Here is a 261,514-nt window from a genome sequence, read left to right on the forward strand (position 1 = left end):
TTAGGGCATAGGATGGACCAGGATCTGCACCAGGAACAGTGTTAGGGCATAGGATGGACCAGGATCTGCACCAGAAACAGTGTTGGGGCATAGGATGGACCAGGATCTGCACCAGAAACAGTGTTGGGGCATAGGATGGACCAGGATCTGCTCCAGGAACAGTGTTAGGACATAGGCTGGAGCAGGATCTGCACCAGGAACAGTCTTAGGGCATAGGCTGGACCAGGATCTGCACCAGGAACAGTCTTAGGGCATAGGCTGGACCAGGATCTGCACCAGGAACAGTGTTAGGGCATAGGCTGGACCAGGATCTGCACCAGGAACAGTCTTAGGGCATAGGCTGGACCAGGATCTGCACCAGGAACAGTCTTAGGGCATAGGATGGACCAGGATCTGCTCCAGGAACAGTGTTAGGGCATAGGCTGGACCAGGATCTGCACCAGGAACAGTCTTAGGGCATAGGCTGGACCAGGATCTGCACCAGGAACAGTGTTGGGGCATAGGCTGGACCAGGATCTGCACCAGGAACAGTGTTAGGTCAGAGGCTGGACTTGATGATCTCAGAGGTCTTTTCCAGCCTCCATGGTTCTGTGATGATTCTGTGTCAAGCCACCACCCTGTGTGCCTTCACCCCCTGCAGAGCTGCTGCAGGTGCAGCTCATGCAGCTGGTGAGGCTCTGGGCTTGCCGTGGGGCGCTGGGGCATGCACACACCAGGGTGGCACAGCGAGGGACAGAGGCCACCGGCTGTCCTCCGGAGACCCTGGCCGAGCGCCCCGGGTGGAAATCGCGGTGGTGCCCTGCCGTCTGGGCTCCCTGCCAGGCTCGTCATGGGACTCCCAGCAAATCCCTCGGGGCAATCCGATCCGCGGGACGCCAGGCACCTCTCCCTGCCTCCAGCACTGCTGGGTTTTCCATGGTTTAAGGTGCCAAAGTTCATTGACAGGCTCGGGCACACCCAGGCAGCCGGTGTGCCACCCTTCGCGGGACAGCGCAGGGCACACACACCCCCGCCTCGCCCGGAGGAGGCGGAAGAGCAGGAGGAGGAGGACACGGAGGAGCAAAACCAAGCCGCAGGAGGGACAAAAACACTTTGCAGCCACCTGTGAAACCTTGTGGGGGGAGAAGAATGAGCACATCCCCCTCCCGACGAGTCCTCCCGGAGGCTCTGTCGCTGCTGGTAGCTGCTGGGTGGCTCCGTTCTGTGCAGCCGGCAGACTCGATGGTGAAACTCTTGTCTGAAGCTTCGTGGAGACAAATGACACACGCTTCCCAGTAGTCCTTGAATGGCTATCAAATGTGTCATAGTTAGGAGCCAGCCTGGAGGGACTTTTCCTCCAGTAGCTCCTGTTCCAGGAAATGAGCCTGCCCTGCGCCCTCCCTGAGCTTGTCAGTGATCTCCAGGAGGCATCTCTGTTTAAAATTAGAAGGTCCCTTTTGGGCAGGTTCCTACTAAATCTTGAGTAATTTAGGAGGTGAAACGACCAGGCAGTTAAAAGTCTCCTGCCTCTTCTGGGAAGAGATGAGTGCCCTGCTGGGAAAACACAGCTCGCCCTGGAGTGATGCAGTGCCTTTTGTCCCCCCTGACAGAGGTCTGGTGGAAAGACCTCTACCAGAAGTGTGACAGAAAGACCTCCACCAGAGGTCTGCTCTTTCAAGACCACGTCCTTGTGCAGCTTCTTCCTTGTCCTGCTGCTTGCATCAATGATTCCCAGGGCCCAGAGGGGCTGTCACCCCCAAAGTGAGGTGTACGTGCCACCTCCCATGGCCCAGAGGGGACCATCACTGCCTGGGTGAGGTGCACAGCCCTCTGTGTGCTCTCTGCACCACCCACACACCTTCTACCATGGATGCCAGCAGCTTGCACAACCCACAGGGCCAGGGTCAGGGACATGGAGCGCGGCTCTGGCTCCCAGGTCCCTTGGCATGCACCCAGGCAAGCAAATGTATCTCCAGTATGGGGTGGCCACCTGAAAACTGAGGATTAGGAGCAGTGCCAGGTCCGTATCAGCCCCTTAGCAATGCTGGAAGGTTGCCTGGAGGCCCAGCTAGTTGGCATGGGACAAAACTGTGACAAAAAGAAGCCCTTGAAGCATCCCCAGAGCAGAGTACTGTGGTCCTTTCACTGAGTGACACCCACCAAAACCACTCCAGTTTTTCCCTTTGCCTTCCCCACCCTGGGCTGGGCCAGGCCCAGGGCTGAGCTGAAAGGTGACACAGGCAAGGCTCAGCCAGCCCTGCACTACCTCGGCCCTGAATACCTGCCATGAAATAAACGACCATGGCAGTGACTGAGCCACCACACCACCAGCTCAGACTGGAAAGAAGGTGAGAGAAACCTTTCCAAGCAGATGAAGTGGTCAAATTCCAGCAAAGGGCAAGCTAATAAACCATAACATGCAGTGCTCCCCACCCCTTGCCTCCCTCCCCCTGAACTCTTTTGAACTTGCCCAAACCAAACCAAAACAGAACCGAGATCAGCCTCAGTTCAGCTGCAGATAAAGTTCAACCTGCTTCTGTTTTTATCCCAATGGTTCCCACCAGAAAACAGTCTCTGGCACAGTGCCATGTGGATTAAGCAAGCCCTGACCCCCACTCCTCCACCAGCACCTCTGGGTGTCCCCCAAGCCCCCTTTGCTTCAACACCTACCACCTCCAGCAAAGATGAGGCCACAGCTCCAGCCACCCCTTGGGAGCATCACCCCTAGGTGACAAGAGTCCATCACCATCCCATGGGGCTGGCTATCTACTGCTGTGCCAAGCCACCCTGGGCTGTGTCTGACAGCTGCTGTTGGACTTCTCTTTGCTCAGGGACCCTCTGTTGTTTTGCTGAAGGGATTTTTCCCCATCATGTCTCTCAGGAGAAGTGCTTTGATCCAGCACCATGGGTGCAGCTAGGGTGGAGAAGAAGGTAATTAGGGGAGGCAATGGGTTGTGCATGGAGGGGCAAGCAGGAGCAGGGGATGTGTGAGCTCGATGCAGCATGCTCACAGCATTTCCATGAGGGACATCTACACATGTGGGTGGTGGCAATTGCTGGTGGGATTTGGAGATTCAAACCCAGCACACCCCAGGGAAACTCTTGTGCGAGGTGCTGGGTGTCTAAGTGGGAACTGCAGGGAGCAGAGATGGTCTCCTGTCCCCAGAAAGGTGAGAGCAGATAGGAACTAGGAAAAGCTCAACTCAAGGAGGAGATATCCTCAGGTGTGGGGAGGGAGGTGGCCAAACATGGCAGCATGGAGCTGGAGCTGTCAGCAAGCAGAAGCAGCAAAGGGAAATGCAAGTTACAGGACAGAGCCTTGGAGCAGGCAGCCCAGAGAGCCTGACCTGGCTATTGTGGTGCTGCTGTGGGTGCTCTGCTTTAGCAGAGGCATTGGATGGGATGATCCTCATAGGGCCCCTCCAACCCCAACATGCTGGGCAGGGACTGGCTGGAGAGCAGCCCTGAAGGAAAGGACTTGAGGGTGCTGGGGGAGGAGAAGCTCAACAGGAGCCAGCAGGGAGCACTTGCAGCCCAGAGAGCCAAGCAGAGCCTGGGCTGCAGCAAGAGAAGTGTGGCCAGCAGGGCCAGGGAGGGGATTCTGCCCCTCTGCTCCACTCTGCTGAGACCACAGCTGGAGCTCTGGGGCCAGTGCTGGAGCCTCTGTGCCAGGAAGGATCTGGAGGTGCTGGAAGGTGTCCAGAGCAGGGCCAGGAGGAGGAGCAGAGGGCTGGAGCTGCTCTGCTGTGAGCACAGACTGAGGGAGTTGGGGTTGTGCAGTCTGGAGAAGAGAAGGCTCCCAGGAGACCTCATTGTGGCCTTCCAGCATCTGAATGGGGCTACAAGGAAGCTGTGTGTCAGGGAGTGATAGGACTGGGGGGGATGGAGCAAAACTAGAAATGGGTAGATTCAGATTGGATGTTAGGAAGAAGTTGTTCCCCATGAGGGTGGTGAGAGCCTGGCACAGGTTGCCCAGGGAGGTGGTGGAAGCCTCATCCCTGGAGGTGTTTGCAGCCAGGCTGGAGGTGGCTGCGAGCAACCTGCTGCAGTGTGAGGTGTCCCTGCCCATGGCTGATGGGTTGGAACTGGCTGAGCCTTGAGGTCCCTTCCAACCCTGACAATTCTGTGATTCTGTGATGGAAAACAGAGAGATGGGGAAAGCAATGATCAAACTGTGCTGACAACCAGAGCCCATGCAGCAGTGCTGCACAGCCCCACCCTGGGGGGAGCAGTGAGCCCCTGCAGCAGCACCTCTGAGTGCTCACAGGAGCCACAGGCATGCAGCAGACACAACCTGTCCAGAGAAGGGCAGTGAAGGGTCAGCAGAACAAGTCCTGTGAGGAGGGAGTGACTGAGGGACTTGGGGTTGTCTGGAGTGAACAAACAGGCTGAGGAGAGACCTCATTGCTGTCTACAACTCCCTGAAAGGAGGCTGGAGCCTGGTGGGGGTTGGTCTCTTCTCCTAGGGAACAAGTGGTAAGACAAGAGAAACAGCCTCCAGTTGTGCCAGGAGAGGTTTAGGTTGGACTTGAGGAACAATTTCTTTCCCCAAAGGCTTGTTAAGGCCTGGAAGGGGCAGCCCAGGGCAGTCCCCATCCCTGACGGGGTGTCAAGGCTGTGTAGCTGTGGTGCTGAGGGATGTGGCTTGGTGGTGACCCAGCAGGGCTGGGTTCCCAGCTGGCTCTGATGCTCTTAGAGGATCTCTTCCGTGCACCACGGTTCTGTGATTCTGCAGGAGGACGTGTCCATGCAATGACTGTGAAAACCACCTGCAGCCTCCACATGCAACACCACCCCTCTCACAAATGCTTCCTCACGCTCCCCCTCCCCCCCAAAAAAACAACAAACTAAGCCTGCCCCCTTTATCTTGGGGAAATCAGCACAAACCCTCATCTTCTAACAGACACAGCACAGGGTTTTTTTCGGGGTGTGTGTGCGCTTTAGAAGACAAAAGAGCAGAGAGAGCAGCCCTGAGAACTGGGGCTTGGCTTCTCACAGGAGTTGTAAAACACAGCCCTAGGGGAAAGAAGTCACCTTAAGCTGTAAAACAATCCTCCAGCTGGATTTCACAACCTCTGTCGTCTCCCTCTCTCTCTCTCTCTCTCTCTCTCTCCCCTGAGCAATATTTTACAGTGTTTGCCCTCAGACTAGTTTTTCATCAGACAAGATGTGCAACTGCCACCAGACAGGGTTTGTGGTGGAGTGGTTTTTTTTTGGTAACCCCCATCTCCTGGTGCAGGTTTGTCCTCCCCACCTCCTGGTGCTGATTTGCCACATCTGGAGGTGTCCTTCATGCCCTGCAAGGGGTGTGTGGTGGTTGGACAAGGTGAGCTTGGTGGGTCCCTTCCAACCCAATGCATTCTGTGGCTGAGGTTGGTTCTGTGACTCTGATTCTGCGAGTGACTCTGTGATCATCTCCTCCAGGCTCTCTTTGAAGGATAATTTTGAGGTCTTTTGGAGTTCAAAAAGTAAAAACAAAACCAAACCAACAGATATCTCTAAGAGGTACTTTACAAGTTGATCCCCGGGCCTGAAGGCTGCCCTTCTTGCCCCAGCATACTGGAGGCACTAACTCCTGAGAGATGTCCAGAGAAGGACAACGAGGCTGGGCAGAAGCCTAAAGCACAGCCCTGTGAGGAGAGGCTGAGGGAGCTGGGGTTGCTTAGCCTGAAGAGGAGGCTCAGGGGAGACCTTCTTGCTCCCTACAACTACCTGAAGGGAGGTTGTAGCCAGGTGGGGGTTGGTCTCTTCTCCCAGGCAAGCAGCACCAGAACAAGAGGACACAGTCTCAAGCTGTGCCAGGGGAAGTTTAGGCTGGAGGTGAGGAGAAAGTTCTTCACAGAGTTGTTATCCATTGGAATGTGCTGCCCAGGGAGGTGGTGGAGTCTTGGTCCCTGGAGGTGTTCAAGAGGGGACTGGACGTGGCACTTGGTGCCATGGTTTAGTCAGGAGGTCTGTGGTGACAGGTTGGACTTGGTGATCTTTGAGGTCTCTTCCAACCTTGGTGATTCTGTCATTCTGTGAGACCTTGACCCATGTTGTCCAGAGGGGTGGGAGATGCTCCATCCCTGGAACCATTCCAGCTGAGGCTGCTTGGGGTTGTGAGCAACCTGCTCTAGCTGCAGATGTCCCTGCTGGCTGCAGGGGGATCGGACTGCATGGCCAACCCAAACCAGTCTGTGGTTCTGGTTCTGTTCTGTGGAAGAAGACTCCAGGTACTAACTCAGTCACCTTAAGGCCATGGATCATTTCCCACCACCTGTCCTTGACTGCTTACCAGCGTGGGTGGTGCTTATGATGGCTGAGATCTCAGCTGCAGGCTAAGAGCAGGAAAAACGTGAGCTCCTTGGCAAATTGAGTCGAACTCCTATGGAATGCTTCACGTGAACTTTTCAGTTAGGGATCTGACTTCCAGGAGATGCCAGCTTCCTGAAAGCCAGCAGTGGGAGTCAGGAAGCATTCAGCATTCTTAAACCCAAGGCTCCTTCCCTACTCAGATAAGGGCTTGGAGCACTGAGTGGCTTGCACAGGTTGCAGGTGGTCTGCACCTCACTTTCACTGAGTAGAATCAGAGAATCGTTTTGGTTGGAAAAGACCTTTCAGATCATTGAGTCCAACCATTCTCTAACTCTCCCAAGGCTGGGGCTAAACCATGTCCCTCAGCACCACATCTCTGCCACACTGAAACACTTCCAGGGACAGGGATTCAACCACCAACCTGGGCAGCCTGTTCCAGTGTTTGAGAACCCTTCCAGTGAAGAAGTTTCTTCTAATGTCCAACCTAAACCTCCCCTGGTACAACTCGAGGCCATTCCCTCTTGTCCCATCACTTGGTCCTTGTGAGAAGAGACCAACCCCCCCTGACTTTAACCTCTTTTCAGGGAGCCAGAAGGTCTTTCCTCATCTTAATCTTCTCCATGCTAAATAGCCCCAGGTCCCTCATCTGCTCCTCCCCTGCCCTGTTCTCCAGACCCTTCCCCAGCTTTGTTGCCCTTCTCTGTCCCCTGCTTATTCCAGCACCTCAAGGTCCTTCTTGAAGTGAGAGGCCCAGACCTGGACCCAGCATTCAAGGTGCTCAGTTTTGGGCCCCTCAAACACATTTTAAGACCTTTCAGCATCTCAGCTGTGCATTCATGGCCTCACAGCAAGGAGCTGAGCCCCCCTCCAGCAGCTGGGCTCCCTGCGCCGCAGCTCCACCTTCTTCCACCTCCTCTTTCCGTGCGGTTTATGTTGCAGCTCACAGTTGTGCTGCAGCAGGGAGCTGCAGGCACATGGCCACGCAGGGCATTTCACAAGAACACTTCTCCCAAGAGCAGGAACCATTTCACCTCCAGCTTTCTGGCCAGGGCCTGATGACACAAGGGCACAATAAAACCCGCTCACCTCCGCTGACCTGGGTGGCTTCCTGGGCCAACGCACACATCTCATCCAGCCAAAACAATTAATTGGCTTGGGCTTCAGAAGGGTTTCCCAGGGAAGCCTCCTTAGGAAAAAAAAAAATGGCTTTTTGATTCTTTTTATTATTATTTTACTTTTTTTTTTTAAGAGCAGGTTGAAGGCAGAAGTGGTTTGTAAGCCCTGGCAGCTGCTGCGTGGGTGAAATGCTCTGGGTGAAATGCTTGTGATGAGTGGGAGGTCCTCTGACAGACTCCCCAGGTCCCACTGAGGTAGGACACAAAGAGATAGGCAATTCCTTTGGGACAGAGGCTGGTGAGCAAGGGAATTGGGTGGCTGTGGATGGAGAGCTGGGGGAGGAGCTCAACAGTGTGGTCAAGAAGGCCACCAGCACCCTGGCTTGGATCACGAATGGTGTGGCCAGCCAGAGCAGGGCAGGGATTGTCCTCCTGTACTCAGCACTGGACAGGCCACACCTGGAATCCTGGATCCCTCACTCCAAAAAGGATATTGAAGGGCTGAAGTAGGTCAAAAGAAGGGCAATGAAGTGGTGAAGGGTCTAGTGCACAGGGCTTGTGAGGAGCAGCTGAGGGAACTGGGGTGGCTGAGGGGAGACCTCCTTGCTCTCCACAGCTCTCTGAAAGGAGGTCAGAGCCAGGTGGGGTTCAGACTCTTCTCCCAAGGCACAAGTGACAGAACAAGAGGGAATGGCTTTGAGTTGTGCCACAGAAAGTTTGGGCTGAACATGAAGAACAACTTCTTCATGGATGGAAGGGGTTGTCAAGGCCTGGAAGAGGCTGTCCAGGGCAGGGGGGAGGGATTTCAAAGCTGTGTAAACGTGGTGCTGAGGGGCATGGCTTAGTGCTCACCTGGCAGTGCTGGGTTAAGAGCTGGACTCAGTGATCTTGAAGGTCTCTTCCAACCAAAACAATTCTACAATTCCACCACCCACAAACCTCCAGGTCCTTCACACTGCTCCCATGGGCTTCATCCTCACCCTTGTTAGAAGTGATGGGGAGAGAGCCTCACCCCAGCTGGAGCCACACCACTGCTCAGCATCCACCCTAGCTGGAGCCACACCACTGCTCAGCATCCAACCTTGGTGCCGGGAGCACTGCCACAGAGGGAAGGACACAGTCTCAAGCTGCACCAGGGGAGGTTTAGACTCAAGGTGAGGAGAAAGTTCTTCCCAGAGAGAGTCATTCATCATTGGAATGTGCTGCCCAGGGAGGTGGTGGAGTCACCATCCCTGGAGGTGTTCAAGAGGAGATTGGATGTGGCACTTGGTGCCATGGTCTAGTCATGAGGTCTGTTGAGACAGGTTGGACTTGATGATCCTTGGGGTCTTTTCCAGCCTTAGTGATACTGTGATACTGTGAAGGACCATTCCCTCTGCCACATTTCCACCGAGTATTTACCCCCCACCCCCTGTTCCACATCTCCCTTTCCTTCCAGCCTAGAAGAAGAGGAAGCCCCGGGCGCAGCGCTGGCTCGGTCCCCAGCGTGGAGCCACAAAGAGATGGGGGCAACGCCAAGCTTTAAACATTTATTACTCAGATGATGCATTTGAGAGCATACAGTGGGTCTGGATGTTCTATAAACAAAGACTGGATTGCCACAACGAGTTGTTAGCTCCCTTGTTTTAACAGTCTCTGGAAATGCTGAAAACCATGAGTTTGGTGTTGTCTCTAGTAGGAATACCTAAGCTTTATTCTCCCCAAAACCTCTTTTTCTTTCCTATTTTATTTTCATTTTAGTTTTTAGTTTTCTTTTTTGCCTTTTTTTTCCCTTTTTTTTTTCCTTTATAATTTTTTTTACCTTTTTTTTTTCTTTTCTTTTTTTATTTTTTTTGGTACTTTTTTAATTAATTAATTTTTTTTGTTGTTGTTAAAGCGCTTAGTTTAACAAATAATGATTAAATTAAAAATGTTGCTTTTCCAAATGCAAAATAAATACATTTAAAAATCAGAAACAAAACAAGAAAACCAATCCCAAACAAACAAAACAAAACAAAAACGATAAATGAATTGCTAGCATCAATTTTTGTCTTCTGCAGGATGCTGCAGCTCTCCCTTGGCTACCCACAGTGGACTCTGCAACCCTTTGTAAGTGTTGTTTCTCCTGAAAAGTGAAAGAAAAGAAAAGAAAAGAAAAGAAAAGAAAAGAAAAGAAAAGAAAAGAAAAGAAAAGAAAAGAAAAGAAAAGAAAAGAAAAGGAAAGAAAAGAAAAGGAAATAAAAGAAAAGAAAAGGAAAAGAAAAGAAAAGGAAAGAAAAGGAAAGAGACAAGAAAAGAAATTAAAAAGTATAATAAAATATAAAGTAAAATTTAAAAGTAAAATAAAAAGTAAAATAAAAAATAAAGTAAAAAAGTAAAGTAAAATAAAATAAAGTAAAATTTTAAAGTAAAATAAAAGTAAAGTAAAAAGTAAAATAAAATAAAGTAAAATAAAATTTAAAAGTAAAGAAAAATAAAATAAAATTTTAAAGTAAAATAAAAAATAAAGTAAAATTTAAAAGTAAAATAAAAAGTAAAATAAAACAAAATTTAAAAGTAAAATAAAATATAAAGTTTAAAAGTAAAATAAAAACTAAAGTAAAACAAAATTTAAACATAAAATAAAATATAAACATAAAAATAAAATATAAAATAAACCTAAAATAAAAAAAAATAAAAATAAGTAAAAAAAAGTAAAATAAAAAAATTAAAGAAAAAATAAAGTAAAATGAAAATAAAAAGAAAAATTAAATATTAAAAATAAAAAAAGAAAATAAAATATAAATCAAATAAAATTAAAAGTAAAATAAAAATAAAATAAAATAGAAAATAAAATAGAAAATAATATAAAAAATAAAATAAAATATAATAAAATATAATAAAATATAATAAAATATAACATATAAAATAAAATAAAATAAAATAAAATAAAATAAAATAAAATAAAATAGTGGGGAAAAAAGTATCACCAGGACTGGCTAAGAGATACCACCAAATAAATAAAATAGAGCAAAATTAGTGTAAAGCCATGAAATACCCAGTGGGGAGATAACAACAACAGCAACAATAACATCAGTGTTTTTCAGAGACTTCCAAGTGAGGGATGTTACAAAAATTAAGCCTGAAAATGACTCACAGGTTATTCTGACAAGGTTTTCTTCAAAGCCATCCGTCACGCCAGGAACCAGGTACTAATGAATCTCCTTCAAGGGAAGAGGGGGAATAACCAAACCACTGCACTTTGCCCTTCCATCCCTCTCCCCCCTTATGTCTGTGCTGTTTTACCTCCCTATTACAGGAGACTTCTCCACTCACTTGTGAAATCCCTTGTGGGGGAAAGAGAAGGAAGAAAAAGGGGAGAGGAAAGGGGAAGGGGAGAAGGAGAAGGAGAAAGAGAAGGAGAAGGAGAAGGAGAAAAGGAGATGGGGAGGTTTGGGTTGGGAAGGTTAGGGAAGGGAAGGTTTGGGGAGGTTTGGTTAGGGAAGGTTTGGTTAGGGAAGGGAAGGGAAGGTTTGGGAAGGGGAAAGGAAAGGGGAAAGGAAAAAGGAGAAAAACAGAAAAGAGAAGAAAAAAAAGAAAAAAAAAAAGAATGAGAGAAGACTTGAGGAGAGAGGAGAGGAGAGGAGAGGGAGAGGGAGAGGGAGAGGGAGAGGGAGAGGGAGAGGGAGAGGGAGAGGGAGAGGGAGAGGGAGAGGGAGAGGAGAGGAGAGGAGAGGAGAGGAGAGGAGAGGAGAGGAGAGGAGAGGAGAGGAGAGGAGAGGAGAGGAGAGGAGAGGAGAGGAGAGGAGAGGAGAGGAGAGGAGAGGGAGAGGGAGAGGGAGAGGGAGAGGGAGAGGGAGAGGAGAGGGAGAGGGAGAGGGAGAGGGAGAGGGAGAGGGAGAGGGAGAGGGAGAGGGAGAGGGAGAGGGAGAGGGAGAGGGAGAGGGAGAGGGAGAGGGAGAGGGAGAGGGAGAGGGAGAGGGAGAGGGAGAGGGAGAGGGAGAGGGAGAGGGAGAGGGAGAGGAGAGACTTGAGACAACTTCAGTTTGGAAATAATTTCCCTGGGAAAGAGGTGAGTGAGCTTCTGGGGTGGCTGGCAGGCAGCTGACAAACCTGCCCTGCACCTGAGGGCACTGGTGTGGCGGTGGCAAAGCACCAGCTCCTTCAGGGAGAGTTCAGCCTTTACCCCAGCCCAAGGTTTGGCCCCACACACACATTTTGGCCCAAGGAGGTTAATTTTTCCCCTCTGCTGGATGGAGCTGTATTTGGGGGGGGGGGGGGGGGAGGAGGGGGGGAAGAAAGATATTTAAACCCCATGTAGATAATGTGATTGAGAAAGCTGGGTGGTTCAGGGGGCTGCAGCTGGTGGCTTCAGACCTTCCAAGATACAAGTTGTAGAGTTAAGACTCTGGTGACCGATTCTGAAGAGCGCCAAAAAACAGGAGAAGAAAATGCTCAGTGACATCCCTAGGGTCTCTCTCTAGGAAGCCTCAAAGCTCCCCAGTGATGTTCCCCATCCTGCCCCATCAAATGACCTTGTGGTCCCTCTTTTCCCAGCTGGCTACCATGGTTAATGATGCCAGGTGCCTGCTGGCTTCCTCCTGGTGGACTTCAGAAGGAGAAGAATGGCAGCCTGTAATTTTGGGGGATAAAACTCGGTTTTGTTCAATGTTTTGATTCTGATGTATCCAACTAGAAATGGGTAGATTCAGATTGGATGTTAGGAAGAAGCTCTTCCCCATGAGGGTGGTGAGAGCCTGGCACAGGTTGCCCAGGGAGGTGGTGGAAGCCTCCTGCCTGGAGGTTTTTGCAGCCAGGCTGGAGGTGGCTGTGAGCAATCTGCTGTCCCTGCCCATGGCAGAGGGGTTGGAACTGGCTGATCCTTGAGGTCTCTTCCAGCCCTGACAATTCTGTGATGTACCAGAAGTGGTTAATGGCTGGATTAATGCAAGTGAATAGCAGAGGAAAATGGCAGGACATTGGAAAAATGATGGATTTCATATAAAAGTCCTTCAGTGGGAGAAATCCTGGTGCTGCAGGAGGAAAGCCAAGGGCCAGGCCTGAGGGGGGTTGTGGGACTGCATCCCAACAGGAAAATGGGATAAGCCTTCAGGGCTGGTAGGGGTAGGGAAATGCTTAGGCAGAAATTCTGCCACGTGGCTTTGCCTCTGAAGGCCTCCTGGTGCACTGATGGGTGAAGACTCCAAGTTTTCAGGTACAAAGTCTCCAGCTCTCTGGGTTTCTCTTATGCTTTCACTACGTATCGAGAGCAAACTCTGGGGGAAGGGGAAGAGAGAAGCTGCAAGGGCCAGAGTGGTGGTCTGGATCACTGCCAGCAGGACCCTTGGCACCCCAACCCAGGCTGTGCCCCCTCCCTCCCCCCCCCCCCCAGGACTTTGATGTTGTTTAAAGAAAAATGAAACAAACTGAACTAAATAAAACCCAAACTGTTTTCCAGGGCTTCTCCCAGAAGAGCTGACGCCGGGCGCGCTGCGATGGGTCTTAAATCCCCTTCTCCCCTGCTCCCCGAGGAATGAAGGAGCAGAAAAGGCCCAGAGCAACGAGCACAGCCCTGAGCCTTGTAATACTGATGGTCTCTTGCTGCCTTAATGAAGTTCAGATGCTCGTTAACACCACCAAACCCTGCTGCTGCTAATGAAGTTAAACCCGGCGCGAGGCGCCGCCGCCGCTGCCACGTGAAGCTCCTGGGCTTGAATCCACCAAGCACAAATTCATTTTTCCAGGCAAGTCCAGCAGCAATTCGGAGTGGACAGCAATACTGTGTCCAGCTCGCTCCATGTGTGGACTAGAAACCATTTTATTCGATGAAAACCCAAATCCTATGGAACGGTGGCCTCAGGATTCTCCTGCTGCCACAAAATCCCTGCCCCTTAAACCGCGCAGCCGAAGCTTCTTCCCCCATCGTGGACACAACCACACATTCATAAGGCACCCAAAGGACATCCTGCACATCCCAAGAGGCTGGGATGAAAGCTCTCTTCTCTACAAAGCCATCAGAAGTTCAACATTTTGCTTGGAAAAATGGGTTTGAGCTGCTGAGTTCACACCCAGCCTGCCCCGTCCAGGGTCCAGGTGTGCTGGTGCCGCAGCGTCAACTCTCCTCTTGCCACCAAGGAAGGGAAAGCAAATGGAATACAGGGAAGAAAATGGGATGGGCTGCAGGAGATGTGCCTCCTTGGCTGCTCTTCCACTGCACAGCTGGGATGGGGCAGCTCACATCCCTATTAGGCCTCACCAAAATGAGCAGCACCAGAAGTGATTTAGTAGGTAAAAGCATCGCTAGACACACAGCTAAGGAGACCACCAAGGCCTTGTTTATGATTTGGGGAGTGATGGAACAGTGTGGTGTGTCCCTGCATAGCATCATCCTCACCCTCTGGGCAAGACCTTGCTCAGGTAGCACCTCAATATCATCCCCCACCCCCTGCAGCCGCCCCAGGCTGGAGCAACCCCAAGACCCCAGTGCAGCCCCGGGGGTCCCCAGGCAAAGTCTCTCCATCTGAACTCCTCCCTGGAGGTCACGATGCCACTCACAGCAACCAGGGGACAGAGCTGCTCCTGCACACCACACTCACCTAGAAACACTGGATAGCAACTTCAGCTAGTTAGAAGCCAGGCTGAAAACCTCTATTTTTGGCTTTTCCTAATTCCCTCCCCGCCCCCCACCCCTCTTTCTCGTCTTTTATCTTCCCCATCGCTTGTCTCCTCTTCCCCCACCCCCTCCCCCACCCCCTGCCCCAGCCTCTCCAACGCAGAAGATCAAACCCTTCCATTTCTCCCTCGCCCTGTACATCCTCGGGCCCGACCACTGCGACAGGCCTGGATATTTAAATGCATAATTACACCCATGACAGTAATTACAAATAAAGCACTCCTTCAATGGAAACGAAGAAGGAGGAGAGGAAAAAAAAAACACCAAAACCAAACAAAAAAAACAAAACCAACAACCAAAAAAAAAAAACCCCCAAAACCAAAAAACCCCCAAAAACAACCACAAGAAAACAAACAAAACCAAAAGAAGTAAATGAGTTCTATAGTGGCTGAGCGATAGCGGCGACTTGGAACAGCAAGCGCCGCAGAATCCCCTATTTTTCAGAGCCCCCCCCAAGCTGAGAGGGCACTTTTGTTCTCCACCTATTGAGGAGATGATCGGCAAGACAACGGTGGCTTCCGCAGCAGCTTTTGTGTTTTTGTTTGTTTGTTTTGACTCCTTTTAAAATGCTCCTTTGTTTGTTTGTTTGTTTTTTCCGTCGGCATCTTCACCCAACCCAGGCGGTGGGAAGGAGTCGCGTTTTATTTATCCCCATCTCCGAGCTGCTCGCCAAAGTGTCCTTGCGACGACGACGACGACGACGACGACCGCGACGACCGCGACGAAGGATAGAAGGAAATAACAAAACACCGGAGCAAAGAGAAACCCTCCCCGCGCCCCCACCCCCCCCTCCCCGCCCCCAGTGCAGATAGGAAAAGTTGTGTCCCCTCCGACCACTCACCAGTCTGCTTTCAAAGGGGTGGTGAGGAGGAAGAGGAGGAGGAGGAGGAGGAGGGACACACGCGCGCACACACACACACAAAGTCAAAGACAAGAGGGAAGGAGGCGGGGGGTGGGGGGGAGAAAAAAAGAAACCCAACCCCTAACAGCAAGCCCCAAGCCCCCGCTCTCGACAAAAAGCCATCAATTACCAGCCTCTGGTGTAGTGTGTGTCTGGCTTTGTCCTCCCGAGACATCTGCTGCCTGCTGTCTCCTGCCAGTCGGCCAGGGCAAGGCAGGAGGGACAGCCTGGAAACAATACTTAGCCCCTGCGTGGATTCAGTTGGGAGTTTTTGTCGCGGTTTTAGTTTGGGGTGGGTTGGGGTTTTTGTTTGTTTGCTTGTTGGTTTTGTTCTCCATCCTCCAAACTCTCCATCCTCTTTCGAAAGCCAAACAATAACCCGGCGGGAAGCGTTGCTGCTGCTGCTGCTGCTGCTGCTGCTGGAGCCATTGAGTTCAGAAGAAGAAACCCCCTCCCCAGCTAAAACAAAACCACGGTGGGGGAAGAAGGGTGGCACTTGGGGACACGGCTGAAAAAAACCCACAACAAACATGCTTCTCCCTCCCCCACCCCACGAACGTGTTGGGGTTTTGTTTTCGAGCATGCTGGGGCTGGGTCTGCTTGGGGCGGCGGGGGGGGGAGGATCCAAATGGGGGGAAAGCTCTTGCCGGATTGCCGTCGAGGTGCTTTGCTGTGTGTGTCTCGTCTGCTCGTCCCCTCCCCACCCCCAGCTCGCCCCGGCCGCTCAAGCTGTCAGTTTCTGGATGGTCTTGTTGTAGTACTGCGTGATGGTGGGCGTCAGGGGGTTCCAGTTGTTGGCGTGCAGCTCGATGACCTCCAGCAGCAGGGAGCGTGTCAGCATGGACTCGGAGGGGCACAGCATCTTGTCGCGGGCGATGGCCAGCAGCTCCGTCATCATCTCGGGCAGCTGCTCCTCCAGCAGCCGGCCGGTGCTCTGCAGCTGTCGGGGGGAGAAAGGGGCAGTCACGGCACATTGATCCCGATGGGTTCCTTTCAACTCGCCAACAGTCAGGGAATCGCTGGATGGTTTGGGGCGGAAGGGACCTTCGAAGGTCATTCGAGGTCCAAGCCTCCTGCCGCTCAGCAGGGACATCTGCGAGCAGAGCTCCAACCAACCTCACCTGGAATGCTGCCAGGGATGGGGGCACCTCACCACCACTCTGGGCAACCTGGGGCAGGCTCCCACCACCCTCAGTGCAAACAAGTTCACCCTCTCTAGTCTGAATCTCCCTCTTTAAACCACCAGCTCTTGTCCTGTCACAGCAAGCCCCTGCCTCTCTAGAAGGGCCACCAGAAGGTCTCCCTGGAGCCTTCTCTTCTGCAGGCTGCCCAAGCCCAACTCTCTCAGCCTGGAGCCTCCCAGCAGAGCCCTTCCAGCCCTGCCAGCATTGCTGTGGCCTCCTCTGGCCCTGCTCCAACAGCTCCCTGTCTGTGCTGAGCACTCCAGAGCTGCCCCAGCACTGCAGGGGGGGTGTGAGCAGAGCCCAGCAGAGGGGCAGAATCCCCTCCCTGCCCCTGCTGCCCACACTGCTGGGGATCAGCCCAGCACAGGGCTGGCTCTGGGCTGGCAGTGCTCGGTGCTGGCTCATGGCCAGCTCTGCACCCCCCAGCACCCCAAGTTCTTCTCCACAGGGCTGCTCTCCAGCCCTGCATCCCCCAGCCTGGATTGATACTGGGGGTTACCCTGACACAGGACCTTGACACAATCATGAACATGTCATGTCTTGAGTCATGTTCTGCAGCTCTCTATTCTGTGGCCCAACACCAGTGGCATGAATTCTCTGGCTCTACATTCTGTGATTCTGTGACACCAAACCAACTCCCCTGGCTCTTACAGCCACCCTGCTGGATGTGGTGGGGCAAACAGGTTAAAGACATTGTGGCTTTGGAAAACCAAAACCAGCCAGCAGCAGGCTCCTGAGCTGCACATGAAGGGTGAGGTTTTCAGAAGCACCCAGGCCGGGCTGCTGGAGGAGCGAGGGGTTCAGCTCCCACTGACTTCAAAGGCAGCAAAGGCTGGCTTGCTTTAAAAAAAAACCCATAATAATCCCACCTAAAAAAACCAGGCTATTGTCAAAACAAGGTGCAGGCTGTGATGTGGTATTCCTGCCTTGGAGCTGGCCCATCATTTACGTGCTGATTCACCACAGTCAGTGACTCCCAGTCATTAATGGGGATGAGCAGAGCCCTCCTGTATGCATAACAAATCCTGCCCTGCCGACAGTCAGACCTGTCCTGCCTCTTCTCTGAGAAGACACAAGGCTTTTTTCCCCCCTTTTGTTTTTTTAAAGCAATTACTCCTTGGTAGAGCTTCCAAGGAGCACCAAAAGGCCCAGGTGGTCCCACAGTGGAGAAGGCTCAAGCTTGGGAGTGGACAGCAGGGAGTCCACCCCCACAGAACTCCCAGTGCACAGCTCCTCACAGTCCCAACCTTGAAAATCCAAACTCTCCTCCTCAGCTGCCTGGCACTGTGCTGAGCTTTAGCCATCCAGGCTGCACTTCCAACCCTCTCTCTGCCAGGAAAGCATCCATCCCCACGGGCCAATCACTTCCCAGACCCAATGAAGCTCTGCTCTATTTGTAGCAGTACTCCTCTGCAGAAGCTGCTGCTGAGCACAGCAAACCTCCCTGTGCGAGCCACGGGGCAGCTTTTGCTCCAGTGCAGGTGGTTTTGTGCTTAGAAAATAAGTACAGGGTGAGATTTGAAGGAACCAAGATGACACAGTGTTGTCACAGGACCCCAGACACCAAACCTTCTGCATCCTTCTACATGCACCAAAAGTCCAGGCACAGAGTGCCAAGGGCCATCTCCTACCTCACAGTCTTCTATTTACTCCACTTTGCTGAGCCCCCTGCAGTGCTGGGGCAGCTCTGGAGTGCTCAGCACAGCACAGCCAGGGAGCTGTTGGAGCAGGGCCAGAGGAGGCCACAGCAATGCTGGCAGGGCTGGAAGGGCTCTGCTGGGAGGCTCCAGGCTGAGAGAGTTGGGCTTGGGCAGCCTGGAGAAAAGAAGGCTCCAGGGAGACCTTCTGGTGGCTTTGCAGGGCTTCAATGGGGCTAGAAGAAAGCTGGGGACAGAGTTTTACTCAGGGCCTGTTGTGACAGGACAAAGGGTGATGGTTTGAAACTAAAGAGGGAGATTGAGAGTGGAGAGAAGGAAGAAATGTTTGACCCTGAGAGTAGTGGGAGCCTGTCCCAGGTTGCCCAGAGAGGTGGACAATGGCCATCCCTGACATCATTCCAGAGGAGGTTGAGCCTGCTCTAGTTGCAGATCACAGAATTATGGAATCATAGAGTGGTTTGAGTTGTAAGGGACCTTAAAGGTCATCTAGTGACAATGTCCCTGCTGACTGCAGGAGGATTGGACTAGATGACCTTTAAAGGCTCCTTCCAACCCAAACCATCCTGTGATTCCTATGATTCCATGAAGCAAAGAGTCTGTCTGGGTCTGGAGACATCTACAAGCTGCTTGACACCTGCACAGCCAAGCAGAGAGGGTAAAGCAATGAGGACTGGGGTGGGTGGTGCAGGTGGTTCCCTACCTCCATGGAGCAGCAAAGCACAGCATCTTCCTTCACATCCTGAGATTGCAACAACTGCAAAAGAGAGAAGAGAGCAGTGATGAGAAATGCAGGGTCTCTCCCTCCCCTGTGAGCTTCACTCCACCAATTTGTCCAGTTGGGCTTTTGCCATTTACAGGAGGAAAAGAGAGAAAATTGGAAAGAGGAGAGGAAAGAGATGACCAGTGCGAAAAAACCCAAACCCCTAAGATGAACAATGACAAAATGCAGAGTGAAAGGTATCAGCAGCTCATGCACCCCTGAGAGCAAGCACATGGGGCAGAATACAGAGAACTGAGATTAACAACTGCCAACATCAGTCTCATTTATGTTACAGAATCACAGAATCACCAAGGTTGGAAGAGACCTCAAAGATCATCGAGTCCAACCTGTCACCACAGACCTCCTGACTAAACCATGGCACCAAGTGCCACATCCAATCCCCTCTTGAACGCCTCCAGGGATGGGGACTCCACCACCTCCCTGGGTAGCACATTCCAATGGCAAACAACTCTCTCTGGGAAGAACTTTCTCTTCACCTCCAGCCTAAACCTCCCCTGGCACAGCTTGAGACTGTGTCCTCTTGTTCTGGTGCTGGTTGCCTGGGAGAAGAGACAAACCCCCACCTGGCTACAACCTCCCTTCAGGGAGTTGGAGAGAGCAAGAAGGTCTCCCCTGAGCCTCCTCTTCTCCAGGCTAAGCAACCCCAGCTCCCTCAGCCTCTCCTCACAGGGCTGTGCTCCAGACCCCTCCCCAGCTTTGTTGCCCTTCTCTGGACACCTTCCAGCATCTCAACATTTTTCCTAACCTGAGGAGCCCAGAACTGGACACAGGACTCAAGGTGGATTTGCATTGGTGGGTTTCTTTAAACTCCATGGCAGAAGAGGTGTTGCACACACAGAGTGACCAAATACAACCATCAGATGACAACACCTCAGCAGCACAGCCCCTGGGAGCAGCTGTTTGGAAGGGGAGAGCTTTGGCCAAGAGGCAGCCATCCACCAGTGAACCTCTCCACCCCTGTGGGGATTCTTGGAACAGCCCAAAAATTAGCTGGTGGGAAAGCATCACATCCAACATACTCATGTTCATGTGGCTCCTTCCAGACTGACTATAGAGTGGTGCAAGTGCAATGGGTTCCAGCAGAACTAGGGTGTCTTAGGTGCACAAGGAACTTTGCATTCCAAACATGAGCTTCAGATCTCAAGAGAGATCCAAAATGTAGGATTAATGATAGAATTGTTTCAGTTGGAAGAGATCCCCAAGATCATTGGGTCCAACCATCAATGTAAGACCATGGTGGTCATTAAACCTCCTCCACATGTCTCTGGAACACCTCCAGGGATGGTGACTCCATCACCTCTCTGGGCAGCCTGTTCCAGTGCTTGACCACTCTTGCAAGAAAGCAATTTTTCCTCATCTCCAACCTAAACCTTCCCTGGCATCATTTCAGGTCATTTCCTCTTGCTCCATCACCTTGATACCAGGGAGAAGAGACCAACTCCCGCCTCACTCCAGTCTGCTTTAGGGGAGTTGTAGAGAGCCACAGGGTCTCCCCTCAGCCTCCTTTTCTCCAGACTAAACAACCCCACTTCACTCAGCTGCTCCTCACAAGACCTGTGCTCTAGACCTTTCACCAGCTACATTGCTGTGCATGGCATGGGATGGTGAAGGAAGTTGTTGGTCCCTCTTGGTTCAGGGTCAGGGCTTGTGGTGAGCTCTTCCACCTCACTGCAACCTCCTTTCAGGGAGTGGTAGAGAGCAATGAGGTCTCCCCTCAGCCTCCTCTTCTCCAAACTAACCAGCCCCAGTCCACTCAGCTGCTCCTCACAAAACAGTTGCTCTCTAGACCCTTCACCAGCTTCATTGCTTTGCATGTCATGGGATGGTTGAAGGAAGTTGCTGGTCCCTCTTGGTTCAGGGTCAGGGTGTGTGGTGAGCTCTGCCTTGTGATGGCAAAGCACAGGAGCTCAGCACGTCTGACCCCACAAACCATCAGCAAAGACCCTGAAAAGTGTATCAAAATTAGACCTTTTTATCTGCTTTTGTCTTTTTTTTTTGACTTCATGGCACACCCAAAGGTGCTGTTTCAGGTGTGCTGGTAAAACCACCAGAGAAAGCCTGGCTCTTCCAGTTGGTTTCCATCAGAATCTCTATCAGCCTACAATGAGAGTTGGAGCATTAGGAACAAACACTGCACCCTGAGGTGCTGCTGAGGGACATGGATTAGTGGTGGACTTGGCAGTGTTCTAACAGTTGGACTTGATGCTCAAGATCTTATCCAGTCTAAATGGTCCATCCATGGACCTCCAAGCATGATGCACTGCTCCCATGGACAAAGGTGATTAGATTTAGATTGGGTACTAGGGAAAAAAATTCTTTACCACAGGGGTTGTCAAGCCCTGGAGCAGGCTGTCCAGAGAAATGGTGGAGTCCCCATCCCTGCAGGAATTTAAAAGCTGTGGAGATGCAGTGCTGAGGGACATGGTATAGTGGTGGACTTGGCAGTGCTGGATTAATGGTTGGTCCCAAGGGACTTAAAGGTCTTTCCCAACCCAAAAGTTCCTATGATTCTATGAGGTGACTGATGAAATGACAAGATATGGCAACACCTGAAGCTGTGGCCACTTTCACTCAATCACCTTGGGTTGGACAAGCCCTCCTGGCCCTGACCTAACCACTGCATGCAGTAGGGAGCTGAGTGCCAGCACTGCACACTAAGAAAAAAGAGCAAAATGGGAGAAACTGGCTGCCATAGTATCCAAAAGTCACCAGGCAGAGGCAAACCTTGGGAAAAAAAGTGACTGGATGAGTGAAAAGTGTCCATAGTCTGTAGGTGAAAAGCTGGACATAAGCCAGCAGTGTGGGCAGCAGGGGCAGGGAGGGGATTCTGCCCCTCTGCTGGGCTCTGCTCAGACCCCCCCTGCAGCGCTGGGGCAGCTCTGCAGTGCTCAGCACAGCCAGGGAGCTGTTGGAGCAGGGCCAGAGGAGGCCACAGCAATGCTGGCAGGGCTGGAAGGGCTCTGCTGGGAGGCTCCAGGCTGAGAGAGTTGGCCTTGGGCAGCCTGGAGAAGAGAAGGCTCCAGGGAGACCTTCTGGTGGCCTTGCAGTGCTTCTAGAGACAGGGGCAGACTTTTACTCAAGGTGTGCTGCGACAGGCCAAGGGGTGATGGTTTGAAACTAAAAGAGGGAGACTGAGAGTGGAGAGAAGGAAGAAATATTTGACCCTGAGGGTGGTGAGAGCCTGTCCCAGGCTGCCCAGAGAGGTGGGAGATAACATCCCAGGTGAGGTTGTTTGGGGCTGTGAGCAACCTGCTCATGGTTGAGGATGTCCCTGCTGACTGCAGGGGGGGTGGACTGGATGATCTTTACAGGTCCCTTCAAGCTGAAACCATTCAATGATTGTATGAATCTAAAACTGCTCCAAAGTCACATCTTTTAGTTAAAAACAAACCAAACACAACAAACCCCAAAACCCAAACACAACAAATCACAGTTCTGATTCTTAGCCTTATCATCCCTCCTGGCTACTCTCATTTCTCCATGTTTCCTTTCCTTTACAAATAAATGCCTGGGTTTTGTTGTATGTTTTTTAAGTTTGTTTTGCTTTATTTATTTTATTTTATTTTATTTTATTTTATTTATTTTTTTAACCCAGTTTGTTTTATCTACTTTAGTTTATTTTATTTATTTTAATGTTTTATTTTATTCATTTTATTTTATTTATTTTAATTTTTAAAATTTAATTTAATTTAATTTAATTTTTAACCCAGTTGGTTTTATTTTTATTTTATTTTATTTTATTTTATTTTATTTATTTTAATGTTTTATTTTATTTTAATTTTTTAAATTTAATTTAATTTAATTTTTTAACCCAGTTTGTTTTGTTTTATTTATTTTATTTTATTTTATTTATTTTAATATTTTATTTTATTTTATTGTATCTTATTTTATTGTATTTTATTTATTTTAATATTTTATTTTATTTTATTTTATTTTATTTTATTGTATTTTATTGTATTTTATTGTATTTTATTTCATTGTTTTTAACCCACTCCACAACTGCTAGGAAGGAAAGAGAACAAAAAGAGGCAACTCAAGGAATTATCTCTGCTCTCAAAGGGTTTTCTTTTCACCCTCTTCTGTTTGCAGCAGATAGCAGCTTGTTTGCTTTGAAGACCATCTTTACAGGACCTCCATCACTTTTTATCTCACATCATCCAGTTCATCCAGGATCTGGAAGGCATGCAACCATGTTTCCCCCAGCCTTACCCCCCAGCCCAAACCACAGCTCCTCTTTCTGCTGAGTTGTTTGGAACATGAGAGTTAAGCCCAAGCCTGGTGCTCTGAGATAAGGTCTCACAAAGAGTTCAGGGATTCAAACAAACATCAGAGTACTTTAATCCCACCAACAAAAAGAATAAAATGGGGGAGGGGAAGGGGAAGGGGGAGGGGAAGGGGGAGGGGAAGGGGAAGGGGGAGGGGAAGGGAAAGGGGAAGGGGAAGGGGAAGGGGAAGGGGAAGGAAGAAAAAGGAAAAGGAAAAGGAAGAAAAGGAAAAGGAAGAAAAGGAAAAGGGGAAGGAGAAGAAGGAGAAGGAGAAGGAGAAGGAGAAGGAGAAGGAGAAGGAGAAGGAGAAGGAGAAGGAGAAGGAGAAGGAGAAGGAGAAGGAGAAGGAGAAGGAGAAGGAGAAGGAGAAGGAGAAGGAGAAGGAGAAGGAGAAGGAGAAGGAGAAGGAGAAGGAGAAGGAGAAGGAGAAGGAGAAGGAGAAGGAGAAGAAGGAGAAGGAGAAGGAGAAGAAGGGAAGGTTTGGGAAGGGAAGGGAAAGAAAAGAAAAGAAAAGAAAAGAAAAGAAAAGAAAAGAAAAGAAAAGAAAAGAAAAGAAAAGAAAAGAAAAGAAAAGAAAAGAAAAGAAAAGAAAAGAAAAAGAAAAGAAAAAAGAAAAGAAAAGAAAAGAAAAGAAAAGAAAAGAAAAGAAAAGAAAAGAAAAGAAAAGAAAAGAAAAGAAAAGAAAAGAAAAGAAAAGAAAAGAAAAGAAAAGAAAAGAAAAGAAAAGAAAAGAAAAAAGAAAAGAAAAAAGAAAAGAAAAGAAAAGAAAAGAAAAGAAAAGAAAGAAAAGAAAAAGTCAGTTATGGACAAAATATAAACAGGCAGTGGCCCAGAAACTCACTCCTGGGATATTTAGCTCATAAGCACAGCATGAAGCAGGGCTGCAAATTAAATTACATTCACCTTCACTGTTTTTCCACCTGACATTTAGTAAAGAATGTGATGTGAAAAATTAAAGCAAGAAAGGCAGAGTTAGGATTGATTAGGAAGGGCCTATGGTGGGCCCAGCTCCAGCCCTTCCTCTGATGTGGTCTCCTTGATGATCCTTCTCTCTGCCAGGGATATGTGGGGAGGGAAAGGCTACAACTTCACATAGGCTTTTCTTGCCCAAGCTTCTCACCTGCACTCCTCTACCTCAGAAGGTGGTTTTGAGGATGCAGATGTCACTGTCAAGTGCTCAGATACTTGGCTAATGAGGGAATAGTCTCACCTACCTATGATGAAACAGAGACTATATCCTACCCCCCAGACTTGGGCAGGTACCCTGTCTTCATGCTGCCCTCCCAGACCTCATCTGAGTGACCTGGCTGAGCAAGGAGAATGCATGTGCTCCATCCACACCCCCTGTGTGCTCCACTTCATTCAACACATGTCCCACCTCATCCATCTAGGCACCACGTTCTCCACCTGGACCACTGAGGCATCATGTGCTCCCCTTTGCCCCTCCAGGCACTCCATGCTCCAGTGGCCCATCAAGGCACCAAGAGGTAACATCCCAAAGGGCCACAGCTTAACCTCTGCTTGTGATAGGTAGGCTGGGGAGGCTCACAGCCTGCCCCTCAAACCCAGGCATGGCCCTGCAGTGCAGAGCCGGGCCCAGCAGGCAGATCTGCTGGTGCTCCAGGAACCAGAGTCCAAGTCCATAGCCACAGATGGGGGTCAACCACCTGCATCAGTGCAACAATCTGAACTCAGGAGGATCAGAAAGTTGTCACTCACTGTTTCTCATGCTGGAGAGAATCCAAGGGAGAGCCACAAGGATGCTTAGGGGACTTGAGCATCTCTCCTATGAAGAGATAGTCTGGAGAAGAGAAGGCTGAGAGGGGATCTGATCAATGTCTATCAATATCTGAGGGGTGGGGGACAAGTGGAAGCGGCCAAGCTCTTTTCAGTAGTGCACAGCAATAAGACAAGGCACAGTGGACACAAACTTGGAACACAGAAGGTTCCACCTCAACATGAGGAGAAACTTCTTCACAGTGAGGGTGACAGAGCCCTGGAGCATGCCCAGAGAGGTTGTGGAGTTTCCATCTATGGAGGTTTTCCAAACCCATCTGGATGCATTCCTGTGCAGACTACCCCGGGTGATCCTGCTTTGGCAGGGGGCTTGGACTGGATGATCTCTGGAGGTCCCTTCCAGCCTCTAGTGTACTGTGACACTGTGATATTCCCAATCATAACTACATTTCTAGCATGCTGCAGGGGGGCTCTGGAGCTTCTCTGGGGTGTGGGCACTAGGTGGTCTCTTCATACTGGGATAGGAGCCCAGTTTGCTGTCTCTAGCCTGGCACAGGCTCTGAACTGCTGCTGAAGGCAGACAGCAAGGGTTGCACTGCAAAGACCCTGCTGCCTAGCGTCCTGCCACCGATGTCCTCACCCACCGAAGACATCTTGCATGTGTTTCTCAAAGGGTCTTCACCTCCACCTGTGGCAAAACCATGCCTGCACCAGGCATCCCAAAGCAGTGCTGGGGTTGCTTCAGCAGGAACACAGCATTTCACAAAGCTCTTAACCTTTGTGTCAGCCCTGAGAGCACTGCAAGGCAGAAAACCCTTGGAGAGCTCCAGGGCGATCCCCAAACCGCAGAGCACCACCACTTGCCTTGACCATAAACCTGAACCCAGCCAACTGCCTGGGTTGTTTGCAGCCTAATTCGTGTTTACTGGCAATATTTTAGCATCAACAGGGTCTGCCCATTAAATCAGCACTCCCACTCTGGAATTATTCCTTATTTAACTATTTATAGCTGCTCCTCCCTGCTGCATTCCATCTGCCCCGATCCCACCACAGGCACCGATCCCTCCGCTTCCACCACCAGGTTCTCACAGGGCTTGACCTGGCTGCTGAATGTGCAGGAGGGAGTGGAAAACACAAAGGAGGAGGCTGAGGTTCACAGGTCTCTAGGGTTTAACCTGTAATCAACCCCCACCCCCCCCAGGCTGGGGCTGTCTGAGAGACAAAACTTCTCTTTGCTCTCCAGCTGGTTTGCAGCGTACTGGGTGAAGCTGGGCCACGAAAGCAGCAGCTCCTGCTGGAGAGCAGACAAAGAGTCTGCTGGATTTCCTAAGAGAGGAGGCAGCCTGCCAGCATCTGCCCAGCCAGTCACACAATACCCAACCTTGCTGGTGAAAGGCTTCTCACTTTTTGTTTCTGGCCCTGTGAACCGGGAGCTTTGCAGACCCGCTGGAGGCTCCTCTTGCACATTTCAGTGTCCTCCTGAGAGACAGAGCACTGGGAAAAGGTCCTCTGACAGGCCAGTGTGGGCTCCAGGGGTCAAGTATCAACTGTAGGGTCTTACCCCTGTGTGTGGTGAGGGAGCTGCAGTGCCTTACATGGTGGGCTCTTGAGTGAAACTGGTGTCTATGGACCAGCCTCCCCCAGGCTTTGTGGCTCCAAGACCTGTTCCTTACCTCTTTGCAGGCGTAAGCAGCATAAGCATGCAACAGCAGCTGAGGGGCCAAAGAAGCCCCAAAACTTCACCTGTGATTCATCATGCAGGAAACCAGGTCGGTCCTCCAGAAGAGTGACAGATGGACAAGCATGTGGGGCAGACCACCAGTGGTCCTCCAGAACAGCAACAGATGGACACAAGCATGTGGGGCAGACCACCAGTGGTCCTCCAGAACAGCAATGGATGGACACAAGCATGTGGGGCAGACCACCAGTGGTCCTCCAGAACAGCAATGGATGGACACAAGCATGTGGGGCAGACCACCAGTGGTCCTCCAGAACAGCAGTGGATGGACACAAGCATGTGGGGCAGACCACCAGTGGTCCTCCAGAACAGCAATGGATGGACACAAGCATGTGGGGCAGACCACCAGTGGTCCTCCAGAACAGCAATGGATGGACACAAGCATGTGGGGCAGACCACCAGTGGTCCTCCAGAACAGCAATGGATGGACACAAGCATGTGGGGCAGACCACCAGTGGTCCTCCAGAACAGCAACAGATGGACACAAGCATGTGGGGCAGACCACCAGTGGTCCTCCAGAACAGCAATGGATGGACACAAGCATGTGGGGCAGACCACCAGTGGTCCTCCAGAACAGCAATGGATGGACACAAGCATGTGGGGCAGACCACCAGTGGTCCTCCAGAACAGCAACGGATGGACACAAGCATGTGGGGCAGACCACCAGTGGTCCTCCAGAACAGCAACAGATGGACACAAGCATGTGGGGCAGACCACCAGTGGTCCTCCAGAACAGCAGTGGATGGACACAAGCATGTGGGGCAGACCACCAGTGGTCCTCCAGAACAGCAATGGATGGACACAAGCATGTGGGGCAGACCACCAGTGGTCCTCCAGAACAGCAGTGGATGGACACAAGCATGTGGGGCAGACCACCAGTGGTCCTCCAGAACAGCAATGGATGGACACAAGCATATGGGGCAGACCACCAGTGGGCCTCCAGAACAACAATAGATGGACACAAGCATGTGGGGCAGACCACCAGTGGTCCTCCAGAACAGCAGTGGATGGACACAAGCATGTGGGGCAGACCACCAGTGGTCCTCCAGAACAGCAGTGGATGGACACAAGCATGTGGGGCAGACCACCAGTGGTCCTCCAGAACAGCAACAGATGGACACAAGCATGTGGGGCAGACCACCAGTGGTCCTCCAGAACAGCAATGGATGGACACAAGCATGTGGGGCAGACCACCAGTGGTCCTCCAGAACAGCAACAGATGGACACAAGCATGTGGGGCAGACCACCAGTGGTCCTCCAGAACAGCAACAGATGGGACAAGCATGTGGGGCAGACCACCAGTGGTCCTCCAGAACAGCACTAGATGGACACAAGCATGTGGGGCAGACCACCAGTGGTCCTCCAGAACAGCAGTGGATGGACACAAGCATGTGGGGCAGACCACCAGTGGTCCTCCAGAACAGCACTAGATGGACACAAGCATGTGGGGCAGACCACCAGTGGTCCTCCAGAACAGCAACAGATGGACACAAGCATGTGGGGCAGACCACCAGTGGTCCTCCAGAACAGCAGTGGATGGACACAAGCATGTGGGGCAGACCACCAGTGGTCCTCCAGAACAGCAATGGATGGACACAAGCATGTGGGGCAGACCACCAGTGGTCCTCCAGAACAGCAATGGATGGACACAAGCATGTGGGGCAGACCACAAGGAGCAAACCAGAGAGGCTGGGATTCATACCTCCCTGCATGTTTGGGTTCATTATCTGCTTTCTGAGATCATCTGGGCTGATGAGGAGCTAAAGTGCTTACTTGCTGTTTTCAGGGGTGTCCAAGCCACGAGAAGGACCTGAGAACCTGCTCCACCATCTCTTTATCACCAAACCATGCAGGTTTAATTGTGTTCTTCAGCAGTGTTCCCTGGGAGAGCAGCCCAAGGCATGCACTACCCTTCCCAGGAGCAATGATCCCCCTGCTGCCAGGGACGCAATTACTGCGTATCACATCGCTTCCGAAACGACATACAAGCAACGCTTCCCACCAACTACCTCTTAGTTTTCTGATGCATTGTTGACAACTCCAGTGTGAAAGAGCCTGAAAAAATCCACCCAGAGCTGTGGAGAGAGGTTGGGATGCCTTGAGGTCCAGTGAAAGCTGGACAGACTGCAGCCCGTGCTTGCCACAGCTCCCCAACGGGCATCTGGGGTTCACCCAGCCAGGTGGTGGCAACGTGCATGGACACCCAGACTGCCTCAGGCGTGAAGCTCCAGCCTCCCAGCTGCTCTGTGCTCCCTGCCCACAGGTATGCTTTTCATCTAGCACGTAGGTCAAGAGGAGGTGGCTGCTGGTACTGCCTCTGCAGAGCGTGGACCACGGCCGCAGAGGAACCGAGGTGTGGCAAACGCATTACCCAGGTGGAGCAAGCAGCCCTCCGGGGTGAAATGAGGCAATGGGAGCACCAAGAACTGGGTGCATTAAGGAGAGTGTGGACAGCAGGTGAGGAAGGTTGTCCTCTCTCTCTGTTCTGCCCTAGTGAGGCCACAGCTGCAGTGCTGTGTCCAGTTCTGGGCTCCCCAGTTCAAGAGACACAGGGAACTAGTGGAAAGAGTCCACTGGAGGCTACAAAGATGCTGAGGGGCCCCGGAGTATCTCTGTGAGGAGCAAAGGCTGAGAGCCCCTGGGGCTGTTGAGCCCGGAGAAGAGCAGCCCCAGAGGGGATCTGAGCAATGCTCAGCAAGAGATAAAGGACAGGGTTCAAGAGGATGGGGCCAGACTCTTCTCAGTGGTGACTAGCAAGGGGCAGTGGGCACAAACTGGAACCCAGGAGGTTCCACCTGAACAGGAGGAGAAAATTCTTTGTTGTGAGGGTGCTGGAGGCCTGGAGCAGGCTGCCCAGAGAGGCTGTGGAATCTCCTTCACTGAGCACTGCACTTGGCCATTGTGATCTTGGGCAACCTGCTGTGGGTGCTCCTGCTTTAGCAGCAGGGCTGGACTAGATGATCCCCAGAGGTCCTGTCCAACCCCTGCCACCACTCTGTGGTTCTGTGGGTGAAAATGGAAACACAAACAGATTTGGAAGAAGTTAAAATAAAAACCAGCTGCTTGTGCCATTCAGAGCTGAAGTAGAATGAGCATACTCTGCTCAAAAGGGTGCAGGAGAGAGAGGGGACTTCCCAGTCCTGTTTTTAACTAAAGGAGCCCTTGGGAAGGGTCATGGTGGACTTCGTCCATTCAGGATCATCACAGGCACCTCCTTTTAAGGGGACCTAGAAGAAAGCTGGGGACAGACTTCTGAGCAGGGCCTGTTGTAACAGGACAAGGGGTGATGGCTTAAACTCTAAGAGGGAGATGTAGAGTGGAGAGAAGAAAGAAATGTTTGACCCCGAGGGTGGTGAGAGCCCGTGCCAGGCTGCCCAGAGAGCTGGGGGTTGTCCCATCCCTGGAACCATTCCAGGTGGGGTAGCTGTAGGGTTAGGTTGTTTGTGGCTGTGGGCAACCTGCTTTAGTTGCAGATGTATCACAGTCTCACAGTATAACTAAGGTTGGAAGAGACCCCAAGGATCACCGAGTCCAACCTGTCTCCACAGACCTCACGACTAGACCATGGCACCAAGTGCCACGTCCAATCTCCAGTGTCCCTGCTGACTGCAGGGAGGTTGGACTGGATGAGCTTTACAGGTCCCTTCTGTGGAGGGGAGAATTGAACCTTCCCACCCAAACCATTCAGTGACCCTTTGATCATCCCTCACAGCCAGGCATGGCCTGTGCTGTCCTGCTGACACGGCTTGGCAGGCACTCTTGGTGGTCTAATGGACCACAGTTGGGGAACTCCTGCCCCCAAAACCTCCTGGAAGCCCTGTGGTCTGCTAGATGTGCTCCTGGGAGCACAAGGCAGTTCTGCTGCACTTCACAGGCTCTCTGCAGAAAGACATCAATAGCCATTTTCTGCTCTTCCAGTGGCCCCTGATCGACCTACATTCTCAAGTCTTTATGGGAGATGTCTGAGATAAGATCCATGGGACTGCTCTGCTGCTCTGAGCTGCAAGCACTTGCTACAACTCCACTTTTATTCTTACTATCACAAGGCACAGGGTGGTGAAAACAGCCAGGAGTGGGGGAAAATGCAAAGGAGGGCCTGGGGGATGAGTAATGACAAAACTCTCCACCAGCTGCAGGGTTTCTACAATCTGCTTCCATTAGAAGTATCAGCTCCTCAACCCAGGACAGCTGGGCTGATCTTGCACCTGCCAACAAGCTGTGTCAGTGTCATCCTCTCTAAAGGGTTGCAAAGTGCCCCTCTGGGCATGCCCTGGGGAGCTAGGGAAGTCAGCAGAGACCCTACAGAAGAAAGAAGTGAGCCACTGGAATCAAAAGCCCTCTACAAGTCCAAAGGCATAAGTGGCATCTTCTCTGCTCACTTCTCAAGCTCTGCTGAGGTTGGCCAAACACAAAGTTTTGGGGGAAACCTTTCCTTTCCAGAGGTGCCCATGATGATGTCTTCACGAGGCACAGGCCCTAAAATGTTTTGGGTTTGTTTTTTTCAGGTTCCAGACCCCCATGTGAGCTGGGAAAGGCAGGCTGCATTGGGCTGCACCTATTATCAGTGGTGCTTCTCTCCGCAGAGCGTTCTCTGAAGGTCCAGTTAAGTCTTCAAGCCCACAAGGTGCCACCAGTCTCATGCATCCCATGGAGGGGTTCCTCTTCCCAGCTGCCTGACCAGGGTGGCTTGGTCTCAGCCTGGGTGAGAATATGCTGACAGCAGCTTGCACTGCTCCACCAAGAAAAGGGCATCAGCATGGAGCACTGCTGGCCTCACAAGCAGCTGCCTAGGATGAGGTGGCTTAGGGGAAGCAGAACCAGAGTCACAGAACGTTAGAGGTTGGAAGGAACCTCCAGAGATGATCCAGTCCAACCCACCTGCCAAAAGCAGGATCACCCAGGGTAGTCTGCACAGGAATGCAGCCAGGTGGGTTTGGAAACTGTGGTGGGTTGAAGTTTCCCCCCAGCATTAACTTCAGCCACAGAAAGTCTCCACAGAAGGAGACTCCACAACCTCTCTGGGCAGCCTGCTCCAGGGCTCTGTCTCCCTCACTGTAAAGAAGTTTCTCCTGATGCTGAGGTGAAACCTTCTGTGTTCAAGTTTGTGTCCACTGTTCCTTCTCTTATTACTGTGCACCACCAAAAAGAGCTTGGCTCCCTCCAGTTGACCCCCACCCCTCAGATATGGATAGACATTGATCAGATCTCCTCTCAGCCTTCTCTTCTTCAGAGCTCTGGGCTGGAGCTGCTTGTGCCAGCCTGTCTGCATTGAGAGCTGAGCCCATAAGAAGACCTTCCCCTAAGATATTTTGGGCAACTTGCATGAGTGTGGTAGGTGGCACCTACTGCTTTTGTAGTCAAGTGCTGCTCCCAGCTAAGGACAAGACCTCTATTCTCACCCAACCAGGACTGCCTGGGAGGGTGGTAAGAAGAGATTAGTTTGTTTGTTGCATGAAGTAACCCAAAATGTTAATTATCCTCCTTGGCAGGCTCCTGAGGAACTCGGAGGTACTTAACAGCAAATTGAGCTAAGACCAGAGGAACAAAACCCTGTACCCAGTCATGGGAAACTCCTCCTACTCCTTTCCACTGCAGACAAGGGAAACCATGAAACACGACTCCCTCTCTCTCTCCCCGGACCTGGAGCAGCAGAAGGGATTCCTGTGAAGATGGAAACCATTAAGAGGCAATTACTGGAGACGATGCTGAAGCAAATCTGGCCATTCACCAGCCCAGACACTGCAATCCAACAGTAGCCTCGCGGTTACGCATCTGCTGGCCGGAGGTGGACCTCCAGCACCCGAAGGTGGGTGAGACAGACGGACAGAGCCATCCAGTCTGTGCACACAAGGAGATCGAGCCACCCAGACGGCCGGCTTCATCCTGCCAGGCTGAAGACATAATAACCCTGGGAGAGGAGGATGTGATCTCATCCCAAGGGTCCCGGGGAAACACAAAACATGGAAAGAAACAGCGGCGAGACCATCGCGCTTGATTGTGCCGGGCTCCACCCTGGCTCGCCGGACGCTCTCGGCTTTTCCTGGCTCTGCGGAGGGAGCCGAGGCATGGAGGCAGACACAAATAGTTGTGTTTACATCCCATTGAAAGGGCTTTTGGGAAGTAACAATGCCTGGTACGGAGGGCGAAGGAGAAAAACAAAGCCACGCGAGGAGGAGGGACCATCCTGTGAGATGCTATCTAGCTGCAGTTCTTTATCTGCCCTAATTGCTTCCTCTGCCTTCTCCACGAGTCCCAGAGAAACAAGGGTGGCATTTCCCCTCCCCTGTCAAAAGAAGAAAAGATGCCATCATGGTTTTAGTCCTGGGACAAAGTGAGTCTTGTAGCTTTCCAAGAACATAGGTTCCTGCACACAGAGTACTCAGCAGAGCAGCAGGGCTCAGAGGCATCCTGCAGCCCTCTGGTCTGTCCTCACCTGCTCCCAAATCCAAGGGACATCCATGCCTGTCAGGAGCACAGTCCTAGTGACAGACCTGTGCCCATCCCTCCTCCCTGCAGACACTTTGTCCCACACACAACCTCCTGCCGTGGCTCAGAAGCTCCACATCACCCACACAGGAGTGTACCCTGCTGGCTCTAAATCCTGTACTTTTCTCCCAGCTTCTCCAGGTCTCCAGTCCTGCTCTTCTGGACTCCCACATTTCCCCACTTCTGCTTGCCATGTCATCCATGACCTCCAGTCTCCTTTCTCCCTCCTTCTCCAGCATCCCTTCCCTCTCCCATACCTGCATTTCTCATCCCCCCTCCATCCTTTCCCTCTACAAACCACTGCCCAGTTTGTCCTAGTGCTGCTGGTCTGGAGACCAAACCACTGGTTTCTGGAAAACTAGATGGGGAGGCCCGAAGGGGATGTAAGAGATCCCATTTGTAGTGCTGGGGCAGCTCTGGAGTGCTCAGCACAGACAGGGAGCTGTTGGAGCAGGGCCAGAGGAGGCCACAGCAATGCTGGCAGGGCTGGAAGGGCTCTGCTGGGAGGCTCCAGGCTGAGCAAGTTGGGCTTGGGCAGCCTGGAGAAGAGAAGGCTCCAGGGAGACCTTCTGGTGCCTTGCAGTGCTTCAGGGGGCCTAGAAGAAAGCTGGGGACAGATTTTCCTCAGGGCCTGCTGTGACTGGGTAAGGGCTGATGGTTTGAAACTAAAAGAGAGAGATTGAGAGTAGACCCAGAGAGTGGTGAGAGCCTGTCCCAGGTTGCCCAGAGAGGTGGGAGATGCCCCATGCCTGGCACCACCCCAAGTGAGGTTGTTTGGGGCTCTGAGCAACCTGCTCTTGTTGCAAATGTCCCTGCTAAGTGCAGGGGGGTTGGACTGGATGAGCTCTAAAGGTCACAGAATCACAGAGCCAACTAGGTTGGAAGAGACCTCCAAGATGAAGTCCAACTGATCATCCAACCCAAACTAATCAACCAGACCATGGCACCAAGTGCCTCACCCATGCTTTCCTTAAACACCTCCAGGGATGCTGACCCCACCACCTCCCTGGGCAGCACATCCCAATGGCCAATCTCTCTGTCTGTGAAGAACTTCTCCCTAAGAACAAGCCTAAACTTCTCCTGGTGCAGCTTGAGACTGTGTCCTCTTGTTCTGTTGCTGGTGGCCTGGGAGAAGAGACCAACCCCCACCTGGCTGCAACCTCCCTTCAGGTAGTTGTAGAGAGCAATGAGGTCTCCCCTGAGCCTCCTCTTCTCCAGCTCCTTCCTAACCTGAACCATTCTGTGATTCCATGATTCTATGAAGCAAGAACAGATCTTCTCTGATCAGATCTAGCCTCTTGGAGATACCTGGGTGGAAAGGGTGGTGTGTGGTCAGGATCCGTCCCCCACTCAAAAAAAGGAAGAATTCTCTCTCATTCTCCTGACTAGGAGAATAATGTTGAACCCCCCAGCATCTCATTACACACTCACTACACAAAGACCCTTTTTTTTTGGCCCCAAAATAGGCTGATGCCTTGGGCAGCCTGATCAAGTTGGAGGTGTCCCTGCTGACTGCAGGGGTGTTGGACAAGCTGACTTTTGAGGGTCCCTTCTGACATGATGCAATCTGTGATGCTTTTTAAAAAGTGAGAGTGATGAAAAGAAAAGAGAAGAAAGGAGAAGAGAAGGAAAGAGAAGAGACGGAAAGGAAAGGAAAGGAAAGGAAAGGAAAGGAAAGGAAAGGAAAGGAAAGGAAAGGAAAGGAAAGGAAAGGAAAGGAAAGGAAAGGAAAGGAAAAAAGAGAAGAGAAGAAAAGAGAAGAGAAGAGAAGAGAAGAAAAGAGAAGAGAAGAGAAGAGAAGAAAAGAGAAAAAGAAGAAAAGAGAATGAGAAGAAAAGAGAAAGAAGAAAAGAAAAAGAGAAGAAAAGAAAAGAGAAGAAAAGAAAAGAAAAGAGAAGAAAAGAAAAGAAAAGAGAAGAAAAGAAAAAAGAAAAGAGAAGAAAAGAGAAGAAAGGAAAAGAGAAGAAAAGAGAAGAAAGGAAAAGAGAAGAAAAGAGAAGAAAAGAAAAAAAGAAAAGAAAGAAGAAAAAAAAGAGAAGAAAAGAAAAGAGAAGAAAAGAAAAGAAAAGAAAAGAAAAGAAAAAAGAAAAGAAAAGAAAAGAAAAGAAAAGAAAAGAAAAGAAAAGAAAAGAAAAGAAAAGAAAAGAAAAGAGAAAAGTCAATACAATAACCCAAACCCCGGGTTAAAAGACACAATTTTCTTTTCCAACCAGCACCACCCTCCTTTGCTCATCTGCCTGGAGCCGGGAAGGTTTTCCTCTCTCTTCCTCTGAAGGAGACAGTGAAAAGGCAGTGCCCTCTTGAAGTTTAGACGTTAATTACCCTGCTAGAATACTTTGCTAAATTACCCAGCATGGCCCCAGGAGATAACAGGCACTAGGAGGAGGGAGGGGAGTGGAAACCTGTCTACAGGCTGCACCGCAGACCCAGACGTGGGGGAAAGGCAATTAGACAGGGACTATTTACCCTCCCTCCACCCACCCCCCCACAGGCTTTCAGTTAGCAGCCTGCACCAAGGCAGGGAAGGCAAGGGAGCGTTGCCAGCACTCTTTGAACGATGCTGAAACAAGACCAGCTCTGCCAACAAGACTGGAGGTAGGAGGCAGCTCCTGCAGAGGAGCAACTGTCCTGCCCCACTGCCAGGCCGATGGGTCTGCTCCCCACTGCCTCTGTGGGGGTGAGTCACAGCCCCTGGGTGTCCACACACCACCATAAAATCATCTCGCTTGGGTCAAGTCGTAGAATCATGGAATGCTTTGGGTTGGAACAGACCTGAAAGATCATCCAGTTGCAACCCACACGCCCCACTAAGCCCAGGTTGCTCAAAGTCTCATCCAGCCTGGCCTTCAACACCTCCAGGGAGGGGCATCCACAGTCTCCCAGGGCAACCTGTTCCAGTGTCTCACCACCTTCACTGGAAAGAATTTCTTCCTCACCTCCAGTTTCAGTCTCCCCTCTTCCAGCTCAAAGCCATTGCCCCTTGCCCTGTCACTCCCAGACCTTGTCAAAAGGCCCTCCCCAGCTCTGCTGTAGCCCCCTTCAGGTACTGGAAGGCTGCTCTAAGGTCTCCCTGAAGCTGTCTTTCCTCCAGGCTGAACAGCCCCAACTCTCACACCCTGTGCCCATAGGGTTCCAGCCCTCTGATCATCTTTGCAGCCCTCTTCTGGACCCATTCCAGCAGCTCCATTTCCTTCTTACGCTGGGGATACCACAACTGGACATCGTACTCCAGGTGGTGTCTCATCAGAGCAGGGCAGAGGGGCAGAAGCCCCTTCCTCCTCCTGCTGGTCATACTTCTCTTGATGCAGCCTTCTGGGCTGCCAGTGACCATTGCTGGCTCATGGGGAATTTGTCATCAACTGACACTCTCAAGTTCATCTCCTCAAGACTGCTCTCAAGTCAGTGTCCACCCCTATGTGTGGCAATGCTCAAGAGGATACCCCCAGTTCCAGCACCTGTAACCCCCTTCAAGCTGGAGGTACCTCTAAGAATTGCTCCTGAACCCACAGCTTCCTGCATGAAAAAGTTCTGCAGTTTAACTAGTGTCTCTGTGATGAGCTGCTTTCCCTTGGTCTGCTCTGAAACTACCCCTAAAAGCTCCATCCAACATCCAAACCTGCCCCAGCAAGTTGCAGGCACTGAGAGTGGGATGGTGCTGGAGCAAGGCTGCTCCCTGCCAGCCCGGGATCCCAATCTACCTGTGTAAAGTTGGGATGTCATGGGTGGCCAACATCTGTGGAACACTGGAACAGGTTGCCCAGGGAGCTGGTTAGGGCCCCATCCCTGGAGATATTCAAGGTGAGGCTCAACAGGGCTCTGGGCAACCTGATCTAGTTGAGGACGTCCCTGCTGAGTGCAGAGCAGGTTGGACTGGATGAGCTTTGGAGGTCCCTTCCAACCCAGACCATTCTATGATAGGTAAAACAAAACAATTGGGTGGCTGGGCTTAGAGGGTTGTGGCTATTGGGCTGCAACCCAACTCCACCTGGAGGCCAGTGATGAGGAGCACTGAGGCATCTCTCCTGGGACCTGCCCTCTCTAGCACCCTTACACATGAACTGAAGGAGGTGAGGAACTCTTGTGAAGCTTGTGGATGACACCAAGTTGAGGGGACCACTCATTGGGCTTGAGGAGCTGCTCTCCACAGAATCACAGAATGAAAGGGGTGGGAAGGGATCCCTGAAGATCTTCTTGTCCACCCCCACTGCTAAAGCAGGGCACCCACTGCAGCTTGCCCAGGATCACAATGGCCAGAAGGGTTTGGGATCTCTCCAGAGGAGACTCCACAACCCCTCTGGGAAGTCTGCTCCAGCACCCTCACAACAAAGAATTTTCTCCTCCTGTGCAGACGGAACTTCCTGGGTTCCAGTTTGTGCCCACTGCCCCTTGACCTGTTGCTGATTGCCACTGACAAGAGTCTGGCCCCATCCTCTTGAACCTTGTCCATTAGCTCTTGCTGAAGATTGCTCAGATCCTCTCTGGGGCTGCTCTTCTCCAGGCTCAAAGCCCCAGGGGCTCTCAGCCTTTCCTCCTCAAAGAGGTGCTCCAAGCCCCTCATCATCTTTGTGCCTTGATTGTACTCTCTCCAGTAGTCCTCTATTTCTTTTGGACTGGGTGGCCCATGTAATGGGTTGGGGCAGATCCCCTCCCCACCACAGGCAGAAATAACGACTCAGGCAAACGGATTGCAAAAGTGATGAAAGTTTAAATAGAAAGCAGTGAATGTTACAGAAAACCCAAAGCGCAGTGACAAAGAAAGATCCCATCCCCACCTGAGGGTGCATGCAAAACCCCCAGGGCTCCTTCTTCCCCCTCCCTCTGCTGGGCTAGTCTCAGCTGGCCAGGCCTGAGACTGCCCATCCCCCTGTGGCCTTGGGCCCAATCAGGCCCATGGCCGGGAGATCTCTCCCCCAGTTACCAAGTCTCGGAGAGGGAAGGAAAGAGGAAGTGCCAGACCCCGCACTGGATCTTATAGTGGTGCAAAGAATTATGGTAGGAAATACACAATTTCCTGTGTCCATCCCTCTGGGCTGGACTTCTGGACACAGGAAGTGAACACACCAGGGGGGCACCCAGCTCAAACTACAACTGGACACAGGCAGTATTGCAGGGCAGAGCAGTGGGGAGGAGAACCTCCTTCAACTTGCTGGCCACACTGCAGAGGGACCTTAGCAAGCTGGAGGAAGGAGTTGAGAAGAACCTTAAAGGTTCAACAAGTCCTGTGCAGGAGAAGAGTGCAGCAGTATGGGTCAGGGGTGGGACAGGGCCATTATGGGGTCGAGAAGGGACAGAGCGCACCTTGTGCTGCTTGCCCTCATGGGACCCCAACCAGTAAGGTGCCCTGGGATGACTACAGTGTCACGGCCATCTGGCATCCTCTGGAGCTTTGTGCCCAGTGCTTCCAGCTCCCTGCTGTGCTGCCTGCTCAGGTTACCTGGCTGCAGCACCAGGTCCGGCTGCGGAACGGCGTCACAAAAACAAACAGCTGCACCCAAAGCAGCACTCGACACCCAACACCTTGGCTGGAAGAGCCTCCTCCTGGCAGCAGGCTGGCAGGAAGGTGGCAGATCCCAGCCCCAGAGGCACCTCCTGGGCTGGCATCCCAACAACGTCCTCTGAGAAGGAGACTGAGACACAAAGAGGAGCCAAGGCTGCTCGTCTATCCCGGGCTGCCACGGAGCATGGCTGTGGCTCCAAGCTGGCTATGATCCTTCCCTCCTGGCAGACCTTAGCCACTGCCAAGAGCTGGTTCAGGTCCCTGTCCTAATGCTTATCCTCCCCAGCAGCAGCAACAGGGAATGAAGTGGGGAGGGCAGCAAGGCAGGCTGGCCTCTGCCAACCCCACTGACGCAGACGCAGCACGGAGCTGGATGAAGAGCAGCCCAGCTCCAGCCACACTTAGGGAAGAGCAAGGAAAGTGGTGGTATTTATTACCCTTAGGTCTTCAGCAGCCATGGGGCATGTGCTGCACCAGGCAGACGACTCTGGAGTGCTCCTGCACCTTTGGTGGTTCAGCTGACATTTGCTGGTCCCTGCTCTTAACCCCTTTTTCAACACTTGGCTGCAGGCCACAGAAGAGAAGAAATGGCCAGGCTGCAAGAACCAAATTCCCTTGGCTGCTCTCCTGCTTCTACCTGGTTCTGGGGAATGTGCAGCATGAAGTATTACTGGAGAACCTGGTCCTCTGTGTTTGGCCATGGGACAGGGGCTTTGGGGGTGGTGAGGATGCCAGCATGTTCTCAGGCTATTTGCTCCCCACCACCCTGGAGGGGCAGAGTGAGGTGAACAGGGACAAACCTGGTGTGGTTCTGCCCAATTAAATGAGGTCTGAGTTGAGAGCAGACGGACTGCAAGGCTGGGAGAAGGCAGTGGGACATCCTTCTTGCTTAGACCATCAAGCATGTGAGCCAGGGTAACTTCCCAAAGCTGTTAGTGTGTTCATTGAGCTGGATGAATGACTTACAGAGGAAGATGCCAGCCATGTGAGAACAGCCAGGGTGGGAGGCAGGCAACCTCCTGGCTGCCCTGGCTCCATCACAACCATCCCTGGGGAAAGGCTTTCCTGGGAGCAATGCCTTCTTCCAGGCTCACCTCAGTTCCCTGAAGCTCCAAGCAGGAGGAAAGCTCTTTCTTTTACTTCTATTTAACTTCTCTGCTTTCTTATTCTTTTCCCAAACTCCTCAGATCTGATGGCTGCAGTAGCCCTCTGGTTCTCTTCTGCAAAGGGGCTTTCCTCTGCTCACCATCAAAGTTCTTCCTTGCTCCAGACCACCTTCAGTGCTGGTCTTTGTGCTGGGCTTGGGTACAGGGGGGACAATCCCTGCCCTGGTCCTGCTGGCCACACTGTTGCTAACTCCAGCCATCTGACAGAGATCTAAAGCACCACCCAAACTCACCATGCTCCACCAAACCACTGCAACAAGAGCTGGACACATCTTTCACTTCTCCTGGTGAACCATTTGTTTGCCTAAAATCTCAACACTGACCACACCAGACTTCATTGTGAGGACACCATGAGGGTGATGAGACCCTGAACAGGTTGCCCAGGGAGGTGGTGGAAGCCTAATCCCTGGAGGTGTTTGCAGTCAGGCTGGAGGTGGCTGTGAGCAACCTGCTGTAGTGTGAGGTGACCCTGGCCATGGCAGGAGGGTTGGCACTGGCTGATCCTTGAGGTCCCTTCCAACCCTGACAGCTCTGTGACACTCTGCACCTGTCCAAATCTCAGCCCAAACCCACAGAATGGTTCTGAAAATTAAACTTTTTGATTTTTGGGGTGGGGGGAGGATTCAGCTCCTGTGAGGTGAAGTCACCTCGTTGGATATTGTGAGATCCCCCTTCCTTCTCACCCCACCCCGTTTTCCACCACAGAGATGGGCACAGAGGAGGATGCAGCAGAGCCTCCGGGGATGAGGCTTTGGTGTGGACCACATTTGTGCCAAGGGGCACAGCCACTCCCTTGGCTCCAAGGCCCTGCCTGGGGCGAGGTGGCATCCCTGACCCAAATTTCCTCTGCCATGATTAAACACCCGTCCCGTGGCCACCATCGGCACGCAGCGGTCTCCCCACTCCCCAAGGACAGTGATGAAGGTTGCTTTGATTACCCTCCAAACCCCAGCATTTATCACTCCAGCCTTGCCTGAAATGAACATCTCTTTTGATCTATTTGTTGTTTTGGCTGTTGTTTTGCTTTGTTTTGTTTTTCCCAGCCCACAAAACCAACCCATCCACACCGCTCAATAAATCACCTTGGTGTTGCCACCTTCCACTCCCCAGCCACATCCCAGCTCCTCCTCACCGGTCCACCCCACAACTGATGTCCTCTCTGCCATCCTCAACTTCCTCCCACCCAGCCCAGTTCCACAATTAATGATGGTGTTAATAAGCTTTTACTAGGGAGGAAAGGAGCTGGAGAGAGGAAGCTGTGCTGGGGGAAGGGAAGAAACATTCCTGCCTCAGTTGTCAGGCAACTTTCCCCTTCCTTTAGCTCACTCCCTCATCGACCTTTGGCTGAGTCTGACTAAACTTTTAAAGGAAAAGGGAAAAAGGAAAAAAACATAAAAAATAAGAGGCAGAGAAACTAAAAAGCAAGAGGAGCTGAAAGGACAGGCAGGGGGAAAGATGTTATCTCCTCTCTGGCAATGATTTATGGTCAAAGGATGGGTGGATGGATGCAGAGGGAGCTAAGCGTGATTGTGGGCAGCACAGAGGAGTTTGTTTGGGGGTGTCCTAAGAAGAAGGTGTTAGGGGCAAGGGGCTGAGCTTGTACATGGGAACACATGTGCTGATCAGCAGCAAGGGGAAACAAAAAACCATGATGAGTGCTACTACGTGTTAGGAACGTGTCACTGAGGCAAGGGGAGATCCTAAACCTTAAACAGGGCATGGTGACACCTTCCTGCCCTGGGACACATGGCTATGTGCTTCATGAAGCTCACCAAGGGATGAGCATCCTGTGGTAAGGGAGTTTCCAGCATCTTGGGGAGCATGGAGCCAGCCTATGCAATTAGAACCACAGAATTGTTTTGGTTGGAAGAGACCTTTAGTATCATGAAGGCCAACCATTAACCCAGCACTGCCAGGTCACCACCAAACCATGTCCCTCAGCAACACATCCACATGGCTTGGAAAGCCCTCCAGGGATGGGGACTCCACCACTGCCCTGGAGAGCCAGGTCCTGGGCTTGACAATCAGTTAGGGATGAAATTTTTCCTCATGTCCAACATAAACTCTCCCCTGGTGCAACCCGAGGCTGTTTCCTCTTGTCCTATCACTTACCTCTTGGGAGGAGAGACTGCCCCCCACCTGGCTCCAACCTCCCTTCAGGGAGCTATAGAGAGCCAGGTCTCCCCTCCTGCTTCTTTTCTCCAGGCTAAACAATCTCAGTTCCCTCAGCTGCTCCTCATAAGACTTGTGCTCTAGTCCCTTCCCCAGCTCCACTGGTCTTCTCTGGACATGCTCCAGCATGTCCCTTGTTCTCTCCTGGGTGCATTTGGAAGGGCTCACCACCACCTCTTATGCTGTGTCTACAGCCTGGCTTCAGCTCTGGCAACCATCTAAGAGCCTGGCAGCCTACTGCCACTGATGGACTGGTGGTCCTGTTGTGGCCTGGCCCTCTGTGTCAGGATTACTAGACAGCAGCAAGACCAAAACCCATCCCAGAGCTATGGAAAAGGGACATAGGATCCCAGGATGTTAGGGCTTCAAAGATCACCAGAACCAACCCCCCTGCATCATGAAACTGCTCCAGAATGAGCAGTCACAGATCAATCATTTTGGGCAGAAGAGCTGGAAGGCTCAGCCTCACCCATGTCAGCTAAGAGTCTTCATCTCTGACAAAATGACACCACAGGGACAGAGCTGTCCCACTAAGGAGCAGGGAGATGTCATTTAAAGGAGCAAATTTAAGGGTGATCTCTTGATACAGTTACTAGAAGTTTTTTATGGAGATGCCCTGTAGCAAAAAATATCCCAGACACATCAAATCCATGACCTCCTGTGCACCTCCAGATCACCACCACGTCCCCAAGCACCAGCAAAGTGATGTCAGAGACTGTGGTGACATAGAATCATAGAATTGTCAGGGTTGGAAGGGACCTCAAGGCTCAGCCAGTTCCAACCCCCCCTGCCATGGGCAGGGACACCTCACACTACAGCAGGTTGCTCACAGCCACCTCCAGCCTGGCTGCAAACACCTCCAGGCAGGAGGCTTCCACCACCTCCCTGGGCAACCTGTGCCAGGCTCTCACCACCCTCATGGGGAACAACTTCTTCCTCACAGCCAATCTCAATCTCCCCACTTCTAGTTTTGCTCCATTCCCCCCAGTCCTATCACTGACAGCCTAAAAAGTCCCTCCCCAGCTTTCCTGGAGCCCCCCTCAGACACTGGAAGGCCACAGGAAGGTCTCCTTGGAGCCTTCTCTTCCCCAGCCTGCACAACCCCAACTCCCTCAGTCTGTGCTCACAGCAGAGCAGCTCCAGCCCTCTGCTCCTCCTCCTGGCCCTGCTCTGGACACCTTCCAGCACCTCCAGATCCTTCCTGGCACAGGGGCTCCAGAGCTGGACCCAGAGCTCCAGCTGTGGGCTCAGCAGAGTGGAGCAGAGAGGGAGAATCACCTCCCTCACCCTGCTGCAAACCAGGATGTGTCTGGCTTTCTGGGCTGTAAGTGTGCACTTGCAGCCTAGAAAGCCAATCACATCCTGGGCTGCACAAGGAGGGCAGCCAGGCGTGGGCAGGGAAAGGTCCTGTCAGAACCAGGGCTGGGCTGTGTCACGACTGTGGAGGGAAGCAGAGGGGAACAGGGACTTTGCTAGACACCACCATCTCCCCATGCAGCACTATGTGTAGGCTGACACATGGAGCTGTGGGCAGAGATTCTGGGCAAGTTGTGCTATTCCTAGCATCCCTCTCCCACCCTCCTCCTCTGGGTGTGTGTCTCTCATCACGATGCCGGGAGTCTTCCTCACTGCTCCAGTCACTGTCTGTGAACCCTACCCACAGGACTACTGTGAAGGTAAAATGTTTGTGATGAGTTTGCACTCAGAGAGAGCTTCCCACGTGTGCAGAGCAGTCAGAATTATCTTTATCCTTCCTTTGCAACCTAGGTTTGGTGGAGAACTCCTTTTACAGTACTATGGACAGTCTGAGATCCACAGCTCCTACCCTGGACAACGAGGTGGATTTTTTCCCCCCGAGGAAAGCCTTCTACAGAGAGCAGCAGGAGGCAAAACCATCGTGAAAACAAGGTGGGGGAAAACCCTCTCCTGCTCTCTTGAAAGCTAACACTTGAGTTGCTGTTTCTGTTTGTCCTCACTGAGGTTTTTGCACCATGAACCAAGGGGAGCTCAGGCTCTAAAATGAGCTCAGGTTGTGAAATGTCCCCAGCCCCAGTAGCAGGGCTGGGTTTCTGCTTAACTAGGTGGGGAGTGAGGACATAGGGGACCTCATCTCTCTCCCTCTTTCCTCCCCTCCGTCTGTCTCATCTACCCAGGTGGTTGTACCTGCTTTCTAGAACCTTTTTAAGTCCCATGGGTAGGGTCCTTTGCAGGTCTGCAGACACAAACGTTGGGTTTGCAGTCACAGCTGTTGGACTTTGCAAAGCCCTGGACAATGAGGCCTTTCTGGAGCATGTGCTTTTTAGTCAGCAGCAACACAATATGCAGGGAAGGCCAAACATCCCTGCAGACACAGGTGCTTTTGGGGTGAGAGCTGTTGATGCTGGCCAAGCCAACCTCTAGGAACCATCTACTGATGGGGGACACCTCAGCACTGCAATGCAATGGTGGAGAAGGACAAGCTCTGAAGGCATTTACCTCCCTGAGGCAGGTGTAGATGGGGCAGACAAGGACTCTAAAGGGCTCTCCAGTGCTGCTCCTCATGGTGCCAAACACTTCGCAGAGGAAGGTGATGAAGCCCAGCCAGCGCTCCACGTCCCGCTGCTGCAACTCCTCCCGCATGGTGAAATCCTTCTGCAAGAGGGACAGAGACAAGAGGGCTTCAGCAGACAAACCACAACGCCATGGGAGAAGCACAGGACTGTCTAAAGAGAGAAGTAGGAGGAAACAGAAACTCAGGGTGGGGGGGAGGAAGAGAGACAGACAGTCAGACAGACTGACTCTTTAGTAACAGCGGGGAGATTACTCAACGCACGCCGCAGCGGTTGGAATTTCAACACAGCCAAGCCACCAGCAAGCAGGTACTGTAGAAACACCACCACCAACCCCTGCAACAACTGTCACAGCTTGCACTGGAGCTGGCATCCCCTGGGCCCTGCCCTCCCCCTCTGACAGGCATGGGGACTCTGCTCCATGTGCACAGCCGAGGTGGAATAAAGGCAGCAATGAAGAGGTTAAGTGAAATGCAGGGGAAAGGACACGAATGGTTCTGGCCGTGATGGGCTTGGTGGTCCAGGTGGAACTGGAAAGCCCATCAACTCAAGTACCTTCAGTACACCCAGTGTCTGGCCAGGAGCATCTTAATGGCCTGGCTGCTCCCTGCAGTTTCAGGTTGGATGGGTGTCTGGGCAGCCTGACCTAGCTGAAGATGCCCCAGATCCACGCAGGGGCTGGAGCAGATGACCTTTAAAGTTGCATCCCAACCCCGAACCTTTCTCTGATTCTCTGATTCCCTTCTGTGATCTCATGACAGAGCAGCAGAGACTGGCTCCCTGCCTGACTAGGAGATCAGGGCAGCCTGGGCTTGGCATTAAAAGGTCATCCTGCTCCTGAGCTGATGGTTGCCATGACCAAGGATTATCTGAATGACGTGATTTATGGAACAACATCAGGAGGAAGCGTGCAGGGAAACACTCAGACCTGCAGCTGGGGAGACAAGGGAAAAAGGGTTTGCCCAAAGGCTGTATGTGAAAAGGGTTATGTGTGTGTGTGTGTGTGTTGGGAGTGGGTGGCAAAGAGCAAGGGGCAACACAGAAAAGCAAACCAAGCTCCTTCTAGAGGATGCCACCAGGAAGTGCATCACACTCAGAGCTAAGAGGGGTTCCTGGCATTCTCAGAGATGCTGCAGAGCTCCTAGCAAGATGTCCCATGAGACTTTCCCTGTCTGTCTCCATAGGGACCTTTCCTTGGTACTAAAAATGAGTTAGACACAAAACAGGGGGAAATTAAAACACAGGACAGGCTGATGCTCAAACACCATGTGCTTCCAGATCAGCTTCACAACATCTGACATCCAGCAGCTAAATAAATTCCCTTTGTATCTTTTCCATCTCTGTTTATTCTGAGGTGAAGCTCCAACCTGCAGCTGCACTCTGCAAAGCCAGGGAGACAGAAAAGCCACCACACACCCAAGTTCACTCTCATGCCCCAGATAACACATGGGAGATCTTGCCTCTGAATACTGGAATACTGCATCCAGTTCTGGGCTCCACAGTTCAAGAGAGACAGGGAACTACTGGAGAGAATCCAGCAGAGGCTACAGAGATGCTGAGGGGCCCTGGGGCATCTCTGTGAGGTGGAAAAGCTGAGAGCCCCTGGGGCTGTTGAGCCTGAAGAAGTGCAGCCCCAGAAGGGATCTGAGCAATGCTCAGCAAGAGATAAAGGACCTGTGCGGGGCAAGAGGCTGGGGCCAGACTCTGCTCAGTGGTACCTGGTGACAGGACAAGGCACAATGGACACAAACTGGAACCCAGGAGGTTCCACCTGAACACAAGCAAAAACATTTTTATTTTGAGGGTGTCAGAGCCCTGAAGCAGGCTGCCCAGAGAGGTTGTGGAGTCTCCTTCCCTGGAGGCATTCAACACCTGCCTGGATGTGTTCCTGTGTGATTTACTCCAGGTGATCCTGCTGCGGCAGGGGGGGTGGGACTAGACGATCTCCAGAGGTGCCTTCCAACCCCCACCCTGCTGTGACTCCATGATTTCACCACTCAAATGCAAGCAAAGAAGCTGCTGAAGAAAGGCAGGCAAAGCATGATGGTTGTGTGCAGAGAAGATCCAAGACAGGAGCTATTTATGTGCTCCATCACAAAAGGCAAGAAAAGAAATAAAACATTTGCATATACAGGGAAAAGTCTCCTCAAGGAACTGAGGCACTTATTAACCAAACAGCCATGACTAATTCCTCTCTACACCCATTTCTATGAGCCAGTTGCCCAACTGTGTCTGTGACTCCAAAGTCAAGCTACAGCCAAATCCTCTTGGGTCTTTTCAGCCTCTCTGGGGGAGTTTGCAGAGTTCATCCTTTCATTACCCAGCCCAAGTGCAGGGCGGTGGTGGAGGAGAGGGTTATGTACCAGCTCAGGTTGATCACCCCAGGGTTACCAGATTACTCCCTCTGGAGTTTTTCCACTGGAGCTTTAATGAAAAGAAGTCAAAGAAAAGTGACCTCCTGATCACTGAGAAATTCAAAACCCAAGTGAGAACATCCCATGACCCTTGGGGACTTCCAGCCTCCCCCACCCATGAAGTCAACCACTGGCCACTTCCACCCTGGTACAAAAAGCACCCTTTGAACCCTGGAGCTCCTTCTGTTTGCCCCAAGGCCTCTTCATCTGCTGGCACTGAGCTGTCTCCTGCATCTTCACAGAATCACAGAATTGTCAGGGTTGGAAGGGACCTCAAGGCTCAGCCAGTTCCAACCCCCCTGCCATGGGCAGGGACACCTCACACTACAGCAGGTTGCTCACAGCCACCTCCAGACTGGCCTTCAAAACCTCCAGGGATGAGGCTTCCACCACCTCCCTGGGCAGCCTGTGCCAGTCTCTCACCACCCTCATGGGGAACAACTTCTTCCTCACATCCAATCTGAATCTACCCATTTCTAGTTTTGCTCCATCCCCCCAGTCCTATCACTCCCTGATATCCTCAAAGTCCCTCCCCAGCTTTCTTGTAGCCCCCTTCAGATACTGGATCTTGGTTGGGCTTGATGATGTCAAAGGTCTGTTCCAACCAAAATGAGTCTTTGAGTCTATGATTGTTTCTCACACACCATCCCCATCTGACTTCAGCCACTCTGCCCCTCCCAGGCTGGATGGCTCCCAGCAGCTCCCTGTCCTGCCTGAGAAGGTCCACACTGATGTGCCTGAGGAGCTGGGCTGCGTTTTGGGATCCCTGGGGCACAGTGGGAAATTCCTAGCAGCCTGGGATAACCACATGGGCTCTGTGGTCTCAGATTACTTGGGAAAGAATAGAAACCACCACAAGAAACACTCCTCCTTCCTGTTCCTGCTCCAAACACATCAGTCTTGCAAGAGAGAAAATTCACCCTTCAGTGTTTTCTCTTTTAAAAAACCATTTTCTGTTAAAACCACATCCCATCAAACCAAGCAACCACCCAGCAAAATCCCACACCACCACCACCAACCCAACCTCACTGGGCTTGGGATGGGAGCTGGGTAGGAAGAGATCACAGAATCACCAAGGTTGGAAGAGACCTCAAAGATCAAGTCCAACCTGTCTCCACAGACGTCATGACTAAACCATGGCACCAAGTGCCACATCCAATCCCCTCTTGAACACCTCCAGGGGTGGTGACTCCACCACCTCCCTGGGCAGCACATTCCAATGGCTAACAACTCTCTCTGGGAAGAATTTTCTCCTCACCTCCAGCCTAAACCTCCCCTGGTGCAGCTTGAGATTGTGTCCTCTTGTTCTGGTGCTGGGTGCCTGGGGGAAGAGACCAACCCCCACCTGGCTACAACCTCCCTTCAGGGAGTTGCAGAGAGCAAGAAGGTCTCCCCTGAGCCTCCTCTTCTGCAGGCTAAGCAACCCCAGCTCCCTCAGCCTCTCCTCACAGGGCTGTGCTCAAGGCCTCTCCCCAGCCTTGTTGCCCTTCTCTGGACACCTTCAAGAGTCTCAATGTCCTTCTTAAATGGAGGAACCCAGAACTGGACACAGGACTCAAGGTGTGGCCTAACCAATGCAGAGCACAGGGCACAATGACCTCCCTGCTCCTGCTGGCCACACTGTTCCTGATACAGGCCAGGATGCCATTGGCCTTTTTGGCCACCTGGGCACACTGCTGGCTCATGTTCAGTTCTTGTCAACCAGCACCCCCAGGTCTTTCCATCCTGTGGCATCTAGTGGGTGATGCCACCCAGCAGAGATATCAATGAAGAGTCAGCTCCCAGCTTTGCAGCTGAAGAAGACCCTTGCATAAGAGAAGAGAGTGGGGTCCTCTCTGCCAAAGTTGACACAGACTTTGCAGTACCTCCATGCAGGATGGGAGCAGGGGATGGAGCAGAGGATGGATGCAGAGGACACTGTGAACATTTTCACTCAATATGTGATACCACAGCAATAATTTTGCTCCATTTGCAGCCTCAGATTGGGGCAAATTTCACCAAAGAAGGCAACTTGCATGTACTCTGCCAAAAAAAGAAGGGGGTGATACCAATTTCTTCACCTTGCCTGAAGTAGGAATCATGTTTGCTGGACCATGTGTCAGGTAATGACAGGAGTGGGGGGAATGGAACAAAACTAGAAGTGGGGAGATTGAGATTGGATGTGAGGAAGAAGTTGTTCCCCATGAGGGTGGTGAGAGCCTGGCACAGGTTGCCCAGGGAGCTGGTGGAAGCCTCATCCCTGGTGGTTTTGAAGGTCAGTCTGGAGGTGGCTGTGAGCAACCTGCTGTAGTGTGAGGTGTCCCTGCCCATGGCAGGGGAGTTGGGACTGGCTGAGCCTTGAGGTCCCTTCCAACCCTGACAATTCTATGGTTCTATGGTTCTGTGCTTGCCTACAGGCAAGAGCTGAGCTTACCAAAACCTGAACTGCCATGGCAGTCAGACCTGGGATATCCACCTGCTTTGGCTCTGCATGGTGGTGCTACACCAGAGTCAAAGCACGCATGAGGAAGGTGGCCTGGGGAGCTTTGTCCTTCAGTTTGTCCTCCAGAAAGCAGGTTTGACCAGTACCATAGCAAGCACAGATGGACAAGCCAACAAGAATGCTGCTTGCACAGTGTGTCCCACCTCCCTTGGGCTGTCCATGCTCAAGGAGACCACTGTAGTCATCTAGGTAATTTGGTCAGCAGAGTTATGAATGTGATTCACCTGGCTACATGCTGGCTGTGCTCCAGGCAGGACCTGTGAGTGTCACAGTGGGCATGGGGAATGTGGAGAGCGACTCAGTCACTCTTCCAAAGGCCATGCAAACAAAGGGTTGAGCCAGCCTGACAGTGTGGGAGAAGGAAACAGCTGGCTGGTAGCTCAGAACAACTCAGCAGAGCACAAAACCCATGTCCTGCTTGCCTGATGGAGCCATGCCTTGACCCACAGACCTCCACACCACTGATGAGAAGCCTTGAGGAGGCTGAAGAGCGCTGCAACCAGACGGCCCAGGTCACTGCCCTGCCCAGTGAACTTTATTTGCTCTGGAAATGCCTCCTGGAGTGGTATAAAAATAACCCGTGGATTGGCTTGCCCCATGCTTGGGTGGTGATGTCAGGGCAGTGAGCAAATTATCTCCCATCAGTTTGGCTGTATTTTTAAACATGAATTGTCTTGCTAATTTGGGGGTGCTCTGCCCTGTGGATAATCTGGGCGCACTTACCGGATGACCTTCCTCCAGCGCCTATCGCTTCAAATCAGATGTATTTATACCAGGTAGCGGGGCTGACCTTCCCTTCTCTGGCTTGTTTGGGAGAAGAGTTCATAGGGAAACCATGCAGCAAGTGTGGGGATGCCAAAGGGACCTGTAAAGAGGTCACAGAGGACGTGTTTGGGGAATAAACCTGAAGGCTATGCGTGCTCGTCACACTGGGCCTCATCATGCCCGCTGGGTAGGTCAGGGGTGGCCCTTGGTCGTGCATGCAGAGATGGGCCATGGCTCAGCCCACCCTCTGACATCCCTTGTGGGACCCTTTCTAAGCTTGGCTGAAACTCCTGGTAGCAATGGAAATAGAAAATGCCTTGTTTTGGGGGGTCTCCACTCTTGTACCCTAGTGAATCAAAGAACTGTTTTGGTTGGAAGAGACTTTAAGATCACCACATTTAACCCTTAACCCAGCAGTGCCAGGTCACCGCTAATCCATGGCCCTCAGCACCACAGTTACACAGCTTTGAAATCCCTTCAGGGGTGGCAACTCCACCACTGCCCTAGTCAGCCTGGTCCAGGCCTTGACAACCCTTCCAGGAAGAAATTGTTCCTCCTGTGTAACCTAAACCTCCCCTGGAGCAACTTGAGGCTGTTTCCTCTTGTCCTACCAAAATGTATCTATCTCAAGGCAAATGCAGCTCATACAATGCATATCCTTTCCTGGCCCAGAGAGGAGACTTCTCCAAGACTAGGACCAAGCTAGAAGAGCCAAGAGGACACCTTAAGAGAGGAGGGAAATTCTTCCTCTGCCACCCTAGGTGGGCAAAGTCAAGTGGGATAAGAAGCAGCATTTTACCACTGCATCTAAGCACTTGCCAGGACAGCTGCAGCTCAAAGCTCATCCCTTGGGAGTTTGCCACCCTTTTTTAAGGACAAGTCCCAAATAACTTTTCCCCAGCTCTGGGCCCACCAGCTCGTGGCTGACTTTGGTCATCAGTGGCACGTTAAGAGGGTAGGATAAAGATGAGGGTTAATTTAAGCATTGCCACCTTCTGATGGAAAGGAAAAAAGACACAATCTGGGCTTTGTTGCTCTGTAAGCACGGGGCTCTTCCTCTGGCAGCTCTGCTGTTTACTCAGGCATTGTCAGGGAGGCAGGAAATACTGAGTCAGAAAGGAACATCCAATGCGTGGACATCAGGGCTGTGAGCGATGCAGAAAGCTGAGAGAGGCTGTGCTAAGCCCTGGGTCTTGCTGGCAGTGAGCTACAGGAGGCAGGAGCCTTAAATGGCTCTTTGGAAAGGGCTTGAGACAAATAAAATGGGTTGGAGGAGGGATCAGGGACAGCATCCCTGTGGGTGCTGGTGGAGTCTCCATCTCTGGAGACATTCAGAAGCTGCCTGGATGTGCTCCTGTGGGACCTTCTGCAGGTGAACCTGCCCTGGGCAGGGAGGTTAGAGTCAATGGTCTCCAGAGGTCATAGAATCACAGAATGTTAGAGGTTGGAAGGGACCTCTGGAAATCATCCAGTCCAACCCCACTGCCGAGCAGGAGCACCCAGGGTGGGATACACAGGAACACATCCAGGTGGGTTTTGAGTGTCTCCAGAGAAGGAGACTCCACAACCTCTCTGGGCAGCCTGCTCCTGTGTTTTGCCACCCTCACAGTGAAAGTTTTCCCTTCTGCTCCCATGGACCCTCCTCTGCTCCAGCTTGCACCCATTGCCCTTGTCCTGTCCTTGGACATCCCTGAGCAGAGCCTGGCTCTGCCCTCCCCACACTGCCCTGCACATCTTTATCAAGAGGAATGAGGGCAGCCCTCAGGCTCCTCTGCTCCAAGCTACAGAGCCCTCAGCTCCCTCAGCATGTCCTCAGCAGGGAGACATTCCACTGCCTGCAGCAGCTCTGTGGACTCTTTCAAGCAGTTCTCTGAGGTCCTTCTTGAACTGAGGGGCCCAGAGCTGGACACAACATTCCAGAGAGGGCCTCCTTCCTGAGGTCCCTTCCAACCCCTTCCATTCTGTCATCCTTCCTTAGTCATTCTCCTGCAGAAGCTACTCTCCACCTGCTGCCTCCTCAAACCCTCCTAGGAAGGGCTCCAACAATGGTATTTTGCACCTTTATCATTGCCATGTTATCCCCTGTTTATAATTCAAATAGTCCTTGTGTTTAGATCTTGGCTTGGAGGAGGCTCTGGAGTGCAGCTATGCCTCCTGGGGAGTAAAATCCAGTGAGCTGAGTAGTTTGTAGCACTGGGGTGCAGAAGAATGGCCATCAGGTTGAGGGAGAAGATCCTGCTCCTCATCCTGGTGAGGCTTCCCCTGCAGTGCTGGGGCAGCTCTGCAGTGCTCAGCACAGACAGGGAGCTGTTGGAGCAGGGCCAGAGGAGGCCACAGCAATGCTGGCAGGGCTGGAAGGGCTCTGCTGGGAGGCTCCAGGCTGAGAGAGTTGGCCTTGGGCAGCCTGGAGAAGAGAAGGCTCCAGGGAGATGTTCTCTGGAGACTTTCAAGACCCATCTGGATGGTCCTGCTTTGGCTGAGGGGTTGGACTTGACATTTCCAGAGGTCCCTTCCAGCCCCTAACATCCTGTGACCCTGTGACCTTCTGGTGGCCTTTCAGGACTTAAAGGGGGCCTAGAAGAAAGCTGGGGACAGAGTTTTTCTCAGGGCTTGTTGTGACAGGACAAGGGGTGATGATTTGAAACCAAAGTAAGGAGATTCAGGCTGGAAAGAAGGAAGAACTGTTTCAGGATTAGGGTGCTGAGAACCTGTCCCAGGATGCCCAGAGAGGTAGGAGATGTCCCATCCCTGGCAACATTCCAGGTCAGGCTGTTTGGGGCTCTAAGCAACCTGTTCTAGTTGCAGATGTCCCAGCTGAGTGGCAGAGGGTGCTGGACTAGATGACCCTTAAAGGTCCCTTCCAATTCAACCCAGTCTGTGATTCCATGATTTCCAGTCCAGTGTGGGCTCCCCTCACCTCTGTACCCTGATTTCCCAGCTGGCAAAGGGGAGCCTTTTACTCATCTCCTCCTGCAAAGTGCTCTGGGGTGTGTGACTGAGACATGCAAATCTTGGCAATTATTATTACCCCAACAAAGGAGCCATTGACATTCAAAGCAGATAAAGCTTTTAAACTACAGCTGACACCCTGAACCCAGCCTCAGAAAGGTCCTGGCTTCACCCAGCCATGAGGCATTTCCCTCCCACGGACTTTCAACACGTGGTTTCCTCCAAGCTGGATCTGCACCAGGTGGAGAAGACTGAGAGGGGATTTAATGAATGCTTATAAATAGCTGAGGGCTGGGGGTCAGGAGGGAGGGGACAAGGCCAGGCTCTGCTCAGCTGCACCCTGGGATAGGACAAGGGGCAATGGATGGAAAGTGCAGCACAGGAGGTTCCAGCTCAGCATGAGGAGGAACTTCTGCACTGTGGGGGTCCCAGAGGCCTGGAGCAGGCTGCCCAGAGAGGTTGTGGAGTCTCCTTCTCTGGAGACTTTCAAGCCCCATCTGGATGTGCTCCTGTGTGACCTGGGCTGGATTCTATGGGGGGGGTTGGACTGGATGAGCTTTGGAGGTCCCTTCCAGCCCCTAACCTCCTATGATCCTATGAATCTGCACCAGCTCCTTCTGGTGGTGTTTTGGGCACTTTGGGAACAGCAGCAATTTGTACTGGTGGCCTTCAGCATGGACTTGGTTTCATGATGGCCACAGCTCTGTGAATGTTTCCCATCACAGTGGTCTCCAAAATGCATTGCATGGTGGAGGTTGAGGTTACCCCCTCCCTGTGGGCACCTACCACCCATCAGCTGCTCACCAGATGATATTGAACTTGATCTAACTGCCACTGGCCAGTTCTAGAAGGACAAACCACCACAGATCTTGCAGCCATTGGACAAACACTCTTGAAAGGATTTGGGCAAGAAGGGAGAAGCATGGCCAGAAAACTCCTGGTTCCTCTAAAGGAGAAGCTGAGCACACTCCCAGGATTAGCAACATCCATGAACAATAAATTCCTCAAGTCTGGCTAACCAAGGCAGCAGATAACCAGAGCCAACAGGAGCTGTGGGGACTTCCTGTGTCTCCAAACACCTCAGGGTGAACAAGTGGGTGGTCACTTGAACCTCCTGCCCCCGGCTCTCACCCTGACCTCTCTGTCTGGCTCCAGATCTGGGATCAACAGCAATTACAAACCCAACGTGGGTGTCTCACAGCTTCACCCAGCAATGTCTCTAAGGTCCTCAGGGGCTGCAGAGGTGCAAGCAGTTAATTATTGATTGAGTTGAGGTTTAGAGCACCCAGGTGGGAACATAATGATGGATGTGCAAACAGAAGAGTGTTGCTGTTAACCTAGCAGTTGGCAGGGCTCACAGAATCACAGGCACTGGAAGGATCACCTGGATCCTGGAGCACTGTCTCAGTGGAAGCTTGGAGATGGTAGGGTTGGGGGGTTGTAAATAGTTTATCCTTAAGGTCTCCTCCAATCTGAACAATTCCATGTCCAGGAGAGAAAAGCATGAGAACTGAGGCATGGCCATGTCCTGGGAAGACACCAGGCCCTACAGCTCAGCAGAGCTCGCTGCTGAGCAGGAGCAAACCTCATTTCCACCAGAACACACTCCCATCTCTGCTGAGCTACCAAGGCTTGAATCAGGCTACCCCCAAATATTTCTCAAGTGGGAATGCACAGGGAAGAAAAACTCTGGAAAAGAGTGGGCTGCTCTGGGAGCTTTGGTTGCTTCACCACAGGATGTCTGTCAGCACCTCCTCCAGCAGCACGAGGGTGACAGAGTTGTCTTCCTCATTCCTTAACTCTCCTTGTGGCCCTTCCCACCTAGCACCTTTCTGGATTCCCAGACACATGCCAGGGTGTCAGCTCAGCGAGATAACAGCAGTTTATCACAGACTCACAGCGTGGTAGGAGGTTGCAAGGGACCTCTGGGGATCATCTGGCTTAACCCCCACTGCTAAAGCAGGGTCACCTAAAGCAGGCTGCACAGGACTATACCCAGGTGGGTCTGCAGTATCTCCAAAGGTAACTCCAGAGAAGGAGACTCCACACTTCCACTTGGACCCTACTCTTCAAAGGGTCTTTCAGCACTTTTAAAGCCCTGTTATTGCATGAACCCAGACTCAACCACAAAATGGCAGCAAAACATCCTCTGCCCCAGCTGGACCTTGCAGTGAGCCGAGGGATATGGACAGAGAGCAGGACACACAGACACAGGGAACTAATGACATCTTGGAGAGTCACAGGAGAGTATAAAACCATGGTAGGACCATCAAACAATGCTGGTTTGAAGAAATCCCCCAGGCCAGTGTATGGGTGCTGGTTTATAAGGTTAAGGATGGTTGATGAGTAGTTTTCAAGCCCTTTCCCACATCAGAGCAAGCTCTCAGCCCCAACACCATCCCTAGCATCTGCTCTGAGGCCACTTCTGTGACTAAAAAAATGACCACCCCATGCCCAGGGTCAGCTTGGGGTGATAACTGGGACTCCAGTGGAGGATGGTGGATGGATTCTGCTTGCTAATGCTGGAGGCAGAGTCATAGAGTGGTTGGGGTTGGAAGGGATCTTCCAAGACCATTTAATTCCAACCCCCCTGCCATGGGCTGGGACAGCTAGAGCAGGTTGCTCAAAGATCCCATCCAACCTGGCCTTGAACACTTCTAGGGGTAAGGCATCCACAAATTCTCTGGGAAACCTGGGACAGGCTCTCACCATCCTCAGTGTCAAACATTTCTTCCTTCTCTCCACCCTGAATCTCCCTCTTTACTTTCAAACCATCACCCCTTGTCCTGTTACTACAGGCCCTGACAAAAACTCTGTCCCCAGCTTTCTTCTAGGCCCCTTGAAGCACTGCAAGGCCACCAGAAGATCTCCCTGGAGCCTTCTCTTCTCCAGGCTGACCAAGCCCAACTCTCCCAGCCTGGAGCCTCCCAGCAGAGCCCTTCCAGCCCTGCCAGCATTGCTGTGGCCTGCCCTGGCCCTGCTCCAACAGAATCATAGCATGGTCTGGGTTGGAAGGGACCTCCAAAACTCATCCAGTCCAACCTCCCCTGCAGTCAGCAGGGACATCCTCAACTAGATCAGGTTGTCCAGAGCCCTGTTGAGCCTTGACTGCCTCCCTGGACAACCTGTTCCAGTGTTCCACTACCCTCATGGTATGTCCATGTCCTCCCTGAACTGAAGCCTGCAGAACTCCACTATGACCAGAGATCTTGGCTTTCTGCTTTAACAGAATGCAAGAAGCAGAAAATAAAGGAGGAGGAGGAGGAGGAGGAGGAGGAAAAGAGATGCTTGAAACACAGTGGGTGGGAGACCATGGTGGGTCCTGCAGGCAGCCATCCAGATTCATCCTGAGATGGTCTTTCCCTTCAGCTGCCCAGAGACCAAGCTGCATGGGTGAGGAGGGAACTGAAGGGGTTAACAGAGCCCCAGTCAGAGATATTCGTGGCACCCAGAGTTTGTGTAAAGTTTCATACCAGGACCCTTTACTAAATTCTTTAGGTCATGGGAGAAAACACTGCAACTGTTTAGTCTGCAGGGAGGTGGTGGCTCAGTCCCAGCACTCCACATCGCTGAGCAAACAGGCTGGAAGGCAAAGGGGCTGACAACCCTCTTATCTCCTCTGTCTGCTTTTCACCCCCCTGCCTCCCACCACCGCAGCCAAGCTCCTGATGGGTATCAAGCACGGGTGCCAGAGCTCCCTGCTGGGAACTGTGGGCTTCCTGGGGTGGGGGACAAAGCCACCCCTCAAATCCAGGACCGGGAGGTGAAGTGCCAGCCTGCTGAAAAGATCTTATTTACATGACAGAGAACTGAAAATCCTTCTCAGGGGCTAATGTTTACAAATCCTCTGAAGCCAAAGGGCTTCTGCTGCAGCAAATGCTCTCTTTGGGTTATTATTATTCATACTATTACAGTCTCACAGTCTCACAGTATCACTAAGGTTGGAAGAGACCCCAAGGATCACTGAGTCTAACCTGTCTCCACAGACCTCATGACTAGACCATGGCACCAAGTGCCACATCCAATCCTCTCTTGAACACCTCCAGGGATGGTGACTCCACCACCTCCCTGGGCAGCACATCCCAATGACGAACGACTCGCTCGGTGAAGAACTTTCTCCTCACCTCAAGTCTAAACCTCCCCTGGCACAGCTTGAGACTGTGTCCTCTTGTTCTGGTGCTGGTTGCCTGGGAGAAGAGACCAACCCCCTCCTGGCTACAGGTAGTTGTAGAGAGCAATGAGGTCTCCCCTGAGCCTCCTCTTCTCCAGGCTAAGCAACCCCAGCTCCCTCAGCCTCTCCTCACAGGGCTGTGCTCAAGGCCTCTCCCCAGCCTTGTTGCCCTTCTCTGGACACCTTCAAGTGTCTCGATGTCCTTCTTAAACTGAGGGGCCCAGAACTGGACACAGGACTCAAGGTGTGGCCTAACCAGTGCTGAGCACAGGGCACAATGACCTCCCTGCTCCTGCTGGCCACACTATTCCTGATGCAGGCCAGGATGCCACTGGCCTTCTTGGCCACCTGGGCACACTGCTGACTCATGTTTAGGCAGCTGTCAATCAGCACCCCCAGGTCCCTCTCTGGCTGCTCTCCAGCCACTCTGACCCCAGCCTGTAGCTCTGCATGGGGTTGCTGTGGCCAAAGTGCAGCCCCTGGCACTTGGACTTGTTGAATGCCATCCTGTTGGCCTCTGCCCATCTGTCCAGCCTGTCAAGGTCCCTCATATTATTATTATTCATATTATTATTATTATATGCCCAGGGAGGTGGTGGAAGCCTCACCCCTGGAGGTTTTGAAGGCCAGGCTGGAGGTGGCTGTGAGCAACCTGCTGCAGTGTGAGGTGGGCAGAGGGGTTGGAGATGGCTGAGCCTTGAGCTCCCTTCCAGCCCTGACAATTCTGTGATTCTATGATTAGGGTTTTTTTAATGGGTGTAAATGTGGTGCCAAGGGGTATTCTTAGGGGTCTGTACTAGGATCAGTGCTCTTCAATATAGTCATCAATGACACAGACAGAGGGATCAAGTGCACCCTCAGCAAGTTGGCAGCAAGCTGAGTGGTGCAGTTGACATGCCTGAGGGATGAGATGTCACCCAGAGGGACCTGCACTAGCTGGAGTAGTGGCTCTGTTGGAACTTTACAAGGCTCAACAAGGCCAAGTGAAATGTCCTGCACAAGGGTCAGGGCAGCCCTGGGTACCAACACAGGCTTGGGGGACGAAGGGCTGGAGAGCAGCCCTGTGGAGAAGGACTGGGGGGGGTTGCAGAGCTGGCCATGAGCTGGCACCAAGCACTGCCAGCCCAGAGCCAGCCCTGTCATGGGCTGACCCCCAGCAGTGTGGGCAGCAGGGACAAGGAGAGGATTCTGTCCTTCTGCTGGGCTCTGCTCAGATCCCCCCTGCAGTGCTGGGGCAGCTCTGCAGTGCTCAGCACAGACAGGGAGCTGTTGGAGCAGGGCCAGAGGAGGCCACAGCAATGCTGGCAGGGCTGGAAGGGCTCTGCTGGGAGGCTCCAGCCTGAGAGAGTTGGGCTTGGGCAGCCTGGAGGAGAGAAGGCTCCAGGGAGACCTTCTGGTGGCCTTGCAGTGATTCAAGGGGTCTAGAAGAAAGCTGGGGACAGGCTTTTTCTCAGGGCCTGTTGTGACAGGACAAGGGGTAATGGTTTGATAATAAAAGAGGAAGATTCAGACTGGAGATAAGGAAGAAATGTTTGACACTGAGGATGGTGAGAGCCTGTCCCAGGTTGCCCAAAGAGGTCAGAAATGCCTCATCCCTGGAACTATTCCAGGTGAGGTTGTTTGGGGCTGTGAGCAACCTGCTCTAGTTGCAGATGTCTCTGCATCTCACTGCTAAAGGGTTGAAGTAGTTGAGCTTTAATGGTCCCTTCCAACCCAGATGCTTCTACAGGTCTACGGAAGATGCTGAGCCTCTGCAGCATGCAAGCACAGAGCACCCTGCAGAGCCTTCCAAGCTGCTCAGCCATGCTGGAAAAGCTGAGATCACAGAGAAGAGCTGCACAAAACAACATTAACCTGCAAAACCCCTCAATCCCACATAACATTCTATCAAACTTTTGTCTCTGAATGAATACTCTGAAGCCCCTGTTACAGGAAGGATCTGGAAGGGCTGGAAGGTGTCCAGAGAAGGGCCATGAGGAGGAGCAGAGGGCTGGAGCTGCTCTGCTATGAGGACAGACTGAGGGAGTTGGGGTTGTGCAGTCTGGAGAAGAGAAGGCTCCCAGGAGACCTCATTGTGGCCTTCCAGGATCTGAATGGGGCTACAAGAAAGCTGAGGAGGGACTTATGAGGGTGTCAGGGAGTGACAGGACTGGGGGGGAATGGAAAAAATCTAGAAGTGGTGAGATTGAGATTGGATGTGAGGAAGAAAATCTTCATCATGATGGTAGTGAGACACAGGTTTGGGCACAGGTTGCCCAGGGAGGTGGTGGAAGCCTCATCCCTGGAGGTTTTGAAGGCCAGGCTGGAGGTGGCTGTGAGCAACCTGCTGCAGTGTGAGGTGTCCCTGCCCATGGCAGGGGGGTTGGAACTGGCTGAGCCTTGAGGTCCCTTCCAACCCTGACAGTTCTGTGATTCTACATTTTGCAGCATATTGGTGGAGCAGCTGACTGCAAACATCACCAGGTAAGACCACTGAATGGGATAGAATATTAAAGTGCAGTGAGTCCAGCAGAGGCTACAAAGCTGCTGAGGGGCCCTGGAGCATCTCTGTGAGGAGCAAAGGCTGAGAGCCCCTGGGGCTGTTCAGCCTAGAGCAGAGCAGGCCCAAAGGGGATCTGAGCAATGCTCAGCAAGGGATAAAGGACCTGTAGGGGGCAAGAGGCTGGGGCCAGGCTCTGCTCAGTGGTGCCCAGGGACAGGACAAGGGGCAAGGGGCACAGACTGGAACCCAGGAGGTTCCACCTGAACAGGAGGAGAAGCTTTGTTGTGAGGGTGCTGTAGGGCTGGAGCAGGCTGCCCAGAGAGGTTGTGGAGTCTCCTTCTCTGGAGACTTTGCAAACCCACCTGGACACTGTAATCCTGGGCAAGCTGCTGTGGGTGCCCTGCTTCAGCAGGGGGGGTTGGACTGGATGATCTCCAGGGGTCCCTTCCAAGCCCTCTCTGAAATGCACCTTGCTCTCATTAATGAAGCAGGGATGGAAAGGTTTTAGGTTTTGCAGCCTGACACCATTCCCTTAGCCAGCACACACTTTGCTGTCACTGCCTTTGCTTTCAGTTCCTGCTGCTCCTGGACAGCAGGAGATATCACAGGGCTCCTGGCACAGCCAGAGATGCTTGCCCTGGCCCCTTTTCATTAAAAAGAAAGAGTAATATGTAGACCAGTACTAACTAAAAATAATAATGAAAGACAGAAAAAAAAGAGGAATTTATCACTGGGAAGAGAAAAGGAAGCACTGGGCTGGGATGCTTGATGATGAGGTAGAGCATGTGGAGTAATCTGTGGGTGGTGTCACTGCTGATGTGACCAGAGGACAAGTCACAATGGAGTGGCATCACCCAGCCATGCACCATTTGCCCCCATCCCCTCAAGACTCTGTGTTTCAGACTGGTCTCTGCCCCAGCCAGGTGTGGGACAGGGACCTGAAACCATTCTCACACATTTCATCCCTCACCCACTCTGTATCCTCTGGCTCCTCCACTCCCAGGACTCATCCCACCAAAGCCACTTCAGGCCATCCTTTTGCATTTCCTTGTTTAACTGTCAGCAGCAGGAAAAAGATGAGGCAGTGCAAAATGATACCCACAGGGGAGGTAAAGGGGATGTGGACTCCAGGGCAGCATTGATTCTCCAAATGCAGTTTTTTAAGGGTAGATACACAGAAAACCATCCAACAGTCAGGGAGGGGGGAAATAGAGAGCAGCCAGGGAATGCTGAGGGTGCCCACACTACAGATACCTGCCCACTGGTGCCATGGGACCATCCCTCCAGGGTGTCACTGCAGCTATACAGACCAGCCAAAACTTGCTCAGGGCAGCCTGTGCTTTATCACATCACCAGGACCACCTGGCTGGAACAAATTCTTGTGGCTCTGCTTTAAAAACACAGGAGAGATTTCCTGCAGGCAAGCACAAGAGCATCCCCTGTACCCCATGAGCCATGGCCAAGTGATGCCAGGAGTGGGCACAGCACCAGGAAACAGTAAGAGGGTGCTGTCCTCTCCAATGTCCTTCACCCCAAACCCCAGCTCTGGGCTGTCACTGATGTCTGCATCTGCGCTGGGCCTGGATCTGGATGCCACGTCCCTGTCACCTGCTTCTGCTAGGAGAATGCTTCATCTCATAGCAAAATGGAACAGGTTGCCCAGAGTGGTGGTAGATGCTCAGGTGAGGTTGTCTGGGGCTCTGAGCAACCTGCCCCAGCTGCAGATGTCTTTGCTGACTGAAGAGAGATTGGACCAGATGACCTTTAAAGGTCCCTAGCATAACAGAATAGGTTGCCCAGAGTGGTGGTAGATGCTCAGGTGAGGTTGTCTGGGGCTCTGAGCACCCTGATCTGGTTGCTCAAGTCCCTGTTCACTGCAGAGGGGTTGGACTAGATGACCTTCAAAGGTCCCTTGCCAGCCAAACCATGATTTTATGAAAGCAACTGGGGCACATGGGGATTTGCAGGATGGGGCCCAGACAGGGTGGTGCCTTTCAGGGTCCCAAGGAGCCTCCAAAATTCCTGTTCCCAGGTGAAGTGAAGGGATGCAGCTAATGGCAGGGCTGAAGATGGCAGGGTGGCTGTGGGTACCCACAGCATCCTGAAATCCCCACCTTAGGGTGCCTGCAGCAGCATGAGCCAGATTTATGCTGGAGCTGGCAGGAGCAGATGGTCTGGCAGGAGGGTGCCTCAGGCCAGATGAGTCCCTGGGCTGGCAGCAACATGCTCCCACATCCTGGGGGCAGATCTGAGTCTTTCAGGAGAAAATGGAGAGCTGATACCACCCAGCCTGGTCTGAGGGTATCCCCCTTGCCCCCACCACTGCAGGGGAAGGGGTTCCTCAGACAGGGGTTCTCTCAGCCGATGAATAAATGAATTTTTGAGGTGGATTTCGAGGTTTGGCATTTTTTTTCAGCTGCCTCATTTACCAAAGCCCCAGGAAGACCCTTCATGGCCTTGAGCATTTTCACCACCAGCAACAGACAGCAGAAGCTAAGAGCCCACTAAACCAGTAGCTCACTGCTTGGATCTGGCTCAGAGCTGCAGGCAGGCTGAGCAGGCTGCAGTCTCCACCTAGAGCCCGGTGGAGCCTCTGCTCTGCACTGTCTGCATGCTGCAGCCTTTGCACAGGCTGTGCCCCGGTTCCACAGCCCAGGGCCTCCTGATCTAACGTTCTCTCCATGCAGAGTGATGTGGACAAGCTCAGGAAGTAGGTACATGTGAAGCTCACCAGGTTCAACAAGGCCACGGGCAATGTCCTGCACACGGGTCAAGGCAGCCCTGGGTAGCAACACGGGCTGGGGGATCAAGGGATGGAGAGCAGCTGGTGGTGCAGAGCTGGCCATGAGCTGGCACCAAGCACTGCCAGCCCAGAGCCAGCCCTGTCCTGGACTGATCCCCAACAGTGTGAGCAGCAGGGACAGGGAGGGGATTCTGCCCCTCTGCTGGGCTCTGCTCAGACCCCCCCTGCAGTGCTGGGGCAGCTCTGCAGTGCTCAGCACAGCACAGACAGGGAGCTGTTGGAGCAGGGCCAGAGGAGGCCACAGCGATGCTGGCAGGGCTGGAAGGGCTCTGCTGGGAGGCTCCAGGCTGAGAGAGTTGGGCTTGGGCAGCCTGGAGAAGAGGAGGCTCCAGGGAGACCTTCTGGTGGCCTTGCAGTGCTTCAAGGGGCCTAGAAGAAAGCTGGGGACAGAGTTTTTCTCAGGGCCTATTGTGACAGGCCAAGGGGTGACAAAACCAACAGAGGGAGATTCAGGCCAGAGAGAAGGAAGAATTGCTTGCAGTGAGGGTGGTGAACTGTCCCAGGTTACCCAGAGAGGTGGGAGATGCCTCATTCCTGGAAACTTTCCAGGAGAGGCTGGACAGAGCTCGGAGGAACCTGATTTAGTTGCAGATGTCCCAGCTTGCTGCACAGAGGGTTTTTTAAAGTCTCTTCCAACCCAAACCGTTCTGTGATTCTACCAACCTGGCTGTGCTCTTAGCATCAATCAGAAAGCAGCTCAGAACACAGAACTAAGCAGGTTGGAAAAGATCTTCAAGGTCATCAAGTCCAGCCTATCCCCCAACATCATCTGATCAACTAAACCATGGCACCAAGTGCCTCATCCAGGCTCCTCTTAAACACCTCCAGGGATGGGGACTCCACCACCTCCCTGGGCAGCACATCCCAATGGCCAATCTCTCTTGCTGGGAAGAACTTCTTCCTAACATCCAGCCTCAACCTCCCCCGGCACAGCATGAGACTGTGTCCTCTTGTTCTGGTGCTGCTTGCCTGGGAGAAGAGACCAACCCCCACCTGGCTACAACCTTCCTTTGGGGAGTTGGAGAGAGCAAGAAGGTCTCCCCTGAGCCTCCCCTTCTCCAGGCTAAGCAACCCCAGCTGCCTCAGCTGCTCCTCACAGGGCTGTGCTCCAGCCTCTTCCCCAGCCTTGTGCTCCAGCCCCCTCCCCACCCTTGTTGCCCTTCTCTGGACATGTTCAAGCACCACTCCTGGCATTTCCCTCTGCCAGCCTGCAGGACCAAGAGGAACCTCCATCAAGTCCTACTGGGAGATGCCCAGATAGGAGCCTCCACTGATAGCAGAGATGATAGGACACCATGTAGCACCCCTGAGGTCACCACAGGTGCTGGGGCAGAGGCTGGTCCCCAACATGGCCTTGCAGCCTTGGCCCTTCTAGGGTGAGAAGGAGCCAGGAGAAACCCCACACAGCTTATTGATGGTGATGGCTATTTTCTCATGCCTGAGCACTGCAGGATCAGACCTTGCCAGCACACTGAATTCACTCAAGTACACCACTCCTTAACCTTTAAGGCTTTGGGGGTTTTTGCAGCTTAGTTCTGCTTCCCATCAACCTCTCCACTGCACAAAGAGGTGTTCAAGAGGGGACTGGACGTGGCACTTGGTGCCATGGTTTAGTAGTCATGAGGTGTTGGGTGACAGGTTGGACTTGATGATCTTTTGAGGTCTTTTCCAACCTTATTGACTCTCTGATTTGATGACCAGCTACTCAAAACTCAAAACCTCTGTGTAGAGCCATGAGCATCGCTGTATTGGATGGACTCCGGCTCAGCTAATCCCAGCTTGGAGGGCTCTTAGTGCTTGTGGGGCACACCTCCTGTCCCCATCCCATCCTTCCTGGGGATCTTCTCAGTGCTGATCAATACCTAAAGAAAATGGGTCAAGAGGCTGGGGCCAGACTCCTACCAGTGGTGCCCAGAGACAGGACAAGGGGTACCAACTGGAACCCAGGAGGTTCCATCTGAACAGGAGGGAGAAACTTTTTGTTGTGAGGGTGCAGGAGCCCTGGAGCAGGCTGCCCAGAGAGGTTGTGGAGTCTCCTTCTCTGGAGAGATTCCAAACTCACCCTGACACTGTGATCCTGGGCAAGCTGCTGGGGGTGCCCCTGCTTCAGCAGGGAGGTTGGACTGGATGAGACCCCTTCCAACCCCCACACCATGCTGTGATTCTGTGATTCCTATCAGGGGGACACTGTTGCCAGGTGCTCCACTAAACCCCACGATCTTGAGTTAAACCCTGCTTTTGTGCCCCACTCACCCTCCCCTCATCTCACCATCAGCCTCCAAGGAGGTGATGCTCAGCAGTCCCTCATCCCTGCCACGTTCCTGCATCATGGAAAGGCCAGGGAGGAGCCAGATGGCTGCACTAGGGAAGGGCGGCACATTGAAAGCAGGCAGCTCGACATTTGATCTGGGCCTCTCCAGCAGCTCACAGCCCCACATGGGAGCTGTCTGCCAGCAGTGAAGCCCAGCCAGGGTTATCACTACGGGGAGAAGGTGATGGCTTGGCCAGACTCATGGGTGATGGTGGGGCCAGCTTTAATTGATGCCCAGCTCTGCTCTTCACCTGCTGGTGCCAGCCTGCTCCCCTGGCTCCCTCTCCTGCCCGTTGCTGGTGCTTGCACCTGGGTCTTACACTTGGCCTGGGGTGACTGTGGGAAACGATTCTGAACTGACAACACCATGTAAAAGTATCACAGAAGGAAAACAGAAGTGCAACCAGAAGTTACAATAAATAGTAACACAAACAGAACAGTAAATGCTCTGCTAGAGAAGGAGAGAGCATCTTCAGAGGCACTGCTGGGGGCAGACAAGAGAGAAGGTGTCTCCTTCCCACTCCTCCTCTTCTCCATGCTTGAGAGCAGAGGAGTGATGAGGCCAGCTCCAGAGTCCACAGCACAGGCAGGGAGCTGTTGGAGCAGGGCCAGAGGAGGCCACAGCAATGCTGGCAGGGCTGGAAGGGCTCTGCTGGGGGGCTCCAGGCTGAGAGAGTTGGGCTTGGGCAGCCTGCAGAAGAGAAGGCTCCAGGGAGACCTTCTGGTGGCCTTGCAGTGCTTCAAGGGGCCTAGAAGAAAGCTGGGGAGAGTTTTTCTGAGGTCCTGTTGTGAGAGGCCATGGGGTTATGGTTTGAAACCAAAAGAGGGAGACTGAGAGTGGAGAGAAGGAAGAAATGTTTGGCAGTGAGGGTGGTGAGAGCCTGTCCCAGGCTGCTCAGAGAGGTGGGAGATGCCTCATCCCTGGAACCATTGCAGGTGAGGTTGTTTGGGGCTCTGAGCAAACTGCTCTAGCTGCAGATGCCCTATCTGCATAAACCACATCTGCAAATCTGCATCTACCCAGCAGCTTTTGCTGCTGAGTCCCACCAGGATTTACAAAACCAGGCCAGGCTGTCAACACCAGTGTTGAAATGTAAGGAAGAAGGTTTTTAAGCTCTGCAAAGCTCTGCAAAGCCCCAAACCAGGGTGTTTACACAAGAGGAGCCTCATTTGCTATTTCTCAGCATTTACTGGGCTTCCGTGGGGCCAGCAGAGCCCCTGCACACCACCAGCTCTGAGGTTCACCGCCGAGGTGTCCCTCATCCCCCCCCCAAGAGAGCGTTGTGGAGAGGCTTCAGCTGAGGAGGCTTTTTCTCATTCAATGACCATCCCAGACTGGGAAGAGATCAACTGAGCTGAGCCATCTGCAATTAAATCAAATTAAAACAGACACAGGAGAGAGGGCTGATGAGTTTTACAGTCAGTGTTGGACCTTGTGATACGCTCTCCAGCCACGCTTGGAGTCTCCTGCCTCCACCTCTTGTCAAAGCACAAAACATTCCCCTGTGAGGAGCTAGAAATTAGTCATGTTAAGGGGGAGGGAGGGGGGAAATCTTCTTTTCAGCATTAACCATGACTATTACTTCCATGTCCCAGTGCTCCTGTATCCACTCATGTTACCAGCCTTGAAGTCATCATCCCCAGAATCCCTGCATGGCAGAAAGGGCTGCCTGTTACTAGGAGGTTAGGTCAGCTGCTCAAAACAAGAAGCCTGCAGGAGAGGAGGGATTGCAGCTCATTCCTCCCAGACCCTCATATTCAACAGGACAAACACCTCCCTTGGACCTCAGTTGATTCTCCACACATAATGCCACATGTAGGTGTCTGCACCCATTGAAGGGACTCAGCCTGAATGCTCTAATTCCATGCTCTGCCTAGGATGACAGTAACAGCTTTCTGGCCACCCTCATGGCTGAGCCCCTCCAGAAGTGGTCACACTGAACACCTTAAACCTAGCCAAGGACACTGAAAGCCAAGTGCAGCCTCTGTCAAAATCCACAGGATTTGACTCAAGTTTCTTCAAGGAGAGCAGAGCACCAAGGAAGAGCAAAGGAAAGGTCATTTCTGGGACACAGAATCATAGAATCATAGAACCAGTAAGGTTGGAAGAGACCTCAGAGATCATCAAGTCCAACCTGTCACCCAACACCTCATGACTACCAGACCATGGCACCAAGTGCCACATCCAATCCCCTCTTGAACACCTCCAGGGACGGTGACTCCACCACCTCCCTGGGCAGCACATTCCAAAGGCCAATTACGCTCTCTGGGAAGAACTTTCTCCTCACCTCCAGCCTAAACCTCCTGTGGCACAGCTTGAGACTGTGTCCTCTTGTTCAGGTGCTGCTTGCCTGAGAGAAGAGACCAACCCCCACCTGGCTACAACCTCCCTTCAGGGAGTTGTAGAGAGCAATAAGGTCTCCCCTGAGCCTCCTCTTCTCCAGGCTAAGCAACCCCAGCTCCCTCAGCCTCTCCTCACAGGGCTGTGCTCGAGGCCTCTCTGGGCAGGTTGAGCTAAGATGAGGAAGAAACCCTGATCAGGTATGCACTGGGGTGTGCCAAAGTGTGTGCAATAGGGCATTACCATAGGGTATGCATTAGGCTCTCACAGAATCCCAGCATGCTGAGGGTTGGAAGGGACATCAGAAGATCATCTAGTCCAAACCTCCTGCTCCAGCAGGGCACCCACAGCAGCTTGCCCAGGAGCACAATGCCCAGGGGGGTCTGGAATCTCTCCAGGGAAGGAGACTCCACAACCTCCCTGGGCAGGCTGCTCCAGGCCTCCAGCACCCTCACAACAAAGAAGTTTCTCCTCCTGCTCAGGTGGAACCTCCTGGGTTCCACTTTGGGCCCCTTGCCCTTGTCCTGTCCCTGGGCAGCACTGAGCAGAGCCTGGCCCCAGCCTCTTGCCCCCCAGCCTTTATCTCTTGCTGAGCATTGCTCAGTTGCCCTCTGGGACTGCAGTTCTCCAGGCTGAACAGCCCCAGGGGCTCTCAGCCTTTGCTCCTCACAGAGATGCTCCAGGGCCCTTCAGCATCTCTGCTGGATTCTCTCCAATAGTTCCTTTCTGTCTTGAACTAAGGAGCCCAGAACTGGACCCCAGATTCCAGATGGGGCCTCTCTAGGTCAGAGGAGTGGGAGAGAAGACCCTCCCTCAGCCTGCTGGCCGCACACTCCTTGATGCAGCCCAGAAGACCGCTGGCCTTCTTGGCCAGCAGAGCACACTGGTGGCTGCAGCAGTGCTCTGCTGCTCTGCCTTGGGACCTTCATTTCATGGTGAGCTTTTTTTTTTCCTGACCAAGAGAAGGTATCAGCCTTCTGTTTGATGTGCTGTTGGCCACGGTTGCTAAGGAGAGCAGGGTACAATTACAGCCCCAGTGATGTCCACTCTAATAATACCCTGGGCTCTGCATAGCTCAGCTGCAGACGCTGCCCTGCTATAAAGAGCACAGCCATTTCCACAGAGGAGTACTCCAACTTATGTTACATGAGGAGGGCTTGTGGCACGTTGTCTTGTCACCCTCCCACCAAGAGGGGAAAAAAAACCCCCACAAGGCACCACAGCCTGGACATGCCAGTGGGTGAAAACTGTGACAAGCAAACCCCTCTCACAGCAGGCTCACTTTCAATTGATTAACAAAGGTCTTTCTAGAGGGGTGAAGACACCATACCTATGTCCACTGAGATGTTCTGGCATCTACCCATCCACCCAAGCTCCCTGACCCAGCCAGGTCCACAGCCCCAAATCACTCCTTGTACCAAACACCAAACCCAACTCAAAGAGGAGAAAAGCAAACCCAAACCTCTAGTGTCAAAGACCCACATGGCAACATCTCCCCCAGCCCAACCAGCAATCCACCCCATGACTCTCCTTACCACATCTCCCTTCAGCATCCCAGAGAAGTTTGTGGCACCCAAATTCAAGACTCAGCCAAGATGTGGGACCAAACAGATTGAAGTTTGAGGAGGGTAGGTTTAGAAAAGAAATTAGGAAGAAATTATTTGCAGAGAGGGTGGTGAGGCACTGGGAAAGGTTGCCCAGAGGTGCCCCTTCCCTGAAGGGAAGTCCAGACTGAGTGAGGCCTTGAGCAGCCTGGTCTAGTGTCCCTGCCCATGGCAGGGGGGGTTGGAACTGGATGATCTCTAAGGTCCCTTCCAACATAAACCATTTCAGGAATCTATTAAAAACACTGAGTGAGGGATAAATTCAAACCAGAGCTTTCCTGACAGACCCCATAGAATGGTGCAATGCCAGCTGGGGGGGCATACTCTGTAAAGGAGCTGCTGGCAGGAAGGGAGGTGACAGCATTCATGTGCTGCATCTGTTTGGGAATCAAAACAAGTCACCTGAGATAATCTGTGAACATCTACAGCCCCCCTTGATGCTTGTGTTTTGGTCTGGAGGGGTACAGGGGTGATGCCCATGGGCACAAGGGTGATGCCCATAGGTACAGGGATGATGCCTATGGGCACAGGGATGATGCCCATAGGTACAGGGATGATGCCTATGGGTACAGGGATGATACCTATGGGCACAGAGATGATTCCTGTGGGTACAGGGGTGATGCCTATGGTACAGGGGTGATGCCCATGGGCACAGGGATGATGCCCATGGGTACAGGGATGATGCCTATGGGCACAGGGATGATGCCCATAGGTACAGGGATGATGCCTATGGGTACAGGGATGATACCTATGGGCACAGGGGTGATTCCTGTGGGTACAGGGGTGATGCCTATGGGTACAGGGGTGATGCCCATGGGCAGAGGGATGATGCCCATGGGTACAGGGATGATGCCTATGGGCACAGGGATGATGCCCATAGGTACAGGGATGATGCCTATGGGTACAGGGATGATGCCCATGGGCACAGGGATGATACCTATGGGCACAGGGGTGATGCCTATGGGTACAGGGATGATGCCCATGGGTACAGGTATAATGCCCATGGGTTATGGGATGATGCCTCAGGGTACATGGAGGATGCCTGTGGGTACATGGAGGATGCCTGTGGGTACAGGGATGATGTCTATGGGTACAGGGATGATTCCTGTGGGTACAAGGATGATGTCTATGGGTACAGACGATGTCTGTGGGTACAGGGATGATACCTACAGGTACTGTGGTGCTGGGAGGGCAGCTCAGTAGGCTAATGCACTAATGCATGAGAGCCTCTGGTGGGGATGAGCCGTTTCCATCCCAGCCCTGTGAGAAAAGGACAAACAAGCCTCTACAAAACAGGAGCATCTGCCAGGAGCAGGTGGGGGGGTGCGAGGGATCTGTCCCCCAGGCGCCAGCAGAGCTGAGTTGCTGGGGGAGGGGGGGGTAGGATCAAGGCTGATCCTGATTTATCACACCCCAGCAGAGTAATTCCCCAGCTCGCCGGGGCCCAGCAAGCCGAGCTCCTTACGCCCGGGGATCCGATTAGTCTGAAAGGTGCTAGAGTGACACAAATCCAGCTCTGCAGCAAGGGCTTTACCCAAGGGGGCTTGGGGGGCTTGTTTGGTTTGGTTGTGTTTTGGGGGTTTGTTACTTGTTGGGTTTTTTTTGATTAATGGTAAATGATCTAGAAATGGCTGATGGAGAATATCTGATGGTGGAAGGGACAGAACCCAACCCAAGCACAGAGTGGTTTGGCTTGGAAGGGACTTGAAAGATTAGGCAGCTCCAAACCCCCTGCAGACAGGCTGTGACACCTTCCACTAGACCAGGCTGTTCAAAGCCCAACCAATCTGGTCTTGAATACTTCCAGGGATGAGGCATCTACCAGTTTCTGGGCAACCTGGGACTGGGTCTCACCACTCTCAGTGTCAAATGTTTCTTCCTGCTTTCCAGTCTGAATCTCCCTCTTTTAGTTCCAACCATCACCCCTTGTCCTGTCACAACAGGCCCTGAGAAAACTGTCCCCAGCTTTCTTCTAGGCCCCTTGAAGCACTGCAAGGCCACCAGAAGGTCTCCCTGGAGCCTTCTCTTCTCCAGGCTGCCCAAGCCCAACTCTCTCAGCCTGGAGCCTCCCAGCAGAGCCCTTCCAGCCCTGCCAGCACTGCTGTGGCCTCCTCTGGCCCTGCTCCAGCAGCTCCCTGTCTGTGCTGTGCTGAGGACCCTAGAGCTGCCCCAGCACTGCAGGGGGGGTTTGAGCAGAGCCCAGCAGAGGGGCAGAATCCCCTCCCTGCTGCCCACACTGCTGGGGATCAGCCCAGGACAGGGCTGGCTCTGGGCTGGCAGTGCTTGGTGCTGGCTCATGGCCAGCTCTGCAACCCCCCCCCCAGTCCTTCTCCACAGGGCTGCTCTCCAGCCCTTCATCCCCCAGCCTGTGTTGGTACCCAGGGCTGCCCTGACCTACATGCAGGACATTGCTCTTGGTCTTGCTGAACCTGATGAGGTTCACATGTGCCCACAGAATGACAGAATCACCAAGGTTGGAAGAGACCTCAAAGGTCATCAAGTCCAACCTGTCACCACAGACCTCCTGACTAAACCATGGCACCAAGTGCCACATCCAACCCCCTCTTGAACACCTCCAGGGATGGGGACTCCACCACCTCCCTGGGCACACTTCTCAATCTTGTGAACTAATATTGATATATGAAGACATCAATACACTGTCCACAGTACTCCATCATCTCCACCTATTATCCAATACATCAATGCCATCAATCCCCTGGCTTAAGGTATCTGCAACAAGTCCTGCTTCATACGTAGGTCTGTCTCCAGCCAGGGCTGAATGCATGACCAAAGCTGCCAGTTCAGGGCTTGGCCAGAGGACTTTGTGATCACATTTGTTTCATCTGAGCCAGGAAAAGAAGGCCCTGCTTGGAGAAAGTCAAAATCCTTTACTATCAAAAAGGGAAGTGTTAAATTATTTAATTTCACACAGCATTTTGCTTTTGACCTGTGCTGACCTGCCACCTTTTGCCCCAGCAAGACACTTCCAAAAGATGTTCAGCTGGAGGCTGAGCCAATCCCTTTGGCACACATCTCCCTGCTCCAGTGGACGAACCCAGTCAGCCGCGCACCCAGCTCGGTCTTTGCATTTAATGTCTTCCGAGCTTTCTGCAACAGACATCATGTTGCCATCACACCCAGACTCGCTGCATGTTCCTGGGAAGCACTTTGGGGCCCTCTGGAGATAAATTATTGATCCCACACTCGTGCTATGAAGGGTCGAACGTGAAGCCAGTTGTCACTGCGCTGCGGAGCAGATCAGCCTCCGGGAGCTGCTGGCAGCGGTGGAAGTGGAATCACAGCATCGTTCTGGTTGGAAGGCATTGAGTCCAACCATCAACCCAGCACTGCCAAGGCCACCATGGTTGAGTAATCACATCCCTCAGCAAGACATCTAAACAGCTTTTAAATTCCCCCCAGGGATGGGGACTCCATCACTTTCCCAGGCAGAAGGTTCCAGGGCTTGACAACCCTTTGGGGAAAGGTTGTTCCTCAAGTCCAACCTAAGCCTGCCCTGGAGCAACTTGAGGCTTTTTCCTCTTGTCCTATCACTTGTTACTTAGGAGAAAAGACCAACCCTCACAGGACTCCAACCTCCTTTCACGGAGTTGTAGAGAGCCAGAGGGTCTCCCCTGAGCCTCCTCTTCTCCAGGCTAAGCAACCCCAGCTCCCTCAGCCGCTCTTCACAAGCCTTGTGCTCCAGATCCCTCACCAGCTCTGTTGCCCTTCTTCTGACCCACTCCAGTACCTCAATGGCCTTCTTGTAGTGAAGGGCCCTAAACTGAACACAACATCAAGGTAAAAAAAGCACCTCTTGATACACATGACAGGCAAATGTGCTGGCCAAGGGTGTACCAGGGGACAGCTGAGAAGGAGCAGGCACAAGGTGAGATGCTGGGTTAGAGATACACCCAGAGCAACAAGGGACACAAGACTGGACCTGCAACTTGGTAGAACCATCTTAGGTGACTTTAAGTATTGCTTTTTATTATACTTTGCTTCTTATCTCCCCACAGCCAACTTAGCCCAAACAAGGCACAGCCAGCAGGCACAGCTCTCAAGGAATGATGTCCAACAGGAGCAAAAAGGGTAAGATGATGACTCAAGAAATGGAGTGATGCTGAGGACCGTGTGTGTGCAGGAAAGAGAGACACGAAACAAGAGCTTTGTATGTGCCACAGATGATGTGTGTGTGAGGTAATCACAATCATTTGGGTTGGAAAAGGCTTTTAAGATCATCAAGTCTAACCCTTGACCCAGCACTGTCAAGTCCAGCGTGTTCCTCAGCACCACATCTACAGGGATTTGAAGTCTTCCCAGGGGTGGTGACTCAGCCACCTCCAACCACTCTGGAATGGCCAAATGCAAGCATATATTAAACTAAGGATGGAAATTCGTGCTTTCAGCTCCACATGTCCTGCAGAAAGATGGAGGTCCATGCAACACCCTCCCCAGAAAGCAATCTGGTGATAGCAAAACCCACACTCCCCCACAGTGGAACACAGACAGGTAAGGACGGTCCTGTTTCCCCCTCATGCACCATTATCACAGCCCAGCTGTCAGAGCCACTGCTTCTCTTCTCCACTCCACTGATGGCTTTTGGAGCAGAACAGTCAAACAATGCTGTGTACAACAGTACGTGAGCCACCCACAATAATTAGCAAATACACTAATTGTTTCATTTGGGGCTGCAACCAGAAGGCAGGACCAAGCCCTTCAGCCTCGTGATGCAACCAACAGCCTAACTCAGGGACCATGACTCGACTTGGATTCTCCAGTGCTGAAACAGTGCCACAAGACAGGTTGGACTTGACGATCTCTGAGGTCTTTTCCAACCTTACTGATTCTATGATTCTATGATTCTAAAGAGCAGCAAACACCCCTCCACTGTAAGATCCCCACACCCCTCCATTATAAGACCTTCACACTCCTCCACTCTAAGACCCTCACACTCCTCCACTCTAAGACCCTCACACCCCTCCACTGCAAGACCCTCACACTCCTTCACTCTAAGACCCTCACACCCCTCCACTACAAGACCCTCACACTCCTTCACTCTAAGACCCTCACACCCCTCCACTGCAAGACCCTCACACTCCTCCACTCTAAGACCCTCACAACCCTCCACTGCAAGACCCTCACACTCCTTCACTCTAAGACCCTCACACCCCTCCACTGCAAGACCCTCACACTCCTCCACTCTAAGACCCTCACACCCCTCCACTGCAAGACCCTCACACCCCTCCACTGCAAGACCCTCACACCCCTCCACTACAAGACCATCATGCTCCTCCAATCTAAGACCCTCACACCCCTCCACTCTAAGACCCTCACACCCCTCCACTGCAAGACCTTCACACTCCTCCACTCTAAGACCCTCACACCCCTCCACTGTAAGACCTTCACTCCTTCACTCTAAGACCCTCACACTCCTTCACTCTAAGACCCTCATACTCCTCCACTGTCAGACCCTCACACCCCTGCCCTGTAAGTCCCTCCAGTTCCACTCCTCCTCATGCCAGGGGGACGCTGCCACAAGCAGCCCACTTATTCCGCAGGTGGGTTCTGGCAGGAGACAACCACATCTCCAGCTACAGCTCCTCATTTTGCCTCATTACCTGCAACATGTTGAGGAGCAGACTCCGAAACTTGGTCCCTTCCACCATGAAGAGAGCCATTTTGTCACACAGCTTGGCAGCTGTGGAAGCAAAGCTGCGGTCCGTCACCGCTTTCTGGTAGATGGTCTTGACTATCTCCCCCAGCATCTCCTCAGAGTTAGTGGAGTTCTGAGCCTCCTCCATGAAGGTGGTGAGCTTGGAGTCCACATCACTGCTGTTGTTCCTCATGCTGTTGAGGATTTCAATTAATTTGTCCATTTTGTTCTTTTCAGGGTTGGTGGTTTCCACCGTGACTTCGTCCTGGTCCGTGAAAAGGGAAAGACAAGGCGTCTGTTACACAAGGAAAAAACAAGATATATCAGCCCTTGTCCTTCCACAGACAGGAAAAGGGGGAAGGGGATTGGAGAGACAGACAAACAGACAGAGAAAAAAAGCAAAGCATCTTTCAGAGGCACAACAGTCTCATCTCAGCATAGAAAACCACCAGCAAGCCAGCCCTGCCCCAGCGATATTCTCTTTCCCCATTTCCCACCACACTCAATCCCACCCCAGTGCCCCCCACCTCAGCTCTGGGAGAGGATGTTCCAGGATGGTGGTCAAGGTTTGACCACCTCTGACTGCCTTCAGCATCTGGGACAGGTTTCTGGGGGTTATCTGCAAACATGGTGATAATGGGCCTTTTTTTTCCTCTTTATTATCATTATTATCATTATTTTGGCCTGTGTTTGGAAACTGCAAAATGCTGACCCCAACATCTGCCTTCTCACAGGCACTTAGTGATCTAAGTGGAGATCAGAGATGTCACATGAACCCAGCACCAGAAAAACTCTCAGCACTTCCATCTCTTGGCTGCTGTGCTTTTCATTTGACGTCACTGCTGCATGATTTATTACTTCTATTTCAACAGCTAATTAGACATTGTCTCCTTTCTCCCAGTGTAAGGCATGCATCCTGCTTGCCCTGGCCTTCTCCTCCTCCAGCTCCAAGCTTCAAGCTGACTTTACACTACAAATCTGTAGCAATTGCTCAGACAACCCCAAGACTGACCAGAAGTTTGGACTTGTCCTAAACTTCAATCAGGAGGTCAGTTGTGTTGACAAGGTGCACCCCAGAGGGTGTGTTTAAGGGAGAGGCTGAGGGAGCTGGGGTTGCTTAGCCTGGAGAAGAGGAGGCTCAAGGGAGACCTTATTGCCCTCTACAACTACCTGAAGGGAGGTTGTAGCCAGGGGGGGCTTGGTCTCTTCTCCCAGGCAACCAGCACCAGAACAAGAGGACACAGTCTCAAGCTGTGCCAGGGGAGGTTTAGGCTGGAGGTGAGGAGAAAGTTCTTCCCAGAGAGAGCTGTTAGCTCAGAGAGGTGGTGGAGTCACCCTCCCTGGAGGTGTTCAAGAAGGGATTGGATGTGGCACTTGGTGCCATGGTTTAGTAGTCATGAGGTGTTGGGTGACAGGTTAGACTTGATGATCTCTGAGGTCTTTTCCAACCTTATTGATTCTATGATTCTATATAAAGGATAGGGTCCTGACCTTGGGGAGGAGTAACTCCCTGCACCAGGACAGGTTAAGGGGCTGACCTGCTGGAAGGCAGCTCTGCAGAGAAGGACCTGGAAGTCCTGGTGGACAACAAGTTCATGAAGGGCTAGCAATGTGCCTTTGTGGCTAAGAAGACAAATGGTCTCCTGGGTAGCATTTAAAAGAGTGTAACCAGCAGGTCGAGGGAGGATGTCCTTTCCTTCTGTTCTACCCTATTGAGGCCACATCTGGAGGTCTCTGTCTAATTCTGGGCTCCCCAGTTCAAGAGAGACAGGGAACTACTGGAGCTACTGGGGGGCAGCAGCTCTCTACATCTCTGTGAGGAGGAAAGCCTGAGAGCCCTGGGACTGTTGAGCCTGGAGAAGAGCAGCCCCAGAAGGGATCTGAGCAATGCTGATCCATTGCTAAAGGGCAGGGGTCAAGGGGATGGAGCCAGACTCTTTTCAGCAGAGACCAGCAACAGGACAAGGGGCAATGAGCACAAACTGGAACCCAGGGGTTTTCACATCAACATGGGGAAAAGTTTCTTTGTTGTGAGAGTGCTGGAGGCCTGGAGCAGGCTGCCCAGAGTTGTTGTGGAGTCTCCTTCCCTGGAAGACTTTCCAAACCTCCCTGGGCATTGTGCTCCTGGGCAAACTGCTGTGGGTGCCCCTCTTTCAGCAGGGGGGATTGGACTGGATGACCCTCAGGGGTCCCTCCCAACCCTCAGTGTGTTGGGATCCTGTGACAGCTTTGCAGGGAGGACATGAAAATGAAGACTCTGACAGTGTCTGCTGCACTTCCATTTGCTTTGAAGAACACAAAAATAACCAAGAAATTCTCTTCCTCCCCCTCATGCCACACACATAAATAGTAAATGCACATGCATTTGGAGGTTTGCATTTCCAGAGTGCACTCCCATGGAACTGTATATGTTGGGGTTATTTTTGCTGTGTCTTTTGGAACTCTCACTGGAGATACCCCCACGGATGCATTTCCCAGTCAGACAAAAGAATCTCAAGAGCAAGAATCTGGATTTCTCAAGGGGGAAGGGGGGGGGGTGGGGGGGGGGAAAGGGGGGGGGGGAAGGGCAAATGGAGAGATACAATCTCAAAATTCCTCAGAAATCTGAATATTGTTTTCAGAAAGGATTTCTCCTCCGTCACTTGCACGCGATAGCTCTGTTATTGTTGGGTTGTTGGGAGGAAGGGGGAAAGATAAGGGCCTCTCAATTCATTGCTGAGATAAATGGATATCAGCTTTTAAGTAACTGACTCCAACTGTTCAGCACTCAAAAAGTCAAAGCTCTGTCCTTGTGGAGACAAACTGCCTTTTTTTAGACCCCTTTGCCAAGAGGATGAGCTCTGCAGAGCACGAGGCAGCCAGCCGAGATCAGCTGCCGGGGAAGGAGCACTGACATTGCAGCTCATGTCTGCACCAGCCTCCCACAAGGGCCTGAGAGTGGGTAGGGGAAGAATTCCTCATCCTTCTTGGAGAACTGTATATGGTAGCACCTTGTTCATGGCTATGCCAGCCTTCCTCAAGGGTCTTAAGAGTGGGTAAGAGGACAATTCCCAGTTCTTCCTGGAGAACTCAAGCTGGTAGCACCTCGCTCTTGTCTACGCCAGCCTCCCTCAAGCATCTTAGAATGGCTACAAAGACAGGCTGAGAGATCTGAGGTTGTTCAGCCTGGAGAAGAGAAGGCTCTGGGGAGACCTTATAGCTGCAGTTCAATATCTGAAGGGGACCTAGGGGAAAGCTGGAGAGGGACTGTTCAGAAGTGCTAGTGGCGATAGAATGAGGGGCAGTGGTTTGAAACTGGAGCAGGGGACATGTAGGTTGGACATCAGAAGGAAGTTCTGCACAATGAAAGCTGTGAAATACTGGAACAGACTGCCCAGGGCTGTGGTTGAGGCCCCATCCCTGCAGCCATTCAATGTCAGACTTACTGGGGCCACGGGCAGCCTGATCTAGTTGGAGGTGTCCCTGCTGCCTGCAACGGGGTTGGACAAGACGCTGTTTGAGAGTCCCGTCCAACCCAGTGCAGTCTGTGAATTCCCAGCCCTTCTCAGAGCACTCAGGCTGGTAGCAGCCCCAACCAAGAAGCCAAGCTTAGCTTTGTGTCAGTAAGAGGCCTGCTGAAGAAGCACAAAGGCACTTAACTTCAAGAGAAGCATTGACACTGGGAGGTTGTGGTAGGTTTAGGCTGTGCCTAGAAATTTTCCCCCAGATCTTGAAGAGAGTGTTGGAATGTAAATAAATTACCATTGGGTGTGAAAGGGGAAAGAATGATAAGATCTAAATAATCCCACTGGTCTGGTAGCTAACATAAAGTTAGTTTTGCACACTAACTCTCTCACTTTGGGGTTTTTTCTCTCTAGCAGATTTCTGCTGGCTTGCTGACCTTCGCTGTGCTCCTCTGCTGTGGCTAAGACCAGGCTGGATGAGGCTCTGGCCAGCCTGATCTAGTGTGAGGTGTCCCTGCCCAAGGCAGGGGGGTTGGAACTAGATGATCCTTGTGGTCCCTTCCAACCCTGACTGATTCTGTGATTCTATACTAACAAGCTCTGCTCTTCTCTTTCCCTTCTCCCACGAACAGGAGGAAAGGGGGGGAGAGGGGAAAAGGGGGAAGCTGTTGGTAACCCCCTGGTTTTGTCCAAGGGGGGTTCTTGTGTTGCCTATAAATTGTAAATACATGCAAATAGTCTGTATTTTAATAGATTTATAGAATGGTTTGGGCTGGAAGGGACCTTAAAGATCATCCAGTTCCAACCCCCCTGCCATATGGGCAGGGACACCTCCCACCAGCCCAGGATGCTCAAGGCCTCGTTCAACCTGGCATTGAACACCTCCAGGAAGGGGGGAACCACAACCTCCCTGGGCAGCCTGTTCCTCACTGTATTTTGTAGGAAGGTTTTGCATCAATCACCCAGGCTGAAAACATTAAAGATAAATTATTCCAGGAGCTGATATCCCAACACAGCTCTACCAAGGTTTTGTACATACTCATCCTGTACATATTTTTGTACATATTCATTGCATGCCATATTTCTAGATTGCAGTTTTGCTTGTAAATACAGCTTCATCTGCTTCCAACTGAGCTGGTCTGGCAAATTTTATGCTGGGGGGTGGAATTTCAGCCCACCACAGAGGTGAAGATAGACTGTCTGCATCCACAGAAAGGTCCTTGAGCCCAGCTCACCCTTACTGACAGCCAACAGCCAGGCTCCTGGCAGAAGGGCAACTCAAGGTTTCCCTATGAAGCATTTCACAGAATCAACCAGGTTGGGAGAGACCTCCAAGATCATCAAGTCCAACCCATCACCCAACCCTATCTAATCAATTAAACCATGGCACTAAGTGCCTCATCCAGGCTTTTCTTAAACACCTCCAGGGATGCTGTCCCCACCGCCTCCCTCGGCAGCCCATCCCAATGGTCAATCTCTCTTCCTGTGAAGAACTTCTTTCTAAGATCAAGCCTAAGACCTAAGACCAAGCCTAAGATCCAAGACCAAGCCTAAGATCCAAGATCAAGCCTTACCTTTTCTTTTAGTCTCCTCCTCAGCCTGTCTTTGGAAGACTGAAGCAGATTGATCTTGGGCCTCTCCCCAACGCGCTCGTGAATGCCGTCCTTCCGCTTGGCCTCCGACTCCTGGCTGTACTGCTGAGGCTGCTTCTCCACAGCCTCTGGGCCTCGGTGTGCCTCCACAGGAGTGTGCACTGTGCAGGCAGAGGTGTCCTCAATTTTCAGGTTCTCAGTCTCTTTGGCGTTCCTATGCGTTTCTTTGTCGTTGGGGGAGTGCTTCTGGTTGTGGTGCCATCGCCGGTTCTGGCTGTAGCCGTGGTGGCCCGTCCTGCCCGAGGAGTGAGGGGCCTGGCCTCCTTGGTAGAGTTTCTGGTGGTCCCTGTTGTGTTTGGTGCCACCTTGCTGATGGTCTACGTGCTGCTGAGTCTTGTTCCCGCCAGGAAGTCTCTGCTGTCTCCTGGAAAGCCAAGAGACAGATGTTAGCTTCACCCTTTCCGGCGGGGGGTCCTGTTGGGCCAACACATCTGTCCCACCAAACAGCCTGGTCCTTGCTGGGTGGGCTCTCTGGGTCTCCTTACCATCAAAAGAACAGGAGGCAATTTCTTGGCACCTAACACAACCTAGTACCAACTCATCACAGTCTCACAGTATCACTAAGGTTGGAAGAGACCTCAAAGATCATCGAGTCCAACCTGTCACCATAGACCTCATGACTAGACCATGGCACCAAGTGCCACATCCAATCCCCTCTTGAACACCTCCAGGGACGGCGACTCCACCACCTCCCTGGGCAGCACATTCCAATGACAAATGACTCACTCAGTGAAGAACTTCCTCCTCACCTCGAGTCTAAACCTCCCCTGGCACAGCTTGAGACTGTGTCCTCTTGTTCTGGTGCTGGTTGCCTGGGAGAAGAGACCAACCCCCTCCTGGCCACAACCACCTTTCAGGTAGTTGGAGAGGGCAATGAGGTCACCCCTGAGCCTCCTCTTCTCCAGCTCCTTCTCCCCAGCTCCCTCAGCCTCTCCTCACAGGGCTGTGCTCAAGGCCTCTCCCCAGCCTCATTGCCCTTCTCTGGACACATTCAAGTGTCTCAATGTCCTTCCTAAACTGAAGGGCCCAGAACTGGACACAGGACTCAAGGTGTGGCCTAACCAGTGCAGAGTACAGGTGCATAATGACCTCCCTGCTCCTGCTGGCCACACTGTTCCTAATGCAGGCCAGGATGCCATTGGCCTTCTTGGCCACCTGGGCACACTGCTGGCTCATGTTTAGGTGGCTGTCAATCAGCACCCCCAGGTCCCTCTCTGTTTGGCAGCTCTCAGCCACTCTGACCCCAGCCTGTAGCTCTGCATGGGGTTGTTGTGGCCAAAGTGCAGCCCCTGGCACTTGGACTTGTTGAATGCCATCCTGTTGGCCTCTGCCCATTTGTCCAGTCGGTTGAGTTCCCTCTGCAGAGCCCTTCTGCCCTCTAACTGACCAACAACTGCTCCTACATCATGCCTCTACATCTGTTCCAGCAATGGGAATATTTCAGCTGGAGGTTGCTGTGAACACTTAGATAATGTGACTGTGGTTCCCAGGAACATCTCTCCTGGGCTTCTGTGTTTCCTGTGTTGCTTCCACACTAAACCAGGGGACACCTGGTTAGTGCCAGCTGAGCAGCAGGAAGTCAGGCAGGCAAGAAATAGGAAGAAATGTCTTCTTCTAAAGACCAGAGGAGCTCCTGATACACTTGGCCTACAGCACTGCTTGTTCCCCTTGCCTACGACCTCTGCTGTGCTGGTTTGCAGTGAACTCATTTAAAGTGTATCAGGAATTTTGAGATGGGGGGGGGAGGAAAAAAAAGCCAAAATGCAAATTACTGTGTCAATGAGGTGCTCACACTGAACAGTTTTGTTTGGCCTTGCTTTGTGCATGAACTTCATCATTGCTACACTGGGACAAGATGCATACTTGGATGAAGAAAGTGAGGAACATGCTTGGCTCTGGCAGCACAGGGAGCCAGGATGATTACCTCTGGATATGAGGCTAAGTGAACACAGCTCCAAATGGGAAACATGGATATTCAACAGCAACAAAACAGAGGAATTGTGGCCAGCAGGACCAGGGCAGTGACTGTCTCCTGTACTCAGCACTGGTGAGCTCACATCTCAAATACTGGGTTCAGTTTGGGGCCCCTCAGTGCAAGACCTTTGAGAGCATCAAGTCCAACCTCTCACCCAACACCATATAATCAACTAAACCACGGCACCAAGTGCCTCATCCAGTCTCCAGTGATGGTGACTCTGCCACCTCCCTGGGCAGCACATTCCAGTGGCCAATCTCTCCTTCTGGGAAGAACTTCTTCTTAACATCCAGCCTAAACCTCCCCTGGCACAGCTTGAGACTGTGTCCTCTTGTTCTGGTGCTGCTTGCCTGCGTGGACCAACCCCCACCTGGCTACAACCTCCCTTCAGGGAGTTGTAGACAGCAATGAGGTCTCCTCTGAGCCTCCTCTTCTGCAGGCTAAGCAACCCCAGCTCCCTCAATCTCTCCTCACAGGGCTGTGCTCGAGACCCCTCCCCAGCTTTGTTGCCCTTCTCTGGACACCTTCCAGCAGCTCAACCTCTTTCCTAACCTGAGGAGCCCAGAACTGGACACAGGACTCAAGGTGTGGCCTAACCAGTGCTAAGCACAGGGCACAATGACCTCCCTGCTCCTGCTGGCCACATTGTTCCTGATGCAGGCCAGGATGCCCTTGGCCTTCTTGGCCACCTGGGCACACTGCTGGCTCATGTTCAGCTTCTGTCAACCAGTACCCCAGGTCCCTTTCTGCCTGGCTGCTCTCCAGCCACTCTGACCCCAGCCTGTAGCACTGCATGGGGTTGTTGTGGCCAAAGTGTAGAACCCAGCACTTACTCTATTCTATTGCTGTAAGAAGGACATGGAGCTGCTGGAGTGTGTACAGACATGAGCAAGGAGGCTGGTGAAGGGTCTAGAGCAGAAGTCTTGTAAGGAGCAGCTGAGGGGCCTGGGATTGCCCAGCCTAGAGAAAAGGAGGCTGAGAGGAGACCTCCCTGAAAGGAGGTTGGAGCCAGGTGGGTGTCTTCTCACAAGAAAAAAGAGGTAGGACAAGAGCAAACAGGCTAGGTTGGACATTGGGTACAACTTCTTCCCCAAGAGGGCTGTCCAGCCATGGTAGAGGTTGCCCAGAGCAGTGGTGGAGTCCCCATCCTGGGAGAGATTTAAAACCACATTGATGTGATGCTGAGGGACATGGTTTAGTGGTAGACTTGGCAGTGCTGGGCTAACAGTTGGACTCAATGATCCTAAAGGGATTTTCCAACCAAAACAATTCTATGAGCTTATGATTCTGTGAACTGACTGCAAATAGTTTGGGAGGCTACAGTGGCTCAGAAGGGGAGAGCATGTGCTGGCCATAACCAGTAGCCAAGATGGCAGTGGTTGAGTGGAAGAAATGCCTTAGCAGCCTTGGACATCTCCATGCAGGCAGCAGCCATGGCTGTCTCACATGGAGAAGGCAGAGATGGAATGCCATCAAGGAGACAGTGAAGACATAGGCTGCCTTCACCCAGGACAGCACAGGCTTAGCCCTAAGCATGGCAGCATCCCCCTTTAACACTCAGCACTGTCTCTGAGAGAACATGAGATGCTTCAACATCCAGCTCCCTACAAGGCTGCTTGGAGGCTCACAGGGGCATCTCCCCAACACTGCCCATGGAAACAGGGAAACAACTGGGAGAGCTGTGATGACCACACCAGTCTGCATCTGTCCTGGTTTTGCAGCAGCTGTCACCCCCCTGCTCAGCCTCATCCCTTACCCCAAACCACAGCCTCTATTCAGACAAGATCAGCACTTGATTTTGTTTTCATCAGCAGCACCGCTCAGTTAAGGGCCTTGGGACAAAGGACAGAACCAGAATCATTCCTGTGTCACCTGCCCTAGGTGATCCTGCTCTGGCAGGGGGAGGTGGACTGGATGAGCTTTCAAGGTCCATTCCAACCCCTAATGTTCTGAGATTCTGTGAGAGGACCTCTAAGATCAAGTCCAACTTTCTACCCAACACCTGAACGACGACTTGAATGTCTCCCGAAGTGCCACATCTACTCTTTCCATGAACACCTCCAGGGACGGTGGCTGCACCACCTCCATGGGCAGCCTGTTCCAATCCCTCACCATTCTTTCAGTAAAAAAATTCTTCCTAATGTCCAACCTAAACCTCCCCTCTCCTGGCACACCTTGAGGCCATTACCTCTTGTCCTGCCATTGGATGCTTGGGAGAAGAACAAGAAGGATGAGACCATTTCAATGGTCAGCAGCTCAACAGCCTGCAACCCTGCCTGCCTAATATCCAACCTAAACCTCCCCTGGCACATCTTGAGGCCACTACCTCTTGTCCTGCCATTAGATGCTTGGGAGAAGAAGAAGGAGAAGGATGAAACCATTCACAAATGCACTTCAATGGTCAGCAGCTCAACAGCCTCCAACCCTGCCTGCCTAATATCCAACCTAAACCTCCCCTGGCACATCTTGAGGCCACTACCTCTTGTCCTGCCATTAGATGCTTGGGAGAAGAACGAGAAGGATGAGACCATTTCAATGGTCAGCAGCTCAACAGCCTCCAACCCTGCCTGGGTAACATCCAACCCAACACCCAACCTAAACCTCCCCTGGCACATCTTGAGGCCACTACCTCTTGTCCTGCCATTAGATGCTTGGGAGAAGAATGAGAAGGATGAGACCATTTCAGTGGTCAGCAGCTCAACAGCCTCCAACCCTGCCTGCCTAACATCCAACCTAACACCCATCCTAAACCTCCCCTGGCACATCTTGAGGCCATTACCTCTTGTCCTCCCATTAGATGCTTGGGAGAAGAATGAGAAGGACGAGACCATTTCAATGGTCAGCAGCTCAACAGCCTCCAACCCTGCCTGCCTAACATCCAACCTAACACCCATCCTAAACCTCCCCTGGCACATCTTGAGGCCATTACCTCTTGTCCTCCCATTAGATGCTTGGGAGAAGAATGAGAAGGACGAGACCATTTCAATGGTCAGCAGCTCAACAGCCTCCAACCCTGCCTGCCTAACATCCAACCTAAACCTCCCCTGGCACATCTTGAGGCCATTACCTCTTGTCCTGCCATTAGATACCTGGGAGAAGAAAGAAAAGGATGAAACCATTCACAAATGCACTTCAATAGTCAGCAGCTCAACAGTCTCCAACCCTGCCTGCCTAACATCCAACCTAACATCCATCCTAAACTCCCCTGGCACATCTTGAGGCCATTACCTCTTGTCCTGCCATTAGATACCTGGGAGAAGAAAGAAAAGGATGAAACCATTCACAAATGCACTTCAATAGTCAGCAGCTCAACAGCCTCCAACCCTGCCTGCCTAACATCCAACCTAACACCCATCCTAAACTCCCCTGGCACATCTTGAGGCCATTACCTCTTGTCCTGCCATTAGATACCTGGGAGAAGAAAGAAAAGGATGAAACCATTCACAAATGCACTTCAATAGTCAGCAGCTCAACAGCCTCCAACCCTGCCTGCCTAACATCCAACCTAACACCCATCCTAAACTCCCCTGGCACATCTTGAGGCCATTACCTCTTGTCCTCCCATTAGATGCTTGGGAGAAGAACGAGAAGGACGAGACCATTTCAATGGTCAGCAGCTCAACAGTCTCCAACCCTGCCTGCCTAATATCCAACCTAAACCTCCCCTGGCACATCTTGAGGCCACTACCTCTTGTCCTGCCATTAATTGCTTGGGAGAAGAAGAAGGAGAAGGATGAAACCATTCACAAATGCACTTCAATGGTCAGCAGCTCAACAGCCTCCAACCCTGCCTGCCTAATATCCAACCTAAACCTCCCCTGGCACATCTTGAGGCCACTACCTCTTGTCCTGCCATTAGATGCTTGGGAGAAGAATGAGAAGGATGAGACCATTTCAGTGGTCAGCAGCTCAACAGCCTCCAACCCTGCCTGCCTAACATCCAACCTAAACCTCCCCTGGCACATCTTGAGGCCACTACCTCTTGTCCTGCCATTAGATGCCTGGGAGAAGAAAGAGAAGGATGAAACCATTCACAAATGCACTTCAGTGGTCAGCAGCTCAACAGTCTCCAACCCTGCCTGCCTAATATCCAACCTAACACCCATCCTAAACCTCCCCTGGCACATCTTGAGGCCATTACCTCTTGTCCTGCCATTAGATACCTGGGAGAAGAAAGAAAAGGATGAAACCATTCACAAATGCACTTCAATAGTCAGCAGCTCAACAGCCTCCAACCCTGCCTGCCTAATATCCAACCTAACACCCATCCTAAACTCCCCTGGCACATCTTGAGGCCATTACCTCTTGTCCTCCCATTAGATGCTTGGGAGAAGAACGAGAAGGATGAGACCATTTCAATGGTCAGCAGCTCAACAGCCTCCAACCCTGCCTGCCTAACATCCAACCTAACACCCATCCTAAACCTCCCCTGGCACATCTTGAGGCCATTTCCCCTTGTCCTGCCATTAGATGCCTGGGAGAAGAACAAGAAGGATGAGACCATTTCAATGGTCAGCAGCTCAACCGCCTGCGAAAGCCATTTGCCCATCAAATCTGTATTCCTTGGCATCCCCAGGAGTTAAAAACCTATCTTCTGAGTCCAGCTGGCTCACGTTTGGTGAGCACAGGACGAAGAGGCTTGCTGGTGGTGGCAGTGGAAGCAATCTGTGTGTAGCCTCAGACCACCAGACCTGAGATACTCCACACAGGGATTTGATTCTATTTTTCTATTATTATTACTTTTTAACTGCAAGCTTAACGGGAGGAAAGCAAAAATGAGGGGGAAAAAAAAAATAAGACAAAAAGGAGGAGAAAAGGGGGGGTGGGGGTAGCTTTCCTGTTTGCTGGAGCTCACAAGAATTTTATGAGCACAGATTCTCCACATCAAGTTTTCCTGGCATTTCTTTGTTTCCTCTCAGCAACGCAATCACACAAACCGCTCTGTGAAGAGCAGGGCTTGTTAAAAGGGGGATGTCAAAATAAAAGTTAGTTAAAAAACCCTTATCTAGGCACTAAGCCCTCACATGCTGAAGCGTGCAGGAGCCCTGCTGACAGAATTCAGCCTTGGCTTTCTGTGGTTTTGCTGCCTTTCTCCTCTCGCGCGGCGGAGTTTTAACTGTTTGGGTGCGCTCTCGGTCTGGGGTTGCAAAGGAGAAAGGCTGCTGCTGAATTTAGGCTGTAAATGTTGCACAGAAAGAGTGAAAAGTTGGAATTACGGGATCATTATGGGTAGAAGAGATCTTGAAAGGTCATCAGGGGCCCAACCATTAACCCAGCACTGCCAGGTCACCACTACACCATAGTATCATAGTATCAGTCAGGGCTGGAAGGGACCACAAGGATCATCCAGTTCCAACCCCCCTGCCATGGGCAGGGACACCAGACCAGACCAGACCAGACCAGGTTGGAAAAGACCTTTGAGATCATCACGTCCAACCCATCACCCAACACCATCCAATCAACCAAACCATGGCACCAAGCACCTCATCAAGTCTCCTCCCAAACACCTCCAGTCATGGTGACTCCACCACCTCCCTGGGCAGCACATTCCAATGGGCAATCACTCTCTCTATGAAGAACTTCCTCCTAACCTCCAGCCTAAACCTCCTCTGGCGCAGCCTGAGACCGTGTCCTCCCGCTCTGGCACTGCCCGCCTGGGAGAAGAGACCAACCCCCTCCTGTCTACAACCTGTCAGCACACCTGGCACCTCTTCTTGGTGTGAGGAGCACTGCTGTAGACTGAGACCTGCCAGAGCATCCCATAGCAGATATACAGAGCTGAGGATTGTATCTGCAAAAGTGGGATTCTGAGAGGAGCTGGGAAGGTGTCATGACGCAAAAGAGGGAGATGTTGGTTGTGGGGCACGTCTAACCCTGAGGACCTCACACTAGATCAGGCTGGCCAGAGCCTCATCCAGCCTGGGCTTAAAGACCTCCAGGGACAGCGCCCCAACCACCTCCCTGGACAACCCATTCCAGGGCTTCACCACTCTCATGGGGAAGAACTTCCTCCTCACCTCCAGCCTGAATCTCCCCACCTCCAGCTTCATTCCATTCCCCCTAGCCCTATCACTACCTGAGATCCATGTCCCTCAGCACCATAGCTGCACAGCTTTTAAAAACATCCAGGGATGGGGACTCCACCACTGCCCTGGGCAGTCTGGACCAGGCCTTGACAACCCTTTCAGGCAACAAATTGTTCCTCATGTCCAGCCCAAACCTCCACTGGCCCAACCTGAGGTCTTTTTCTCTTCTCCTTTCACTTGTTCCTTGGGAGAAGGGAACTGATCCCCACCTGGCTCCAACCTCCTCTCAGGCAGTTGTAGAGAGCCAGGTCTCCCCTCATCTTCCTTTTCACCAGGCTAAAAAAACCCAGGTCCCTCAGCTGCTCCTCACAAGGCTTGCACTCTATCATCATAACCCTTCATGAGTTTGATTGCTCTTCCCTGGACACACTCCAGCTCCCTGATGTCCTTCTTGGAGCGAGGTGCCCAAAACAGAACCCAGTATTCAAGGTGTGGAGTCACCAGTGCCATGTACCGGAAGACAATCCCTACCCTGGTCCTAGTTGCACCCAGACACAACTTCAACTTAAGCAGAGGGCAAGGCACAACACCTGAAGAGGAGCTGGGAACCCACCTCTGCTGTAAACTCCTGCAAGAATTGTGCACAGGAGCATTTTGTTTCTAAAGGCTTAATGATACTATCAACCATAATGCTTCAATTTAAGATCTGTGAAAGAAAACAAACCAAAAAAAACCACCCAAAACCACCAAAACCCCCAAACAAACAGCTAAGCCAATGTGGAATGTGCAGCATTTTATTGATTTGGGCCTTTTGCAATAGGACAGGGAGAGGACAGACAGCTCTGTCCCCATGCAGGACAGCAAGAAGACAAGATCCCCACGTCGAGAAGCAGAGGCAAAGGCAAACTGAAGCTCTGCAGCCAGTGACCACAGGATGGAAAACACCAGAGTTAAACAAGTTAGGGGAAGGGGAAAAAAAATAAATAACAACAATAATTGCAGAGGAATAAAAGGCAAAGGAAAGAGCATGGCAAACAAGAAGCCACGTCCGTGACTTGGCAGCAAGCAGGATCCTAGACGATCATCCAGCATTCAGGCAAGCACTCGTTCAGAGCTTTTATCTTCCCAACACCCCAGTGAAGAAGAAAAGCCAAGAAGAAACAGGACTCTGCAGTGAAGAAGAGCCAAAGCAGGGAGAGCAGGGCCCAGATCTTAAAACTCTTTCTTTATTTTTTGACTGCACAGTGTTGTTGTAAAGGCTGAGGAGGTTGGGGTGATCCATCCTTCCTCTCAGGTGGGACCCAGGGGCTGGCGACACCAGGAGCACCAGGGAGGGGGCAAGATGGGGATCAGGGGCAGCTCGCTGCACACAGCCACTGCTGATGTTGATAGAATCATAGAATCAATAAGGTTGGAAAAGACCTCAGAGATCAGGACCAACCTATCACCCAACACCTCATGACTAACTAAACCATGGCACCAAGTGCCACATCCAATCCCTTTCTGAACGCCTCCAGGGATGGGGACTCCACCACCTCCCACGGCAGCACATCCCAATGGCCAATCTCTCTTTCTGGGAAGAGCTCCTTCCTAACATCCAGCCTAAACCTCCCCTGGCACAGCTTGAGACTGTGTCCTCTTGTTCTGGTGCTGGTTGCCTGGGGGAAGAGACCAACCCCCACCTGGCTACAACCTCCCTTCAGGTAGTTGTAGGCAGCAATAAGGTCTCCCCTGAGCCTCCTCTTCTCCAGGCTAAACAACCCCTTGGGCACACTTGAAGGCAGCAACAGCCAAGATGGCAGCTTGGGGTGACCTGCCATGCTTAGGGAACCAGACTGTGCAGAAACCCAAAGGCACTTCCCAGCCCAGGCTTTTAGGTTTGTGATGTTGATGGGAGGGAAAGCTGAAGCTTGAATCTTACAGTAACATCTCCCCCCAAAAAATCATCATGGAATGGTTTGGGGACCTCTAAAGAATGGAAGAGACCTTTAAAGCTCTTCTAGTCCACCCCCACTGCAGTCAGCAGGGACATCTGCAACAAGAGCAGGTTGCTCAGAGCCCCAGACAACTTGACCTGTAATCTTCTGAAGGATGGGGCATCCACCACCTCTCCAGGCAATGTGGGACAATGTTTCACCACCCTCAGCATAAACAATTTCTTCCTTCTCTCCAGTCTAAATCTACTCTTCTTTTATTTTATTTTCAATTTAAAACCATGACAGCAAAGAGCTCACCCCCCAAAACAGATTGCAGAACAGATTTCCAATAAACAGATCTATTGGAAAACCATTCTTCTGTTGTCATTCTGCCCTGTGCTCAGCACTGGTTAGGCCACACCTTGAGTCCTGTGCCCAGTTCTGGGCCCCTCAGTTTAGGAAAGATGTAGAGATGCTGGAAGGTGTCCAGAGAAGGGCAACAAAGCTGGGGAGGGGTCTGGAGCACAGCCCTGTGAGGAGAGGCTGAGGGAGCTGGGGTTGCTTAGCCCAGAGAAGAGGAGGCTCGGGGGAGACCTTCTTGCTCTCTACAACTCCCTGAAGGGAGGATGTAGCCAGGTGGGGGTTGGGCTCTTCTCCCAGGCAACCAGCACCAGAACAAGAGGACACAGTCTCAAGCTGTGCCAGGGGAAGTTTAGGCTGGATGTTAGGAAGAAGTTATTCCCAGAAAGAGAGGTTGGCCATTGGAATGTGCTGCCCAGAGAGGTGGCGCAGTCACCATCCCTGGAGACTGGATGAGGCAACTGGTGCCGTGGTTGAGTTGATCAGATGGTGTTGGGCGATAAGTTGGACTCTTATGATCTAGAAGGTCTTTTCCAACCTGGTTAATTCTATTCTATTCTATTCTATTCTATTCTATTCTATTCTATTCTATTCTATTCTATTCTATTCTATTCTATTCTATTCTATTCCATTCCATTCCATTCCATTCCATTCCATTCCATTCTATTCCATTCTTTTCTATCCTATCCTATCCTATCCTATCCTATTCCACTCCACTCCACTCTATTCTATCCTATCCTATCCTATCCTATCCTATCCTATCCTATCCTATCCTATCCTATCCTATCCTATCCTATCCTATCTTATTCCACTCCATTCCATTCTATTCTCTGCTCTTCCCTTGCTGTAGGGACAGGGTGCCTGGATGGGGACCATACTTCAGCTACAAGGAGAAGTATCAAGACAGCACAGTGGTCTCTCACCTCTTGACTCCATAGACCACTGAAAACAATTTTCACCTCAAAGGCCAACTTGTGATTCAGCTGGGAGCTCCCCCTGACCCTTCAGTGGGGCCAGGGATTTGGACACTGGTCAAGGTGGGAACTAAAGAGACATCCAAAAGTCACAAAGAAACTGCCAAAGGACTAAAACCCAAGGGGAGACGGTCAGGGTTGCCAAGCTGGAAATAGGATTCTATTGCTTCTGCCTATTGTTCCTCTCTCTCCCTCCACTCCCCCCTCTTTTTTTTTTTTTGGTGTGTCTACTTAATTAACAAAATGAGATACCTTTCAACAGAATTTAGATCTGACAAATGTCTGCTGTGTTGGAGGAGCCCACGCAAACAACTCTAAGGCTTCAGCTGTCTGGGTGATTACCAGCCTACGTGCTCGGAAAGACGTGGTTCCTGCAAGGTTTTCCTCCAGCCTTTGCTCCCAAGGAAAGGGGCTGGAAGGCACAAGGCTGGGGAAAATAACTCCAGACACGTGGACAGCTGTGGTCTAAAACACAGTTGCTCTGTCCTGTCAACCTGGCTCATATCCCTGCCCCAAGCAAGACAAGTCCTCCCAGAGCCCCCACCACTTGTCTGGCATGTGGAGAGCCAGGGGACACCTCGGGGTTACATTCTCCTGGCGGTGGCATGGAGATGTGGTTGGGCAATTCTTACAAATACTTGCAGCATTTGTAGGTATTTGAGGAGGCTGAGGAGAGACCTTCTGGCTCTCTGCAACTTCCTGAAAGGAGGTCAGAGCCAGGTGGGGGTGGTCAACCTCTTCTCCCAAGAACGAGCCTGAAGTTGCACCAGAGAAGGTTTAGGTAGGACAAGAGGAACAATTTCTTCCCCAAAAGAGCTGTCAAGGCCTGGGCCAGGCTGCCCAGGGCAGTGGTGGAGTCCTCATCCCTGAAGAGACTTTAAAGACCTTGTTGGTGTGCTGCTGAGTGATGTGGTGTAGTGCTGGCAATGATGGGTTAATGGCTGGACTCTGATCTTAAAGGTGTCTTTTGATCTACACAGATCTGTGAGTCTAGGTAAGGACCTACATCTCCAACAGCACTTGAACATTTACCCTGCAGTGCAGAGCAACCTGTGCAGCCAGATGGACCAAGATCCCCTCTGTGGGCTCAGGGATGGACATCTTGCCTTTGAAAGATCTTGGAAACCAAGCTTGCTCTCAATCCCAGGCAGATCTCCCACAGGGTAAACCCTTTGGGGCATGCTAAGCTACTTACAAGGGAGGGATGCTGGTTTTGTCCTGCTTTTGTGCTAGGCCTGATGTTTGGTGGGCATGGCCAGGGCCACCCAGCAGTTTATGACTCATTTGGACTGGCAGCTGCTGAGGCAAGGGATTGAGAATGAAGAGCAGTGTCATGGCCAAGGTCAAACCTTCTGCATTCCCTTCACCCTTTTGGTCCTTGAATGAAAACTTTCCTCATTGTGTTCTGCAGACAGAAAAGTTTCTCTCCACCCTTTCCTGTGGCCAGGCTGGATCTCATCTGTGCTCCAGGAACAGGTCCAGGAATATGATGCTTCCATGACTTAGGTTTTGGAAATATCTCATGATCAGCTTTCCTATTAACATGCTTTTAATTAATTATCATTTGCCACTAAAAGGGACAGATTGAGGTCTGCTGCAGACTCTGTGGGACCTTTCAGTCCCATGAGGACCCCAGTTTTCTCCAGGCTCAGCCTTTCTCAACTCAGCATATTTCAGCCAGGCCAGATGTTCCACCTGGTGTGATGCAGCTCTGCAAATAACCAGACTGGCCCCCACAAGCAGGTGCTGCTGGAGGGGTTTGGGCATCACAATGCTGCTGTGGCCAAGGTGCCAGGCATCATTAGCTCTGGACACCTAATAATCCCTCTGGGGATTATTGTTTTAACATAATGAGGAGAAAGGTCTGAGTTTCTACTCTAGAGGCTCAATTTCCCCCAGAAGTGACCCTCACCAAGCCTCCATCAAAGGCATCCTGATGTTTTGACACTCATGTAATGGTAACTCAGTGTTGGCTTGGTGCAGGGAGCATCAAAGTCCAGCACAGTCCAGCCCAGGCCTTTTTCTACCCTCGCTGTGACTGGCAGTGGGAAACACTCAAATAAGCTTGACAGTTCCGCACAATTTAATCAAAAACCTCAAAACCCCACAGAAAGCAACAACAACCAGCTCTGAGGGCGAAGAACACAGGACTTCTGTGTGTGTTTTTTCCCTTTGGCTTCCTCTCTCAAACTGGTTTCGCTTGGCTCCAGTTTCATTTTTGTTTGCATTCTTCTCAGATGAGAAGGGAACAAGATGTCATGTTCACTCCTGAAAACAAAAATGAAGTTATTCACACTTCTTTTATGCCTCTCTGTCACTAGGGTTAGAGCCTGTCCCAGTCAGCCCACACATCTGGATGGACACAGCATTTTGGAAGCACAGGAAAATCCGTCTGGTGAAATGGTGGTGATCAGGATGGCTTCGAAGAGCTGAGATATACTGTGTGCTTTAGGTCCTACGTGTAGGCATCCTTGAAAATCAACTCCAGAAGACAAGCTCAGCCAAGGAAAACAAGGCTGTGAGGGTAGAGATGTTCTTGATGAGGCTCACAGCATCTGGCTGCTGGGAAAAAGCATTATGAAACCTTCATATCTGTCTACCTGGACATAAGTAAGTCCTCTTCTCACCACCTCGGTGTTAGGGTACAGCTGCTGCTGACAATTCTCCCTTGGGCCTGGACATTACTCATGTCTTTGTTAGAGATGATTTTGCTTGGACTTTACAACACACTAGACTCATAAACCAACAGGGTGGTGCTGATTTTTGCAGTCAGGGTGGTGACACTGGCCCAGGCTGCCCAGAGAGGTGGTAGATGACCCATCCCTGGAACCATCCCAGGTCAGGTTGCATGGGACTCCGGGCAACCTGCTCTAGTTGCCGATGGATGATCTAGATGCAACTGCATGAGCTTCAACAAGTCAAAGTGAAAGGCCCTGCCTTTGAATCAGGCCAATACCAGGCACAAATCCAGACTGGCTACAGAGTGGTTTGAGAGCAGCCCTGATGGAAGAGACTTGGGGGTGTTGGTTGCTGAGAAGCTCCGCAGGAGCCAACTGTGCCCTCAGGCAGCCCAGCAGGCAGCTGTGTGCTGGGCTGCAGCCAGAGGAGTGTGGGCACCAGGGCAGGAGAGAGGATTCTGCCCCTTGGCTCTGCTCTGCTGAGACCTCACTTCCAATCCTGCCTCCAGTTCTGGTGTCCCCAGCAGAAGAAGGACACAGAGCTGCTGGAGTGAGGCCAGACAAGGCCACAGAGATGATCCAAGGGCTGAAGCACCTCTGCTATGAGGACAAGATGAGGGAGCTGGGGGTATTTAGTCTGGAGAAGACTACAGGGGGACCTTAGAGCTGTCTTCCAATAGCTGAAGGGATCCTGCAGGAAGGCTGCAGAGGGACTTTTCCTGAGGGTGTCTAGAGACAGGACAAGGGGGAATGGTTTGAAGCTGAGGAAGAGCAGGGCTAGACTGGAGCTGAGGAATAAACTCTTCAACACGAGGGTGGTGAGACTCTGGAACAGGCTGCCCAGGGAGGTTGTGGACACCTCCTCCCGGGAAGTGTCCAAGACCAGGTTGGATGAGGCCTTGAGAAGCCAAATCTAGTTGAGAGGTGTCCCTGCCCATGGCAGGGAGTTTGGAGTAGATGATCTCTGAGGTCCCTTCTAACCTAAGCCATTCTGTGATTCTAAAATGTCCCTGCTGTCTGCAGGGGCCTGAAATAGATAACATTTGAAAGTCCTACCCAAACTATTCTATGTTTCTGCCATTCTGTGACTGAATGGCTTCACACAGAGACACCCAAGGTGCTCATGCAATAAAGCACCCCAAAATAGGTGTAGGATTGACATGGGGCATGGTTCATCCTAGGATGTGCTACCTTCTGCTACAGCTCCTCACTTGGCCAAAGACAGAAATGGACTCAGTTTCTCCCTGTGCCTGCCTTCTGCATCTCTTCACACCACTGGTGTCCACTACTTCTCCCACCACAGTGATGGACACCTCATTGACAGGACCACCAGTCTGCAGGAGAGCTGCTGGGCTGAAAGGACACAGCAAGAAGTCCACTGGAGCAGACTCAGCAAAGCATTGAAGAGCGAAGTTGCTGCTGCTGAGGCCAAATGAAAGTCCTCACACTCTGCAACGCTTGGCCGCGCAAGCTGCCTGAGTCAGCTCTTTTCTCCTAAGCTTCATGGAAACGAATCTTCAGGAGGACTTTAAGTAGCTGTTTTGCAACACCAGCTTGGGAAAGACATCCCAAGTACAGATGGCATGCTAGATAGCTCCAAAACAGCTCTTTGAACGCTCAGCTGGATCTCCCACAAATCATTAGGGATGTCCTGATGGAGGCCCTTGTTGCACAGAGCGGGCAACCAGCTAGGAACACACCCCATGGACTTCAAGGCTGACTGCCCAGACTGGTGGAGAAATCACTGCAGTGATTTCATGGAGACATTGCTTGGAAATGGTTCTCTTCATAAATGACACTACTTGGAATCCCTGTTTTTGGATTCTTAGCATACTGTAAACACGATTGCAAAAACCAAGATGAAAACCAAAGGAAAATATGGTGACAGGGGACCAGACCCAGTGGAGCTGCAATAGCTTAAACCTTGAAAGATGCAACCCACAGGACAAAAAGCTGCCCAAAAATCTGCTGAGTGCAGATGCATGCTGGATGACCAGTAAGAATGTGACTGGAACGAGTACAGATTGATCTTTTACTGCTTTGCAATAAAAGAGCTTAAATCTCAGACTCCTTAAATCTCAGACTCCAGGCTGCCTCCTTTAAAAATACACCAAGCCCGAGATCTGATAATCCTCCAAGAGATATAAACTTTAAACCCATGCCAAGATGCATAGACAGAGCCCACCACCATCCCTCCACGGTCCTGTCCCTCAAGACACATCCTAAATAGTCTGTACGAGCTTGCTCCCACCTGCTGCCTTTTTGTTCAGCTGTCTTCCTTTAGACCTCTGTGACTCTTTGACCTGCAGCAAGGAGACATCCCAGGTTTTTTTTTTCCCCCCATGTCCTATTTATACCAGTGTTTTCTAGTGAAGAAATAAATGTCTTTCCTGTAGAAGCTAAGGCAAGATTTGACAGGGTCTCTTAACAGCTGTCCAGACATATGAGATGACCCAAAATCAATGGCAAGCAATTACTTCCGACACAAGGATCTGGTAAAACACCAACCCAAGGAGCTGAGATGCTTTGGACTGAAGGGTGCCAGAAGCCCTTCTCAAATACAATAAGGTTTATCCAAGTCCATCCCAATGTCCAAAGAGGAGTTGTCTCCTCTTGACCCTATTTATTCCTCTTCTCTCGTGCTACCCCTAATGCTCACATGGATGTGCTGAGCTGTTGCAGAGTCTGATCCACCCAAAAATATTCCTTTCTGTGTGATGAGTTTCCATCAGTTTGGACAGGAACATGCTGCTTTGAGGAAAGGCACAGAACTGGGTCACCTTCTGCAGTAGCTCTTGGCCCTTGCTCCTTGGGGAACAGCTCTTAGCAGGAAATTGGGATGATCAGAAGGCTGGAACGCTTCTACTGTGAGAACAGGCTGAGAGGCTTGGGGTTGTTCAGCCTGGAGAACACGAGGTTCCAGGCAGACCTCCTGGTAGCCTTTCAGTACTTAAAGGGGCCTAGAGGAAGGATGAGGACAATCTTTTCAGCTGGGCCTGCTGTGGCAGGACAAGGCCTGAAGGTTTAATCTAAAAGATGTATACCAGAGAGAAGGAAGAAATATGTTTGACACTGAGGGTGGTGAGAGCCTATCCCAGGCTGCCCAGAGAGGTGGTAGATGCCCCATCCCTGGCAACATTCCAGGTCAGCTTGGGTGAGGCTCTGAGAAACTTGCTCTAGTTGCAGATGTCTCTGCTGAACTGCAGGAGGGTTGGACCAGATGCCCTTTAAAGGTCCCTCCCAACCCAAACCATTCCATGATCCATAGCATGTGCACAGGGCTGGGAATGGATGGAGCAGCGCTGGTTGAAATGAAAGAAAGAAGCCTGTTGTCCACTTGTGCCCTGGAGGCTGTCATGCTAAATAAAGACATTATCAGGGAACCAGCAGATACTCAGCTCCTTCATGCCTGTTAATGACCTTCCCAATCAATCCAGGGGCTCTCTTTCCCACACAGATGGTCCCTTGGAGACAGACTGCTGTGGCTTTGGTAGGAATAAATGGAAACAAAACAGTTAACCAATCTCCAAAAATAGAGGGCAGTTAACTTCTTTTCTTTCTTTCTTTTCTTTTCTTTTCTTTTTAACATGGAGATGAAAAATCCCTGGGTGATTTACGTGCCAGCAGAGATATTAGCTGCATATAATAGATGCAATATTTTTAATACTAATATTTTGAGCTGAGACAAGAGAGGGAATGGAAAGTATTTCCAGTGCCTTGACTTCTTTATTTTGCAAACATCAGTTGCTAACTGGGGTCAGACAGAAATATTGTTTCTGCAACAAGAGTCCAAACAACTCGAGCTGGCAACTCCTTCACACACTAACCATGCCAGGAGGCCCTGCCGAGCTTCAGCGTGTCGCTTCCTCCCAGGTCTCGGGGGCCAACATCCCCAACTTGGGCTTGCAGGGAGAAGAAGAAAGCTCTAAATGCTCTCCTGCAGAGAGGGTTTTAGGCTACTTGCCGTGGCCTAAAACTGGAAAGTCACCACCCAAACTGTGCAGCCACCCTGGTGAAGTCTTGCTGAGCTGCTTCCAATGGGCCAGGTCCCATGGTAAGACCTCGAGTGGCACAGGGGATGTCATACAACCTTTTCTTTTACCCATCAGAAGCATCAGTCTCTGCTGGCCCTTACCTCTCAGACCAGTTTCACAGATTCACAGACTGCATTGGGATGAAGGGAGCCTCAGAGCTCATCTTGTCCAACCCTCCTGCAGTCAGCAGGGCCACCTCCAATGACATCAGGCTGCCCAGGACCTCACTGAGTCTGATCTTGAATGTCTCTAGGGATGAGGCCTCCACCACATCCTAGGGTAGCCTGTTCCTGTGTTTCACCACTCTCATTGTAAAGAACCTCCCCCTGATGCTCAACCTAAATCTACCCTACTCCAGTTTCAACCCACTGCTCTCTGTCCTATCCCCACAAGCCCTTCTAAACAGTCCCTCCCCAGCCATCCTGTAGGTCCCCCTCAGATATGGAAATGCTGCTCTAAGGTCTCCCTGGAGCCTTCTATTCTCCAGGCTCAACAACCCCAACTGTCTCAGCCTGTCTTCATAGGAGAGGTTCTCCATCCCTCTGATCATCTTTGTGGCCTCCTCTGGACCCACACCAGCAGGTCCATGTCTGGAGCCCCTATTACAGGAAGGATCTGGAGGTGCTGGAAGGTGTCCAGAGAAGGGCCATGAGGAGGAGCAGAAGGCTGGAGTTGCTCTCCTATGAGGACAGACTGAGGGAGTTGGGGCTGTTCAGTGTGGAGAAGAGAAGGCTCCCAGGAGACCTAATTGTGGCCTTCCAGGATCTGAAGTGGTCTACAAGAAAGCTGGGGAGGGACTTCTGAGGGTGTCAGGGAGTGATAGAACTTGGGGGGATGGAGCAAAACTGGAAGTGGGGAGATTGAGATTGGATGTTAGGAAGAAGTTCTTCCCCATGAGGGTGGTGAGAGACTGGCACAGGTTGCCCAGGGAGGTGGTGGAAGCCTCATCCCTGGAGGTTTTGAAGGCCAAGCTGGAGGTGGCTGTGAGCAATCTGCTGTAGTGTGAGGTGTCCCTGGCCATGGCAGGGGGTTGGGACTGGATGATCCTTGAGGTCCCTTCCAACACCAACAATTCTATGATTCCGTGTCTCTCCTGTGTTGGGGCTCCCATAGCTGGATGCAGATACCAGATGGATAACTTTGGAGAGCAGCCTGGCCAAAGAAAGCCGTTGGTGATCATTACAAGTGATCCCAACAAGGGCATATTTATATCACAGTATCACCAAGGTTGGAAGAGACCTCAAAGATCATCAAGTCCAACCTGTCACCACAGACCTCCTGAATAAACCATGGCACCAAGTGCCACATCCAATCCCCTCTTGAACACCTCCAAGGAGGGTGACTCCACCACCTCCCTGGGCAGCACATTCCAATGATGAATGACTCTCTCAGGGAAGAACTTTCTCCTCACCTCCAGCCTAAACCTCCCCTGGTTTAGAACAAGAGACTGTGTCCTCTTGTTCTGGTGCTGGTTGCCTGAGAGAAGAGACTAACTCCCTCCTGGCTACAGCCTCCCTTCAGGTGGTTGTAGAGAGCAAGAAGGTCACCCCTGAGCCTCCTCTTCTCCAGTCTAAACAACCCCAGCTCCCTCAGCTTCTACTCCTATTATTAGAGGGCTGAAAGCAGGTGAAAGAAACAAGTTATCTCACTCAACAACGACTTCAGCAACCAGCTGCTGAAAACAACCTCCAAGAACTCACGCTGGAAAACAACATGTAGATGGAGAAACCCATTTCCAGTGCTGAGGAGCCATGCAGGAAACACTCCACCAAAGAGAAAGCCATTTCAATAACAGATCAGTTTCCTAGTGCAGAGGAACCTGCCACTATATTTCCTTCCCTCAATTCTGGCCGTCTGAAATAGCATCACGTAGACAGTTTGTGTTTTGCACTGCATGAGACTGAAAAGAGCAGCCTTGAAGGACAGTCTCATGGGTGAGAGGGTTTACACATAGGAGAATCTGGTGGTCATGGGTTCACTGCAAGGTCTGTGGTGGGGGAAGGTCCACCCACAGGCCCTCCCCTCCTTTCTGCCACAGTTTTCTCATAGGGAAAGGGGAGATGCTGAGAGCAGCCCGGTGTCAGAAAGCACTTGGAGAGAGATGGACAATGAAACACAGCAGTGTTGTTTCATCTGTGGCTGTCTTCCTTGGGGACAGTTCTTGCATTGTTTCCCTGTGACTCTGACCCAACAGCACCCTACACTTGCCTACGTGATGAGGATTTTCCTGCCAGGTTGGTTAAAAATAAGTCAGTCGCAGCATCGGCGACCAGAGCAGCACCAAAGCAGCCTGGTGGTGTGAAGACACAGCAGTGCTGGCAGGGCTGGGAGGCTCCAGGCTGAGAGAGTTGGGCTTGGGCAGCCAGCAGAAGAGAAGGCTCCAGGGAGACCTTCTGGTGGCCTTGCAGTGCTTCAAGGGGCCTAGAAGAAAGCTGGGGACAGACTTGTTCACAGGGCCTGTAGTGACAGGACGAGGGGGGATGGTTGGAACTAGAAGAGGGAGATTCAGGGTGGAGAGGAGGAAGACACTCAGAGTGGTGAAACACCAGCACAGGCTGTCCAGAGAGATGGTAGATACCCCATCCCCAGTAACACATCCATGTTGTATGTGGTGAGCAGGCTCAGCCAGAGCAGGATGAGGCCATGGAATCTGCCCATGTTTCTGTGAGTGTGGCCAGCAGGAGCAGGGAAGGGATTGTGCTCCTCTATTCAGCACTGGCGAGGCTATACCTTGAATACTGTGTTCAGTTTTGGGCCCCTCACTATGAGAAAGACATTGAGTGGCTGGAGAATGTCCAGAGAAGGGCAGTGAAGGTCATGAAGGGTCTGGAGAACCAATCTTAAGAGGAGCTGCTGAGGCAACTGGGATTGTGTAGTCCAGAGAAGAGAAGGCTGAGCTGAGGACCTTACTGCCGTCTACAGCTGCCTGAAAGCAGGTTGTAGTGAGGTGGGAGCTGGTTTCTTCTACCCAGTATCAAGAGGAATGGCCTCGTTTGCACCAGGAGATTTAGACTGGCTATTAGGAAAAATATCTTTACTGAAAGGGTGGTCAGGCATTGGAACAGGCTGCCCAGGGAGGTGGTGGAGTCACTGTCCCTGGAGGTGTTAAAAACCAACAACTTGTAGACATGGCACTTCAGGACATGGTTTAATGGCCATGGTGGTGTTAGGTTAGTGGTTGGACTTGAGGATCTTAGAGGTCTTTCCCAACTGAAATAATTCTATGATTCTATGATCAGGTCAGGCTGGACAGAGAGCTCTGAGCAGCCTACTCTAGTTGCAGATGTCCCTGCTGAGTGCAGGGGGGTTGGACTAGATGACCTTTAGAGATCCCTTCCCAACCAAACCACTCCATGATTCTGTGATTCTATGATCCCAGAGCAGGCACTGCTGAATGCAACAACTCTCTCTGGGAAGAACTTTCTCCTCACCTCCAGCCTAAACTTCCCCTGGCACAGCCTGAGACTGTGTCCTCTTGTTCTGGTGCTGCTTGCCTGGGAGAAGAGACCAACCCCCTCCTGGCTACAACCTCCCTTCAGGGAGTTGTAGAGAGCAAGAAGGTCTCCCCTGAGCCTCCTCTTCTCCAGGCTAAACAATCCCAGCTCCCTCAGCCTCTCCTCACAGGGCTGTGCTTAAGGCCTCTCCCCAGCTTTGTTGCCCTTCTCTGGACACATTCAAGAGTCTCAATGTCCTTCTTAAACTGAGAAGCCCAGAACTGGACACAGGACTGAAGGTGAGGCCTAACCATGCTTTCAAAGCAGCAGAAGCTGTTTGTAAATGCTGACTCCCACTTTGCTGAGGACAGCTGAAGACCTAAGTCAGTGCTCAGCAGAGACACAGTCTGCAGGCACAGTACTTTAACTGTGGCAACATGAAAAGAACCATGGTTCCAAGCAAGCCAAAGGAGGTTTTTCTTCACATAATGCAGTCAAACTGTGGAGCTATGCCATCTGAGATGTAGGCACCAGTATGCAAGAGTTCAAAAAGCACTTTGCCAGTAAAAGGAAATCTACCAGGAGCTACTGGACAGAAGGGTGAGCAAATGTAGATCTGCCAAATGTTAACTGCTGGAGAATCATAGAACCATAGAATGGTCTGGGTTGGAAGGGACCTCCAAAGCACATCCAGTCTAACCCCCTCTGCAGTCAGCAGGGACAGCCTTAACTGGATCAGGTTGCCCGGAGCTGTGTTGAGCCTCACCTTGAATATCTCCAGGGATGGGGCCTCAACTACCAACCCGTTCCAGTGTTCCACCACCCTCATGGTAAAGAACTTTTACTAGCATCCAATCTCAATCTGCTCTGCTCTCATTTCAAACCATTGCCCCTGGTCCTGTCCCTGCAGGCCTTTGTAAACAGTCTCTCTGCAGCCTTCTAGTAGCCCCCTTTAGGTACTGGCAGGCTGCTATTAGGTCTCCCTGGAGCCTTCTCTCCTCCAGGCTGAACACCCCCAGCTCCCTCAGCCTGTCCTCATAGCAGAGCTGCTCCATCCCCCTGATCATTTTCGTGGTCCTCCTCTGGCACTGCTCCATCAGGTCCATGCCCTTCTTGTACTGAGGGCTCCAGAGCTGGATGCAGCACTCCAGGAGAGGTCTCACTAGAGGACACCACCCTCTGATGGGTGAAGTGTGCAGCAGTCTTTCTTTGCCTTTGTCTTTTCACACAGAAGTGCCATCAGACCTGTTCCTAACATCCAAATCATTCTAGTTGAAAAGGAATCTGAAGATCTTCAAAGCCAAACCATTAAGGACAGGAGAACACTGCTGGGAAGCAGCACTACATGCATACCCTGCTCTCCTCACACTGCTCTGGGTGCCCCTGACTGGTCACCAACTCAGGTGACCTGGTATGACCCATCACAGCTCCCCCCCACGCTCTTAACCAATTTCCTGACCAGCTCTGGTGCATCCCTTGCATACAGAAAACTTCTGCTCCTCTGCTGAAGCAGGATGACATGAAGACCATAAGATAAGTGAGTTATCTCCATAAGATATCTCCCAGCTGGGTGGAGAGACTCTGCTCTCACAGCCAGAGGCAGGCACAGGCAATTACCACTGCCTGGCTCACGTGCCCTAATTCATTAAGCCGCAGTAACGCAATCACCCAGCTGAGCCCTTTTAGGAACAAACCACCAAGGCAATATTGTCCTCTGGGGACCTGCACTTCACAGAATTAATTTAGTGTAATAACTCCCAGTGATGTTGTGGACAATCAAACCAAAATAAATGATGATCTGTCTGTAAAGGATGAGCACAGGGCTGGAGCTCCTCTCCTATGAGGACAGGCTGAAAGAGTTGGGGTTGTTCGGTTTGGAGAAGAGAAGGCTCCCAGGAGACCTTCTTGTGGCTTTCCAGCATCTGAAGAGGGCTACAAGAAAACTGGGGAGGGACTTTTGAGGGTGTCAGGGAGTGATAGGAATGGGGGGGATGGATCCAAGCTAGAGGAAGGGAGACTTAGATCAAATGTTAGGAAGAAGCTCTTCCCTGTGAGGGTGGTGAGAGACTGGCACAGGGAGGGGGTGGAAGCCTCATCCCTGGAGGTTTTTAAGTCCAGGCTGGAGGTGGCTGTGAGCAACCTGCTGCAGTGTGAGGTGTCCCTGCCCATGGCTGATGGAACTGGCTGATCATTGAGGTCCCTTCCACCCCTGACAATTCTGTGATTCTGTAAACCACCTGCAAACAACCCCTAGGCTGATGCCCTGCCACTGCCAGCTCTGCTTCAGCAAGTGGGGCAAGTGCTGACCCTTCACTTAAGACTTTCATGTGCACAAGCCCTTAATCCTTGAGGAACACCACAGCTGGTGAAGGGTCTAGAGGACAAGTCTTGTGAGGAGCAGCTGGGGTTGTTCAGCCTAGAGAAAATAAGGGTGAAGGGAGACCTTCTGGCTCTCTGCAACTTCATGAAGGGAGGCTGAAGCCAGCTGGGGGTCTGTCTCTTCTTCCAAATAACAAGTGACAGGACAAGAGTTGTGCCAGGGGAGATTTAGATTGGACATAAGGAACAAATTTTTGTCTCAAAAGGGTTAGCAAGCCCTGGAAAATGCTGCCCAGGGAAGTCACAGAGTCCTCATCCCTGCAGGGATTGAAAAGCCTCTGGGGCTTTTAAAGATGTGGTGCTGAGGAACATGGTTTAGGGGTGGACTTGGCAGTGCTGGGTTAACAGATACACTTCACAATCTTAAAGGTCTCTTGCAACCTAAATGAGACTATGACTCTATGAACCTCATCACAGTCCAGCACTTCAATAAGGAGTTCTTCACCTTGTTCTGCAAGGTGCTCAGTTTCAGTGGGTGCAGCTTGATTAGTCATATGGTTTAGTTTTAGGTAGCCCTGTGCGAAACAGGGAGTTGGACTTCATGATCCTGCCTTGGAGGCAGGGATTCCCCTCCCTGGAGGTGCTCAAGGCTAGGTTGGGTGAGCCCTTGGTCTAGTGGGAGGTGTCCCTGCCTACAGCAGGGGGGTTGGAACAAGATGGTCTTTAAGGTCCCTTCCAACCCAAACCATTCTATGAATCTATGAACCCTTATCAGATCCTTCCAACTCAAGACATTCTGATTCACCTCTGTTGAGGGTGCTCCTCAAGATGTGGCCTATCCTTCAGACTCACAGTTTCTAAGCCTTAAGCAGGTCAGTGACTACTATTTTAAGAGCATCTCTGCTTAGGTGCTATCAGCTGCCTACAAGACATCTTATGCTCCTAACATCATGATTTAGCTAGATGCCAGCATTGCTGCTCATCACTGCAGGCAAGTAGCTTACCAGAGACCTTACTTTTGTCCTGAAAAAGATAAAAATGCTGATCCTGAGTTTCCTCAGAAGAGCTCTCCCACAAACAGCAGCTTCTCACAGCCACCATTACGCCTGCTCAGCAAATCTGCACTCTGCTCAGCATGGATGGCCATGGCATCCCTGGTGGCTTTGGGATATTCCCTCTGTAACTGGGATATTGTCTCTGTGGTGGCTCCAGTAACTACCATCAGCTCCCAGGAGAGCATGGAGAAGACAGGTCCATAAGGAGCTGGATGAAAACCTGGCTTCCAGATGCTGTTTCAGAGCTTCAGACCCTTGTGCTATTGAACCTAATCAACTTGACTTGTTAAGAATTGTGGAGGCTACCTCTCTGGAAGCATTCAAGATCAGACTGCATGAGGCTTTGAGCCTGGTTTAAAGTTGTGGAGGCTACCTCCCTGGAAGCATTCAAGATCAGACTGCATGAGGCTTTGAGTCTGGTTTAAAGTTGTGGAGGCTACCTCTCTGGAAGCATTCAAGATCAGACTGCATGAGGCTTTGAGCCTAGTGGAAGATGTCCCTGCCTATGGTGAAGGGGTTGGAACTAGAAGATCTTTAAGGTCCCTTCCAGCCCAAACCAGTCAATGAATCCATGCAATCCTACTGAGAAGGAAAAGGGTGCTTCAACCTTTTAAATTCCTTCCCTTCTCCTGTCTGTCTTCTGCTTCAGCACCATTTGTTGAGCTCACTTAAGAGCACTGCAAGCCATTTGAATGGTGGAATGGTTTGGGTAGGCTTTTGAAGGCCATGTAGCCATTCAGCATGCTGCTGGTTTCCAGCAAGAAGCCTCCCAACCCATCTCAACCATTCTGTTTCGTCCAGCCAGGCACAGAACTGCAGCACTAAAATAAGGTCTCGATATTGTTGTACTTCTTTAATAAACATCCTCTCCCCCTGCCTGCAAAACCTTCAGTGGCTGGCCCTGGCAGAACAAAAGACATTTTCTGCATTGTTTTCAGCCCTCTTCCTTTCTGAAAAACCTCAATTAAAACGGTGCAAAAGCAAACCTGTCGCCACCACAGGCTGTAATTATGAACTCATTCCCATTCACTCGCACAGCAGGAGAGGTTTGTCCTGCTGACCTCTGACAGCAGCTTTCGAAGGCTTCTCCAAAAGCTCTGCAGCCCTTAAGGCCCACATGAAATGCCTTCACCTTCACCCAGACCAGCTTGCCAGATGAGAAGCCAGGGCGAGGGACAATCCTCTGACTGATTCTGTTTGTGTTAATCACAGAGTCACAGAATGTTAGAGGTTGGAAGGGACCCTCCAGAGATCATCCAGTCCAACCTCCCCTGCCAGAGCAGGATCACCCAGGGCTGTCTGCACAGGAGTGCATCCAGGTGGGTTTGGAAAGGCTCCAGAGAAGGAGAGTCCACAACCTCTCTGGGCAGCCTGCTCCAGGGCTCTGTCATACTTTAAAGAAGTTTCTCCTCATGTTGAGGTGAAACCTTCTATGCTCAAGCTTGAACCTGCTGTTCCTTGTATTATTACTGTGCACCACCAAAAAGAGCTTGGCCCCCTCCCCACCCCTCAGATATTGATAGACATTCACCAGATCCCTTCTCAGCTTTCTCTTCTCCAGACTAAACAGCCCCAGGGCTCTCAGTCTCTCTTCACAGAGGAGATGCTCAAGTCCCCTAAGCATACCCCTGGCTCTCCCTTGGACTCTCACCAGCAGGTCTCTGTCTCTCATGAACTGGGGAGCCCAAAACTGGACACAGTATTACAGGTGTGGGCTCAGCAAGGCAGAGCAGAGGGGCAGAAGAACCTTCCTAGACCTGCTGGACACATTTTTCTTCATGCACATCTGCTGGCCATGAATAGATGGGCTTGGGAGAGGCTCTGGAAATGGTGCAAGCCTTCAAGGCAGCCTGAAAATCACATGAACAGAGGCTGTCAGCTCATTGCAGAGGGTTTTCAAAGCAAGACCTTCCATGGCATGCTCCTGATCCAACACAAAAGCTACCTTGCTTGAAGACAGGTGCAAGTGGTCTTGAAATTGGAAGGACATGGATTTGATAGATGGACCACTCAGTGGGTAAGGAATTGGCTAGAAAGCTGTTCTCAAGGAGGTGTGATCAGAGTCCAAAAGGAGAACAGTAATGAGTGGGTAGATTGAGATTGGATGTTAGGAAGAAGTTGTTCCCCATGAGGGTGGTGAGAGACTAGCACAGGGAGGTGGTGGAAGCCTCATCCCTGGAGGTGTTTGCAGCCAGGCTGGAGGTGGCTGTGAGCAACCTGCTGTAGTGTGAGGTGTCCCTGCCCATGGCAGGGGGGTTGGAACTGGATGATCCTCGAGGTCCCTTCCAACCCTGACAATTCTGTGATGCTGCTCAGGGAGCAGTACTGGGACCAGTGCTGTTTAAAGCCTTTGTCAGTGACATGGACAGTGGCACTGAGGCACCCTCACCAAGTCTGTGGACAACACCAAGCTCTTTACCATGAGGGTAGTGGAACCCTGGCACAGGTTGCCCAGGGACGTGGTTGGGGCCCCATCCCTGGAGATATTCAAGGTGAGGCTCAAGAGGGCTCTGGACAGCCTGATCTAGTGGAGGCTGTCCCTGCTGACTGCAGAGGGGGTTGGACTGGGTGAGCTTTGGAGGCCCCTTCCAACCCAGCCCATTCTGATTCTATGATAACTCCTTTGCACTAGCAGCACAAAGCCAGCTTGGTGGGTAGGCCTCAGCAGGGTCTGCCTGCACAGCTAATGGGTCAGGGGGAGACGTACTCTGGCCAGTGAGGCTACAGCCCGAGGCCAACAAAGGGTTGAGCTAAATGCAAGTGAGGGATCTTACCAGCCATGTGCACCTTCTGAGTACAGACACAAGGGAATCTCCAAGCACCAGAAATACTTGTGGCAAGCACGGTCTGGAGACTGCTGCTCCTGAAACTTCTCAAGATGTGCCAAGGAGGCACTTCTCTGTGAGCATGGAATTGTCTCAATGGCAGCCCTTGCTTTCTGTGGCTGAGAAAGAGATTTCCCCTTCATGAGGTGGGATAGAATGGGATGCCCAGTCCCAAGTATTTCTTCTTGCTGAAGAGAGCCCAGAAACAAATCCCTGTCCCAGTGCTTCCTCCAGCATGAGGTGTTTCTGGCTCAACTCCTTCCACAGCTCTTTGTTTTTCAGACTTCCTTGGTTCTGATCAACATGGGAAGGCAAAATAAAGCAAGGAAACTCACTCTCATACAATGGTAGGACTCATTTGTCTTATGTGGGGGCCAGAAGATCTGAGTGAGAAGCTTCCCAGGGCACTCCAAACACTTCTGATGGTCACTCTTGGGAATCTCCACCTTGTTCCAGGGGAAAGAGAATCCTCCCTCCTCTCCAACCAGATTTCTGTTGGGTTGCTTCTGTTGGGTTGCTCATGGCACTACATATCACTGTAGTGCCATGTGAAGACTCAAGTGTGCAGAACAGCTGCTCCCCAAAGAGCTTACAGCAGCAAGATCACAAGTCACAGAATGGTTTAGGTCAGAAAGGAACTTCAAAGGTCATCTTGTGCAACCCCTCTGCTGGCAGCAGGGACACCTGAACCAGAGCAGGTTGCTCAGAGCCCCAACCAACCTCACCTGGAATGGTGCCAGGGATGGGACATCTACCACCCTTCTAGGCAACCTGGGACAGGCTCTCACCACCCTCAGTGCCAAACATATTTCTCCCTTCTCTCCACTCTGAATATCCCTTTTTCAGTCTAAACCATCACCCCCTGCCCCGTCACAACAGGCCCTGATTAAAACTCTGTCCCCAGCTTTCTTGAAGTCCTCAAAGGCCACCAGAAGTCTCCCTGGAGCCTTCTCTTCTCCAAGCTGCAGAACTCCAACTCTCCCAGCCTGAAGCCTCCCAGCAGAGCCCTTCCAGCCCTGCCAGCATTGCTGTGGCCTCCTCTGGCCCTGCTCCAGCAGCTCCCTGTCTGTGCTGAGCACTGCAGAGCTGCCCCAGCACTGCAGGGGGGGTCTGAGCAGAGCCCGGCAGAGGGGCAGAATCCCCTCCCTGCCCCTGCTGCCCACACTGCTGGGGATCAGCCCAGGACAATGCATGAGGAACACAGGCATGGAGAAGGGGATTGCACAGCATCACACAGAGGTGGGTTCAGTTTACCTAATTTCAGAGGTCTGTGATGTCAGTGGTCAAATGTGAGGTGGTGCTCTGAACTTCATGGCAGCCTTTCCAGACTGGGGAGGGAGTCACTGGCCAAATGCCTACTTCATGCTGAGGTGAACCATCCCTCAAACTCCACTAGCTGCACCCCCTCCGAGCATAACAGGAACTTTGGCTTCCAGTCAATACAGTCATGGACTCATGTGATGAGTCTTCAGTGGTGGTGACACCAGAGATCCTCTGTGGCATCTTGTCTGGCTCCCATGCTCTTTTGGTGCAAGTTTCTCAAGGTCCAGTGTCTGCCAGCCCCTTGCATGGACTTCACAATATGCTGGGACACCTGAAACAGCACCTGAGGTCATTGAGGTGACCTGAAAAGTGAGAACTGAATTCAAGTCTTTCTTATCTCCCCGCCAAGGCCCTGGAGATAACAGCATGTGCTCTGCTAATCTTCTCCCTACCTGTACAGCCACCACGAGCTCCTGCTCCCCACTCCCTAACACTCACAAGAACACAGAATCAACCAGGTTGGAAGAGCCCTCCAAGATCACCAAGTCCAACTGATCACCCAACCCTAACTAATCAACCAGACCATGGCACTGAGTGCCTCATCCAGGCTTGTCTTAAACACCTCCAGGGACACTGACCCCAGCACCTCCCTGGGCAGCACATCCCAATGGCCAATCTCTCTTGCTGTGAAGAACTTCTTTCTAAGATCGAGCCTAAACTTCCCCCTGGCACAGCTTGAGACTGTGTTCTCTTGTTCTGTCACTGGATGCCTGGGAGAAGAGACCAATCCCCACCAGCTGAAACTCCTTCAGGGAGTTGTAGAGAGCAAGGTCTCCCCTGAGCCTCCTCTTCTCCAGGCTAAGCAACCCCAGCTCCCTCAGCCTCTCCTCACAGGGCTGTGCTCCAGACCCCTCCCCAGCTTTCTTGCCCTTCTCTGGACACCTTCCAGCATCTCAAAATCCTTCCTAAACTGAGAAGCCCAGAACTGGACACAGGACTCAAGGTGTGGACTAACCAGGAAGCAGAAGAGTGAGGAGCTGTTGGTTTCAACAAGTCGCTGCCCTCCATAGCAGCCCCTGCTGCCACACAGGAGATACCTCATGAATACCATTGGGATGGAATCAGGTGTTCCTTCACACAGCCATAGGATGAAGCCTACAGGAAAGCTGGAGAGGGACTTCTGAGGATGTCAGGGAGTGATAGGGCTGGGGGAGGACGGAGCAAAACTAGAAATGGGGAGATTGAGATTGGATGTTAGGAAGTTGTTCCCCATGAGGGTGGTGAGAGACTGGCACAGGTTGCCCAGGGAGGTGGTGGAAGCCTCATCCCTGGAGGTTTTTAGGCCAGGCTGGAGGTGGCTGTGAGCAACCTGCTGCAGTGTGAGGTGTCCCTGCCCACGGCAGGGGGGTTGGAACTGGCTGAGCCTTGAGGTCCTTTCCAACCCTGACAATTCTGTGATTCTATGGTGAGTTCTCCTGGTGTTTTTTTTTTTCCTGGAGCCATTAGTTTTCCTTTCTGTGAAGCCACATCTTAAGACCCTGAGCTTATCCAGCAGGGCATTACATTGCTACTGAGGTTTCATAACAGCAAACTGTTTTTGCCAGCGGTAGGCTGAAGCCTTCCCTTCAGTCAGCTGCAGAGATGGGAGGAAAAAAAACAACCTGCAAAAGCCTCCTGATGCCATGAAGTCTACTGGAAGCTTGGCAATCCAGTCTTGAATGCAGTCAACAGGACAAGGGTCACTTCAAATCACCAAGACCATTAATTAGAAACAAAAAGAAAAGGGGGTGAATAAAAAGTCTTCTGTTGTGGAGTTTTTATGTAATGACAAAGCTGCCCTCAACAGAGAGGTGGCAACCCTGCAGCTGGGAAATGCTCTCCTGCCACTGCCTCCTGGCATGACAGAAATAAGGAACAATGAAAGGAAAGGATTAAATCTGCTGAAATCAGTTATCTTTTAACCCTTCTTGGCCATGTTTTTTCCCCTGCTGGGCACATGAGGAAGACAGGGCAGGTATGGGGAACATCAAGCAGAGACATCTCCTCCAGCACTGCTCATGGTGGAGTGTGCCCTGCTGAGGTCACAAAGGTTCATCTTTCTCTTTACCATGGCATCACAGCGTGGAGGAGGTTGGAAGGGACCTCTGTGGACCACACAGTCCAGCCTTTCTGCTAAGAGTAGTGTCAGCCACAGCAGCTTGACCAGAAGCACAGTGCCCAGGTGTGTTTGAGATCTTTCCAGAGAAGGAGACTCCACAACCTCTCTGGGCAGCCTGCTTCAGGCCTCCAGCACTCTCAAATCAAAGAAGTTTCTCTTCCTGTTCAGATGGAACCTCCTGGGTTCCAGTTTGAATACATAGAATACATAGAATAAACCAGGTTGGAAGAGACCTTCAAGATCATTGTGTCCAACCCGTCAACCAATCCAACACCACCCAAACAACTAACCCATGGCACCAAGCACCCCATCAAGTCTCCTCCTGAACACCTCCAGTGATGGTAACTCCACCACCTCCCCAGGCAGCCCATTCCAATGGGCAACCATTCTCCCTGTGTAGAACTTCTTCCTAACCTCCAGCCTAAACCTCCCCTGGCGCAGCCTGAGACTGTGTCCTCTTGTTCTGGTGCTGGTTGCCTGGGAGAAGAGACCAACCTCTGCCTGTTTACAACCTCCCTTCAGGTAGTTGTAGAGAGCAAGAAGGTCACCTCTGAGTCTCCTCTTCTCCAGGCTATGCAACCCCAGCTCCCTCAGTCTCTCCTCATAGGGCTAACTTTGTGCTCACTGCCCCTTGTCCTGTCACTGGGCACCACTGACAAGAGTCTGGCCCCAGCCTCCTGCCCCCCAGCCTTCAGCACTGAGATCTCCATTTGTCTGGAGCCCATAGAGTGCTCCAATATCTACACAATTCACACCAAATGTAAAACTCTTCCTGCTGCTGCCAGCAGCAGGATAGGAGCTGTAAAGATGGCAGGAGGGCAGCCACACCACCTGCCTTCAGGGGTGACTCACAGGCAGCTCTTCCCTCACCTGCCTCGGGGCTTAGTGCTGGTCACCATGGCAGAAACAAGAGCAGCTGGGTGGAAAACCCCTACTCACCCCATCACAGCTTGAGACACAGGTGACAGGCAAAACAAACTCTCCAGTGGAAGCTAAAGACCAGCTGTTCCACCTTACTGCTGCTGGTGTTTCAGATGAACCACTCAGACAATGGGAAGACATGCAGCTCCAGGTGGTGCTGGAGCAGGCAAATGATTCCTAGATGAGCCAGTCCAGGACTGATGCTAGATACACACTTGGCTGAGCTTCAGATGGCTTCTGCAGAGCTATTTGATCCACTGTGTCCTGTAGGTACCAGGGCTGGGATTACTGCACGGGCATGGCATTGGGCCTCTCACTGCATGAAGGACATTGACGTGCTGGAGCAGGGCAACAAAGATGGTGAAGGGTCTGGAGCACAGGTGTGGTGAGGAGCAGCTGAAGGACCTGGAAAGAAGGCAGCTGAGGGGAGAACTGCTGGCTCTCTACAATTCCCTGAAAGGAGGTTGGAGCCAGCAGGGGTTTGGTCTCTTCTCCCAGGCAAAAGTGACAGGATGAGGGGAAACAGCCTCAAGGTGCACCAGGGCAGGTGTAGGTTGGACAAGAGGAACAATTTCTTCCTCAAAAGGTTGGGGAAGCTGGCCCAGGCTGTCCAGGGCAGTGGTGGAGTCCCCATTCCTGAAGGTATTTCAAAGCCATGTAGCTGTGGTGCTCAGGGTTCAGTGGTGACCTGGTAGCGCTGGGTTAAGGTCTGGACTTGATCTTAAAGGTCTCTCCCAAACAAAACAATTCTGTGATTCCAAGGCTATTACAGCCTCATGACATCCTGTGTCCTGTTCACTGAGCCCAGAGCATGGTGCAAAGGCAACAAGAGGTCTTGAAGGAGTCAAACCACCTCAATGTGATAGCTCCAAGAGGTCCCTCTGGAGAAGAAGCTGCAGTGCTGTCCATCAGCTCCACCCATGGCTGAGTCACCCACAGCCAGACGCCCACAGGTCACCAGGAGGTGGCTTTATGATCATGCAAGCACCACTCCTTCAACAGGGAGCCTGGTGGAGGCTTTGTTCTCTAAAATCTCCTCCCAGAAGCAGGGTGCCAGTGCTGTGACCCCTGGCAGGGCCTTCTCCTTGATGCCTGGAAGGAAGGGGAGCAGGGCTGGGTGATGCCAGCTTGTCTGGCCAGCAAGGCTCCATGGGTTGAAGGTGCTCCTCCTTGACCCCTCCTGAAACCATATCTTCCCTGCTCCATCATCACTCTGCTCAAAGAGCAGCTGGTGGTGTAACCAGGTCCCAGTGACACCTAACTGACAGCCCCATGAGAGGGTATGGGAGTAACTACAATACAGGGCAGGAAGGACCTTGTGCAACTCCTTCCAGTTCTCTCCATCTCTCACTCCCTTTGTGGCAGTCAAGGAAGACCTTCCTCTGATTTCTAGCCTTAATTAAATGGCTGTCTTTAATCTCCTTGCTGATCACAGCAGCCTGTTTCTTCAGCAGAAGCAGCCCTCCTCCCTCTGTGCTGTTTACCACCGGCTACCTTGGGAGCATCCGCATCCGCTCCCAGCCTCTGCTGGGCCAGGCTGAACCAGCCAACATGTGTGCAGCAGCAGCATTTCCTTCTCTGGGCTTCCAAGTTCATTTTATCCTTCACTTCCCTGGGTGACCCTGGGCCATCATATCAACAGCAACACAGAAAGCTGTTGCTTCACATCTCATTTCAATTCCCCCTTGCTAATGGCTCCATCTCACTCCAGAACCACGTGGCCCTGCAGCTCCCACCCCAGCCCAGACCTTCTCCCTGAATGAGGAAGAATGCCCTTGAAGGAGCAAGCCAGGCAAAGCTGATTCCTGTGATGTTTTATGACAGGGTAAAGTGGTGGAGTGCCCTTTATGGTGTTTTGAAAGGAAATTGTACAGGAACAATGTCCCGAGCAGCGTGGCTATTGAAAACCCTTGACAAAAGGAGTTTGCCACAAGAGGAAAAGCAGCTTAATCAGTCCAACTAATCACTGGAGGTGGCTGAGTGTCCCTCAGGGTCTGTAAAATCAAATAGAATGGGAAAATAAATATATCACAGCTTGCCTACGCTCCTCGTTGGAGCCGCTGGCGGATCTGGGATGTTCCCTGCCTGGCCCTGGGCCCACTGTGACCATCCTTTGGGCTGTCCCTGTGCAGGACCAGGCTCACCTCCCTGCAAGACCCCAGCCAGGGCCATGTGGATGGGCTGGGACGAGTCCCAGAAGGTCCCTCAGCAAGGTGGACTCTTGAGAGGGAGTCAAGAGAGGGGTGCCCAAACCTGTGGGCTCACCCCAGCTGACCCAGTTTGTGGCGTGGGTGTGAGCAGGAGGGGTTGGTGGTGCTTACACAACCCTCTGCTTCAGGAAGAGGAAACTGTCCCTGACAGCCACCCAGGGCTCTCCAGGGAAGGAGGTTATTTCTGCCTGCCCCCAGCTCTGAGCCTAATTAAAACCAGAAAGCAACACATACACACACACACACACACACAAATAACCCAGACTGTTTTTCTCCTGATCATTTAAGTGTAAAGCCAAGTTAACTGTAGGAAGCAAACTGGGACAACACAAAGGGAAACTTTGGGGACATTTCTCTAATCCTGTTCTCAGAAGTATCTGGGGCACGCTGAAGGGAGATGGGGAGAACACAGGAGCCTCTTCCCTCCCACTCCCTCTCTCTGTGTGAGCCAGGAGAATCCACACAGGCTCCTGCTCCAGGTCCTTATCTCCACCTAAGGGCTTTTCAAAGGATGAATTTCCCAGGTGCAGAAACGTCCCTCCTTAAAACTCATTCCAGCAGGAGATGGGTGATGGTTCTTCACCCAAGGCTGGCTATGGTCCTCAAGAGCCTTGGCTGGGACAGGCAGAGCAGCCCTTTCTGGCTCTGCTCCTCTCAAAGCCTGGAGACACACTGGCTGTACATGGAGAACGGACAGCAAAACAGTTGGGAGTTGCAGGCTTTTTGTTTTAAACCTCATCCAGATACAGAGAGACTTAAAATGGTAAGGCCTTGGATGGGGCATCAGTGCAGAAAGGCTTCAGAGAGGCTGAGTGGGGCCTTTTGGTGGTGTATGGGTCAGGAAGGGGGTTAGAAAGCAGCTCTGGGTGCCTGGACCCAAGGGGAGAAGAGGTGGTTTCTCTGAAAGGGGTTGGTAGCAGCCAAGGATCGAGGGTGGGCTGACATAAAATGGATTTGCATGAAGAAAAGAGGTTGTCCTGCTCTGCTGGTTAGAAGCAGGTGTGGCCTCAAAGCCCTAGTGCAGTTTGGTCTGATTTTCATCAGGCAGCTTTTCCCCTTCTGCTGGAGGTGGTCAGCACTTGGCTTGAAGCACGACCACAGACCCTGTGAACTTTTCTGCTCCAGAATGATAACGGAGTTGGCAGTGCTGGGTTAGCAGTTGGACTCAATGACCTTAAAGGTCTTCTCTAAACCTAAATCATTCTGTGATTCTTTGGGGCTTCAGGCAGGAGATGCCTTGGCTCTGCAGGTCTCTTCAGCAGCATCATGCACTCTTGGGGTGCTGGAGGAGGACCTGCTCAGTACGCCAGTATGGCAGCAGGATGCTTTTACCACTGTGCTGATTTCTCAGGGAAACCAGCCCACCAAGCTCTCTTGCAACACAAGCAGACATCAGGATCTGCACCCAGCCTGGGGCAAATCCAAGCACAAATACAAGCTGAGTGTAGAATGGATAGAAAGCAGTCCTGTGAAGAAAGCATTGAGGGTGCTGGGGGATGCAGAGCTGGCCTAGAGCTGGCACAGAGTGCTGCCAGCCCAGAGCCAGCCCTGTCCTGGGCTGACCCCCAGCAGTGTGGGCAGCAGGTGCAGGGAGGGGATTATGCCCCTCTGCTGGGCTCTGCTCAGACCCCCCCTGCAGTGCTGGGGCAGCTCTGCAGTGCTCAGCACAGCACAGACAGGGTTCTGCTAGAGTGGGCCCAAAGGAGGGCCACAAAGGTAAAACAAGGGCTGGAGCACTTCTGTCAAGGCAGGCTGAGACAGTTGGAGTTGTTCAGCCTGGAGAAAAGCAGGGTCTGGGGAGACCTCCTAACAGCCTTTCAGTATGTGAAGGGGGCTACAGGAGGGCTGGAGATTGACTTTTACAATGATATGGAGTGACAGAACAAGGTAGTGCCTTCAAATTGGAAGACGTTTGATTGAGATTAAACATTAGGAAGATGTTGAGGCACTGGAACAGGTGGCCCAGAAAAGTTGTGCAGCTCCATCCCTGGGAGTGTTCAAAGGCAGGTTGGATAAGGCCCTGAGCAACCTGGTCCAGGTGTCCCTGACCATGGCAGGAGGGTTGGAACTGGATGATCTTTAAGGTCCCTTCCAACCCAGACCACTCTGTAATTCAGCTTGGTTTCAGCCACGCTTTGGCAGTCACAGGGCTGCAACCCAGCTGACTTCTTCCTGAGTCACAAGACAAAGTTGTCTTTAAAGTTGCACACAGAAAAAAAGGAGGGAGTCCCAAAGAGGACAGAAAATGAAGTTTGCTGCTGCCAGCTTGCCCTGCTCACAGAACAATGTTTCTAGGGTGCCTATGCAAACTCTTTTCAGATGTTTTTTGGTTGCTTGGCAAGATCTGGGAAAACCAAACCAAGCACAGAACTAAATACACCATGGCTGCTGATCGAGCTGTGCAGCTGGGTTTTGGTCACTTCTCTCCAGTAAGAAGTGATAAGAGGAGAGAAAATGGCCACAAGCTACCCCAGGGAAGGATCAGGATGCACATTAGAAGAAACTCCTTCACTGGAAGGGTTCCTAAACACTGTAACAGGCTCCCCAAGAGCTGGTTGAATCACCATCCCTGAAGGAGTTTAAAAGAGGCAGAGATGTGGTGCTGAGGGACATGGTTTAGCTCCAGCCTTGGTAGACTCACTGATCTTCAGGTCTCTTCCAACCAAAATGATTCTATGCATCCAGAAGCGTTGGGGAGATTTGAGGACAAACTCCACAGCTGTTTACAGGCATCTGCAGGACTCCCTTGAACCCCACCCCCAGAAACATAAACAACTCAAGACACAGAATCCAGATCACTTTAGGTAGAAAATACCAGCCACCTTTTCCCCTGTTGGATCACAGCAGCCTTGCAAACTCCTGGTTGCAGAAATGCTCTCCTGCCCTGGTGGCTCTGTCTCAGGCACAGCGGAAGACACCAGCAGGAAGACACACAGCAGTGCACGATTAGCTCCCTTACCCCACCCCCCTCTTCTTTTCACATCAAACCATCACCACCATCCCTGTCAAGGACTCTGGATGCCCTCCTCTAATTAAATACACCATTCACACAATTAAATATCTGACTGACCCAATTAAATTAGCCCCATTGCCTTGAAATCACCAACGGCAGAGGAACTCAGCTGCCTGCTCAGCCCACCCCCTCCCTGGCGCAGGCAGGCACCTGGTGCTCCGTGGCAAACCCCTCTCAGCTGCTCCCACGTCAGCAGTGACCCTGAACATCAGCAAATTCAGCTTTTCAGCACAGGTCACCAAGATTCAAAGCCCTTGCAGGTAGGAGAAGAGAAGGCTCTGAGGTGACCTAATTGTGGCCTTCCAGTATCTGCAGGGGGCTACAAGAAGGCTGGGGAGGGACTGCTCAGGATCTCAGGTAGTGATAGGACTAGGGGGAATGGAATGAAGCTGTAGGTGGGGAGATTCAGGCTGGAGGTGAGGAGGAAGTTCTTCCCCATGAGAGTGGTGAAGCCCTGGAATGGGTTGTCCAGGGAGGCGGTTGGGGCTCCATCCCTGGAGGTGTTTAAGCCCAGGCTGGATGAGGCTCTGGCCAGCCTGATCTAGTGTGGGGTGTCCCTGCCCATGGCAGGGGGGTTGGAACTAGATGATCCTTGTGGTCCCTTCCAACCCTGACTGATTCTATGATACTAACACCTTGCCAGCTGCCTCTTCTCATAGAAGCTGGGGGGGATCTGGCTATGCTGGAATAAGTGTAAGGGGAAGAGAAGGTCCTCATTAAGATACTTCTGGAGCAACACAGGACATGCCTTAGACATAAAAGACAAGCCAGGGAGTGGATTTTCAGGATCTTTGGTCTCAAGTTAGGGAGGAGGCTGAACCCCCATCCCTGGAAGTCTTTAGAAGAGGCAGAGATGTGGTGCTGAGGGACATGCCTCGGCACCAGCCTTGGCAGAGTTGGAGACTGGCTGGACTCGATGATCCTCAAGGTCTTTTTGCCACCAAAACAATTCTGTGATCAATCCAGTGCTGGCAGCTGCTAAACAGCAGCCTTGTCCCAGGTCACTCCATGAGGCAGAGGAGAACAGAGAAGAGAAGATAAAAACGAAGAAGAGATTAAAGCAAACACGAAGGAGATGTCTCCTACCTCCGCTCATTTCTCCTCCTCCTGAACAGTTTTTTGGTGTGTGCAATTTCAGCTTCATGAGGCAAGGGGTGGTAACCCTGCAAAAGAGAGGGAAAAGCAGAGATCAGCTCCAAGCCACAGGAGGACGGTATGGAAGGGATCAGAGTGAGACAGAGCTGTGCACTCAGTGTGGGAGCACAATGAAAGATACAGTTCCCATCCAAACATCCTTAAACCAGCCCAGACCAGCTCAGAGCATACCTGGAAACCCACAGACTGGTAGGAACCTCTTTGGGGATGTGGCAGCAAGAAGGGAATGAAGTTATCTGCACTTTCTGCTGCTTCACATGTCCTCACAGCCCACAGCCAGCCCTGTCCTGGGCTGATCCCCAGCAGTGTGGGCAGCAGGGGCAGGGAGGGGATTCTGCCCCTCTGCTGGGCTCTGCTCAGACCCCCCCTGCAGTGCTGGAGCACCTCTGGAGTCCACAGCACAGCCAGGGAGCTTTGGAGCAGGGCCAGAGGAGGCCACAGCAATGCTGGCAGGGCTGGAAGGGCTCTGCTGGGAGGCTCCAGGCTGAGAGAGTTGGCCTTGGGCAGCCTGCAAAAGAGAAGGCTCCAGGGAGACCTTCTGCTGGCCTTGCAGGCAAGCTGGAGACCAACTTTTTCTCAGGGCCTCTTGTGACAGGACAAGGGGTGATGGTTTGAAATCAAAAGAGGGAGACTCAAGCTGGAGGGAAGGAAGAAATGGTTTATGCTGAGGGTGGTCCTAGGCTGCCCAGAGAGGTGACAGATGTCCCATCCCTGGCACCATTCCAGGTCAGGTTGGCTGGGGCAACCTGCTCTAGCTGCAGATGTCCCTGCTGAGTGCAGGGGGCTTGGGCTAGGTGAGCTTCAAAGGTCTCTGACCACACAAGACATTTGATGATTCTGTGTGGATGAAACCACGTGGGGCACATCAATGGAGCCCATATGGATGGATCCCAATGCACATCACCTACAGAGAACTCATTCACACATGACACTGGTGATATTGGTGCACCTAAGCCTTCTGCTTTCACTGGGTTGTTTCCTTTGTGTTTATATATTTACTACAATGCAGCTGTAAAACTGTCTGTAAACAGAGGGTGCTGAGCAGCATTTTGAGGATCACATGGGAAGGTTTCTTTGGAGTGAGGGTGCTGGAGGCCTGCAGCAGGCTGCCCAGAGAGGTTGTGGAATCTTCTTGACTGGAGAGATTCCAACCCCTCCCCCCCCGCCCCCATCCCATTGTGATCCTGGGCAAGCTGCTGTGGGTGCCCTGCTGTAGCAGGGGGGTTGGACTGGGTGATCTCCAGAGGTCCCTTCCGACCCCACCACACTGGGATTCTGTGATACTGGAGTCAGTCAACACAAGCCACAGCTGGCTGGCTTGCTGGGGCTGTGCCCTTACTCCATTAGCAAGTCAAGGAGCACATCTCACTGAGTCTGACCACTGTCAGTTCCTCCACCCATGCCACTCCTGTGGAAGGGGTGGGTGGCACTCACCATAAACAGCTGAGATAACCTGGATGTTAAATGATGTGCCCTGGTCAGGTCAGTGGAGGAGGTGTGTGTAACCCAAGCTGCTGTCTTGCCCTTTCTCTCCACTGGAGCTGCTGACTGTCTGCATTCATCTGATAAGGGGCACCATGTGTTTACCATCCTACTATGGGCATGGTGAGGCTTTGTTCATGTGAGCAGAGCTCTGAGGCTCCTGGATAAAAGGCACTCTGTAAGTGCAAAGTCTTATTTATTTTCCAGGGACCACAGAGCTGTCATAGCCACAATGAATCTTATTTATGCAGCATTGTACTTCCCCTGGCTGGCAATAAAAGCCCTGTAAACCTCTCTCCTCTTTGTTTCCATCCCCTTCTGCCTCAGCTTCAGAGCTCCAGCCGCTGCTGGTGAATCCCCACGTGCAAAGGGGCCATCAGGGAGCAGCCTGGGCAAGGGCAAGGGCTGGCTGGGAACATGGTTCACAGAGTAGCAGCTTTGTCCTATTGGCATGACAACATAACACACAGACATCACAAAAAGTCCCTTTTACTCTGTGTGAAGGGCCTTAAAAATGGCAGTTAATTTTAGTAGTGGTCACTGAGATAACCATGTTTTGAGTTCCTCTGATGGAAGAATAAGGGAGGAGAAAGGTTGCTGGGGATGGTAGTGAATTGACCCAGATCAACAGGGTTTATTGCACCCATCCATCCACTGCCATCTGCAAAGAGCCTGGAGAAACTGCTACTGCAGCAACCCTACAGCTCCCACAGCAGCTGGAGCCTTCCACTTCAAAGACCTTCACCCTTCTGGACTTCAGGCAACGAAGAGCTCACTGTGCCCTTGGGTAAGTCCTGCTGCTGGCTTGCATGCCCCCATTTTCATAGAATCAAACAGGTTGGAAAACACCTCAGAGATCATCAAGTCCAACCTATTACCTAATACCTAACACCTCCTGACAACCAAACCATGGCTCCAAGTGCCACATCCAATCCCCTCTTGAACACCTCCAGGGATGGTGACTCTACCACGTCCCCGGGCAGCACATTCCAATGGCTAACAACTCTCTCTGGGAAGAACTTTCTCCTCACCTCCAGCCTAAACTTCCCCTGGTGCAGCTTGAGGCTGTGTCCTCTTGTTCTGGTGCTGCTTGCCTGGGAGAAGAGACCAACCCCCTCCTGGCTACAACCTCCCTTCAGGGAGTTGTGGACTGCAGTAAGGTCTCCCCTGAGCCTCCTCTTCTCCAGGCTAAACAAACCCAGCTCCCTCAGGCTCCTTACTCTGCCTGCAGTCTTGAGAAGGTGGTTTCCCTTAAAACTTACTTCTCCCCTTGCAACTCTTCCAGAGAAAATCAAATGCCCCATGATCAGTTTAGCACAGGAATTAGAAAGCATCTTCAAGAGCAGGGGCCAGTCTTGGCAGCCAAATTATCATTCTCTCCCACTAAACCATCCCTAGCACCCAGAGGTGCCACACCATCCCACACCATTGCTTATATCCACCATTACATGATGGTATCTTCACTTCCTTGAAGGTCTGCTCATCCAGAGAGGGGCTGCTCAGCAATGCACATCCTGCTGTGGCCTTCTGCTCATCACCCTGCACCCAGGACCAGACAGCTCTCCTCACGCTCCCTGGATCTCATCTCCCCATTCCAACACCCACATCTTTGATTAATCAGAGTTAGTTTGGGAGTAGGGAAAGCTTAAAGTAGAGAAAACAGGCCTGACTTGGGGTTCTCCTGCAGCCAAACTCCTCATGGTTCATTCCATGTGGCCTCTTTGATGTCTAATAGCTTAGAATCATACTAAGCCTTCTTCATTTCTGAAGGGTTTAAGTCCTCCTCATCACTTATTTGCACTGACAGCATAGGAGGCGATTAACACCTCTGAGATCTCTGCTCCTCTGGAAACTGGCTTGAAATTGGCCAAGGGCCACCAAAGCCAAGGAGAAGAGGAAGGGAGAGAGCAGATACACACAGCCCAATCACAACAGCCCTGCTAGTTTAGGAAATCAGGCTCAAAACAGGCCACATGTCCTCCTTGCAGAGCACCCCTGTGCTTCCTCACTCTTCTTCCCACCAGCAGCACACAGCATGGGGCTCAGACATGGATTAATGATTTCCATTATGTATAGAAGGATGTGTCTCCTAGGAAAAAGGCTCCTAATCCAAGGAGCAATGTCTGTGCCTGGAGAGAGGAGAACTTCATGTCCCCATTAGGAAAATCAGGCATCTCCCTTCTCCAACCAAGCAGTTCCTGTCCTTAGTCCTAGTCATGAGACAATGTTGTGGAAAAAAACAGTCACTGATCCCTACTCTTTGTCTATTTTGGTGCCTAAACAGAGCTAAATTTGGAAGGGAGAAAAGTTGACTTTTTTGTTGTGTGTGTGAGTATGTGCACCAAGCTGATGTAAAAGGAAATATCAGCAACATGTGAGAAGGGTGGAGTGGCTACAGAAGACAGAGGGTGCTAGATGGGTGGCAATGGGCCAGAGTCCCAAGGGCATGGTGAGTGCCCTGATGGCATGGCTCTGGGGTTTGTCTGCAGGCTGCTCCCCTCCCCAGGCCACACAGGACAGCAATGGGAAGTGCCTTTGGTAGAGCTGGCTCGCTGAGGACAGCATGGAACTTAAAGGTAGCTCTTCCACCTTTCAGTGGACACAGTTGTTATGAAGCTGAAATCCCTGAACAGAGCTACAGGGAAATGTCTCATAGAACCACCAAGGCTATGCTTGACCTCCTAAGCTCACCAGTCCAACCCTCTCTGCAGTCAGCAGGGACATCCTCCACTAGATCAGGTTGCCTCACCTTGAATATCTCCAGGGATGGGGCCTCAAGCACCTCCCTGGGCAACCTGTTCCAGTGTTCCCCCACCCTCATAGTAAAGAACTTGTTCCTAGCATCCAATCTCGATCTGCTCTGCTCTCAATCCAAACCATTGCCCCTGGTCCTGTCCCTGAAGGCCTTTGTAAACAGTCTCTCTGCAGCCTTCTTGTAGCCCCCTTCAGGTACTGAAAGGTTGTTATTAGGTTTGCCCAGAGCCTACTCTTCTTCAGGCTGAACACCCCCAGCTCCCTCAGCCTGTCCTTGTAGTAGAGGTGCTCCAACCCCCTGATCATTTTTGTAGCCCTCCTCTGGCCCTGTTCCATCAGGTCCATGCCCTTCCTGTGTTGAGGGCTCCAGAGCTGGATGCAGTACTCCAGGTGAGGTCTCACCTGGAGAGAGTGAGAGTGGCAGAATCACCTCACTTGGTCTGCTGGCCATGCTGCTTTTGATGCAGCCCAGGATGTGATTTGCCTCCAGGGCTGCAAGCTCACACTGTCTTGCAAGACAGAAGCCCATCTTCTGCTCTGCATTGGGTCTACAACAACATCTGCACAGTTGGGATGGTTTTTGCTTCTGTTTGAGCCAGAAGACACCATCAAGCTCAGGTGTTCCTGGTGTTCAGTGTCCTGGTGTAACACAGCCTGATGTCACAAGCAAAGATCAGTAGGGAAAGAAACAGAAAAAAAGCCTTGGGTAGAGATAAGAAGGTTTGGAGCTTCTCAGTGGGCAGCAAATTCACATTTGGTCTGTCCCACATCAGTTTTATTATGATATTTATTTGCAGGTGGCTTGAGGAGAATGTAACCAACCAACATTTCAGTGCTGCTGGTTCTGGAAGTGAGGGATGTGGGAAAAGCAGAGAACAAGGAACCCAAAGTAGAATCACCAACAGAGGTGATTCTACTTTGGAGCCACTTCGTGGTTTACATGGTGGGAAGCTTGGAAGGGAACCTGAGAAGCCCAGGGGACTTCTCATGCATGTACCTGTGTGTCAAGTTTAAATCATAAACTTGCACACTCTAAGCAGAAAGGTCAACAGCTCTGGCAAAAAAGGGGACCTCCAGGACTCATCTGCTCTCTGGGCCAGGCCCCTAGAGTTCACCACATTGTGATGTGCACATTCATTTTTAGATGTGCCATGGGAAGCAGCTCTTGGAGAAGGGAAGGTGATTCTGTGATCACAGATGGGATCTAGAGCACAGAGGAGCAGCTGAGGGACCTGAGGTTGTTCAGCCTGGAGAAAAGGAGCCCAAGGGGAGACCTTCTGGCTCTCTACAACTCCCTGAAAGGAGGTTGGACACAGGTGGGCATTGGTCTCTTCTCCCAAGGAGAAAGTGATAGGACAAGAGGAAACAGCCTCAAGTTGCCCCAGGTAGGGAAGTTCAGGTTGGACACGAGGAACAATTTCTTCATGGAAGCATTGTCAAGGCCTGGATCATGCTGCCCAGGGCAGTGATGGAGTCCCCATCCCTGGAGGGATTTAAAAGTGCTGTAGATGTGGTGCTGAGGGACATGGCTTAGTGGCAACCTGGCTCTGCTGGGTTAAGTGTTGGACTCAATGATCTTGAAGGTCTCTTCCAACCAAAGCAATTCTGTGATGCTGTATCTGCCAGGCTTAGGTGGCTGTCATGTAGCCAGCCAGCACACACCAAGGGAAACCTGTCATCTGCTGAGACTGCTGCAGACAGACAGCAGAGAGGGGCAGGGCTGACACCCTTGTGCACTTTTTCTGCTTTACCTTCCTAATGAAGTTGTATGCCCAATCTTCAACCCTGCCCACCTCGCCTGTGGGAATCCAGAAAGCCAGCAGCTGCCTCTCCACTGCCCCAGACCCATCTCATTTGTTCTTTCATTAAAATTTGATGTAAAAGCTTTCAAGATCTTGTTGGTAACCTGCAGAAACCCAAAAGCCTCCACCTCTCCCCCCACCTGCACATGCCTCTCCTCAGCAACATCCCTCTCCTGAGCCATCCCACCCCCACATCTCAGCCCAGTAACCTGCTGGGGTACTGGCCTGGGATGGACACAAGGACGAGGGGCAGGACCAGAGCAGGGAAATGGTTTGGTTTAGTGCTCACCCTGCTGTCAGCAGGAGCTTTGCTATCTATTTTCTCTGCCTCCTCTGAAACATCATTAGCTGAAGAGGCTGAAGGGAGGCACTGGCTCTGCTTCTTCTACTGGTGATGGTAAACTGCAGGGCAAACCACAGGGAGAGGAGCAGAAACTATTCAGGTCTTGCTGCTGCATGGTCCTTCTGTGGCCACCTTTTGATAGCCCATCCCAGAGACTCCTTTGACATCTGACAACCACCACTGTATAATAGGGATGGTCTCATCTGGGACCAGCCTTTACCTTCTTTCCTTCCTCCCCACTTGTCCACACCTCAAGGGCAACTGCTGCCCAGGGTGGCTAAATTCATGGGTGTTTCACAAAGACTCTAAGGGTTATGAGAAGCTGGGGTTCATTGCTTCATCCCCATGGTCTTCATGTCTAACACTGCCTGACTTTTAGATAGGAAACCTCACCCCACAAAGTGCCTGCCTTCATTCACACCCACTCATTCAGCCTCTTCCAAGAGCATTTGCCATGCAGTGGAAACACTCCCAACCTGTGATGGCCAAGAGAAGAAGCCTGGAGAGGAAACAGCAACACTGAAACTCCAAGAGGGAACAAAAGGTTGAAGAAAGCAACTGGACTGATGGGGGAAAAAACCAAACAGCTCTGGGTTGATGAAAGGAGGAAAAGAAACCATCTGGCCATAGAACAGGACCAGTCTGCACGGGCTTTATCTCAAGAGCCTTTTGTGCCCTCAAGAAACTTCTCCTTTGCTTAAGTAAATGGTTGCAGAAGATCTGAACTGAACAAACAGGTCTGGGCCTGAGGTAGCAGGTAAGTCTTGAATATCTCCAGAGAGGGAGACTCCACAGCCCCCCTGGGCAGCCTGTTCAGGGTTCTGTCACCCTCACAGGGAAAAGGTTTTCCCTCCTGTTTCCATGGAACTTCCTATGCCTCAACTTCCACCCAGTGCCCCTTGTGCTGGCATTGGGCATCACCCAGCAGACTGCTCCAGCCTCAGGGGCTCCAGAGGCTCCAGCCTCTGGGCACTCACCCTGCACATCTTTATCAACATGAATGAGGTCACCTCTCAGGCTCCTCCTCTCCAAGCTACAGAGCCCTCAGCTCCCTCAGGCTCTCCTCGTAAGGAAGATGTTCCACTGCCTTCATGGTTTTTGTGTCTCTGTGCTGGACTCTCTCAAGCAGTTCCCTGAGGTCCTTCTTGAACTGAGGAGCCCAGAACTGGACACAATATTCCAGATGCAGCCTCACCAGGGCAGAGTAGAGGGGGAGGAGAACCTCTCTGGACCTACTAACCACAGCCCTTCTAATCCACCCCAGGATGCCCTTGGCCTTCTTTGCCACAAGGACACAGTGCTGCATGGAGGCTTTCACCTCCCTGCAGGATGGGTTACCCATGGTAGGAAAGTCCAGGACAGCATCAAGCTGTAGATATATCAAGCTTCACACACATTTAGCTTGTGTGGTGGCTCTGGGGTTGAATGTGCCAAGACTCAGGACAACCACGCCAGACATTCAAACAAAAAACGTGGCAAAGGTGCTGGCTGCTTCTCTGCTGGCATCATCCCCCTCACCTCAATCCAACCCAAGCCCAGCATTTATCAACACACACTGAGCCCTGTGGGCACTTCCAAACTAAATCCAAATCCAAACTAAAAGAGGGGAGATTTAGAATAGACATAAAGAAGACAATTTTTCTTATGGTCAAATTGGTGAGCCACTGGCCCAGGATGGCCAGAGACTGATAGGTGCTCCATCCCTGGAAACATTCCAGGTCAGGATGGATGGGGCTCTGAGCAACTTGATCTAGTTGGAGGTGTTCCTGCAGACTGCAGGGGTTAGAAGACCTCTGAAAGTCCCTTGCCAAGCCAAAGCACTCCATGATTTTCACTGTGAGTACAACCTCCTCCTCAGAGGCCACTTGCTGTTGCCTCTTTCCCTTCCAGGAACCCCCACGGCGCTGGCCTGCCACTCTCTCTCCTCCTGCACAAGGGGAATTTTTTACCTCTTGAAAGGAGGTGGCTGAGGCACAAACCAAAGCCTTGACCTGCTTTGGATGCCATGGAAGAAAACCAAACAATGTCAGGAAGCCGCCTGGAAATGATTTCCTCTCTGCTAAAAATTCAAGTGATAAATCTGTTCCTTCAAACTGCAAGCTATTCATTTTTCCTGGAAGGTGCTTCTAACAATGGCTGCCTTCTGAACAAGGAATCAAAAGGTGCTGGACACCAATGGAACAGAAAGCACAACCATTTCACAGTGTGCTCCTCACCCTCAAGATAAAAGGCAGCACGTCGTGGCTGTTGCTCGCCCATCGCTCCTCAGCCACAGGGTTCCTTGGCCACCTCCAAGGATGCTTTCTTCAACTTCAGTCACTGAAGCCAGGTCTAAATTAAGGGTTGGCAAAGAGGAGTTTGTTTCCAGCCACCCAGAAGCTGGGAAAGGAGCAAAGCTCCTCCAGCTTTGCCATGGCTGACCCAACAAGCTCCACGACGGAGGAGGGATGCTCTGTGGGACCCTGACAGTAGGACGTGTCTGCCTGATGAATCACATCATGGTGCCTCCAAAGGGAGGCACAGGAAGCTGTTTCTTAGGAAATGCCCTGGGGTTGGAGGATTTCCTAATTAACTGCATCTTTGGGGAGCACATCATAAAGGGTACAGTGCCAGCAAAGGCTGGAGGCATAGCTGCAGCACATGTGCCTTGGTGATGAGCATCCTGGAGGAGAATCTTCTCCCCACAAACACGTGGGAGCACAGAGGAGTGATGCCTGTGATGGTGCTGAGGACTGCCACAGGTAACATCTCTCTTTAGTTATCACTAAAAAACACTGCTGCTGCTCCCTCTGGCTTGGATGGGTGGGTGCTTTGTTCTTAAACTGGCTGGAAGGTTGGGTCTAAAGGGTGGTGGGGAGTGGAGTTAAATCCAGTTAGCAGCTGGTCACCAGTGGTGTTCCTCAGGGCTCAGTGCTGGGGCTAGTTCTGTGTATCACTTTATCAGTGGTATGGGCAAGGGGATGCTGGGTACCCTCAGTAAGTTTGCAGACTGTGGCAAGTTGGGCAGGAGTGTTGATCTGCTGGAGGGTAGGGAGGGTCTACAGGGAAATCTGGACAGGCTGGATCAATGGGATGAGGTCAGTGGGAAGAGGTTCAACAAGGCCAAGTGCTAGGTCCTGCCCTTGGGTCACAGCAACCCCCTGCAATGCTGCAGGCTTGGGGCAGAGTGGCTGGAAACTGACCAGCAGAAAAGGACCTGGGTGTGCTGGTTGAGAGCAGCTGAAGATGAGCCAACAGTATGCCCAGGTGGCCAAGAAGGCCACCAGCATCCTGGCCTGGATCAGGAACAGTGTGGCCAGCAGGAGAAGAGAAGTGAATGTGCCCCTGTAAACAGCACTGGGAAGGCCACACCTCAAATCCTGGGTTCAGTTTCAGGCTTCTCACAACAAGGGCACTGAGATGCTGGAGCATGCCCAGAGAAGGGCAACAAAGCTAGTGAAGGGTCTAGAGCACAAGGCTTGTGAGGAGCAACTGAGGGAACTGGGGTTGTTTAGCTTTCCTGCCAGTGGAAGTGTGACTTGCATCTGCCAGGAGCTGGGTGACATCCCTTCAATTTATTTCACACTGGCCAAGAGGACGCACTTTTAGGTGCTTCATGACAGCCAAGCAGTGACAATGATTAGCTTTGCATTGGGTATTACGAATAAAAGTCATCCCCCAAATGGTTGGAAGAGTCTGCCCAGGGCAGTGGTGGATTCTCCATCCCTGAAGGCCTTTCAAAGCCATGAAGCTGTGGTGCTGAGGGCCATGATTTAGTGGTGACCTGGCAGTGCTGGGTTGATGCTTGGACTCAATCACCTTAAAGGCCTTTTCCAACTTAAATGCTTCTATGGGATTCTGCTTTCCCATGTTGCCCCAAGGATGCAACCTCCTGGATTCCCACCTGCTGAGCATTAATGGTGGTCTGTAAGTCCCCTCTCAACAACTGGAGGTTGTTTTCCTGTGTGAGACTCTGACACACAGATTCCCAGACCCAAGGAAGTATCATTTAGACCCCTACCTTCCCACTGGCTCTCCTTGCTGTTTGCTACCAGCTCCTGGCTGGGAGCAGACACCCAGCTAGAGGGAAGACAGCACTCAAAAGGGCATTAAATACTTGGTGGTATGAAACACTTGGTGGCAGCTAAGCTGTCCCACCTCACCCCTCTGCAGCCAGCTCTGGGATGAAACAAAGGACACAGAGAACAGCAGAACAGCCTAGTGTGAAACTCCCTGTGCAGGGTGAAGGATGCAAATGCAATTAAAGCATCAGAATAATTAGGCAAAGGATCCCAAGTGAAACACAGCCTGAACCTTCCCCGACCCCTTCTGCTGATTACTGACAGCAAGTTTTCCGGGCTCTATTTTTAACTCCCAGCCCCTCAGCTCCTGAATTATACATCACCCCCAGATAATAAAACTTTAAAATCCAGGGCAAAGTCTCCCTAGGAGGAGAACTGCCTCTGCAAACACACATAGGGGTGAGCAGCACGGGCAAGAAGAGAAAATTCCAACCGGTGCCAGGGGGATGGGGAAGGGGACGGGGATGGGGAAGGGGCTGGAAATGGGGCTGGAAACACCGCTTCACTGGGAGAGGGTGCTCCAGACAGAGGGACTCGTGGTGCCATAGGAAGAGTATAAATAACAGACAAAAGAAATCCCTTTTTTTTGTTGTTGTTGTTACCAGAATCCACAAATCCAAAATCAGTTAGGAGCCGACTTAGGAAACGGAGTTTTTTCCCATGTTAGAGCAAAATGGGAACAATACTTTTGAGACTGGAAGTAACTCTTAATTGTTTTAACTGATGTTATTTTAGTGTTGTTTAGGGTTTATTGTTTATTTGTGTGTGTTTCCTCTAGCCTGGTCAGGCTTAAAAAACAAACCTGACTGTCAGCATTAATGTGTGTGTGTGTCGTCCCCCCATCCATAAATAAATACATTCATGCATTGAGTACCAGAGGGAACCACAGCACTGCCTGGAGTCCTTAAAAGCAGAATAATGAAAGAATCACTCAAACAAACAGCCCTGCTGAATGGCTGGGTTTGATTCCCCTTGGAAAAGGAAAGGGGTTTCAGCTAATATTTGGAACAAACAGCATGGTTTGTGACCAGGAGGCCCCACGGCTGGCGTGGGTGGTCTGTGCAGGTAGCCCAAACTCATCCTGAGAAAGGGCTGTGCTGCTCTGCAAGGCTTTCCCTACAATCTCCTCAGACTGTGCTAGTTTAGGAGTGATGGAGGAATTGTTTTGGCTGGCACGTGAGCTAGCAATGTGTCCTTGTAGACTACAAGGCCTACGGTATCCTGGGGTGAAGAATGTGACCAGCAGGTCAAGGGAGGCTCTTCTTACCCTTGGTTCTGCCCTGGTGAGGCCACAGCTGGAGCAGGGAACTACTGGAGAGAATCCAGTAAAGGCTACAAAGATGCTAAGGGGCCTGGAGCAGCTGTGTGAGGAAGAAAGGCTGAGAGCCCCTGGGGCTGCTGAGCCTGGAGCAGAGCAGCCCCACAGGGGATCTGAGCAATGCTCAGCAAGAGATAAAGGTTGGGGGGCAAGAGGCTGGGGCCAGGCTGTGCTCAGTGGTGCCCAGGGACAGGAAAAGGGGCAGTGCACACACACTGGAACCCAGTAGGTTCCATCTGAACAGGAGGAGAAACTTTGCTGAGGGTTCTGGAAAGCCAGAGCAGACTGCCCGGAGAGGTTGTGGAGTCTTCTTCCCTGGAGAGATTCCAAACCCACCTGGACAGTGTGCTGCTGGGCAAGCTGCTGTGGGTGCCCTGCTGGAGCAGGGGGGTTGGACTGGATGATCTCCAGAGGTCGCTTCCAACCCCTACCATGCTGGGACTCCGTGACTGAAGAGTGTTATGAGATTGCTATGGGAGTATTTGTAACTCAAGTTATTTCAGTCCCTCTGAGACCTCAGATTTCTTTAAAGAATGCTTTTCCTCTATATTTTCCATGTTCCTCAGTCTGTTTCTCTCCATCTGTTGTCCTTTTCAAAGCCTCCTACCTCTCATTTGTGCACCTCAATGTTCTTTTTGACCATGCCTCCCCAGCTGAGGTGTTTGGGACCAGAGTCCAGGTTATCTGCTAAGCTGGAGGGTCTGCTCAACCTATGAGGACAGACTGAAGGAGTTGGGGCTGTTCAGTCTGGAGAAGAGAAGGCTCTGAGGTGACCTAATTGTGGCCTTCCAGTATCTGAAGGGGGCTGCAAGAAGGCTGGGGAGGGACTGCTCAGGATCTCAGGTAGTGCTAGGACTAGGGGGAATGGAATGAAGCTGGAGGTGGGGAGATTCAGGCTGGAGGTGAGGAGGAAGTTCTTCCCCATGGGAGTGGTGAAGCCCTGGAATGGGTTGTCTAGGGAGGGGGTTGAGGCTCCATCCCTGGAGGTGTTTAAGCCCAGGCTGGATGAGGCTCTGGCCAGCCTGATCTAGTGTGGGGTGTCCCTACCCATGGCAGGGGGGCTGGGACTAAATGACCCTTGTGGTCCCTTCCAACCCTGACTGATACTATGATACTAACCTCTGTGTATCCCCCACCATTGGTACAGCTTACCCCAGCCAGCTCTGCTCAACCTGAACCTCAGCACTGCTCTTAGGGAATGGCAAGAGCTGTATCCAAGTGTGTTTTCTTGTCACTCTTATTACTAACAAAAAATTTGTGTGTTTTCCATGTGCTTTTCTGCCATCTCCCAGACCAGGCTCCCACAGATCTCCTCCTCTTGGGCAGACTGAGGTTTCACATCATAGAAGCTCCAGCTCATGTAAACTCCCAGGAGCTGGGGCAGTCCCACAGCAATAAACTCTCTTATTTGCAGAGTGATAACTTCATAACCTTATAAACATGAGGTGGCTTCTCTTTTCTTTCAACATGGGTAAATACAAAGATACTGGGAGAACTTTCTCACCCCTCAGCACTTGGCACTTCCTGTTGGAGGCCTTCCAAGTGCATGAAGATTTGCAGCACCTTAAGATCGCAAGCAATGGTTAATAAGTCATCTCTATGACTGTGATCCACACACTGCACCACCAAAGCAAAAGGGAAATCTGCCATCAGTTTTCATAGGGGCATGGTGCTGGCAGGCCCCTTTTGGTCCACCCATGGACCCTTCTTGTAGACCTCCATGGCTGAAGCAAGCTGTGTAGGACACTGCCATCCTTTCCTTCTCCAGTATTGTGCTGCAACCACTTCCACACAAGATATAGTCCCATTTGCAGTGGGCTGAAGTCACAAAGAAATTATTTTCCTCCTTCCTGGAGACACTGCTCAGCCTAGCTCAGCCCAGAGAGAGCAAGAGAGGATCCCACATGAAAGCCACCCCAGCCTGGAAAATTCACCAGCCTGCAAACACCAAGCTAATCCAAATAAGTGCCCAGCTTGGGGAGACAAAAAGCAGTAACCAAACTAGGGATGGGGGCTGGCTCCCAGAAGCTCCATCCATCAGCTCAAGAGGAAATAGACTGAAGCTTGAAGAAGGCAGATTGAGACTGGAGATTAGGAAGAAATTCTTTGCGCTGAGGGTGATGAGACACTGGAACAGGTTGCCCAGGGAGGCTGTGGATGGCCCCTCCCTAGAGATGTTCAAGGCCAGGCTGGATGAGGCCTGGAGCAGCTGAATCTAGTGGGAGGTGACCCCTGCTCGTGGCAGGGGGTTGGAACTGGAATGTGTTCAAGGTCCCTTCCAACTCAAACCGTTCTATGGCCCTAATGCTGTAAAAGCCTCATTTTCTCCCTTTGAGAAGCCCCACTGCTTTGCAGCAGTGTGAGCTGCACAACACACAGGGGCTTGGCTTTCTCCTTGCCAGCTCACTGGCAGCTGGTACCTGGGCAGAAGGAACTGCTTCTGGAGTGCCTGTCTGCTCCCTCTCAGGGTTTTCCTTCTGTGCATGGAGGACTAGGATTCCTCCTACTGTGAAGGGTGGTAATGCAGGGAGGAGCAGAGAAAACATCGTGCACTTGCCACAGAGCATCAATCACATCACATCGCACATTAATTACACTGGCGGCTTTTCACTGGCACTTTGCAGACCTCTGGGAGCTGTGGGCTGCTTTGTGCAGTAAGAGGAGGACAAGTAAGAAAAGCATACTTGTGGCTGCTTTACAGCAGATCCCTAGTCACAGAATTGTTTTGGTTGGAAAAGAACTTCGAGATCATCGAGTTCCAACCATTCTCTAACCCCAGCGAGTCTGGTGCTAAACCATGCCCCTCGGCACCACATCTACACAGCTTCTGAACACCTCCAGGGGTGGGGATTCAACCACCCCCTAGGCAGCCTGTTACAGCGTTTGAGAACCCTTTCGGCAAAGAAGTTGCTTCTGATGTCCAACCTAAACCTCCCCGAGGGCAACTTGAGGCCATTTCCCCTTGGTCCTATCACTTGTTCCTTGTGAGGACAACTACCACCTCACTCCATCCTCTCTTCACAGCGCAGTAGAGAGCCAAAAATTCTCTCTTCAGCCTCCTTTTCTCCAGACTAAACAACCACAAGTCCCCCTTCAGCTGCTTCTCCTTATTCTACAGACCCTTCACCAGCTTTGCTGCCCTTGGTTGGACCTGCCCCAGCACCTCAATACCCTTCTTGGAGCAAGGAGCCCAAAACTCAACCCAGTACTCAAGGTGTGGCCTCACCAGTGCTGAGTAGAAGGGCAACTGTGACACTTGGCAGCTCATCTAGCATTTCCACCTGAAAAGCTTCTGAGAAACTGTTTTTCACCCAAAAGTTCTACAGGGCAGACAGCAAGATGGCCCTGCCTGCTCTTCCACATCTTGCAGAGGAATAGAAGAGAATTAATCAGGTTGGAAAAGACCTTCGAGATCATCAAGTCCAACCTATCACCATCTGATCAACTCAACCATGGCACCAAGGGCCTCATCCAGGCTCTTCCTAAACACCTCCAGTGATGGTGACCACCACCTCCCTGGGCAGCACATTCCAATGGCAAATCTCTCTTACTGGGAAGAATTACATTCTAACATCCAGCCTGAAACTTCCCTGGCACAGCTTAAGACTGTGTCCTCTTGTTCTGGTGCTGCTTGCATGGGAGAAGAGACCAACCCCCACCTGGCTACAACCTCCCTTCAGGGAGTTGTAGAGAGCAAGAAGGTCTCCCCTGAGCCTCCTCTTCTCCAGGCTGAGCAACCCCAGCTCCCTCAGCCTCTCCTCACAGGGCTGTGCTCCAAACCCCTCCCCAGCTTTGCTGATCTCTTCTGGACACCTTCCAGCATCTCAACATCTTTCCTAAACTGAGGAGCCCAGAACTGGACACAGGACTCAAGGTGTGGCCTAAGCAGTGCTGAGCACAGGGCACAATGACTTTCCTGCTCCTGATGGCCAGGATGCCATTGGCCTTCCTGGCCACCTGGGCACACTGCTGGCTCATGTTCAGCCTACTATCAACCAGTAGTTGTTGAGGAAGAACCTCAACCACAACAACTCCACAGACACAGGCATCATGTAAACATCAGTTTCCTTGCCAGTGAAATTCTGAGTTGTGGCTGGTTTTGTGATGACTACCAGGAGATGGGTGAAAGCCTCCTTGATTGATTTCACATTAGCCAAGAGGACACACCTTCAGGCATTTCACCAGAACCAAGTGGGGACAAAGAAGATTAGATTTAGATTGGATACTAAGAAAAATGTCCTCCCCACAAGGGTTGTCAAGCCCTGGCACAGGCTGCCCAGGGCAGTGGTGGAGTGCTCATTCCTAGAGGGACTTAAAAGCTGTGTGGATGTAGTGCTGAGGGTTTAGTGGTGGACTTAGGAGTGCTGGGTTCACTGTTGGATCTGATGATCTTAAAGGTCTCTTCCAACCAAAACCATTCCATGATTCTACAAGAACAAGCACTAAACCTCAACAAAGGAACCCAGCTCCTGGATATTTCCATGTGCCAAGCACCCAGCACCCAACAACTTGCCTACTGGGATGTCTCAGGTCATGTTGCCCCTCCTTGCTAGGGCTTTTTTAGCTCCTTTCTGCTTTCATTTATGCCTTTCTTGCAGGACTGTGCCTGTGTGATGGGCTCAGCTCCAGAAGCTGGGAAGGGTCTGAAACAGTGGTCACCAAGAGCAGTATGACCAATGAGTAGGAAAGGGCAGGACAGAGAAAACAGAGATGGCCTTGCTTTAGGAGCAACTGGGGAGTGGCTGTCAAACTGTTCACTACCAAAGAGAGGTGAGAATTCTGGCAATTAGCACATCCCCAGGCTCATTCATCTGGCTTCCTTCTTTGTCCAGAATGATGAAGGAATTGGAGCATCTCTCTGACAAGGAAAGGCTGAGAGCCCTGCAGCTGTTGAGCCTGGAGCAGAGCAGCCCCACAGGGGATCTGAGCAATGCTCAGCAAGAGATAAAGGCTGGGGGGCAAGAGGCTGGGGCCAGACTCTGCTCAGTGGTGCCCAGGGACAGGACAAGGGGCAATAGGCACAAACTGGAACCCAGGAGGTTCCACCTGAACAGGAGGAGAAACTTACTAGGTGTGAGGGTGCTGGAGGGCTGGAGCAGACTGCCCAGAGAGGTTGTGGAGTCTCCTTCTCTGGAGAGATTCCAACCCCAGTTGGACATTGTGATGCTGGGCAAGCTGCAGTGGGTGACCCTGCTTTAGCAGGGGGGCCGGACTGGATGATCTTCAGAGGTCCCTTCCAAACCCCATTATCTGGGAATCTTGCAATTCTATGACTCCTGTCAGCACCCAGCCACAAGCATCCTACATATGCTGTCCCTTCGTGGTGGCTCTGACATCACACAGCAGCCCTGAGATGCAAAACAATGAGGTCTCCCATGCTATACTCCAAGCTCACCTAGGTAGTTCACAATTGTGCAGCCAAGTAACTTATCAGAGGCAGTTTAAGACACCTTCACTAAGACTTTGCTCTTTGCCCACTGTACAGAGTCACACCCATGCACAAGATGCTGTAGGCACTTGGTGTCCTTCCTCCTGCCTGCATCTCTGCTGGGATCAGAGTCATCCTGGCGGGCCAGGACGGCTTAAGTCTGCCCTTCCCAAAGCCAAGTCACCAGATGACTGTTTCTCTGTGCTTGGCAGCCTCAGCCTTTCTCTCCTTATCACCACCAAAAATGATTCATTTAACATCCGTGGCCTTTTGCCAGCCAGAACGCCGCCGCGTGAGGAGCAGAACCATCTCCCCCACTCCTCCAACAAACTGAAGTAACAAAACCAAGGCTCTTCCTCATGAAGAAAACACCCAAACATCATAATAATTTTTAAAAAAAAAAAAAAAGTGTTCCCACCAGCTAAGAAAAGCTGGAGGTTAATATAAATTCCATGGGTTTGAGGGGGGGAAACGGAGCTGCATTCAACAACTCAACAGCTAACCACACTTCCTTCGTCTGGCAACTGCCCGCTCCCTCAGCAGAGTTATTGAGGAAGTTAGGATGATCCCTGTATTTGTTCCAGCTGCAGCTTTCCCTTAACCCCTGGTAGTGGTGCTCTCAAAAAAAACCAAAATAAAAGAAAAGAAAAAGGCACAGAGCTTGTTCTCCTGAGAGTGGCTTTTCATTTTCATGCGTGCCACGGCAGCAGTTGTTAGCTTGAAGTGCTGTCGCTCCTAGATTAAAAATAAAGGAGGAAAACCCCCCAACCTTTGCCATTCTAAGAAGTCCAGGCTGGATGAGCAAAAGGAGGATTAAAAGAAGGCTTTCAGGACTTAGCTTGGAACAGGAAAGAAGAAGATAAAGCCATTATAAAAGCTTGTGCTAATACAGGAGTCCTTTTTGTTGCAAGTGTTAATGCACTTGCAACAGCCTTACAAATTCCTATGAAGATTTATTAGTCAGGTCATATAAGCTGCTCCCCTTCCTCTTCTGATGATAAAATCAAGGCTATTTTCCTCCACTAAAATGTTCCTCTCTCTCCATTAAGAGGAAAAAAAGATGGCATTTTTCTTCCACAAGACTGTGGTAGACACAAGGCTGTGGGTGAGGCTCATGCCTTCAGAACACCGAAGTACAGACACTGAACATGAGGTCCTGAGAGGAAGGTTTAGAGGCCACAACACTGAGGTGCTCCCCACAAGGGGAGCACAGCCCCAGGTCACTGAACCATACAATGGGTTGGGTTGGAAAGGACCTTAAGGATCATGTAGTTCCACCCCTCTCCTATGGGCAGGGACACCTTCCACTAGACCAGGTTGCTCAAAGCCCCATTCAGCCTGGCCTTTAACTTCTCCAGGGAGAGAAGAGCATCCACAACCCCTCTGGGCAGCCTGTTCCAGTGTCTCACCACTCTCACTGGAAAGAATTTCTTCCCAGCATCCAGTCCAAACCTCTCCTCTTCCAGATTAAAGCCTTTCCATCTCATCCTGGCACTACAAACCTTTGCAAAACATCTCACAGCCCAGAGGACCCTCACTCCCAGCCTCTCCCCCAGCCAAAGGAAAGGTCTCCTTGTGGGTCTGATGAATAACCTAATGGAGCTGGGATATACTGCACCATCCCCTTCCATCATCCTAGACCTGCTAGAGCATCCACTGTCCCATGGGACTTTGGGCCAGGAAAGTACTTACTTCATGTGAGCCTGCTCCTAAGTCCACTCTTTGCCTTGGCCCTCAGCCAGCCAAGCACTTAGGCACATGCTTAAAGTTAAGCACAAGAGTAAACAGATTGAAGGCAGGGGGGCTTAAAATTAAGCACATATTTGAAGGATTTGCTGGATAAGGGCCTTAACCCCTGTGTGCAACGTTTAACTGGGATGATTCCCAGCTGATTAGCTGCACCCTCCTCCCCCTTTCCCAGACCTCCCCCTCCACCCCACCAGGCAACAAAACGTTTTCTGGCTTTGCCACTACACTTTAAAAGAATCCTTGTCTGGCCTGCAGGCAGAGCATGTCTCTCTTTAATTATACCTGCCTGTGAAATACCTTCCAGAAATCCCCACCCAAACAAAGCCTCAGGGGAGGAAATAACGGAGATTCTTGATGGTTTCCACGGGGTGGGGGAAACAATCCTGACCAGTGAGACGAGGCACAGGTCAGGCCAGCCTGGTGACTGTCCCTACTGTACCCAGACAGACTCCTTCAAGCTCCAGTAGAACCCCCTTCCCCCCACACAACTGCCACCGTCCTCATCTCTCAGGGCAGCAGCCTCCCTGAACCCAGCCCTCAAACCTGGAACCCTGCACATAGTAAGATCTGCAAAGCCTTTTGGTGGGCAGGCAAAGGAAGAAGAGATGATGTGAAATCCATGAGACCACCATTCTCTGCCCCGTAGCAGAAGGTGGCATCCAACAGGGAGCCTTCCTAAAGGCCACACACATTCTGAAGGGCTCTCTCCATGCTCTTTCCTACGAGCTTTTTGGCTTTGTCTCAGTTGCAGCTACCCATGACAGGACCTGGCTGGCTGTGGGCACAATGCACAGGGTCTGGTAGATCAAAAGGCCTCTTGGCACAGAGAGGCAACCACTCCAAACAGGCAGCACAGGCAAGACTTGGAAGATAGGGATGAGCAGAACAGTTGAGCAGAAGACTGGAAATCTGGACAAAGAAGATGAAGGTTTGCTGTTGATTTCTCCAGAAAGAAGACTGCTCTCACCAAGGAGCAGCAGCTTGCCCAGGATTGACAGTGGTAGGTGGTGGAAGCCTCATCCCTGGAGGTTTTTAAGGCCAGGGTGGATGTGGCTCTGAGCAACCTGATGTAGTGTGAAGTGTCCCTGCCCATGGCAGGGGGGTTGGAATTAGATGATCCTTGAGGTCCCTTCCAACCCTGAGAATTCTATGATTCTATAACACAAAATCATAGAATTCTATAGAATTCATAGATTCTATAACATGTGGACTAATGAAACACCACCAAGTCCCACTTCCATCCCTTACCCATCCCCATCCAACTCACTCTAACCATCCTCTCGCTGCATTATCATCTGCTCCTGGAGAATCAGTCCTTCCCTCCAGGGCATGAACACCTGACTTGCTCATGCTATGTGTAGCAATGGCACTTAATAATCAACTACCTTTGGAAAAGTTACTGTGGAAGACACCTGGATGCTCCACCCAAACTGCAAACCACTCTAGGTGACCACTAGATCACCAGTTTTCACTGCAGCAGATGCAGAAAGACTTCTGTGCTGCCAAGACACCCCTCTCCCTCGATCCAGCTTCATGCCAGAAAACCTCTGGATATTGTGGCAGGTTTAGGCTGTGCCTAGGAAAATTTCCCACAGATTGAGTAGGAAAGTGGTAGAATGTAAATAAATTACTACTGGATGTCAAGGGAAAATAATGATAAGGTCTAAATAATCCCAGTATCACAGTATTGCCAAGGTTGGAAGAGACCTCGAGGATCATCAAGTCCAACCTGTCTCCACAGACCTCATGACTAGACCATGGCACCAAGTGCCACATCCAATCCCCTCCTGAAGACCTCGAGGGATGGTGACTCCACCACCTCCCTGGGCAGCACATCCCAATGGGCAATCACTCTTTCTATGAAGAACTTGCTCCTCACCTCCAGCCTAAACCTTCCCTGGCGCAGCTTGAGACTTTGTCCTCTTGTTCTGGTGCTCGTTGCCTGGGAGAAGAGACCAGCCCCTTCCTGGCTACAACCACCTTTCAGGTAGTTGGAGAGGGCAATGAGGTCACCCCTGAGCCTCCTCTTCTCCAGGCTAAACAACCCCAGCTCCCTCAGCCTCTCCTCACAGGGCTGTGCTCAAGGCCTCTCCCCAGCCTTGTTGCCCTTCTCTGGACACCTTCAAGTCTCTCAATGTCTTTCTTAAACTGAGGGGCCCAGAACTGGACACAGGACTCAAGGTGTGGCCTAACCAGTGCAGAGTACAGGGCATAATGACTTCCCTGCTCCTGCTGGCCACACTATTCCTGATGCAGGCCAGGATGCCACTGGCCCTCTTGGCCACCTGGGCACACTGCTGGCTCATGTTTAGGCGGCTGTCAATCAGCACCCCCAGGTCCCTCTCTGTTTGGCAGCTCTCAGCCACTCTGACCCCAGCCTGTAGCTCTGCATGGGGTTGTTGTGGCCAAAGTGCAGCACCTGGCACTTGGACTCGTTAAATGTCATTCCATTGGCCTCTGCCCGTCGGTCGAGGTCCCTCTGCAGAGCCTTTCTACCCTCTGACCAACATCTGCTCCCAGCTTGGTGTCATCTGCAAACCTGCTGATGACTGACTCCATCAATCGGGAGACCAAACCATTGGTCTGGCAACTAACATAAAACTAGTTGTATAAACTAATTTTTCTCTTTCCAGCTTCCTCACTCTAGCAGATACCAGCTGGTAGCTTTAGCTTGGCTATTGCTGACCTTGGCTGTGTTCTTGTTGTGGCTAAGTACCAACAAGCTACTCTCTGCTCTTCTCCCTCTCTCTTTTACCTTGCATAAGGTGGGAGAAGGGAGCAGGGAGGGGGAAGCTAGTGGTAGCCCCCTGGTTTTGTCCTGGGGGGTTCTTGTGTGGTTTATAAATTGTAGATACAGGTAAATAGTGTATATTTTGTACATATTCATTGCATTCCATACTTCTAGATTGTAGCTGTGCTTGTAAATAGAACTTTATTTGCTTTCACCTGAGCTGGTCTGGCAATTTTATTTTGGGGGGGTAATTCTCTCGAATTAGCTGGGGGCAATTTCAACCCACCACAGATACAAAGGTGGTGAGAGCCTGGACCAGGTTGCCCAGAGAGGTGGGAGATGCCCCATCCCTGTCAGCATCCCAGGGGAGGTTGCCTGGGGCTCTGAGCAACCTGCTCTAGTTGCAGATGTCCCTGCTGGCTGCAGGGGGGTTGGACTGGATGTCTGTTAAGGTCCCCTACCAATCCAAACTATTCAATGTGTCTATGACTCTAGCTTAGACCTCCCAGAGGAAGGTCATGGCCATCAGCTGCTGCACTGCCCTGCAGCCTTGCCCTTCCTGAACCAACAACTCTCAGAAGTTGAGGACTGGCAGAATGAACTCGAGTCCTGTCTGGTATGCAAATCGCACTGTGGAAAGACGTGGCAAGCACAAAGCCAAACAAGGCCATCTGCTCCCACTTCAGACAGGAATGGCAAGATGGTCAAGCAGTCAAGGAGCTCCACCTCTAATGCAACAGGTTCCCAGCTTAGTGTACAATGCAGCCCTTGGAGCTGCTTGTGATGTATGTTCATGGCCTTGCTGGCCACAAGCACTATTTCTCCCTCTAGACAAGGAAAGACAGCAAAGGAGTTGTATCTTGGAAGCCTGTCACACATCACCAAGGCCAACACAGGCCATGGAATCAACATTTATTACCTACACAGCTATGCTGCTTGCAAATACCACTGAGATCCTGGAGCTAGATACCCTACACAGAGACCAGAAAGCTGCTCCAAGCACCAAGAGAAGAGCAGCACAGTAACTGAGGCTGAGAGAACCCACAGCTTGCTGTTGCCTTCAAACAAGGGTGTTTGGAAGGAAAAAAAGAAATTAGGTTTAAATAACAAATCTGCTACCTAAGCACTTATGAACTGACCAAAAAATAGCTTTGCTTTCAAGTAAAGGACTCCATAGTGTTTGTAGTCCCAACACTGTGGCACTGCAACAGGGGTGGGTGTGGGACCCTGAGTTTTCTCCTTGGCCGCGTTCCCACCATGTGCTCACAATGTCAGGCAGACGTGAGGCAACTCCCCTCCACCTCCATTGCCAGAGGTGCTGGTGTCTGATAGTTCTGCATAAGCAAGCTGGTCTTGAGTCATGCCTCTGAGCACTGGCAGAAGAGGAGGAGTCCCCTCCCACCTACACTGACACAGCAGAGGAGGGGACAGAGGAGCCGCCGCCGTGCTCGTCGGATCATGTCAGGTCGCACGTACATTTGAGGCTGGCCACCCACTCCTCAGCAGCCAGGAGCAATCTCCTAAGGGCTACTTCCTCCCCTGTTTCCAGAGCTGATCTTCAGGAAAGCTCTGTAGTGTGAGGAAATCCTGACCATCACCCCCAAAGCGTTATCGACACGGCAAGGAGATAATAACGGCAGGAACTGCCTTACGGCAAAAATCACCACCGTGATTCATGCGACTGCCTGGTGCCAAGGTCCAGCGAGCTGCAGCACACAGCAGCACCAGGAGGTCACACATGCTGTTAGCTGGTTATTGTCTGAAGATTAAAAAAAAAAAAAAGAAAAGAAAAAGAGGTGGGTTCCTACAGTTTGATGAGCATCATCCACTCTGCCTCTGGCACACGTATCGCACCGTAACTCCGTGATGCAGCACTGTGAACGCGCCTTCACGCAGAAAGCCGCAGGTCCCACCCTCCTCCTTTGGGAAGGTGGGTGGTGTCTAGCCTGGCAGACACCAAATGCCACCTGGAAGAAGCACCACCAGTCATGCTGTCAGAAGCTAGCATGGTCTGTGGGTTTGGTGTCTGCTCTCTGCAGTCACAAGAAGTATCACCAAAAAAAACCCACACGAGTCCTCTGATCTGCGTACAGTCTCCAACCACCAGAGACATGGGCACACTGCTGTGGCTAAAGCACCACAGCACACCTGCAAAGACCTTCTGCTATGGGGATTACTATCTTAGACCTGACCTTCATGGTCTGTGATACACATCTGAGGAGCAGCAAGCACATCATTAAAGGTGTCAGCTTGAAAACTGCCAGATGATGGTCAGTCCCTGGAGCAAGCACGAGAAGCCAAGCTAAGCCAAGACTCCTTCAGTCTCATCCTTGCTGGAGACCACAGACCACCAGCACACAGGCCTTGCATGTGCACTGTCAGAGCAGCAGAATTTCCCCATCTTGTCCACCAGAGAAAAGGAGAAGGTCAAGAGCTGGTGGGACAGGAAGGCTCACCAACACTCTGTGGGGATTTGGCCACTTGTTGAGCAGACAGACATCAGGGAAGGTGCTGCTGTGGCATTGTTGAGAGGAGCACGGTAAGGTGACAGATTTCCCCCCCACCATGAGAAAAACCCTTTGGTGCCTCCTCCAAGCACAGTGCTACACCAGAAATAGAGCCACCTTGGAGACTTTGTTTTCCCTTTTTTTTTCTGTTCTTTCTCTTTTCACAGCTCAGGCTCACCGAGTTCGCAGAGCCTCTCTTTAATGTCACATGTGCAGCTCAAGTCCCTCAGGCCCCTGCAGAAGCAGCCTGGGATATTTGCACAGACCCCTCACAATGGAAGGAAGAGGGTGTAGGAGGGAGGATCAGGCTGCTGACCCCTTTATTGTTCTTGGGCCAGAAGAAAGCTTCCTCCTGCCTTAAGAACCGCGGCGCTGAAAAAGTATTCCAGCCAAAACGAGTCAGATGGAGTCACTGGGTGGTGGTTTTTTTGGGTTTCTTTATTATTTTTTTTCTCCTTTCTCCTTCCCTTGCCTCCCCCTTCGGCCAAGCAATGGGGAGTCACAGGGCTGTGCTCCATTCACAAAATACCTGCTGCACATCACGTAGTCCTTCCCCTCGACAGCAGGGAAAGGCACTGTAACCCAAGCAAACCAAAATAAACCTCCCTTTTTTTTTTTTTTTAAATGTTGTTACTCCTTTTTTTTTTTTTTTTTGTTACCTTTCTCTGCAGATTTGAGACACACCAAAATAAAAATACAAAGGGGTGGGGGAAGAAAACACCCTGCTCCCAGACCGATGCCTCTCTCCAGCGAGGAAGAAAACAAGATGACGATATGGAAGAAAAGCCATCAAAAAAAATAACAACCCACCACAAAACACCCCAGCAAATGGGGATCAAGGATCAAATGGAGGTTTTTCCATTAAAGGCAAGAAAAATAGAAAGAAAGAAAAAGAAAAAAAACAGAACAAAACAAAACACCCCACCATTATATAATGAGGCTTAACTGGGAGTCAGCGGGGTCACACGACGCAGCAGACTGGAAAAACCAAAGCGCAGTCGCAGCCTTTTAATTGCCAAGCCAGCCATAAAAAGAAATGAAACAGAGAAGCGAGATGGTGACTGCACGACAAGGTGGCTGCTGGCACAGTAATGGTCCAGGTTATTTCTCACCCCACTCCCCCCCAGTTTGCTCTTTCTGGATGAAATACCACCCCAGTGTGTGCCTGACTCCTTGCCATTCTGCTCATTCAGGTGGTGACCTCTTTTGCTGGGACGCTGTTGGCAGCTATGGGGACCACACTGGCTCCCAAAGGCTTAAGGCACATGGGGCTCACTGGCACCAAAAGCAAAGCAAAGCACAAGTGGAAGCTTTATACCAAGAACTTCTTTACTGAAAGGGTCATGGAGCACTGAACAGGCTGCCCAGAGAGGCTGTGGAGTCTCCTTCTCTGGAGACTTCCAAGACCCATCTGGATGTGTTCCTGTGCTACCTGCACTGGACAATAAGGTCCTGCTCTGGCAGGGAGGTTGGACTTGATGATCTCCAGAGGTCACTTCCAACACCTAACATGCTGTGGTCCTGTGAACTCAAGGACCAAACCCAGCATTTGGTTTCCAGACCAAAACTTTCATGCAAGGGAGATGATTTTTCAAGCACAACACTTTCATCTACAAGTTCGATCACGACCAGTGACCACTGGCACCAAAAGCAAAGTAAAGCACAAGTGGAAGCTTTACTCCAAGAACCCAAGGATCAAACCACTCCATACCCAGCCTGGAGCAGAGTCCAGGGGCAGAATCCCCTCTCCTGCCCTGCTGCCCACAGTCCTCTGGCTGCAGCCCAGCACACAGCTGCCTGCTGGGCTGTCTGATGGCACTGCTGGCTCCTGGGGAGCTGCTCAGCACCCAGCACCCCCAAGGCTCTTCCTTCAGGCCTGCTCTCAAACCACTCCATACCCAGCCTGGATTTGACGATGGAGTAGATATCAGTGGCTCCTCCCTCAGGACCAGCAAACAGAAGCAATCCCTATCTTATGTGATACCTGCTTATTTTTGTCCAGCCAAGGGGGCTTGTTTTGCCCAGAGCCAAGAGGAAACAAACAGCTCCCACAAGCACAGACATTTTCTTTCCGCTTGTTGGAGGCACCTCAGAAGAATATACAATGAAAAATGAAATAATCAAGTGGGCCACAAAAGCAGGAAGAAATGAAGCTTTATCATTCTCCAGTGGTTTCTCTGCTCATACATTACAGGAATTTAAAAAAAAAAAAAAGAAAAAAGAAATAAAAAAGAAAAGGATGAAAGAATTAAAAGAAAGCAAATCAACAATCAGTTTATTCACAGAGGTACCAGCAGGTGAAGAGTAGAGAAGAATAACCCTGGGGGACAGGGACATTGGGGCAGCTTCACGTGGCTCATGTCATGGAGATCAACTTCCTCTTCCTATTTGTATTCCAACTCCACCATCCAGAAAAGGTATTTTAGAGATCATAGCACCCCAAACTCATTTAGGTGGTAATATGCTAAGAACATTCCTGGGTCACCACTAAACCCTGTCCCTCAGCGCCATGTCTACACAGCTTTTAGACACCTCCAGAGATGAGGACTTCACCACTGCTCTGGCAGCCTGGCCCAGGACTTGACAACCCTCTTGGTGAAGGAATTGTTCCCAATATCCAACCAAAACCTCCCTTGGCACAACTTGAGGCCATTTCTTCTTGTCCTATTGCTTGTTTCTGGGGAGAAGAGACCAACACCTACCTTATCCAACCTCGGTTTTCAAGGACTTGTAGAGCACCAGGTCTCCCCCCCAGTCTCCTCTTCTACAGACTAGACAAGCCCAGTTCCCTCAGCTGTTTCTCACAAGTCCTGTGCTCTAGACCTCTCACCTTGTTGCCTTTCTCTGGGCATGCTGCAGCACTTCAATTTCCCTCTTGGAGTGAGGGCCCCAAAACTGAACTCAGGATTCCAGGTGTGGCCTCACCAATGCCCAGTACAGGGGGACAATCCCTCTCCTAGTCCTGCTGGCCATACCATTGCTGATCCAAACCAGGATGCTGGTGGCCTTCTTGGCCACCTGGGCACACTGATGGCTAATGCTCAGATGGCTGTCCACCAGCACTCTCAGGTCCTTTCCCACCAGGCAGTTTTCAGCCACTCTACCCCAAGCCTGGAACACAGGCCCTATGAGGAGAGGCTGAGGGAGCTGGGGCTGCTTAGCCTGGAGAAGAGGAGACTCAGGAGAGATCTTCTTGCTGTCCACAACTACCTGAAGGGAGGTTGTAGACAGGCAGAGGTTGGTCTTTTCTCCCAGGCAGCCAGCACCAGAACAAGAGGACACAGTCTCAAGCTGTGCCAGGGGAGGTTTAGGCTGGATGTTAGGAAGAAGTTCTACACAGAGAGAGTGATTGCCCATTGGAATGGGCTGCCCAGGGAGAAGGTGGTGGAGTCACCATCATTGGAGGTGTTCAGGAGGAGACTTGATGGGGTGCTTGGTGCCATGGGTTAGTTGTTTAGGTGGGTTGAATTGATTGATAGGTTGGACACGATGATCTTGAAGGTCTCTTCCAACCTGGTCTATTCTATTCTATTCTATTACATGGGATTGTTGTGACCTAAGTGTCCAGTTCTGGGCTCCTCAATTTAAGAAGGACATTGAGACTCTTAAGACATTGAGACACTTGAACATGTCCAGAGAAGGGCAATGAGGCTAGGGAGAGGCCTTGTGCACAAGCCCTAGGAGGAGAGGCTGAGGGAACTGGGATTGTTTAGCCTGCAGAAGAGGAGGCTCAGGGGAGATCTTATTGCTGTCTACAACTACCTGAAGGGAGGTTGTAGCCAGGAGGGGGTTGGTCTCTTTTTCCAGGTAACCAGCACCAGAACAAAAGGACACAGTCTCAAGCTGTGCCAGGGGAAGTTTAGGCTGGAGGTGAGGAGAAAGTTCTTCACAGAAAGAGTAATTGACCACTGGAATGTGCTGCCCAGGGAGGTAGTGGAGTCACCATCCCTGGAGGTGTTCAAGGGGGGACTGGATGTGGCACTTGGAGTCATGGTTTAGTAGTCATGAGTTCATGGGTGACAGCTTGGACTTGATGATTTTTGAGGTCTTTTCCAATCTTATTGATTCTATGATAAGTGCAGGACCCTGGCTGAATCTCATACCATGACCTCAGACCACCAGCCCAGCCTGTCCAAATCCCTCTGCAAAGCCTCTCTCTTCTCAAGCACATCAACACTCCCTCCCAGCTTAGTGTCATCTGCAAACGTACTGAGGGTGCCTTGAGCCCCTTTTCCATATCAATGATAAAGACATTAAAGAGAACTGGCCCCAACACCGAGCCCTGGGGAACACCACTGGTGACTGGACACCAGCTGGAGGCAGTTTTCTCTCACTGGTCAGGGCAGTGCACTTGTCATTTCTGGAGGCAGCGGAGAAGTTCACAGAGTATCTTCAAAAAACACACAAAAACAACCCCTGCAGCTATTTTTAAAATCATGAAATGGAGAACAAATGGAATGTGGGACAAGAGAGGACCTCTGGGTTCCAGAGCTTGGCCTGCCACCACAGGCAAGGACATCACTTCATTCCCTTCACAAACAGCCTTCATTCTCCCCACGGAAGAGACACGGAGGCTTTGCGTGCAGCAAGAAATTTCCCCCTTAGAGCACAATCTTTGACCAAACCACCTTGGATTGGAGGGAACACTTACCCTGCCTCTCCATCCTATATTTACACCCACAACTATATACACACATCTCCTCAAGCTGCATGGGATTCACTTACCTGCTGCCTGCAGGCAGGAAATTCGCATCTTAAGAACTTCTGGTCTGACTTATTGTAGCGTTTTGTATTTCCATAACATCAGAGGAAAGGCAGCAGAAAAGGGTAGGGGGTGGGGGTGTAGGGAGGGGGAGCATCTTCTGGTTAAGAAGACATTTTCAAATGTGGCAGGAACTATTAACCTCCTATTTTGTCAGACAAGGGATGAGGACATCCCCTCTTAGGAGACCACCATGTGTTTCGAGGCCTGGCCGCTCCCTCCGCCAAAGGGGCCCCAGGCACAGCTCATCCTCTCTGCAGCCCACTTTTGGTTTTTTGAAGAGAAAATTCCTTCCTTCCCTCTATTTTGTTAAAAATTCAGGTCTTTCATGGAGAGCAAGGAAGGGGATTAGCATGTGGAAACAGCCAAGCCAGCAGAAATAGCTGTGTGACCAAAGAGACGCTGAGTTTTCCTTCAGGATCTTTAAAAATCTGGATTTACTTCCTCTTTTTTCCCCCCCTCTGCTACTTTTAATCACTTTTCTTTTCTTAATGTAATCTTTACTCCACAACCAGCTTCAGGAAAATATTCAGCAAATTCAAGGGAGCACAGCAAAAGCCCTCTTGGATTGAACAGAATCATAGAATAGAATAGAACAGAATAGACCAGACCAGACCAGGTTGGAAAAGACCTTTGAGATCATCAAGTCCAACCTCTCACCCAACACCATCTAATCAACTAAACTATGGCACCAAGCACCTCATAAAGTCTCTTCCTAAACATCTCCAGTGATGGTGACTCCACCACCTCCCTGGGCAGCACATTCCAATGGGCAATCACTCTCTCTATGAAGAACTTCTTCCTAACCTCCAGCCTAAACCTCCTCTGGCGCAGCTTGAGACTGTGTCCTCTTGTTCTGGTGCTGCTTGCCTGGGAGAAGAGACCAACCCCCTCCTGTCTACAACCTGTCAGCACACCTGGCACCTCTTCTTGGTGTGAGGAGCACTGCTGTGGACTGAGACCTGCCAGAGCATCCCATAGCAGATATACAGAGCTGAGGATTGTATCTGCAAAAGTGGGATTCTGAGAGGAGCTGGGAAGGTGTCATGATGCAAGAGAGGGAGATGTTGGTTGTGGGGCACGTCTAACCCTGAGGAACCATCTCCCCTAGGGTTGTGGTGCTAGGACAAGGCAACAATGGTGGATGTTGGAGAGGCTGAGGGAGCTGGGGTTGCTTAGCCTGCAGAAGAGGAGGCTCAGGGGAGACCTTATTGCTGTCTACAACTCCCTGAAGGGAGGTTGTAGACAGGAGGGGGTTGGTCTCTTCTCCCAGGCAACCAGCGCCAGAACAAGAGGACACAGTCTCAAGCTGTGCCAGGGGAGGTTCAGACTGGATGTTAGGAGGAAATTCTACACAGAGAGAGTGATTGCCCATTGGAATGTGCTGCCCAGGGAGGTGGTGGAGTCACCATCACTGGAGATGTTTAGGAGGAGACTTGATAGGGTGCTTAGTGGCATGATTTAGTTGATTAGATGGTGTTGGATGATGGGCTGGACACGATGATCTTGAAGGTCTCTTCCAACCTGGTCTATTCCATTCCATTCCATTCCATTCCATTCCATTCCATTCCATTCCATTCCATTCCATTCCATTCCATTCCATTCCATTCCATTCCATGTTCACAGACACCTTCAGTTTTAAACCAGTCCTGCTCAAGGTTTCCATCTGCTTGGAGGCTCACAATGCACAGTGCTGCTAACCAAACCCAGTCCTGTCTGCAGAGAAGCAGAGAACCAAAGTCCCATGGTTGCCCATGCTGGCATGCACCCCGAGCCTGGGGTGGGCACAGTGGGATGGAGAGCAGCATGACCTGGCTCAGGAAGGTATGAGCTGCAGACATCTCGGAGCACGGCTTCTGCCTGGGAAAAGCCTGCGGGTGAAGCCTGTTTCCCTCCGCAGCGTTTCTGTTTCGTGGCCGCGCAGTGGGGCCGCAGTGCCCTCTAGCGCTGCAGGGTTCCCCCTCTGTCCTCCCGGCCGCCAAGCACCAACCCAACCACCAGAGCTGCAACGTCAATCACCTTTGCCCGTTCCATACACATCCCACACCCATGTCTCTGAACCCAGCCAACCCAGTTGGGGTCTGAGAGCACCCCAGTGAAAGAGAAACTTGCACAGGTCCACCGCTCTCCACACAACAGGGCAGCCTGGCCCCAGTCCTGCCCCACTGACCAGCATCAGCCCCAGGAACCACAATAAAACGCACCTCCAAGCCCACCATGGAGAAGGCACCCCCGCAAATGATCACCCAGCATTGCTAAGTCTGTTTGAACTGGGCAGCAGCCAGAAAAGTCTAACCAGCCCTGAGGAGGGAGAGTCCCTCTCATTGGTAAAAACCAGAAACCTGATCTGAGTAGTAACAACAACAACAACAGGAAAAGTCACATCTAGCAACAACAACAACAATAATAGTGATGATAAATCGTAATAGGAAAGGTCACAGCTTTAGACCACTTCATAGATTCACAGAATGGTTTGGGTTGGAAGGGACCTTAAAGACCATCCAGTTCCAACCCCCCTCTCCCATGAGCAGGGACACCTCCCACTAGCCCAGGCTGCTCCAAGGCCTCATCCTTGAACACCTCCAGGGAGGGGGCATCCCTGGGCAACCTGTTTCAGTGTCTCACCACCCTCACTGTAAAGAATTTCTTCCCAACTTCCAATCTAAATCTCCCCTCATCCAGCTCAAGGCATTGGCCCTCATCCTATCACTCTTTCCCTGGTGAACCAGTCAATCATAAGATATGTGGACCACCATCATCTGGAAACTCCACTGGAAGATCTTCACTTTTCTGCATGTGAGATAAAAAACATGGTTCAGGGCTCACAGTCACTGTGCTCTCCTGTCAAGAGGCCAGGCTTGGACTATGCAAGAGCTGGTGACCTGCCTGGAAGATAAGCCAGCCTTGGTCCAAATCTCTCCTCTCCACTGCTTTGGAGTCTTCATCTGCTTTCCTTGGTCCATGGTGGCCTGAACTCTAACACAGGAGTGATACTGAAGGGGTTACAGGTGACCATGGCAGTTTGCACTCTCAGCACAAAGAGATGGGTCATTGTCAGTTGTGTTAAATGCAACAAAAAGCAGGACACAGAGAGACCAGAACTGTCTGGAAGTCACAGCTTTTTGCTCAGTAGTGGAGATCTGACTCCCAATACGTTGTGACCTATACTGAAGTAAACTCTGGCTCTTTGACAGGGACTTTCCACAGTGGTTTTAGCAGCTACAGTACTGGAAAGACCCTTGGGATATGGGAAGCTGGCTTGTTAAATGAGAGACCTCCTCTGGAAGCAATGCCATGCCTACATGCTCTGGATGGAGTCCAGGAGAATCTGAGGGCAGGGAGAAGAAGCCTCCCAAGCACAGAGCTACCTAGGGAGCTACTTCAACTTGATCCTGAGAGTCTGGTGGACACCTAAGGATGTCATGGTTAGATCTGGTGAATGACAGAAGGGACACTCACACAGACAAAGTCAATCCCAGTGCAAGAGGATGCCAAGCAGAGGGATGAGACCAGACCAGCTCCCAGAGCCTACTGAAAGAGGGCCACACTGGCCATGACTGAAGGAAGTGGTATATGGGATGGCTAAAACAAGAACTGCCTAACCCTGTCATGCAGGAAGAGCAGGAAAGAGAGGACATGGAGAGGATGAGGACTGTGTATGGTGATAGCAAATAACACCACCCCACCAAACAGCCATCTCTGAGCTCCAAAGAGACCTGTCACCCTGCCACCACCACACTGGAAGGATCAGAAATCTGTAGAGAGTCCAGGAGCAAGGCCTCACCCCAGTGCAAGACACCAACCTCCTCCCCTCACATGAAGAGTGACAGCAAAGGGATGCTTGTCCATGATCCACTCTTCTCCTGGACACCTGGGTTGGATTCATCTCCCTTAAGGAAACTACCATATCTGAGCAAGCCCACCTGTCAGCTGGTTCCCCTGGGCTCCTTGCACAGCTGACAGGGAAAGGGCCTGGGTATCCTCAGATGGGAATCATCCAACCTTCTCTGGACTTCTAGACTGAGACTCAGCAACTCATACCCCATGAAGACCATGCCTCTCCTACAGCAGGAGCCCAAGTGACAGGCCCCTGCACAAGTCCCACCTTTAATGACACAATCTCCATGCTGAATGGTAAGGCCTGACTTGAAAACACTTGTCACTGAGGAGGGGTCCCTAGGAGAGTGGGCACAGATGCCTGTCCGGTGCCTAAATTCAGGTGGGCTCCCTGTATGGTCAGGAATCCTGGCATTTCTAAGACTGTTTGGACAAAGTTGGGAATACAGCAGTGCTAGGAGGTCCAGATGGCCAAGAAGGCCAACTGCATCCCGACATGGATCAAAAATGGTGTGACCAGCAGGAATAGAGGAGTGATTGCCCACCTGCACTCAGCACTGGTGAGGGTACACCTCCAATACTGGGGTCAGCTTTGGGCCCCTCACTCCAAGAAGGGCACTGAGGAGCTGGAGTGTGTCCAGAGAAGGGCAATGAAGCTGGTGACAGGTCTAGAGCACAAGTGTTGTGAGGAGAAGCTGAGGGACCTAGGGTTGTTCAGCTTTGAGAAAAGGAGGCTGAGGGGAGACCCTCTGGCTCTGTACAGCTCCCTGAAAGGAGGTTGTAGTGAGGTGGGTATTGGTCTGTTCTCTCAAGTTGCAAGTGACAGGACAAGAGGAAATGTCAGGACAGGTTTAGGTTTGACATTAGGAACAATTTCTTCACTGAGTGCCCTGGAAAGAGGCTGTCCAGGGCAGTGGTTGAATCATCATCCCTGGAGGTGCTTGAAAGACGTCTGGACACGGTGCTTAGGGACATGGTTCAGCAGTGGACTTGGTAGCATTAGGTTAATGGTTGGAGTCAGTGATCTTAAAGGTCTTTTCCAGCCTAAATGATTCTCTGATTCCATGATGCTATGAACGGTTTATGGAGTCTGCCTTGCTCCTAAGGAGCTGCTCCTCTGTTTCTCATCCAACAAGGAAGCTGGATGACAACCAAAGCCAGAAGAAAAACAAGCAGCTTATTGTAAGTCCAAGCATATGACAAAGAGGGTCAAAAATCAGTAAGGAAATGGAAGGAGCTGAGTTGTGAGGCAATCCAGGTGCCAAACCAGATGACATCAATGCTGTCTTCCAAGTTGATTCCACAGCACCAGTGAGGCCCAGTAGGCAATTTCTGCCTAAGAATTCCTGCCTCCTACAACACAAGAAAAAGAGCAGCTGGCAACCAAAGGCACAGCCACCCTGTTTGGAGGAGGGCAGGTCCATCCTGAAGGCACAAGTCCAGCAAACTGAAAGCCAAAACTTGCAAGGTGCCAGTCCAGAAACCACTTGGCATGTGTCCCAAAACTCTCTGCTGGTGTCTTGCAGCATTCACAGCTTGTTCCTGGGGAAAGCAGCCTCCTGTATCCTTGCTGAGCTACACAGCAGCTTCACAGGGAGGACTGGGGTTACCTGGTAGGACATGACCTCTTGGGCTGTTTTCTCTGTAAGTGAAGCTTGCCAAGGGCTTCCAGCCTGAACATCCTATCTAGGACCATTTGGCTGTCACACATTCAAGTCTGGAAGCCTTTCCAAGTGTTTGCCAAAGGCAGCAAAACCAAAATGCACTGATTCAGCCCTTCCCATGACATCTTGATGATGCCAAGATGGTTACATGGTTTCCTCCAATAAACCAGTTGAGGTGAAAACAGAGGGGATGACGAAGAGTGCCTCTACATCTGAGCTGGACCTCTCTAAGCAGTCCTCCCCAGTGTGCAGTAAAAAAGCAGACCTTATGAATGAGGAATATTTATCTTCAAAAGATCATTTTCTTCCAAAGCCACTTTTTGGCAGCACTTTGCTGAGTCAGTGCCCAAACCCAGCTTACAAATTCCTATGAGTAAGGACAGATGAAGAGGTTCAGCTCATGAGCTAAGCCAAAGCAACAACCTCGAGAGCTGCTGGCCATGAAGCTTTCCAACCAAAACCTACTGACCAGCACAACCCAAACACCTCAGGTGAGCTCTGAGAAGACAGGGCAGAAGGCTGTTTCAAAACAGCAGCTGTAAAGGTTCCTTTGAAGGAATAACAAGACCTTGGGAAGGGACTTTTTACAAAGGCTTGCTGTGATAAGACAAGAGGGAATAGATTTAAGCTTGAGGAGGGTAAACTTAGACTAGATAGCAGAAAAAAAAGTCTTTACAGTGAGGGTGGTGAGACACTGGAACAGGTTGCCCAGGGATGCCCCCTCCTCCCTGGAGGTGTTCAAAGCCAGGCTGGACGAGGCCTTGAGCAACCTGGGCTAGCGGAAGGTGACCCTGCCCATGGTGTGGAGGTTGGAACTAGATGGTCTCCAAGGTCCCTTCCAACCCAAACTATTCTGTGAATCTATAAGAAATCGTGGCCAGCACAGGACGGCAGGATTCACCCATCTCTGATGTCCACCAGATGGCAGAAGCACGCCGTGAAGTGCAACACCCCTGCCCCTCCGATTCCCAAACACAAGCTGGGACATCACCGTCTTCCCTCAGGTGGATCTGAGGAAGGAGAGCTGGGCAAGGATGTTTTGGTTTTCCACTTTCTGCCTGCCAGAGAGGCTGAGGTTTCCCTTGCAGCATGCTGCTGACATACTACTGAGAGATTCCAGCAGCAAATTAACTCATTTACAGTAAACCCCATAAATCCAGAGCGCTGTGCTTAACCCAGCAGGGGTGCTGCTGATTCTCTCTCTCTGCAGATAAGCACACAAACCTGGATGAACACTGGAAGCTGGTTCCAGATTCATGTCCCACATCAGTCACACAGCTGTTTTGGCTGGAACAAACCTTTGAGATCATTAAGTCCAACCACCAACCCAGCATTGTCAGGTCACCACTCAACAAAGTCCCTCAGCACCACATCCACACAGCTTTGAAAGCCCTCCAGGGATAGGGACTCCACCACTGCCCTGGGCAGCCTGGGCCAGGCACTGACAACCCTTTTTGGGGAAAAAAACATGTTGTTCCTCATGTTCAACCTAAACCTCTGCTGGCACAACTTAAGGCAATTCCTCCTGTCCTGCCACTTGGGAGAAGAGACCAACCCTCACCTTGATTCAACCTCCAACCACTCCTTACCCTCAAAAGAAATCAAATTTCAAATCAGCCTGCAACTAAGACTCACTACCTCACTCAAAATGGATGCTCTCAAGTCTGCTGTAGCTGCTGAAGCACATTTATCAGCAAAATGCTTGCATCTACATTGTGCTGGAAGATGATCCAGCAGCAAGCCCACAGCCAGCCCTGGGCTGATCCCCAGCAGTGTGGACAGCAGGGGCAGGGAGAGGATTCTGCCCCTCTGCTGGGCTCTGCTCAGACCTCCCCTGCAGTGCTGGGGCAGCTCTGGAGTGCTCAGCACAGCACAGACAGGGAGCTGTTGGAGCAGGGCCAGAGGAGGCCACAGCAATGCTGGCAGGGCTGGAAGGGCTCTGCTGGGAGGCTCCAGGCCGAGAGAGTTGGCCTTGGGCAGCCTGGAGAAGAGAAGGCTCCAGAGAGACTTTCTGGTGGCCTTGCAGGACTTAAAAGCAGTTGATGAAATTGCTGGGGACAGATTTTTTTCCTCAAGGTCTGTTGTGACAGGACAAGGGGTGATGGTTTAAACTAAAAGAGGGAAATTGAGAGCGGAGAGAAGGAAGAAATGTTCAACACTGAAGGTGGTGAGAGCCTCTCCCAGGTTTCCCAGAGAGGTGGGAGATGTCCCATCCCTGATAACCTTCCAGGTGAGGTTGTTTGGGGCTCTGAGCAACTTGCTGTAGGTGCAGATGTCCCTGATAACTGCAGGGAGGGTGCACTGGATGAGCTTTAATGGTTTCTTCCAATCCAAAGCATTCTGTGATTCTATAAATCCATGCTCACTCTGGCTTCTCCATCCTCATACAACAGCTCTTAAAAACAGACAGAGCTAGGGCTAATGCCTCTACAACCTGAAAAGCCTCTTCCTCAGGCTGTGACACAAACATCAGCACAGTGTGGGAAAGCCCTAAGGATGGTGAAAGATTTCTCCCCATGGGCTTAACACCAAGATTTTCCCTTGTGCCCCAACCCACTGCCCTCCCCAGAGCCATTTGAAGCAAGGGATGAAGACCAGCAAACCCAGTGTCAGCACTGCTCAAACACCTTCAAACCCAGTGAGATCAGGTCACAGGTCAGGATCAAAGCAGCTGTCTGCAACAAGTGCACGTGTTAACACCAAATAAAATCAGTCTTCACCCAGAACCAGCTGGCTCCCAGTTCCCACCAGCACATGTAACTGGATGTATCTAGGTAAGCCTGGCCCCAGCATAAGGCAGCACTGCACCAATCTGCCCTGAGGCACAAACAAAACTCCAAGTCCACCATTCCTACCTGGTCTTCCAGCATGGAGGTGCCACACTAGCAATTAAAGGTAGATATTGAGGTATATACTGGAATGAATTCACTGGAGCTGATGGACTGGAAGGAGTTCAGGGGAGGCTACAAAGCTGCTGAAGGGTCTGGAGCACCTCTGTGAGAAGGCAAGGCTGAGAGCCCCTGGGGCTGTGGAGCCTGGAGCAGAGCAGCCCCAGAGGGGAGCTGAGCAATGGTCAGCAAGAGATAAAGGCTGGGGGGCAAGAGGCTGGGGTGAGACTCTTGTCAGGGGTACCCAGGGACAGGATAAGAGGCAGGAGGTTCCATCTGACCAGGAGGAGAAACTTCTTTGATGTGAGGGATGCTGGAGGCCTGGAGCAGGCTGCCCAGAGAGGTTGTGGAGTTTCCTGCTCTGGAAAGATTCCAAATACCCCCTGGGCATTGTGCTGCTGGGCAAGCTGCTGTGGGTGCCCTGCTGGAGCAGGGGGGGTTGGACTGAATGGTCCACAGAGGTCCCCTCCAACTCTCCACCATTTGTGATTCTGCATTACTGTGACTCAGCCTGGTGTTAGGACAGGATGAGATGACTGGACCAGGAGCAGCCAACTTACTCAGCAGCTGTTGATTAGGAAAGAAGCTATATCCTAGAGAAGAAACAGAGCTCCTCTCACCAAAGATGGTTTAATTCCTCATTTCCAGTTATTCCCCAGGGAAAATGATCTTCTGTTGAAGAATTAGTGGGGTCTGGATCAGCTGATGTTTTCTCTCTGTGACCTGAAGTCCAGACATACCAAGCATGGAAAAGACTGAGCAGAAAGCAGCTGCAAGCAGTGCTCCTGCCTGCCAAAGTCAGCAGCACTTCTCCACTCTTTCACTGCTACACATAGTTGGTGCCAGCAAGCTCGCCCAAAAGAAATAGTGAGGCAGACTATCACATGGCTTGCAGTGGGAGCAAAGCTTTTCCTCATATGATGCATGAGCCAGCAGCTCAGGGAGCTCTCTGCCCAACACTGAACAGGGTAACCCTATCACAGCACAAAGAGCTTTGGGGACAAAGAGCAGATGACAGCAAAAAAACCCCCACTGAGCATCATGAGAACCTTGCCTAGCCCTAGAAGCTCTGCTCCTTTGAGGACTGTGACTCCTGAAAGTGTTGTGCTTGACAGGCCTGAGGGACTGGACCCATCCAGAGGGAGTTGGACAAGCTTAAGAAGGCCCATGTGAACCTCATGTGGGTCAAAAAGGCCAAGTGCAAAGTGCTGCACAGGGATCAGGACAGTTACCAGTACCAATCCATGCTGGGGGATGAAGGGCTGGACAGCAGCCCTGTGCAGCTTTTGGGGGTGCTAGGGGGTGCAACAGCCAGCCCTGTCCTGGGCTGAACCCCAGCAGTGTGGGCAGCAGGGGCAGGGAGGGGATTCTGCCCCTCTGCTGGGCTCTGCTCAGACTCCCCCTGCAGTGCTGGAGCAGCTCTGGAGTGCTCAGCACAGACAGGGAACTGTTGGAGCAGGGCCAGAGGAGGCCACAGCAATGCTGGCAGGGCTGGAAGGGCTCTGCTGGGAGGCTCCAGGCTGAGAGAGTTGGCCTTGGGCAGCCTGGAGAAGAGAAGGCTCCAGGGAGACCTTCTGCTGGCCTTGCAGTGCTTCAAGGGGCCTAGAAGAAAGCTGGGGACAGAGGTTTTCTGAGGGCCTGTTGTGACAGGACAAGGGGTGATGGTTTGAAACCTAATAAGGAGATTCAGATTAGAGAGGAAGAAAGTTTTTACTGTGAGAGCCTGTCCCAGGCTGCCCAGAGAGGTGGGAGATGCCCCATCCCTGTCACCATCCCAGGTGAGGCTGCTTGGGGCTGTGAGCAACCTGCTGCAGTTGCAGATGTCCCTGGTGAGTGTAGGGGGGCTGGTCCAGATGAGCTTTAAACAGTCCCTTCCAACCCAACACATGGTTCCATGAGAAGCTACACACTGCTAACAAACTGATATTTCAGCTGGACTCCTATATCCAAGCACCCCAGTATCCAAGCATCAAAGATGATTCAACCAAAACTAGACTGGAACTAGAGATCTGGAGAAGGCACAGGCTGGAGAAAGCATACCAGTGGATGACCCCTGCACATAATTATACACAGGCACACCCCATGGGGGAAACATCTGGGCCACCACTGCTGGCTTCCTGGCAGCAGTTTATCAACCCTTTGTCAGAACTGTTGGTGCTTTTCACAGCCTCCTTTCCCGAAATACATGATCCCATGTATTTACACATGAGCACATACACTGTCCTCAACAAACCACCTCCCAGCAGAGTCTCCATGGTAACTGCCCCTTGCCCAGCACTCAAGCTCACAGGAAGACTTGCTCATCACAAACACCAAAGGTCCACAGCTCAGCACATCCAGCCCAGCAGCCTTCCCTCTTCTGGGGAGGGTTTCCCAAGGAAAGGCAAGGTCAGGAGCTGCTGGCCTCCACCACACAGCATCTTCATCACCTACCTGCCACACTGGAAGGACTTTCTCTATGTCGTTCAAGTTGATGCCATCACCATCCTCATACTTCCCTTTTCCAAGCCTGGGACAAGAAGAGAACAAACAAAACCAGGTGAAACCTCTCTGCAATCTAAGTTTATTTCCTGTTATGGCACATGAGGAAGATCAGTTCTTAGAGGAAAGGACCCTCATGGAAATACAGAGCCCCCCCTGGGTTTCCAAAGCACTCCCACGTGGGCACGGAGCTGTTAATACAAGAATTAAATGCTCTACTCAGTCCTCCCCACCTGCACCACCCACCCCTGCATTCAAACAACAGCAGCAGCAGCGAGCAAAGCAAAGGCAGCCCTGAGCTTGTAGGGCTGGGTGATTCAGTGCCCACACCAAACAAAATTGAAAGCAAAGCCCAACTGGAAGAAAGGGGAGGGGAAAAAAAAAACCCACAACACAATGGGGACATAAAAATGTAATGAAAAATGTTTCCTCTGAAGCAGTGCTGTTTGTTGGTCTCCACAGGAGCTCCTGCTCCCCTGCTGGGAAAGGTGTCAGTGCACAAGCACAAACATACATCTCCCAGAGCAAACAGCAATCAGGAACAATACAAACACACAATCTGAAAGGCACAGAAACAAACCCCAAACCTGGGGTGAGAAGCCCAACACAGACAGACCAAACACAGAGCTGGCAGCTGAAGGGACTTTCTTCTACCAGAAGAGGGGGGAAAAAACCCAATCTGAAGGTAATCACTCGCTGGAGAGTTTGCAATCAGAGCCTGTTGCAATCCTTAACCACTCTTGCAGTGAAGAAATCTTTCCCCATGTCCAACCTAAATCTCCCCTGGCACAACCTGAGGTCATTCCCTCTCCTATTACTTGCTTCACCTCCACCTCACCTCCAACTGTCAGAGCAATGAGGTCTCCCCTCAGCCTCCTCCTATCCAGACTAAACAACTCCAGCTCCCTCAGTCCCTCCTCACAGAACTTTTGCTCTGGACCCTTCACCAGCTTAGTTGCCCTTCTTTGGATGCACTCCAGCACCTCAATGTCCTTTTTGTAGTGAAAATGATAGAGAAGAAGGGAAAAAAATGGACAATAATCATCATCCTTCTGCATTCTCAAACAATTTAGGTGATCTGTTTTTATCATGCAAGAATGACAATGATTGATCAGTTAGTGAGAAGATGTCATTGAAAAACATACTAGGCAGAAATTCTGACAGGCACAGGACCCAGGAAATCAGTGCCCAGAAGTCAGAAAACAACCAGTCTTGGTGGAATTGGGGAAAACAAGGGGAAATAAGCAGAAAGAAAATGGAAAGGGGGCAAAGGAAGGGGGGGGGGGGGAAAGGAAAGGGGGGGGGGGAAAGGAAAGGGGGGGGGGGAAAGGAAAGGGGGGGGGAGAAAGGAAAGGGGGGGGGGAAAAAGGAAGGGGGGGGGAAAAAGGAAGGGGGGGGGAAAAAGGAAGGGGGGGGGAAAAAGGAAGGGGGGGGAAAAGGAAGGGGGGGGGAAAAGGAAGGGGGGGAAAAGGAAGGGGGGGGAAAAGGAAGGGGGGGGGAAAAGGAAGGGGGGGGGAAAAGGAAGGGGGGGGGAAAAGGAAGGGGGGGGGAAAGAAGGGGGGGGGAAAGGAAGGGGGGGGAAAGGAAGGGGGGGGAAAGGAAGGGGGGGAAAAGGAAGGGGGGGGGAAAAGGAAGGGGGGGGGAAAAGGAAGGGGGGGGGAAAGGAAGGGGGGGGGAAAGAAGGGGGGGGGAAAGGAAGGGGGGGGGAAAGGAAGGGGGGGGAAAGGAAGGGGGGGGAAAGGAAGGGGGGGGGAAAGGAAGGGGGGGGGAAAGGAAGGGGGGGGAAAGGAAGGGGGGGGAAAGGAAGGGGGGGGGAAAGGAAGGGGGGGGAAAGGAAGGGGGGGGGAAAGGAAGGGGGGGGAAAGGAAGGGGGGGGGAAAAGGAAGGGGGGGGGAAAGGAAGGGGGGGGGAAAGGAAGGGGGGGGGAAAGGAAGGGGGGGGAAAGGAAGGGGGGGGAAAGGAAGGGGGGGGGAAAGGAAGGGGGGGGGAAAGGAAGGGGGGGGGAAAGGAAGGGGGGGGGAAAGGAAGGGGGGGGGAAAGGAAGGGGGGGGAAAGGAAGGGGGGGGAAAGGAAGGGGGGGGGAAAGGAAGGGGGGGGGAAAGGAAGGGGGGGGAAAGGAAGGGGGGGGGAAAGGAAGGGGGGGGAAAGGAAGGGGGGGGGAAAGGAAGGGGGGGGAAAGGAAGGGGGGGGGAAAGGAAGGGGGGGGGAAAGGAAGGGGGGGGGAAAGGAAGGGGGGGGAAAGGAAGGGGGGGGGAAAGGAAGGGGGGGGAAAGGAAGGGGGGGGAAAGGAAGGGGGGGGAAGGAAGGGGGGGGAAAGGAAGGGGGGGGAAAGGAAGGGGGGGGGAAAGGAAGGGGGGGGGAAAGGAAGGGGGGGGGAAAGGAAGGGGGGGGAAAGGAAGGGGGGGGGAAAGGAAGGGGGGGGGAAAGGAAGGGGGGGGGAAAGGAAGGGGGGGGAAAGGAAGGGGGGGGAAAGGAAGGGGGGGGGAAAGGAAGGGGGGGGAAAGGAAGGGGGGGGGAAAGGAAGGGGGGGGGAAAGGAAGGGGGGGGGAAAGGAAGGGGGGGGGAAAGGAAGGGGGGGGGAAAGGAAGGGGGGGGGGGGAAGGAAGGGGGGGGGAAAGGAAGGGGGGGGGAAAGGAAGGGGGGGGAAAGGAAGGGGGGGGAAAGGAAGGGGGGGGGAAAGGAAGGGGGGGGAAAGGAAGGGGGGGGAAAGGAAGGGGGGGGAAGGGGAAAGGAAGGGGGGGGGAAAGGAAGGGGGGGGAAAGGAAGGGGGGGGGAAAGGAAGGGGGGGGGAAAGGAAGGGGGGGGAAAGGAAGGGGGGGGGAAAGGAAGGGGGGGGAAAGGAAGGGGGGGGAAAGGAAGGGGGGGGGAAAGGAATAGGGGGGGGGAAAGGAAGGGGGGGGGAAAGGAAGGGGGGGGGAAAGGAAGGGGGGGGAAAGGAAGGGGGGGGAAAGGAAGGGGGGGGGAAAGGAAGGGGGGGGGAAAGGAAGGGGGGGGAAAGGAAGGGGCGGGGAAAGGAAGGGGGGGGGAAAGGAAGGGGGGGGGAAAGGAAGGGGGGGGGAAAGGAAGGGTGGGGAAAGGAAGGGGGGGAAAGGAAGGGGGGGAAAGGAAGGGGGGAAAGGAAGGAGGGGGGGAAAGGAAGGGGGGGGAAAGGAAGGGGGGGGAAAGGAAGGGGGGGCAAGGAATTGGGGGGGCAAGGAATTGGGGGGGCAAGGAATTGGGGGGGCAAGGAATTGGGGGGGCAAGGAATTGGGGGGGCAAGGAATTGGGGGGGCAAGGAATTGGGGGGGCAAGGAATTGGGGGGGCAAGGAATTGGGGGGGAAAGGAATTGGGGGGGAAAGGAAAATAAAAAGTCATGTGCTGAAGCACCAGGCTCAAAAAAACAGTAAGCTGAGTGGAAACTCATTAGGACACTGAAAGATGTGTAGGTAATCAGAGGTGCTGAACCTGCAGTCCATGAAACATTTGCTTTAGGTCAAAACATGCTCCATACTGGGGCCAACTCTGTTTAGCATCTTCATCTGTGGTCTGGATGAGGGGACTGAGGGCACCCTCCCTGCGTGTGCAGATGACACCAAGTTGGGCAGGAGTGTTCATCTGCCTGGAGGGTGAGAAGGCTCTACAGAGGGACATGGGCAGACTGGATCAAAGGGACAAGGCCAATGGGATGAGGTTCAACAAGGCCAAGTGCTGAGCTCTGCACTTGGGTCACAACACCCCCATGAAGGCTCCAGGCTTGGGGCAGAGTGGCTGGAAACTGCCCAGCAGAAGACATGGTGGGGTTCTGGTTGGCAGCTGGCTGAAGATGAGCCAGGGTGTGCCTAGCTGGCCAAGAAGACCTCAGCATCCTGGCTGAAATCAATATCAGCATGACTAGCAGGACTAGAGAAGTGATCTTCCTCCTGTACTTGGCACTGGTGAGGCCACACCTCAAATCCTGGGTTCAGTTTTGGGCCCCTCACTCCAAGAAGGACATTGAGGGGCTGGAGAATGTCCAGAGAAGGGCAATGAAGCTGGTGAAGGATCTCTTAAGTAACTACCAATAGGACAAGAGGAAAAGGCCTCAAGTTGTGACAGGGGAGGCTGAGGCTGGTCATGAGGAAAAATCTATTGCCTGAAAGGGTTGTCAGGGCCTGGAAGAGGCTGCCCAGGGCAGCAGTGGAGTCCCTATCCCTGGAGGGATTGAATAGCTGTAGTGCTGAGGGACATGGCTTAATGGTGACCTGGCAGTGCTGGGTTAACAGTTGGATTTGATGACCTTAAAGGTGTTTTGCAACCCAAGCCATGATGTGATTTTATGGCTGTATGATTTTACACCATTTTTCACAGAGAGGCCTTCATCTCCTTTTTCACAACCATCTGCAGAACCAGGCACTTAGTGGGTTAGACATTTCATGTCACATTGTTCCCAATGATCTGAAAACTGCTGCAGTAAACACTTACAATGCAGAACAAAAAGCCCTACAGAGTCATGGGAGTCTTTCTGTCACAGTACAGGAGCTACCTGCTGATGCTGAACCAACTAAGCAACAGAAAAGCTTCTCTGAGAGAGGATTTCCATCCCCACATACAAAATGGCAGTGAGAAGTCATGGTATCCCAGCATGGGGGTGGTTGGAAGGGACCTCTGGAGATCATCTAGTCCAACTCCCCTTGATAAAGTCAGGTCACTCAGAGCAGGTTGCTCAGGACTGCTCAGGACTGTGTCCAAGCAGGTTTGGAATCTCTCCAGAGAAGAAGTCTCCACAACCTCTCTGGGCAGCCCAGAAATCTCCATTTGTAATCATCTGAACATCATCTTTGAGACTCATTCTGGTTTGTTTCCTTCTTCTACACCTTGAATGATAAGGAGAGGAAACCCAAAACTATGACTGCTTCTCAATGTGCAAAGAATCTGCCCAGAGACAGCGGTGTCCATCTAAGCCACACTGATGATCCATGTCATGCCAGTATGACCAACCAACAACCAAAGAGGAATCCAACAACACCACTGAAGTCCCTGGAGGATGTCACCACCAAAAAGGGCAGCTTAATGTTTTGAGAGTTTTATGGCTTGTAGATGGGGGATGAACACTTGGATCTGTATGGATCACACTGATGCTCTCTCCTTCCCTGAAGTCTTGCTGGGATGTGACAGCAGCCCTGTCACTTGTGGGAACTGTAACCACAATCAGCACTAAGCAAGGACCTCTCCTGCAATATTCAGAGGTGTTCATGAGACCTGAATTATGGAATCATAGACTGGTTTGGGTTGGGAAGATCCTTCAGAGGCCATCTCTAGTCCATTGCCCCTGCCATAACCTGGCACATCTTCAACTAGATCAGGTTGCTCAGATCTGGCCTCATCCAACCTGACCAGTAAAGCTGACTTGGATCTTGTTGGACCTCAGCTTGGATCTAGAAGACTTGGATCCAGCCTGCTTTAGAGACTGAACTCTACCAAACAATGCAAAACAGAGTGAGCATCTCTGCTCCAGCCTGGAACTGGATGATGGAAGAGCCAGACAGACTGGTTGTCACATCCTCAAAACCTTATCCCTGGTCCAGCACCTCTTCTCACCCTCCACAGGGGCCAGACCATCAGATTAGTGTTCCTACAACAAGAGAGCAGTAGGAGACCTGTGTGGAGAGCATCAGATAAGCATGAATGGCACTCACCCTTCTCTGTCTATGTGAGGCAACGGGTGTTTGGAGGTGTTCCGGAGCTTCCTCTGGAACTGGGTGAAATCTAGTTTTTCAGGCTGCAAGTCCCACGTGGCACCACTAGGGGAGGCAAAAACAGGGAGAGACAAAGAAAGAAGGTCCACCACTAATTAAAACACCACCCAGCTGAGGAGCATTTGGCACTGTCAGAGCCTGCAGACAAGGAAAGCTGGCGCTCCTGGAAGCACCGCTCCCCGCTGCAGAGCACACGGATGCAGGCCTCCTCCAGCCTTCCCTCTGCTGCAAGCTGCTGCTTCTCATTTCTTCTGGCTTCTTGGAGATGCTGATCTCCACACTCCTAGTTTTGATGCACAAACCTGGCAAGCTACACTTGCCCTCTCTATCAAGGCAATATTGCAACATGTAGTGGCAGTGCTCTGGTCCATGCAATAAAGAGGTTCTCCCTAGCCCTGCACAACCTGCCTGCTCTAGTGGCCTGGAGCAAGTGGGAACCCAATCCCTGTAGACTCTTGCAGTGCTCCAAGCAGAGAGAGAGATATGCATAAAATTAGGCACAAGTCATGCATCACCACTTTCCCCATGCTGATGTGTTTGGTTCATGCTGGGGGGTTGGTAGCAGGGGAGTGGGCTACTTGTGTGTCTCCTGTAAGAAGTCTCAGGAAACTCCTTTGGCTTCAAATGAGACCCACCTCTGGCCAAGACCAAGCTGATCGGCATCTCTGTGGTACGTATCTCCCCAGAGATATTCAATGTGAGGCTTGACAGGGCTCTGGGCAACCAGATCTAGTTGAGGATGTCCCTGCTGACTGCAGTGGGGCTGGACTGGATGACCTTTGGAGGTCCCTTCCGACCCAGACCATTCTATGATTCTATGATATTTGAGAGGGGAAAGTCTGTTGGGTGATCTTCTTTGGGTTTGGGAGTCCTTTTGTGCTGGAGAGGAGTTGTGACAGGGAAGAGACAACCATGGGGACACCTAGGTCACTGAAGAAGGAGGTGGGGAGGCATGCTGGAGAAGCCATTCCCCTTTGGCCTGTGGTGAGATGGCAGGCTGAGCTTTTGCAGTTCTTAGACATCAATGGTGGGGAGCAGAATCTCATCTGCAGCCTGTGGAGGAACCCATGCTGGAGTAGGGGAGTAACTGTGAAGAAGTCCATGAATCTGAGGGTAGCCTGCCCTGAAAAAGTCCATTGCTGGGAGGACAACAGCCCACAGAAGAAACCCATGCTAATTGGAGAAGTTTGTGGAAGTTTGTTTCCCCCATGATGTAGCAGGAGAGGATTGTGAGGAGCTCCTGCCCTCAGGAAGGGGTGGCGGTAACAACATGGAATCGACTGGGACTGACCATTCCCTGCCCCTCTGTGCTGCTGGTGGGTAGGAGGCAGCAGAGCTAGACCCAGGAAGAAAGGAGGGGTGGGGGGAAGGTGTATTTAAGATCAAGTTACATTTATCAGTGTCCTACTGTGATTCAGTTAGCAAACTGGTGGTAGTTCTGCTTTTATTGTACTGATTTCATTTCCCCACCTTGAGTCTGTTTTTTGTCCATGACCATAACTGGTGAGAGAGCCCTTCCTGTCCTTCTTCTTGATCCTCAAAGCCTTTTGGTATATTTTTTTTCCCTCCCCATCCCACCAGAGCTGGGTAGGAGTGAGTGAGCTGCTGCCTGGTGCTTTGCTGTCAGCTGGCTGAGCTCAAACCACAACAATTGAAGCAACAGCTGAAGAGTTCTTCCCAGCAGCTGTGAAGCCAACGCATGACTGCACCTCCACTTAATGGAAGAGTAAAATCCTGAAGCAGCAGCTCAGAGCTGCCTCTAGTCTTGCCTGTGCAGCTCTCAGATGATTACAATCAGCATCATACCACAGAATCAGCACCACATAATGTCAGGGGTTGGAAGGGGCCTCCAGAGCTCACTGGGTCCGACCCCCCCTGGCCAAAGCAGGATCACCTAGAGCAGGCCACACAGGGAACATAGCCAGGCTGGCTTTGAAAGTCTCCAGAGAAGGACCTGTTACTGGTTTGTACCTGGTATTCAGCACTAAAGCATTTGTAAAAGCCAGTTAAGGCTTACCAAACCTTAGCCCAAAGTGTGAAAAAAAAACCCCTATGGTGTCTGTTTATGAAACCTGGAAAAGGTAAAAGAATTCTCACTGGGTCACAGCAGATCTCTGTGCAGACTGAAATCCTGCAGTTTGTTCTGACCAAGAGCACTGCTGCAGAACAGGAACAAAGTTCATTCCTCAGAGAAGAGGGCAACAAAAAAAAAATACACCTTTTGCTTTACATTTCCTTTTGAAAGGTACTTTTGGAGCAAATTCAATATTCAGTAGAGAACTTCAGTTGGCATTTGGCTACCCCCTCACTTTTCTCTCCCACTGGAAAGAAAAGTGGTTGGAACATGATTTGACCTGTTCACAATCACAACCTGTTCAATATCCACACAGGTTTCAGATGTCTGCACTGCAAATCCTAGGCATGTGGATTGCTTGTGCTCAGTGCCATGGGCTACACCAGGAGGAGGAGCAAGATGAGTGCCAGCAGGGTGCTCAGTGGTGCCTGGGTACTGGGAGGATGGACACATGGGCAAAAGCTGAGAGAGGGCACAGTCTATCTCTGAAAGCATTTTCAAACCAGCTTACCTGAAGGAGTCAAAGGTGTTGGCAGCCCAGATATCCGTGCCCAGCATGTCAAGGGAGCTCTCCTTGTTGCCATTCTAGAAGGGAGGGAAAGGTGGTTACTCGTTGGAAGGCACACAGAGCTAGCTGGGCTGTGGCACTGCCACTCCCACCACCAGCCACAGAGGTGTCCTGGCTCTGCACATGAGCTCCTCCACTCTCATGTGATCCCCTGCACACTGTGAAGGCAAGGAGCAAGAGAGTTCAGCCCTGGGGACAGAGAGCTGTGGATGACATGGAGCAGACAACATGCAGGCTCAGCTCTGTCTCCAGCCCTGTCCTCCTACTCCACCATTCACAGCCTCCAAGACCCACCAAGGTAGGTAAGTTGACATCTGAGACACAAAGACGCTCAGGTTCAGAACCACAGACCAGCTGAGGTGGAAAGTGACCTTTGAATCTCATCTGCTCCAGTTCTCCTGCTCAGTGCCACCTACAACCAGGTGCCCAAGACTACATCCAGATGGCTTTTGAGTATCTCCAAGGGTGGAGATAATAGTCACCAACAGCTACCAGAGCCTGCTGTCACCAATGACTAGAGGGAAAGCCTGCCTGCTTCTTCAAGGAGTCATGGTGGCATGACTTCTCCTTGCTCTAACAACGGGCAGAGGACATCAGACCCCTGCTCTATGCCACCTCTGCCATGCACACCAGCAAATGAGCTCACATGGTTACTGTGATACACATCCCACCAACACTAAAGTGAAGATTCCTTCCCCTGAGAAACAAAACTGTGACCCAAAGCAAGAGCAAACACCCCACAGCCATCTTTCTTGGCCCCTGAAGAGTCACCAGCCTACACATGTCCCCCCTGCAGAGAGAGGGCTGCTCTCTCCACCTGTTACAGGTGAAGCAGCAAAGCAGGCTGGGTTTTGCCATTCAAGAAAACAGACTTGACTCAGACTCACCTGAGATGGACACATAAATGCGTATCTGACACACATTATTCCTCATCTTACACCCACTCAGAGTATTTATTTCAGCCCCAAGGAGTCCCACCCTGCTGAAACGTGCTGCAGAAGGTGGCTTCCAGAGCTTCCCCATCCTGTCATTTCACATTCTCTTCAAATATTAGTAACCTTTACTATTAATTGAGACACTAAAGACTCCCAATGCATTGACCATTTCTGAATGAGGCCCCAGATCCCAATCAGACCAAGAGGTGATCAGTCTTCACCCAACAAGCAGGACGTGCATCCTTCGTGCAGGCTACACTCCGCAGCCACTGCCAGCACAAGAACCACAGCAGACAGCAGGTACTCCAAACACAGCCACACTGCTCCACCTTTCTGTCTGCTCCAAGGGATCCATGGATTACAATTCTAACCTTCAGGGAGCTGCAAGTCAAGTCTCTGCAGGGAGACAAACTATCAGAAACTACTCGGACAAGCTTGAGAGGGGAGCACAGCTGAAACTCATCAGGTTCAACACGGGCAAGTGCAAGGTGCTGCACAGGGATCAGGGCAACCCCTGGTATCAGGCTGGGGGATGAAGGGCTGGAGGGCAGCCCTGTGCAGAAGGACTTGGGGGTGCTGGTGTGTGCCATAGCCAACTGTGTCCTGGGCTGATCCCCAGCCGTGTGGGCAGCAGGGGCAGGGAGGGGATTCTGCCCCTCTGCTGGGCTCTGCTCATACCCCCCCTGCAGTGCTGGGGCAGCTCTGGAGTGCTCAGCACAGACAGGGAGCTGTTGGAGCAGGGCCAGAGGAGGCCACAGCAATGCTGGCAGGGCTGGAAGGGCTCTGCTGGGAGGCTGCAGGCTGAGAGAGTTGGGCTTGGGCAGCCTGGAGAAGAGAAGGCTCCAGGGAGCCTTGAGGCGCTTCAAGAGGCCAAGAAGAAAGATGGGGACAGAGTTTTGAGGCAGGGCCTCTGGTGACCCGACAAGGGGTGGTGGTTTGAACTAAAAGATGGAGATTCAGAGTGGAGAGAAGGAAGACAGATGTTTGACACTGAGGCTGGTGACAGCCTGTCTCAGGTTGACCAGAGAAAGTAGTTGATGCCCCATCCCTGGAACCACTGCTAGACAGGACTCTGAGCAACCTACTCTAGTTCCAGATGTCCCTGCTGCCTGCAGTGGGGTTGGACTGCATGAGCTCTAAAGGTCCCTTCCAACCCAAACCATTCTGTAACTCTGTGATTCTCTGAATCACAGAATTCTCCTGATCACTTCTGGAAGCAGATCTTCTTATTTTAGGCAAATACATAAGCAAAACTTTCTCCCACCAAGGAGAGAATTTAGTTCTCTAAATATACAGAAACCTCCTCATGCAGCAGAATTAAAATGGATGTTCAGGTCTTCACAGCTCTCACCCAAAGCAGGGAGAACTTCCTGCACACAGATCCATTTCTCCTTTCATTTCCCATGGACATGGGACACGTTGAGGACTTGTCAATGAGCTAGCTACAACAGAATGTCCTAAGAATAAAGTATTTGGGCTCAAGAGAGGAACACTGGGAACAAGTAACCAGTTGCAATGAAGCTGAGACAAATCAGCAACAAATCAGCAATTAAATGCCAGAATTTAAGATGAAATGGGTTCCTAATCCAGCAGGTCTCATCCTCACACTGTTGCCCAAACTCAGCTCAGGGCAGGGCTTCTGAAAGGCCCCTTCTAGAGAGCTGATATAAAGTGCCTGGCAAATGCCTTCCCAGCCTTGTCTGGAAATCTGGGTGGATGTGGGTGGAGAGCCTTGGCTCTGACACCTCCTAATCCATGGTGCAAGCAGAGGCTGCAGAAGCTGTCTCACCAAGCTCCCCTGCAGCTCCTTGGAGCGTCAGCTCATCAGTGCTCCACCTCTGAGCACAGGAGGGAAAGGCCTGACACTAATCCCAGCAGTCAGGGGACACTGCAGCAATGGTTCACATGGTGCAGAAGACAAGATGGGGACAAACTTCTAGGCAGTGGTTGGATGGTCCCACTCAAAGGAAGCTGCAGCTCCTGGTCCTCCCAGATCATGACCTCCATGACCTCTCAAGGATGCTCCAAGCATAGAATCACAGAATGATTTTGGCCAATCATAGAATGATTGTGGCCAGGAAGACCAACAGCATTCTGGGGTGCATTAAGCAGGTCAAGGGAGGTTCTCCTCCCCCTCTACTCTGGCCTGGTGAGTATTGGAACTGGAGTACTGTCCCTAGCTCTGGGGTCCCCAGTTCGAGGGACAGGGATATACTAGCAAGTGTCCAGTGGAGGCTACAAGGATGATCAAGGGACTGGAACATCTGTCTTGTGAGGAAAGGCTGAGAGACCTGGGGCTGTTTAGTCTGGAAAAGAGAAGAAGACTGAGAGGAGATCTTAGAATGGTAGCATAGCATTGTTTGGGCTGGAAAAGACTTTTCAGATCATCAGGTCCAACCACTAATCCAACACTTCCAAGTCTGCTGCTAAACCATGTCCCTCAGCACCACATCTTTTAAATTCCTCCAGGGATGGGGACTTCAACACTGCCCTGGGCAGCCTGGTCCAGAGCCTGACAACCCTCTCAGTGAAGCAGGATTTCACCTGATGTCCAGCCTCCCCTGCTTCAGCTTGAGGCTGTTTCCTCTCATCCTGTCACTTGCTGCTTCAGACCAACACCAACCTTGCTATAACCTCCTTTCAGGTAGACAGAATCACACAATCAGCAGAAAGAAGACTTTATCTCCCAAGTTAACTTCTGAGGATTGTATTTATCTTCTAAAAGATTTCTAAAAATAAATAAATTCCTTGCCATCTACTGATTTAAGCTTCTACCCTGCACAAGGATTGCAGCACTGCAGACCCCATCGCTTCCAGAACTGTGACACCCCACAGAGAGGGTTCAGCCAGTTGGTCCCAGACTGGAGACCTTATCAATGACTACAAATATCTGAAGGGTGAGTGTCAAGAAGAAGGGTCCAGGCTCTCTTCAATGGTGTCCTGTTGCAGGACAAGGGGAAACAGGTACAAACTGGAACACAAGAAGTTCCACCTAAACAGAAGGAGAAATTTCTTTACTGTGAGGGTGCTGGAGCCCTGGAGCAGGCTGCCCAGAGAGGTTGTGCAGTCTCCTTCTCTGGAGACTTTCAAAACCCATCTGGATGCATTCCTGTGTGGCCTACCCTAGGTGACCTTGCTTTGGCGGGGGGCTGGACTCAATGATCTCCAGAGATCCCTTCCAAACCCTAACATTCTGTTCTTCTATGAGTTGGGTTAGAAGGCATCTCTGAAGCTCATCCAGTCCAACACCACCCCCAGTCAGCAGGGACATCTGCAACTAGAGCAGGATGCTCAGAACCCCACACAACCTCACCTGGAATGCTGCCAGGGATGGGGTATCTCCCATCTCTCTGCACAACCTGGGACAGGCTCTCACCACCCTCACTGTCAAACATCCCTGCCTTCTGTCCAGCCTGACTCGTCCTCTTTTAGTTTCAAACCATCACCCCTTGTCCTGTTACAACAGCAGCCTGAGAACAAGTCTCTCTCCAGCATTCTTCTAAGCCACTTTTAAGTCCTGTTAAGTTTGCAATGTGGTCTCTCGACTCCAGCCAGGCTCCACTAAGATGGCACCAAGGCCAAACAACCATGCCACTTGTCATTAAGCCGTGAGTCACTAGGGTCATTCCCAGGCGTCCTTGACAGGTCAGGCTCGGATGACCTGTGTTTAAGACTGGTATCTGTCTCGACTCCCATAGGCAGGGAACACGTTTGCTGCCTAAGGCAAATTGCATTGCAGGGCGTTTGTAAAGCACTCACAGCAGGGCACCACAACTTAATAACACTCCAAAGCAGACCTTGGAGAAAGCTGGGGACAGGCTTCGGAGCAGGGCCTGCTGTGACAGGACAAGGGGTGATGGCTTGAAGCTAAAAGAGAGAGATTGAGAGTGGAGAGAAGGAAGAAATGTTTGAGACTGAGGGTGGTGAGAGCCTGTCCCCGGCTGCCCAGAGAGGTGGGAGAGGTCCCATCCCTGGCAATACTCCAGGTCAGGTCGTTTTGGGCTCTGTGAGACCTGCTGTAGTTGCAGAGGTCCCTGCTGACTGCAGTGGGGTTGATGACCTTTAAAGGTCTATGTCAATCCAAAGCATTCTGTGATTCTAAAAAGCCAATTCTCAAGCCCAGGACCAAAACAAAATAACCTCCCTCTAAGTCACATGTATGTAAGAAAAGAAGTGACTTGCTCTCAGTTCCTCCAGGGCTGCATTCACAGCCACAAGCAGCTGCACCATGCAAGCCCTTAGCTCCAGACAGCCATTTCCACAGCAAAGTGGGTTGGAACTGCTAAAAAGTAATGAAGCCCCCAGAAACAATGATTGAGGGAGACAGTGGCAAGAGGAATGCCAGTACCTACAGAGGTCAGGGATCCCACAGGCAGCTGGTTTAAACACACATCCATGAGCTCTGTCCTCCAGCCCCCTGTGAGCACACAGCATCTCCATCCACCCCAGCCCAACCCCTGCAGCTGCCCACACAGAGAGAGGGATGGACCACGCCACCTGCCACGTGTAGTCTGGCTGTTGACCCATGCATGCAGCTTCAGCAAATTCCCCACACATTCAGCATTTGCTTGCAAGCAGCAGCTTTGCAAAGCCCAGCTCAGTGTCACACTGGCTCCTCTTTGCTGCTGCTCACTACCACTCTCCACCAAACCACCACAAATATGGCATTGTGGTCTTCCTCACAGGCAGATGGGATGCTGAGGGCTGTGGTCTTGTGGTGACCTAGGAGTGGACTTCACAGAATGGTAGATGTTGGAAAAGATTCCTGGAGATCATCCAGTCCAAGCCCCCTGCTCCAGCAGGGCACCCACAGCAGCTTGCCCAGCAGCACAATGGCTAGGGCAGGCTAGAAGCTCTCCACACAAGGAGACTCCACAATCTCTCTGGGCAGCCTGCTCCAGGCCTCCAGCATGCTCAAAGTGAATTTTTTCCTCCTGTTCAGATGCAACCTCCTGGGTTGCAGTTTGTGCCCACTGCCCCTTGTCCTGTCCCTGGGCACCTCTGAGCAGAGCCTGGCCCTAGCCTCTTGCCCCCCAGCCTTTATCTCTTGCTGAGCATTGCTCAGATCCGTTCTGGGGCTGCTCTGCTCCAGGCTCAACAGCCCCAGGGACTCTCAGCCTTTCCTCCTCACAGAGATGCTCCAGGCCCCCCCCCCCCAGCATCTTAGTAGCCTCCCCTTGACTCTCCTCTATCTCTCTTAAACTGGGGAGCCCTGAACTGGACACACTACTCCAGATGTAGCCTCACTAGGGCAGAGTAAAGGGGTGGAGAAGCCCCCTCCACTTGATGAGATGACCTTAAAGGTCTCTTCCAACCAAATCACCTCTAAGGTCTTACAAGCCCGTGGCTGTGACAGCATCAGCTCACCATGGTGCTTGGTGTTAACAACAAACAATGCCAAGTGGTAGGCTGAGTCCATGGTTTAAATTCAGGGATTAGCCTCTTTCATGTGTTACTTCTTCAGACTCTGTCAGGTCTATGTTCCTGGAAGATTCCCCCATCTTTCCTCCTCCTCCTCAGCTGACTACAACCCCAGGCTGTGCTCTGGTAGAAAAGAAACAAAATAGGTTTTGAACTGTCTGAAAAGGCTCCAGAAAGAGGTTTCCTTGTTGAAAACTGTGAGCTCTCATAAGAAAAACACTGACATTTTGAGGTGAAAAAACAACAAAACAGTATTATTGCTGCTCAAAGAAAGGAGGGAATGTTTGCTCTTGCTCCCAAAAGAAAGCACTACCACTTTTTAGCAACACTGTGGTTTGGTTTAACCAGGACAACAGACTCTTTCCTCGAGCTCTCCAGGATGGATGAGATGGATGAATGGACTCTGGCAGAGCCCTGGAGCAGGCTGCACAGAGAGGCTGTGGAGTCTCCTTCTCTGGAGACATTTCAAGTGTGCTTGGACATGATCCTGGGCAACCTGGGTGCCCCTGCTTTAGCAGATAATCTTCAGACCTGTCTTCCAACCCACACCATTCTGTGATTCTATAACCTTGACCACTGGCCCTCAATCTACCAGATTCTATCCTCCACTTTTGGCACCACCACCGCTCACATGTGCAGAAGAACAGCACCTCCACGAGGAGACAGGAGGACAGAAGTCAATGAATTAACACACAGAAGGATTCCCTGGTCTGAGTTGAAGGAACAGACCTCACACCAAACCACAAGCAAATTCTTACAGTCTTTTTGCAGGGCAGGAAGGTAACTCCCTTGTCCAGCTCTGCTGATGGTTCCCACAGAAAGCAGCTGGGCTGAAGGTCACAATTTAACACCTCCTGTGTGGTGTCCACTCACATCTCCACAGCCTTGCCAAACAACAGTTACAGGCATAGAATCAGCTCTTAAGTTCCCACAGCTAAAACACTCCAAGACTGCACACAAAGAAAAAAGCAAGAACCTAATTTCCAAAGTACTACACCAGCTGAGTGAGGACTTCTGTCCCAGTATTACCATAGTATCATAGCATCAGTCAGGGTTGGAAGGGACCACAAGTTCCAACCCCCCTGCCACGGGCAGGGACACCTCACACTAGATCAGGGTGGCCAGAGCCTCATCCAGCCTGGGCTTAAACACCTCCAGGGACAGGGCCTCAACCACCTCCCTGGACAACCCATTCCAGGGCTTCACCACTCTCATGGGGAAGAACTTCCTCCTCACCTCCAGCCTGAATCTCCCCACCTCCAGCTTCATTCCATTCCCCCTAGTCCTATCACTACCTGATGTCCTAAGAAGTCCCTCCCCGGCCTTCTTGTAGGCCCCCTTCAGATCCTGGAAGGCCACAATTAGGTCATTAGGTCATAGTATTATGGCATCCTGCGCATCTCAAGAGACTTCTGGAGGCTAAAGGACAGCTACAGCCCTCGGGAGCCAGGTCACAGGCGATGTGTGAATTAAGTAGGTTTCTGAGGTGCCCTGCTCACGCCCTGGGCGTAGACACACACACAAGACACATCATTAGGAGGATGCCTCTGACCAACACCAAGTAGAGGACACAACTTCACCACACCACTACCAGGAATACCTTGGTTGATTGCCTCAACTGGCTGCTTCTCCCGTGGCTGCCAGACCTGGATCCAGACCCATGCCCGGACCCCGACCCCGGCCGGGATCCCGCGCTCCCACTGCTGCTGTGATCCCACACTTCCTGGAAACAACAAACAGCTTGCTTTAGTCGAGGGCAACACCAGGGAAACCACTGACCTGATGAGCCAGGAGAGCTCTGGCTACCAGACCACCAAGTGCAAACGCCTACAAACCCACACCAACGCCCAGCACCCTGATTTGGAGTCCTTTAGCATGTTCTAGTCACACAAAGGGATGACACTGTGGGAGGTTCCAAGGAAGAGAAGGTTTGTCTCCAGCACACCTAGTGTCTACCTCCTCTGTCTTCATGAGGATTCATCAAGCACACTCAGCAACCTCCATGTCCTCTGAAACTGCTGAAGGGTATTTGACAATGCTCATAACAAGATGCTGTAACTTTTGGTCCACCCTGAAGGAGTCAGGCAGTTGGACCAGGTGATCATTGTAGGTCCCTTCCAACAGGGGGGTTGGACTTCAAGATCTCCAGAGGTCCCTTCCAGCCCCTATCATCCTGTCATCCTGTAAAGGAGCTCTATTCTATTCTATATCCTTAAGTCCTCTCCCAAGACCAAGTCAGTTTTTCCCTCCCCTTAGCCCACTGTTGGGAGTCCAGCTGCTTGACACATCTGAAAACACTTGGAGCTCACCAAGAGAAACACTACACAAGGAGCTGTCCTCAATGTTCTCCTTTCTTCTCCTAACACTTAGCTGTCAAGCCACCAGCAGGTTTCTTGTTCAGCCAGCAGCCCTCAGGGCATGGTGAGTCATCTGAAAACCAGAATAACTCACCCAACCAGTCCCATCTACCCAAACATCCCACAAGGTGCCTGGGGAGAAAGCTGGATATTGTCAAGGTAATTGCTCCAAATGCTTCGCTTGGAGGTTTGGGGAAGACCTTTGAAGTGACCTGAGATGATTAAAAAAACATGAAATCACAGAGTGCAGAACATTCAGCTCTTTCAAGTACTCTGAAAACCTGGGAAATACAAAGGGCACCAGGAGTTTTGGGACTGGTGTGAGAGCTGACACATCTCAGGCTTCTGTGAGGGCTTCCTGTGAGATCCTATCACGTCTCAGACACCCCCAAGAGTCCCTGCAGACACTGCCACAGGCTAAGACAAGGGTAGAGCCACCTTGGCCAAAAGGACTCACTAGCAAAGCAAGGCAAGAAGTCCTCTCTGCACAACAGCCAAGTCCAGGTCATTAATCTGGGGGCACAGAGCAGGTCCCAGCTCCACCACTGCCCACTGGGTTGGACAGGGCAGAGAGAGAACACAGCACATCCGAGGTTACCTAAGGTGATGCTGCCCAGTGGTACAGCACAGACCCCAGCACATGTGCATCATCTAAGTATTCAACCAACATGAGGGACTGGAAGCAAAACCCATCAGTACTGGTTTCTGTGCTGCTCCAGCTACATCTTCTCCACCCCCAACCTGAAACAAGCTCAAAGTGCAGATTTATACTAGACAGAAGGAAGAAATTGTTTGTGATGAGGGTGCTGAGAGACAAGCCCAGGTTGTCCAGAGGGATGGGATGGTAGATGGCCCATCCCTGAACCATTCCAGGTGAGGTTGTTTGGGGCTCTGAGCAACCTGCTCCAGCTGCAGATCACAGAATAACAGAATGGCTCAGGTTGGAAGGGATCTCAGAGATCATCCACTCCAACCTCCCCACCACAGAGCCTCTCAACTAGACTCAGGCTTCATCCAACCTGACCTTGAACACTTCCAGGGAGGAGACATCCACAACCTCCCTGGGCAGCCTGTTCCTGAGTCTCACTACCCTTGTATTGAAGAACTTCTTCCTCAGCTCCAGTCTAACCCTGCTGTCCCTCAGCTTCAAACCATTCCTCCTTGTCCAATTGGTGGACACCCTCCAGCCAAGTCTCTCTGCAGCCTTCCTGCAGGATCCCTTCAACTATTGGAAGGCAGCTCTAAGGTCCCCCTGGAATCTTCTCTTTTGCAGGCTGAACACCCCCAGCTCCCTCAGCCTGTCCTCACAGCAGAGCTGCTTCAGCCCTTGGATCATCCCTGTAGCCTCCTCTGGCCCCACTCCACCAGCTCTGTGTCCTCCTGCTGGGGACAGCAGAACTGGAGGCAGGATTGGAGGTGAGGTCTCAGCAGAGCAGAGCCAAGGGGCAGAATCCTCTCTCCTGCCCTGGTGCTCACACTCCTCTAGCTGCAGCCCAGCACACAGCTGCCTGCTGGGCTGCTTGAGGGCACTGCTGGCTCCTGGGCAGCTGCTCAGCTACCAGCACCCCCAAGGCTCTTCCTTCAGAGCTGCTCTCTACCTGCTCTGTACTGAGCCTTTATCACTGCCTGGGGTTGGTCCTGCTGACTGCAGAGGGTGTGGGCTAGATGACCTTTAAAGGTCCCTTCCAGCCCAAATCCATGCTGTGACACCATGATTGTGGTTGCTGCAGCCTAAAATCAGCACTGATTTCAGAAGGGGAGGTCAGCTGGCTGTCAGACCGCATACAGCTGAGACTGGGGAGACTGTGGCTACTCCCAGCACAACATCAGAAAGCACCTTACTCCCTCTTCAACGCACTGTGGCTTGCATCTCCTGATAGCTGTGAAATACCAAGTGGCACAAAAAATTGGCATGGAGTAGGGGAAAAAGAGGTGATTGATGCCACCCGTGGGGCACAGGCAGGTGGCCACTTTGGGAATCCCTGGGGATTGGTCAGCCTTGGTCAGTCTTGCAGGCCTCCTGAGAAGAGAGAAATAGCTCATTTGAGGTGGGAAAGACGTGCACCAACTGAAAAGATGGTTGGGAGAAGTGAAACCTTCATGACTGAAGCATTAATTACCAGTTGACTGTACCTCACACACTGTGTATCTCGTCCATCCATGCACAAAAATCTTCTATGTCAAATGAAACCATGCCACCACATGCACCCCACACTTGAAAGACTCTACTGAAAATAAACTTGCAGATGACACCAAGCTGGGGGCAGGAGTTGATCAGTTAGAGGGTAGGAGAGCTCTGCAGAGGGACCTTGCCAGGCTGGGCAGATGGGCAGAGGCCAAGGGCAGGAGATTGAACACATCCAAGTGCCAGGTTCTGCACATTGGCCACAGCAACCCCAGGCAGAGCTACAGGCTGGGGTCAGAGTGGCTGAGAGCAGCCAGGCAGAGAGGGACCTGGGGATGCTGGTTGAGAGCAGCTGAACATGAGCCAGCAGTGTACCCAGGGGGCCATGAAGGCAAGTGGCATCCTGGCCTGCATCAGGAGTAGCAGGAGCAGGGAAGTCATCCTGCCCTGTACTCAGCACTGGTTAGGCCACACCTTGAGTCCTGTGTCCAGTTCTGGGCTCCTCAGGTTAGGAAAGATGTTGAGATGCTGGAAGGTGTCCAGAGAAGGGCAACAAAGCTGGGGAGGGGTCTGGAGCACATCCCTGTGAGGAAAGGCTGAGGGAGCTGGGGTTGCTTAGCCTGGAGAAGAGGAGGCTCAGGGGTGACCTTACTGCTGTCAACAACTCCCTGAAGGGAGGTTGTAGCCAGGTGGGGGTTGGTCAACAAAGGCAACCAGCACTAGAACAAGAGGACACAGTCTCAAGCTGTGCCAGGGGAGGTTTAGGCTGGATGCCAGGAAGAAGTTCTTCCCAGACAGAGAGATTGGCCATTGGAATGTGCAGCCCAGGGAGGTGGTGGAGTCACCATCACTGAAGTGTTTGGGAAGAGCCTGGATGAGGCACTTAGTGCCACAGTTTAGTTGATTAGATGGTGCTGGGTGATAGATTGGACTCAATGATCTCAAAGGTCTTTTCCAACATGGTTAATTCTCTTCTAAATAAACATCAGCATCTGATTATATTCAGTGGTCCCAGCTTCTGGTTGTCGTTGCCTGCAGAGGTGATTGAGGTTCCAGAAATGTGCCTGGTCACAATCAAACCCTTGTGAGAAACAGGGGGATTTGTACCACCGTGCATCAATGCCCAGGCCCACCAGCACAAGTGGATATGGCATCACAGTCTCACAGAATCACCAAGGTTGGAAGAGACCCCAAGGATCATCAAGTCCAACCTGTCCCAACAGACCTCACGACTAGACCATGGCACCAAGTGCCACATCCAATCTCCCCTTGAACACCTCCAGGGACGGCGACTCCACCACCTCCCTGGGCAGCACATCCCAATGACGAACGACTCGCTCAGTGAAGAACTTTCTCCTCACTTCGAGTCTAAACCTCCCCTGGCACAGCTTGAGACTGTGTCCCCTTGTTCTGGTGCTGGTTGCCTGGGAGAAGAGACCAGCCCCTTCCTGGCTACAACCACCTTTCAGGTAGTTGGAGAGGGCAATGAGGTCACCCCTGATCCTTCCCTTCTCCAGGCTAAGCAACCCCAGCTCCCTCAGCCTCTCCTCACAGGGCTGTGCTCAAGGCCTCTCCCCAGCCTTGTTGCCCTTCTCTGGACACCTTCAAGTGTCTCAATGTCCTTCTTAAACTGAGGGGCCCAGAACTGGACACAGGACTCAAGGTGTGGCCTAACCAATGCAGAGTACAGGGCACAATGACCTCCCTGCTCCTGCTGGCCACACTGTTCCTAATACAGGCCAGGATGCCATTGGCCTTCTTGGCCACCTGGGCACACTGCTGGCTCATGTTTAGGCAGCTGTCAATCAGCACCCCCAGGTCCCTCTCTGTTTGGCAGCTCTCAGCCACTCTGACCCCAGCCTGCAGCTCTGCCTGGGGTTGCCGTGGCCAAAGTGCAGCACCCGGCATGAACCAGTCAGATAAAAAACAGAGGCACCCTCTCACTAAACCACCTTGTCTCCTGGCTCTGCCTCACGGCCTGGGGTCTTATCCCCCTGGTTCATGTCCCTGTTAACCTTTGCATTTAAAACCAAATCATTGTAAAAATAAAAACAGTTCAACTGAAAATTAGATTCCTATGATGGCTGATTGGAAGAGAACTTCAAGATCATCAAGTCCAGCGGTTAACCCAGCACTGCTAAGTGCACCACTAAACAGACTGGAGAGAAGGCTCTGAGGAGAGCTTATTGTAGCCTTCCAGTATCTGAAGGGAGCTACAAGAAAGCTGGGGAGGGACTTTTGAGGGTGTGGGGGGATAGGGCCAGGGGGGAATGGATCCAAACTAGAGGAGGGGAGACATTAGGAAGAAGTTGTTCCCCATGAGGGTGTTGAGAGCCTGGCACAGGTTGCCCAGGGAGGTGGTGGAAGCCTCATCTCTGGAGGTGTTTGCAGCCAGGCTGGAGGTGTTTGCAGCCAGGCTGGAGGTGTTTGCAGCCAGGCTGGAGGTGTTTGCAGCCAGGCTGGAGGTGTTTGCAGCCAGGCTGGAGGTGTTTGCAGCCAGGCTGGAGGTGTTTGCAGCCAGGCTGGAGGTGGCTGTGAGCAACCTGCTGTAGTATGAGGTGTCCCTGCCCATGGCAGGGGGGTTGGAACTGGCTGAGCCTTGAGGTCCCTTCCAACCCTGACAATTCTATGATTCTAAACCATGTCCCTCAGCACCACCTCTACATGGCTTTGAAACACCTCCAAGGATGGGGATCCCATCACTGTCCTAAGCAGTTTCTTCCAGGCCTTGACAACCCTTTCCATGAAGAAATTGTTCCTCATGTCCAACCTAAACTTCCCCTGGTGCAACTTGAGGATTCTTCCTCTTGTCACTTGTTCCTTGGGAGACTGACTTCCACCTTGCTACAGCCTCCTTTGTAGCTGGCAGTTGAGAAGTCTGTAGAAACTGAAAAGTCCAACTGAGTAAGGCATACTGATAGTCAAACTCAGCAGCACAGCCAAGCTCAGCATCTTACCTCAATTTCTGACCAACTGCCAAAGGAAAACAACTTTTTACTGCTCCTTTACTGATAGGGGTTCACATCTCCAGAACAGCAGTAAGTCCACAAGTAACCCTTCCAGACATCTCTGGAGGCTTTGTGTCCTCTGATAAAGCAACTTCATGATAAAGTTAACCACCTTTGCAGACCTCCTTTCTGCAGGAGAAGGGATACTCACACCAGCCCCATGGGTGATGCTGGAGGGGTGGGAGAGGAAATGATCACTTTCTAAAAGACACCAACTGAGCATAAAAACCTTTCACCAGCATCACTGTAACAAGCATCAGAAACCCATCCCAAACCCATGGGATTTGGAAGCTGGACTTCAGCTGAAAGCCAAAGCTCCATGGTGGTGAGGCACAACACTGCTCCCTCTCCACCCCACACAATGGCCACAACATTCTCTCTCTTTCTAAATTAATTCAGCAAGTTGAAGGAATAGATTTGTCCACAGCTCAGACAAAAGCTGAAGGAAACAGTTACAACTGCACCAAGTTCTCCACCCCATTCTGTTGCCCCTTAGTCTCAGCAGCCATCAATTGTCCCCTTACTCTCTGCTGTACACTCAAAAGACCAAGACTCTCCTGTCTCTCCCAACACCACCACTGAACTCTTATCCCCAGCTCTTCCTTGGGCTCCTTCACCTGTCATTCATGGTCAACATTCACCAGAAGGAGATGGGACCTCTAAGCCACACTCAGGTGCTTGGAGGCAAACATCACACCCTCCAGAGGTGTGATTTCCCAGCAGCTGCTCTCATCCATGCCAACCCTTCTGGCCTCTCTGCACACCCTCTTGGGAAGAGGGAGGGCTGTGCAGACCAGCAGTGCCAAGGAGCCTCCCTGGGAAGCCAGCTGTCACATCCAGCCCTTGCATTTCAACCAGCAGTGATCAGACGTGTCGCTCACACTGCTGCCGTCACCTCGGCAGCTCGCTGGCTTGGGGTGTGGAATAATGAACCCCATGGCCTGAGCCAGCTCAGGAGTTAACACATCCTGCTGCTGCACTGCAAGGCTGAAAACCCCCAGCTGCAGAAAAAGGAGAGAGCTGTCCACACAGCACAGGCAACAAATGACAACACAGAATCACAGAATGCTTGGAAGGGCCCTCTGGAGATCGTTCAGCCCAACCCTCCTGCTCCAGCAGGGCAGCCGCAGCAGTTTGCCCAGCAGCACAATGGCCAAGGGGGGTTGGAAGCTCTCCAGGCAAGGAGACTGCACAACCTCTCTGGGCAGCCTGCTCCAGGCCTCCAGTACCCCCACAACAAAGAGTTTTCTCCTCCTGTTCAAGTGGAACCTCCTGGGTTCTGGTTTCTGCCCACTGCCCCTTGTCCCGTCCCTGGGCACCAGTGACAAGAGCCTGGCCCCAGCCTCTTGCCCCCAACCTTTAACTCCTGCTGAGCACTGATCATATCCCCTCTCAGGCTGCTCTTCTTCAGTCTCCCAGGTCCTCCAGCCTTCATTCATCACAGAGATGCTCCAGGCCCCCCACCCAGAGATGCTTCAGAGCCCTCACTGGAGTCTCTCCAGTAGTTCCTTGTGTCTCTTGAACTGGGGAGCTCAGAACTGGACCCAATACTCCAGATGGGGCCTCACCAGGACTGAGTAAAGGGGAAGGAGAACCTCCCTCAATCTGCTGGTCACCTCTTAAGGCACTCCAGGAGACCACTGATTGGCCTTTTGGGCCACGGGGGTACACCGAGAGCTCAGGGTGATCTTGCTGTCCAGCAGGACTCCCAGGTCCTACTCCACAGAGCTGCTTTCCAGCAGCTCAGCCTTTAAGCTAAAAAGCCTCCAGCTATTCATCCCATGTGTGGGTGCCCCAACCCTCTAAGTGTTCAAGGCCAGGCTGGATGGGGCTTTGAGCAACCTGATGTTGTTGGAGATGTTGACCTTATTACTCTCTACAACTACCTGAAGGGAGGTTGTAGACAGGCAGAGGTTGGTCTCTTCTCCCAGGCAGCCAGTACCAGAACAAGAGGACACAGTCTCAGGCTGCACCAGGGGAGGTTCAGGCTAGATGTTAGGAAGAAGTTCTATACAGAAAGAGTGATTGCACATTGGAATGGGCTGCCTGGGGAGGTGGTGGAGTCACCATTATTGGAGGTGTTCAGGAGGAGACTTGATGGGGTGCTTGGTGCCGTGGGTTAGTTGTTTGGGCGGTGTTGGATTGGTTGATGGATTGGATGCGATGATCTTGAAGGTCTCTTCCAACCTGGTTTATTCTATGTATTCTATGTCCTTGCTCACCACTGGGGGCTGGAGGTAAGTGATCTTTAAGTTCCCTTCCAACTCAAAACATTCTGTGATCCTCTGATCTTTGGTAAGCAGCAACAGCTCTCCTAAATCAGGCTGCAAAGCAGCGGAGATTTCATTCCTGGATCTTCAGACACTCCAGCAGAGTTGCAGGGCTGCTTCACAAGGTGTTTCCTGAACAGAAGTCCCAGGGAAAGTTGAACCTGCATATTAGCTAAAGGACTTTCTCAGCAGTCCTCTCCAACCATAATTGAAGAGGGCTGCATTCACCACAGAGAGGGAGTGCCACCCAGCAATGACAGGCAGACAACCATTCAGGTGACTGCTTTCCTCAGAGCTACACTTTGATCGTGGGCAGGTCACCCCACATGAAGATTTCATTTCTTCTCCTGCCAGGCAGAGCTACACCAACCTGTATTCACTGGCAAGGCCTCAAAGTAACTCCCTGAATTTCACTTTTTCGTTTGGAAAGGAGACAATGGCAACTGTAGCAGCATCTGCCAGCACCCACTTGTCCCAACAGGCCTCCAGCCTGGTGGCCAACCTCCACCAAATGTAGCGTGCAGAGTGGCCCTGGTCTATGATACACGTGGGCTGGCAAGGAAGAGAGCTGCAGAGAGCTCCCAGGATGATCCCTGGTGTTTTGCTGAGCAAGAAAATCACTCTGCTTCAGATACTGAGCTAAGGACCACAGAATGGCCAGGTTTGGAAGGATCCTCTGGAGATTATCCAGTCCAAGCCCCCTGCTCAAGCAGGAGCACCCACAGCAGCTTGCCCAGCAGCACAATGGCCAAGGGGGGTTGGAAGCTCTCCAGAGAGGGACACTCCACAACCTCTCTGAGCAGCCTGCTCCAGGGCTCCCAGCACTCTCACAGCAAAGAAGTTTCTCCTCCTGTTCAGGTGGAACCTCCTGGATTCCAGTTTGTGCCACTGCCCCTTGTCCTGTGGCTGGGCACCACTGACAAGAGTCTGGCCCCATCCTCTTGCCCCCCAGAGGTCCTTTATCCCTTGCTGAGCACTGCTCAGATCCCCTCTGGGGCTGCTCTTCTGCAGTCTCAACAGTCCCAGAGGCCCTCAGCCTTTCCTCCTCACAGAGATGCTCCAACATCTTTGTAGCCTCTACTGGACCCCATCCATTAGCTGTCCATCAGATTCCCCATTAACCCTCCTCCACTCACCCTCTGAGATCCATTTGTGCCTGTTGCCTCTTGTCTCATCATCAGATGGGGTTTTGGGGTTCAGTTGAGACACATGGCAGAGATCTGACAGGTTTAGATGGATCTGCTCTGGCCTCACCCTGTGTACAGCAGTCTCAGACAATGCCCTGGGCTGCACCTCTCCAGATGCAGGGAGGTCAGATGTCCCCTGCCTACAGTCCAAGTTCTCATGATGGGAAACATCTCCTGCCTGGAAATGTTTTGGCACTTCAGTGCTTCTTTAAGTCACAGAGGCATCAGAGATGAAGTTTCATGCAATATTACATTTTGTGGAATCCTCTCATGCTTTCCATACCAGCAAGGCTTGGGCCTGGACATCCTGTGGCAGGCTTGGTGGCAGTCACACACGGTCCCTACAAAGCCCTCTTACACCCCTTTGCCACCAAACTCAACATCCCGTGCTACTACCTTGATGGTAGAGCCCTTAGGAAGCTCTTGACCCAATCCACAGCCAGCTAATCACTTCCAAGCAACATGCAAGAGTGGAAACCCACCACTTCTGCCTGCCACAGGCACGCTGCTGTGTCTGCTGGCTGATGGAAAGGCAAATTAAGTCATCTCCTCCACCTGGTGAGGAAGCTACCAGCAGAAGGTGGCTAGCAGTAGAGTGCAGGATAATCCAGATGTGATCCACACACCCTCCCTACTACTTCAGTGCTCAGTAGATAAGCAACATGACCATCAAAAGGAGATCCCCAACCACACAAGTCCCTGCTGCACCTGGTGGGAGAAGGAAACACATGCAAATAAGCAGTAAGAGGAACTGCAGACCCAGTTCCTGCCAAGGACACAGGCTTTGGCTCGGTGATGGTGGGTGACAGCCAGCCAGCATGGGGGAAGGGATGGGCTTGCCCAGAAGGAGGATTTTCAGCTCTCCCTCTCCCACTGCCTGGAGAAATGGAACAAACCCACAGAGTCACTCTGGTTTCTGTTCATGTCCTTTTACATCAGGGGAGCCTGGGATGGAGATGCTGCCAGGGCTTTCATGCACCAAAGCTCCTCTGGCTCTCTAAACACACAGCAAACCAGAAGCCTTTTCCTTAATGAATTGCTCTCCCAAATATATCAAAGAGCTTCCTCCTTGCAACAGCCTCAGCAAGGGGAATGAAAATAAAGTATTACATAAAACCTTCCCACAGGGTCTTCTGAAGTAAAAAATTAAATAATCCCAAACATAAAAAGATTTTAAATTATTCCATTAACTAAACTTCTCTCATTTATAGAAGCAATCCACAGAATCACAGAGTGGTGGGGGTTGGAAGGCACCCCTGGAGATCACCCAGTCCAACCTCCCTGCCAAAGCAGGTTTCCCAGGATCACAATGCCCAGGTGGGTTTGGAATCTCCCCAGAGGAATCTCTCTCTGGGCAGCCTGCTCCAGGCCTCCAGCATCCTCCCAACCAAGGCAAGCGTAGGGTCCTGCAGCTGGGGAGGAATAACCCTCTGTACCAGGACAGGTGAGGGGGTTGAGCTGCTGGAAAGCAGCTCTGTGGAGAAGGAAGGGGTAGGGCAACAATGTGCCCCACAAGGTGCCCACCCCAGGTGGTATCCTGGGGTGCATTCAGGAGAGTGTGGCCAGCAGGTCAAGGGAGGTTCTCCTCCTCCCCCTGACCTAGTGAGGCCACATCTGGAGTATGATGCCCAGCTCTGGTCCTTGCAGTACAAGAGAGACAAGGAACTAGCAGACAGAGCCCAGCAGGAGCCTGTGAAGATGAGACCAAAGAATCACAGAAATGTTTTGTTTGGAAAAGACTTCTAAGACCATGGAGTCCAACCATCAAATTGACACCACCATGGCCATTAAACCGTGTCCCCAGGTGCCATGCTCACACATTTCCTAAACACCTCCAGGGAAGGTGACTCCACCACCTCCCTGGGCAGCCTGCTCCAGTCCCTGACCACTCTTCAAGGAAAGAAATTTTACCTAATACCCAAACTAAACCTCCCCTGGCACAATTTCATCTGATATTAGGGAGAAGGGTTCAACCCCCACCTCACTCCAACCTCCTGTCAGAGAGGAGAGAGCCAGAAGGTCTCTCTTCAGGATCATATTCTCCAGCTAAACAGCCCCTGGTCTCTCAGCTGATCCACACCAGGCTTGTTCTCCAGACCCTTCACCAGCTTCATTGCCCTTCTCTGGACTCACTCCAGCACCTCAAGGTCCTTCTTGGAGTGAAGAGCCCAAAACTGAACCCAGGATTTGAGGTGTGGCCTTCCCAGTGCTGTTTACAGGGGCACACTCACTTCCCTGCTCCTGCTGGCCACACTGTTCCTGATCCAGGCCAGGATGCTGGTGGCCTTCTTGGCCACCTGGGCACACTGCTTGCTCATCTTCAGCTGCTCTCAACCAGTACACCCAGATGCTTTTCTGCTGGTCAGTTTCCAGCCACTCTGTCCCAAGCCTGCAGCATTGCAGGGGGTTGCTGTGAACCAAGGGCAGGATCCAGAACTTGGCTTTGTTAAACCTCATCCCATTGATCCAGCCTGTCCAGATCCCTTTGCAGAGCCTCCCTACTCTCAAGCAGATCAGCACTCCCACCCAGTTTAGTGTCATCTGCAAACTTACTGAGGCTGCACTCATTTCCTCATCCAGGTCACTGATAAAGATGTTAAACAGAACTAGCCCCAGCACTAAGCCCTGGGGAACACCACTGGTGACCACACCAACTGGATTTAACTCCACTCCCCACCACTCTTTGGGCCCACCCTTCCTGCCAGTTCTTATCCCAGTGAAGCATCCAAGCCATGAGCAGACAGTCTCTCTGGCTGGTGAGAGCACTGGAACATCTCTGTGAGGGGCAAAGGCTGAGAGCCCCTGGGGCTGCTGAGCCTGGAGAAGAGCAGCCCCAGAGGGCATCTGAGCAATGCTCAGCAAGAGATAAAGGCTGGGGGGCAAGAGCATGAGGCTGGGCTCTTTTCAGTGATGGGCACAAATTGAAACCCAGAAGGTTCCACCTGAACTGGAGCAGAAACTTCTTTGCTGTAAGAGTTCTGGAGGCCTGGAGCATGTTGCCCAGAGAGGTTGTGGAGTCTCCTTCCCCGGGGAGCTTCCAAGCTCCCCTGGGCATTGTGCTGCTGGGCAAGCTGCTGTGGGTGCCCTGCTGGAGCAGGGAGGTGGACTGGATGATCTCCAGAGAACCCTTCTCAGCCCCACCATGTTGGGATTCTGTGACTAACCTGCCCTGACTGATCAGCAGATTAGAACTGTGTGAGGCACATCACGGTCACCCACAGCCCCCATTTTCACACTAGCTGGCAGCCAGCAGGAATCTCTCATCCAAGTAACATTTGAGCCTTATAAGAACAGTGGGTATTGCTCAACCAGCAACGTAGAAATCTCAGCTGGAAATAACATGGGCAAAAGAGGACTTTGATTTTTCAACCAAACCCTTTAAAATCCACTAAAAATGGCAATTAAAAAAAAAAAAAATAAAGAGAAACAAAGGCTTGGGAAATCATCAGCCTTCATTTTTTATCCTCAGCAGGTTTGGAGAGTGACTGAGCATTTCTCATTCAAGACAAACACCTTATTAATGTTTAAAGCCACCAGTGAAAAATCACCAGCCAGAAAAATGAAGTGGATTTCAGTCACACACTGAACCCAGCTCCTCACCAGCAGCGCTTCACTTGTCTCCCAGAAACAGCAGGAGCAACGCCTGCCTGGCCAGGAGAATAATAGCTTGCAGCTCCTCCTTGGTGCCAAGGAAAATTTGTTACTTGCTGTTAAAAGACATGGAGAGAGGTAATTACCAGCTCCTCTGCAGGCTGGGAGAGGGCCCAAACACAGGGAAAACAGCTTGGGCATGGGTGAATGTTATTTGCCTGTAGAAAACGAGCTCTCTGCTGGAGGAGATCAAAGAGGTTTGATGCCCAGGAAACAAAGGAAGGTAAAGAAAAGAAGAGACCCAGAACTGGAACAAAAGAGAGTATGGCACAAGGCAGATGGATGATGTTAGTGTGGATCTGAGTCAGGAAAGCATCACTCATGGGTGGCATCTGCAGCCTCCTGTGGTACCCACCAGAGACTGGCACATCAGCTGAGCCCTTGGCACCTTCTTCACTCAGTCCTGCAAACACCCTGAGGAGCCCCAGGAGGCTCAGTGGATCCCAGCTGAATTCCAAGCAGACTGGCAGCCCAGCCAGGGTTTTGCTGCTGAATCTTTCAGAGTGGATCAAAGCTGGAATGCATTAAAACTACAATCCTGTCTGCCACCTTCAGAGCTTCATCTGTACAGCATGCACCTTCCTACAGGAGAAGACCTTCCCTTTGTTCTGTGCAGGTGTGTGCAGAGGTGCAACCACCAGCCTTGTATCCAGGCACACAGCAGGAAGGGAATGTCTGAGCCCTCATCTTGCAGCACAGCAGCTTCTAGCATAGCTCTGCATGGAAACCAGCATAGGCTCTTGCACCACCCTGCAAGGGGCTCCCAGGCTTCTTCCTGTGGCAGAAGACAGATCCCAAACTCGGGAGGACATCAATGACATAGTGGGATCGAGTGCACCCTCAGCAAGCTGGCAGGGGACAGCAAGCAGAGTAGGGTGGTTGGGACACCTGAGAGGCAGCACCCATCCAGAGGGACCTAAATAAGCTTGGGAAGTGGACCCATATGAACCTCATGAGAACCAACAAAGCCAAGTGAAAGGTCCTGCAACAGGGATGTAGTGGTGAGGGAAGTTCAATTCTGCACATCCCCCACCCCCCCCCCAGAAACCACAGCTAACTCAGTGGGAGGAGCAGATGGAAAAGCTGTATTTTTACAAGCAGGATGAAATGCAGTGAATATATACACAATGTACACTATTGACAGTGCACACAAAAATACAGGAAAGGACATAACACAACAAACCTGCCCCTCCCCTTGATAGAGGAGGGCCCCCCCAAAAAACCCCTTTTCACCCCTTCCTCCTTTTTTTCCCCAAAAGGGTTAGAGAGAGAAGGTAATTATTAGGGAAATTCTGTTAGTTCAAAGTGTATGCTAAGGGAAGAAAAAGAGTTAGTTTCTTACCTAGAAACAGACTGAGAGCCTGACTGCAAAACACTGAGACCCTGACTGCACAGAGCAGAACCTAAAAGTTACCTTCCCACTGATCTGCCAATGGAACTCGTTTAGAATGATCTTTCTTTCCCTTTTTACACCAAAACATTCAGCCAGAGTGTTTCAGTAGCTGTCCTCTTCCTTAAAAGGCATAGCTTAAACCTGTCACAAGGGGCAACCTCTGGACCAACACAGGCTGGGGGATGCAGGGATGGAGAGCAGCCCTGTGGAGAAGGCCTTGAGGGTGCTGGAGGTGCAGAGCTGGCCAGGAGCTGACACCAAGTGCTGCCAGCCCAGAGCCAGCCCTGTGCTGGCCTGATCCCCAGCAGTGTGGGCAGCAGGGGCAGGGAGGGGATTCTGCCCCTCTGCTGGGCTCTGCTCAGACCTTCCTTGCAGTGCTGGGGCAGCTCTGCAGTCCTCAGCACAGTGCAGACCAAGAAGAGAAGGCTGCAGCGAGACCTTGTGGTTGGCCTTTCAGTGCTTCAAGGGGCCTAGAAGATAGCTGGGGACAGGCTTTTTCTCAGGGCCTGTTGTGACAGGACAAGGAGGGATGGATTGAAGCTATGAGAAGGAGATTCAGACTGGAGAGGGGAAAGAAATGTTTGACACTGAGGTTGGTGAGACACTGCTCCAGGCTGCTCAGAAAGGAGACAGAAGCCAGGTTAGGTTGCTTGAGCCCTATCCCAAGGAGGGACATCCACCACCCACACCAGCTGTGAACACTGCTTTACCCTTTCCTGCACCCAGCCCTGTCCCATATCTCCATAGGCAAATGCTGCCTTTAGAGGGCTAATGGTCTCATGGCAACACAGCAGCTCCTCAACCAGGTAACAACAGTCAAATCCACACTTCCACCCTTGCCAACCTTCTCCCATGCCAATGCTCACACAGAGGAGTGACAGCCACCTCCAGTGATGCCAGCTGGTAATGTCAGGTGGTAAATACTCTTCACTCAAGTTCATGCCATGCACAACTACCAAAAGCAAATCACACCTGGTTTCTGTCATTGGAAACCCAACACAAGCTCTCAGCATGTGCAATTTTGCTGCTTCTCCCAGTTCACCATCCTCTGAGCTGCAACACCCTGTTCCCTGCAACACCATCCTTGTGCTGCAGCACACACCCAAGAAGCACAGCTACACAAAGATCCCTCCCCACCCCAGCTACATCTCCTACTGCCAAGTCAGCTCTGATGATGCTCCAAACAGGTCCCTCACACAAGTGACAATAAGAAGCTCTTCAGCAATGATTAGCATACTCCACATTTCTCCCCTCCTGTCCAAAGCATTCACCTGCACACTGGGATGCTGCCCATCCCCCATGGTTTTGACTTTGGGGATGCCGAGCAGGGCGGGAGGACACATCTTCCTTTCTACAGGAGAAGGAAAGCTGGCAGAACAAGCATGGTCCACACTCCAGATGAGGCAGGGCAAGAACAGGAGCAAAGGTTTGGGGAGAAAGAGTCAGAGATGACCCCTACCTGATTCTGTTCATGAGACGAGGAGCCTTTCCCTTGGGATGGGGAACAGCTGCCATCCAGCTGCTCGTTGCAGTCCGCCGTCCACTGCAAAAGGGTTAAAGAAAGGGATTGTGACACATAATAGCTGGGCTGGGGGAAACTGCTGTGTCAGTCCCCAGGGCACAGCAAACACCACCCAGCCATGGGCATCGTGGCATGTGTGCTGCCACTCCCCCCTTTTCTGAGAGTGATCCCAAAGGCTTTGGCTTGGAAACGCTCCATCCACCGACGGCCAGCGGTGGGAAGCTACAGCAACGACTGCAGGAAGGCACCTGACGTGATGCTTCACAGCAGAATACATCCCCAGGGTGTCCTTGCACACCCCAACGCTGCTTGGTACCCCAGGCATGGGGAGTGCAGCTTAGATCAGCCCTCAGTGCTCATACTGCCACCAGTGCTGTTAGACCTCATGGGGTTAAGAGAGGCTAAGTGTAAGGTCCTGCACATGAGTCAGGAAAACCCTTAGTATCAAAACCAACTGGGGATGCAGGGCTGGAGAGCAGCCTTGAGAAGAAGGCCTTGGGGTGCTGGAGGTGCAGAGCTGGCCAGGAGCTGACACCAAGTGCTGCCAGCCCAGAGCCAGCCCTGTGCTGGGCTGATCCCCAGCAGTGTGGGCAGCAGGGGCAGGGAGGGGATTCTGCCCCTCTGCTGGGCTCTGCTCAGCCCCCACTCTGCAGTGCTGGGGCAGCTCTGGAGTGCTCAGCACAGACAGGGAGCTGTTGGAGCAGGGCCAGAGGAGGCCACAGCAATGCTGGCAGGGCTGGAAGGGCTCTGCTGGGAGGCTCCAGGCTGAGAGACTTGGCCTTGGGCAGCCTGGAGAAGAGAAGGCTCCAGGGAGACCTTCTGGTGGCCTTGCAGTGTTTCAAGGGGCCTAGAAGAAATCTGGGGACAGACTTTTTAGCAGGGCCTCTTGTGACAGGACAAGGGGGGATGGTTTGAAACTAAGAGATGGAGATTCAGAGTGGAGACGGGAGGGAGAAATGTTTAACACTGAGGGTGGTGAGACCCCATCCCAGGCTGCCCCGAGAGGTGGTAGATGCCCCATTCCTAGAACCATTCCAGGTGAGGCTGTTTGAGTCACCTGCTGTCCTTGGAAATGCCCCTGCTGACTGCAGGGGAGTTAAAGAGTTTTTTTGATCTTAAAGATCCCTTCCAATCCAAACCATTCTCTGATCACTCCCTTCCACCTCACATGGAAATCTGGGAAGATTCTGCTTTTCCCAGCTTTGTTAACTTCAGGGACAGATGTGAGTCCTGAGCTGCCAAAAACCTGTGGTTTTCTTCCAGTGAAGTCAGAAACCAGAGCTCAAAACTGCAGGTTAGACCACTGCTGTATGCCAAAAGCATACATGTGACATGCAGCCTGGATGGCTGCCCTGCTGTCACACTGGCTTTGTCTCATGGTGCAGATCATGGGCATCAGGAGACAACAGAGCCATAGGGGAGCATAAGATGGTTAGGCCAACTTCCCACACAGTAAGGTGCCTCCAACAAAGTATGTTAATTTGGGGCTGTTTGGGGCTTTCCCCCCACCCCTAAACAAATGCAGGGCTGCATTTTGCTGGGGAAAAAAGGAATAGGAAGGGGAAAGGAAGGGGCAAAGGGGATAGGAAGGGGCAAAGGGGATAGGAAGGGGCAAAGGGGAAAGGACTCTGCAGTGATGAGGCCACACCTCAAATCCTGGGTTCAGTTTTGGGCCCCTCACTTCAAGAAGGACACTGAGGTGCTGGAGCATGTCCAGAGAAGGGCAATGAAGCTGGTGAAGGGTCTGGAGCACAAGTGTGGTGAGGAGAAGCTGTCAGACCTTGGGTTGCTTAGCCTGGAGAAGAGAAGGCTGAGGGGAGACCCCCTGGCTTTCTACAAGACCCTGAAAGGAGGTTGGAGCCAGGTGAGGGTTGGTCTCTTCTCCCAAGGAACAAGCAATATGACAAGAGGAAAAGGCCTCAATTTGTACCAAGGGAGGTTTAGGTTGGACTTAAGGAACAATTCTTCCCCAAAAGGGTTCTAAAACCGGGGAAGGTGCTGCCCAGGGCAGTGGTGGAATCCCTGTCCCTGGTGGATTTCAAAGCTATTTAGCAGTGGTGTTGAGGGACATGGGCTAGTGGTGGACTTGATGAGGATCTTCAAGTTCTCTTCCAACCTAAATAATTCTATGATTCTGTGATTCCAGCCAGAAAGAAAATTGTTTTACCTGTCTGACTTCCCTCTTTTTCCTTGTGGAAGCAAGGTTGGACACATCCTCACCATGGGAACATCTATACTGCTGTTTCTCTGGACCAGTGATGGATTCAGCTCCCTTGTGAGTGGCAGGGAGGATGAGGCAGCATGCAGTGGCCCTTTCCTTCCTTCCCCTGGCTCAGAGAGCAGCTATTTGGAGATGTGGGACCATCCAAGCATCTCAAACAGATGGGTGAGTGGATTTATCCTCCTTCATGGAGGGAAAACATTATTACAGCCACCAGGAAACGAGCTGCAGAGAGTTGAAGTAACTTGCACAACATTAAAGTTGCTGGCAGAATCTGGTGGTTAAAAACAATTTTCTTGGTCTCAGACCAGTGCTTCCCTCCTTAACTTACTCTGTTTTCTCCAGCTCTTATTAAGTAAGAACATGTCCCCTTCAATCAAGCTGTCTTCCACTAGGGTTAGTCCAGTGAGCTGCAGGATAGGTGCATGTTTGTTCCTTGCTTTGATGAGAAGTGATCAGGGAAAGAAAATCAGAAATAAAAAACCCCAATTATTTCTTATGCAAATGTGGGGACAGACTTTTGAGCAGGGCCTGCTGTGACAGGACAAGGGGTGCTGGTTTGAAACTGAAAAAGAGGAGCAAACTTTAAAAGAGGAGGCTCAGGGGAGACCTTCTTGCTGTCTACAACTACCTGAAGGGAGGTTGTAGCCAGGTGGGGGTTGGTCTCTTCTCCCAGGCAACCAGCACCAGAACAAGAGGACACAGTCTCAGGCTGTGCCAGGGGAGGTTTAGGCTGGAGGTGAGGAGAAAGTTCTTCACTGAGAGAGTTGTTAGCCATTGGAATGTGCTGCCCAGGGAGGAGGTGGAGTCACCATCCCTGGAGATGTTCAAGAGGGGACTGGATGTGGCACTTGGAGCCATGGTTTAGTCATGAGGTGTTGGGTGACAGGTTGGACTTGATGATCTTTGAGGTCTCTTCCAACCTTACTGATTCTATGATTCTATGAAAGGGGGGTGGAATTCAGATCAGATTTGGATTTGGAGTGTGAAAAATTAATATCTTTGGGATGAAAGAAGTAATTCCATCTTAATGCATCCCTTAAGAGGTGTCTCAGTTGAAGCAGGTGAACTGTGCAAAAGCCCATCCTGGCTTCTTGCCCCACACTACAGTCCTAAAAAGCATGAACTGCTGCATTTTGCAGGAGTTTCACACAGAAACCCTAATTAAACTTACACACCAATGCCCTGGGGCACAACCACAGGAGACTAAGAATTGGTTTAATTAAAAGGATTGATGTTCAGATCTTTCACTATTACTCTTTTGTCTTTTTTTTTTTCCTCTCTTCTCTTTTAAAATTAAACTCTGAAAGGCAGCATTCACAGAACTGAAAACAAAAACACAGCAGCTCTCTTTTTCAGGGTAGGCCAGGAAGGAAAGCTGAAGTGCCATTTCCACAACTAGAAGATGGATTTGGCTGTGGCAACTGAGGAGGCAGATGGAGGGAGGGGATTCCTCCACTCCGCTGAGACCTCCCCCCTGCAGTGCTGGGGCAGCTCTGGAGTGCTCAGCACAGACAGGGACCTGCTGGAGCAGGGCCAGAGAAGGCCACAGCAATGCTGGCAGGGCTGGAAGGGCTCTGCTGGGAGGCTCCAGGCTGAGAGAGCTGGGTTTGCTCAGAAGAGAAGACTCCAGGGAGACCTTCTGGTGGCCTTGCAGTGCTTCAAGGGGCCTAGAAGAAAGCTGGGGACAGAGTTTTTCTGAGGGCCTGTTGTGACAGGACAAGGGGTGATGGTTTGAAACTAAGAGAGGGAGATTCAGAATGGAAAGAAGGAAGAAATGTTTGACACTGAGGGTGGTGAGAGCCTCTCCCAGGTTTCCAGGAGAGGTGGGAGATGTCCCCTCCCTGGAAGTGTTCAAGGCCAGGCTGCACAGGGCTCTGAGTTATCTGCTCTAGTAGGAGGTGCCCCTGGCTCCTTGGCTGCAAGTGTCCATTGCTGGCTCACATCCAGCCTTTTACCCACCAGCACCCTCCACATCCTTCTCCACAGGACTGTTCTCCAGCCCTTCACCTCCCAGTCTGTGTTGATACCAAGGGTGCCCTGACCCAGGTGCAGGACCTTGCACTTGGCCCTGTTGAACTTCATGTGGTCCACTTGGAAGAGCAAGCTCCTCTCTGCTGGACTTAGGGATTTCTCTCTACAACTACCTGAAGGGAGGTTGTAGACAGACGGATGTTGGTCTCTTCTCCCAGGCAAGCAGTACCAGAACAAGAGGACACAGTCTCAGGCTGCGCCAGGGGAGATACAGGCTGGATGTTAGAAAAAAGTTCTATACAGAAAGAGTGATTGCACATTGGAATGGGCTGCCTGGGGAGGTGGTGGAGTCACCATCACTGGAGGTTTTTAGGAGAAGACTTGACGGGGTACTTGGTGCTGTGGGTTAGTTGCTTGGGCGGTGTTGGATTGGTTGATGGGTTGGACGCGGTGATCTTGAAGGTCTCTTCCAACCTGGTTTATTCTATGTATTCTATGTATTCTATGTATTCTATGCTGCCTTTTGCGTGCTGGGGTGTACAGGGCAGGGGACAGCAGCAGTGTGCACCTCTGACAGGGGAGGGGAGCATCCTGCCCTTGCCACCCAACCAATTTTCCCAATTTGAAGGCAAAGCCAAGCCCCAGGAAACCAGGGCCTCGTTTTTGGCAATTAACAGACTTGAGCACAAAATGAGAGACAAAATGACCCTCCAGGAGCAGGAGCAAATCCAGCCTGAACTCTGCCCTTCTCCTCCTCATCACATATCCATCTCTGCTTTTCCACTTAGTCTCATTAGTCATTAAATTAACATTAAAGCTTAATGCAAAGTGGCTGGGGGGTCCCTGCTTGGGAACAGTCACCCTTGCACCTCATATAAAGAGATGAAGTACTCAAATCAGACCAGCAGCTCAGCTATCCAACAATGGCCATATCATTATCCCCATGACCCTCATTCTTTATTATTCTTGTTTCATACTCATAACCACTATGTAACTGGTCTCTAACATAAATATTTTACCCTACTGGGAGTCCTGAGACATAGGGAAGTGCCACTGTGACACAGAGAAGATCATGGCAGCTCTACAAACCCCGGGGCAGACACTGGAGGCTGCTCCTCCCAGCACCATGGGCTCCTTATCCCTTCCTCAGCATGCATCAGGCACACTGTGGCACCAGAATGCAGATTATTTCCCTCCAAACAACAACAACAACTGGCAAGGAGGTTTCCTGTCTCCCTGTGCTGGAGCTAAAATGTCCATTTGAAAAAACAGATGTAACTGAGAACACATCATTCTGAATGACCACACCAACCACACCCTCACCAAATCCACCCCTCTCTTGGGGTACTCCCATCCTCAGACACACAGCAAATTCCTTCTCTGACATAACAACCATGAAGTGACAACAAAGTTATTACACCTAGTAGAATGTCCACAAAACCCCACACCTTTGGGGAGCACCTGGGGCTTTTGATTGCCCTTCTGGTCTTGGTTGTTTCATGGACACCCCTGTGTGTGCACAGAGGAGCACATCACACTAATAAGCATCTCCCTGCTGTAGCCCCTGCACCTCTTCTCCTTCCCTCTAGCATTTTTCACCCTGGCAAAGCAATTTGGGGAAGGAGAAAGGCACCCTTCACTTATGAACTAAGTGTCCCTCATTTATAAATGGGAACCCTGGAGAAGACAGGAAGCTTCAAGGCACACATCTGGAGAAGACACACACCTGGAGACCAGAGAAAAGCAAAACCTTGGTGGCAGGAGAACTCTGGCACCTAGCTGCAGAGCTCATATCATGGAATGACAGAATGGCAGATGTTGGATGGGACCTCTGGAGATCATCCAGTCCAACTCCCCTGCCACAGCAGGGTCACCCACAGCAGCTTGCTGTGTCTGGGTGGGGGAGGAAGCTCTCCAGAGAAGGAGACTCCATAGCCTCCCTGGGCAGCCTGTTACAGGGCTCCAGCACTCTCACACCAAGGAAGCTTCTCCTCATGTTCAGATGGAATCCTCTGGGTTCTAGTTTCTACCTGTTGGCCTTTGAGATGCTCCATGTCCTCATTTACCTTCACAGCCCTTAGCTGGACTCTCTCCAGTAGTTCCCTGTCTCTCTTGAACTGGGGAGCCCAGAACTGGACACAGTTACTCCAGATTTGACCTCACTAGGGCAGAGTATGGGGGCAGGAGAACCTGCCTTGATCTGCTAGCCAAACTCTTTTTCATGAACCTGAGAAGCCCATACTCCTCCTTGGCCACAAGGGCACATGCTGGCTCTTCACAGTATCACAGGACACTAGAGGTTGGAAGGGACCTCCAGAGATCATCCAGTCCAACCCCCCTGCCAAAGCAGGATCACTTAGGGTAGTCTGCACAGGAATGCATCCAGGTGGGTTTGGAAAGTCTCCGCAGAAGGAGACTCCACAACCTCTCTGGGCAGCCTGCTCCAGGGCTCCAGCACCCTCACTGTAAAGAAGTTTCTCCTCATGTTGAGGTGAAACCTTCTACGTTCAAGCTTGTACCTGCTGGTTCTTGTCTTATTACTGTGCACAGCCACAATGAGATTGGCCCCCTCCACTTGACCCCCACCCCTCAGATATTGATAGACATTGATCAGATCCCTCTCAGCCTTCTCTTCTCCAGACTAAACAGCCCCAGGGCTCTCAGTCTCTCTTCACAGGGCAGATGCTCAAGTCCCCTATAATCATCCTCATGATGAACTTTTTGTCCACCAGGACTTCCAGATCTTTCCCCACAGAGCTGGTTTCCAGCAGGACAGCCTCTCAGTCTAAAAGCTTCTTTGCACATTCATTGAGATCATTAAAAAAAAAACAGTTGTCAGGAAACCTCTCCTAAATGGCTGAAGACCTCCCATCTATGGATCACTGAAGAACAGTAACCAGTTGTCAGGAAACCTTTACTAACTGGCTGAAGACCTCACATCTATGGATCACTGAAAAACAGTAATCCAATTATAAGGAAACCTCTCCTAAGTGGCTGAAGACCTCACATCTAGGGATCACTGAAAAAAACAGTAACCCAGTTGTCAGGAAACCATTACTAACTGGCTGAAGACCTCACATCTACAGCCAACCAAGCAAGCTTCCCCAAATCCAGTGCTTTCTTATGTCCTGCTTCACCTCCAAACCCCAAAAAGCTGCTTCAGTCGGATGCGAATCCCCAGTGCAAGAGGACAAGCCAGCAGCATCTCTCAGTCCCCACCCTCGCCCTGCACCATCCCCCCTTCACCCACCTGTGAGATGTGAGACTGTGTCTTCTCACTCTCACCATCCCCCTCTGTTTTGTCTGTCAGCAGCCCCTGGACCTGGTACTCCAGGACGTAGCTGTCGATGAAGCGCTCCAGCTCCTCGATCTCCTGCGAGCGGCTGCTCCCCGCCTCCGAGGAGGCCGATGCCACCGACGAGTTCTCCATCCCCTCAGGAGAGACACTGAGAACAGGGGCCTGAGGAAGCAAAATCAAACAAAGACAGCAAGTTAGGTCACAGTCAGTCTTAAAAGGTTAAAAACCCAGAGGAGAAAAGGCTGAGAGGAAAAGCTCTCTGAGGAGGAAAGGCTGAGAGAGCTGGGGCTGCTGAGCCAAGAGAGCAGCAGGGGATCTTCTAAAGGCTCAGCAAGATCTAAAGGGTGGGAAGCAAGAGGCTGGGGCCAGACTCTTGTCAGTGGTGCCCAGGGACAGAAGAAGGGGCAAAGAATAGAATAGAGTAGAATAGAATAGAATATAGAACAGAACAGACCAGACCAGACCAGGTTGTAAGAAACAGACCAGACCAGGTTGGAAGAGACCTTCAAGATCATCATGTCCAACCTATCATCCAACACCACCTAATCAACTAACCCATGGCACCAAGCACCCCATCAAGTCTCCTGAACACCTCCAGTGATGGTGACTCCACCACCTCCCCAGGCAGCCCATTCCAATAGGCAATCACTCTCTCTGTGTAGAACTTCCTCCTAACCTCCAGCCTAAACCTCCCACCTCCCCTGGTGCAGCCTGAGACTGTGACCCCTTGTTCTGGTGCTGGCTGCCTGGGAGAAGAGACCAATCTCTGCCTGTCTACAGCTTCCCTTCAGGTAGTTGTAGAGAGCAATAAGGTCACCCCTGAGCCTCCTCTTCTCCAGGCTAAGCAACCCCAGCTCCCTCAGCCTCTCCTCACAGGGCTTGTGTCCCAGACCCCTCACCAGCTTTGTTGCCCTTCTCTGGACACCTTCCAGCAAGTCAACCTCCTTCCTAAACCGAGGCGCCCAGAACTGGACACAGGACTCAAGGTGCGGCCTAACCAGTGCAGTGTACAGGGGCAGAATGACCTCCCTGCTCCTGCTGGCCACACTGTTCCTGGGCACAATGGGCACAAACTGGAATCCAGGAGGTTCCACCTGAACAGGAACAGAAACTTCTTTGGTATGATGGTGCTGGAGGCCTGGAGCAGGCTGCCCAAGAGGCTGAGGAGTCTCCTTCCCTGGAGATTCCAAACACACCTGGATATTGTGATTCTGCTGCGTGTGCCCCTGCTTTAGCAGGGAGGTTGGACTGGGTGCTCTCCAGAGGTCCCTTCCAACCCCACCATGCTGGGATTCTGTGATTAGTTGTACTGTGCTGGATGAGAGTGATAAGCTGTGGATGATGGACACAGGGTGAGGAAGATGACGGTAACTGAAAAGCTTCTCTCAGAGCAGTGGCAGTAAATGATGCTGAGTCAACAGTGAGCACATAAATGGTTCAGCAGGGAGGTCTGCACGTGGGGGTGACACAGAGATCACACCAGAATCTATTTTTAAAACCCCTCTCTCCCTCTCTGCAGGAAAGCAGCTCTGTAGAAGACACAGGAGCTTTATGATGTACTGCTCCATGGCTGATTGACAATCATACATCAGAGTAAAGAAACCATCAGCTCCCACATCTGGACTGGGAGAGATGAATTAAGCTTCAGACCAGTGTCTTGAGGTAAGACTCAATACTCTTCCCTGTGGTTGGGAGGGAGCAGACATATGAGCTCCCACCACATTGCTGGCCACAGCAACTTCATCCCTCACCCTCTTTCCTGCACCAGGAACTGGGATTTACTCTGTTCTGAGACAAAATTGCCAAGCAAATTCAGAGTGAGTCAGATGGCATCCGGAAAGGAAGGAGAGGAAAAACACCAAAAAGCCCTGCTTGTGTAATTTCCAGCTCCTGAACTGTTCCTCATCTGTCACTTCTCAACAATTGTGGCTTCGTTTGGAAACTGTGGAGAACGAGCAGTTCTGGCCCAAGGATTTCAGCTGCTCAAGGAATTATTCCCTAATGTGCCTGGACTGTCAAAAAGGCTCATTATGTAGATTAATATCACACATTAGCTCCTGAACAAAAATCATGTGGCATATTAAGAAAGGAGAAAGGGGGGGGGGGGGGGAGGGGAAAGAAATAGTCAAGAAGAAAGAAAAGAGGAGCCCCAGAGAGCATCAAGGGCATGCCTCTCCTCTGTCAGCTCATTAGTGCCAACTACCAAGTGGAAAGCACCATTATTAAATAGAATCATAGAACCACAAAGTGGTTTGTACTGCAAGGGACCTCCAAAGCTCATCCAGTTCAACCCCTGTTGGCAATCAGCAGGGGCATCTGCAAATAGAACAGGTTGTTGAGAGCCCCAGACAACCTCACCATCCAGGGAGGGGGCATCTGCCACCTTTCTGGGCAACCTGGACCAGGGTCTCACCAGCCTCACTTGTCAAACATTTCATCCTTTACTTCACTCTGAATCTCCATCTCTTGGTTTCAAACCATCACCTCCTGTCCTGTCACAACAGGCCCTGAGAAAAAGTCTGTCCCCAGTTTTCTTCTAGGCCCCTTGAAGCACTGCAAGGCCACCAGAAGGTCTTCCTGGAGCCTTCTCTTCTCCAGGCTGCCCAAGGCCAACTCTCTCAGCCTGGAGCCTCCCAGCAGAGCCCTTCCAGCCCTGCCAGCATTGCTGTGGCCTCCTCTGGCCCTGCTCCAACAGCTCCCTGGCTGTGCTGAGCACTGCAGAGCTGCCCCAGCACTGCAGGGGGGGTCTGAGCAGAGCCCAGCAGAGGGGCAGAATCCCCTCCCTGCCCCTGCTGCCCACACTGCTGGGGATCAGCCCAGGGCAGGGCTGGCAGCACTCAGTGCTGGCTCATGACCAGCTCTACACCCCCCCAGCACCCCTAACTCCTTCTTCTCAAGGCTGCTCTCCAGTCCTGCATCCCCCAGCACTTCCCTGCAGAAGCTCCCACCTTGAACACACAGGATAAAGCATAAAGCAGTGCATGAGCAAACACATGACTCCACTTTTGGGGTGCCCACCACCATATCTAACCAGCATTTTACTGACTAGCAAGTGGAGAGACAGTAGACTGAATGGGAATGGGTTTGTCAGAAGATGTCAGGTCCAGGAAACCACGTATCTGAGGTATTTATGGATCTCTAGGAGGCAACTCTAAACCCCAATGGTTAGGAGGAATAAAACTCCCCTGGTGTCTAAGGGGGGTGAGGCAGCATATACACCTGAGACAGAAACATCACTGCACACGATGAGCCCTGCAGCAGATGTCCAGGCACAGACAGCAAGTTGGTTGACATCTAATCCTTATAATAAGATAAAAGAATAACAAGTCACAGTCTGTAATCTTCTTTATATGCTTAGTCTGCACCAAATCAGCATGAATCACATAATGACACCGAGACTGGCTGCCCAACATCGGCAGCCCGGCGCGCTGGCTGCGCGGGGGTCACTGCCAATACACCACCGTCACCCAACCCACAGCATCCCTAAGATGCTCAGCAAGCTGAGGCACACAGAATCACAGCACTGTTCAGGTTGGAAGAGACCTTTAACATCATCAAGTCCAACTGCCAGGTCACCACTAATCCATGTCACTAGGCACCACAGCTACACAGCTCTGAAACCCCTCCAGGGATGGGAACTCCACCACTGCCCTGGGCAGCCTAGCCCAGGCCTTGACAACCCTCTTGGGGTAGAAATCGTTCCTTATGTCCAACCTAAACCTCCCCTGGAGTAACTTGAGGCCCTTTCCTCTTGTTATCTCACTTGTCACTTCAGAGAAGAGGCCAACCCCCACCTGGCTGAAACCTCCTTTCAGGGGGTTGTAGAGACCCACAAGATGTTCCTTCACCTTTTTCTTCTCTGGGCTAAACAACCCCAGGTCCCTCAGCTGCTCCTCACAAGACTTGTGCTCTGGACCCTTCACCAGCTTTGTTGGAATGGACTCTCTCCAGCCCCTTAATGTCCTTCTTGTAGTGAGGGGTCCAAAACTGAACCCAGGATTTGAGGTGTGGCCTCACCAGTGAGGGTACACTGTGACTATAGCTGGCCCAGTCCTACGACCCACACTGTTTCTGACACATCGTGACTTTGTGGCATCTTCTGACCCTCCCTGGTATTGACCAGCCTTGGGTTTCCTGAATTTGACCTTTGCATTCCCCTTCTGAACATCCTCCCTTCCTACATCAGGGTTCCTGTGCCAGCACCATGCCATCCAAATATGATTCTGGCTCTGCTTTGGGCAAGGGATTGGACCAGAGACCTCCTGAAGCCCTCTCCAAACGGAATGGTTTTATGGCTCCAGGAGACAATGTTCAGCCACTTCATTGCTTAAGAAAGCCTCCTCTGCTCTCTGAGATTCTTGCTGGTCAGTTTCACCCATTTTAGATGCACCTCTCCCAGCTATTGTGCAACTGTGCTTTCCAGTGCCACCGCTCTGCCCACAGATCCAATGATCAGATGAAAGTCGTTTTGGTCACCATCCTACAGCAGCTTTTTAAAGGCAGGAACTTTTTCAACTGCTACCCACCAGCTTCTGGGCTTCACCTAATTCTATGAAGTGTTGAAATGCACACAGAAAATGAGTGCTTGGAGAACCAAGCCCAAGATAATGACAGGTTGAGAGAGGGCCATTTGCTCAGTCCTGCAAGCTGGGACCTCATTCAAGAGGGACAGGTTTTGGAGAGCTGATGGTGGTCCTTCCTCCTTGGCAGGAGGCAAATTGGGCAGGGAAACATCCACTTGGATCCAAGATCAGTTCAAGTCCACCCAAAAAAGATTCACTGCACACATTAATGCCAGACCTTCTCTCCCTTTCCAAAATTAACCTGCTCCACCAGGAAGCGTTGGATAGCCTCCTGCTCTTCTTGGTGCTATGTCTCAAGAAACCTCTGTGCCTGGAGCAGGTTTCCCATCTCACTTCACCCTCAAAACATGTACAAACAAGAGGTTTTTAAAGGGAAAAACACAACACCAAACAAACCCACATTTGAGCCCCAAAGTAGCTGATGCCTTCCCAAAGCAAGCAAAGCATCTTCTTGAGAGTGGTGATCCCTTGGATCTGTGTTGGCATAGTGCCTACCACCAGGGATTCCCAAGCCAAAGTAATGTTGCATAATGATAATTAATAGAGATCAACCTCAAGGGTTTATTTTACTTTTACTGTTTCCCCTTCCTCTTCCTACTTAGTGAAAGCACAAACTCTTGAGGGGCTGAAAACTACCTCCCAAACCTTTCCTACAAAGTCCATGTCACGATCTTTACTACAACCATGAGACAAGGAAGCAGCAGCAGCAACAAAGAAGTCAACAGATGAGCAACCTGCTTATTAGAACTCATTCATTATCAGCATTTCTGGAATGTGTAATTATTATTAACAGCTGTGATCTAAATGGGGTTCCTGCTCCAGCAGGACCATACAGTTCATGGCAATTAGACAGTTTTACCCCTAATCAGCAAATAATAACAAGTACTTTCTTCTTCTCCCAGAAGTGGGGAAGGAACCCACTTCTGGGGCAAGATGGGTGGGAGACAACAGCAGAGGGTAATCTTCAACTGAAAAGATGTAGAGAAAAGGAGAGTCCATGATGAGAAGACAAACATGCTGGGATAGCAATGAATTTCCATCTGCTCACTGCAGTTTGGGTGATAGGACCCCATACGGACCTCCTCCTCCAAGGAAGATGCTTCAGCCATCCTCTCCCCAGCACAATAAGAGAAAGCTTCTCCAACCACCTGGGCTGCAGCAGCCCAGCAGTGCTGAGGGAGCACCACAGCTCTGTCTCACATAGCTCTGCCCTAGGGATGGGACTGCCCCTGCCACCCCGAAGGAGCAGGGACTCCAGCTCCATACAAACATAAAGTGAGGAGTGAGGGCTTTTGGTCTAACTCATGCTAACATGGCAACCTTGTCAGCAAGACATGAAGAGGTCTTCCTAAACGACTCTTGCTCCAATTCAGCAGGACGAACCAATAACTTACTCTCACCCCCGAGCAGGGGTGATAATTCCTCAACCTGGCTGAACCCAATCAGGCATCAGCAAAGGAAACAAAAGACAGAGATTGCTTTTCCCATTTTCTCTTTTCCTTTTACTTCCACTGGATGATGCTGACGGTCTGAAATGCTTTCTCACAAGTTCTTTGAAGGTCGTGGCCCGCAAAGGTAAGAGAATCAGGAGCACCAAAGCATCACAAGCAGCCCAAAACTGAAAGTGGATTCACCTGACAACCACACTGCCAGGAGCTCATACTACTGACACCTAGGTAAGATGACTGGAAAAGATCTCTAAGACCCAGGGCTCTGAAGATGCTGAGGGGCCTGCAGCATTCCTGTGAGGAGCAAAGGCTGAGAGCCCCTGGGGCTGTTGAGCCTGGAGAATAGCAGCCCCAGAAGGGATCTGAGCAATGCTCAGCAAGAGATAAAGGCTGGGGGGCAAGAGACTAGGGCCAGGCTCTGCGCAGTGGTGCCCAGGGACAAGGCAGTGGGCACAGACTAGAATCCAGGAGGTTCCACCTGAAGAGGAACAGAAACTGCTTTGGTGTGAGGGTGCTGGAGGCCTGGAGCTGGCTGCCCTGGGAGGTTCTTTGGAGAGATTCCAAACCCACCTGGACACTGTGATCCTGGGCAAGCAACTATGGGTGCCCCTGCTCTAGCAGGAGTGTTGGGCTACATGATCTCCAGAGGTCCCTTCCAGCATCTACCATGCTGTGATTCTGTGAAGTCTGAAACAGACTCCAGGCAGAACTGCTTAATGTAGGCTTCTCCAGATTTAGGCACCTGCATCAAAATTCAATTATCAAAAGGTCTGGTGGCCACCAAATCCCAACAAATGACAAGAGCCCGGCCCATCTTACCAGCCAACTGTCCTTTATTTTAGATCTGGGTTTAAATAACTCCCTTAAGACACCCCAGTGGGGTTGGAAAACTGTTCCTTACTTATCCTCCAGTTAAATGCTGAAAATGTTCTTCTGTTCCTCCATAACCCCAGCACAGGGCATGAGGAATGCAGAGCAGCCTCCCTCTGCAGAAGATTCATCCCCCAGAAATGCCACCACAGGCCAGCTGCTGGAGACACAGGCTGTGATGGGCTCCAGAGCTACCCTGACAGATCACTGGGAGCTTTCTTCTTGCCATGTGGGATTTATCACTCCAGGTTTTTCTGGGAACAAGAGAAGCTTCCTATAAAAGGCAGCCATGGTACAGATTATTCACATACCAACACAGTCATCTCCTTCAAGAGTCTTCTGTGGTAGTACATCCAGCACCCTTCTCTCCCTGGAGAGTTTGTAATAAACTCTAAATACTGCTGGGATCCCATAGGTGCTCTGAGACACCTGGGACGTGAACCTGAAGTACCCCAGCAGCCCACAGATTTTTCTGTGCCTGCATGGGATGAGGGTAAAACCAAACTGAAGAGACCCTCAGTGAGACCCAGAGAGATGCTCCAGCCAAGACCCCAGACAGGAGACACCACATCCTGCCCCACAATATTCACATCTCTTGTCAAGCCTCAAAACCCATCCCATTGCTCTCTGCTCCCTACAGTGAAGACCTGTTGGACATCACTTCTCAGGGAGACAACATCCCTCTTCTGCTCAGTGCTTCTCTAAGGCTGGGCAGAGAGAAGCAGCACACAGTCAGATGCCCCATCCCCACCTCCCTCATCATGCCTGCACATCTTCTCCTCCAAGCCAGGCTTTGCAAAGCAGCTGCTGAAGAGAACAACAGGCATGGGGAAGGAGGCTCCTTCAGGAATGCTCTGACTGCACTTTGTAGCCAGTGCACAACAACTCTCCTGCTTCTTATCAGCCCCTTCAGGTCAGATGAAATCCTCTGCACACGTTGACTCTGCAAATACTCGTGCACCGGCTAATGCAGCAGCAGAGGCAGAAGGACCTTTGCCCATCGGCGTTTGGGGTTTGAGCTCCTGCCTATCAGCACAGCCAGAGAGCAGCTGGCCGGCTTCCCAGCATCTCCTTTTAACAAGCTCCTTCAGAAGCAATATTTTCTCTCTTTGCCTGATCCAGCACATTTCCAAGAACAAGCAATTAGCAAAGTGTCTCTCCAAAGCAGTGAGAGCATCCTGGCAAATGAAATGAGCAGTTTACTGCTGGTGGAACCCAGCAAACCACAGGAACAGTCACTATGGAAAAGGCAAGCAACCAAGATGAACCACAACTTCCCACATCCAGGTATTGCTGCCTCTCCACGAGCCCAAATCATGGAACCAAACAATTGTTTCTGTTGAAAGAGAACCTTCAAGATCATCAAGTCCAACCATTAGGCCAGCATTGCTAAATCCAGCACTAAGCAATGTCCCTCGGCATCACATCTACACAGCCTTGAAATCCCACCAGGGATAGGGCTCCCCCACTGCCCTGGGCAGCCCAGGCCAGGCCTTGATAACCCTTTTGTGAATGGCATTGCTCCTCATGTGCAATCTAAGCCTCCCCTGCTGCAACTTGAGGCCATTTCCTCCTGTTCTGTCACTTCTTCCTTCGGGGGAAGAGACCAACCCCCACCTGGCCTCAACCTCCTTTCAGGAGGGTGTAGAGAGCCAGAAGGTCTCCCCTCAGCCTCCTCATCTCCAGGCTGAACAATCCCAGATCCTTCAGCCACTCCTCACAACACTTGAGCCCTAGACTCTTCACCAGCTTCTTTGCCCTTCTCTGGACACACTCCAGCCCCTCAATGCCCTTCTTGGAGCAAGGGGCCCAAAACTGAACACAGCATTCAAAGTGTGGCCTTGAATGTGCTAAGTACAGGGAGACAATCATCCCCTGAGTTCTGCTGGCCACTTGATACTTGGGAGAAGAGGCTGACTCCACACTACCATGATGAAGCACTGCCATGTCTGGTTTGGATTCACTGTCCCAAGCTGAGCTCTCATCCTGGCCTGTATCAGGAACAGCGTGGCCAGCAGGAGCAGGGAGGTCATTGTGCCCCTGTACACTGCACTGGTTAGGCCACACCTTGAGTCCTGTGTCCAGTTCTGGACTCCTCAGTTCAGGAAGAATATTGAGTTGCTGGAGCATATCCAGAGAAGGGCAACAAAGTTGGTGAGGGGTTTGGAACACAGCCCTGTGAGGAGAGGCTGAGGGAGCTGGGGTTGCTTAGCCTGGAGAAGAGGAGGCTCAGGGGAGACCTTACTGCTGTCTACAACTACCTGAAGGGAGGCTGCAGCCAGGTGGGGGTTGGTCTCTTCTCCCAGGCAACCAGCACCAGAACAAGAGGACACAGTCTCAAGCTGTGCCAGGGGAGGTTTAGGCTGGAGGTTAGGAAGAAATTCTACACAGAGAGAGTGATTGCACATTGGAATGGGCTGCCCGAGGAGGTGGTGGAGTCACCATCACTGGAAGTGTTCAGGAAGAGACTTGGTAGAGTGCTTGGTGCCATGGGTTAGTTGATTAGGTGGTGTTGGGTGATAGGTTGGACACAATGATCTTGAAGGTCTCTTCCAACCTGATCTATTCTATTCTATTCTCTCCAGGTGCCAAACCATCAAGCACAGCACATAAATTACTACATCCTGGATCTGACCCTTCCCTCATTAAAATGTGAACACCTCTGAAAGCCTCACCAAGTGACTGCTGCTGGAGCTGGCCCTGGCCTTCTCAGATACTGACATGGCTGGCTGAGCATTCCACATATTTCATCACCCCTCCAGACTCAGATCTGGTTTCTGGTACCTGGTGATGCAGAAAAGCCCAAGTGACAGGAGAGGAGCCCAACAGCTGCCACACTGCAAAGCCACTCATGAGCCTGGCATGCAAGGGAGCAGGCAAACGTCACAGTGCATCGAAACAGAGCCACTGAAATAAACACAGAAATAAATAAGTGGGGGAAAAAAAAACCCACAACAAAACAACAGGAGAGGGACAGGAGACAAAAGAACTGCAAATAGCCACAGAATCAGACCAAACTCAGCCACCCTGACATGGTGATCCTGCAAGGAAGAGGAATAACCAGAAAGCTAGCAGCCCCTTCTGCTCACCCAGACAGTAAGTTAGTGTGCAGCTGGCTTGACTTCAACAAGGAGGGGTTTTTGGTTGGTGTTGGAGGGTTTTTTTTGTGGCTGGGAGGTGGATCTGTCTTTTCACTTTGGACAAAACACACCAAACACTCAAAGCCTCCTCATCTTCACAAAGTCTTTTGGTCTGTCAACCTGTGCACGAGGTTGAAGCGGTCTCCTGCCAGATGGGCTTCCATGCCTGGGGAGATGATGATGATGATACCTTTGGCTCTGATGGATAATGCCAAGAAAGGAAAGGGGAAAAAACATCACATAACCAAGAAACCCACTGAGCCTCAGAGGGTGAGTGGAGGAGGGTTAATGGGGAATCTGATGGACAGCTAATGGATGGGGTCCAGTGGAGGCTACAAAGATGTTGTTGGAGCATCTCTGTGAGGAGGAAAGGCTGAGGGCCTCTGGGGCTGTAGAGACTGGAGAAGAGCAGCCCCAGGGGGATCTGAGCAGTGCTCAGCAAGAGATAAAGGCTGAGGGGCAAGAGGCTGGAGCCAGACTCTTGCCAGTGGTGCCCAGCCACAGCACAAGGAGCAATGGGCACAAACTGGAATCCAGGAGGTTCCACCTGAACAGGAGGAGAAACTTCTTTGCTGTGAGTGTGCTGGGAGCCCTGGAGCAGGCTGCCCAGAGAGGCTGTGGAGTCTCCTATTGTGGAGAGCTTCCAAACCCCCTGACCACTGTGCTGCTGGGCAAGCTGCTGTGGGTGCTCCTGCTTTAGCAGCAGTGTTGAACTGGATGATGTGCAGAAGTTTCTTCAATCCTCACCATGCTGAGATTCTATGATTCATAAAAGAAGGAACCTCCTACATTCCTGTTTGTGCCTGTTGCCACCTGTCTTCTCACTGGGCACCACTGCCAAGGGTTTGACCCCATGCTCTTGACTCCTTACCCTTCAGCTTTTCCTCCTGACATCATGAAGATGCTCCTCAGCACCTTTGTATCCCTCCACTGGACTCTCTCCTGTAGTTCCTTGCCTCTGTTGAACTGGGGAGCCCAGAACTGGACACAGTACTCCAGATGTGGCCTCACCAGGGAAGAGCAGAGGGGGAGAAGAATCTCCCTTAACCTGCTGGCCACACTCTTAATGCACCCCAGGACACCAGTGTCCTTTTTGAGCACAAAGACATTCTACAGGCTCATAGGGAGCTTGTTATCCACAAGCACTCCCAGGTCCTTCTCCACAGAGCTGCTTTCTAGCATGTCAGCCCCTGACCTGACTTATTGCAGGGAGTTATTCCTCCCAGCTGCAGGACCCTACACTTGCCCTGGTTGAACTTCATGAGGTTCCTCTCTCCCAGCTCTCAGCCAGTCCAGGTCTCACTGACTGGCAGCACAGCAGCCTGAGGGGTGTCACCACTGCTCCCAGTGCTGTACCATCAGCAAACTGTGTTGAGGCTCCACTGTGTCCCTTCATCCAGGTCATTCACGTAGATGACCACAAGGCTGCACCCAGTCCTGACCCCTGGGGAACACTGCAAGCCACAGGCCTCCAACTAGACCCCACACCATTGATCACAACCCTCTGAGCTCTGTCCTTCAGCCAGGCCTCAAATAACCAAATGGAAAACATTACCAGAAAGTCAGTCTTTTCTTTGCAGGCACTCAGGCAAGATAATAGGCACTTGGGCTGTGAAAAGCCCTGTAATCCTAAAAGACACATCCAGCCCTAAACTGAGATGTCAACCTGCTGAAGTAATCCACCCCACGGGTCACTGATGGTGAGGAGGGACGAGGCAGGAGCAGCATCCCCTGGTCAGCAGCAGGGCAGGGGCAGGGGGTGGTTAATCCCTATTAAATCATGCACATAGTTTGCTGGCAAACAGCATTTTTGCTTTTAGCAGCATTCAGAGGACATACCTTGGCCCCCAGCCAAAACCTTGCTGCTGCAGGCCTGGGTGAATGTTGGGCATTTTACACTAGGAGGAGCCAGATGGACCTCTCCTCCCAGGAACCACAGAACAGTCTGGATTGGAAAGGACCTTTGAAGCTCATCTAGTCCAGCCCCCCATGCAGTCAGCAGGGACATCTGCAACTAGAGCAGGCTGCTCACAGCCCCAGACAACCTCACCTGGACACCTCCCACCTCTCTGGGCAACCTAGGACAGGATCTCACCACCCTCAGCCTCAAACATTTCTTCTTTCCAGTCTGAAACTTTCTCTTGTCCTGTCACAACAGGCCCTGAGAAAAAGCCTGTCCCCAGCTTTCTTCTAAGCCCCTTGAAGCACTGCAAGGCCAGCAGAAGGTCTCCCTGGAGCCTTCTCTTCTCCAGGCTGCCCAAGGCCAACTCTCTCAGCCTGGAGCCTCCCAGCAGAGCCCTTCCAGCCCTGCCAGCATTGCTGTGGCCTCCTCTGGCCCTGCTCCAACAGCTCCCTGGCTGTGCTGAGCACTCCAGAGCTGCCCCAGCACTGCAGGGGAGGTCTGAGCAGAGCCCAGCAGAGGGGCAGTATCCCCTCCCTGCCCCTGCTACCCACACTGCTGGGGGTCAGCCCAGCACAGGGCTGGCTCTGGGCTGGCAACACTCAGTGCCAGCTCATGGCCAGCTCTGTACCCCCAGCACCCACAAGGCCTTCTCCACAGGGCTGCTCTCCAGCCCTGCATCCCCCAGCCTGTGTTGGTACCTGACCCACATGTAGGACATTGTACTTGGCCTTGCTGAACCTCATGAGGTTCACATCCCCATGCCATCTCACTTCCACCCCATCAGTTGCTTCTCTTCATCACAGCTCTCCTGCTCAACAAGGCTGGGGGCTGGAGAGCCTCAGGTGCCCTCCATATTCAAGGCCTCTGAGAGATGAAACAGGAATGAGTAAGGATGATGTTACTGCAGCATCAGACACCTTCTGCACCATCAGCAATCATCCCTGGATTCCTGCTGCTCCAACCAAAGGCAACAATCCTTCCAGGTCTTGGATCTGATGACTTTTGGATCCAGGTTACACAAGCAAGACAAGCAGCAGATCTCAAGTAGAGACAACTCTTTACAGCCCAAGTTGGCTTGTTCATAGGAGTCCTCCCTTGTCTTCTGCCTAACAGGAGCTGCTCAGCTGGAACTGGAAATAAAAATCATCCAGTAAGCCTCTGCCACTTTGAAGAGGAAAGGGAAAATAAACACTTTACCTTGCTCTCCTCTGAGCTAGTTAAACTCATCTGAAAGACTCTATGTTCAGAGGTCTTCTGAATCTTTAATCACCTTCTGAGCTAAACAAACAAACAAACAAAACCCCACAACTCCAACCCCCACTCAACAACACCCACAAACAACCAAAATCTCCAAACCCTGCCTCTGGGTCATGGATGCCACCCACTCCCCCACCACACTGAAATGTTCAAGGTACAAAGTAAGCAGCAAATTGCCTTTTCACATCACAGCCAACCCAGGCAGCATCAATCATGGACCTTATCAGTTCCCAGGCAGCAGCCACAGCATCACCATCAATGAGATCTTCTAAAGATTCCAGTGAAAAAGAGGAGGAATTGGGGAAATTGGCAATTCTGTACATGCAGAAGGAAAGTAATTCTCTTCCCCCTAATGCTCCTCATCACAAATTAAGAGGGGGAAAAGCAAACAAAGCCCTGGGGAAGCAAAAGGTGGACACATGTGAGCAGGTCCACCTTGGCACAGAGCTGGCCAAGGAGAGAGACAGTTGTGATTTCCAGGACAGCTGTCCCTGCTTCTGGCTTCTTCCAGATCTGCTCCTCTAAGAGCTGCAGCCACTTGTAAAGACAAGGAAAAAAACATGAGCATCATCTTCCATGTTCTACCTGGGACAGTAGGAGACAGCCCAGCAGGTTGTCCAACTCTGCCCTTGAGCATTCCCATCACCTAAGGATGGACACAGTGTCCTCCTTAGCTCCTGCTCCTGGACACATGGACTGGATGTGGTCCAGACAATGGGTTTCCACCCAGCAGAGTGATTCCATTTTGGAGAAGTGATTCTCACTTCAATCAGAATCAAACCTGGCTCCCTGAGATGCTTGTGGGTACAAGACATCACTTTAAGACAGCTCTCACAGCTTGGGAAGATGCCCCTGCAGACCCTAAAGCTGGTTGTCAGCCTACAAGGATCTCCTGCATGTCCTCCCATGGTCTTCATAGCAATTAGAAGAGCAAATGTGACACCCAGCTGGACCCAGGGCTGGCACTGGGCTCCCAAGAGCTGCCCCAAGAAGGGACAGGCCCCAGCACAGACACCACAGCGTCCCCTGAAAGACAGTGACTCATGCCACAAATGAGCTCCATCTGACTCTTGAACCACCACATCCTCATGCTGGCCAAAGTTACAGCAGCAGGTGATGCTCAGCCCTGGATAGGTGGGCATCAAACCCTTCCCAAGCTTCTCTTGCCCAGCTGTCCCTGCTCTCAAATCCATCCCCGGCTTTTAGCTCCTTCCAGCAGCTCAGGAGACAGCTTGAACCCATTCACCAGGACAATCAGCCCCATAAAGCAGAGCACCTCCCCACACAGGAATTTTTGGGAGTTCCTGGCCAGCCACCAGTCTCCTTTTCCAGGCCTGAAGTGCATTTTTTCACAGTCACTCCCAGACTGTGGCTCTGCCCGCTGGATGCTCTGCAGCAGCAACATGCACACACATCTCCCCAAAAGCCTTCCCCAGGCACCCCCGTTCTCACTTTGGTTCTTCCTCTCCCTAAACCCCAGCAAGTGAGGAGTGATGAGGAGCTGGGGATGGGAAGAAGAGCAGCCTGCCAAATGCCAGGGGGTAAAGCAAGTATTTATGCAGCTACATTTGTGGCCCAGGGGACCGCTGGGTTTGACTAATAAGAGGTAAATGAAGCAGCTCAGCTTGGCAGGGTCCCAGCTGAGGCAGGAGGAGGACAGGAAGGTTTTCATTAAAACAAAGCAAAAAAGAGAGACAGGTACTTCCAGGTTGTGCCAGCTGGCCTATTTTGAGAAGAACAAGACACTGGGTGAGCTTTGGGAGTGTCTATTTGCAGCAGCAGCGACAGTCTAGACGACCTGCCCAGATCAAGATATTCAGCCTTGGGACCCACCAACCCTGTGTCCTAACCTGCCCTGCTGATAGTCTCCTTGATGTCAGTGCCTTCCACAAACCCCAAGTCTCCAGTGCCCTGTTGAGCCCCAGCACTGCTGCCAGCATACTGGGGACAAGGAGCTCACGTTCACCCTAAACTGACCTTCAGCTGCTCCTGGTGTCCAAGGGACCCTTCCAAACAGACCCAAGGGCACCAAGTGTGACTGGGATGCAGCACTGACTGCTCCACCATGCCTCACCTCCTTCTCTTGTAAAAGACAGTAAGCCCCATTAGGATGTGTACTGAATGACCTGATTTCCCTTGTACCTTGAGGAGAAGGAAAGAGGTCTTGGAGCTTCAAGGTGCTACTGCAGGGAAGCCATCACAGATCTTGCTTCCTTCAACAGATGTTTGTTGCATTGGCTCTCACCTGGCTGGATGATATGTGTGTTCTGTGGGGATTTCCTATGATCTTGCAAGCTAACAGGCTCAAATCAACCTGAGCAGCTTCCAACTGGCATGGCTCCCCTTCCTCTTTCCATGCTGAGGCACCTTCATGTGTTCTCTGGTGTCTGAAGGGGGCCTACAAGAAGGCTGCAGATGGACTGGTTTTGCCTGCAGTGATGGGATGAGGGGCAAGGATTTGAAATGAGAGGAGATTTAGATTGGATGCTAGGGGCAAGTTCTGCACCATGAGGGTGGTGGAACACTGCAAAAGGTTGCCCATGGAGGTAGTTCAGATCCCATCCCTGGAGATATTCAAGGTCAGGTTCAACAAGGCTGTCAGTAACCTGATCTAGTGGATAATGTGCCTGCTGACTTCAGGAAGGTTGGATTAGATGACCTTTGGAGGTCCCTTCCAGCCCAAACCACTCTATGACTCTATGACCTAGAGGGTCTTTTCTCCACAAACAAAGCCTGGTCAGGGATAGCACCAGAAAAACTTCATTTTGGTAAGTCTCCTCCTGACCCAAAAGGAAATTATCTTCCTAGAGGGATGAATGATGACTAGAGGATGCAAGACCAATAACAGACATCAAAGACCATCAGGACCTCCGACCTCACTTGCAGTTGAAAACCCATCATCCATGCCCAGCATTGAACCCCACAAAGCACCTGGGGACCTGCAGGCATGAGGGTCACGCAGAAACACACCCACAAATGAGTTTTACATGTTCTTTTGTTCTTTCTGGAAGGGTCCCTCATGTTCATCATGAAGGTCTTCTCCACCAAATATGGCTGCAGGGATCAAAGAAGCTCATGCCAGGCCACAGCAGCAGCTCAGAAGCTCTTCTCCTGCACCTCCCTGCACCAGCCAGCCTCTGCTTACACCCAAGGGATTAGCAGCCCCAAAGTTAACCATAATGAGAAAATGGGGGCAGGACTGCAGCTGCAGCACAGGGCAGCAGCATCAGCAGTTTCTCAGGAGAAACATGACAGCAGAGAGCTGTGAGAACAGCCTGAGAGTTGGAGTTGTTCAACCACCTTCTTGTGGCCTTTGAGTGCTTAAATGGGGCTTAGGAGACAGATGAGGACAGCATTGTCAGCAGGGCCTGTTGTAACAGGACAAGCAGTGGCAGTCTGAAACTAAAAGAGGAGAGGTTTAGATTAGGAAGAAATTGTTTACACTGAGGGTGGTGAGATGCTGGCCCAGGTTGCCCAGGGAGGTGGTAGGTGCCCTATCCCTGGAAACATTCCAGGCCAGGCTGGACAGGGCACTGAGCAACCTGATTGACTTAAAGATGTCCCTGCTGACTGCAGGGGGGGTGGACTAGATGACCTTTAAAGGTCCATTCCAACCCCAACCAATTTAGGCTCTGATGGTTGTACACCCAGATGGTATCTCACTCTAGAAAGGCCTTGTAGGTGGAAGCCTGGGGTGCCCATGCATTGCTGGTCAGATGAGGGCATCTGAGGGATCTTTATGACCCACCAATTGAGCAGCTGAGCTGAACATGTGACTGGAAAAGGCATTCCTGAATAAATTACACACTGTGAATGATCAAGGAAAACAGAACTCTATGCCTAGCCCCGAGTTACTGCCAGCACCTGGAGACTTCAGAGGGAGATGCAACTAATGCCAACATAACCACAAAACTCTGGAGGCTGGGGCAGGCTTTCCCTACTCATGCTACAGCTTCCTTCAGGGATTTTCCCTCCTGGAGCAACCCTGAGGGGAACAGAGAGGTTCCACCCCAACACGAGGGGAAACTTCTTTGCTGTGAGGGTGCTGGAGCCCTGGAGCAGGCTGCCCAGACAGGTTGTGGAGTTTCCTTCTCTGGAGACTTTCAAAGCCAACCTGAACACGTTCCTGCGTGGCCTGACCTCGGTGACCCTGCTTTGGCAGGGGGGTTGGGCCCAATGATCTCTGGAGGCCCCTTGCAACCCCCTAACACTCTGTGATCCTTTGTGCTTCCTGAAGACTCCCAGTCCACAGGGACACTGCTGCTAGTGAGCATCCCCACGTGCCCACAAAGTCCAGAAGCCCAATGCCTCCCAGCACCAGAAACAAGAGGGGACACCTGGCATTCAAGCCCCACATGTCCTCTCCCTTGGCATGGGACTGAGGCCTTCCCTACCACAATCACCCAAGAAAATGAATCCAGCTTTGCAGAAACAGAAGGCTGAACCCCTTGAATCATCATCATCATTTGCCCAACAGCAGCTCAGCTTTGGCTTGATGGATTTCAAATAGTTTTGGTCAAGTAGCTGCTGCCAAAATGCTGGAAAGAAAATGCTGGAAGTTCATCCAGATTCTTTTTTTTTGGGGGGGGGGTGGTATTTTAAAACAAAGGATTTGTACTTCTGTTTCACAGTGGCCTGTGCTAAACTTCCTCAGCTCTCCATCATGGTGTAAAATACCTAAATACAGATTTCTTTTTGAGTTGAACAAAGCAATTTTCACTTGATATTGCTTTGTTTTCTGTTTGGATGAAATGAAAATATCTACCTTCGTTGACTCCAGCCAAAAATCCTCTAACCTGCCACAACTACCTTCATTAACATGATTTTTCTACAGGACTCTCTTCAGTCATTCCCTGCCTCTCTTGAAGTAGAGAGCCTGGAACTGGACACAAGCTTCCAGATGTGGCCTCACCAGGGAAGAGTAGAGGGGGAAAAGAACCTCCCTTGACCTGCTGGCCACACTCTTCTTAATGGACCCCCAGACACCACTGGCCTTCCTGGCACACTGCTGGCTCTTGGTGTACTTGCTGTCCACCAGCACTCCCAGGTCCTCCTCCACAGCACTGCTTTCCAGCAGCTCCATTCCTCACCTGTACTGATGCAGGGGATTATGCCTTGCCAGGTACAGCACCCTACTCCTGCCCTTGCTAAACTTCAAGAGGCTCCTCTCACCCAGCTCCCAGCCTGTCCAGGTACCATAGTATCATAGTATCAGTCAGGGTTGGAAGGGACCACAAGGATCATCTAGTCCCAGCCCCCCTGCCATGGGCAGGGACACCTCACACTAGATCAGGCTGGCCAGAGCCTCATCCAGCCTGGGCTTAAACACCTCCAGGGATGGAGCCTCAACCCCCTCCCTAGACAACCCATTCCAGGGCTTCACCACTCTCATGGGGAAGAACTTCCTCCTCACCTCCAGCCTGAATCTCCCCACCTCCAGCTTCATTCCATTCCCCCTAGTCCTGTCAGTACCTGAGATCCTGAGCAGTCCCTCCCCAGACTTCTTGTAGGCCCCCTTCAGATACTGGAAGGCCACAATTAGGTCACCTCGGAGCCTTCTCTTCTCCAGGTCTCACTGACTGGCAGCAAAGCCTGAGGGGTGTCAGCCACTGCTCCCAGTACCATCACCAAACTGGCCGAGGGTCCACTCTGTCCCTTCTTCCAGACCATTCATGACGTTGAACAAGACTGAATCCAGGTCTGGCTCCATGATGTCCCACTGCAGCCTCTCCCACTCCTTTTCAGGTCAAACTGGATCTTGTGCATGACAAGGGGTAACACTGCTGACTTGTTTTTCCAACCCTCCGCCACCAAGCCCCTGCGGCGCTGCTAACCTCTGCTGATCCCATCAGGTGGTTTAACTGGAGAGCTTAGCCGTAAGCCCTGTCCCTGCAAGGAGGCACCAAGTTGTACCTGATTATTTTCTGCCCACAGAGGCTTTCAGACAGCACAGCTTCCATTTTCAGGAAGAAAATCAACTTTATGAATGGAGGGAACTCACCCCAAGGTGCGAGGTTTTTGTTGTTGGGCTGGTTTGGGGGTGGCTTTTTTTCCCTCTCCTGGACTTGATTTTATTCCTGCTGAAGCAGCTGTTAAATCCTGTTAACATGCATCAAATCCCTGTCTTGCTGGAAAAAGAGTTTGGCACCTTTAAAAGCTGACTGGCCTACATCTGCACCCAAACAAGCCCCTTCTGGGAAGGACAAGGTAGGGAAGGCAGAATCTGTAGAGGGAGGGAAAGGCAACAGGAGGGGTCTGGCAGAGGGAAGGAAAAATGAGATAGGAAACAGAAGAAACAGATAGGGAAGAACAAAAACAACGACAAAAAGGATGGGGAACAAAAACTGGATAGCAAAAAAGAAAGGGGATATGCAAAAAGAAAGGGATAGCACCAAAGGGAAAAAGGGGGGGCAGCACCAAAGGGAAAAAGGGGGGGCAGCACCAAAGGGGGAAAAGGGGGGGAGAGCAGCACCAAAGGGGGAAAAGGGGGGGAGAGCACCACCAAAGGGGGAAAAGGGGGGGAGAGCACCACCAAAGGGGGAAAAGGGGGGGGAGAGCAGCACCAAAGGGGGAAAAGGGGGGGGAGAGCAGCACCAAAGGGGGAAAAGGGGGGGGAGAGCAGCACCAAAGGGGGAAAAGGGGGGGAGAGCACCACCAAAGGGGGAAAAGGGGGGGGAGAGCACCACCAAAGGGGGAAAAGGGGGGGGAGAGCACCACCAAAGGGGGAAAAGGGGGGGGAGAGCACCACCAAAGGGGGAAAAGGGGGGGAGAGCACCACCAAAGGGGGAAAAGGGGGGGAGAGCACCACCAAAGGGGGAAAAGGGGGGGAGAGCACCACCAAAGGGGGAACAGGGGTGAGCAATAAGAACAAAAAAAAAAGGGGGGGATAGCACCAAGAACAAAAAAAAAGGGGGGGAGAGCACCAAAAAACAATAAGCAATAATAAAAAATGAAAGACCTTTTAAAAAAGGATAGGCAACAACCCTGCATTCCATATCAGGGCAGAAAGTGGCCAGTTTTCAGCCAGGAACTCCACCAGGCAGAGGATTTCAGGAGGAAAGGGAAGGCACGTGTATGCTCAGACTAGAAGGAAGAGGAGGGGGGTGTGGTGAAGAGCAGGGCTGCAAGCAAATGCATGCAGCAAGGGACTGCCTGGGAGGGTTACCAAGCCCAACAGGGTGAGCAGGGGAGCAGGAAAGGCAGTTCACAAGGGTTCCACTAGATCTTGCTACAAGCCTGTAAATCTTTCCCTGGGAGAAGGAACCATATTATTAACAGACTGGCAAGAAATCAAAGAGCAGCTTGGAGGGCCCAGGGAAGCCTCCTGAGAGCCAAGGAAACCTGCACTATCTAGGGAAGAGCAAGATTAGAATAATTAGGTCAGTTGGCGATAAGCCTGCTCAGGGCACACAGGCACGGGCGTGCTGCTGCCTGGATAGAGACTGGTGACGTCCCCAAGGAGATGAGAAACCCAGCAGCAACATGCCAGGGACACAGCAAAGACTGGTAGGAGAAAGCCCTCTCCAGCAGCAAACCACAGCAGAGCTGCTCATCTCAAGGTCTACATAGTGGTAGCTGCAGCAAGGGGAACTGCAACAGGAACTGGCTTGGATCAGCAATAGTATGGGCAGCAGAACCAGGGCAGTGATCATGTCCCCGTGCTCAGCTCTGGTGAGGCCACACCTCAAATACTGGCTTCAGTTTTGGGCCCCTCACTTCAAGGAGGACATTGAAGGGCTGGATCATGTCCAGAGAAGGGCAACAAAGCTGGGGAAGGGTCTGGAGAAGAGGGCTGGAGAGGAGCAGCTGAGGGACCTGGGGTTGTTCAGTCTCCAGACGAACAGGCAGAGGGAAGACCTCATTCTCTACAGCTCCCTGAAAGGAGGCTGGAGTCAGGTGGGGGTTGGTCTCTTCTCCCAAGTACAAGGGATAGAACAAGAGGAAACAGCCTCAAGTTCCAGCAGGGAAGATTTGGGATGGACATGAAGAAAAATTTCTTCATGGCAAGGGCTGTCAAGTCCTGGACCAGGCTGCCCAGGGCAGTGGTAGAGTCCCCATCCCTGGAGGGGTTTCAAAGCTGCGTAGCTGTGGTGCTGAGGGAGATGGACTAGTGGTGACCTGGCAGTCCTGGGGTAACTGTTGGACTTGATGATCTCAAAGGTCTCTTCCAAGAAGAACAATTCTGTGATTGCATGATATTAGAAAATTCCTTCACTCTGAGAATGGTTCAGCACCCACCAGCTGACCCAGGGGGGTGTAGCAAGTGGCCTGGGAGTCCAGGCTAACCTTCAAGAGAGGTAAAACAGTTTAACCTGAAGCTCAAACACACTGCAGTCACTGCCAGTCAGCAGAGCCTTCTGTGACAGGAGGTAGAGGATTGTCTCATTCATAGATTCACAGACTGCACTGGGTTAGAAGGGACCCTCAAAGGTCACCAGCAAGGGCACTACAGAGTATGTACACCCTTTTCCCTGTGAAAAGGGAGCCAGAGGCTTTCTGGGACTCATCTCTTCCTTCCTGGATGTTTTGACATCAGCTTGGCCTCAGGTGTCAAGGTCTTAAAAGAGCCCCAGCTATAGCTCCAGAGTGGAGCTGGACCAAGCTTACACCCAGATGTTTGACAGTGGACCAAGCAAACAGGAAAGGAAGACCAAAGAGGAGGATGTGCTCACTGCCCTGACCCTCCCTTCAGTCTTCCTCACCATCTGTAGTATGCAGCAGTCATCATCTGCCTCTAATTTGAACACCAACACCCAACCTCCAATACAGACTGTAGACAAAAAGCAGCTTTAGGGTCTCTCTCCAGATGGTGACTTGAATCAAACACGCTACACCCCAAAAGCTACTTGCTGAAGGTACTCCTTCACTGGTCTCTCCACAATTTCTTCCAAGCTGCTCCTCTGTTAGCACCTCACCAACATTCCTGCTTACTCCCACAACACACATCAGCTCCCTGGACAGCTCAGGGCAGCCCGCACAACCACCAACAGCAGAAGATGCTCTTGAGAAGCCCTGTGCCTTCAGAACACAGAGCTGTTCCTCCAACAAGCTGTGTTAATACCAGCAAGCTTCCCCTGCCAGACAACTGCTGAGTGCTCCACCAAGTATATGAGGTCCTTCAGGGATCATAGAATAGTTTTGATTGGAAGAGACCTTTAAGATCACTGTGTCCAATGATTAACCCAGCACTGCCAAGTCCACCAGCAACCCATGTCCACCACATCTATCCAGCTCTGAAGTCGTTCTAGGGATGGGGACTCCACCACTTCCTTGGGCAGCCTGTTCCAGACCCTGACAGCTCTTCTGGGGAAGAAACTGTTCCTCAACCTAAACCTGCCCTGGTGCAACTTGAGGACATTTCTTCTTGTCCTGTGACTTGTTACTATGGAGAAGAGGTCAACACCTCCCAGGCACCAACCTCCTTTCAGGCAGTTGTAGAGAGACAGAAGGTCTCCTTTCAGTCTTCTTTTCTCCAGGCTAAACAGCTCCAGTTTCCTCAGTCACTCCTCACAAGATCTGTGCTCTAGACAGAAGTACTTCAGTGATTGATACCAGTTAAAACCAATCTTCATAAAAGAAGAGCATCCCACAGACTCAACTGTCCTGTCCATGCTTCAAACAACCACAAAGTTCCTGCAGCCACCACAGTTCACTAGCCAGAAGCCAGGAGCTTCCCCTTAAAGACACACAAGTGTTTTTTCACACTCCTAGGTCATGCAGAAGACCTCAAGCACGATGGTCATCTTCATCCCCTCTCCTTAGCTTCCTGACAAAGGCTCTCATTTGGTTAGGGACACCAAGAGACCTCCAGCAGCTACAGCTGTTCTTGTCCTTTGAACCAAAGTCCACTGCTTTGTTCTTACAGTAACTGGCTAATCAAACCCATTGCTTCCAAGATGATTAGAACAGAACAGGAATAGGAATGGAATAAGACTAGAATAAACCAGGTTGGAAAAGACCTTTGAGACCATCAAGTCCAACCTCTCATCCAACACCATCTCATCAACTAAACCATGGCACCAAGTACCTTATCCAGTCCTCTTTTAAACACCTCCAGTGATGGTGACTCCACCACCTCCCTGGGCAGCACATCCCAATGGTCAATCTCTCCTTCTATGAAGAACTTCTTCCTAACATTCAGCCTAAACCTCCCCTGGCGCAGCTTGAGGCTGTGTCCTCTTGTTCTGGTGCTGGTTGCCTGGGAGAAGATATTCCTGCTAAGGCTTTAATCCACAGACAGAGATGCTCAGGAGACAGCTGAGTGTGGGTGCTGCAAGGACAAGGCTACAGCTTTGCACTCCCCTCACCAGATGATGTGGAAGAGACCCAAGAAGAGAGAAGCTCACTGCCAAGGGTCAGGGCTGGGCTGACCACTCAATGAGTGACAGAGGCTCTCCATGAATCCCTCTGCTTCCCCAAGGGAAGAGAAAGGGAAGAAGGGAGAGAGACTGAGGGGGTGGGAAAGAAACTCAACCAGCTGGGATGGAAAGAACAATGCCATGAAATTGAGACAAAGAGACACAAACCAATGTGGAACCCAACCCCTGATAGCAATGATGCCACCATTGGCACCACTGATGCAGGGGGCAGGCACTGGGGAAGTCCCAGACTGGACTCAGCAGCAGATGGGAACTGGATTCAAGATATGGATCCTGGAGCTGGATTCAGGGACACACAGATCAGGATCTAAGACAAAAGGCACAGAATCCTCCTGAGACACCAGCTAGTGAAGAAGAGGCTTGACCCTGGTGATCCCTCAGCTTTCTCCTGAAGATGCCACCCATGGGCTGCAATCCATCTCTTGCTGGGCAGTTGAAGGTCACCTCTCCTGTCTGCTCCTCCCTGCCCATGTCACCTGTGACTTCCTGCCCCCCAAGGTGTGGTACAAGCTGTGGCAGTGCCCTTGGTGTGCCCAGGATCAAGCCTTAGGCAGAGCCTCTCTGCAGCCAGCCCTTGGCAGGAGCTCTCCCCAACACTGTGGTCACTGCTTGGAGCAGCATCTGGCTGTGCAAACTTGCCTTGAGCTGCAGAAGGAGCCCCACTGAGCAGATATTGGGTTGGGAAGGGACACTGACAGAGCTAGCTCTGCTCTAGCTCAAACCAGGTCACACACAATGGACATATCTACAGTAATAAGCAGAGACAATTAAGGGAATAAGTGGGAAATTACATTCTGAAGCTTATTAACCTATGGAGAGAAAGAATGGGTTGCTGCAATGGATTGGTCCAGGCCAAGGGACTGGAGGAACAAGAAGTGTGATCTGACACAGGGATTACAAGAAGCAATATGCTGAACTTTCTGGGATTTCTTGTGAAAAATAATAACAAAAAAACCACGATTTACAGAGTCACAGAATTGTTTAGGTTGGAAGAGAACTTCAGGATCATTGAGTCCAAAAATTAACCCAGCACTGCCAGGTCATCACTAAACCATGTCCCTCAGCACCAAACCTACACGGCTTATAAATCCCTCCACAGATGGGAATTTGACCACTGCCCTGGGTCAGCCTGGTCCAGGACTTTGATGTCCAACCTAAATCTCTTCTGGTGCACAGTGAGGCCCTCTCCTCTTATCTTACTGCTTGACACCTGGAAGAACAGACCCCACCTCACTCTAGCTTCCTCTTCTCCAAGCTGAACAACCCTAGGCCCCTCAGCTGCTCCTCACAAGCCCTGTGGTCTAAGACCCTCCACCAGCTTTGTTGCCCTTCTCTGGGCATGCTCCAGCACTTCAGTGTCCTTCTTGGAGTGAGAGACCCAAAATTGAACCCAGTATATGAGATGCAGCCTCACCAGTGCGGAGCATGGGAGACCAGCCCCTGCTCTGATCCTGCTGGCCACAATGTTGCTGATCAAGGCTAGGCTGCTGGTGGCCTTCTTGGCCACCTGGACACATCTTGGCTCATCTTCAGCCAGCTGTCAACCAACATCCTCAGGTCATTTTCTACCAGGCAACTTTCCAGCCACTCTGACCCAAGTCTGGAGCACTGCAGGAGGCTTTTGTGATCCAGGTGCAGGACCCAGCACTTGGTTTTGCTGAACCTCAGCCTATTGACCTAGAAATTCTCAGATCTGACATTTACTTAGTACAGACAACTTAACCACCAGCACACCCTTCTCTGTGCCACCACATTTGTTGACTGTCAGAACAAAGAGATGGCTTTCTCCCAAAGTGTCTCCTTCATCCTTTCAACCAGCATTTTCCCTGTGTATGTATGGCTGGCACCACCAGGGCAGAGCCCCCTCCGTGCCCTTTCCTCCATGCACACAGCTCCTCCAGAAGGTAAGTAATGCAATGGGCAGATAAAACTTGCCTCCTGAGAGGCTACCACACCTTCTGCAGAAGCATCTGGCTGAACTGGATGGGTCTGATTCTAAAAGAGATCTTAATAAAAACAAGATGTAACTTCTGGGTCCTGGGGTTGATCAGCCTGGAGGAGAAAAAGCTCCAGGCAGACTTTCTGGTGGCCCTTCAGGACTTCAGGGGGCCTCAAAGAAAGCTGGGGACACACTTTTGAGGAAGGCCTGTTGTGACAGAGCAAGGAGTGATGGTTTGAAACTAAAAGAGGGAAATTCATACAGGTTGCCCAGAGAAGTGGTAGATACCCCATCCCTGGAACCATTCCAGGTGAGGTTGTCTGGGGCTCAGAGCAACCTGCTCTAATTGCAGATGTCCCTGCTGGCTGCAGGGGGGGCTGGACTAGATAAGCTTTAAAGGTCCCTTCCCACCCAAACCATTCTATGAATACAAACAAAAAAGGCTGAGTCTTGTAACCACCAGAGAAGTCCTTGCTCACAGCACATGAGCTTCCATAAGGTCCTGTCTGGAGTGACCAAGGTTCTACCAAAGGCTTGTGAAATCCTAAAATTCACCATTCACTCAAAGTCAGCCACAGCCAAGTGGGATCAACCTCTGCTGCACAGACCAAGACTGAGGACAGACCTGCTACCATAAAGCACCAGAGAAACAAGGCCCAGCCTTCAGCAACACATGGTCACAAGACGTTGTTCCCAGCAAGAGCCAACCCACGAGCCAAGGAGAGCTGGCTGACTGCCATGGAGGTAAGACCTGCCAAGCAAGGATCCCTTCACACCCACCCTCAGCAAGGATCTTGTAATACAGATCCTCACAGCAAGGATCCCATCCCATCCACCTTCAGCAAGGATCCCATCATCCCTGAGCATGGATTCCATCCCATCCACCTTCAGCAAGGATCCCATCATCCCTGAGTATGGATTCCATCCCATCCACCTTCAGCAAGGATCCCATCATGCATAACCTGAGCATAGATTCCATCACACACATCCTCACAGCAAGGATCCCATTCCATCCATCTTCAGCAAGGATCCCATCATGCACAACCTGAGCATGGATTCCATCACACACATCCTCACAGCAAGGATCCCATCCCACCCATGGTTCAGCAAGGACCCCATCACCCACACCCTCAGCAAGGATCCCATGACATACAAACTATGACAACTACTTGAGAAAAGACAAAATCTGAGCAAATGATATGACACAAAGACAATTCATACTCCAACAACTTGATAAAACAAAGGACTTAGAGCCTGTGTTGGAACTGCTTTCTGAGTTTGAGTCTCTGTGTTTTGGAGGGGACAAGAAAGGTTCTGGGGGGCTTGGGAGTGTTTTCATCTCTTTATTTTCCCTTCTCTCCTTTATAAAGTAGCAGAGTTGGCAGCCAGCTGTGCAGGCTTCCAGAAGAGGAGAACAATTAACCTGAAATGAATGCACTTGTTTGTAATATAGTACACGTCACGCCAAATGCCTGCAATCACTCAGAGTGGCAGAATCCAGTGACTTCCTCACTGAGCAGCAGCCTCTGAAAGGCCTGCAGAGAGCAAGTGATGCTTCCTCCCTGGTATTTAGCAGCTGGTTCAGCTCTACCATGAAAGGCAGGCCAGTCCTGGATCATCCATCAGCCACGCAGAGCTCTTTCATCAGTGCCCAGATGAGCAGCACTGGCAGCAGGACCAGAGCCACCTCCTCTCTCTGGTGAGGCTGTGCCATCAAATTACAACCATTTTTAGAGTCACAGGATCACAGAACTGTTTTGGTTGGAAGAGACCTTGAAAATCATCCAGTCCAACCTTCAGTCTGACACCACCACGGCCACTAAACCGCGTCCTCACGTGCCATGCATTTCTTGAACAGCTCCAGGGATAGTGACTCCACCTCCTCCCTGGGCAGCCTGTGCCAATCCCTGACCACTCCTGCAGGAATATCCAACCTAAACCTACTCTGGTGCAGCCTGAGGCCCTTTCCTTTTGTTCCACTACCTGAGAAGAAATTGATCATCACCTCACAACAACCTCCTTTCAGGGAGCTGTAGAGAGCCAGAAGGTCTCCCCTCAGCCTCCTTATCTCCAGGCTAAACAACCCCAGGTCTCTCCTCATAAGACTTTTCTCCAGACCCTTCACCAGCTTCTTTGGGCACACTCCAGCACCTCAATGTCCTTCCTGGGGGGTCCCAAAATTTAACCTGCTATTTGAGGTGCAGCCTCACCAGTGCCCAGTATGGGGGGGGCATGATCACTTCTCTACTCCTGCTGGCCATGCTATTGCTGATCCAGGCCAGGATTCTGTTGGCCTTCTTGGCCACGCTGCTGGCTGATCTCCACATGGCTGTCAACCAGAGAGCCATAGCATAACTAGGCTGGTTCCTAGAACTCCACTTGGCTGGGCCTGCCTGCCTCTCCACTGCTCATGCTGAGAGATGAGGAGCAGAGCAGGCTGAGAGATGAGGAGCGGAGCAGGAGACCTGGAACTGCTGCAGGCCTGGCAGCAGGTCCCCCTTGCTGTGTTACTATCCTCCTGGCAGAGGGAAAGCTGCAGCTTGACGGCGTGCGCTCCCCTCCCCTGCCCTTCCCCACCGACACGTGCGGGGAGGAGGCGGACAGGCTGCTGCTGAATGGAGCCAGCGTAAACTGGAGGTGCTCAAGGAAAACCTCAGCAAAACCAGAGAGGGATGACTGTGCAAACCAGAGCAGGAGAAAGGCTGAGTCACTTCCTCCCCCACAGCCCTAAATAGAGAAGCGCGTAAGGAAAATCGTTCTCCGAGACGACAAAAAAGGAAGAGAATCCCCAGATCAGAAAGGAAAAAGAACAACACAAAGCCAACAATAAATCAAAGTGCACTCAGTGACAGGAGAAAGGAAGGGAGAGAAAAGGCAGCCTCATGCTGCAGCTGTGCAGGAAGGGCTGTCAGGAGTGGAGAGGGGCCAAGCATCCTCCGCAGCTCCTCTGGCAGCTGGGGCTTTGCTAATCACTTTCAGCAGCAGCTCCAAGGCAAGCTCACCAACCGTCAACAATGCAGAACAGCCACAGTGCTGCTGCCTCATCTCCTCCAGGCAATACTGCCGGCCACCACCTCAGTCTTGATGGGAAATGGCAGTGAGCTTGGGCAGGGCACGGCCAAGCTTTGGGGAACAAATGTTATCCACCCCACAGTCTGAAAACTCGGTGTCAGCTGCTAGGCACCAGCACCTGAAATACCACTGTGAGAAGCAGCAGAGTCACAGAATGGTGTGGGTTGGAAGGGACCTTCAAAGCTCATCCAGTCCAACCTCCCTGAAGTCAGCAGGGACATCTTCAATTTAGAGTAAGCTGGTCAGAGCCCCAGACAACCCCACCTGGAATGCTGCCAGGGATGGGGCATCTCCCACCTCTCTGGGCAGCCTGGCACAGGCTCTCACCACCTTCAAACATTTCTTCCTTCTCTTCATTCTGAATCTTCCTTTTTTAGTTTCAAACCATCACCCCTTGTCCTGATATAAAGTCTGCCCCCAGTGTTCTCCTAGGCCCCTTGAAGCGCTGAAAAGCCACAAGGTCTCCCTGGAGCCTTCTCTTCTCCAGGCTGCCCAAGGCCAACTCTCTCAGCCTGGAGCCTCCCAGCAGAGCCCTTCCAGCCCTGCCAGCATTGCTGTGGCCTCCTCTGGCCCTGCTGCATCAAGTCCCTGTCTGTGCAGTGCTGAGAACTCCAGAGCTGGCCCCAGCACTGCAGGTGGGGTCTCAACAGAGCGGAGCAGCAAGGCAGAATCCCCTCCCTGGACAGTAACCATCCATCCCAGCAGGTTTACAGCAAGGCTAAACTCTTAAGCTGGAAGTTCCTTCTGAATGGTGGAATACTGGCAGAAGACTTTGGAGGCAGCCCTTCACTGCAAGCTCAGTGGTCTCACATAAGCACAGTCACAGAATGGTGGGGGCTGGAAGGCACCTCTGGAGATCACCCAGTCCAACTGCCCTGCTAAAGCAGGGGCACCCACAGCAGCTTGCCCAGCAGCACAATGGCCAGAGGAGTTTGGAATCTCTCCAGACAAGGAGACTTCACAACCTCTCTGGGCAGCCTGCTCCAGGCCTCCAGCACCCTCACACCAAAGAAGCCATAGCACAGCAGCATAGATAGTCTGGGCTGGATGTGACCTTAAAGGTCATTTGGCATCATTCCATCACACTCTCCCTGGATGTAACCCTACAGCCATCTCCTCCTGCCCCACCTTCAAAACAATTTGGGTCACTTCCTCTAAGAAGATATAGTGAATTACTGAAGGTACTTCTGAGTTAACTGACAGGGCTACGATGTCCTGCCCACCACAAAACACTGCACCAAGCATCTGTAGAGGCAGAAGCAAATGCTCTGCTGCCTGTGCCAGGCCAGCACTGGGAATGACAGAGCAGGGATGCAGGGAGGGATGGAAAAGTTGCCATTCTCCAAAAGAGCTTTCCAGAAGCCTGTGTTTCACTGCAGAGCTGCTGTCAGGATGCAGAAACTGCTGGTCTCAAAAGAAAGGGAAAAAGCTGTTGAATGGAACCATCCATCACCTCATCATCGCTGGCTCCCTGCAGCGTTTCAGCCCCACTGTCCACACCTGTGGTGGTCTTCTCCTGGAAAGCCATCTGTAGCCAGCACAGTGAGACCCCCACAGCCTCTGAAAACTCCATCTACTAGCTGACAATGATGAAACATGCACGTGGCAGGAGAAAGAAACCGTTTCCACGTCCTGCTGAGAAACCTGCAGCTGCACAAATTACTGCTGCAGGTTTTAACCTTGTCGGCCTGGCTTTCCAGAGCAGGAGAAAAATGCAACAGAAGATGCCTCCAAGCTGGGAGGAAACGTTCCTCAGAGCACTGGTACGCCCTGATTTGAGGGAATACAGCTCCCCTGGGCACAGGCATCCACCCCTGCCTCTTCCCACCGTGCAAAGCAAACACAAAACACTTCCCTCTTACAAAATGCCAGCTGACAACCACCACACAGCTGACAACCACAACCCTTCCCACTTTCTTCCCCTCTCTTTCCCTGACACCCACACCTGACGGTATTTTTGATGGCATGTTATTAAAAAGCCCCTCTGGCTTCATCACAGCTGGCCATGGCATGCAGGAGCCTCCCAGCCCACGGGGTTTCCTTCTAGGTGGGTGACGCCAGCTGATGCCAGCACCCAAAAGCAAAACATCTGCAGCTCAGTGCTTCAGGATGGCCTGGCTGGACCTACAACTACACCACAGTCCCATCAGTGACTGGAGCACACACTTCTCTGCAGGACACAAAGAGTCATTTGAAGTTCAGCCCCATGATTACTCCTGCAAAGTCCTCCATGAGCAAACACCTGTGTTCCTGCAGACCTGAAAACCCTTCAAAGCCACCTGTAGGAGGCTGGTGGCTCCAAAACATCTCCACAGACCACATGAGAGAAAGGAGCAAGCCATGGCCAAGCCCAGGTCTGCAAAGCAGCTGCTCCAGCCCCTCTCTCACCCAAGGCTGTGCCACCCACGACCAGCTCCACAGTTGGCAAAGCTCTGGCTTCACAAACAAGATGCTCATTGCTCGTGACAGCTAAGACCTGTGAAACATCTATGATGAGTAGCTGCTCTAGCTCAAAATCATTGTGCTTGCACAGACAGACTTGCAAGATTTAATCAACCCTTGGGGGTCATACCTACTTACTTGCAGAAGACCTTCTCAGTGTTAGCCTGCAGACAGACTGGGCACTATCCCTGCTGTGTGGCACAGCACAGCTGGTCACTGGGCTCTCCTGCCATGCCACAGCCACCCATCCTACCCTAACCCTAACCCAGCCACTCACCTCCCACACCAGCTACCACCCAACACAATAGGCAGTGGGGGGATGGCAACAGCTTGGTTGCTTCTCCCAAGCTTCTTCCAAAGTCCCAGTGAATACAAGCCAAACAACAAAGCCCCTTCAGGATTTCAGAAGTTCAAAAGCCTTTTCCAGAATTAACTATGAACCCTGCTCATGGATCCTCATCACAGGGGGGCTGGGGAAGCTGGAAGTAGCTCTGTGTCTTCTGCTTTGGCACAAGGCAGGCTCCAGACGTTGTGAAGCCTTCCTGGGGTGGCAGAGGCTGTACAGACCAGTCCCAGCAAGCTGGGCCAGCTCCAGAGGAACAGGGAAGGTTGGTTGGGGTTTTCTTGCATTGAGTAAAATTAAAATCACTGGTGAGAAGCAAGAAGTTTGTGGGCACTTGTGTGTACTTTCAGGTCACCCAAGCAGGATGTGACATCAGGGGATGCGGCACACTACCCAACTGCCCACCTCCGCTCCCCATCCAGGCACATTCCCATCATGGATGACAAGTCATGCCACCCATAACCCTCTCTATCCTACCACCTGACAGATGCAGATGATTTCCACCACCCCCCAGTGACATGGTGGATGCAATCCTACTGGTGGCCACAGAGGAGACACCCTCAGTAAATTGCTGCACGTTACAAAACACTCCTGAGGCAGGCTCCCAGCCAACAGGTACAGCAGGACTTGGTCTTGCAGAGGCAGAAGTTTAGTTGTGTCACCACAGCTTCTCCTACCACCTAATAAACCAGATTTTTCATCTCCAGTGCCTCATATCCTAAGTGCCTGGGGGACAGAGGAGGCCCAGGGTTGTCTCTGCAGGAAAGGAGACATGAACGACACCCGGTCTTAAGTAAGCAGGACACTGCTTCTAGGCAGCGTGTGGTCTCTGAAGAGGTCCATGGACTTCCTCAAAGGAGACTAACTCAAAACAGCAATCACATCCCTACAGAGCCACCATCCCAATTCCTGGCCACTATTGAAGGAAGACTGATAATGATGATGCAGAATCCAGCAAGACAAGACTGACCACAGCATGGCCCAAGGCAGGCATGGAAGAAGCGAAAGCTCTCTTTCCCTCAAGACCAGTTGAACTTAAAGTTAAATCACAGAATCACATCAATACATAATGGTGGGGACTGGAAGACACCTCACAAAATCATAGAAATGTTAGGGTTGGAAAGGACCTCAAGGATCACCTGGTTCCAAGCCCCCTGCTGTGGGCAGAGACACTTCACACAGGTCGCTCAGAGCCACATTCAGCCTGGCCTTAAAAACCTCCAGAGATGAGGCTTCCACCACCTCCCTGGGCAACCTGTGCCAGATCATCCAGTCCAACCCCTCTGCTAAAGCAGGGGCACCCACAGCAGCTTGCCCAGGATCACAATGATCAGGTGGGGCTGGAATCTCTCCAGAGAAGGAGACTCCACAACCTCTCTGGGCAGCCTGCTCCAGGCCTCCAGCACCCTCACAACAAAGAAGTTTCCCCTTCTGTTCAGATGGAACCTCCTGGGTTCCAGTTTGTACCTGCTGTCCCTTGTCCTGTTCACTGTCCAGAACTGGACACAGTGCTCCATATGTGGAAAGGCACAAAAGTTCTGAGAACATCTGATGGCATCCCCCTTTCAGTCTCAATGGAGCAGAAAATGGGTATTTCTCCTAGGACCAGCAGGCAGGCAGCAACGTTGTGAGTGCCTGTCTGTATATTTACCTCTGTGCACACACACCTGTACACACACAAGAAATGGCAATGGCCCAGGCTCTCAAACAAACACACAATCACTGGGCAGCTACTGCCCCTTCATTTGGGGTGACTCAGTACTGCACTCATTAAGCTCAGGTAGCAGAACTGCCCTCAGGAGTTTCACAACAACATCCCAAAGCATTTATGGAGATTACTTGCCCACAAACCTCAACACTTCCACATTTTCAGCACACCAACACTTCTCCTTGCCCAGACTCTTCTCTTTACTTTCCCAGACTCAGGACTTGGCCAAGCTCTTCTCAGTGGTGCCCAGGGGCAGCACAAGGGGCAATGGGCACACACTGGAACCCAGGAGGTTCCATCCGAACAGGAGGAGAAAGTTCTTTGTTGTGAGGGTGCTGGAGGCCTGGAGCAGGCTGCCCAGAGAGGTTGTGGGGTCTCCTTCTCTGGAGACATTCCAACCCCCCCTCCCACCATTGTGCTCCTGGGAAAGCTGCTGGGGGTGACCCTGCTTCAGACCAGATGATCTCCAGAGATCCCTTCCAACCTCCCCCATCCTGTCATTCTGTTATTCCCCAATGTGACAGAGCTATCCCAAACACACTAGTAGCCTGTTAAAGCTGAAACTTCAACAGTGGCATATGCCATGTACATGTTGTAATACTTCTGCCAAACTTAAAACCAAGAAAATGATTAGCAATATTTAACTGTTCTATTGAACTAGTCAAGAAATATGCTAAATGTACCCCAAACAGCTTATCTGTTGCCCACAGCTTCCACAGAAACCACAGGGTCTTACTATGCTGTCAGACAGAGCTCCTCACAAACACACAGGACCCCAAAAACTCCCTTGAACCGCAAGAACACAAAACTAAATGAGGTCCAGGAGGGCTTTCTTGCCACTCTGCAGAGACCTATGGCCAAAACTACCACATGGTCACACTGCTCCTGCTGCAGTCCTGCAGGAAGCCAGGATGGCTGCAAGAAGAAACAGGAGAGAGAAAACCAAAACAAAAAGGAAGAAGAGAATCAGTGCAACAAAATCTGTCCTCACCAAGAGATCACTGAAGTGTGAACTCAATAGAGCACTTCACTCCCAAGTGAGGATGCTCAGAGAGCAAAAAAATAAGAGCATTTTTCTCTTCCAAGAGTGAAGGAGTGAGTGCTGAAGGAGGAACATCTGGAGATAAAGCTCAGCACCTTGCCATCTTCCCTTCCACACTCTGGATCAAGGGCTGGCAACTATGAAGGATGCTTTCACACTTTGCATATCTCTTTTCACAGAGCTCGGGAGCCCTTCACAGACCATTCCCATCCCACTTGTGCACAAGGCTGACTCAGCTATGAAAATAAAGTGCCAAAGCAAGCCAAGACCCTCAGGTAGCTCACTCCCCTCCCACATCCTCCTGCAAAGGCAGAACTGATGTTCAACTCATCTCCACAAATGGTTTCTCTGGTCTCCTATTGGTTGAGGAGCTCCTGGGTGCTGGTCTTTAGCCTCCAGCTCACCTAAGACAAGTTGCACTTCTACATCACCTTCACTATCCCACCTCCTGCATCTCTGCTTTCCTTTAAAGGGCCCTGAGCCCTTATAAATTATTTTTAAAATGCTTCCTAAGAGCTGGACAAGTCCCAGAACACCTTGGCCATGACACAAACTGACAGAGCCTTCTGGTACAGCACCCAGTTCACAAGGAGGGCTCAAACAGTCCTCAGAGGGAGAGAGTTCTACACACAAGCACAGCCTGAGCTGCCCCAAACAGCTCATCTCTCAGCCAAAGACAACACACTTAGCATGGGGAAGCCACAGCCTACAAATTTCACTCAGGGCTCAAGGGAATAAAATCCAGTGCAAGGTTTTGCTCTTGGACCTCAAGACCTTTGTGGTCCTTACATGGAAAAACAACAAGAATCAAAGCAACACAATGCCTTTTCTTCCCCCCACTCCTTGGAGAAAGTGTGAATATTTACTTGTCATGGTCACAGAAACCATAAGCAGAGTGGGATGTTTCCCTCTTCATCCCATGTGGCACCCTGTGCCAGCACTTGGGATGGCTGGAGGATGGTCCACCATGAAAAAGATTTTGGAGAGGAAGGACTATTAAATCACCTGTTTTCATTTCGCTATGTTAAGGTTGAGAGAAACAATGTGGAAGCTCAGTCTGTCTTCTCCTTCCTCCCATGTATTTCACTTCTGTTAGCAAGGCCATGACTTCAAGCTTCACCCTATACCTGCCTGAGTGTTGGGGGAAGAGTAGCATGGATTACTGGAACAGGAGTGAAGGTGGCACAGATGGACACACGACAACAGTCTGTTTCAGAGGAGCCACCAGGTCTTCAGAGGGGCCCAAAGCACTCCAGCCCTCCTCACCATGCTGGATAACAGGACCTTCCCCTTTCCAGTCTAATGGGATTGCTACTTCATCCAGTGTAGAATCTTACTGGTGTTGGGGGAAGGGGTCTCACCTCTTTCAGAGGAAGGTGACACGGGGAACAGCCCTGGGAGCTGAATCTTAGGTTCATTTGTATGGGGAAACATAAATAAATAAATAAATAAATCCAGGCACTGGGATGCAAGAGATAGCCAACAACTGTGCCTTCAGATGAACAGCATTACTGGGGGCAGCTGCAGCAAAAAAAAACCATGTCCCACAACTGCTGGCTGCTCCACTACCACTAGCATCTGTTGTCCCCTGCTGTCACCCACGGTCCCCAAGACCACGTGCAACCAGAGTGACTCGGCAGGAAAACGATTAATCATAGAAAACAATTAAAAAAAACCCAAACAACCCAAACCACACACCAGTAAAATTTAATCCCTGGCGAGTCCCCATTTGCTACACCCAAAAACCCAACCCTGCATCAAGAACGAGGAAAGCACTCCCCAGGAGGTGGGAGACGCTCTCCCCCCACCTCCGGACCACACAGCAGCAGACATCCCACCAGGGGATGCTCCCCCTCCCTGGGAAAGATGCTCGGGGTTAAACCAGGTGGTACCTTTGTGCCCGGGCACGCTGGCACGGCTCTCAGCCTCCCACCCCCAGCCCTTCGCCGAGCACAAACCACCAGCAGCTGGAAAGTGCAAGGGGGAGAGCGATGCGCGGCGCTCATCGCGACAGGGACCCGCCGAGCGCTTGCATCCGAGGCATTCCGCTCTGCTGTTTTTGTGCCTGCGGAGGAGAGGCGAAGGCAGAGGCCAACGCTGCCCCTTCGCGAAGGCGAACGAAGCGGTCCGGGAAGCTTCGAGAGGCCGAAAAGCCAGCCCCAGACCTCCGGAGGCCACCCCCACCCCGGCTCCCACCCTTCCCGCCGCCCGCCCGGGCGAGGAGAGGGGAAACAACCAGCGAGGGATGCTCCACGTCCACCCGCAGATCGCCAATGGAGGCATTGGGGGGGGGGGTGGGGGGGGTGGGAATCACCCGAGACGAGACCAAAACCAGAGGCCAAAATCCTCGTCCAGCCTCCATCTGCGAAACATTAACCCCCGCACCCCCAGCCCAGCCCGGGGGCGGCCCAGCCGGCCACGCCGCTCGCAACCCGCAGCGCAGCCGCTAGTGGGTTGCTGATTATTTCTGAGGGAAACAAAAGGCGGGACGTGCCCCCCCTTCCCTTCCCTTCCCTTCCCCTCCTCTCCTTCCCTCCCCTCCCTCCCTCCCTGCCTGCCTCCCGCCGCCGCACCGGCTGCTGTGTCATGGCCCCCCTCTCCCTCCCTCTCGTCCCCGGCCTTACCGTGCTGCGCTGCCGGGCGGTGTCAGACCTCCGCCGGGAGGCTCATGGGCGCCGCGCTAAGGGGACGAGGGTAGGGAACAGGGACACACGCACACACAAGGGGAACCGCCCGGGAGCAGGCACCCGGCTCCGACTCCGGCTCCGGCTCAGGCGGAGGGGGACGGGCCGGGGCGGCCGGAGAGTGACGCGGCCCGCCCCGCCCCGCCCGCCAGGGTCCGGCCCCCTCGCTCCCCCTCCTGCCTCGTCGCCTCCTCCGCCGCCGGCCCTGCCGGGAGGTGTAGTCCGCGAACCGCAGACCGGCCTGGCCGCCCGGGAGGGGCGGTGCTGGGGGCTGCGACAGTCTGGGGGCGTGTGGGTGTCTTCCTTAGACCCACCGCAAACAAGGCAGCCGGGGGGCGGCTGTGGAACCGGCCGGGGTTCAGCCTTTGTGTTGTCGGGTTTTGCTCCGGGGTTGAATTCCCGTTTCTCAGGGAATCACGGAATGGTTTGGATTGGAAGGGACCTTTAAAGGTCATCGAGGCCAATCCCTATGCAGGCAGCAGGGACATCTGCAGCTAGAGCAGGTTGTTCAGAGCTCCAAACAACCTCCTCTGGCATGGTTCCAGGCATGGTACCTCTCCCCCATCTCTGGGCAGCCTGGGACAGGCACTCATCACCCTCAGTCTCAAACATTTCTTCCTTCTCCCTGCTCTGAATTTTCCTCTTTTACTTTCAAACCATCACCCCTTGGCCTGTCACAAAAGTCTGTCCCCAGTTTTCATAGAGGTCCCTTGAAGCACTGCAAGGCCACCAGAAGGTCTCCCTGGAGCCTTCTCTCCTCCAGGCTGCCCAAGGCCAACTCTCTCAGCCTGGAGCCTCCCAGCAGAGCCCTTCCAGCCCTGCCAGCATTGCTGTGGCCTCCTCTGGCCCTGCTCCAACAGCTCCCTGGCTGTCCTGTGCTGAGGACTCCAGAGCTGCCCCAGTGCTGCAGGGGGGGTCTGAGCAGAGCACAGCAGAGGAGCAGATCCCCTTCCTTTCTCCCACTGGACATTTTTCCTCTGTTATCCTGTCCTGTCAGGCTGCAACCTTCTGTATTCAGCCTGAGAACCACATCCTCGCCCACCCCTCTGCCTCTTCCATGGTCAGGCAGCATCCAGCCTGGCTTTAAGGAGGTGGGTTTTAAGCTGAGATGAAAAGAAGGCAAGAGTTTCCATACAAGTCAAGAGTTTTCCTATGAATTGAAGATTTCTATATAAACACACAAAACTCTGAGTTGAGAAATGTAACAAATGGGATTTAACCACCTTTTAAACTCCTTTGTAGCCAGCTGGGTCCATTTAGACCCTTCAGACCTGCTGAAAGCCGCTTGGAAATGCTCCTACAAGTGATTTAAACCACCTTCTCCTCACCCCCAGGCTCTCCAAAACGTCCAACCCTCTTAATCATTTGCCTTTTCTTGTTGTTTGGGTGGTATTTGAGAGGTTACTTCATTCCTAGCCGTGTATTCTTTATTGTTCTCTGCCTTGCTTCTGCCCTGACATTCATCTGCATAAATGGATCATCTTAATGAATATCAACAGAAGAAGTGTGGCCATAAATTAACCAGGGGGGGGAAAAAAAAGAACCCAACAGCCAACACCGGCCTCTGAAGGAACCTTAATTCTTACTTTGATGGCAAAAATCGGATTCAAAAGATGTCTTTCCCTGCTGTGCTTTATTTTTGGCTGTATCATTTGCTGGGCAGGTTGCCATGACAACCTGATATTCACCAGAGGGTGGCTATAATTGGGAAAGCACAGTGTTAATTTAGCTCCAGATTTAATTTGTTGTTTGGTTGGGGGTTTTTTTGTTGGTTTTGTGGTTTGGTTTCCCCCCCCCCCCCCACCTTCCTTTTTTTTTTCTCATTTTGTCATATTTTAAGCAAAGGGGAACTGTCTGGATTTTCATGGGTTTCATCTAAGATTATACCACGGCTTAATTATTAATCCGAGCACCAATAACATCACACCGCAGCATTTGCAGGATTTCCCAGGAATGCTCCTGGTGTATGAGAGAAGGCTTGGGGGGGGAGTGGGGGGGGAGTGTAGGGGAGGAAGAAAGAAAGAAAGAAAAAAAACAGCATAAAAATCAGGATCTGCTCTTCCATGAATGAGCGTTTCTTGAAGTGCCAGCACAACCGAGATCGTCAGCTTTAAGGCGGTAACGATTTAATTCAGCCCGTTGTTGTTCATTAGGGAAGGGATTTGTTATGCTGAGGGTGGTGAAAACCCTGCTCCAGGCTGCCCAGAGAGGTGAGAGATGCCCCATCCCTGGCACCATTCCAGGCCAGGTTGTCTGGGGCTCTGATCAGCCTGCTCGAGCTGCAGATGTCCCCGCTCTCTTTCGGGGGCGGGGGTTGCGGTGGGTGACCTTTAAAGGTCCCTTCCTGCCCGAAACATTCTGTGATTCAGTGATTTTTATTTATAGGAAACCACCTTCTTTGGAGATCGCCAGACTGTGATGTTAATGGTGTGGACATGCTGGCATGTGCCTGTAAAGTTCTACTCCTGGACAGGCACATCCCCACACGGTGGGACCTCTCCATGCTTTCCACTCCTGCCCTCACCTGCTGAAGATGTCCTGGAGCTGGTGGCATGGCAAAAGCCACTGGTCATTCATCTCCATCCTTGCTGGAAGGAGAAGGGTGGCTGGGAGCTGGGTGCTGCGGTTCAGGACCCCAGATGGGTGCTGGAGCAAGGCACACAGCTTCCAGCCTGACTTTTTTTTTTTTGAGGGGAAAAATCACAGATTCACACAGAATCACAGGATAGCAGGGGTTGGAAGGGACCTCTGGAGACCATCTAGTCCAACCCCCCTGCTAAAGCAAGGATAAATAAAGCAGGCTGCAGATGATTGCATCCAGGGTTTTGAAAGCCTCCAGAGAAGGAGACTCCACCACCTCTGCAAGCAGTGCCTGTTCTGGTGACCCATGTGCTATCCCACAGAGCACCATTTCTGTGGGAGCATGGGAGGGATCTGGATTCATTCCTCTTAATAGCTGGGTGGTAATTTGGACCTGGGTGACAGTAGGGTGACTAAAGAGAAGCTCAGGAAACGTGGCATGTGGGATAGGTGCTGGGCAGCATCAGCCTGGGAGATGGGAAAAGGGAACATCTGTGCCATCTCACTGCCATCTCTGCCATCTCACTACCACCCTTGCATGGCTTTGAAGCTCCGTGGCCACACTGGTCATGGTGTTGGTTATTAACCTATCCCAGCAGGAAGAAAGTTCAGTTTATGGAAGCTGGGGACTTTTCTCCAGGAGCTGGCACGCTTCCAGGTCCAAAGAGCAAAAGTGAAGCTACTGGTCCCAGTCCCTGTGTGGGTGCAACCTTACTGCCCTCCAGCTTGGTGCCTCAGCCAACCTGCATGCTCAGCCTCCTCCTTTTCTCCTTAATTCTGGTTTAATTCCATCATCACTTAGAAAAGAGGCAAACTGCAAAAAGAGAGAGTTTCCACTTAAAAGGCACACACAAAGAAAAAAGAAAAAAAAAGAGAGGGAGAGAAAGAGGGGTTGTGAAAAGCTGGGGATGGAGGAGGGGATGGAAATACCCTTCTTATCCTTCTTTCAAGGAAAAGATGCTGTGGCTGCTGCGCTGGGTACCATACACCAGGTAATAACACGAGATGACTCAGTGCTTGGGAAATGAAATTGGCTCTTCATTAAAAGAGTGTTCTCAGGGAGGTGGTGAGGCGCCAGGGGAGTTCCCCCACCGTCTCAGCAGAGGGAATTGGAGCAGGTTGTCTGGCTCCTTCTGCTGCCAAGCACAGAGTCCACAAGATGCTGGGACCTGTGTGGGCAGACCTGTATCCTGCCTCAGCATCCTGCTCCTGGGAAAAGCGCTGAGCATCTCGGAGACGTCAAGAGCCTCCCTCAGCTCTCTTCTGATTCAGTGGGAACTGGTGGATCTCTGCCAGTGGGAAATGCTCCAGCCTCAGGATTTTTCATCCCAGGAAAACAGCAAGAGATGGAAAGAGCAGCCAGGGACATGAGGATATCTGAGAGCACAAACTGCCATCACAACGATGCCGTGCCAAACTCTACCCTCGCCCTGGCAATACCCTTCAAAGCAGCTTTAGCAGGGATGAGAACCTGCTGCATCAGAGGGTGGACCTAGAATATTTACAGAGTGCTTTGCTTGTGCAGGTAGCTTGACGCTCCTTCACTAGCTTGGAGCAAATCTTGGCTTCACAGAGTGTAGCTGAAGGCAAAATTCAATGTGCTGTGTTCTGCTCAGATGGCAACATCCCCCATGTGGAAACCTCAGTTATACATACAGATAGCTACTGACAAAATAAACTAAAGAGGAAGGGAATCCCTTTCTGCTTCCCCAAGTCCTTCTGGCATAGGTGAGATGATGGGGATGTCTCCCAGGATGGAGATACAGTGATGCCCTCAGCCAAAATAATATAATTATAGAATCATTTTGGTTGGAAAAGACCTTGAAGACCACCAAGTTCAATCATTCTTTGACTCTACCAAGTCTGGGGCTAAACTGTGTCCCTCAGCACCACATCTTTGAAACCCTTCCAGGGATGAGGGACTCAACCACCTCCCTGGGCAGCCCGTTCCAGTGTTTGAGACCCCTTCCAGTGAAGAAATTTCTTCTAATGTCCAACCTGAACCTCCCCTGGTGCGACCTGAGGCCATTTCCTCTCATGCTAACTTAAGAAGGTACCTGCAAAATGCCACTGTGGTCATCAAATGCTTAGATGCTCCATCAGAGACATCTGCAGGAAAAGAAACCCTTAAAATAGTTGGGTCAACAATCTTCCTGCCAGAGTCAAAGAGATTATTATTCTGCACGGGTTGCAGTTGAGTTGAAAGCAAATAGACCTCCTTTAAAACCCCAGATAATAGACCTTCTGTAGAAGCAAGGACTGGAGACAGACAAGGTCTTTATTCTTGTCCCAGCAGAGCTTAAGTGTGCAGCTCTGCCTTCCTTCCCCAGGCACAGAGATGTTTATCCACGCCTGGGAGGCTACCAGTGTTGGATGTAAGGCTCCAACAATTCCTCCTCCACCCAAATCATGGAATCATATTGGTTGGGAAAGATCTTGAAGATCACCCAGTCCAACCATAGTCTGACTCTACCAAGACCAGTGCTAAATCATGTCCCCTAGCACCACGTTTCTCTGTCTGTTTAACACCTCCAGGGATTTGGATTCATCCACCTCCCTGGAGAGCATGTTCCAGTGTTTTAATCTTACGGGCTGAGATACCTTGGATGCAAAGCTAGAGAGAAATTGAGGTGATGTGATGTGAGTGTGGCCAGGTGGCAGGACATTCATGGCAAAAGAGATAGCACAAAGCTCTCCAGACTCTCTCTCATATATATATATATGTATATGTGTGTGTGTATATATATGTGTGTGTATATATATATAATTTCACAGCAGGGAACCCTTGGGTGAAGCAACAGTTTGCTGTGGCAAGAGGAGAAGCTGGTTTTGAAATGCCAAGTGCAGGAACAGGCACCTTCCCCCACTTCTCAGCTAATTTTAGAAGGGAATTTCTATCCAGCACAGCCAGCAGTGCCAAGTCTGTGTTCAAGTCAAAGCTAAATTCACTGGTATTCAGTGGAGGTCTGAGATGGGATGGGTCCAGGCTTCTGGAGAGCTGAGTTCATGAAGATTCTTTCACTGTAGACGGGGTGAAATCCAGCTCTGATGCCACTTTCCATGGCACAGATGAGAAGATGCACCTCAGAACATCTGGATGTTCACCTCAACCTCCCATATCACTTAACATAATACCCCTAATTTCTCATATGTCACATAACTCAGATGAATAATGAGGCCACCTGGCCATAATGCCTGACTTTTCCTCCCCTGATTTAATTCATAGCTACATCTTTGAATTAAAGAGGCCTTAGAAATGCAAAATATGATTAACAAGGTAAGAACATATCACCAGTTTAAAGGATTGTCACTGTTCTAGCCATGAGGAGACACAGGGGCATTTGCAAAGGTCAGGCTGCTGAAGAGCTGGCAGAGGCATCACAAGGAGTGGGGATAGGTGATGAAAGATGTCCTTCCACACCAGGCAAGGCAGCTCCTGTCAGATGTCTCTGCAAGGTGACAGAAAGCAGCTCTGACAGGGACATCAATAACTCCAGGTCTGCTGGAGGATGAACTCAAATTAACCATTGACAAGCACGTTTGGCAGAGGCACAGCTGGCCAGGAAATAATCCATAACTCTGGAATATCTCTCTCCCTTCCTCTGGTTGTAAATGGGATTTTTTCCATAATCCCTGATTGTGGATTTTAATGGCATCAGAGGATTGTGATGCAGCTTGGGGGGTTGGTGCCGTGGGAGAGAACTGCTCAGCAGTGGGCTGGGAGAAGGGGAATGGGAATTTCACCAGCATGAGGGTGAGGGGTGTGGAAAATCCAGGGTGCTGAAGAGAAGATACCATCAAAGCACCAGTCTGATTCTCTGGGGAGACCCTCTTGCAGGCTTTCAGTACTTAAAGGAGCCTAGAGGGAAGCTGGGGACAGACTTATTCTTAGGGCCTGTTGTGACAGGCCAAGGGGTGATGACTTGAAACTAAAAGTGAAGGGTTCAGACTGGAGGGAAGGAAGAAACGCTTGACACTGAGGGTGGTGAGAGCCTGTCCCAGGTTCCCCAGAGAGGTGGGAGATATCCCATCCCTGGTAACATTCCAGATGAGGTTATGTGGGGCTCTGAGCAACCTGCTCTAGTTGCAGATGTCCCTGCTGAGTACATGGGGGTTGAACTAGATGAGCTTTAATGGCCCCTTCCCACCCAAACCAGTCTGTGATTCTATGACTTGGTGTCTACATTTAGCCCACATCTGGAGCTAAACTACAGCAGCTGATCTATCACCCAGTGACCCCCTCCCCAGCAGAGAAGGGAGACTGAGGCAAGGAGACATGACCTGTAGGGTATATGAAATTAAATGAGATACAACAAAACAGCCAGACCAATGCCAATATAAAGCAGACAAAGTTTTACTCAGCAGCCACAATAAACAGTCCATGGGAGCAGATTGGTAATCAAGCCCCTCCTGAGATGAAGAGAAGCAGGAGAAGGAAGAGGAGCAAGAGAAGAAGCCCAAGCAGGAAGCCCTCCTGTCTTGAGCAAACTTCACCCTTTATACCAAAGGTGACATTTATGGTCTGGCATCCACCTGGGAGCCATCTCAGGTCAGCTGCTCTGGCCAGCTGCAGACTGCTAAGGGTCTGCAGACCATGGATGACCTAGGATCCTATTGCAATGAAACCAGGACACTTGGCACTCTGTCCCATTTTATTGACACCATTGACTTTTAGAACCATAGAATTGCTCTGGTTGGAAAAGACTTTTAAGACCATGGAGTCCAACCAGAGTAACTCAGCCAAGCCTGGTGCTAGATGATGTCCCTCGGCACCACATCTCTGTGTCTTTTAAACACCTCCAGGGATGGGGATTTGACCACCTCCCCAGCTAGCATGCCTGAGAACCCTTTCAGTGAACATGTTTGGGTTTTTTCTAAAGTCCACCCTAAACCTCCCCTGGTGCAACTTGAGGCCATATTTTGTCATCCTATCCCTTGTTACAAGAGAGAGGAGAGACTGACCCCCACCTGGCTCCAGCCTTCTCTCAGGGGGTTGTAGTCAGCCAGAAGATGCCCTCTCAGCCTCCTTTTCTCCAGGATGAACAACCCCAGGTCCCTCAGCTGCTGCTTACCAGCCCTGTGCTCCAGAACCCCTCACCAGCTTTGTTGCCCTTCTCTGGACTCACCTCCAGCACTTCAATGTCCTTCCTGGAGTGAGGGTCTCAAAACTCAACCAAGGACTCAAAAGTGTGGCCTCACCAGTGCTGAGTACAGGGGAACAATCCCTGCACTGGTCCTGCTGGCCACAGCATTGCTGATCCAGTAATGAAGCAGGAACAAGAATCAGAGTAAAGCTAAGAGGCTTTGGAGGAAAGCCATGTTTTAAGCAACCTGGAGAGATAGAGCTCTGGTCCTGGGTACACTTTTCATTAGAAACAAGGCCGCAGAGAGCAGGCTGGGCATGACACTGAGCTGTGGTGGCTGCACTGTATGGGCTGGCTCTTACAGAGCTAGAGTACCCTGAACTGGTAGCTCAGCCCTTGGCTGGAGAGCAGTGGAAGGCAGCATGACTCAATGGGCTTTGGTTTGGATGACCTAGTCTCTGCCACTGGTGATGATAGATGAAAGCCTTCAGTTCTCAGCTTCAGATTTCCTCCTCTGAAATGGGCACAGCTCTACTTACCCTGTTGCTAAAGTACTTTGTGAGTCAACTTATACCAGGTGTAAATCACCACACTGTTTGTAGAGCTGCCAGCAGCCCTGGGTTAGCAAGGACTGAGTGTGACTCTTTGAAACATCTGTTTCTGGCCCTCAGGACAAAGCCCTAGGAGAAAACTCTTCCTCCTTGGGAAAGTGAGAAGTGTTTCAGGGTGTTATACTCCTGTGCCTCATCTCTTTCAGGGTGGTGGCAGCATCCTCGCCTGACCTTGGGTTTCTCCAGGGTTTGGGGGGGAAGAGCACAGAGCCAACCAGGCAGGCTCTCACCACAAACCTACCCACACCAGCAGCCCAGCTTCTTACATCTCCTGCTCCTGGGAGACCACATCCTCTGCACTTATCTTCTTGCATCTTCTGTTAGACCACACACATCTTTTAATGATGGCTTTCCTGGGTCTGACTCACCTGCTGGTATGGAGAGCCTCCCTTTCCCCCAGAATCCTCTCTCACCTCTCCTCACCAGCAGATCCATCACAAAGAGGAAGGAGGGCTGGCAGCAAACAGCACTCAAGCACCCATGGAACATGAGTGAGCATGGAAAATAAGTCTATATTGGTTAGACAAGTATAGTTTAGATTCTAAGTGCCATCAGGCTCACTCAGGCTCTGTTCCTTCGAGGGGAAGGGCCTACACACAGACCTCAACAGGGAGATGTGATGTCTGAGAGCCTGCAGTCCTTCACCCTCTTTTTCATCCTGGCCCTCTCCTCACCATGAAATTCCAGTCCTTAACCACAACATACAAACCTGCTCTGCACAAAGCTGCCTGTGGCTTCCACACAGCAGCAGCTCAGGCTGAGCAATGATAAGAGCCCAGGACAGCCTTGGTCTGCTAACCAAACAGACAAGCTCCTCTTCACAGAAGCTTTGCTTCTTATTTCATCTCTTTGATGCATATGCTGCTGGCTGAAGTCTGCAGCTACTGAGGGCTGGCATCCCAGTTTAGCCCTGTTTGTTGTCCCAGTAAGGTGACTGGGAGGGTAAGGTGGGGAAGGGAACTGTTCTCATTCCCTGCTGGCTGCAGAAGCTATCAGAGGAAAAGGACTTGAGATGCTGCTGCTGTTGGCAGGGGAGAAGAGAGCAAAGGGGAAAACAGGATCAAGCTGCAGGCACACAAAGTTTAAAGGGCAGGGAGGTGATCATGGTGTGGCCTCTGGAGTCAGAGTGGGGCAGGTTTCTACCAACCACGCTGGGACAGAAACATACCCATGCTATAGACACCTTCATGTCACAGACCCAGCATGGTGGGGATTGGAAGGGACCTCTGGAGATCATCCAGTCCACCCCCACTGCTAAAGCAGGGGCATCCACAACAGCTTGCCCAGGAGCACAATGGTAGGGGGGTGGTTGGAATGTCTCCAGAGAAGGAGACCCCACAACCTCTCTGGGCAGCCTGCTCCAGGCCTCCAGCACCCTCACAACAAAGAACTTTCTCCTCCTGTTCAGATGGAACCTCCTGGGTTCCAGTGTGTGCCCATTGCCCCTTGTGCTGCCCCTGGGCACCACTGAGAAGAGCTTGGCCAAGTCCTGAGTCTGGGAAAGTAAAGAGAAGAGTCTGGGCAAGGAGAAGTGTTGGTGTGCTGAAAATGTGGAAGTGTTGAGGTTTGTGGGCAAGTAATCTCCATAAATGCTTTGGGATGTTGTTGTGAAACTCCTGAGGGCAGTTCTGCTACCTGAGCTTAATGAGTGCAGTACTGAGTCACCCCAAATGAAGGGGCAGTAGCTGCCCAGTGATTGTGTGTTTGTTTGAGAGCCTGGGCCATTGCCATTTCTTGTGTGTGTACAGGTGTGTGTGCACAGAGGTAAATATACAGACAGGCACTCACAACGTTGCTGCCTGCCTGTTGATCCTAGGAGAAAGTTTTTCCTCTTGTTGAGGTGGAACCTCCTGGGTTCCAGTTTGTGACCACTGCCCCTTGTCCCATCCCTCCAGCACCCTCTCAAGATCATCCAGTCCAACCCCCCTGCAGGGAACAGGGACATCTTCAACTAGGTCAGGTTGATCAAAGCCCCAAACAACTTGACCTGGGATGTGTCCAGGAATGAGCATCTCTCACCTCTCCAAGCAGCACATTTCTGTTTCTCTCCTCCCTCACTGTGAACAATTTCCTCCTTACATCCAGTCCGAATCTCCCCTCTTTTGGAATCATAGAATCACAAATGTTGGAAAAGACCTCCAAGTTCATTGTATCCAACCATTAGCCCAGCACTGCCCTGTCCACCTCTGGACTATGTCCTTCAGCACCACATCTACACAGGTTTTGCAAACTCCCAGGCAGGCTGATCCCACCACTGCCCTGGGCAGCCTGTTCCAGGGCTTGATAACCCTTTTGGGGGAAGAAATTATTCCTGGTTTTCAACCTAAACTTTTCCTGATACAACTCCAGGCCATTTTCTCTCCTCCTGTCCCTTGCTACTTGGGAGAAGAAACTAACACCCCTGTGGTTCCCACCTCCTCCAAGGGAGTTGCAGAGAGCAAGAAGGTCTCCCCTCAGCCTCCTTTTCTTCAGGCTGAACAAATCCAGTTCCCAAGAACTGGTTTATTTTCAGCAGGCTGTCAACCATCAGCCAGGTCCTCTTCCACCAGGCAACTTTAAGTATGTACAAGTCCATGGGGCCTGATGAAATGCATCCCAGAATCCTGAGGGAATTAGCTGATGTAGTTGCCAAGCCACTCTGCATGGTATTTGAAAAGTCCTGGCAGTCAGGTGAAGTCCCTGGGGACTGGAAGAAAGGAAACATCACACCCATTGCTAAAAAGGGTAGGAAGAAGGACCCTGGGAACTACCAACCTGTCAGCCTCACCTCTGTGCCTGGGAAGATTATGGAACAGACCCTCCTAGATGCCAGGCTGAGGCACATGGAGGACAGGGGGGGTGATTCAAGACAGCCAGCATGGCTTTACTACAGGTAAATCCTCCCTGACCAACCTAGTGGCCTTCTATGATAGAGTGGCTTTGTCAGTGGACAAGGAATGACCTATGGGTGTGATCTACCTGCACTTCTCTGTGCACTTGCAGCCCAGAAAGCTAATTGTATCCTGGGCTGCATCAAGAAAAGTGTGGCCAGCAGAGCCAGGGAGGGGATTCTCCTCCTCTGCTCCACTCTGGTGCGACCCCACCTGGAGCTCTGTGTCCAGTTCTGGAGCCTCTGTTCCAGGAAGGTGTCCAGAGAAGGGCCACAAGGAGGAGCAGAGGGCTGGAGCTCCTCTCCTATGAGGACAGACTGAGGGAGATGGGGTTGTTCAGTCTGGAGAAGAGAAGGCTCCCAGGAGACCTAACTGTGGCCTTCCAGTATCTGAAGGGGGCTACAGGAAAGCTGGGGAGGGAATTTTGAGGGTGTCAGGGAGTGATAGGATTGGGGGGGATGGAGCAAAACTAGAAGTGGGGAGATTGAGATTGGATGTTAGGAAGAAGTTCTTCCCCATGAGGGTGGTGAGAGACTGGCACAGGTTGCCCAGGGAGGTGGTGGAAGCCTCATCCCTGGAGGTTTTGAGGCCAGGCTGGAGGTGGCTGTGAGCAACCTGCTGCAGTGTGAGGTGTCCCTGGGCATGGCAGGGGGGGTTGGAACTGGCTGAGCCTTGAGGTCCCTTCCAACCCTGACAATTCTGTGATTCTATGATTCTCTGGGGACTTTCAAAACCCACCTGGATGTCTTCCTGTGTGCCCTGCCTTGGGTGACCCTGCTCTGGCAGTGGGGGTTGGCCTTGATCATCTGTAGAGGTCCCTTCCAACCCCTAACATTCTGTGACTCTGTGATTCTGCAAGGCCTTTGACACAACATCCTGCTCACCAAGTTGGAGAGATACAGATTTGCTGGGTGGACTGTTCAGTGGGTGAGGAATTGGGTGGATGGTTGCATCCAGAAGGTGGTGCTCAATAGCTTGAAGTGCAGATGGAGAGCAGTGACCGTGGTGTCCCTCAGGGGTCCATACTGGGACCTGTGCTGTTTAATGTTTTTATCACTGCTATAGGCAGTGGATCAAGGCACCATCAGCAGTGTGCAGATGACACCAAGCTGAGTGGTGCTGTGGATATGGCAGAGGGACAGGATGGCAGCCAGAGGGACCTGGACCAGCTGGAGAGGTGGTGCCCAGGTGAACCTGATGAGGTTCAATATGAGCAAGTGCAAGGTCCTGCAGCTGGGCCAGAACAATCCTCACTGTCAGTAGAGGCTGGGGGAGGAGGTGATAGAAAGCAGCCCTGAGGAGAAGGCCTTGGGGGTGCTGGTGGGGGAGAAGCTGGACAGGAGCAGGCAGTGTGAGCTTGCAGCACAGAAGGCAAATCACATCCTGGGCTGCATCCAAAGCAGCACTGCCAGCAGATGGAGAGAGGGCATTCTGCCACTCTGCTGTGCTCTGGTGAGACCTCACCTGGAGTACTGCATCCAGCTCTGGAGCCCTCAGTACAGGAAAGATATAGACCTGATGGAGTGGAGCCAGAGGATGGCCACAAAAATGATCAGGGGGTTGGAGTAGTTCTGCTATGAGGACAGGCTGAGAGAGCTGGGGGTGTTCAGCCTGGAGGAGAGAAGGCTCCCAGGAGACCTAATAGCAGCCTGCCAGTACCTGAAGGGGGCTACAAGAAGGCTGCAGAGAGACTGCTCCCAAAGGCCTGCAGGGACAGAACCAGCAACAATGGCTTCAGACTAGAGCAGAGCAGATTGGGATTGGATGTTAGTTAAAGTTCTTTACCATGAGGGCGGTGGAATCCTGGAACAGGTTACCCAGGGAGGTGGTTAGGGCCCCATCCCTGGAGATATTCAAGGTGAGGCTCAGCAGGACTCTGGGCAGCCTGATCTAGTGGAGGATGTCCCTGCTGACTGCACAGGGGTTTGGACTGGGTGACCTTTGGAGGCCCCTTCCAACCCAGACCATTCTATGATTCTAAGCACTGCAAGGCCACCAGAAGGTCTTCCTGGAGCCTTCTCTTCTCCAGGCTGAACACCTCCAGCTCTCTCAGCCTGGCTTTGCAGCAGAGAGGTCACAGGCCTCCATCATTTTTGGGTCCCTAAATAGAAAGGCTTCTATTCTACTTCCCAGACACTGGTGTCTAAGGCCATCTGAGACACCCAAAGACATCTGCATGGCCACAAGCCCAAAACAGGTGCCTGGGGACACCATCATGCAGAGCTACAGGCTGGGGTCAGAGTGGCTGGAGAGCAGTCAGGCTGAGAGGGACCTGGGGGTGCTGGTCGACGGTAGACTGAACATGAGCCTGCAGTGTGCCCAGGCAGCTAAGAGGGCCAATGGCATCCTGGCCTGCATCAGGAACAGTGTGGCCAGCAGGAGCAGGGAGGTCATTCTGCCCCTGTACACTGCACTGGTTAGGCCGCACCTTGAGTCCTGTGTCCAGTTCTGGGCCCCTCAGTTTAGGAAGGATGTTGACTTGCTGGAGCGAGTCCAGAGAGGAGCAACAAAGTTGGTGAGGGGTTTGGAACATAAGCCCTATGAGGAGAGGCTGAGGGAGCTGGGGTTGCTTAGCCTGGAGAAGAGGAGACTCAGGGGTGACCTTATTGCTCTCTACAACTACCTGAGGGGAGGTTGTAGACAGACGGATGTTGGTCTCTTCTCCCAGGCAAGCAGTACCAGAACAAGAGGACACAGTCTCAGGCTGCGCCAGGGGAGATACAGGCTGGATGTTAGAAAAAAGTTCTATACAGAGAGAGTGATTGCACATTGGAATGGGCTGCCTGGGGAGGTGGTGGAGTCGCCATCACTGGAGGATTTTAGGAGGAGACTTGATGGGGTGCTTGGTGCCGTGGGTTAGTTGTTTGGGTGGTGTTGGATTGGTTGATGGGTTGGACGCGGTGATCTTGAAGGTCTCTTCCAACCTGGTTTATTCTATGTATTCTATGTATTCTATGTATCAGCTGAGGGTCAGGGCACTTACACCTGGGTCAGGGCAATCCCAAGCACAAACACAGGCTGGGTGAGGAGTGGCTGGAGAGCAGACTTGAGGAGAAGGCCTTGGGGGTGCCATCTGTTGACAAACTCCCCAGGAGCCAGCAATGGCCACTGGCAGCCCAGCAGGCAGCTGAGAGCTGAGCTGCATCCAGAGCAGGGAGAGCAGCACAGGGAGGGGATTCTGCCCTCTGCTCTGCTCTGCTGAGACCCCACCTGCAGCACTGCCTCCAGTTCTGGGGCCCCACACAACGAAGACATCAAAGTGTTGGAGTGGGCCCAGAGCAGGGCTGTGAAGATGATCAGCATCTCCCCTATGGGGACAGGCTGCAAGAGCCTGGAGGAGAAAAGGCTCCAGGGAGACCTGATAGAGGCCTTCCAGTACCGGGAGGGGGCTCCAGGAGAGCTGGGGAGGGACTTCTGACAGCAGTTGGGAGTGACAGGATGAGAGGGAATGGATTGAAGCTTGAGGGGAGCAGACCTAAACTGGGGATTAAGAAGAAATTCTTTCCAGTGAGGGTGGGGAGCCACTGGCACAGGCTGCCCAGGGAGGCTGTGGATGTCCCCTCCCTGGAGCCATTCAAGGCCAGGCTGGATGAGGCCTTGAGCAGCCTGGGCTGGTGGGAGGTATCCCTGCCCATGGCAGGGGGGCTGGAACTAGATGAGCTTTAAGGTCATTTCCAGTCCATTCTGTGATTCTATGAACATTACTGAAGAGTCTCTGTGTGGATGTTCCACAGGACATAGAATCATAGAATCCCAGGTCAGCAGGGACCTGAAGGATCATCTGGGACAACAATTCCTGGCAAAAGCATCACCTAGTCAAGAAGTCCCAGTCTCCTGTCCAGCCAAATGTCCCAAGTGTCTCATCCTGGAGACTCCACCACTTCCCTGATGAGATTGTTCCAAGTGGCTGATTATTTTCATGGTGAAAAGCTGTCCTCTGGTGTCCAGCTGCAATCTGCCTATGGGTAACCTGCACCCATTGCCCCTCCTCTTTTCCAAGGGGACTGCTTGTGAAAAGGGAGCCTCCATTTCTTCTCTGTAGCCACCTTTATGCTGCTGCAACATGCTGATGAGATCTTGTACTACAGCAACATGCTGATGAGAATTTTTTTTACTACAGCAACATGCTGATGAGATCTTTTACTGCTGCAACATGCTGATGGTATCTTTTCTTCAGCCCTGAACAAACCCAGTTTTTGCAGGCTTTCCTCATGGGGCAGCTTCCCAGTCCTTGTGCTGGCTAAGGTATTAAGTCCACAGCGTGCACCAACAGCCCAGAAGACCAAGCATGGTCTGGGCTGGATGTGGCACTTGGAGCCATGGTTTAGTTAGTCAGGAGGTGCTGGGTGACAGGTTGGACTTGATGATCTCTGAGGTCTTTTCCAACCTTACTGATTCTATGATTCTAAGTGGCCAGCGGGTGGAGGGAGCTGATTCTGCCCCTTTGCTGCACGCTGGTGAGATGTGAAGCTGTTGTAGTGGGTTCAGAAGAGGCACCAAGAGAGTGATCAGGGGGGCAAAACATCTCTCCTGTGAAGAAAGGCTCACAAGGTTGCAGTCCAGACAAGAAGGAGTTCTGGGAGGACCCTCCTGCAGCCTTTATCTATTTCAAGGGTTGTGGACAGACTTTCTAGTAGGGCCTGTGGTGACAGAGCAAGGGGTGGTGGTTTGGAACCAGACAGGGACAGCTTCGAACCAGACAGGGACAGCTTCAAACCAGACAGAGGGGAGAGTGGTGAAACACTGAAACAAAGTGCCCCGGGGAGGGGGTAGAAGCCCCATTCCTGGCAGCATTCAAGGTCAGCTTGGAAGGGGCCCTCAGCAACCTGCTCCAGCTGCAGACCTCCCTGCTCACTGCGGGGGCTTTGGAGATCCTTCCAGCTCAAACCAGTCTCTGATTCTGTGGCCTTCAGAGATAAGCAGAAGGGAGTTGTCCACTTCCACGACAGACTTCCACCCTCTGCAGTCCTGCAGCAGTAGCCCAAAGGCTTTGCTTGCCTCTTGGGGCCTTCATGGATGCAAGGCACACCCTGGCCACACTACTCTGAGCTGCTGGGTGGCCTTAGGCTGTTCCAGGCACCAGAGCACTGGGTCTTCACAGCTGGGAGCCTGCCTCTCAGCAGCCTCTTCTCTCTGCCCCACTCCATTCAGCTGGGCTGGGAAATGCTCTTTCCCTCTCTTGCTCAGCTCAGAGTCCCAGGACTGGGCAAACACCCAGCAGTGAGCTGTGTGCCACAGGCTGCGCAGCACAGCCTGGAGCTTCTGACTGAAGGAGACCCTTTTCCAGTTCCAAAGTGTACAAGGAACAAACCACAGCAGGCACTTGGAGAAACACCTCACAAGGGACAAGGGAATGTGCAGCTCACTCACAGGCTGAGAAGGAAGGGATCCTTCCCCCTGAATTTGCTTTGCCCTGGAAGGGCTTGAGGAAGCAAAGCATTTCTGGTCGCCACCTGCCTGTCCTAAACCCTGCTTCAGAGTCAAGGAAGGAACCAGCAGGCAGTGACCTGCAGAAACCACCTCTGCAACTCGCAGAGAGTTCTGCAGCTGGGAGGATTTCTCTGCAGCGCCGGACGCAAGGGGATTGAAGTCTCCACAAAGCTCCACACCCAGCAGTGTCAGTAAGAGATTTATCTGGTGTCAAATCATACACAGCCAGGAGGACTCCACAAATGGTGGGGTTAAGAGAATTAGTTCTAAGAGCCCATTCCCATAGCCCACCCCCAAAATGCCTTCCTTCTGCGCTTGCGCAAAGCCATCTGGTGCTCATGGGCAGAGGTCTCAGGATGAAGTAAGAAGTCTTCCTCCCCACTGTACTTTTCACCTTGTGCCTCTGAACTGCTCTGGCTGCTTCTCCTTCCATTGTCTTCTTGCCAGGTGTCATAGCCTCTATCCTTGAGCAGATACTTTCCTCTAGATGGTAGCTGAGGATGAGCAACTCTCCCAGGCCTACATCCTGATGATGAGCAACTCTCCCAGGCCTACATCCTGATGATGAGCTACTGTCTCAGCCCTACTGCTTCTCATTATGAAACAGATAAAATAGTTTGCCAGACATCTGCAAGGTCAGAGTCAGCTACAGAGTCAGATCCCTCGGTGATTTTTGCTATCATATTCTCTATCCATGTTTGTCTACTAATACCTAACCTAATACATATACCTCATCCCTATCCTTATACCCAGTCTAATACAAATTCATTTACCTAACCTAAGGCCTACATCAGCAGGTAGAACACAAATGATCCTATTTCATTGCTGGAGCCTGAGCTGCTCTCCTTTGCACCACCAGGACTGCAAGCAATGCTTTGCTGAGTTGTCCATCTGTCCTGCAGCACCAGAGCTGAGGCTGTGCAGAGTTCTCCTTCTCAGTCCTGCTCTAAGCTGTCTCAGCAGAACCTGGCCTCAGGCACTAGTGGATGCTGTTCCTGGCTTCCTTTGCTGCAGTGATCAGTGGGATGATGCTGGAGACTGGCCCTGCTGATGTCACAAATGGATGTTGTCCAGAAGAAGAAAGACAAATGAACCATTGCTGTCCAAACCCAGTGACCCTCAGGCTCAAGCAGTGCTCCTCTGGTTCCCAGCCCTAAGCACAAAGAGGACTGAGGGCACCACCTGCCCCTGTGTCTCTGTGTCCAGTCCCTTGCTATCACAGGCAGGCATGGCTATGGTCCCTATCAATCCATTTCTGGCTGGGATCGTGGTCCTGCCTCTCCTCTGGGGATGCTGCTGCTGCTGTGCAAGGGCCTTGTTCTTTCCAGGAAACTCAAAACCCTTCTGTAGCTCCTGTTTCCCACAGCCGTGGGCTGCTTTCGCCACAAAGGCTGAGGGGCATCAGCCATTGCTCAGGGAACCCAAAAAAAGCTCTAGGAAATGTTTATGCCAGCAGTGTCCAGGCCCAGGACTGCTCTGACGGACACTGAGGTGCAGGGAGACACATGATGGAGTGCTGCTGGGCTCAGCTCTGGCTTGCAGTGGCAGCAGGCTCTGTCTGGCATCACGGCACCTGAAGGTCCAGTGATGCCCTCAAGTGTAGCTGATGAGGAAACCCTTCCATAGTGCAGCTGCTTTGCATTTTACCTGCAGAAGGCCCTTGGCAGACCATCTCCTGTCCACATCCACCTCCAGGCAGCACTGCAGGAAGTTGAGCAGGACAGCAGAGAGCTCAGCAGGGCTCTGCAGCTTGGCTGTCCCATTGGCAGCAAGCACATCGCCCACCTAGACAAGAAGGAAGCACAAGACTTCACCCACTGCTTCTTTCCCTGGGCTGCAGTGGCCTTTGTAGGAGCAGGCTTTGGTGGCCCTAGCTCAGGCTGAGGAGGCTGAGAGTTCTTCTCCTGGCAGACAAGAGGTGGCAGCAGTCAGGAGGACAATGGAATCTGCTGCTGTGCCGCTTGCCCTGCTGTCCTTTACACAGGCACAGGGAGGTTCTCCTTGGGCCATCTCCACTGCTGTGATGCCAAGGGACCAGATGTCCACCTTGGGGCCATAGGGCTCTTCCTGCCATATTGCTGGAGCCATCCAGTGGGGAGTTCCAGTACAGGTGATCCTCTTGTTCTGCTCAGGGGTGAGCAGAGCACAGATGCCAGAATCAGCTGAGCACAGAACCAAACCTTGGTACATCCAGCTGGGATGGGAGCAGCAAGCCAAAAGAGCACCCTCTGCATCCTGGGCTGAGATCATCTGCTTGCCTCTGCCTGCAGAAGCAGCCATGCACTGCTGCTCAGTGCTGGAGCCAAGGCACTTCTCCACTGGCCACTTCACAAAGCCCTCAAGTTCCATGCAGTGGCCTTTATTCATCTGAACCTTTCTCCTCTCTGTGGCAGGAGCTGCCCAAGCCACAGCCACTCTCCACACTTTTTCCCTTCCTGTCCTTCTCTGCTCTCAGCTTGCAGCAGGGCTCCAGGCACTGCCACAGCCCTCCCTTCTGGGTCCCTGGCGGTCAGTCAGAAGCAGCCCCACACCACCACATGCTGGGAAGGCTGCCCCTGACCAAGGCTACCTGCCCAGTTTGACAGACCCATCCATTCCAAGCAGGATGTTACAGCCTTTGATGTCCCTGTGGATGATCCCATTGCAATGAAGGCAGTCCAAGCCTTGCAGACACTGAGGGATAAGATAGAAACAGCAGGCTAGAAATTCATGACCTGAATTCACCCCTGGAGCAAGCAAAGGGCTCTGAAAGAGTTTATCTCTGCATGGATTGTGAGCAATGCCAGAGTCTTGTGCTCTCCAGAGGCACAGCTTGCTGCTGCCATGCTAGCAGAGCAATGACCTTCCAGGGGAAGGCCTAGGAGCTTCTGGAAGAGAAATGTGCCTGCTTGCAGACTGTCCCCTGAGAGCACAGTGTCTGCTGCTGCACTGCATGTGCTGCCTCCTTCCCTCAGGCACACTCTGGCTGGCCAAAGCAGAAAGGTCACTTCCTTCCTTCCTTCCTTCAGTGGAAGTGGCTCACTTGCAGGTGGGAGGTTGCACGACCAAGATTTGCTGGGCAGGCTCCAGAGCAGCCCTGACAGAGCCTGGGAGTGGTTTGTCAGAAGCTAGCAGCCCAGGTTGGCTGCCAGGCTGCCCATATCCTGCCATGCTGAAGGCTCTGCTTTGCTGTGCAGTCCTGTCCCATTCTGCCCCCAGCATGGTTGCTTTGCCAGGCAGGGAATGCAGCACAGGCACGCTGCAGGGAAAGGCTGAAAGCAGCAAAGGTGAGAAGAGCAAACCTAAAGTAGCAAAGAGAGGGACAAAGAGAGTGGAGAGGAGGAGAAAACCAGAGCTGAAGAAGGGCATGGCTACTGGCAGGCACTTCCCTGAAAATGTCCTCTCCTCTCCATGCTGGAGAAGCTCCAGAGAAACCCAAGCCTCTGCAGATGCCATCTCTCCTCTCCTTAGCACCTGTGGAGAAGAGCACTCGTGTGCCAATGCCTGGCAGCACAGGTGGCATCCCTTCCCTCCCCACAGGCAGCTGCTGCCTGCCCTTCCTCCACCTGTGTTGCCTCAACCACATCAGCCAGGGAGCCTCCAGCCAGGGATTCCAGGACCAGCCAGAGCTCAGCACCCACCAGGTAGCTGGAAAGAAAACAGTGACAGAGTAGAGCAGTACTGCAGAGGTCACTCCTCTGCCAGTGAGTCCCTTTGGCTTGCACTGTGCAGAGGAATTTCAGCTGGCAGGACCAGGACCACTCCACCTCTCCAGGGAGGTGATGAGGTTTGGGTTCTTGTGGTCCCACAGCACCAGGATTTCATTCACCACATCCTCCTCATCCTCTTGGCTGACATGGATGTGCTTGATGGCCACCTGCAAGGATGTGGAGATCCAGCAGCTTCAGCAGGCTCAGGATGGACAGGCAGAGAGTGTTTGTGCAGGGCCAGAGCCAGGCTGTGCCCAGCTGTCTTCTGAGACTCAGGAGCTCAGTCCCTCGCATGACAGCCTCCCATTTCTCTGCTGCCTTGGGTGCTACTTCCAGGACACAAGGCCATGGATATTTGGCCTTGTCAGACTTCTACACATGGGGAGTTCCTGCAGCAAGGAAACCACCTTGCTCTGGAGGAGCTTTCACTGAGCAGCTGAAGAGAGCAGCTGATGCACTTGGCCAGCTGGCACTGCTCTGTGTTTCAGAGGCAAGGGCTAGGGCTGACCTGCAAGCCCCATCCCCAATTTGCAGTCCAGGGGAAGGCAATGAGGAGCTGGGGAAGCTGCTGGCACTCCTGGCACTCACCTCTCATCCTGTGGCCATTTCAACAGCACGATGAACAGCTCCATAGCTCCTAGCAACACAGCAGCAGCAGGGAAAGGAGAAGGGGTTAGTGCCTGGGGGTGAAAGGCAGCCCAGACAGGAGAGCTCTGTTGCCTGCAGAGCACCTCTACTCATCCACTGCTCAGCCAGGAAGAAAAAGGCTCCTCCAGCAATCTGTCTCTCCCAGCTCATCCTCTCTGAGTGCCTTTTTTACCAGGGGATCTCTCCCCTGCACTCTGAGCTGACCTGCAGCAGCACAGGCATCAGCTGCCTCTGGCAGCACACTCACTGCTCTGCAAGGAGGGCCTGCAGTCCTCAGGCTCTACTGAGAGCTGGAGGAAATCAGCTCAGATACCCTTTGAGGCCAGAGATCAGCTCCCTCTCTGGGCACCACTTGTTGAGAGGCCCCTTGGCACAAGCTCAGCCACAGGACTGCCCAGAGGTGGTGAGGGCAATGGCCCTGTGCTCAGGGTGACAGCACTCCTCTGCCTCACACCCCCCTTCACTGGGACTCTGCTGTCTTCACCTGACATCCAGCCCTGGAGAGCCTGGCACAGCTCCAGGTCTCCTCTGGCATTTACAAATGCCTTGTAGAAGTAGCTGTGATTGCTCTCGCCCTTGGCCAAGCTTTTCAGCTTCTGCCTATTTATTCTCAGGCTGTCCTGTGCTCACAATGCTCCCTGCAAGACACAGAATTAGAGAGGCCTCCTTAAAGATGCAGCAGAGCAGGTCCCAGTCCTGTGCTCAAGCAGAAACCATCTCTGCTTTACCTTAGCTGCAGAAGGAGGCTCAGGCAATCCCAGCCCAGGCACAGCTGCCCTCAGAGGCAGCAGCAATCCCCAGAGTGCTCTCTGGCCGCCTCCAAGGATGCTCTCAGCTTGTGTGGGGAGCTGTGAGTGGCTCCTGACACTCAGCTGAGGAGGAGCCTTGGGCAGGTGTCATGCTGAGGCATGCACACAGTGCACTGCTGTCTCAGGCAGGAGCACCCAACACATACTGAGTTTGTCCAGGGGGCCTCCTCTGTCTGCTGCTGCCTGCACCTCTGCCTGTAGGATGCCCATAAGGAGAGCTGTGAGGAGAAATGGTTTAGGGTTAGGAAGGAGGCTTGCAGAGGTGCCCCAGAGTGGGCACTTGGAGTGCAGACCCTTGGGAAGATCCAGTCTGCCACGTGCAGGCCTCTTAAGCTGTCTGTGTCTGCTGTGCCTGTCCCAGACTGGAGGGGCACAACAGGAGGCTGCTTCTCCAGACCTTCCTGGATGCTGTCACTTCAGCTCTCACTGCTTGTCTGCACCAGGGCCAACACAGGGCCTTTGCCTTACTGATGGGGACAGAAAGGCATCTGCCCAGGGCCCCACAGCCCTCTTCCTCCGTGCTCAGGCGTTTGCATGGCTAACCAAAAGACTCTGGAAGATGGGCCACGAGTAACAGAAGCAGGGAGCATCTCCCTTTGCTGACCTCCTCGCAGGATTTCAGGCTTTAGGGAGCAGCCAGCAGGAGCTGTGCCCCAGGCCCTCCCACACCTTCCTTCTCTTGGCAGTGCAGAGCTGTGCAGGTCTCTTCTCACCACAGTACTGCCATGGAAAAGCTCAGGCAGCAGTCTAAGCTGTCCCCTCAGCTTCTCAGGGGGTCGGTGGAGAGGGACAGGAGCCTCCAGGGGAGGGTTTGTGCCAGGTCTCCTGCCAGGCTGTCACCTGCGTGTGACCACCACTCCCTGCACTGATGACAGACAGCCTGCAGAGATGCCATGGGCAAAGCTGCTCCCTCTAACACCAGCAACACTCCAAGGCACAAAGCCATCTTTGCCCTGAGGCTGTGATGAATTCTCTCTCCCTGTCAGACTCCCAGGAGACTGATGGCTAATAGATTGTCCTGCTGTCAGTGGCTTCGGTGAAGCAAAGGTCATGGCAGGACTCCAGCCCTGGGAAACTTCTTACAGGGGCTGCCTGGTCAGCAACATGTCCCTGAATGACACCAAACACAGAGGTGACCAAGCTGGGACTTACTGGTTCTCTCTGTTCAGATGGGGGCACCACAACAGGGAGAGGCTCATAGTCATCCTCCCACTTTTCACCCTCCTCAGCCTCAAGTTCCTTAACTCTTTCAAACTTCTCTTCATAGTCTTCATCCTCTTCCATATTCCTCATCTTCACAACCACCTGCTTCACCTTCATCCCATTCAGCACAAACTGATGCACCCAGCAGGTGTGCTGACCCTGGGGGTGTGTTCTGTGGGCAGAGAGGGCTGCCTGATCAGAAACATGCCCTGAATGACACCAAACAGTGCTGACCAGAGCTGGCACTTACTGGTTCTCTGTGTTCAGATGGGGGCACCACAACAGGGAGAGGCTCATAGTCATCATCCCAGTTTTCACCCTCCTCAGCCTCAACTTCCTTAACTCTTTCAACTTCTCTTCACATTCCTCAGTCTCATCCTCCTGTCTTCCATATTCCTCATCTGCACAGCCATCTGCTTCACCTTCATCCCATTCAGCACAAACTGATGCACCCAGCAGGTGTGCTGATCCTGGGGGTGTGTTCTGGGGGCACAGAGGAGCACAGGGGACAGTCACCACTTGGGAGCTATGGTCACTGCACACCACTGCAGCCTGCTCAGCCATCAGGAACCAGTCCAGACATGGCTATAGTCCTACAGGCCTCAGCTCCAAGCTACCTCATACACAGGTCATGGTGGGAGTGCAGCCTTTGAGTCTTCACCCAAGGGCTGTCATGCTGCCCTGAATGTCACCAAACACAGAGGTGACCAAGCTGAGACTTACTGATTCTCTGTGTACATATGGTGGCACCACAGCAGGCAGAGGCTCATAGTCATCCTCCCAGTTTTCACCCTCCTCAGCCCCAACTTCCTTAGCTCTTTCATAGTCCTCAGTCTCATCCTCCTCTCTTCCATATTCCTCATCTCCACAGCCACCTGCTTCATCTTCATCCCATTCACCAGAAACTGAAGCACCCAGCAGGTGTGCTGATGCTGGGGTGTGTTCTGGGGGCAGAGAGGGCTGCCTGCTCAGAAACATGCCCTGAGTGACACCAACACAGTGCTGACCAGAGCTGGGAATTACTGGGTTTGCACATTCAGGCTGGTGTACCCTCAGGGGATGAGGTTCACAGTCAGCTCTCTCCTCTTCAGTGCCCTTCTCTTCAGCAGAACCACCAGGAACTCCTGGCTTCTCTGCTGCCGGTCCTGAGTCCTGTGGGCAGGCAGGAGCCTGAGTGCCATCACCTTGCTCTTGTGTGAATTCATGTTGGTGTTTTTCAGTGTGGCTAAGAACAACTAAACCACAACAGCCCTCAGTCAGTCTCACTTCACAGCTTGCAGTGCTTGGATACATCACAGCTAGCAGCTGGGTAGCTGCTCTGCCCCTGTGCCTGCAGACATGGGGCTGCTTTGTGAAGCTGCAGGTGCCAGCATGCAGTGCTGGCACTCACACCTAGCAGCTGGGTACCTGCTCTGCCCCTGTACCTGCAGACATGGGGCTGCTTTGTGAAGCTGCAGGTGCACAGCATGCAGTGCTGGCACTCACACCTAGCAGCTGGATACCTGCTCTGCCCCTGTGCCTGCAGACATGGGGCTGCTTTGTGAAGCTGCTGGTGCACAGCATGCAGTGCTACCAGTGCTGGTGCACAGCATGCAGTGCTGGCACTCACACCTAGCAGCTGGGTACCTGCTCTGCCCCTGTGCCTGCAGACATGGGGCTGCTTTGTGAAGCTGCAGGTGCGGGCATGCAGTGCTGCCAGTGCTGGTGCACAGCATGCAGTGCTGGCACTCACACCTAGCAGCTGGGTACCTGCTCTGCCCCTGTGCCTGCAGACATGGGGCTGCTTTGTGAAGCTGCTGGTGCACAGCATGCAGTGCTGGCACTCACACCTAGCAGCTGGGTACCTCCTCTGCCCCTGTGCCTGCAGACATGGGGCTGCTTTGTGAAGCTGCTGGTGCACAGCATGCAGTGCTACCAGTGCTGGTGCACAGCATGCAGTGCTGGCACTCACACCTAGCAGCTGGGTACCTGCTCTGCCCCTGTACCTGCAGACATGGGGCTGCTTTGTGAAGCTGCTGGTGCACAGCATGCAGTGCTGCCAGTGCTGGTGCACAGCATGCAGTGCTGGCACTCACACCTAGCAGCTGGGTACCTGCTCTGCCCCTGTGCCTGCAGACATGGGGCTGCTTTGTGAAGCTGCAGGTGGCTGCTGGCTGGGTGAACTCACTGCCTCTGCCATCTGCCAAGGAAGTACATTTGTTTCATGGATCTATTTCAGAACTATAAGCAATGGGCAAATATTCTTCCACAACCTCAGCAGTGCGATATTAAGTGTCTGTGATGTCAAGTGGTATTAAAAAGATTTGTTCACAATACTACTAAACACTGCTGCAGTACCTGGTCTCTGTTCTCCTACTGCTCTCTGCACTGCTCCCCTGGACCTGCTCTAGCAGTTTTGTTGCATCTTATGCTGGGGACCCCAAAACTGGAGGCAGTGCTGCAGGTGGGGTCTCAGCAGAGCAGAGCAGAGCAGAGGGCAGAATCCCCTCCCTGTGCTGCTCTGCCTGCTCTGGATGCAGCTCAGCACTCAGCTGCCTGCTGGGCTGCCAGGGACCACTGCTGGCTCCTGGGGAGTTCGTCAGCAGCTGACATCAACCCCCAAGTCCTCCTCCTCAAGTCTGCTCTCATGTAACTCCTCACCCAGCCTGAGATGGTGCTTGGGATTGCCCTGACCCAGGGGCAGGGGGTTGCACTTGGCCTTGTTGGACTTGCAGGAGTAGCTCAGACAATGCAGAAGCAGCTTTAGCTGTGTCCCTGTCAGAGCACTGTGAGGGAACAAGGATGCACAAAGGCAGCAGCCAGCAGAACCTTTGGCTCGGGTTGGAAGGGACCCCAGAGGTCACCTGCTCCAACCTCCCCACCACGGGCAGGGACACCTCTCAACTGGACTCAGCTGCTCAAGGCCTCATCCTGCATGCCCCTGAACCTCTCCAGGGAAGCAGCATCCACAGCCTCCCTGGGCAGCCCATGCCAGACTCTCCCCACCCTTGTACTGAAGAACTTCTTCCTAAGCCCCAGTCTCAAGCCACTCTCCCTCAGCTTCAAACCATTCCCCCCTGCCCTGTCCCTGGACACCCTCAGGAAAAGTCCTCCTCCAGCCTTCAAGAAGGTTCCCTCCAGCTGCTGGAAGGCAGCTGTAAGGTCCCTGGGGGTCCTGTTCCCTCCAGGCTGGACAACTCCAGCTCCCCCAGCCCATTCCCATGTGGTGTGGGGTCAAAGGCTGGATGATGCCCTAAGCACAGAGAAGTCTTCCAGAAGGAGCAGATCAGCCCAGGGGGGGACAGCCACAAAGTGTCCTTTGTGTTCTTTCATGCCCACAGTCCTGCTCTGCTCCTCTACAGGAATGGCCATCCTTGTTTGCTCTGCCCTCTCCCTCTCTCTCTTCCTGCACTGCACCAAGCTGGTATCTCTCAGGTACTCCTGGGGCAGTTGAGGCTCTCTGCCCTGGGCAGTTGAGGCTCTCTGCCCTGGGCAGCCTGGCTGATTCCTGCTGCCTCCTTCAGGCCTGGGCAGGGAGGTGTGGAGGGAGGGCACTGAGCCCTGGGGGTCTGGCCTGGCTGGGGGGAGGGCTGGGAAGGGTTTTCTGGCCTACTGAGGTTGTTGTAAGGCCAGGTTGGAGAGAACTGGGCTGAGACTGACCATGCATTTGTCTCTCCTGTCTGGGTTTGTGCTGTTGTGTGTAGCTGTGAAGAGAACTTCCATTGAAACTGCCAACTCCTTCCCATCCTGTGGGGAGTGGTTTCCTTTTGCTCCTTTGGGAAGGGGGAAAACAGCTTCTGTCCCCTCACACCCAAGACACCACAGCAGAGCTGCTCCTCTGCTTCACTCCTCCCTGTGGCCCTGCTCTGCACTCCCTCCAACAGCTCTGAGTCCATCCAGGCCTGCAGGCAGTGCTGCAGGAGGGGTCTCAGCAGAGCAGAGGGGCAGAATGCCCTCCCTCTGCTGCAGCTCTCACAAGCCCCAGCCCCCAGCCTCCTGCTGAGGCCAGAGGGTTGTCTGCTCAGAGACTGGCAGCCAGGACCAGAGTCACCAGGGCTGGGAAGGGCTCTTAGGCAATAATGGCCTCTGGAGGGAAACCGAAGGCCTTTGGTTGGGGACTGCATTGCTCTGTGCACTTGGGGGACCTTTGGCCCTCAAGGACTGAAAGAGAGAGAAAGAGCTGGAAAATGTTTCCTTTCATCCTTTCCTTCTGAGGGAGTGACAGATTCAGGGGACAAGGGAAGGCAGCTGATGGCAGCTCCCTGGGCTGAGAGAGTGGGAAGAGAGGTGAGCAGGCAGGGGAGGGGGAAGGTGGCTGCAGGGCACAGGCTGCAGCTGCTGCAGCAGAGGTGCTCAGGCCCTTAAGGGGAGGCACAGAGCTCCTGAGCCCTCCTGCACAGGCACAGCAGCTTGGGGTAGAGCCCCTGGCAGAGACATCTCTTGCTGAGCCTGCCCCGGGGGGGTGCTGGCTGCTGCTTCAGCTCCAGCCCCTTCAGAGCTGTCTTCTGCCAGGCTTGTGCTCCTGACTGGCTCCCTGGGGCTGCCAGCTGCAGCCTGTGCTGAGACAGCTGGAGGTGCTCAGTGTCCTCAGCTGGGAAGGCTGCAGGGCAGCATCCATGGCAGCATCCATGGCAGCTGTGTGCAGAGCTGCTTGCTGGGGAGATGGAGGAGAGCAGGGCCCAGCAGGCAGCACCTGGCAGCACCACCCCTTCCCTTGTCTGCAGGCCAAGTCT

At 51.9% G+C, this 261,514-nt stretch overlaps 1 protein-coding gene across 3 annotated transcripts; it reads right to left on the reverse strand.

Moving 5' to 3' along the window:
• Positions 1 to 15,559: 15,559 nt before the first annotated feature.
• Positions 15,560 to 233,962, reverse strand: CTIF (cap binding complex dependent translation initiation factor). 3 transcript variants are annotated; one of them, XM_054179023.1, is made up of 12 exons: positions 233,819 to 233,962; positions 197,021 to 197,230; positions 189,513 to 189,596; positions 165,650 to 165,723; positions 163,005 to 163,109; positions 157,302 to 157,377; positions 117,474 to 117,550; positions 79,149 to 79,590; positions 74,097 to 74,396; positions 44,083 to 44,238; positions 18,466 to 18,519; positions 15,560 to 15,863 (listed from the first exon to the last, which is right to left on the reverse strand). In XM_054179023.1, the coding sequence occupies exons 2-12, from the start codon at positions 197,198 to 197,200 to the stop codon at positions 15,648 to 15,650; spliced, it is 1,764 nt and encodes a 587-aa protein (XP_054034998.1). In that variant the 5' UTR covers positions 197,201 to 197,230; positions 233,819 to 233,962; the 3' UTR covers positions 15,560 to 15,647. The 3 variants fall into 3 exon arrangements, with proteins under 3 accessions (XP_054034998.1, XP_054034997.1, XP_054034999.1); XM_054179022.1 differs by having other exon boundaries at positions 74,097 to 74,426; XM_054179024.1 differs by lacking the exon at positions 233,819 to 233,962 and adding an exon at positions 173,663 to 173,785 and having other exon boundaries at positions 74,097 to 74,426; positions 197,021 to 197,215.
• Between the last annotated feature and the right edge of the window lie 27,552 nt (positions 233,963 to 261,514).

The sequence above is a fragment of the Dryobates pubescens genome, chromosome Z (assembly GCF_014839835.1).
Source record: "Dryobates pubescens isolate bDryPub1 chromosome Z, bDryPub1.pri, whole genome shotgun sequence".
In the NCBI taxonomy this organism is placed as follows: domain Eukaryota; kingdom Metazoa; phylum Chordata; class Aves; order Piciformes; family Picidae; genus Dryobates; species Dryobates pubescens.

Bases quoted from the DNA above. Each gene is read 5' to 3' on its own strand.
- CTIF (XM_054179024.1), bottom strand. From the start codon at position 197,200: ATGGAGAACTCGTCGGTGGCATCGGCCTCCTCGGAGGCGGGGAGCAGC. The intron at 79,591-117,473 runs GTAGGAGACATC...TTGGCTTTCCAG, and splicing joins AGGAGGAGAAATGAGCGGAG to GAGACAGCAGAGACTTCCTG. The intron at 15,864-18,465 runs GTAGGGAACCAC...TCCCCCCGACAG, and splicing joins TGCTTTGCTGCTCCATGGAG to CTGCAGAGCACCGGCCGGCT.